Consider the following 288,358-nt stretch of genomic DNA (forward strand, 5'->3'; position numbering starts at 1 on the left):
GTGCCTCAGTCCCCTCATCTGTAAAATGGGGATGATAACATTGTACTTACTTCCAGCTGAGGGCAGCTACACTCACATGGTCCCTAAAGCAGGAGGGAAGCAGTGGAGCTGGTTCGGGGGGGCGACTCTGAGCTCAAGACGATCCTCCTGGGAATTTCCTGGTGGTCCAGTGGTTAGGACTCGGTGTTCAGTCCCTGGTCGGGGAACTAAGACCCCGTCAGCCATGCGGCACGGCCAAAACAAATAAAAGATCCTCCTGACTTTATGGGATGGTGGATTGGTAGGTAGCAGGTCCTCAAATCCAGCCCTTGGATGAGTAGGTAGACACCCTTTCCTGTTCTCTAAGAGGGGCTGTGCTTGTCTCATGGGAAACCGTGCATTACCCGTGCAGGCTGATAAATAGAAGGTGGGAGCAACCTGGATCAGCACTCAGAAGACGTCAACATTAGGCCAGAATACAGAGCTGTTGAGAAAGCCTCTCTCTTAGGCCTGAACATACGTAGACTAAGCCAGCCCTGCTCTTCTGTGTTTCTCTTTGCATTTCACCATTTGGGGCACTCTACCTTCTGCCAGAGTTTATACTTGACGTTTCTAAGATCAAACCTAAAATGTCACAAGCAGAGTTCAGAGGGGAAAAGGTGAGGTTGGAGCCCCTGGCTGGAATATTATGCCAGGTTTGTTTCTGAGTTATACCGGGTTCCTGGAAATCACCTGACATTTGGAGTTCTTTGAACAAATGAGTGGAGTAAACTAAAAAGTAGGTAAACAGAAAATATCTCTCTAATTTCAGGAAGACTGTCTCCCTTTCCTGCCCCCTCTAGCCTTATCCAAGGCCCAAGAAGAGGCGTGCTTCTCGACTATTCAGCCACAGGCCAGTTGCCTGCTCCTGTCTCTTGCCCTTTACCCTTTGTATGCAAAGTCTGCACGTCCACTGGGGCCATGAAACGGGCTGGCCGGTGGGGCAGGCACTGAATGCTTTGGGGCTGGGCGTATTGGAGCAGAGGGAGGATGCCCAGTTGGTGGGGTTCTTGATGATCTGATGGAGACTCTTGGCACTGTCTTGCCCCCTTGCTCCTCTGCTTGGCGGAGCCCTGAATGAAACCATGCCTCCCAGACTCAGGATGGGGTCCCCATCACGTCCATCTATCCCACCCCAAGGCTCAGCATCACTGAATCAGGGTTCTGGGTGAAGCTTCACAGCCACAACCTCATCATTACCCCCAAATTGGCAGCATCCATGGACCTGGGCTTGGCCGGATGCTTCCTCCCTTAAAGTCTGCCCAGCCTAGGCAGACCCTAGGACCACATTCTGCTTCTAGTCCAGGGACTTTTTTTTTTTTTTTTGCGGTAAGCGGGCCTCTCACTGCTGTGGCCTCTCCCGTTGCAGAGCACAGCCTCTGGACGCGCAGGCTCAGCAGCCCCAGCTCACGGGCCCAGCCGCTCCGCGGCACGTGGGATCCTCCCGGACCGGGGCACAAACCTGCGTCCCCTGCATCGGCAGGTGGCCTCTCAACCACTGTGCCACCAGGGAAGCCCAAGTCCAGGGACTTTGTCCTGAGTGCTAGCTCAGAGTTTAGGGACAACCTCTGTCCCTGGTAGCCCTCTGCCTGCGGTAGGATCCAGCTCATCAGGGCTTGTCTGCTTACTGGAGCCTCTGCTGAACTGTGCCCAGGTTCCGGAAGGGCCCTATGCTCTGGATTAGACCAAAGCCTGACGCCACACATCAAGTTTTCTCTGTTGGATACTGTGCTTTTGCAGCCTGACTGCCTCTACCAAGGCTGGTCTCTTTGCCGTGATGTTTGCTGAGTCCCTGACCCACCTGAACTCAGCTTCCCCCTCTATCCTGTGGCTCCAGCTCTCGGCATGTCCTGAGCTTTACCTTGTTTAAATGTCCTCAGCAGGTTGGGCTGAGTAAACCTTGAGGCTTTCTCTGAGTCTTCGAAGATAATTACCCCTGACATTGGATGAGGGCTTTGTTTACAGAGGCTTTCACCTGACACCCTCTTCTCGTTCCACTGGGACCTCCTGTATTTCTTTGATACGAGAACAAAAAGCATTGCAAACATGGCCACTCAAAAGTCAACTACCCAGGGGCTTCCCTGGTGGCGCAGTGGTTGAGAGTCCACCTGCCGATTCAGGGGACACAGGTTCATGCCCCGGTCCGAGAGGATCCCACATGCCACGGAGCAGCTGGGCCCGTGAGCCATGGCCGCTGAGCCTGCGCGTCCGGAGCCTGTGCTCCGTAGCGGGAGAGGCCACAGCAGTGAGAGGCCTGCGTACCGCAAAAAAAAAAAAAAAAAAAAAAAGTCAACTCCCTTTCTGTGCTTTGTGCTTCTCAGGAAAGGGTAGTTTCCCTTCTATCACGGGGGTCTCACCTGAGATACCTCAGGTGGGTATTTCCTCCAGAGCGTATCTACTGTGGATTCATCACCTGGAGCTAAAGTCTCTTTTAAATGAGCTGTTGTTAAGGGTCAAGAATTTAGATAATGATTAGGATTTCATACTTCTTCCGTTACTTAAATCTTGTCCCTCCTTCCAACACAGAACTTACCAGAATAGCTTCGTGTTTGCACACATGGGCTTAGACAGGTGTAGATTCTCATGGAAGAGACAGCGCTTTCCTCTCGGTAGTGAACACAGGAAGAATCCACCCCCTAACTTCCCTTACGGTAACGTGAGGCCAGTGACTGCGTTCTGGCTGGTGACAGGGCAATAGTGTAGGCGACTCTCAGGCCTGGCACCCAAGACCTTCTGGGTGATCGCCCTTCCCTTCCCTCTCTTCCCTTCAGCTGGCTGGATAGAGAGGATCAAGCAGAGGCATCCAAGTCCGAAGTGGAAGGAGACTAAGTCCCGAGATCACTGCCTGGAAGGCCTCTGCCCTACATGCAATAGGACATAAATCACAGCTAAGTCTCTTATTTTGTTTTAACCACTAAGAATGGGAGTTATTTGTTACGGCACTTTTATTGACCAGTACAGTGCTGAGCCTAGTTCTCAAACTACCTATAAGGTCTTGGGCAATTCCTTTCATTGTTTTGAGCTTTCTCATCTGTATGAAAGTTTCCTGGCAGGCTTTGCGGTCATAGGAGAAGAGCTTAGGAGGCAGTCTTCCCAGGAAACAGTGTACCTGCCTGAACCCACTTACCCACCTGCTGACTTTCTAACTGTGGCTGCAGCAGATCAAGTGGCCTTGATCCCACCTCAGGGCGTCTGTACTTGTTAGTCCTTCTGCTTGGGTCACTTTTCTCCCAGGTTCCTTGGGTTGCCTCTTTCTCATCATTTAGGGCTAACCCTTTGCATCATGTCCACAAAGACATGGTGCCTCCAGTTCAGGCAGCGTCCTTGACCTCCAGTTCTTTATCACAATTGTCCTATCACAATTTCTCATTGCATCTACCCCTCTCTGAACGCAGAGTATTTAGGTATTGGTTTTTAGGAATATTATCTATTAACATTATCCATTAATATTATTGTGTGCCAGGTACATGACAAGCACTCAGTAAATGGCAGTTCTTAATGATGAGCCCACTGTACTGAGTCTCTGTTTACAGGTCCCTCTTTCCCAAGGTCAAGGACTAGGTCTTACTTAACTTTGCTTCCCAATAAACCTTGTATGGAAGAGATGACCAAGAAATGTCTGTGACGGGAGAGAAACTCAAATCGTGTCTTCGATCTAGTGCATCCAAAGACCAACGAAACCATCCTCGTTCTAAAAAAAATTAAACCTTTTTATTAGTATATTTATTTTATATATAAAAGAAATACAAAAAAAAGAAACACAAAGAAAACGCTTTTATGGCAACTCGGACTTGTCGGTGCCTTCGGCTTGGGCTCCCGGCTCTGGCCCACTGGGTGTCAGCAAAGTCCGCCGGTTGTAATGGCCCTTGATGATGCCCGTGGTGTTGTTCTCATTCAGCAGCTGCTTCTGCCTTTGCCTGTTGAGGGACTGGACGAGGCCCAGGACGACCGCGGCCAAGGAGTACTGCCCGGGCAGCCTTCTCGGCGGCAGGATGAACGGGTTGGGTTGGACTCTTCCCAGGAGAAAGTACGTCTTGATTTTCCCTTCCTGTTCACTGATGCCCTTCACATAGATCTCCCCTCGGTAGTCAAAGGCAAAGCCCTGGTCCTTCAGGATGAGATAGGTCTCCTCTGGGACCTGGATTCTGCCGCTGACTCCCGTGCTGTCCATTCGACTTGCCAGGTTCACGGTTTTGCCCCAAATGTCATACTGTGGTTTCTTAGCGCCGATAACGCCAGCTACCACGGAGCCGTGGCTGATGCCTGTGGGTGAACCAGAGAAACAAGAGATGAGAGAAGAGGGACGTCAAGGAGGGGGGCGCTCCCTGCCTGGGATAGTGACCCTTCAATGAAGGCTGTGGTCTCTTCGGATAAACGGCAGGGTCCAGATCCAGCCTCAGTCACTTATTAGATGTGTGATCTGGGTTGGGTACTTAATAGATTTGGACCTCGCTTTTCTCATCTGTCAAGTGGAAATAATTAAAGGAGGTTGGTATGAGATGATATAGGTGAAGCCACTGGTATATTACCAGACAACCAGTGAGGGCTCGGGAGACAATAATTATCACTCTCACATGGATGCTGACTTGTCTTAGCCTGCGGGATGGACAGAGCACTGATGTCGGGATGCTGGGATTGCCTCTTGCCTCTGTTGTCACAGTGCCCTGAGATTGGGCACACCTTTTCCTTCTCTGTCTTAGTCCACGTCCTCAGCATCATTCCCTGGGTCCGTGGCCACAGCCTCCTAACACGCCTCCCTGGATCCCTGCTTGTCCTCCTGCAGACCATCCTCCATGCTGCTGCCGGAACCAGAGGGACTTTCTGATGCACATCTGATCAAGTTACCACCCACTTCAACACCTGCCACAGCTCCTTTTGCCTATGGGGTAAAGCCCGGCTCCTCAGGTTCACGATCTAGGGCTTCTCAGAGCTGGCTCTTGCGTAACTTGCCAGCCTCATTTTTGTCACCATCCTCTCCCTCACCTTTGCACCGTGTCCATACTGCACTGCTCAAGTTCCCCTAACCTGCTGGCATTTCCACCTCTGTGCCTCTGTCCCTGGCTTTCTCTCTGCTTGGACAGTCATTTACTCCCAATTCCACAGGTTATTTGGTAGATCACAATTTCAATACCTCCTCCTTTAGGAAATACAGACTTTTTAAAAGGAATGACAGTATTCCACTAAACACATTCATGGGCATATATGTCTCCTTTTACTAGACTAAGGATTTCTCATGCAGTCTGCAAACATTGACTAGGCATCTACTATAAAGTAGACACTGTTCCAGGTATTGAGGATATGGTGGGAAAGAAAAAAGACATAGCCTCGGCCCTCATGGAGCTTACCTTCTATTGGGGAGAGACAGAAAATAATTTTAAAAAATGCAATATAGTATCGGTGAATGATAAAGGTGATAAAGAAAAACCAATCAGGTTAAAGGGATAGAATAAAAGAGGAGGGTGTATTTTGGAGTAGGGTGGTTAGGAAAGGCCTTTCTGAGCAGAGATCTAGAGAAAGTGATAGTATAAGCCATGCAGATATCTGGGTTAGATCATTCCAGGCAGAGGGAAAAGCAAAACACACACACACACACACACACACACACACACACACACGTATAAGATAGAACTGACTGTGAACTTCGAGAAACAGTTCTTGCAGAATACATGGGAATCACAAGGATGGACATTGCCCTAAAATTTGCAGAGCCCTTCCATAACCACTATCCCATTCACATCTCTTCTTACTACTATGAGGTAGGCAGGGGAGGTAATAATATAACTCCCAGTTCACACATGAGGAAACTGACACTCAGAGGGTTTAAACGACTTGCCCAAAGTCATAGAGCTCGTTACAGCAGACCCAAAACACAAAGTCAAAGGCCCAATCCCACTGGGAACATGATTTTCTAACCTCTGAACTATGCCAGGAGAATAATGTATCACACCAAGGGTTGGCCTTAATTCCAGCAACATCTGAAATTACACAGCCTTTGTTCAAGGTTATAGTTCTGCTTTTTATTCCCAGTTCAATCATGTACTCGATTTCCAAAAGGACATGTAGGGTTGTTGGAAGATCTGGAAACAAGCCCTGAGCACCCCATCCATAGATCAAAATATAAAAATATCACTTATTTATTCCAGTGAACAAAGGCATGTGGCATTCCTTAGATCTGACAAGTCAGGTATGGGTATGACCTGACCCTTTATACTTGAAAGCTGCTAAGGGAAAACCAAAAAAGTAAAATGGCATGCCAGCCAGAGGATATCTAAGACATGAGGACTGCCGTAACATTTGTTTTAGGCTGCACGCTGGCCGCCAGAATGTCACTGGTCTCAGTCAGGAAATTCTGGAGTCGCTGCCAGGATGACCATTTGGTTGTGTGACCCTAGGCTAGTTACTCCCCTTGTCTGGGCCTGAGTTTGCCCATCTGTACAATGGGAATGTGGACTAGAGCGGGGGCTTTCAGACTATGCTTCAGGAGGCCCCCTCAGACTCCGCAGAGATGCTGAAGAAATTAACAAGTTATCCAAATTGTAGATGACTATTATCACATAGCCGTGACTGTTGTCATTTTGCACAAGGGGGTCCCTAAGCCCAAAGGAGGATGAGCTGTGTGGCCGAGTGAAGAGCTATAAAGCTAACTGCCTGTCCCTGGCTCAAGTCAGCATGTGACATCCTCAGGAACAGAATCCTGCTTTTGGCTCAGGGTGTCATCCAGGAGAACGGGAGAGTAACGCATTGACCTCCAGTATCTGGTGACGTAGAAGACGGGAGGAAATGATTGACTAGACAGCTACCTCTCTAATCAGGGTCTTGTGTGGGTGGGATTCTGGACAAGTTGGAGGAGAGGTAGCGGTGGTCTATCAGTTGCTTGGTGTTTCTGCACACAGGCCAAAATCCTTCCACTGCTACCAGCATCTTGAGTGAGAGGAAGCCCAGACAGGCCTGTCCTTGGCCAGGTCACACTAAATCTGCTGCATTTTGCTGGAAAAAGCTCCCCTGGCTTGACGCCCAGGGCACGGGAGGGCTCGATAGAGCAAGGCCAGACAGCTCGGTGGGTCCCCAAGGTGCCACACTTCCAGCTGCTACTCACCAATCCGGAGCTCAAAATTGTTGAAAGAATGCTTGTTGATCTCCTGTATGCTTTCGGTCAGGGCGAGAGAGAAGTCGGCCAGGGCACACAAATGTTCCCACTTATCTTCACATTGCTGCAGCAAACATGAGAGAAGAGGTCATTCGATGGGGCAAACAGGAGCATTTCTGCAGCAGGGGTCTGGTCTGTGTCCTACCTCACCCACACATGCCTTCAAGGGAAGTAAGCAGGTGTGTGAGCCCTGTACACCTAAGTCATCAGTGTCCAGAAACACAGGGTACCAGGAAATCTGTTTCAGACAGTGTAATATGTGTGACTCTCAGATTCCATTCCCCACCCCTACCCTTGTCTGTTCAAGTTGATGCTGTTCACGTATGTGTGTGTGTGTGTGTGTGTGTGTGTGTACACATCCTTATGTTCATATATGTGAGGTTACCAATCTAGGAACCATGTCTATTTCCTTTGAAGTACTCACAGTGTCTGTTTAATAGATGTTTCACATAGACATTTGCTCTCTGGACCTCAGTTTCCTCATCTATATAATGGGGATAAGCATAGTTGCCCTGCCTACCTCATGAGGACTGAATGAGACTGTGTAAGTGAAAGAATTCTGTGCCCCTCTAGAGCAGAGGTTGGCAGTCAGTAAAGGGCCAGATAGCAAGTATTTTAGGCTTTGTGGGCCATGTGGTCTTTGTCATGACTACCCAACACTGCCATTTTAGCCAGAAAGGAGCCATAGACAAAATATAAATGAATGCATGTGGCTGTGTTCCAATAAAACTTTATTTACGAAAACAGATGGTGGACACATCAGATCACCAATATAGCAGTTGGGATGATGGTCTATCAGTATTTCCAAACTGAAGTTATTTTTTAATCAATACTTCTAATGCTAGCATCCAGTGTTTATGCATTCTACCATCGCCACCACATCAAACTAAAACCTATACAATGTTAATTATTTACATTTAAATTTGTTTTTGGAGGTGGTGATGCTGGGGAGAAAATACTTAAAATTTTCATTAGAAGCTCCTAAGCCAATGAGGCCTTGAAATACAATATTTGATACATGTTTGTGTATTTGTGTTTTGGGGGTATAATTTTAAATTATAACTACAATATATACTCTGGTTTAATTACACTTCATTAAATTATTTATATGAAAGAATCATATCTAGGTTTCAAAGATTCACTTATATATTCCTTGACAGCTACTGGCCCAGCATAAAATCCATGTTTTCTATATTCACCCACACTGTTGCCAGCTGTACCTAACAATTCCCTTTTTTCAAAAAATTTATTTTATTAAAAAAGTTCTTTTTAACATCTTTATTGGAGTATAATTGCTTTACATTGTTGTTAGTTTCTGCCGCACAACAAAGTGAATCACCTATACGTATACGTATATCCCCATATCCCCTCCCTCTTGCGTCTCCCTCCCACCCTCCCTATTCCACCCCTCTAAGTGGTCACAAAGCACGGAGCTGATCTCCCTGTGCTCTGCGGCTGCTTCCCACTAGCTATCTGTTTTACATTTGGTAGTGTATATATGTCCATGCCACTCTCTCACTTCATCCCAGCTTACCCTTCCCCCTCCCCGTGTCCTTAAGTCCATTCTCTGTGTCGGTGTCTTTATTCCTATCCTGCTCCTAGGCTCTTCAGAACCATTTTTTTTTTAAGATTCCATATATATGTGTTAGCATTTGGTATTTGTTTTTCTCTCTCTGACTTACTTCACTCTGTATGACAGACTCTAGGTCCATCCACCTCACTACAAATAACTCAATTTCATTTCTTTTTGTGGCTGAGTAATATTCCATTGTATATATGCGCCACATCTCCTTTATCCATTCCTCTGTTGATGGACACTTAGGTTGCTTCCATGTCCTGGCTATTGTAAACAGTGCTGCAGTGAACATTGTGGTACATGACTCTTTTTGAATTATGGTTTTCTCAGGGAATATGCCCAGTAGTGGGATTACTGGGTCGTATGGTAGTTCTATTTTTAGTTTTGTAAGGACCTCCACACTGTTCTCCATAGTGACTGTATCAATTTACGTTCCCACCAACAGTGCAAGAGTGTTCCCTTTTCTCCACACCCTCTCCAGCATTTATTGTTCCTAGATTTTTTGATGATGGCCATTCTGATTGGTGTGAGGTGATACCTCATTGTAGTTTTGATTTTCACTTCTCTAATGATTAGTGGTGTTGAGCATCCTCTCATGTGTTTGTTGGCAATCTGTATGTCTTCTTTGGAGAAATGTCTATGTAGGTCTTCTGCCCATTTTGGGATTGGGCTGTTTGTTTTTTGATATTGAGCTGCATGAGCTGCTTGTATATTTTGGAGATTAATCCTTTGTCGGTTGCTTCATTTGCAAATATTTTCTCCCATTCTGAGGGTTGTCTTTTCGTCTTGTTTACGGTTTCCTTTGCTGTGCAAAAGCTTTTAAGTTTCATGAGGTCCATTTGTTTATTTTTGTTTTTACTTCCATTTCTCTAGGAGGTGGGTCAAAAAGGATCTTGCTGTGATTTATGTCATAGAGTGTTCTGCCTATGTTTTCCTCTAAGAGTTTGATAGTGTTTGGCCTTCCATTTAGGTCTTTAATCCATTTTGAGTTTATTTTTGTGTATGGTGTTAGGGAGTGTTCTAATTTCATTCTTTTACATGTAGCTGTCCAGTTTTCCCAGCACCACTTATTGAAGAGGCTGCCTTTTCTCCATTGTATATTCTTGCCTCCTTTATCAAAAACAAGGTGACAATATGTGCATGGGTTTATCTCTGGGCTTTCTCTCTTGTTCCATTGACCTATATTTCTGTTTCTGTTCCAGTAGCATACTGTCTTGATGACTGTAACTTTGTAGTATAGTCTGAAGTCAGGGAGCCTGATTCCTCCAGCTCCATTTTTCTTTCTCAAGATTGCTTTGGTTATTCGGGGTCTCTTGTGTTTCCATACAAATGATGAAATTTTTTGTTTTAGTTCTGGGAAAAATGCCATTGGTAGGGATTGCATTGAATCTCTAGGTTGCTTTGGGTACTATAGTCATTTTCACAATGTTGATTCTTCCAATCCAAAAACATGGTATATCTCTCCATCTGTTTGTATCATCTTTAACTTCTTTCATCAGTGTCTTATAGTTTTCTGCATACAGGTCTTTTGTCTCCTTAGGTAGGTTTATTCCTAGGTATTTTATTTGTTTTGTTGCAATGGTAAATGGGCGGGTTTCCTTAATTTCTCTTTCAGATTTTTCATCATTAGTGTATAGGAATGCAAGAGATTTCTGTGCATTAATTTTGTATCCTGCTACTTTACCAAATTCATTGATTAGCTTTAGTAGTTTTCAGGTAGCACCTTTAGGATTCTCTATGTATAGTATCATGTCATCTGCAAACAGTGACAGTTTTACTTCTTCTTTTCTGATTTGGATTCCTTTTATTTCTTTTTCTTCTCTGATTGCTGTGGCTAAAACTTCCAAAACTAAGTTGAATAATATTAGTGGTGAGAATGGGCAACCTTGTCTTGCTCCTGATCTTAGAGGAAATGGTTTCAGTTTTTCACCATTGAGAACAATGTTGGCTGTGGGTTTGTCATATATGGCCTTTATTATGTTGAGGTTAAGTTCTCTCTATGCCTACTTTCTGGAGAGTTTTTATCATAAATAGGTGTTGAATTTTGTCGAAAGCTTTTTCTGCATCTACTGAGATGATCATATGGTTTTTATCCCTCAGTTTGTTAATATGATGTATCACATTGATTGATTTGTGTATATTGAAGAATCCTTGTATTCCTGGGATAAACCCCACTTCAGCATGGTCTATGATCCTTTTAATGTGCTGTGGGATTCTGTTTGCTAGTATTTTCTTGAGGATATTTGCATTTACGTTAATCAGTGATATTGGCCTGTAGTTTTCTTTTCTGTGACATCTTTGTCTGGTTTTGGTATCAGGGTGATGGTGGCCTCATAGAATGAGTTTGGGAGTGTTCCTTCCTCTGCTATATTTTGGAAGAGTTTGAGAAGGATAGGTGTTAGCTCTCCTCTAAATGTTTGATAGAATTTGCCTGTGAAGCCATCTGGTCCTGGGCTTTTGTTTGTTGGAAATTTTAAATCACAATTTCAGTTTCAGTGCTTGTGATTGGCCTGTTGATATTTTCCATTTCTTCCTGATTCAGTCTCGGAAGGTTATGCTTTTCTAAGAGTTTGTCCATTTCTTCCAGGTTTTCCATTTTATTGGCATATATTTGCTTGTAGTAATCTCATGATCCTTTGTATTTTTGCAGTGTCAGTTGTTACTTCTCCTTTTTCATTTCTAATTCTGTTGATTTGAGTCTTCTCCCTTTTTTTCTTGATGAGTCTGGCTAATGGTTTATCAATTTTGTTTATCTTCTCAAAGAACAAGCTTTTAGTTTTATTGATCTTTGCAAGCGCTTCCTTCATTTCTTTTTCATTTATTTCTGATCTGATCTTTATGATTTCTTTCCTTCTGTTAACTTTGGGGTTTTCTTGTTCTTCTTCCTCTGATTGCTTTAGGTATAAGGTTAGGTTGTTTATTTGAGATTTTTCTTGTTTTCTGAAGTAGAATTGTATTGCTATAAACTTCCCTCTAAGAATTGCTTTTGCTGCATCCCATAGGTTTTGGGTTGCCGTGTTTTCATTGTCATTTGTTTTTAGGTATTTTTTGATTTCCTCTTTGATTTCTTCAGTGATCTCTTGGTTATTTAGTAGTGTATTGTTTAGCCTCCATGTGTTTGTATTTTTTACAGATTTTTTTCCTGTAATTGATATCTAGTCTCATAGCGTTGTGGTTGGAAAAGATACTTGATATGATTTCAATTTTCTTAAATTTACCAAGGCTTGATTTGTGACCGAAGATATGATCTATCCTGGAAAATGTTCCATGAGCACTTGAGAAGAAAGTGTATTCTGTTGTTTTTGGAAGGAATGTCCTATAAATATCAGTTAAATCCATCTTGTTTAATGTGTCATTTAAAGCTTGTGTTTCCTTATTTATTTTCATTTTGGTTGAACTGTCCACTGGTGAAAGTGGGGTGTTAAAGTCTCCTACTATTATCGTGTTACTGTTGATTTCCCCTTTTGTGGCTGTTAGCATTTGCCTTATGTATTGAGGTGCTCCTATGTTGGGGGCACAAATATTTACAATTTTTATATCTTCTTGGATTGATTCCTTTATCATTATGTAGTGTTCTTCTTTGTCTCTTGTAATAGTCTTTACTTTAAAGTCTATTTTGTCTGATATGAGAATTGCTACTCCAGCTTTCTTTTGATTTCCATTTGTATGGAATATCTTTTTCCATCCCCTCACTTTCAGTCTGTTTGTGCCCCTAGGTCTGAAGTGGGTCTCTTGTAGACAGCATATATCCAGGTCTTGTCTTTGTATCCATTCAGCCAGTCTATGTCTTTGGGTTGGAGCATGTAATCCATTTACATTTAAGGTAATTATCAATATGTATGTTCCTATTACCATTTTGTTAATTGTTTTGGGTTTGTTATTGTAGGTCTTTTCCTTCTCTTGTGTTTCCTGCCTAGAGAAGTTCCTTTAGCATTTGTTGTAAAGCTGGTTTGGTGGTGCTGAATTCTGTTAGTTTTTGCTTGTCTGTAAAGGTTTTAATTTCTCCGTCGAATCTGAATGAGATCCTTGCTGGGTAGAGTCATCTTGGTTGTAGGTTTTTCCCTTTCATCACTTTAAATATGTCCTGCCCCTCCCTTCTGGCTTGCTGAGTTTCTGCTGAAAGATCAGCTGTTAACCTTATGGGGATTCCCTTGTATGTTATTTGTTGCTTTTCCCTTGCTGCTTTTAATATCTTTTCTTTGTATTTAATTTTTGATAGTTTGATTAATATGTGTTGTGGTGTGTTTCTTCTTGGATTTATCCTGTATGGGACTCACTGCACTTCCTGGACTTGACTATTTCCTTTCCCATATTAGGGAAGTTTTCAACTATAATCTCTTCCAATATTTTCTCAGTCCCTTTCTTTTTCTCTTCTTCTTCTGAGGCCCCTATAATTCAAATGTTGGTGTGTTTAATGTTGTCCCAGGGGTCTCTGAGACTGTCCTCAATTCTTTTCATTCTTTTTTCTTTATTCTGCTCTGCTGCAGTTATTTGCACTATTTTCTCTTCCAGGTCACTTATCCGTTCTTCTGCCTCAGTTATTCTGCTATTGATTCCTTCTAGAGAATTTTAAATTTCATTTATTGTGCTGTTCATCAATGTTTGTTTGCTCTTTAGTTCTTCTAGGTCCTTGTTAAACGTTTCTTGTATTTTCCCCATTCTATTTCCAAGATTTTGGATCATCTTTATGATCATTACTCTGAATTCTTTTTCAGGTAGACTGCCTATTTCCTCTTCGTTTGTTTGTTCTGGTGGGTTTTTACCTTGCTCCTTCATCTGCTGTGTATTTCTCTGTCTTCTCATTTTGCTTTACTTACTGTGTTTGGGGTCTCCTTTTCACAGGCTGCAGGTTCATAGTTCCCATTGATTTTGCTGTCTGCCCCCAGTGGCTGAGGTTGGTTCAGTGGGTTGTGTAGGCTTCCTGGTGGAGGAGACTGGTGCCTGTGTTCTGGTGGTTGAGGCTGGATCTTGTCTTTTTGGTGGGCAGGACCATGTCCAGTGGTGTGTTTTAGGGTGTCTGTGAACTTATTATGATTTTAGGAAGCCTCTCTGCTAATGGGTGGGGTTGTGTTCTTTTCTTGCTAGTTGTTTGGCATAAGGTTCTCCAGCACCGTGGCTTGCTGTTTGTTAAGCAGAGCTGGGTCTTAGCGTTGAAAGAGAGAGATCTCTGGGTGAGCTCTCGCCAATTGATGTTACGTGGAGCTGGGAGGTCTCTGGTGGACCAATGTCCTGAACTCAGCTCTCCCACCTCAGAGGCTCAGGCCTGACACCCGGCCGTAGCTCCAAGACCCTGTCAGCCACATGGCTAGGTACGTGGGGGAGTTTCTTGCCTTTTGGGAAGTATGAGGTCTTCTGCCAGCATTCAGTAGGTGTTCTGCAGTAGTTGTTCCACATGTAAATGTATTTTTGATATATTTGTGGAGAGGAAGGTGATCTCCACGTCTTACTCCTCCACCATCTTGAATGTCCTCCACAATTCCCTTTTTGATCACATTTCACTTCCTTTCTACAAATTCTAACCATGCCCACCATTTAAGAACTGATTTAACTGTCATTACTTTTTGATAGTATTTTTATTGTAAAATAAAAACCTATTTGCATACTTTTAACACTGGAAATATTTGACAAAGCTCAGATTCTTTACCATAATAATAAAGTCATTTAAATGAACTTGTTGTATAATGATTTAACTCTCCCTAACTGTTAAACATTTACTAAGCAGGACTAACCAAGTCTTCAACAGATAGTACTATTACATACATGCTGTGACTGTAAAGATATGGCATACTGGTAATATCTAGAATATTAGTGTGTCTATTTTAGAGGACCATTGCTGAAAAGAGATATTTCAAATTTTCTTGGTATAGGATTTGAAATGTGTAGCAATTTGCAATGAAATTTGTTATTAGAGGCAAAAATATTACCAATCCTTTTTGTAATTTGGAAGCACTTAGGTCACTCTCTATATATTATTATACTTCTTTGCTCTCCCAACTCTTGGCTTACATTTTTTAGCTTAGACTGCACACTGGCCTGCAACTGTTAATTTACATCTCTGCCAGTCCCTAGGCTGTGAATAACATAAGGGCAAAATATGATTTATTCATCTTTGGGTCCTGAGTTACTGGCACACCTATAGAGTTCAACTAGACAACACTTGCATTTTATAAGAATGTTTACATTTAAAGAGGTTAAGTGATTTGCTTCAGAAAATAAAACTGCATGTTGACAGCAACAAAAAACAGAAACAAACAAACAAACAACAAAACAGATGGTGGGTTGGATTTGGCCTGGGGGATGTCTTTCTGGACCCCTGTGGCAGAATGATGTGCACATGTACCTAATGACTATCAAGGGTTTCTTCTCAGATAGTCTTGGAATAGTTCTAGGTTTTTAGTTGGAAAGTGAGCAAAGAAGAATGAGGAGGAATGAGGGTTCCTCTCCCTGGCAGCTTATGACCATTTCCACAGAGCATTTATGGAGGACCTACCAGGTGCAAGGCTTTGTGTGGCTAGCATGACTCTATCTCAGGTAATTCAGCCACGGGCCCTGGAAGGTGGATGTTAGTTTCCCACTTAACACTAGTGTCTGGCACAGTCACCTCTCAAAAAAGCAGAGCTATTATTATTATTACTTTTGGAGGAGAAAACAAAAGTAAGAATAAAACAGGCTGGGATCAGGGGTTTAGTAACACCCTCAACTAAATAATAACCAGGGTATTTCTTGGTCCTGATTTTGTTCATCAAGTGAACAGCGAGGTTCAGAATGAAGCCTAGAGGCTTCTCAATCATAAAGAAGCATCAGTACACCCAGTAGACCCTGCTTACCTCAGGAGCAAAGGTACCTCACACACCTAGAATATCCACTTCTTCGGATTTTCTCCCTACCTGTCCCCAGGTTTCCTGGTGATGAAAGCCCCACCACCTTCAGCAACCTGACCAGAGTAAGGTCCCTGCCATAGGCTGTGGCTGAGTCCAAAGCATTCCTTTACCTGTTTTTCAGGTGACAGGCCTGACACGGCCATGTAGGTGCTGCCAATGGTCTTAATCTTTTCAATGTCTTGAAACCGGTCTTCACCAAGCAGCTGAAACAGATCCAGGCAACAGTGTCAGTCCTGGTATTTGTGCTTCCAGCAGCCTGGGGCTCCTGGAAACAGGCCCCTGGCTCACAGTGAGGACCACCTCGGACTGGTTTAGCATCCTTGAGGTAGCCACTTTTCTCTCTGAGAATCAAACATTCAGGCTCTCAACAGATATTTATTGAGCACCTGCTAAGCGCCAAGGGCCAAGATGGGTGTGACCAGATACTCTTTAATGACTAGATCTGTTTCGAAGAATCTTTGAAATAAACAAAGCTATCTTATTAGTTTAGAGAAGAAATTGCCAATATTCCCAAATCTATCAACACATCCTTTTGGCTTTACTCTCAGCATGTATTTAAAAATCTTAGCATTTCCTGCCAGTACTGTGGTCTAAGCTACCATTAGTTTACACCTGGTTATTGCATTGCAATAATGTACCCAATCCCAGTCCTTACCTCCACACTCCCAGCATGGCAGCCAGAGTGATCTTGTTAAATGGAAGTCAGACCATGTCCCTGCTCTGTGGCTTCCCGTTCTACTCAGGGTCAAACCCAGAGTCTTCACCATGCCCTTCAAGACCTGCCATGCCCTGTCCCCTTCGCTCACTCTGTTCCAGCCACACTGACCTCCTTGCTGATCCTAACAAGCCAGGCCTGTTTCTGCCTCAGGACCTTTGCATTTGCTGTTCCCCTGTTGGGACGCTCTTCCTTCAGACAACTACATGGCTCATCCCTTACCTCTTCCAGGTCTTTCCTCAAATGTCATCCCAGTGGGGTCTTGCTGATAACCCCATGCAAAACTGAACACAATATCCTGTCCCCACGTACATATTCTCATCTTCTTCCTGCTTTATCTTCTCTCCTTAGCGCTTATCCCTGACTGTGTTTATTTATTGTCATCTTTCCTACTAAAATGTAAAATTCCTGGAGGCAGGTATTTTTGCCTGTTGTATTTACTACTCAGCACCTAGACTGAGCCTAGCACACAGTAGGGATGAATGAATACCTGTATGGAAGAGTGGGTACCATCCTTGCCATTTCCTCCATCCTCACCTGCAGTTTGGATTTTAATGCCAAGGAAGGGAAACCTTGGTCTCTTATTTAGCAACTGTGCTAAGAGAATAATGCTCTCTCTGCTTGTCCCCCCACCCCAAAAGTCCATGTCTTAATCCCTGGAACCTATGGATATGTTACCTTACATAGTAAAAAGGACATTGCAGATGTGATCAAGTGAATGATTTTGTGATGGGGCAATTTCCTGGGTTATCTGTGTGGGCTTGTAATAGGGAAGAACAAATCTGACTCCATACCAGATCCGTTTCTTTTACTTTAACCTTTGTTTTCTATTGCTTTTGCTATAAGTTAATCACTAAAGTGATGCTGCCTATAGGCTTAAAGTATACATAATGGCCCACCTCCAGGAACCCTGCCTCTCATGCCTGAGGGTTAAGCTAAAATACCTTACTTTAAGCTCACAGGAAACATCCTGACCAGGCCCACCTATGGATGGCTGCAGGAAAGAGGAAATTAACACATCCCCTCCAGAGTCTGGTGGGAACCAGGACATATGCAACAACGTACTGCTTTCTTTTCTTTTTACTTTGCCTCCTTACTTCCCCCTCTTCTGTAAAAGAAACTAGCATCCAAACCCAGGCAAGATGGTTCTTTAGGACACTAGTCCACCATCTTCTCTGTCTGCTGGCTTTCTGAATAAAGTTGGTATCTCTTGTCCCAGCAACTCGTCTCTCCATTTATTGGCCTGTCGTGTGGCAAGCAGTATGAGCTTGGACTCAGTAATGGGCTCAATGTAATCACAAGGGTTCTTGTAAGTGAAAGAGGAAGGCAGGAGGCAGAGAAGATGTGACAGAGGAAGCAGAAGTCAGAGTGATATGATTGGTGGCTTTAAAGACAGAGAAAGGGGCCACAAGCCAAGCAGGACAGGGGCCTTTAGAAGCTGGAAAAGGCAAAGAAAGAATTCTCCCCTGGAGCTTCCAGAAGCAACACTGCCCTGCTGACGCCTTGATTAGCCCTGTGAGATCCATTCTGGATTCTGACCTCTAATCTATAAGAGGATGAATTGCTGTTATTTCAAGCCACTAACTTTGTGGTCATTTGTTACAGCAGCCGTGGGAAGCTAATTCAGCAACTATTCGCTGAGCTTCTACAATGTCTGATGAACAAGGCACATGAGGTCCTAGCCGTCACGGAACCAACAGCCCAGGCAGGGGTGTCAGATGTTAGATAAATCATCATACTAACATGTGTCCTAGCTCAATTTTAGTAAAGTTTATGGTGGAAACATACCGGGAGTAGGAATAAAGAGGATGGATGATTTTGATAAAATCTGGAGGATCTGGGACCGCTTCCCTGAGTAAGTGATTTCCAATTTCAGTTGTGAAGAGTGAGGGGTTTTTTTCTAGCAGTGGAGCTTGTGTAGTAGGAGGTGGGGAGCATGGAAAGGGTTGGCAGGGACATCCAGACATGCCTTTGGCTGCCCACATCCCCCCCTCTGCCCGCTTAGAGCTGCACGTCCCCAGGTTCCTGGGGAAAGGTGAAACTCTTCCTTCCTCTCTTCTCTTCAGAACTACTTGGCTGAGGGCCAGTTTCAGGTCCAGGCAAAGCAACCTCCTCTTCAGAAGTTGATCAGGAGGCAGCAAGAGGCTTCGCTATTTCATTTACTAACCCCACGGCAACTTTATCCACTCTCTAGCTAAAAGCCTCTGGAGTCATAGTGGGGTTCCTAATCAGCCCCTTGTTCATCCTCTAGTCCGCGTGGAACCCCGAGATGTGAGAGGGCTCTTCAGCCTTCGATGAGGCTGGGGCGGGGGTGGGGGGTGAGGAGCCCTGGTGCTGGGCTATTGCAGACCCAGTCCTGGAGCATCTGCTCTGTGCAATGTTCAGCCTTCCTCGCAGCCAAGTTCCTGTGGCAACTGCATCAGTAAGAAGAGCAGTATGGTTACTGATGGGTGTCTGGCTGGAGCTTAGTGAGGGCAGAATCTAGAGGGTCTCTTTTGACCCAAAGAAAGAAGGCAGGTCCGGGTGACCCAAGGACCCACGTGAGAAAGGCTGACAATGCTTGGGGTTGGCAAGCCAGGGAAAGCCCTTCCCCCCCTCCCCTCCTGTTGACTACATTCTCTTCTTTCTTCCTTCTCCTCTGCTTCCTCTCTTCTTCCTCCTCCCCCTTGCCCCTCTTCTTTTTCTTCCTCCTTCTCGTCTCTGCTTCTCCTCTCACTCTTCTTTCAGCTCTTCCCATCTCTCCTTTTTCCTCCTTCTGGTCTAGAGCTCAGCCTCCTGGACCAATTCCTTCTCTAAGCCCTTCCAACTTCCCTCTGCAAACACCCATCTCTACCACTAGGGGCGCTGTCCCCATCTCTTTATTGGGAAGACTCCAGGGTATCTATCGATAGAGTTTGGGCCACCAAGATACAGACTTACTTCACATTTATTTATTTCAGTTTAAAAACATGCAAGTGAGAATTTTTGGGATATGCGGTGCTATAGATTTTTAAATAACACAAAGCTTGATGTCTCAACCTTCAGTCAGATTGAGCTTTTTAATAGAGCTATTTTAAAAAATATTTGGAAGTATGTTTTGGACCAGACTAGTGCATCATCACCTTACTATTTGCCAGGTGGTTTCTGTCTCCTATGAGTTAGTTAGTTGACTAGCCACTTTAGTGAGCATCTGTTATAAGCATCTCTTATGTTCCGGGCACAGGAGGGCCTGGGGACTTAACAGAATGCATAAGAGTATAATTTTTTTTTTTTTTTTTTTTTTGCGGTACGCGGGCCTCTCACTGTTGTGGCCTCTCCCGTTGTGGAGCACAGGTTCCGGACACACAGGCTCAGTGGCCATGGCTCACGGGCCCAGCTGCTCCACGGCATGTGGGATCTTCCCGGACCGGGGCACGAACCCATGTCCCTTGCATCGGCAGGCGGACTCTCAACCAATGCGCCACCAGGGAAGCCCAAGAGTATAATTTTTATCTTCATGAGTTAATGGCTTAGCACAGAGAATGGGATAAAGGTACAATTACCACAGAATCACCCTCCATTCTCCACATTGAAAAGCCCTCTATACACGTGTACTTACCACTGACTCCTTGTGTAAAGGGAACTCATAGTCACTCTGTCTCTCACTGGACTGTGAATCCATGAAAGGCAAGAAGTGACTGTGTCTTATTTATCTTGACTCCCATCCTCATTCCTAGGACAACTAAAACGGCCATTGTTGAGTTTATGACTCCAAAACCAGCGCCATGAAATGCCAGTTAAGTGAAGATCAGTGCACATGGTGATTAAAAATCAAAACAGTATGGCGGACCTGGGTCCAAAACTTGGCTTTGCCACTTAGTGGTGTGTGACAGTGGGCCCTCTTGGTGTCTCTGAATCTCAGCTTTGCTTATTTATAAAATGAAGGCTAATAATTCCTACCCTGTGGATTTGGTGTGAGGGATAAACAACAACTAAATGTTATATATGGAAAAAGTCAACATGTGGTAGACACCTGTGGAGATTAGTAAGAGGGGTCTCTGCCCCAGAACTAAGAGGCAGATTTGTAAACTGAAGGGTTTCATGCTCTATGATGGAAGATTTTTCAGAGTGTAAGTTTTTCATTGAAAAAAGGGTGACAATATTTACCTGAGTAGAGGGGGGATTAGAAGAGGCTTCACAAGTAGAGATGATGTTTGAATTGACTGTTAAATGAGTACTAGGTTTTCTGCTGGCTGTGGAGCCAAGGGAGAGAGGACGGGGTACGGTGAAGGTGGCATAATTTCTAGGCGGAAAGAGCAGGATGTGAAACTGCCAGGTGGGCTTGTGATGGCTTCTAAGTAGTGAGATGGTGCTGGAAGGTGGACCAGGTGGCATATGGCGGGAGGTAAGGCTGGAGAGGATACAGGAGCAGTAAATGCAAAGCCTCGGTGGCCTTCTGAGGAACTGGCAAAGGGAGACACCAATGGGTTTTGGGTTTCAAAGGAATGTGACAAAATACTCCAGCTTTTGGTGGTTGGTGATGGTCAGATGCAGGAGGGTGAATGGTAGGATGACTGTGGCCATCCAGGTGAGAAACAATATGGCCTAAAGCAAGACAAGGGCAGCTTTGACTGTGAGATGGTGAGGGGACTCCACAGGACTCTCTAGTTGGAAGGTGGGGATTAAGGGAGAGAACTTTGTTTAGGGTGATGGAGTAGATGCCGTTGGTACCCAACTCAGCTCTCCTTTATGGGGTCATCCTCCAGGGTGCCATCAGGGCTGGCTGCTGACAATGTATTGCTGTACCCATTTTTTGGGAAGAGTCCTGGAAGCCCCCTGGCTGGCAATGCCTGGGAGATCACACATACCCACCAGGGCAGCCCATGGCCAATGGCTGACCAATACAGGTGTACAAAAGCCTTGCCTCAATGGCAACCACTCTGTGGTACCACTTACACTCCTGAGCTCCCTGGGGGATCAGGCTAGATGTTAACTGAACCCACCTTTTTGCTTGGCTTCTTCCCTGGCATTTTCTCAATTACTCACTAACCTCCCATCTGAGATTTAGGCATGTGGATGGACACAGGTGTCCTACTTCAAGCTGGGGGATGAGGAGGGGAAGACCCACTCCTGCTAAGTCTATTAATGTAAGTAAAGTTGAGCATGAGTGTCCCCCTTGTTCCTGGAAACTGGAAGAAGAAAGTACCATCTGGGGTATGTTTACATTTTGATTAGGTCTCTGACCAAATGCTAATTGATGGTTTTATCTTTGGTAATTTGAGCAGATGGAGAAATGTCCCCATCAGTGCCCAGTCTCTGTGATGCCAGTGCCTGCACGGCACTGGCCTCCGATCAAGTCCTGGTTTTGCCATTTGCTAGTTATGTGACATTGGGTTAAGTCTCTAGCCTCTTTGAAGCTTACATTCCTGATCCTCCAGGAGCAAAGACAGGGTTTATCTTGTGTGATAATTGTGTTAACTCAATTAGATGATACCTGTTTGTGCTTACAATGCAGTCTGGAATTCTTTAAGTGCAGAAATTGGTTACAATGAACAACACAATGCTATGGCAACACTGATGCTTATTTGTGATTGTAAATTTCTCGGGCTTCTGTTTACCTCGTCGAAGTCGGCAATGATCTCATTCAGCAGGCGTAGGCATTCCACTCCCTGGTTGTTCATTTCAGTCTGAGAGTAGAAGTCTGCAAACCCTGGGATGGAGGCAAACATCACCCCAACGGCATCATAGGATTGAGAATACAGCTCCTGGACAGAGAAACACACAGAGGGAGCCAGAAACGGTCATCAGAGGTGAGGGTCTGCAGTGATGCTCCCCATGTGTACCTGCCCCTGCAGGCATGAACAGGTACCCACAGAGAGGATGGAGAATGGGGGCTCTGACATCATCTCATTGACACCTTAGCGTCATCACCATGTGGACTGCGACCACTGAAAATTCATGGTCTCCAGCCTCAGCTGGGCCCAGAGTTCTGCCTGCCCATCATTTTGTCCTTGGTCAGCTTCCTTTTCTGTTCTCCCTAGTGGCTAGTCCCAGCACACACCACTCTCCTTAGCTTCACTGTCCACTTGATTCCCCTCAGTAGATGGTCCTGTCCCTGATCTTGCTCTCACGTTCCATACTCATACAATCAGGTAGTTCACTGTATTTTCATCTCCTCTGCTTCCGCTCCAGACAATGCATTTTCCCTTCTCCTGATGAAGATCAATGCTTCTTCCTCATCTCTCGATCCCCCTCTAACTTCTTCGGCAACGTCCTCCTACAGCGGATCCTTTTCTTTCTTCTTTCTTTCTCCTCTCCTCCTCCACTTCCTGCAAGTGTCTCCTATAAGAAAAAGTACAAGGTGCCCTGGAGCCTGCAGACACTTGTGACTACCAACCTATCTCTCTTCGTTCTCATCCATACTTCTCAAACGAGTTTTCGCCACTGCCTGTTCCTACTTCTCTCCACGTCCATTCACATCTCAGGCTGAAACGAAATTAAACTGGAGCAGGTCAGGCTGCCAGCCCAAATGGGAAAACCTCTGCACGAACCCCTGTCCAAGTCTTCCTGGGCACTCTTGCAAATAGGTGTGGCGATCACACCCAAGTTCATAAATCTCCTGATGTTCGATGCTCTAGTTATACGGCATCTGTTTTCCTTGCGCCTGGCCCCTTCAAGGATTTATTTTTTTGCTTATCTACTGTCTTAAATGTTGGTGATTTCTATGCTTCTGTCCCTGACTCGCTGCGTGGTTCAAAGTTTACATACTTCCCTGGGCTATCTCGTTCGCTCTCAGCCTTTCACGTGTGAGTCTCTAAAATCCTATTTCCAAGGCGGTTCTCCTTGGGCTTCAAGCTCCCGTGTCTCATGCTGGATTGCCCTTGTGCTCCTCACATCATAAATGCTGCACCTGAATGCATGTCCTCTCCACCTACACCTGTTCCTGATCCTTCATTCTCTGGCTCAGCTGGTGGCACCAGCATTGACAAGTCATCAAAGTTAGAAACCCTCAGAGTCAACCTTGACTGTTTCTTCCCCATCATATTCAGATTCAACAAATTACCAAGGCTGCCTGGGTTTCTCTGTGTCTCCTAAATATTTTTTTCTAACCCTCCCATCATTTCTTTCTATCAGGTCCTTCCTGTTTTCCTCCTTAACTATTAATAGGAGAGCCTAGTCCTGGGTTCAGGACTGGTCTTATCTCATCCAAAGGCATGTTCCATATAGCAGCCAGAGTGATATTTCAATGATACAATATTGACCATGGCTCTCCTATTCTTAAAGCCCTCCAACTGCCCTCAGGACAAAGCTGAGACACATGAGCATGACATATTCACATATTCCTGCACTCCCCTCCTCCTGTCTCTTCAGCTTCATTGCCTACAATGCCCTGTGTTGGATCTTTGTGTCCCAGAAACACCGAAGCATTTGTACTTTTTGTGCCCACTGTAGCGGATGCTGTACGTGCCCTGCCTGCTTTCTCTCTTCCAAGGTCCGGCAGTCAGCCAGCCCTTGCGTTTCTTTGCATGGAGTTTTTCTGTAGCCACTAGAGGGCACTCTGCCCATGTGAGCTGCAGGCTGAAAGCTCCGGGCAATCAATGCCCCCCTCAGGAGCTGCTCTTAACAAATGACTGATGGGAACAGGTGTAGAGTCCTCAGCAACTTCACGCCTTGGGCCAGATAACTCTGAGGGATGCTTTCTACACCACTGTCCGAATTCTCCACTGGGATTCAGCTCCAGTCGCCCACAGAGGTAACTAGTCTGATAATGCCTCATTAATGGGTTACTTTCCTTTCCCTACCTTCCTTCTTACTCTCCTGTCTACCTGGGTGGGTTTCCTGGGACCACTTCCAAGCAACTTACTTGCACTCGAATCTTTGTCTGAAGGTATGCTTCTGGAAGAAGCGAAACGAAGACGCACACGCTTCAGTGCTTTCATTTTTTACTATCTGTCCCTGGATGGGATATGTCCTTCCTTCCTTCCTTGCAATTAGCATCCCTAACCAGGCTAACTCTTGTTTTCTGCCTTCACTAGCCACCTAGGTACCCTGTCTTCCTACAGACCTTCCCAGACTCACCGATGGGGGCAGGAGGCTGACTCGGGCTGTGGCAGCACCTGGGTAATTCTACACAGAGCCCTCACCACCTGCATTATTGCCTTTAAAATGTCCATCTCTTCCTTTATGTGTGGAGTCTGCGAGGGCAAAGACTCCATGACATTTATATCTTAGTGCATTCAAATCATCCAGTTAGTATGCTTTGGATGCCTGCAATGTAACGCATGCCCTATACAGGGTCTGGTACGAGGTAAACATTCAACATTTGGTTGAGTTAATGACTCCTTAGCCTGTGTAGGAAACATTAAAGCTTACAAAGCACTTTCATATGAATTCAATGCTTTAGCCCTTGCAATTACTCTGTGAAGTAGGTACGATGATTATACCCACTCTACAGATAAGGAAGATGAACAGGGAGGAGTTAAGACATTGGGATCATGCTGTTGGTAGCGGAAGAGAGGGAGTTAAAGACGTCCAGGGTCTTCCTCGCTCTGCATGCCTGGGTGAAAGATGGTGTCCCTGATTCACGATCAGTTGACTTGAGCTTAAGTGTAGATGGATCTGAACAGATGCTTTCATTAGTCCTTGTTCAAAAGAGCAGAGGTGGGGGCTTCCCTGGTGGCGCAGTGCTTGAGAGTCCGCCTGCCGATGCAGGGGACACGGGTTCGTGCCCCGGTCCGGGAAGATCCCACATGCCGAGGAGCGGCTGGGCCCATGAGCCATGGCTGCTGAGCCTGCGCGTCCGGAGCCTGTGCTCCACAACGGGAGAGGCCACGACGGTGAGAGGTCCGTGTACCGCAAAAAAACAAAAAAACAAACAAGCAAAAAAAAAAAAAAAAGAGCAGAGGTGGCTGGTGACCAGCTGGATTGGGTTGGGTTGGGGGGCAGTGCGGATTGTAGCCAAGGAACAGAGCAATGGTACGTGGCTTTCTGAGGCTGGGCCATTCACCTTGGCCGTGAACAATGGAGTGATACTGCAGGAGGAGCCTGACCGTCTGCTGTATGGGTCCACGAACCTGCATAAGCAAACCTACAGAACTGCATCCTCCAAATGGCTGTGATATGGTGGGAAAAAAAATCTCTGTTTACTCAGTTTCCTATTGTATTCGTTTTCTCAAGCTGCTGTAACAAAGTGCCACAGACTGGGTGGCTTAAATATCAGAAGTTTATTTTGTCACAGTTCTGGAGTCTTGGAAGTCTAAGATCAAGGTGTTGGCAGGGCTGGTTCCTCCTGAGGGTGCTCCCCATGGCTCACACATGGCCTTCGTCTCCCTGTACCTTCATATGGTGTCTCCTCGATGTGTGTCTGTGTCCTAATTTCCTCTTCTTATAAGGGCACCAGGCACATTAGACAACCTCATTCTCCTTCCCCCTCCCTCAGATCTTCTACCCAGTGTCCCCCATTGATGACCCCCAGCTGGGCGTCAGAGGGCTCGCAAGGTCGTGGACGTGGCCCATGCAGGTCGGCCCCCTCCCCCTCCAAGCCAGCAGGGAGAAGGGGGTGGGGGGACTTAGAGGGGCACATGGGAGAGCTCCAGCCACCTGCCCACACCTTTAAAGATGTCCGCATCAACTGACTTGCTCCAATCAACCACTCTGAGTGTGCCATCTGTTTCCTTCTATTTTTGGTTCAAAGAAGATAAAAACTCTGTCAGCTGGGGAGGGATTGATGAGTATAGAGGCTATTATTGTTTTATCGTCATCCGCCTCTGGCTGGATGTACAGGTTTGGGCTTCTCAGAGGATTCTGCGTGTATGAGCGCTTCCCCCTCCGCCCCCCACTCGGAAGCCAAGATGAAGACTTTGGTCTCCTCTTTGCGCAGGGAACCAGAGTCCAGTGCTTCACCGGCCCAAGCCTGGCTGATTCCAAGCCCTGTGCGTCCTATACTAAGTTAAGCCACCTCTCTGCAGGGGAGAAACCATCTCTGAGACTGTTGTCCTTCTTGGCTTCCTCAGGTCTCCACTCAAACGTCATGTCCTCAGAGAGACCTTCCATGACCCCCCAGTGTAAATGCCCCCTCTTCACACATGCTGTTCCCTGCTTTAGCTTCTTCTACCCTCACAGAACTTAGCACTACCAGGCTCTATGTTACATAGTTATTCGTTTTAATGTCCGTTTTCCCAGGAAAACATGTGCCTCATAACAGAAAGGACTTTGCCTTCTTTGTTCACCGTTTGAATCCCAGGATCTAGAATTAACACCTGGCACATGGTTGGCCCTCAAGAAATCCTTGCTGGGGCTTCCCTGGTGGCGCAGTGGTTGAGAGTCTGCCTGCTAATGCAGGGGACACGGGTTCGAGCCCTGGTCTGGGAAGATCCCACATGCCGCGGAGCAACTAGGCCCGTGAGCCACAACTACTGAGCCTGCGCATCTGGAGCCTGTGCTCCACAACAATAGAGGCCGCGATAGTGAGAGGCCTGCGCACCGCGATGAAGAGTGGCCCCTGCTTGCCACAACTAGAGAAAGCCCTCGCACAGAAACGAAGACCCAACACAGCAAAAATAAATAAATTAATTAATAAACTCCTACTCCCAACATCTTCTTTAAAAAAAAAAAAAGGGGCTTCCCTGGTGGCGCAGTGGTTGAGAGTCTGCCTGCCGATGTAGGGGACACCAGTTCGTGCCCTGGTCCGGGAAGATCCCACATGCCATAGAGTGGCTGGGCCCGTGAGCCATGGCCACTGAGCCTGCGCATCCGGAGCCTGTGCTCCGCAGCGGGAGAGGCCACAACAGTGAGAGGCCCACGTACTGGGGAAAAAAAAAAAAAAGAAATCCTTGCTGGAAGAATGACTGAATGAGTGGGTGAGAGGTGGGGCTGGGAGTGGGAAAAAGTAGAAAAAGTAATGACGGCTCATATTTGTCAGAAATAATAATAGCAACAACTGGAATGCTTGTAAAATGTGCCAAACCCCGCTTAAGCCCTTTACACATAATAACACGCGTAAAGGTTGTAACATACAGTTGGGAAGTACTGTTACTTTGGAGATGAGGAAAATGAGGTCCGGAGAGGCTCACCACTTGTTCACGGTCACAGAATAATGAGAGGAAGAGCCAGGACTGAATGCAAGGCACCAGACTTTCAGGTGCACCCAATGACTTTACTCTACTCAGCCCCCCTTACAGCTGGCTGCACTGGACACTTCACGTGCTCTTACCCAGCTGAATTCTCCCACCAACTCAGCAAGGTTGGTATTATTTCCTCATCAGCTGGATGACAAAATGGACTCAGAGAGGTTGGGTAAGCTGCCCCAAGTCACACAGCTAGTTCGTGGCAGAGATGGAATTTGTGCTGTGCAGACTGTCCAGCACCTGAGACAGCTGCCCTTGTCAGTGTCCTTTCAGCAGGTCTAATAAGCCAGGATGAGTGAGCAGGTTTCCCGGGACTCAGTGAGAGCCTGCCTGACACTGATGAACCAGCCCAGCTGGCCTTAGCAGCAAGGAAGTCCCTGCCTGGGATGGTGAGTGCTATTCTAAGCCGAGAGTCCAGTGGTATAGCAGAAGCTGCCAGAACCTCTGTGTGGGTGACACAGAGGTTGGTCCTGGAACAGACCAGACAGGTTGGCCCTGGAACAGACTCAGGCAGGATGCTCCGGAGGGCAAGGCTCTGTCCACTGCCCTGCGCTTGGAGGGTGTGAGCCATCTCTTGTCACCGCTCCCCGTTCTCTGCCACTCACGCCCTAACAGCAAGGTGGAGGGAAAAAAACCCAAAATTCGGCTTTGAAGCTACACATACCTGGACTTGAATTCCAGCTCACTACGCACTAGCTTTGTGACCTTGGGCAAGTTCCTTTACTTCTCTGTGCCTCAGCTTCTTCATCGATGAAATAGGGATAATCCTTCTTATCCCCTTATTGCCTGCATCCATGAGCGCTGCTGTTGCCCAATGAAAGCTGGAACCCAAACTCACAAATGTCCCCTCATCAGATATTCAGAGGCTTGTACCACAGTTCAGGTTTGTAGCAAGAGGAGAAGATAAAAATGCCTCTTATGGAACCAGAGCACGAAATCGGGAGTTCTGGCAGGCTACAGCTGTCCTGCCCCTGCCTGTCACCCCTTCACATCTTACACTACTCTACCTGTGTCTCCTACACACACACACACACACACACACACACACACACACACATACAAACACTGAAGTTTTCCACACATACATTCCTATTTACACACATCTCAGTGTTTCTGGACACCTACACAGTACAAACACTGCCACACAGACACCTCCCATAACCATCATACACACATGCACACACTCTCATCGGGATGGACTCCCAGGGGCAGCATGGGTACCAGCACAATAAGGGGGTAACGTGGCACAGGTGGAAGAAATCTGAGGGACTGGATCAGAGCCATAGCTTAAATAGAGGAACATCACGGACCTCTCTGAACCCCAGTTTCTTCATCACTAACGTGGGGATGACAGAACGCTCCTCTTATGGTTGTGAATAGAATGAAAGATCATTTTCATCCATTGCCTGTCTTAGTACATGGCACACAGTAGGTGTTCAGAAAATGGTATTACATCATAATGTGTACATTCTCCAGGCAATGTGAAAATTTTCTCTGTTTAAGCCTAGCTGAGTATGAACTGTTTAAATATTTACAAAACCACAAATAAGCTTGACAAGATTTTCTACTGAAAATGTCTTATACATGGGATTAAGGCTGAACCTGACATTTATTTTGCTCCATGGGGGTTTGGCCCGAATAACAGCTGATGACCTGGGGTTTGGCATCGCTGGTTGGTTTCCTTCCTTTCAGGATGAAGCCAGTGCACTCTTGTTCTTCCCCACTGGTTCCAGATATCTCTTTGTTTGGGTGTCTTGATTGAAAGGAGCTTACCTTTCATACCTTTTTGGGGCTTCCCTCTGAGGGCTCCAGTGTTTCATCTGCTCCGTTGGTGGTCATGGTTGATGTACAACGACACTCTCTGTGCTTTCCTGGCTTTGTTAAGAAGCTCTTGTAACAAACCCCCTGATCTTAGGGGGCCTTAAGGAAACCAGGCCTGAACCCGGTTCCAGAGAACTCCATCTGTTGAGGGTGTTTGGTGCCTTAATCTGCATCCAAGAGATGTTCAAGGGCCTGAGCTCATCAAGAGCTGATTGTTCCAGCAGCACATGACTCATGCCCTTGGCTTCTCTCCCACTGGTCTTTCTGCAGATGCTTGGATGGGAAGTGAATGCTGTAGGTCTCCCCCAGCTCTACCCTAAGGCAAAGGTCACAAACCCAAATATCTTCAGGGGATCAGTAAGTGTCAGGATAAGGATGGATAAATTGGAGAGCCCATTCCATGCCTAAAGGCAATAAATCTACCAATTAAAACAAATATGCAAGCCAACCAATCAACCAGCTGCTGGCTTGCTGATCAGAGTTGTCTCAGAGGCAGCCAGTTTGTGACCTTTGTCCTATGTTTTTTTTTTTTTTTTTTGTGGTACGTGGGCCTCTCACTGTTGTGGCCTCTCCCGTTGGGGAGCACAGGCTCCGGACGCGCAGGCTCAGCAGCCATGGCTCACGGGCCCAGCCGCTCCGCGGCATGTGGGATCCTCCTGGACCGGGGCACGAACCCGCATCCCCTACATCGGCAGGCGGACTCCCAACCACTGCGCCACCAGGGAAGCCCTGTCCTATGGGTTTTGCATCCCCTGTTTAGCTTAGTTTGAAAATCCGTATCGGAAGGGTTGTCCTAGTGCAGTCTCCCAGACAACCGACTTTGTCTTTGTAGCATCCTCGGCAAGGGCTCTCCTCTCACCACTTGAAAGTTTCAGCAAGGGAACTCACCATTCCAGTTCTTCCACAAACCCTTAATGTGCAGGACCACAGGGGAGGTAAACTGTGCCGTGAGGATCCGTGGTGACCAAGGCTGATGTGGTCCCTGCCCTTGCGGGTCTCCATCATCCCAAGGTTCCTCATAACGCAGAGCACAGAGATATCCTCTGTGGACTGTCCGTGGCCCTGGGTTTGCCCTCTGGAGTCTCATTGAGTAAGGCCAGCCCCTCTCATGGGATAACTGTTCAGGCATTTAAAGGCATCTTTCACTTCCCTCTTGAGTTACCTTTTTCTAGGTGGTTAAAGTGTGAGCCAAATGGTTTGATTTTTTTTTTTCATTTCTCACCTCCCACATCCACTCCATTATGGAGCCCTATTGATTCCAACTTGTAAAGGTACCTGGAATTCATCCACTTCTCTCCATTTTACTGCCAAATCCTAGGCCTCCTCATCAGGCCCTTTCCTGGGCTCTTTTAGGGTCTCCTAACTGGCTTCCGGTCTTGTGACCCTTTTATCCATACTCTATCAGCAACCAGTCAGATTAGGGAACACTTAAAGTTTCCAAAGGCTCCCGTAGCACTTAAAAGGGTGCCCCAAACCCTACTAGAGTCCATAAGACCCGACTGCCAGGCCCTGGCCCAGGCCTTCCTCATATCACTCACTACCCTTCCTTGGAATGGGTCGAAGAGTGTACCCCTCAAATTCATGTCCACCCAGAACCTCAGAATGTGCCCTTATTTGGAAACAGGGTCTTTGCAAATGTAATTATAGAGAGAGCCCTAAATCTAATGATCAGTGCCCTCATAAGACAAGAGGACACATGTCCTTATAAGGAGGGAGAAGGCCATGTGACCAACGCAGAGGTTAGAGTGATGGGGCCACAAGCCAAGGAGCACTTGGGGACCACCAGAAGCTGGGAGAGGAGAAAGGATTCTTCCCTAGAGACTTCAGAGGGAGCTTGGTGTTGGCACCTTGATTTCAAACTTCTGGCCTCCAGAACTGTGAGAGAATACATTTCTGCTGTTTTTCGCCATGCAGTTTGTGGTATTTGCTATAACAGCCTTGGGAAACCGGTACAGTTTCTTACCCTGGCCTTCCTGTTCATCCAAAGCTCGTCCTCGCCCTGCACCTCTGCTGGTGCTGTTCTCTCTTTCCTGGATCATCCTGCCTCTTCCCCACTCTCTTGGAATGACTCAGTCCTTCCTATCATTCAGCCACAGATCAGACGTGGCCTTCTCTGAGCGGTTCCCCTGACCACCCCTGCCCTGACCGGTTGCTACCAGCAGGTGGCCTTTGTTCACCCAGCAGAGCACCTGTCATCATGCGAAGTGCCCTCACAGTGTGTTTCTGAACTAGGATGATATCTGTCTGCCCTCGCTTGAATATAAGCTACAATGACGGCAAGTCCTTGTGTATTTAATTCACCACGAGAGTCCCAGAGCCTTTTAGGGGGCTGGCATGGTGCCTATCCCACAGTCTGTGCCTTATAAATATTTTTTTAATGTTTGTTGTGACTCAGATTCCTGGAAGGTTTAGTTTGCTTTGCTCAGAGAAAGCTGCCCTTTTGTGGTCAAAGGCTAAGCCTTATTTCACTTATTTTAGTGTCCTCAAGCTTCATCCATGTTGTAGCATGTGTCAGAATTTACTTCTTTTTTTAAAATTAATTAATTAATTAATTAATTAATTATTTTTTGGCTGCGTTGGGTCTTCATTGCTGCACGCGGGCTTTCTCTAGTTGTGATGAGCAGGGGCTATGCTTCATTGCGGTGCACGGGCTTCTCATTGAGGTGACTTCTCTTGTTGCAAAGCACGGGCTCTAGGTGCATGGGCTTCAGTAGTTGTGGCTTGTGGGCTCAGTAGTTGTGGCTCGCGTGCTCTAGAGTGCAGGCTCAGCACTTGTGGCGCATGGGCTTAGTTGGTCCGCGGCATGTGGGATCTTCCCGGACCAGGGCTCGAACCCGTGTTCCCCTGCATTGGCAGGCGGATTCTTAACCACTGTGCCACCAGGGAAGTCTCTACTTCTTTTTAAAGACTGAATAACATTCCACTCTATGTATAGACCACATTTTGCTTATCCATTTGTCTCTTGGGCGCTTTCAACTTTTGGCTGTTTTAAATAATGTTGCTCTGACTATGAATGTGCAAATATCTCCTTGTGACCCTACTTTCAATCCTTTTGGTTATATAACCCCGAACTGGAATTGTTTTATACACACACACACACACACACACACACACACACACACATGCATCAAACTTTAAAATTCCAATTCAGTCTCGCCCTGGAGATCTTACTCCATCCATCTTACACGTGAGGTACCGGATGCTGGGGAGGCCATGTGTGTATCTCACAGTGCTGGACAGTCTGGGTGACCTGGCACCACGTGTTTGGCCTGGCCTCCACGCTCATGGGCTCACAGGAGGACAGGGAAATCCTCCCCGAGCTTGGGATCAGTGACCAGTGTGTCCCGTCGCAGCCCGCCCGCGGCGACCCTTCCTCCGGGGCCAGGCCAGCCTGGGCTTACCTCGTTGTCCCGGTCCTTCTCCAGGAAGTGGCGGGCCACGTGACTGGGCAGGATGTTCCGGAGCATGTTCTCATTGTGTTCCCTCAGCTCCTTCATCTCGTTGATCTCCTCTTTGGCCTGAACTCGCCAGAGGAAGTCCAGGCGTGCCGTGTACTCCAGCTGCGGTTCAGGGAACAGAAGGGGAAGGAGAGGTTTCAGGCACACACGCGTGGGAGGCGGACAAGGCTTCTCCAGGACCCCTCACAGACGAACTAGAGCCTGAGCTGAGCATTCCGGGAGGCCTTTTGCCTGACATGAAGAGATCAGAATGTGATAGGTTTTATAGGGCTGTGTACCTCCCCTTCCTAGGATTATGGCACCTATGATTTTGTAATTGTCTGTGCCCTCCACTGTACTGTAAGTGCTGTGAGGTCAGGGGTCCTCTCACCCGCTCAGCATCACATGCTTACCGTGTAGCAATGTGCCTGGCACAGAGAAGGTGTTCAGTCACTATTTGTTGACTCAACAAATAAGTTACAATACTAAAGACAGCTAACACTTAGATGGGGCTCATTGCATGGTACCAGACACTATTCTAAGGAATATACATATATTAACTGCTTTCATCCATACAACAAACCTCACAGGGAGGTATTATTATAGATCCTTATTTTACAGATGAGAAAACTGAAGCAAACTGGTGAAGTCACTTGACCAAAGTCACACACTTGTTAGTGGGGAAGCCAGGATTTGAGTTTAACCCCAGAGTCCAATTCTAGAGTCTGAGCTCAGTCGAGGCAACAAGGAAGAAATGTATGAGCTAATAATGGAAGGATAGTGGATTTAGTTGTGAGACCAATATGGCCTGGAGTCCTGGTCCCACATTCAAGCACTGTAACCTGGCCTCTGTTTCCTCATCTCTAAAATTGGGATGAACACTCATGACCAGGCAAGCTTGGAATAGGAATTATTTAGGAAGTTATAGGTAGAGCATGTGACTCATAGTAGGTATTTAATAACCATTAGTTCCCTCTTGTCCTAGCATCCCTTTTCACTGGAAAGTGGAGAGCTTCCTTTCTAAAGAATTTCACAAACTAAATTTACCACAGCTTTGGGAAATGTCATTATTTCAAAGACTTTAACTATTAAAATGAACAACATGCTGCACCATTAAACACATGGTTAGTTGCCCTGAATTCAAGGGCTTAAAAAAATTCAGCTAGCTCTTTTCTTTCTCTTACGTGCAAATCTCAGTGGATGGCAAAAGTATGAGAAAACAGAGGTGCAAGGTGATTCATTCAGCAGAATTTGTAATAGCCAAAGCTGGAAACAATCCAAGTGTTCATTTTGTTGGTTGAATAAACTATTATATACAGCTATAAAAAGAAACAAAGAATATTTCTCTGTACATACTTTGATGGGCTGGCCTCTGAAGCGGAGAAATGCATGCAGTTTGCCATTATTGATCTAAGGAAAGGACATATCTACATCTCTCTCTCCATATATATATATTTCTTAATTTATTTATTAAAACATTGAGGTGTAAGAAAACCCATAAAAATCATTACCAATGAGATGAGGTAGGGAAGCTTGGGGAGAGGAAATAGGGATAGAATTTAAACTTTTTAAATGGTATCTTGTTTTATAAACCTGACTTTTGAATCATGGAAATATTTTACTTAATTATAAAACTGAATGGATATTTTAAAAGCTCTGTGAAAACAAACAAACAAACAAATGAAGCTACAGGTACAACCACACAGAGAGGAACTATTCCAAATGCCTTTTAACACAATAATTTGATGGCACATTCATAGGGAGAAATACTCTGAGGCTAGAAAGAATGCAACAAGAATCTTAAAAGCGTTTATAACAATCACCTTGTAGGTGGTGGTGTTGGCAGTATTATTGTTAGATTATGGTATCTGAATTATAGGATAAAGCAAATGAATAACTGTGTTGGTGTCACTGAGAACTCGAATTTTTGGCGAGGGAAAAAGGAGATGCAGATATAAGATTGATGAGGTTAAATCCAAAGTCTAGTGTCCTATGAAAACTGGAAAGTATCACTCTGAACTTATGATCTATATGTATTTCCTGGCTTTGCCTACTGAAATCAAGGTCTAGAAGCAATGAAAACCTAGTAGCAATGAATCATCCCAGTGTCCAGATTGTGGTTTCAAAATATCAATTCCTACAAAAGGGACCTTGTACTCTTTGCAGAAAAGGCTGAAATTTAGGGAGGAAAATGTACAAGCCTGGAACGTTTTTTGGTACCAGAGAGCAAGTAGACTACCAGAGACTGGGGTTATGTTGAAAGGAGTAGACCCCCCCACTGTCAAATATATGACAAGTTGAACTTTAATAAGAATAATAATTGCAACGGATCGAAATGAAAGACATGTTAAAATGCAAAAGTTCATAGTAACACTTAAAAAACAAAACCCCATTGATCGCATCTTGATGATGCTCAGGAACTAGCTTATTGGGAAACTTGGAAAAAAATTTATAGGTAAATTAAGCATTTACCCTGCCTTTGCTTTATGAACTGTACTTGAAGGTAACAACTAGTTGGCGAGGAGAAGGTTCTCTTTTTTTTTTTTTTTTTTTGCTGTACGCGGGCCTCTCACTGTTATGGCCTCTCCCGTTGCAGAGCACAGGCTCTGGACGCGCAGGCCCAGCGGCCGTGGCTCACAGGCCCAGCCGCTCCGCGGCATGTGGGATCTTCCCGGACTGGGGCATGAACTCGTGTCCCCTGCATCGGCAGGCGGACTCTCAACCACTGCACCACCAGGGAAGCCCGAGAAGGTTCTCTTTAAAAATGTATTCCAGCTAGCAAATTTTGAAATATTGATAGAATTGGAATATCACTACCTAGAATATAAATGAATGTAGGTTATTATTGTCAATAGCTGCTAATATCACAAAAGAGAGATAAGCAGAGATAAGCAGACATTATATGCGTCTTAATAGTAGTTCACAAAATTAACCAATTAAATCTTTTTGCAGAAAAAAACTGAACTTGAATCTCACCAAGTTTCTAGATATAACTACCAATATAGGAAAAACAAAGGACAGAGGAATGTGTTAAATACCCCTATAAAGCGTGCAATCAACAAACTCTAGACTGAGAGACATTCTAGAGGTCAGTGGCTCTCACAAAATATTGCAAAAAAAAAAAAAAAAAATGGAGGGTGGTCCTATAGATTAAAAAGAAATGAGGCATATCAACCAATGGCGATATATGGACTTAAGTTGGATCCCAACTGAAACAAACTTAAAAAAATATAAACTAATTAGGAAATTGAAACATTGCCTAAAGTCTTGAACATATGAAAGAATTACTGTTTTATTTTTTAAAGTGTGTTAATAGTATTGTGATTAGGCTGAAATTCTCTTTTAGATGCATATTGAGTTATTTACAGATGAAATGATAGGACATTTGGAATTTGCTGCAAAATAATTGGGAAGGAGCAGTGAGCAAAATAAATACGGATGTAGATGAAAAAAGACTGCACATGAGTTGGTGACTGTCGAAGCTGTGAGTTCATTATACTATTTTACATACTTTCGTATATGTTTAAAATTTTGCATAAGAATAAATTTTTAGAAACGTTAAGTGGTGGCTGCAGGTTGTATAAAAGAATGCTAGTCCTGTTTTACCATGTTGCTGTGTGACTGTGGGAGATTCATTCAACTTCTTGTATTTTGATTCCCCTTCTAAAAAATGAGGATAATTGCCTTCATCTCGTTTAATGCGAGACATGGATTATCATACGTTCTATCGTATGGACCAAATGACATGATGTATGCAAAAGAATTTGGAAATGTCTAAAATGTAGATTTATGGAGTATTACTATGACCTTAAGGTGTCTGTGGATGAAATGTGATCGAAACTATGCCTTCATTTTTTTTCCCTCCAGACTCAAGAGCATCGAGTTTTGATCTGTCAAGTTGCAGGACAGGATTTTATCCACAATTTTTTCCAAATGAAATGTTTCATTTCCACCCTTAAAAAAAATGCAGTATTGGTTAAAGCAAGAGATAATTTTTAAAATTTCTTTCCTGTTGAAATACTCTCATCTGACTGCATTTAAATCAGAACTATGAGTAGGGAAATCTGGAGTTCAGAAGCTGACTTAAGCAAGGATTTTCCAGTTGCAAGACAAGAACATACTTTACATTTTGACTGCAGGTCACTGCATCTAAGGCTTGTTCATAAAGAGATATTTTAGTCCAAGTACAGTCCTATCTCTTCACAAAGCCAGTCTCATGAAGGCACGCGTCACATATTTTTTAGACGTCCATGGAAGGAAAGTATTCCGTTTCAGTTTACTAAGTACCTACTATGTGCTAGGGGCTGGTCATATGGAGATAAGCAAAACAGTCTCTTTGTCAGCTGAGTGGTGGTGGGAGAGCACAAAAAAGAAATAGATCATTTCAACACAGTGTGGTCAGAGCAGACATGAAGAGAAAAGCAAAGCAAAACGAAGGCATGGACACTGAGTTTTTAAAAGTGAACATTCTTCAGCATTTGCTCAAGAAATGTCAATTGATTTGGAAGTGCACTCTCCTAACTTTTACCAAACCATTTAGGAACCAGCTACCTGAAAAGAGTACCAAGGGAACTAATACACATTGTTCATATGTTTTGTGCCAGGCTCTTATCACAGAAAGATAACTAACACTGGCCTGGTTCTTGCCTTGGACCAGGCACTGTTCTGAGCACTTCATAAGTACTGAAGGTCATTCAATCACACAACAGCTCAACAAGGTAGGTACTTTATTGTACCCATTTCATAGCTGAGGAAATGGAAGCATAGTAAGGTGAAGTCAAGTGCCCAAGGACTCACAAATAGAGGCTGGGATTTGAACTCAGGGCATTCTGACTCCAAGCTGTGGCTCTTAACCCTATAATTTATGTCTATGACCTCATTCAGCTGTTCTCCAACTCTCAATAGATAGCTATTAGACTTTTCATTTTGCAGGTAAAGAAATGGCAGGTCAGGGCTGTTGAGCATCTCAAGGTCACCTATTCTCCCAGCAGCATGGCTGGGATGCAAAGTTAAGAATTTCCTTCCAAGGCTTGGGTCTTTCTTTCTAAGCTGCACAATTCCAGTGCCTGTCTTTATCAGACCTAGAAGTAAGTGACTGGAGACCTGACCTCCTTAATCTCTGTCTCCGTGCACGGGTGTGACTTCCTCTGCTCTAAATGGAGATGCTGAGGCAAAGCCCAAATCTCAAGGCTGTGCGTGAATCAGGCACGAGGTAGGAGGCACCTGGCTGTCTGCTCTCTTCTGTGCAACATTTGGGATATTCACCTGCCTCAGAGGAGTGGGTGTTTGGCATATCGCTCCACATGTGTGCAGGATGAGCTTCCCCGATTATGCAGTTACATAACCGCCTCCGTCACTCTGGAGATGTAACATTACACATGCTCCCACTGGGATGCTGCTGCATACCAGGCATCAATGGGGATTATTCAGCCTTTAATAAAAATAGAGGGCCTCTGAGTCACAAGGGAAAATGGTGGAAGCTGGTAGCAAACCCAGGAGCAGATGGACTTGATCCAGATGAACAGGACTCTGATGGATGTTATGAAATGACACTCGAAGTGACGCACTCCTGCAGAAAGCATCCTCTAACAGACAGGCAGGGGAACACAGTGGAAAGTGAATGGACCTAGAAGTTCAAGCATTTGGATGCCTGCTTCTGTCTGGTCCTCCTTATTGTCTTTGTGACCGCAAGTGACTTGAGTCTCTGCTCCTGCCTTGGGACCAAATGGATAATAACACTTTCTCTGTTTGTCGTGTTCTCTTCTTTGTTGTGTTGTTGTTGTCACTGTTTGTTTGTTTGTTTGTTTGGCTGTGCTGCACGGCTTGTGGGATTTTAGTTCCCCGACCAGGAATTGAACCCGGGCCCTCAGCAGTGAAAGCACAGAGTCCTAACCACTGGACCACCCGGGACTTCCCTGTTTGTCTCAGACTCCTGCTTTCAGAGTAAACTATTAATAGCTCACAACTTTTGAGCACTTATTCTACGTGCAAACCACTGGTAGAGGTATATTATAATCATATTCTCATGTAACACTATATAACAAACTTATAAAACCTGTTATTATATCCATTTTATAGGTGAGAAAACTGAGACAGAAAATTAAGTAAATTACTGAAGGTCACGTATTTCCTGAGCGGCAGAGTTGGGGTTTGGATATCACCTACCCCACTCCCAGGCTTACATCTGTAACCGCTACAGTTATGCGATGTGGTTACATAATTTCAAAACCTTTTGAAAGTTAAAAAGAAAAAAGTAATCAGATATCACTTGAGCACTCAGGCCCTCACTATTCACGTATACATTCTTACTTTATATCCATCTTCATGTGATGAGGTTATCTGCTTTCCCAGGACAAACGGATAGTAGAATAAACTGAATCAGAATGTTAGAAAGGAAGGGAGCACTGAGAGGGGACAAAGTAATTCCTTAAGGTGACAGAGAAGATAGAAACATCCTTCTCATTATGGAACGAAGACCCCTACTCTGAACTTGCTCTCTCTTGGCTATGTCTGAGAATTTCTCACTTGTCAGTTTACAACCTGTGTGATGGAGTGAACGTATGTTTTTCTATAGGATTGCCTTGTCTGATTCTGTCTTCACAGCCCTCAAATGGGTTGTCATTTGCATGTCAGACTAAGGAGTCCTCTCCTGTAACTAGAAGCCATCAAGATGTGGAGGACATGACCCCAGCTGTCATAGAAAACCATTAAGACCTAAATATAGGAATTCTGCAAATGGCCAGACTTTGACATTTGGCTTATTGTTTCACCATAAATTCAGCTAAAATTGAAAAGCAAGGTAAGGTCATATTGCAGGATTGAACGCCCTTGGCATTGTGAAGATACACAGACAATTCCTTCTGTCTTTCCCCAATCTAGAAAGTGGAAAGGTGGGCTTTGGAGACAGATCTGGGTTTGAATTCTAGTTCTCTCACTTACTAGCTGAGTAGCCTGACTTTCTTTATCTGTAAAACAGGATCCATAATAACGACCATTAGGGTTGTTGAGAGGATCCAATGAGATAACACAGGTGAAGTGCCAGGCACATAGTAGGAGCTTGATGTATATTAACTCTTACCCCCTTTTCTTCGATTGCCAAGTTTTATTTACTCCTTTTTCCCCTTGACTACATTTTACCATCCTGCTTTATCACAAATACCTTATGTATGTATCTCTAGCTTCTAGGTTTTTAGCTGTTTCATCCCTGGTTTCTCAGGATGCGTTACCTCCCTGTCTCCATGGTGATTTCTCAGTGGTATGTTTCTATTTCTGCTCTGGCTGATAGTCTTCCTGTTTTGTTTTCTTCCTTTCCTGGTTACTTTTTCGAAGCACGCACAAAGAGAGATGGACTGGGATCCACAGCACAGCAGTGAAGCAGACAGGGCCTGGCTCTACCAGAAAGTGAGAATCTCCCCAGGTGAGGAATGTTACTGAATTCATGGTCTGAGTCTGCATGGAGAAATCGTACCGGTCATGGAGAACAGGTGACACCTCTTGGGTGAAGCCTGTTATGACGCTCCCATGCAGAATAATTTCCTGCTTCTTTGACTCTTGAAGTCCTTGAACAAGTCTGGTTCACACATAGCACATCCCCCATTGCATTATTTAGGGTCCGCTCTCCTCCAGGAGACAGGAGCCCTTGGGGCCAGGGATGGGATTTTGCACAGCGCTATCCATGGCGCCCACCCTAGATCCTGGCAGATGGGGAAGTGGCATCGATACGGTAGGCACTTTACCTACTCAGGACAAATCAGTGATGAAGCACTTCCTCTATTTCTGTAAGGCAGTGCTCAAAATGCTGCATACAATCATCTCAAATGATGCTTCAAAACAGCCCTAGTCAGGTATTACTGTCTTATTTTAGAGAGGAGGAAACAGAGGCTCAGGGAGGTAAGTTACTTGCCCAAGGCCACACATTTCTGGGAGGCAGGGCAGGATTGGAACCTTGGCCTGGATGATCCTCAAACCTGATTGGGAGTTTGGGGTTGACATGTACACACGGCTATATTTAAAACAGATAACCAACAAGGGCCTACGGTATAGCACAGGAAACTCTGCTCAGTACTCTGGAATAACCTAAGTGGGAAAAGAATTTGAAAAAGAATAGATATAGGTATATGTGTAACTGAATCACTTTGCTGTACACCTGAAACTAACACAACATTGTTAATCAACTATACTTCAGTATAAAATAAAAATTAAAACAAAAAAACCCCAAACCTGAATGTTTACCTAGTTTACACAACTCCTATAGTAATAGAACTGGGAGGGGTCCCAGTTTGCCTCAGGCAGAAATAGAAAGCTCTTTTTTTTTTTTTTTTTGCGGTACGTGGGCCTCTCACTGTTGTGGCCTCTCCCATCGTGGAGCACAGGCTCCGGACGTGCAGGCTCAGCGGCCCTGGCTCACGGGCCTAGCCGCTCTGCGGTATGTGGGATCCTCCCAGACTGGGGCACGAACCCGTGTCCCCTCCATTGGCAGGCAGACTCTCAACCACTGCTTCACCAGGGAAGCCCATCTTTTTTTTTTTTTAACAATGGTTTTATTGAAAGAGATATATCTAAAGGGAATGAAAACCATATTGCTCTCTAAATCATCTCCATCTTAGTTTTTTATCAAGTGGTGCATACTAGGAATTGATTATTTAAGAATCACAACTTGCTGGGAATTCCCTGGAGGTTCAGTGGTTAGGACTTGGCGCCTTCACTGCCGGGGCCCAGGGTTCAACCCCTGGTCAGGACACTAAGATCCTGCAAGCCATGCAGTGAGGCCAAAGGAAAAAAAACAAACAAACAAAAAAAACAAACAAAAAAAAACACAAAAAAAAGAAGAAGAAGAAGGAAAAAAAAGAATCACCACTTGATGCAAGCAACTAGAAGTCATTTATTGCAGAGATGAGTGGCTGCCTCTCAGGTGAATTTTATGGCAATGGGAAATGCCAGGTAATCCAAGGCAGTTAGAGGGAAATGTCAGATTACCTGCTGTCCATGGTAGAAGACAGCGAGGAGGAACATGGTCATCAGCAGGAGTGACGCCTCCTTGGTCCCCAGGAAATCTCTGTTGGAAGAAGAAATGCAAATGGTGGCATGGTTATCGACAACCATGGAGGGAGTTCAAGGAGGCCCATTAGGAAACTGGTTCAGACTGGAGTGGGATTAAAAAGAGAGAAGCAGTTGTTTTTTTGAGCTCCCATTATATGATAGGGGCTTCTCTATAAGGCTTTCATACAGGCTAATTCAGAACTCAGTTGATCCCCAAGGGTATGAGGTCACATAGATCATACCTGCTGGGAGACTCAGAATCCAGCATCTAGACAATGAACTTACATTAATAATGATGTCTTCTATTTGCAAAACACTTTTTCTAGATTTCAAAGAGCTCTTATACTTTCTTATCACCAAAATCCATGTGAAGACAAACATCCCCTCTTTTTCTTTAGATGTTATCCTATTTAAGAGGCAGGCAAGGTACTTGCTATGTGGCAGCCCCTGTTCTAAGTGCTATAAGAATCACACTTAGGTTTTCATATAAATTCCTATTTCAATTTTGGGCACTGTTGTTACCCTCTTTGATCTCTCTTCTACATGGCTGCTAAAATATTTTTTATCACTAAAGCCAGATCACATTACTCTTTTGTTTTATAGCTTCCCAACCACAAGCATACATATACTCAGAACTCACTCAGAGGTAACTTAACTCTGATGTGGTTAAGGACACAATGGGGCCATCGTGGATGAGACGCAGTGCTCAGAGAGAGTAGAATGGGCACTAATATGGCTGCACCCAGGCAATCTCCAGCTTTCCCTTTTCTATTCTCACTGGAGACCAGCATGAGTAGCATGGGGCTTAGGGAAATGGGAGCATGATCCCAGCTGCCAAGGCCAGCTTCTCACCTAGCTTTATGCTAAAAGACCCTCTCAGCTTACACAGGGCCAGCCCCAGTCCAGCTCTCCAGGTAGAACAGGGACTTAGGAATGGAAATGTGCTTTCTCTTGGGGAGGTATTGTGCACATAGGGACCCAGGGGACCAAGGAACGCTGTGGGCTGAAACAAGATTCAGATTTGTGAATTCCTAGCTCCATCTGCTTTTCCTTGGAGATAAGATGCTAATAAAAGATAAAACTCACTATTATATTTCTTTTCTGTAGCTCCAGTGGAGCATATAATTATTGAGCATCTACTATGTACTAGGCACATGCTAGGATACAGAACTGAAGAAGGCACATTGTCTTTGCCCTCAAAACAGTTCAGAAAAGGAAAGAACCAAACAGACAGATAATTTCATAACATGATACACTGCCTAGTAGGGATACACTCTTGTTACCATAGGAATATATGGGAAGAGAAAGTAACCCAGGCTGGATATTCAGGGAAGACTCAAGAGCTGAATATTAAAGGTCGATAAGACTTTGGGAGGAAAAGGTGGGATGCATTCTATAGGTATGAGACATATATCTTGCTTAGCTAGCTGGTTAACAAGCCTCTAGTGTAGGGAGGATAAGTAAATATCATATAACAAGTGAGGCCACACGCAGACTCAGATCTATTAGAGCTGTCCACCACCAGGGCTGAAGTGAAGAGTGTTGGACTGTGAGCCATCTATTGTCAATCGAGAATTTTAAGCACTAGGACTCATTTATTCATTCGTTCAGTCACAGTCACCATAGTGCTTGCTTTGGGGAACAGGCACATTCCAGTACCACCCTTTCCTTCATGTCAATTACTTCTCTGGCCCCTGAAGTTTGTGGACTCCTGACAAAATAATAAAAGTCGTGAGTTTTGTAGTCATGCAGACCCAGCTTCCCATCTCAGGTCTGTTGCTGACCAGTGGTTTGACCTTGGACAAGCCCCTTAATATCTCTGAGCCTCAGTTTGTTGCCCTGTGAAAGACTCTAAGTGCGTTTACCTCCCTAATTGTGAGACTTAATTGACCAAATCTTGGTAACGTGTTTGGCATGGCGTGTGGCCCATGTCTCCCTCTCTTTACCCCCTAAAGCTCCCAGCACATCATCTTGCCCCTGGTGGTGGCATTTTACAAAATCACTCGTTCACACGGCTTAGTTTGAATGGGAGATGTCCTATGTTAGCTCCACGTGAATAAACTCCTGCTCTGACGGGCACTTCTGATATCCTTTTCTTTGTGATGCAGAAGACTTTTTAAAGCTCAGCAATTTATCACTTAAAACACACTTTCAAGAGAAAACATAAACACCTCTTGAATCATTTTGAAAGCAGTGCTTGACTAAAAATAGAGAGATGGCAAATCAAATTCAGAAGAGAAGTAAAGGAAAATTATGAATGGTCTTTGAGTCTTCAGGATGTATTTCAGATGGAAAAAAATATGACCTGAGTAGAGACTACAAAATATGCACAGTAAGTCAGCCTGGCCAAAGAACATCCAGAAAGAACTGTGATTTGAATTTAGAAGGGATTTTTTCTTTTTTCTTTTTTTTGTAGCTTCTATGACTATTTGAAGAAATTCCAAAGAGAGCCAAATGGCTGAAATCTGTACAATATCTGCTAGATATTGGGTGGCAGAGACATAAAACCCAGGACATTTTGAACTAATTTATTTGTATTAACAAAATTACTAAATTAATACTATCCTCTCCCTATGCTCATAGAAAAGGACACATTAAGTGAAAACACGTAGAATAATGTGATTCTCAAGGATACCACAATCTTTAAGGATCATCTTATCTGATGTCTTACAAAAATTCACATTTAATTTGAATGTTAATCATTATAGAAGTACTCATTCTAGTTGTAGTGAATTTGGAAGCTAATACAAATTCACAAATAAAAAAATATAAATAAAAATTATCCTTCAGCCTACCACCCAGAGAAAACAATGGTTAATATTTTGGAATCACCTCAGTGTCTGTCATTTCCTTTTCCTTTATGCAAAAATAGATTCATGTTTACAAATTTAGAACTGTATGGTTCATACTGTTTTGTAACCTACTTTTGTACTTAGTATGTATTATGAAAATAATTCCGTGTAATTAAATACTTTACAATGTGAATTTAATGGATTCATCCAATTCCATATTATGTGTACCATACATAATATAATAGTCCTTGCAAGCCTTTTAATTTATTGGTTGAAAATGAGGCCCAGAGAGAAGAAGGCACTTGCTTAAGGTCACGCAGCTGATTTGTGTCCCAGCCAGGATGAGAATTCACATCTCAGGCACCAAGTTTGGAGCATTAGCGACTGAGCACCTGAAGCCAAATCTTAATGTAGCTATTAGCTCCCACTTCCCCTCATGAAATCCAAAATAAACCAGCCAGTTTGAATTTATCTTTTATTCTGTTGCCATATTAATGACTGCATTTGCTTAGGGCTGATTTTGTCATACCCCTAATAACACTTTGCATACATTGCCTGCTTTAATTGTCATAGCAACACTTAAAATATTATTATCCCTATTCTAGTAAAGCAGAAACTGAGACTCAGATGTTAAACGATACACTCCAACTCACAGATCTAGTGAATGGTGAAGGCTGGCTATCAATCCAGATCTCAACGATGCTTTTTCTGTAGCTATCATGCCCTCCTACATGCACTTACTTATAAATACTTGCCTCTAAGCTCCTTAAGTGTCGTATTCATCTGTGAATCTGCAGGGCCTACGAAAGCCCACAACAAAGGTATGACACTTAAGTCCAAAAGCAAATTGTGTTTACAGGATGGGGAGCACAAGGTTTATGGGTAATGGTGAGCAAAAATCATAGGGTTGTAGATGGAGGACACTTAGCTTACTGTGAACTAATGGTGTAATATGATTCTAAATGAAATAATATTTCCATCAGTCACTCATTCATCTCATATTTCATTCAACAAACATTTAATTGGACACCTGCTGCCAGATACTCCACTAAGTGCCAAAAATATGAACATGAGCAATGGCCCTTGCTCTCAAAACTTCTATTCTAATGGAAGAGGAAGACATGGCAATTAAAGATTGGAACAGACAGAGATAAGTGCAATGATAAAAAATTATGTGCACAGCTTAGAAAATGAGGAATGATCAGAGTGGGCTTCCCTGAGGGGGGAGGGCCTTAAGTATGATGGGTTGGCGGGGGAGCTGTGTGCAGAATCTGGTAACTGGCTCATGGTTTCCCGTGGCTAGAATACGGGCTATAAATGGTGACCTGTGGAGCTGCAGGAGATAAGGGTGGAGGAGTCGATGGGACTCCAGGGAGAGCTTGGACGTTCTTGACAAGCAGGTTGAACTTTTTGTTCCTTAGAGGCAATAGGGAGACCCTTAAGGATTTTAAGAAGGATAATGTGTTGACCACATGGCTTTGACGGCTTTGAGGAGGGTGGATTGAGAGTGCAGGCTGGGGGATCAGGTAGGGTACCGCAGTCCAGAGATGGTAGTAGGGATATTTCTAGAACAGCAGTATTTGTGGTATAGAAGGGGTCATGTCTGATAATAATCGTTAGTATTCATCAAGTGCTTATGCTATGCCAGACCTTGTGCTGTTTCCATGATCACATTTGATGTCTCATATATTCCTACAACATAGGAACTCTTATCATCCCCACTTTACAGATGAGAAAAGCAGGGCTTAGAGAGGTCGTCACTTTTAATTAATTTACTCAAGATCACACAGCTGGTTGATGGTGGAGATGGCATCTGAATACAGGTGGTTTAGCTCCTAAACTTGTACCCACAAATGTCATGATGTAGTCTTCCCTGTAAGGGATGCTGTGGAGGATGAATCTTTAGGGACTGATAAGATATTGGGTGCCTCCCCTGTTTTGGGCTCAGTGTCATCCACGGAGACAGGGGTTGTCAGGGAGGGGCCTCATGAGACGATAGAGAGTCTCAGTATTTGGGATCATCTCGGTGTGGATGCAGCCAGGCTGCCCTGTGCCAGGTTCTCTGTACTTTCCCAGGCAACTGACCCTCAGGAACAACCAGCAGAAATGCCTTGAACCAATATGAACTCCTACGGGGTTGGTTAAATTCCAGCAGCATGAGCAGACTGTGACTGCCAAACGGATCCACAGTTTGACTTCTGACCCGTTGACTTATAACGCAGCTGAGAGGGAAGGCAGAAAAAACTCTTCCGTTCCTTATTCATTTAATTCTGTTGATAGCAGAGTGTGAGTGAATACAAGACTAACCGATAATTGACCTTGAGTCAGGAAGAAGCTGAAAAAAGCACTTGAATGTCAGCAGCAATGAATTTGGGATTATGCTTTACTCTTATGACCCTACTTAACAATTTAACTACCAGTTTTTCCTTAAGACCTCAAAACAGAAGTCAGAGCTAAATCTTTCTCCTAAAAATGAAGGAGGGGATAAGAATGAACAGATACTGATCACATACTATGTGCCAGGCTCATCAGAGCCTCACGCAGTCCCATACCAGAGTGTAGTTACTCCACTTCACTGATGGGTAAAGTGAGGTCCAGAGTTGGGGAGAGACTTTCCAATGCAACAGAGTGTGGATCTGAAGCCAAAGCCCTGGCTTGTTCCATTAGTGCTGTGTTTTCCTCTGAATGAATATATTTTAGATGGTTTAATTTTTATTTCTACTACCAATGTGGCCTATTTGGTTCATAAATCTCTTGGCTGTCTTTTGTGCTGGCTTCTGCTTGGCCATGGGACATCTCTTGGCACTAACTATTTTACCTTATTTGAAACTGTTTTGACTTTCTTTGAACCCTGGGCATATGGTGAGAGATTCTTCATCTTGATTTAAGAGAGATGTATGCATTATTTACAAACATGGAATTTGGAGCCAGAAAGACCTGAGTTTGAATCCAGATCTGTTACCTACTGGCCATGTGTAACCGGGTGATTGTTGAAGCTCTCTGAGCCTGTGTTCCTCAGATGGTTGCCGTGAGGGTTAAATAAGGTAGCGGATATAAAGTGGATGATGCAGATGTGTAACAGACACAAATTAGTACCTAGAATTTGTAAAGAACCTTTACAAATCTAGTAAGAAAAAGGCAAACCACCTAATAAAAAACCAGGCAAAAGACATGACCTGGAAGTTTACTGAAAATGGTCAATAAACAACAACAAAAATGATGCACAAATTTACTCATGATCAAGGAAATACTATTGAAAATAATGAGATAAAATTCTCACTCAAGAATTCAATAAGAATTACAAGGACCGCTGCCTATAAGAGAGAAATTGTTCCAATCTTGTTGGAGAGCCATTTGGCAATATTTTAAAACATGGAAAATGCAGATACCCTATACTCCAGCTAGTGTGCTTTAAGATCGAAACCCCAGGAGACATTTTCAATGATGATCACTGAAGTACTGATAACCTTTTAATAGGTCAAAGGATAAACATATTTTTGGGGAAAGTGGGGGGGTGCGTGGGATGAATTGGGTGATTGGGATTGACATGTATATACTAATATGTATAAAATAGATAACTAATAATCTGCTGTATAAAAAATAAAATAAAATAAAATTCAAAAAAATAAAATGAATCAGATCTGTAGATATGAAGCTGGATGCATCTAAAAAATACTATATTGCATGGCAACACAAGAATTTTATAAATAACTTATAATACAGACAAAACTAAATATATATAAAACACATGGATAAGAAGCATATATATTAAGTGCATTAGAAGTTGACTCTTGGGAGGAGGATAAAAGAGCAATGCTGGGAAAGGGAACTTCAACAATATCTGAAATAACCTTATCCTTTTAAAAATGCAGAAAGAAACATGACTAATTGCTAGCATTGTTTATTTCCAGGGGTTGGTTCATAGATGTGCACATTATTAGCATCAGGCACATTTTCTGAGGCTTCTTGAACTATCTTAGCTTTTTTTTTCATTTTCATTTTCAATTTTTAATTTTTAAAAAGCTTTTGGCTGCACCACATGGCATGTGGGATCTTAGTTCCCTGATCAGAGATGGTACCCACACCCCCTGCAGTGGAAGCACAGAGTCTTAACCACTGGACCTCCAGGGAAGTCCCTTCTTGAACTAACTTGACCTCATCTTTCTCTCAGCCTGTTGGCCACCTGTTCTGGTCTCAGTGAGACCAATGTGCTTCCCACCCCCGAGGCCAATCAGCAACATGCTCAGTGTCTGGCTCTTTCCATCACTTCTGGCTCCCATGAAGCTCCATAAGGCAGTTGTGGGATCTGGTTTCCCCAAGGGCTGTGGAAATGGCCAAGTGATGTCACCAGTAAGTACATCCAGAGATGAACTGAGACTAATGGGAGAAAGAGGAGGGCAGGAGCCAGTAGATTCCTCTCCCCTCCTCTGTTTGTGACACTTCCCTACCTTCCCTAGAGATACTTCAATTGGCCAAATGAACGCATCTTCCAAGGCACCAGCTTCGCAATTCATGGGGTCAGCACAACATGGCATTTACTTGTATTTGCTTCCCATCCTTTTCTTCTTCACGTCTCTTTTCCCTCAGTTTTGCTGCCCTGGGTTTGCATTAGCACTTCATGCTTGCCTCAGGCTCTGTTCTCTAAGGAATCTAGGCTAAGTTAATTTTTGGTATTTTTCTATATTTCAAAAATAACAAAATGCAAGGAGTATAGTAACTGCTCAATGCACAATGTCTGCTATTACTAATAGTGCTACAGCAAAATTATAATCAGACCCTACAAATCTTAGAGCTATTAAAGTTGAAGGAGTCATCAACTATTAGATCTGGGGAGACCTGAGCTATGGTTTAGTCCAAACTTTAATTCATTAATCAATCTGTAATGAATATACAGGATAAAATGGAAAACTAGGAATTTTGCCTAAACTGGTAATCCAGAGAGTGTACCCAACAAGAAATATGTTGATATTCCTTAAGTCCCCAAATTTTGATAACTCTACCTCGATCGTTTTCCCAATGGTTCCATTTCCCACTGAAAGTTGAGCACTTTTTGAACACAGTGATGGGCACTTACTCTCCACTGTGATTCAGGTTGTCATAGCGCAGAAAGAGTCTTGCATAGATGGTCTCGGTCAGCAGGGCGTAGATGGCAATCATAATCAGCAGCACAGCCAGCTTCAGGACAGAGTTAAGTCGGAGGAAAACCGCACAGGTCACCATGGCCAACACCCCCGTGAAGACGAAGTACTGAAAACAGAGAAGGGAGGTGGTCAGATTCAACAGGAATGTGGGAGGCTCGTTCTCCTAGTCATGGGTTCCAGTGGGTCTCTTCATACAGATGTTTGCTGAGCATCTCCATTTGGAGGTCTCAGGCCATCCTCAAATTCAACAGGTCCCAAGTTGAACTCATCACTTCCTTACCACCGCCCAAACCTCTGTTCCCTATTCTTGGGGGAACCATTTGCACCATTCCTCAAGCCAGAAACCTTGGTCTCTCATCTTTGTTGCCTTTCTTTTCCCTCACATTCTACAGCCAAGTCATCCTAAGCCTGTAGATTCTACTTCCTTAAGAGATTGCACATCCATCCACTTTGCTCCTTCTATCCTGTTTCTGTTTCAGCTCTCACCTACAGTTTGCAACAGTTTTCTGGCAGCTCTGTCAGCTTCTAGCTCCCAATCCCTACTGAATACACACTATTATTCTCCATCCAGTATTTCCACAACACAGATCTGATCATGTCACTCCTTAACTTGAAGTCTTCTCATTGCTCTCCATTCCCACAAATTATATTCTCCTTCCTGCATGGCAAAACTCTCAAGACCATCATATATCAGATTTCCTTTCACTTTCCAAATCCCAACATATGTTCCAGCCTCACTATCTATTGGCTCTCCCCCATAGGTCTTTCCCTGCTCTCCCGTGCCTCAGTGCTTTGTATCTCCTGTGCCCTGTTTCTCAAGTTTCATCCATGTGACTAAGCCTTACTTCTCTCACAAGCATTAGCTCAGGTGTCCTCTCCTCTGAGAAGCCTTCATGCTTGTCTCCAGGTGCTTCTGGATACGGCCTAATTCCTCCATAGCATCCTTCACAGCCCAGCATAGTATCTGTCGCTCCATATTTTTTTTGGGGGGGCCACCCTGCATAGCATGTGGAACTTGCCCGACCAGGGATCGAACCCGTCCCCTGTGCGGTGGAAGTGCGGAGTCAACCACAGGACCACGGGGGAAGTCCTGCCACTCCTTATTAGAAGTAGCTGCTCAATAGGCCAGTTGGGAACCACTCAAGGGCTATAATATTGGAGTGGCCCCCAGGTGTCAATCTGCCCAGCTAGATTTCAGCCTTCTGTAGGAAGTGTCACAACCCATTTCCCTTATAGAAGTATTCCATGTATCATACTGGATGGTAGGTTTGGATTCTGAGTATCCAGTAGGAAAAAAGAACAAAACTTGCATTATCAAAGGCCCACTTGGTGGTGGTGCTTCGATTTTTATACACACTGTCTTCTAATTTTCAAAGTAACTGGTCAAGATGGGAATCATAATTTCCATTTTACAAGTGAAGAAACTGAGGCTCAGACAGCTTAAGTAAATTGTTCAAGTTCTCATAACTACAAAGTGGCACCTAGGATATCTGGGTACAACCTGTGCATGTAAACGTAACTCTAGTGGGCATACTGGGCTTAATAATTTCTAAAACCCATTCCAGCCTTGTTATGCATGGTTCTTTCCAACAACTGGTTGTCTTCCCTCACCCATTACACTAAGAGACAATTTCTGTATGGGCAGAGGCATAAGAATTTCTGGAAATCCCAGAGCAACTACTGAAGGCATGAATGCTGACTTTTTAAGTCAAGCTGACTCACTCAGGTCTACTTTCAACAAACAGTGATATCAACAAATATGGACAACACCCTGAATAAATTCCCCCCTGAGGGCCAAGGACCAGTGCCTTTATGGTGCACGGGGGTGGACTCAGAAATGAATAAGGCGCTGTCCTGCCCTTAAGGGGCCCAGTGTTTGGGGAGTCCTTTACTTTTGTCTCTTCCTTTCCTAATAAATCCAATCATGTCCTTGTCTCCAATAGGATGATACGCTTTCTTCAACTCTCCTTTAAGATCTTCCCTTGGCAAGATTTTTAGGTTAACTCATCTTGATGCCTCTGTGAAGGAAGCTGTGAGTGAAGCGAGCAGGCAATAATAAATTCATTGCTCAGAGTTTATTTTCTCCATCCAGAGAAACTCCCAAGATCTTCCATTTTAACAAATGGAGGAAAGAGGAATAGATCTGAGGGGTCCTGTTTCATTGTTACCTGCATTACAACAAATGGTAATGCATGGCTTTTTCAATGCAGATTATGAATCACTTATTAGGTCAAAAGTCAATGAAATGATTGTGCTCTTGAGCAAAAACTTATGAGGGCACAACAGTGAAATTTAAAAAATGTAACCAGTATTTATTGCATGCATGTCATAATCACGGCAGGGTGCTAGGCACTGGGAGAGATGGCCCAGGTCTAAAGGAATTCATGGACTAAAATGTGAAATAGACAAAAATGCCAGTGGTAGCATCTGGTGGAAAATGATCTTTCAGGAATGTGATCCAATGTGATGGGAAAACAGAGGCAGAAGGAGTCCATTCTGTCTGGAGGGAGCAAGTGTGGAGAAGGCTTTATAGGAGAGCTGAGTTTGAACAGGATCTCAAGGATGGATTGGATTTTACATGACAGAAAATGGAACAGGAAGAACATTCTGGAAGGACCAAATGGAGGGAACTGAAAGGTATAAAGGAACAAAGCTATAGGAGAATGAATTCCTTGGGTATATTAGAGAATCATAAAATTGATCCTAAGTAGAACTAGTAACATAGGCAGGCAGGTTTCAAATGTGTTGCCCTCCTTTCTCTAATAAGACTTCTGAAAGTGTAATAACTAAATATAGTCACACATTTGCACAATGGTCGAATGGATCTTTCTCTTTTTGTGGCCTCAACCAATTGTGTTAGGGTGTTCTTGCCAATCCATTGAAAGGAATCAGGCCACTCACTGCCTTGCATGGTTTAGGCAACTTTCTACTTTAAAGTATAAAGCTGAACCTTCCGGTGATGCTGTAAACCACAAGACATCAAAGGAATGAGGCACCTAGAAAAATAACATTAGGAGCTTCTCATCTGTTTCTTTTGTGTCTCGAATGAATAGTGGGGGTGGGACCAGGAAATGGGAGAAGAACAGAAGTGTTACCACTTCGTGAAAGCTTTGTGAAAACCCTTCTCTTTCATTTGGGTCTGGACCCATCAACTGTATGCTTCCTATAACTTGGGAGGGTGCTGGATTCAGTGCAGTTCCCAAGTTTCTGTTAAACAACAAATAGTGTCTGTGTTCTTTTAAGTTACCTCAGGAACTTAGAAGGTCCACAGCTCCTAGAGTGTCCCTTGAACAGACCCTAGGTATAGGGGTTCATAGATGTGATAAGGCAGGAATAGGAGGCAAAGCCACATTGCAAAAACTCTTGCATGTTTCACGGAGAAGTGTGTACTTTATTCCACAAGGAGCCATGAATGGGTTTCATGTTTGTAGTGGATTCATTAGCTCAGTGCTTTAGAAATAGGTTGTGGAAGGGAAGAGTACAAGATGGATTGCAATTAAAGGAGAAAAGCTGGGCTTCCCTGGTGGCGCAGTGGTTGAGAGTCCACCTGCCAATACAGGGGACATGGGTTCATTCCCCGGTCTGGGAAGATCCCACATGCCGCAGAGCGGCTGGGCCCGTGAGCCATGGCCGCTGAGCCTGTGCATCCGGAGCCGTGCTCTGCAACGGGAGAGACCACAACAGTGAGAGGCCCACGCACCTCAAAAAAAAAAAAAAAAAAAAAAGGAGAAAAGTGAAGATTTAAGGACAAGGTAGGAGATCTACCCAGTAGACTTAGAGGTCTTGGCTTAGCCCTAAGAGATAAAAGGTGATTTGGAGGTGAGGAAAAGAGAAGAGTCAGAAGTGGTGCTAACATTCCCAGCTTGGATTAACCTACTAAGAAAAAAAAACAACAGAAAAAGGATGGAGGAAAGGGAACAGGTTCAGTTTTAGGTCCCTCAAGCTTCAGGTACCAAAGGGATGATTCAGTAAGGACTCTTGTGAGCATCTACAAACACGAGGTTGTGGTTCAGAAGACATTGGAGGTCTCAAGACACACATTGTTCAGCTGAGCTCACAGGTGTGGAAGACACCACCCAAGAAGAATATAATGAATAAAGACAGAAGAGAGACTAAAATTTAGAGACTATCATGTTTGAGGGGCTGTGGAAGAAGAGAAGTAAGGACATCGATTAGGGATTGTTGGGGGTGTGAGGAGGGGAATTAGGAGATAGTAGTGAAAAAACATATAGTCCAAAGAAGAAAAACCCCACAGACAAAGGTTTTGAGAGGAGCGTTTAAACGGTAACAGAGAAAATATTTTCAAAATAATTTACACCTGGAAATAAGGACACAGAATTTTATATAAACTATAATTACAACAATGCAAACTATGTACACACATACGACACAGCATTCAAATGAGTTACTGCTCTCTGTAATGTCCTTTAACCTGATTGCAACACGCCATATCAAATATATTCAAATGTATTCCCTGAATTCCCAAGGACTCTGTATCTCATTTAGTAATGGGGTTCTCTGCTTCTTCCTAGATCTTTTAATGCTAAAAAATAATAATGCCAGGGTTTATATGAGAAATGTTAGATACTGGGCAAAGTTTCCAGCGATCTTCTAAGAAAAGGAACAGATAAGCTATGTATTCTGAGGGAAGAAGAGACCCAGTATTGACACTTTTTTTTTTATCAGAAAAATAAAAAGATTGGATGCTGTAATGGGTATCAGCACTTTGGTGCCCTAGTTAGGAAAAAAAGGTACCCAAATTAGAAAAAAGATACTATGTATAAATAGACAACTGACGGGAACATGACTGTATAGCAGTGGGAACTCTACTTCATGCTCTGTGGTGTCCTAAATGGGAGGGAAATCCAAAAGGGAGGGGATATATGTACATGTATGGCTGATTTATTTTGATGTGCAGTAGAAGCTAACACAATATTGTAAAGAAACTGTACTCCAACAAAAAGTAATTTAAAAAAAGATAGGGGTAGGGGATTAAGAGGTACAAACTACTATGTATAAACTAAATAAGCTACAAGGGTATATTGTACAGCACAGAGAATATAGCCAATATTTTATAATAATGTTAATTGGATTAGATTTTGAATCACTATGTTGTATACCTGAAACTAATATAATATTGTAAATCAACTGTACCTCAATAAGAAAAAGAGGTCACAGGCATTTTGGTAACTAGGTTGAAATGTAGGTAGAAGATGGACTAATGTCTTCAATGAAGATGTTATGTGGTTAGAGGTTCTTATATTAGATGAACTCTAGGTAAGATGGGGGATCAGCTGGCAGTGAGGATGCCTATGCATCAGGGGTAAGTTAGTGGAAGACAGATGCAATAACAATAACTAAGCATTTTGTTAGGCATGTGTTCTGTGCAAGGTACTCTATGAATGACTTTATTATGCTTCACCTTATTTAATCCTTAAAATGACCCAAGGACAGGTGCTATTCTTATGCCCATTTTACAGAAGATGGACGAAGTACTGTAACACTTCTCTGCTTAATACTCAAGGTTTTCTTCTCTCAGATGATATATTGAGCTGGGAAATTACAAATTAAGAATTTCTTCTAAGTCTGTACTGAAGAAAATTGGAGTCCCATGTCTTGACAAAGTGCTAAGGGGAGCAATAGTCTGTTTCCTTGAAGTGAGAATTTAACAAGCTAAACCACGCATTCGGTTTTCTACATTCGCTGATTGAGGACCTGTCAGGCAGCAAGGATTGTTCCAGGCTGGAAGGCACCATCCTAATGCCAGGACATTGTCATAATGCATCGTAAATTACCTTAGCTCTATGTGCACATTTTCCTCTTAGAGAAGAAGGAGGAAGAAGAATTTTACACAGTAACTCAAAGAAGGGCTTGAGCATCTGCCCACACGTGTACTATATACTGGAGTGTCTGTACCCATTTGGTTGCTGCCAAAATCCCATGGCATTATGAACTCACAGAACAAGAAGGAAAGAGAGCAGATAATTTTGGGGAGTCACTGTCATTCAAAGAAAAGATTCCAACTTCCTGATTCACACAAAATCTAACTCTTTGCAATTGCAAGTCTGGTACAAGCAGAACAGTGAAGGGCACATGGGCCAACGACAGGGCTTCTCTGCCTCTCCCTGAGCTCTGACTCCTCTCATGGCCCAGGAATGAGACTGGCATGAACCTGGGGCCACCCTGGGTGCTGAGTGGAGATAAATGATCTGACCCTCCAAGCTGTTTCCTGGTTGTATTAGGCAGGGGAAAGGGAATTTTGTGTGTGTGTGGTGCTCTGGTACAATCTTACTCTGCTTTGGCTTGTTCTAGATACTGGTTTCCATGGTTGACCTCCCCTTTCCTCCCCAATACTAGAGGAAGAATGATGAATGTTCTCTAGCACCTTAGAGTTACTAACTTAGATCTGTTGAAACTGCATTTAAATTCCACAAGCAGATGTGCTGTCTGAGTCTGACTTGGGTTGAGGGTGTACTCTTCTTGTTATTTCCTAGAAGGGATTGCAGCTCCAGTCACTATTTTTACCTCATAATAATGCACAGGAAGACATAGCTATGTTAATAATGTCCACAAATGATGACTCAGTATAACTATGAAGCAAAACTGAATCAATGAGCAGGGAAATAGCTATTTCTTATGGAAAGACATCACTACCTAATTTTTTTTAATATAAGAATGATGCTTCTCTTGATGATTGTTATTGGTCAATTCAACATAGTCACCTTGGGGGACTATGTGCTTATCCTGACCATGCATCTTTGATGACTGAGCTCTGATCTCTGTAAATTATCTTCAGAGTCCATTTTTGGAAAACACCAAGAATGCAGTCTCTCTGTATTTGATTCCTAAACAGTGATGTCCAGCCAGATCATTCATCTTGACTTTCAAAAATTAAATATGTTCCCAAAGGATAACGACTTGACATTGTTGAACATACCTAGGAAGCATAGGCTTTCAGCTAAGAACAATTAGCAAAGAGGACCATGGTGGCATTGTTTGAGTATGTGCATGCTCTCCAAGGCCACTCCATTGGCCTGGGCAACAAGTGAGGGTCTGGAAGGGTCTGGCTCCCTGAGAATGATCCAACACATGGTGGTCACCATTTTGTAAATAATTGATAGGAGATTGATATTGCTATGAAACTGGGGACTGTTCGGATTTTTAGTCACATGGCGTACACACGATTATGTAGATAATCTCATGTTTAGAGCATAAAGTCTTGTGCATTTTAAAAAAAATTTGTTACATCCCTATCTTTTTCCTTAAATTCAAATCTCTTCTTGGGAAGGCACTATTCACTCTTAGTTACCAAAGTCTTCAAGAAAGAGAGGGAGAGAAGAAGTTAACATTCAATGAACGTTTTATGTATATTATCTCTATCTGTCACCCAACCAATCTTATAAGATAGGTAGCATTGTTAATAATCCCATTATACAGATGAGGAAACCGAGGCTCAGAGAGGTTAGGTGACTTGCCCAAGGCTACACAGCTAGTAAATGGCAAAAGAAGAGTGCTTGCTCATTCTATGTCACCACACAGCCTCTGTCATTCAAGCCTATTCTGTTTCCCAGGCACAATTAATGTCCTTAAAGCCTTGGAATCTAAGCTTCAGTGAGATGGGAATGGTTTTTTGGATCATATTGTGTTATTATGGCTTTTGGCACTTTGTGGGGAAAGGCAATTCCAAAAATTAATTATCATTTGGGAAAAAGCAAAATGATCTCCTCTGTGTATTGCACCATAACCTAAAATTGGCTCAGTGTAGAAGCTTATATAAGATCCCTCTGTTCAACTAGGAAAAGTTCTGAAATTACAGTGGAGCTATTTGACACTTATTCTTTGTTTCAATTACTTGGTGGGACAGCCACTGTGGAAGCTTGGGAAAATCTAATTTTATCCTGAATACTTGCTGGGGATTTTAGACCACAATGAATACATTTTCCTTCAAAATCACTTAAGGTTCTGATTCCTACCTGAGGTGTTAACCTGAGAAATGAAGGCAAGAGTTTAGGGGAGCACCAATTTGTACAGTCACTTTTGGAATTTAAAAAAATCTGCTTATTTGCTTTATTATCACTGATTCTCTCTTCTCTTTTCATTGTTTCTCTTCCTGCTTTTTTGCTCCTTTTTGCTTTTTCTCCCTTTTATCTTCCTCTTTTAACTCCCCCCCTTTCTTCTCTCATCTTCATCATCATCATCAAGATGACTGATGTTTAATGAGCATTTATTATGTACCAGGAACTATAGTAAGTGTATACATATATTCTATCAATCTAAGTCTCATGACAACCCTGTGAGGCAGGCACAGTTGTTATCCTCAGTGTGGAAATGAGGTTCAAAGAGTTTCAGTAAGTTGCTCAAGACCACAGTTATAAGCATCAGAGCTGCAATTTAAGCCAAAATGTTCTGACTACAGGTTTCTAACAGACTCTCTGTAATTCTGCTTCCCTCTTGTCTCTGTCTTTCTGATTCCTCTTTTGTACTTAATTTTTTAAATGGCTTTATTGAGTTATGATTGACCTACAATGAACTGCATATATCTAACGTACACAATTTGATGAGCTTTAGTATTTGCATAAGTTGGTGAAACCATCACAATCAAGAAAATGAACACTTGCAGCATGAGTTTCATTGTATCCCCTTATAATTCCTCCCTCCCACATCCCAAGCCAGGAAACCACCGATTTCTTTCTGCTATTACGTATCAATTTGCATTTTCTAGAGTTTTAGATCAGTGGGACCATGAAAATGCATACTTTTTTTTTGCTTATTTCCTTCAGCATAATGATCTTAGGATTCATCCATGTTATTGCACATATAGCCATAGATCATTTCTTACTACTGATGGGCAGTAGTTCACTGGATGGATAGTCTACAGATTGTTTATCCTTTCATCTGTTTATAGACATTTGGGTTGTTTCCAGTTTTTGGCTATTACAAAGAAGGCTGATATGAACATTCTTTTCCAATATAGAAATATAACTTCATATTTTCTAATATAAGATATTTCTTATTATTTCTTTAAACAAGAAGTTTATTAAGCAACAAAATGCTTGACTTGAAGGGAAAACTATCTAGGACTCATTTCTTTTACAGTAATTTATCCCTACTTAAAGACTGATTGCCCTATGTGTTTATTTCATTATCTGATGGGATTTATTTTCATTTTTGTAATGCACACACACACAAAATAAACAGTTTGATCTTAAAAAGAAAGAAGAAAAGTCTTCTTAGACTTTCAGTCTTCTAAGATGTTTTAGGAGGAAATAGAGCAGCATATAATCTAGGGATAATTACTGTATACTACTGAAGCAAGACTCATCTGAGGGCTCTACTTAATGTCCCATGAATTATGATGTTTTTCAGTCTGGCTGCTGGGAAAAGACACTATTCCCAGCCCTGTGTAAGCGCTGGGCATTAATCCTTTCAGATGGTTCTTTCCCAAGCATTGCTTAGCGTCCGCACATGCATGCACTGATCGGACCCTCTGCAGATCTCTGAGTTTTTCTCTGTCTCTGCAACTCTCTTCCCTCTGGTAGTGAATCCTACAAACTCTAGCCACCATCTGGTCTCCCCAGATGCTCGGCTCTGTCTCCTCAAATCCGGGAGGTGCACAGGGTTCCGTGTGTGTTCTTCCAACCTGAGCCAGTCTGAAAACAAGATCTCTTAAAGCAAGATACATGGGATTTTCCTGGCTGTCCAGTGGTTAGGACTCAGCACTTCCACTGCAGGGGTGTGGGTTCGATCCCTGGTCAGGGAACTAGGATCCTACATGCCACGTGGTATGGCCACAAAATTAAAAAAAAAAGAGCAAGATACAGCTCTGGCAATCACAGGGCTCACTTAATTTGCTTCTTGTTTTTCAGGGATTGCTGTCCTTCAATACCTGATGCTCAGTGTCTTGAAAACTATTGTTTCACGTATTTATTTATTTTTAAGCTGTTTCAGGTAGCAAGGCAAATCTTGTCTCTGCTACTCCACTGGAAATACATCTGTTTTTTTTTTTTTTTTTTTTTTTTTTTTTTTTTTTTGCGGTACGCGGGCCTCTCGCTGTTGTGGCCTCTCCCCGTTGCGGAGCACAGGCTCCAGACGCGCAGGCTCAGCGGCCATGGCTCACGGGCCCAGCCGCTCCGCGGCATGTGGGATCTTCCCGGACCGGGGCACGAACCCGTGTCCCCTGCATCGGCAGGCGGACTCTCAACCACTGCGCCACCAGGGAAGCCCAATACATCTGTTTTAAAGGAAAACTATTAAATAGGCTGTGGGCTCTGTCCTGTGCTGGGCCCTTAAGGTAATGTCGAAAACTATACAATACTGTCTTTTCTCCTTAAAGCAATTTATAAATTTGAAAGGTTGGAAAAAATGTTCTAGTTAGATAAATTATAGAAAGGATGGAGTGAGGGTACTAAGGTGATGCCTTAAGGATATGTGAGCTGGCAGGAAGTAATCTGAAGGGATTGGGTCTACTTGAAAAAGAGAGGCTTGAAGGCTGGGTAGGACCTGAATTCATGGGGGGAGAAATGGCAGAAAGTGCCAGGATACAAAGACACAGATGATTATACTTCTAGGGAAAATTGGTTCTCAGGGACCCTTTAAAACCATAGCATACTCTGATTGCTCTTGCAAGTATAGTTGACTAGTCATTCAAATGTGCCAGAACATAGAACAAAAGGGCTCGATTGTAAAATGAAGATCTTCCCGTTGAGCCTCCCGAGAACCTCATTCTGGTGTTTGAGATGATGAGAATGGTTTGTGCATGTGCCTGTCATTCACTTTACAAACCTATGTCTCTTTGCTCCCCTTTTAGACACTTCTCAAATTGTAGTTGGGACACGGCTTTCTTCATGGTCGTTTCCTGTATCTTCACTCTTTTTTAGTAATTGGCAAGCTCCAGTTCAGAAATAAACTATACTTTATACCATATATGATGACAGCCTCTCATGTTTATGTCACATCATCCAGCTTAATCAACTGCTTCTGGCCTGAGAATCGTTTCTCACGTGTGAGGTGGAAAGGTCCGGTAAACAGATGAGGAAACCAAGGCTCAGAGAGATGAAGTGATTTGCTTGGGGACACACACTTGTGAGTGATGGGAGATGGTTGTGCAGATTAAGCCTTTTAGAAGGTTTGAATGTTTGATTCCTTCTAGTTTGGTAGACAAATCCTTAGGGAGAGAAGCACGGCCATATATGTCAGGATGGCAAATGGTGGGTCAAACCAGGTTGCTGTAGTAGCTGGTGATGGAGAGACTCCAGATGCCCACATTTTAGGCCAGTGGAATTCCTGCACCTGATGGGATGTTGGGAATTGGCGAACCTTGTCTGTCAATAGGCCAGATAGCAAACTTTTTGGCTTAGTGGGCCACACCACCTCTGTTGTAGCTACTCAACTCTACCGTTGTATTATTATTATTATTTTTTTTTTGCGGTACGCGGGCCTCTCACTGTTGCGGCCTCTCCCTTTGCAGAGCACAGGCTCCGGACGCACAGGCTCAGTGGCCATGGCTCACGGGGCTAGCCGCTCCGAGGCATGTGGGATCTTCCTGGACCGGGGCATGAACCCATGTCCCCTGCATCGGCAGGCGGACTGTCAACCACTGCACCGCCAGGGAAGCCCTACCATTGTATTATTATACAAGCAGCTGTAGACATTGCTAACACATGAGTGTGTCTGTCCCAATCAAACTTTACAAAACAGGTGGCAGGTGGAAATTGGCCTGTGGTCATAGTTTTCTGACCCCTGGGAAAGATGATCCTTTGTCTGTGGGAGGAAAATATTAAAACTTGGACTCATTTATTTTATCTCACTTTTTAACATTTCTATTTTATGAGTATGTTTCATAATGTACATGGTATGTTAGTACAGTGGTATAGGTATGTAACTTATAGATAAATATATATTGATGGTGCAAGCTCTAAACCTTTTTACTTAGTAAATAAATCACAGCTGACATTTAATCAGCAGACACTTTGTGGTAGGTGTTGCTCTAAACACTTTACATGGATTAATTCACTTAATCCTCACAACAACCCATCAAGAAGGTATTACTTTCATCCTTATTTTGCGGAGGCACAGAGATGAAGCTATGTGATCCAGAAGCTTACCCACCCCTTTCTTAGGACTGGGAAATCCATGTGTGCTGTGGTCCTGAGTTTGGGAGTTCAAGTTTGGGGCCAAGGGTATATATATCAAGTGTTGATTCAGAGGTCCAGCTAAGTACTTCACAAACACCAATTTCATGTCAGACCACATGTTAGAAACTCAACGTTTGCCACCTCATCTAGGTAGGCACTGTAAGAACATGATATTCTTTAATTCCACAATCACTGTGTGAAGAAGGTATTATTTTTCCCACTTTACAGATGAGGAAGCTGAGGTTCAGAGAGAGTATGAACTGATTCAAGATTCTACTGCTACCAAGTAAAGGGGCTCAACTGGGAGTGAAATCCAGCGTTTGCCCAACTCTAAATGTCTGATTCTTGGCCAGCTTACTGCCTCTTGGAACACTCCTCATGCCCTCCAAAGTGAGAAGTTCTCAGGGAGCTGGTGTCCCACAGAGTCTACAAAATCGGAGCTCACCCATTACTTGGTGGGAGGACGTCCCAGAGCACATGGTCTGCCCCACACAGCCCTGAAACCAGGGCTAGTTCCATCCTGCTCAGGACTTCCTTAGGAACAGCCTAGTTCTTCCCTAGGGACGGAGCCTGGGTTCATAAGTATGAGCTCAAGAATAAGCCAGATATGGTTTGAATTGCAGTACTAAGTTGTAATAACTGAATTAATAAGGGAAGGACAGAAAGGGAGGAAGAATGCAGAGAAATGAGAAAGAATGGAAGTCAGGCATGAGTAGCACTGAGCAAGCTACTTTCTGAGCCTTAGTTTCATTACCTATAACATGGAGATGGTAATAGCATCCTCCACATATCTTGAAGATTTAACGATGTTATGCATATCAAGTAGATGCTGTATATCTGTGGTCAGAGGTGAGGCTTTCTCTCCTTTTCAGAACATTTCTCAGACCAATTCTGGGGCCAAGGTGAGATAACAGAGAGCCTTTCCTCCACCACACGTTGGAGGGGGTCTCAGAGAATAAAAATCTACCCAAGGTCTTCAAGGTATAGGGTTGGCTGGGGCCTACTGGGACATCCCAACTGTCTTCCCTCCTGACCCAGAACTTATATCCCAATATGTGAAGGTCTGGGTCACGGCTTAACAGAGCCAAAGACTGTCCTTTGCCTGACCCCCTAAACTGACCCCAAGGCCCAGGGCCAGACTAGTAGCTGTGTGGCCAAGAGAGGGTCAAACTTACAATATGACGGTTGAGTGTCCTGTTGGGATACCTCCTGAGTTTGTGATGCTCTGGGCATTTTCTATACCACTTTGATTTATGTTTAGCTGTTGTTTTCTGCGTTTGTGATTTGCTAGCTTCCTTCCTTCTATTTCCTCTTTCTTCCTTCCTTTTTCCCTCCTTCCCTCCTTCCTCCCTTCCTTCCTTCCTTCCTTTCTTCCTTCCTTCCATCCTTCCTTTTCCAGTGCAGCAAACTTTGAGCGATAACTCTGTGCCCCACCCTATGTTGGAGATAACAGCACATTCTGCTCTAGGGCTTTAAGATGAGTTACAGGAAATGAGAAGGCAAAGGGAAAGAGGAAAGTGGATAGAGCGGAAAGTGAAGAAGAAAGAAAAGGAGGAAGAAGAATAAGGAAGAGAGAAACAGGAAAGAGAGGCAGAGGGGCGAGCAGGAAAGAGGCAGAGGGAAAAGCAGAAGATACAAGGAGAGAAGGGAGGGCAGAGAAGGCGAAGAAGAAGAAAAGACGGAGGGAGAGGCAGAGGAGGGAAGATGGGCCTCTGGAGTGCTAGCACGTCTAAGGCCCTCAGCCAGTCCTGCTCATCTGGAGCTGTGGAGATACCTAAGCCCCAGTCTCGCCAAGGGGAGCTGGTGAATAAATACCTCTGGGTAGGAGCAGATATCTGTAAACACAGCTGAGGAATTGAAAGTCAGGTTCTTCAAGGGTATCGACTTGTCAAAATCACACCACAGCTGCGGATTAAGAAAAAAAAGAACAACAAGAAACAAACAAAAAAAAAACACACAGGAACAACAAAGTCAGTGTAAGCTGGAGACGGAGTCCTCTGCTACTGCTGTTGGGCTTTGGCCAATGCCTGGAGCAGGCCAGGCCCTAGAGGGACTTGATTTCAGAATTCAGTGCCAGCTGGGATTTTTCCTTTCATTTTAAAGAAAGTACTGGCTCAGAAAAAACATTTGCAAGCCAGTCACGAAACCTGGGTAAGACTGCTCTGTTGACCCCCTCCCGGAGGGTCACTGGAGTGGAGCTTTGAAGAGAGAGCCAGGTGGCAGGAGAAAAGGTCTGGGGAACACTCACAGCCTGTCTCCACGTCAACAGCTGGGCAGATTCGAGGTATCCAAGGGGGCACACTTTCCAGAAAGACGCTTAGCATTGGGGAGGTGGGCATTTCCTAGGCCAGAAATTGCTGTAGGAGATTCTGTGGCACTCAGAAAAACATAGCTACCGGTGGCTGAGTGCCCGTGCTGTGCCAGACACTTTGTACAAAAAGGCCTCACAACCACCTTGTGATGTAGCTACTACTTTTATCCCCATTTTACAACTGAAAAATATGAAACTCTGAGAAGCAAAGTAACTTGTCCAGGGTTGCCAAGCTGGTAAGTGGTGGAGCTGAGATTTGAATGCAGGTCTATCTGACTCCAAAGCCTCTGAACTTCCACTCCACTGTGGTACGGTTGGCCCCAGAGGTAACCCTGACCTAGAGTCATTGGGTTTATTTCCAAATCCTGCACCCCAGAAACATCTGATTCATCAAGACTTGAGATCCTGGCTATGACTTGGCAGTCTGTGATCAATGATCCTAAGTACTTCCATTTTCAATTGCCATAATCTATAAAATGTTCATTAGATGATGAATTTAATTAGATTACGGTTTCCCTTTTCTTTGGGGATTTCCCTCTTTCTTCATAGATTCCTTTACTACAAGACCAACCGCAGAGCTTGAGCGACATATACTCTAAATAATTATTGGGCCAATTTGGACAATGGATTTCAGGCAGTATAAACCTCCAACACAGGGGCTGACAATTGTGGGGTTCACAGTTTGGGTCCCTGAACACTTGGAGACCCTCTCTTAGGCCCAAAGGGCACAATGATGGTTTCAGCCACAAGACGATGCCTCAACTAGCCTCCCTCAATGTTCAAAACCTGGGATCAGATAAATCTCTCCTAAAATCTAGATCCCTAAATCATGGACAACACGGACTATTTGGATAGACACAGAAAATGCCTAGAGAGACTATGTTACCATTCTAGAGAGAAAATGAAATCATTAAAGCGTGGGTCACCAAATTAAAACAATGATAAATACGGCAGTTGGAGATTCATCCGAGTTCGATGTGTCACATCCAACATGAACTCTTAGAACATCATAGGTAAGATGCTGAACCTTCCTGAAATGCAGTTTCCTCATCCGTTACATGGGAACAATAATACCTACCTGTGGCACACAGTAGGTGCTCAATAAATAAATGACAGCTATTTATTTCCATTCCCCCACTCCCACTCCCAGAGATACAATTTGGCATATGAGAATGAGTGTGAGTTATGGAGTCAGACAGACCTTATTAGCAAGTTATTTCATGTCTCTGAGCCTCAGTTTCCTCAGCCATAAAGTGGGGATAATGAGACTTACCTCATGGGGTTTATGTGAGGATTAAACATGAAAAACACATACAGCTCCTCCTTCAGTACATGGCACATAGCAAGTGGGAACTTAATAAACAGTAACCCTTATTTACGATTATAATTCACTGGCCACTGAAAGTACAGAAACTTAAGGGCATCTGGAGCTCCTTTAGAGCAAATAACCTCTGCCACTGGGAAAAAGACAATTTTCCACCAGGAAAATGCACAGTTCTGACAGTTTAGCCACATCTTCCTTCTCTAACCCTGAGCTTGGGGCTGGACCAGGCACATGAAGATAACTAGTACCAAGGAAGGCAATGTAAGAAGCTGCAGGTTCCATAAACTCTTAATTCCTGACTACACACTAGATACCAAAGAGCTTGGAATGCTTACGATATTTAGGATGGCGCCCAGGAAATTAATCAAGATGGACGCAAAGATGATGACATTCCTGGCCAAATAGGTCTCGTTAATCCAACAGCAAGTTTTCCGGAGGACCAGGGGCAAACACTTATAATCCTCCGCTGTGGTGATGAGGACCAGAGCCGAGTGCAGCAGAATCAGGATGGAAAACTGGATGGCCATTGGCATCACCCTGCAGGGAAACACAGAACGTTGGGTCACGTGGCATGAATCTTGTGATCCCCTCTCGGTGAGCAACTCTGGCAATCACATTCATGATTGCCCTTTCCCACTCCTTGCACCCAGTAATTCCTCTAAAGCTCTGTTTGTTCAAGAAAAGGGCTATTAACAGAAGACTTTTTAAACCAATTAAATCCATCCCTAGAATATTCTGTTCAGAAACTTTGCAATGAACATCAAATATTTGGCTTGATCTATTGCTTCTGCCCATTTCTTCCCCCTTCTTGTCTCATTCCTCTGTCGCACGAGGCAAGTGCTGCCAAGGCAACACACCACTGGAATTCTATCTCAGTACTCTGGCTGTGGGAGAGACCCACATGCACTTTCCCCTTCAAGGTGGGTTTTAGGAAACATTTTCCCTCTTGGCCGCTCTGATGCCAAGAACTGAACTTGGCACCTCTGCACGTTGCTCAGTTTCGTTAGGGATCATCACGGTTTGCAAAGACTATATTATGTGCTGTGTGGGACATGGGTATGTAGAGCTCATACTTGCCCAAGGCTTCAACATCACAACCAACTCTACATCTCAGGCTTCAAAGCTCGGTCCTGTGGTAGCTCCTGCCCATTGGGCACCTCTGTTGGGTGTCAGGCGGTGATCTAAAACCCTATCTCTGGAGGCATCTGCTTCCTCTCCTTATCAGCCAACTTATCACCAGGATTCTCCCTGGGAATTTATCCCTTGTTCTCTATTCTCTGTCCAGTCACTTGTGTCCTTGGCTGGCACCTGTCATTTCTCTACCTCTGTTTTAGCCAGCAAACTGCTGCATGTTAAATGGTGCCTTAATGGACACGGTGGGAGATTTTATATCCTTTCCTTCCTCTAAAAAGTGAAGCTCATTCATTTGGCTTTAATGTGTTGACTGGAGCTCAATAAATGTACATTTAGTGAATGAAGTTGAACCCACCTTCTTCTAATGCTACCTCTTCTTATCCTCTTGCCTGAATTTTCTTATTTATTATTAATAACACCAGCGTAAGTACTGTATTGAGCTCTGATTATGTGCTAGGCACTGTGCTAAGCACTTTATATACAATACCTCATTTCCATTCCTCAGAACAAACCTAAGAGGTCTTCTGATCTCTTTTTTCACATGAAGATTTAAGGCTCAGAGAGGAGTAACTTCCCAGGGGTTACTGAGTTGGTAAGTGTTAGAGCTAGGATTTAAAGTCCACTCTGCTATTCTAATCATTTTGGTGAGTTATGTATGTCCCATATTTGCAGAATCCTTTTTGCTTCTGTGGTTTCATTGTGACATTTATTCGTTCAACAAGATTTCTTCCTAGGTAGGCATCAGGGGTACCAGGACGAGAGACACATCTTACCCATCTTCTAGGAGATCATAATCTAGAGGGGAATATGGATATACAAATGATGAACTATTACATTTTATGTTAGGTATAGAAAAGGTTATAAACAAACATCTTTTAGAAAATAAGAAAGGAAATCAAGGAAGGCTTCACAGAAGAGGTGACATTGGGGTTCGGTCTTGGAAGTTGAAGAGGAGTTTTGGGAGGAAAGACTGGGGAATGTGAACAAAGTAACAGAAGAATGGGAGTGACCAGTGTGTTTAGAGTTTTTCAGTGAGCCAGGTGGTGAGGCTTTGGGACTGGAGAACGAGTGGTCCAATAAATGCTGTGCGAGAGAGCTCTGCCTGTAGGCAATGCACTGATATTTAAGATGTCTAATCAGGGAAGGACATGATCATATCTGTGAGTGTGAAGGACAACTGTGGTGGGAGGTGGTGGGACTGAAGAGGAGAGAAAGTATTTAGAAGGTTTAAATAGTTGAGGCCTGAATTAACGAGGAAGGGACATAGGGTAACAGCACTGATAATTGGGAAGTTCAAGGAACTATGTGGAGGTAATCTTTATTTATTTATTTTTGGCCGCGTTGGGTCTTCGTTGCTGCGCAAAGGCTTTCTCAAGTTGTGGTGAGCAGGGGCTACTTTTCATTGCAGCGCACGGGCTTCTCATTGTGGTGGCTTCTCTTGTTGTAGAGCACAGGTTCTAGGTGTGCGAGTTGCAATAGTTGTGGCTCAGGGGCTCTAGAGCACAGGCTCAGTAGTTGTGGCACATGGGCTTCGTTCCTCCGTGGCATGTGGGATCTTCTGGAACCAGGGCTCGAACCCGTGTCCCCTGCATTGGTAGATGGATTCTTAACCACTGTGCCACCAGGGAAGTCCCTGTGGAGGTAATCTTAATAAGTGTTTTATATGTGTGTGTAGGGGGGCTTTTGGGAGAGGTAAGTCATTATGAGCAACATGCATGTTTTCACCATCTTACTTGGGTTAAATGCAGGAAGAAAAGCTATTCTACAGAGGTAAAAGGTGATGCATTTGATTTTGAGCAAGTTGAATTTTGGGTGTTTGTGGATCCTCCAGCTGGAGACATCTAGATGTCTAGGCAGCTAGAGGGATGGTTCTAGCACTCTGGGTTCGGACCATGTAGGTGGTGGTTGAAAAATCTGAGATTGGAGGAAACTACCCAAAGAGGGTGTGCAGAGTAAGAAATAAGAGGACCAAAGGTGAAGCTATGGGAGAAGCCAATGGGCCAGAAGAAGAGATGGCATCAAAGGGAATTTAGGAAAGGTAGTCAATACACAGGAGAGCAGGAGTGCATGACATCATGACAGCTGGAGGGTAAGACATTTAAAGGAGGCAGTAACCAAGACTCTCAATTTCCTCTGCATGGTCAAGCATCATGAAGGCTGGAAAGTGACTTCTCCTACAGCCCAGCTATCATTGTTGGAGTTTTTGTTGCTGTTGTTGTTGTTTTTAATGCTTGCACAGTTTTGATTTTACGGATCACCTTGATAGGAAATCTCTGCAGGTGTTTTAGATAAGAACAGAAGGTCTGTGTAGCAGTGGGTTCCCAGAGGGCCCTATGCAGATGGGTGACTTCCCCCTGCACAAGCTGGAAAAACACTCGACAACACACCATTATTCCTGGGCACCCAGGGGAAGCAAATGACAGAGAATGCAGGTGGATTGCTTTGTCAGGCACTCCCAGGAGAGAAGGGGCCAATTCCAAGGCTGATGTGTCTCAATACTGTGAAGCAGCCATTGAGAATACAAATATCTTGTTCCAAAGCGAAGGAAGAAGCAAATCAGGCAAAGGTTGAGTCTGAAAGCCGCCCAGCAGGAGACTCCAACTCTTTCATGGTCACGGCCGCCATCCAGGTAACCTACAGACCTCCACATGGCACACCGGGCTAGAAGGGTGCCCTTGGTTCTCACTGCTGCCTTTTCTCTTTCTCCACCTCTCTGTACCCCATGGGCAAATCCTCAAGCACATGCCCTACATGCTGTGCTACTCCTACCTCTGTATTTTCTCACTCTCTGGTGGGGGGGTGGGGAACATCCTGGTCATCCTTCAAGGCTCGGTCTTTCTTTGGATTCTTCCAAGACACCTGGCATAAGGCTAAGTACATAGAAAGTGCTCAATAAATACTCACTGATTTTCCTTTTTGTGAGGAGAGAAGACTGTTTCTCTTCTCACCAGCCTTCTTAGGCTGTATTGCCATCTGCGCTCCCAGCCCCTCTCCCTGCCCTCCTGCTGCATCCTTTTCAAGTAGGAAGAGGGGCCAACCCTCCTGCTCGGAGTGCATCTGGAGTGTTCAGTGGACCTGGTTCTCACTGGAGGGCAGTGTCGCTGTTAAACGTCAGTGTTTACGGGAAGTTCAGATGCTTGTCCTCTCTTCCTCCTTGACCTTCCCTGTGGGAAGAGGCTTGATCATCTCTTCCCCTTGGCCAGGCCACCTCTTCCTTTAAGCAAGGAAGCTCAGGTTGCCCCAAGAAGTCCTGATGGGCAGGAAGTGAAAGGTAGGCAAGAGCAAAGCCCTGTGGATTTGAACCTGTAGCTCTGAGACATAACCAGTAACGCACCTTGGGCAAGGTAACATTCTTCTGAGCATCTTAGTTTTTAAAGTTTTTGGTGCATCTTATTTTAGTCTGCAAACCTGGGATTTTTAAGTCCACCTCTTAAAGGAGGCTCCGAGGTTAAAGTAATAAAGCAATGTAATGCTTAGCACATAATAAGAACTCAAGGAAACATTCATTTTCTTTCTCTATTCATGGTGAAAATCAGGAAACTAAAGGCATCTTAAAGATCTCTGGGAAGAGTATTAACTGCAAGACACTTTCTAAGCAAGGTACTGGCGCTATGTATAAAATTCCTCTGGAAATCTCTGCAGCAGCTCTTCAGCGTTCATTTATTTCTGCACACATAAACATTATAACATCGGACTGTAATTTTTATCTAATTATAGAGCTACTCAGGCATCCAGGGATTCTGAATTTGCTTTTACATTGTTGGTGTACATAAGAGGCAAGGAAACCTTTCATTTCTGAAATTGAATCTGAAAAAGAATGGCAAGGGATTTGCGAACAGCTCTATCCAAATCATTTCTAGACGTTATGTTCTAATTTACCCTCTGCAATGTGTCTTTAAAGCAGGGTCTGGGTTGGTATCATGACTGGAGGTTTGTTGGGGAGGCAGGGATGGGGGGGAGGGGATGAGCGAGTAGCCTATAGCAGCTTGTGGTGCATTCGGAAACAGAAATGCAGACTGAAAGATGACCCTGGACTACCCTCGAGAATCTGCAAAGAGCCTGCGAGTACAATAGTGCATTTGATCCTCGTAGCAACCCTGAGAGGTCAGTATTTGTAGCCTCTTCATTAGGTGAAAATATGGTGACTCAGGAAGGGAAGGGGAACCAGGATTTATCAAAATAGGTATGGTTCATTTAATTCTTACAGCAACCCTGGGAAGTTGGCATTGTTATTCCCATTTTACAGATGAGAAAACTGAGGCTTCAGAGAGGTCAAGTACAGACACATAGCCAGTAAGATGCATAGTAAGTAGAGCTATTAAGATCCAGTACCTCTTTCTTTCCTCTCTATTTGCTCTCTCTTGCTTGCTCCCTCTCTCTTTTTCCCTTTCCCTCCTACCTCTTCCCTCCCTCCATCCCTCTTTCTTTACCATGCATGCAGACTTAGATACACTGTTCTATAATTACAAAAGGTATTGTCTGGTCTTTCCTCAGTTTCCCCTTCTGGGAGAGGAACAGCTGCACGCATGTGGAAATTAAAGGAAAGCGCCAGGCAAGCACTGTCTTTCTTTGACAGGGCCCATTAAATTTTGCTTTGGGGGCTGGGAATTAGCTGTGGTCATATAAACAGAGATTGCCTCATCTGCTAAAAAGTCCATGAGAGAAGAAATGCGAGTGAAAGGCACCTACCATCTGTTCAGTCGCAGAGAATCAATCAGAAACAAAGTGAGTTGGAGGGGAAATGAGCTCACAGTGAAGAAAGCTTGGGCTGTGTCTGGGGCCCACAGGCTGCTCAATTCCCACTACATGTGGGCTGTCTGGTCAGAACTCAGCTTTGAAGTTGTTTTCACTCTCAGTTTTTTCTCTTCACTGAGCAAGTGAGGTTGGGGTGCTGGCTTCTATTTTAGCTCCTGGCTTCAGCTTGTACCCCATAGTCAGAGGGACTCCATCAAGCCAGCTGCTAGGCGAGGTTCCAGATCTCTTCCCCCGAACCTAGGAATTGGGCATCAAGGTGGCTCACCTTCCTTGGTCATCCCTCCTGGGAAGGACACTGGGACCCCTTCTTCTGTCCCTGTGCCAAGTCCAGATCCTCAGGTCCATCCAGGGTTCCTCCTCCTGTCTCATCCCCCGCACCTGGTCAGTGCTGGGAACTGTCAACCCTCCATCCTAAATACCAAGCAAATTCGTTCTCTCTGGTTCACTCCACTGCCACTATCTTCTCTCTATTATTTGTCGCCTGGAGTTTTGCAATTCCCTCCCAGATGGTCTTCCCAGGCCCAGACCTGATCCCCTCTTATCATCATCCAGTGAGACCCTTCTAAACACAAATCCAATCATGTCACTTCTTGGATTAAAATGCTTCAATGAAGTCTTCTCTGCCAGCCAGTCACAAATCCTCCACAAGGCTTACAAACCCCTCACCTCCAAAACACCCAGTTTCCAGCCCTTCCCACTCCCCTCCTTCTCAGCCCTCTCACATAACCGGGAGAGTCCTTCAGGAGGTGGCTGAGGTCAGTGTCACCTCCTCTGGGAAGGCTGCCCTGAACCCTCCCCCTCACCGCACTCCTACACAGCCCGTGCCACCCTTTCCCCATCCTGAGTGGGAGCACCATATTATAGTTGTTCAACTCATTTCTTTCCCCCAAGTAGACTGTAAACTGTATGATGCCAGGGACTGTGACTGTGTGGCCCCAGTGTTCAGCACAGACAGGCACATAGTAAGTGCTCACAGGCTGTTTGTTGGGAATGTCAATGCCCTGTGCTCCCGTAGTCCAGAGGGAAGCGTGCACCACATATGACCACATCCACATCCTCACTGGCCCGAGTGAAGAGGGGAGTCAAGGAAGTTTCTGTAGATCTGGCAAGACCCTACAAACACTCACAGCTTACCACCCTGAGACCATCCTTTTTCCCAGGACCCTAGTCCGCACATGGCTCTTGGGTTGTCAGGAAACCCATTCTCCTGTGGCATTCCCTGGTACCCTGTCCTGATTTATTCATTGTCATAGCATTTACAAATCTACATGCATAGCATATACATATCTACATGCATACTATAGACATATCTACATGCATACCATAGACATATCTACATATGTATCTACATACACAGCGTGTAAGTAGCTACATTTATAGCATATATATACATCTAGACATATGCATATATTTTAATTATTTCTTTGTCTCCTTCCACTAGATTATAAGGCTCAGAAGGGAAGGGTTTTTTTTGTGTGTGTTGTTTTTGTTTTGTTTTGTCTTTGTCTTGCTTTTTGTATTTTTTGTTCAGTGACATAACCCCAGCATCTAGAACAGATCTGGCTCACAATAGGCAAGGTTTCCTCAGCCCCATTTGGAAGAGGTACCTGGTCCTTCCTTCTCTCTCTCATTTAAAACTTTTTAAAAAATTGTAAAATGAACCATAAATACAGAAAATCACATAAGTATCACTTAATTAGTTATTTTAAAGTGTCTGCCTTAATAAAGGTCACTCAGTTCACGAAACAGAACTTTGCGGGGCATTCCGAAGGTCCATCCACGTCTCCTGTTCCAGTCATAATCCTCTCTCCCATCCCGTTAACCACTTTCCATTTCTTTATAGTTTTATCATCCATTTTAGACACTACAGTTTAGTCTTGCCCATTTTTTGCTAAGTTTGATTTGTCTTCTAAGTATTTAGAAAAAATCTACAGGTTCTCTCTTTATCTCATTCCTCATAATTTATTTATTGAAGAGTATGTGCCCTTGACCTGTAGTCTTTCCCACTGTCTGGATTTTACTTTTTTTTCTTTTAATTTATTTTATTGAAGTATAGTTGATTTACAATGTTGTGTTAATTTCTGCTGTACAGCAAAGTAATTCAGATATATATATATATATATATACTTTTTCATTTTCTTTTCCATTTTGGTTTATCACAGGGTATTGAATATAGTTCCCTGTGCTATATAGTAGGACCTTGTTGTTTATCCTGGATTTTGCTTTTGTATACTCATTCAATATCTTCTGTCCCCTGTGATTCTTGCAAATTGAGAACTGGATTCCTGGTCACACAGGTTTGGCCCCTTTGATAAGACTACAGACTTGTGTTCTTCCATCAGGAGATACATTTGTCTTTCCTTTTTGTGCTGTTAACTCCTAGATCCATTAATTCATTGAGAGTTGGAAAATGGTGATATTTTAATTCTATAATTTCTTTAAATTGTATTAGCTTGAATAATTTTATGATGTTTCCGCTCACTGATCTTGCAGTTCATGCAGGAAAGACAGAAAAAAAAACTGTTTCTTTCCCTTTTTTCACTAGTTTGCAATACAACAGATCAGTTCCCTATCATCCACCAAGGTTATCAACCCTTAAAAATGTCATTATAAACTCATAAAGTTTAAAATATTTGCTGGTTTTTGATCGACTGTTTTAACAATGATCCACACTGGGGCTAAAATTATTCCATCTTTGGACAGTGGAAGCTTCTTCAATGCAGTTTCTGAGTCCTTTAGAGGTTCTAAGAAGCATGATGGCTTCTTTGCATTCTAGTAGGACAAGAGGTTCCAGGCTTATCTTGCACATTTCCTGTCCCAGCCGTAGAATCAAACGTATCTCCAAAATTAAAAAAGCAAAAAAACCAACTGTTATGTGTTACTTCCAGACGACAATCTGGCCCCTAGTTATGTTCACATATACTTATACTGCGTTGGAAATTCTTTCTAGGATTTCCCATATTTATATCTCCAATCCAGGATACCATCTTCCTTCTAGTTTTCATGTCTTCTTAAGCTCTTCTTGCTGTGAAAGTTTCTCAGACTTCCTTTGTTTTACTTTATTTTTTAACACCTTTTTTGGAGTACAATGGTGTGTTTGTTTCTGCTGTATAACAAAGTGAATCAGCTATACATATACATATATCCCCATATCTCCTCCCTCTGTGTTTCCCTCCCACCCTCCCTATCCCACCCCTCTAGGTGGAACCAAAGCACCAAGCTGATCTCCCTGTGCTATGTGGCTGCTTCTCACTAGCTCTCTATTTTACGTTTGGTAGTGTATATATGTCCGTGCCACTCTCCCACTTTGTCACAGCTTACCCTTCCCTCTCCTTGTGTCCTCAAGTCCATTCTCTAGTAGGTCTGTGTCTTTATTCCCATCTTGCCCCTAGGTTCTTCAGAACCATTTTTTTTTTTAGATTCCATATATATGTGTTAGCATACGGTATTTGTTTTTCTTTTTTTGACTTCATTTGTTTTAAATGACCTTGACCGTTTTGAGGAGTACTGGTCAGATATGTTGTAGAATGTCTTTCAATTGGGATGTGTCTGATGTTTCCTCATGATTAGGTTATGGGTTTTGGGGAGGAAGACCACAGAGCTCATGGCATTCTCATCACAGCTCATCAACATGACATCGCTGTTGACATGAACCATTATCAGCCGGCTGAGGTAGTGTGTACCAGGTTTCTCCACATACCCCGCCACCCACGCTGTGGAAGTCACCTTCAGCATAGCCTACTTGCAGAGAGGGGCTTAAGTTCCACCTCACTGAGCACAGAGTATCTACAAAAATTACTTGGATTTTTCCCCATGGGAAATTTGTCTGCTCTTCACCTTTTATTTATTCATTCAACCATTTATTTACATCAGTGAACCTATGGATATTTATTTTATGTTTTGGGTTATAATCCAACACTATTTTATTTATTTTCTTGCTCAAGTTGTTCCAGCTCTGGTTCTAGGGAGCTTTCCCTGTGTCCCTTTGACATACTTCCATGTGTGTGTATGTTTTAATATTTCCTTCTTTTCTGGCCCTAAATGATGTTCCAGGCTCCTCTTGTATATTTACTACCCCAGACTTAGAATCAGCCAGCTCTCCAAGGAGCCCTGGTTCCTTATATTGGATATGGATTTTAGAAATCAAGATCAGGGTTGTGCTCATTGCTTCATGTGGTGCTACTACTGAGGCATCATTGCTCCTGGGTGTTCTCTGCTGACAGAGCAAGGACACACATATGTGTATTCTAATCTGTGTCGATAAACATATCTGTGTTTATACAGATAGCCTATATCTAACTATATCTATAGTGAGCTAAACAAATTCATACTAATGTCTCCAACTCTAATCCTTTATCATATGGATCATTCTAGCGTTTTCTCCTTGCTTATCTCCTTGCTTATCTCTGTCAACAGTGAGAAACTTGACTCCCACAGTCTTCCATCCATTTACTTAACTGTTCAATTATAGTGCACATATACTGTGGTTCAGGTTGTTCACACATAGCTCCATGAGAAACACCTTTATCAGCTAACGCACAGTGCTACTGCACAGTTCTTTTTGCGTTTAGTCCTCAAGAGTCCACGCATCTCCAAAGCTACTTAGGAACCACCTTTTCTCCCCATCCCCTCTGGTGAGGTTGTTTCACACTTTTAATACAGTTATGTTCTTTTATCACAGTCTGATTTCATCATGGGTCTCCCTGAACTAGTAAACAATTTTAAAACATTTGTATACATTAAGGTTTTCTCATTCTTTGTGCTGTAAAGTTCTATGGGATTTTACAAATGCATAGTATCACGTATACACCATTACAGTGTCATCCTGAATAGTTTCACCACCCTGAAAACATCTCCTGGGCTTCATCTATGCAATAATACTCTTCCTCCTCACTCTCCAAATAATATCCTCCTTCCCTTTGCATGCTCTCTGATTTTTATTTTTTATTTTTTTGCATTACGTGGGCCTCTCACTGTTGCGGCCTCTCCCATTGCAGAGTGCAGGCTCCAGATGCGCAGGCTCAGCGGTCATGGCTCATGGGCCCAGCCGCTCCGCGGCATGTGGCATCTTCCCGGACCGGGGCACAAACCCGTGTCCCCTGCATTGGCAGGCAGACTCTCAACCGCTGCACCACCAGGGAAGCCCACTCTCTGATTTTAATTGAGCATTTCATATGATTCCATTTTGTTTCCTTTCTTAGCATATCGATTTTATTTGTTTTAAAATTTTTTTAGTGTTTGCCCTAGAGTTTACAATACGCTTTTGAAATTAATCTAGGTCTACCTTCAAGTTACACTGTAGCACTTCATGCGTAATGGGGGGACCTGAAAACAAAGCATCCCCAATTCCTCCCTCACATGCCTTATTGATGCTGCGGTCATTCAGCTCACTCATCCATATGTATAACCACTAAATACATCGTTATTGTTACTTTAAACAGTTATCTTTTAGATCAATTAAGACTATGAAGAAAACACTTTATTTAACTTCATTATTCCTTCTCTGATGCTCTTCCTTTCTCTGCATAGAGCAAGTTTCTAACCTACATCATTTTCCTTCTGTTTGAAGAACTATTTTTTTTAAACATTTCTTGCAGGGAAGGTCATCTGGAAATGCCATTTTTATTTGTCTCATAAAGTCTTTATTTCTCTTTTGCTTTTGTAGCATACAGACGTCTAGGTTGGTGGCTCCAGCTCCATTCTCTTCTTGCTTGCACAGTTTCTGATGAGAAGCACCATGTAATTCTTCCTGTTCCTCTATAGGTAAGTAGTAACCCCCTCCCCACATGGCCCTGCACTGTGTCTTCCGTTAAGACGTTGTCTTTGGTTTTCTGCAATTTGAATATGACATACTTAAGTGTGTTATTTATTTGTTTGGTTATTTATTTATTGTATTTATCCTGCCTAGTGTTCCCTGAGGTTCCTGGTTCTGTGGTTTGGTGTCTGTCGTTAATTTTAGAAAATCTTCAGCCATTATTACTTCAAAGATGTTTTCTGCTCAGCTCTCCTTTTATCTCCTTCTGGTATTCCAATTATGCATAAGTTACAACTTTTGGAAGTGTCCCAGAGTTCTTGAATGCTTTGATCTTTATTTTTTTAAATTTCATTTTTCTCTTTGCTTTTCAATTTGGGAAGTTTCTATTGACCTATATGCAAGCTCACTGATCCTTTCCTTGGCATTGTTGAATCTACTGATGTGCCCATCAAAGGCATTCATTATTTCTATTATGGTGTTTTTGAGTTCTAGCATTTCTTTTTGACTTTTTGTTAGAGTTTCCAACTATTGGGTTGGAATATATTGCCCATCTTTTCTTGCATGGTGTCTACTTTTCCCGTTGGAACACTTGATATGGTAATAATAGTTATTTCAAATTCTCTTTCTGATAATTTCAACAGCTGTGTCATAACTTGAGTCTAGTTCTGATGATTGCTTTGTCTCTTCTTCCCTTTTGACACGACTTGTAATTTTCTGTTGAAAACTGGTTATATTGTATCAAGTAATAGAAACTGAGGTGAATACACCTTTACTGTGAGGATTTATAAATATATTAATCTGGCTAGAGGTTGGATTATGCTTGGTGTTTGCAGTACCTGTATGTACCAGTGACTCCAGATTCTTCTTGTTTCCTGTGTTTGAACCGAACTCCCCTAAATACTGAGAAAGAATCTGCGTCTTGCAATTCTTTCAGCCACAGCCCGCAAATAATATACTGGATTGTTGGTGTGGGAATCAGGTGAGGGGCATGGGGCTTTGTCAAGCCTCTCCACCTTCTACTTCTCTTAAGGCATTCGTTTCCACCTTATGTTTCTCTTAAGGCATTATGTGCTATGTTTATGTGCCCTATGTTCCCTTGTATTAAGTCTTCATTTCTGAAATGTATCTTTCTTTTATTTTTATTTCCTTTTTGAACACTCGTCCCAAATCGCTAAGTTTTTTCTAATTCTGATTTAGGCTGTCATTTGATGTCTTAAATCACATTAAGGGTTTCAGTTCTTCTTGAAATAAGAGGTTAATGTTTTGTTATATGTTGTAGGCATGTCTTTTTGGAGTGCTTTCATTGCCTATCAGGATATTAATCTACTTTTAATTCTTGTTCTTCTTATAATAGCTTATTATGGGATTGTCATCAATACATCTTGTAGCTAATTTTTGTGTAAAATTAACTTGGTTGAACATTTATAAAGAGGTGTTGTTTGGGATAGTTTATTTTTTAACTCCACAGAGACTCCTTTAGTTGTTTTCACATAGTATTCAAAACATGATGGCTAGATTCCCTTTCCACTTTTACTTGGACCCTCCCTTCTACATTATAACCCTATTGTGAGTAATTTTGATCTTATTCATAGAGTTTCTTCCAGGGCCCTATCCTGGGAGGGAGATTTGACTGGTCAGTTTTGGGAGTTCATAGCGTCTGATAATTCTAGCTCTTTGGACCTTAACTGCAGACCTTTGCACTCACCTGACGTTGGATTGGGCAAACCCCCTCCCACTTACAACTGCTTTTGCAATTTGGCCCATGGCACTTCCCAGTGAATATCTGTTGGCGATACTGGGGCTCTTTTCTTCCCAGATATGACAGATGCCTACTTGTTTCTTTCCAATTCCTCCCACACCGATGTTGATATCACACCCAGTCTTGGGGCTCTTGGGAGATTGTCATTCCTATTTTTAAATTTATGGGTTTACCACATCACCTATTTTTGTTGTAAATATGGTCCTTGAGGTTTTTGGTTTTATGCCGTTGCTCAGATATGTGGGAATTCTGAGAAATTCAGAAATGTACTACTTCTACCGCCATCTTCCCTGAATCCCTTGCCCCTTTACATCCCTGCCAATCTGGAAAAGGTCAAGCATTGCCATTCCCTGACTGTTAGTTAACCTGAACGTCTTTCCTTCACAGAATCATGTCACAACCTTCCTCAAAAACCTTCAGGGTCTCCTTCCTGCTCCCAGATCCAATTCTAAATTCCTTACCAGAGCATGTGGACACTGCCCTCCTGCAGGTGTTCTCCCTTTTCAGCCATGGCCCCCACCACATCCTTGCACAAATGCTTGACCCTTGAGTCTTCCATTTACTCACCGTGCTACAAACACGAGGTCGTTCTCATCTCTGTGCTTTTGCCTGCACAGCTTCCTAAGCTGGGAACCCTCTTCTACTCTTTCTCCCTCATCCTACTCAGCTCAAAGCATCACCCCTTCTGCCAACTTTCTTTAAACCACCTAGGCAGAATGAAGCGCTGATTTTGGCACAAAGCAGTTAAGTAATTAAAAGCACAGACTGTGTTCAAATCCCAGCTCAGTCCTTATATAGATGGGGATTAGAATGCTGCCTTACTTATTGGTTATTTTTGAGGCTTTATTGAGACAATCTGTGCAAAGGATTGAGCACTTTCCTGGCATATAATAAATGCTCAGTAACTGGAAGCCATTATTAACGTCTCTCTCTCTCCCACTAAATTATATCTTAGAAGATGCAGACTTCCTCTTGCAAAATTATACCATCCTCAAGGGCTAGCAAGTTGCTTTGACTGTATTAGACATTTAACTAATTTTGTTGTTGTTATTTTTAACCACACGAAAGGGGGAAATTCCTGGTTAGTTTAGGGAGGAGGGAATATATTTGAGAAAAGAGGCAAGGGTTACCTTACAGTGCAGGAGAGAGGAAAAAACATGGTCATTGGACTAATCCAGAACTAGATTTAAATGCTGGCTCTGGCACCTATAACCTATATAATAAAAGTCTGTGTCTAATAGAGTCTTAAGAGTCCAGGCTGTGGAGCTAGACTTCCTGGGTTTGAATCCAGGCTGTAACATTGTTCAGCTGTGAGACCTTGGGCAACTTATTTCATTACTCTAGGCCTCAGTTCTCTCCTCTTACAAGTGGGGATAATGACAGTACCTACCTCATAGGTTTGCCATGAGAATTAGGTGTGTCACTGTATATAAAGAATTTGGATCAGGGACTGGCCACATATATTTGTTTGTATTATTATTAGAGTGCCAATTTTGCTGACCCTGGAAGCTATGATCCTGTATCTATGAACAACAAAGAGGTAATTAACAAAGGGACAAGTTAATGGTGATGGAGTGACTTATACTTACTTTCTGCATTCATGGGTGCAATGTCAGAGAAAAGGGAGGCCTATGTTGATTTTGGTTGTTTTTTTAATTAAGATTGGGAAAAAGCTCTTGCCTTGGTAGAGTAATGAGATTATTATGCAGCATAAGACAACCAGAAGAGACTCTGAAACTGTCAAATATTTTGCTATGAATCCTGGATCCCATTATTGTAAATTCTGATCCCTTGAAAAGGTCAGCAGCTAGCTCCAGGTAAGGGCCTATCAGCTCACAAAGACATTTCATCTGATAACTTAGTCCCTTCACATTTACCTTGAAGAAGGAAGCAAACTTTGTATTGCCGTGATAAATAGAAGAACGATAAACGCACAGACCAAGTTTGATTTGAATACTTCATCCCTCATTTGAGAGTACTGTAATGAAAGAAAAAAAAAGGAGAATGAATTACTTTGCAGCAGAGTTGGGCACTTGGAAGAGTGAAGTTTTACTAGTGTTTGGAGTTGGGGATAAACATCAAGAAGAGACAAGGCATTTAAATGTATATATTTTTAAAATTAAGAGGCATCCATATCTCAATAAAACCTTCACGGAGCATTATCTCCATCCCTCCCACCAACCTTCCAGTGAGAGCCCAGGGGTGAATACAATTCCCTTCATAGTAAAGGGGAAAGTGAGAGGGACTTTGCATAAACTTATAAACGAGTTCTCCTCCTTCCTCCCAAATAACATCATTTTAACCAAACAGAAGAGCACACATCCATATACACAGCAAATCAAATTCACATTGACATTCTTCATGAGTAAACGTTAAGTCATTTAAGGATCTTGCTCTTGTGGACACAGGGAAATTTTTGACCAGAGAGTCTGCCTCTCTTTTCATAAAAACTACTGAAAAAATAAATTCATGGAATCTTAGAATAGAAAACAGCCAAAGAAATCTCCAGCAAGGGCAGCTGTTTCATTTTGCACAAGAGAAACCCAAACTGATCGACCAATGTGCTTGATTGCCCTTCTGTTGTCTGCTCGAGGGGGCCCCGGGGAATGGTGCTAACTTTATTTTGATTATCCAGAGAACTCAGTAATTTCGTTGTCCAGCCTTAAATGCTTCTGGAAGGTCAGCACTGAATGTGTATATACTTGCCTTAGTCCTGCCTAGTTTCCTGACCCATCTTCTAGTCACTGAGACATAATTCAATTCCTTCAGAGGAAGGAAGGATTTTTAAAGCTGAAAAAGATCTTAAAATTAACCTAAATCAAGTCCTTCTTTTTACTTTAATGCCAGAGAGGTCTAGTAACTTGCCATAGATCACACAGCACAGAACATTTTTGGGGGTGAGAACAGAAACCTAAGCACGGCTTTGGAACTATATAATCCCTGATTTGAGTTTCATGGTTATTTTATAAAGGAAGCCAGTAAACAGAGCTATCCCAGCATCTCAGGGTCTATGTCCCTAACACCAAGAGAAGGCTTTGGTCAGGTCAGTGAAACAAAATTCATCCAACTTGTTGATATGGGAGTCATAGTCAATGGTTATTACATGATTGTTATTCTCTTGCCTACTTCTTGGTGTGGTCTGGGTTTTAGACTGGGTTTTAGACATTGATCAGTGGATCAATGTCATGGCTGTGATTTGGACAGTGACAATGACAGGTAGCTGGTGAGATCCATGGGGAAGCACAGTGCTGCTCAGAAACTGCACATTCATTGCTGTCATAGGGCAATGTTTTTTCTACTCTCTGGTGTTGAGGCCTCTGCCTGTCGGCTGACAACCTGCCCCATATCTAGAGGGGAACATGCCCCTGAAAAATCACTGTAGCCATCTTCACTCCTGATAAAGCTACAGAAAATCCATGTTACTGATAGTTTTCAAGAGCACTACCTAAGAACAGGGCACCATCAGAGAGACCCACACATACCAGCTTGAAGATAAATGAAGGAGCCACAAAGCAGTTAATTCAAAGAAAGATAAATGCCTGAATTCCTTGTAACAACCGATTGCACAAGATCTAATTATTCTTTGTTGGCTGTCTGCTTTCAAACCAGCTTGGTTATATAGATTTAATAATGAGATTTTAAGAACAACAATAATAATTTTTCATGTACCTAATCTCTCCCTTGCTCCTTTTCATCATCTTCATCTTTATCATCCTCATCAACTCCTCATCACTACCAGCATCACAGCATCTTGGAGTCACGATGGACCATTGCCTATCCTTTCCATAACATCCCTGAGGACTACTCAAATGCCTGCTGATTATCATCAGATGACCTTTTCTGCTTTGTTGGTGGCAGTGGGTTCTTTTCTCCGAGCTGGGGCAGGGCATCCTAGGGTTTCAAACACCCTCAACTTGAATACTCCTGGCACCTAAGAGATCATTCCTTAGATGCAAAAGGATTCCTTTCCATTTGGGGCTCATTCTCACTGTGGGAAGGTTTTTTTCCTATTGATCCCAAGCCTGAGTCCTGACTCCTTTCCTCAATGTTTTAACTGATGACTTAAAAAAAAGTCACATAATCATCATTTGTCCAGACTAAAGTTGCATCTGGTTTCACATTGTTCATTTCCTTCAGAAGTCAAGCTGGTTGGTGACAAAGTATCTGCTGTACCTCCAGATCTCCCACTCTGTCACTGTTTCACTGTGAGCAAAGCCAATTCCTTTTAACCTCACTTTTCTTAACTTTCAAATGGGGGAATGAATACAATTCACAGGTTTTGCAGTGCTCTTCGGTTTTACTGTATTTTATTATGCTAGAATTTAATAATAAATTCTATTATTTTCAGGTTTGAACTCCAGTGCCTAGCACAGTCACAGAAAGGAATATTTGTGAAGATGAAACCAATCAAATATAAAATACTGGGTTTCATAATGGAGTGTACTTTGGAAATGTAAGGAGACAGAACTATGGAAAGAACGCTCCTAACTGGCTCAGGATGAGACGGAGTGATGATTCACTTCACTTCCTCTTGACTTGTGAAGATCTGATCACTCTGGTTCACAGCTATATTAAGTTACACGTATTCTCCTTCCTGCCACAGGCAGACTCTTCATCTGGTCTCTCTTCTGTCCTCACTTGGTGCCACATATTCTTTTCTACCTTAGTGGTGAGCATGGACTAATCTAGAGCTAGACTACCTGGATGTGAATACCAGCTTCAATACTTACTAGCTATGTACCTTGGACAAATTTACTACGTTTTCTCTGCCACCGTTGCCTCATCCAGAAAAAGGGGATAATAATAAAAACTATCTCGTATGGGTTGCTGGGAGGATGAAATGAGTTAATATATACAAAGTGCTTAGAGCAATGCTTATAGCACATGGTAACCTTACCTAAGCGTTTACTACAATCAATTATACATATTTTATTGCTATACTTGTTATCTTTTTGAAGCCTGCTTTTCAACCACAGTGTTGCTTTCTAGAATGCTGTCTTCTATTTCTCTGTACAAAATTATACCTTGTACTCAGTAGGGTCCACCAAAGCGTTGCTGACTGATTGGTCCCTGAAGTTAGAAAAGATTCTTCAAAGGGGAATTATAATCTCGTATGCAGTCTTCTGTTTTAGGAAAAGACTTTACCCTTATTCCTTCCCTTTCTTCCTAAAAGATCCTCCATCAATGGGTGGAATTCTCCCTTCTCCAGGGACCTTTAGGGAAGCTGTCCTTGGAAATGACCACTGGGCCCTTATAATTCATTGAGTCCTTGGTCTGTAAGAGGACTTGGCAACTGTATATGTTACAAATGAGGAACTTGAGAATCAGATAGGGGAAAGAGCTGGTCAAAGTCAATTAGGTGGTTGGTGGCAAAATTCAGACAATAAGCCACATCTCCTGGCTCCTAGATCAGTGTCTTTGGGCAGGAAATGCCTGAAGACAGTAACTGAGCCAACTATAAATGGGATTAATACCAATTAAAAAGACCGTGCGTGCCACTTGGAACAAATTACAAATGCTTCCTTTGAGCATTTAGATTAGAATTTTGATTAGAGTCAGCCCTCTGTATCCAGGGGTTCCACATCAGATTCAACCAACCACAAATCAAAAATATTCATAAAAAGAAACTCCAGAAAATTCCCCAAATCAAAACTTGAACTTGCCACTCACCGGCAACTATTTGCATAGTACTTACACTGCATTTGCAGCTATTAACATAGCATTTATATTGTACTAGGTATTACAAGTAAATTAGAGATTATTTGAAGTCTAGGAGAGGATGTGTGTAGATTATATGCAAATACTATGTCATTTTATATAAGGGATTTGACTGTCTGTGGATTTTGGTATCTACGATGGGGGCGGGGTCCTGGAATCAAGGCCCTGCTGATTCAGAGGAACAACAGTATTATTACTTTTCAGTCTGTAAGGATTTGGTTGATTCAGGAAATGGTCAAAATGTAGTGTAACAAATTGAGTAATAATGAGTAATATCTAGTGTAAGGTAAGCAATATGCTACATGCTTTATGTGGATGATCTCATTTAATTATCATAACAGCACTTTAAAGAAGATCCCATTTATCATATCGCCATTTTGCAGATAATGAATCTGAAGATTAGAATAACTGAGTAACTCAAGTAGGCCCTCACAGATTGTAAGGAGGGAATCCAGAGAGTGCAAGGCCTTATTGGCTGCACTAACTGCTGCAACTTTGCTATTTTCAAGGTAAAATCATCTTCACAAGGTGCATGATCATGTGTCTTGTTATATTTCAGTGATGTGGTTTACAATACAAAGAAAAAAAGTGGGTTAAAAATTTGAGTCTATGTAAATCTTCATTAGAATGAAGGTGAAGCATGATTTGGGCAAAGAATGGACCTCATAAACAGCCCATGAGTTAGTTTAATAAATTGGCACTGCCTCATTTTCATGATTAATGAATGGCTCCTCAGCACAAAGCAATGCAATGTAAAGAACCCTTTTCTTAAGGCCTAGAGGAGTGAACAAATAACAGGGAAGAAAATAAAAGATACAGTGGATTTTATTAAGTGCAACAGAATAAGAGGGACCACCGTCTTCAAATAATTAAAAAATTGTTTTTAAAATGAATATTCCTACTTGATTTGATCAGGTTGAGACTTGGGTTCCCTTCTAAGGAAGGAGAGCAGGAAGGACTTGTGTTCCATTTTGCTCATGTCTGTGGATGTCGGCCCTGCACGCTCTTAAAAGGCATATTCATAAATGAACTCAGAGCCAGGAGGATCTGTGGGCTCCTAGATCTGTCCAAAGGAAGCCTGGAACCCCAAGTGTGATCACACAAGGTAAAACCCATCTAGATTGTTCATCCACAGAGGTGTGACCAGGGAAGCTAGCTTGCAGAGGTGATGAACAGAGCTTCTAATTTGCTATGTTTCTTTGCCTGAGACATGCCTGGAAAATCTTTCTAGGTGGGTTGGAGGGAAATCACCCCGCTCTGCTAGATCCTCCTCTTCGACTATGAGCTAAAAGGTACTGACTAAATTCTTACATCCCTACCAGATGTAGAGGATGCTTCTAACCATAGCAATAATCTAGTTAATTGTCCAAACTACAATGATTCTGGTCTTTGTTTCAAGTGTGTATGTGGATTGAAAAATTTTATAGGTGGAATGGATTTTATTTGTCACCTTGGTCCAGCTCTTAGTAATGCTGATTTCACTCAGTAAAACCTCTCAGAAATGAGCCATTAACTCCTGCCTGAGTGTGATGGGGGAAATCAGCCCCTCACTTGAGAGCCCATTCCACCTTTGGATAAATCTAATTTGAAAAATGATAATTTTCTAGCACACCTCTCATTAATATAAATTAATATGTTTGTTAAAGAGGAATCTCAACTGGGACAATCTGCTCATTTTGCATGAGTGAACGAAGGAAATTAATGTCTGTTCTGTTGAATTCATGCATTATGGAGGATGGCACTGGCTAGAGCTCCCTTAAATGAGACCATTTGGGTGAAAAGCAATTGCAATAAAAAAGCTAGGAACTAATTTTCAATAATTTCATATTTTGAAATAGAATATATTCCCTATCCTGGTGTCTAGCATCTAACCAAATCATTTTCAAGAACAATTCTACAAGTGACAGGTATATCTGAGGAATGTCTCACTGGTATATGTCTTCCCAAATAACTTGACCTTTGAACAAAGTAGATTTCCTCATATTTAGTAAACTCACAAGGTCATTTAAGATGGACAGCTTCAGAAGAATGAGGCTGGAAGGATGCCATCCCAGAGATGACAGAAGACTCAATGATAATATGTTATATAAATATTTTTGATAATGACAATATATGGTCTTCCTTGGTAGGGGGATGGGTTGTCATAGGAGAATTCCCAAGCAGAACTTCATAAAGTTTCCAACCCACCATTCTCCCAGCTCACCCTCCTCCAAATCTCCCATCCTTGGGAGAAAAGACTCTTCCTTTCTTGAGTGGCCTAGTACCCCAACAGTGAGAGCGATAACTGTTCCTTTATTCCTTGCCTAGAAGCCCCTGTTTATAGGTGTTGGTGATATCCACACATGAAACACTAGGATTACTTTAAGGACAGAGCTGATGACCTTTAGGTTGAAATCATCATAATTCTATCATCCTACACTACATTATTATAGGTGAAATTGGTACTCCTGACTCTGAAAATGCTGGCTTTGTGGGACTGGAGCTAGCTAATTGGTCTGATACAAAGATACAAGTGAAATGGCCCTTGATATCATTTGACTACCTAGAGGGTGTAGAAATAGCAGGAATTTTACAAGGCAATATCAAGAATGTAAAGGAGTCTCACTTAGCTACTGTTTGAATAGGGATGGATTGTTTTCTCCCCCTAAATCTCTTTGAAATCTGTCCTTCTTACCTGAAGGAGGTGGCCTAAATATTCTTATTATTCTGAGCCTTATTAGAGAAGTAAAACTCAAGAGTAACCTGAGCCTACAACAGAATAATTCCTTCAAAAGAATTTTTAAAAATAAGATCATGAAAATGATCAGGAAGTGTCTAATTCAGATAAATGAGAGAGAACACCAAAGACCACTTGGTTCAGTATTCCATGTTCCTCTCCTCTGCATCTAAATAAGAAATGATGTGCTTCAACAAATTCTGAACGTCTCCAAAAATAGACAAAAGCATTTTTCTCATTACCTAATTCCAGAATCCAACATCTTAATCCATCAGATTATTCATTCACCTGCCTAGCCTTCTTTGCTTTGCTGAAATTCCTCCTTAATTATTTTAGTCTACTCACTGTAACTCCAATAGGAGTTTATGGGAAGAAGAAACATTTCAAAGTCTGTGATACATTTATCCTGAAATCTCTTAAGCCTCCACTTAGCTTTGACTTTCTTCATTAAAGATAGAGAAAACTGAGTGAAATTCTGAACAGAGATAAGACCCACTTGTACTCAGCCAAAGGATTATCTAAAGGTTTCCTTGTGTGACAAATCCTTGTTTTTATGTGGTTACTGATGGAACAAAAGTAATATTAAATGAATATTTTGAAAATTTTCAGCACCGAACTTGGTTCATAGCAAGCACTATCAATGGCCTATAGGTGTGTACTTGCTTAGGACACACCTTTATGTACTTATATAAATCTGTATTTATGAGAGTCATGACCCTGGTACCCTGGGATACAAGCACGTTAACACTGCTCTCCCCCACCCACCCTTTTTTTTTTTTTTTTTTGTGGTATGCGGGCCTCTCACTGTTGTGGCCTCTCCCGTTGCGGAGCTCAGGCTCCGGACGTGCAGGCTCAGCGGCCATGGCTCACGGGCCCAGCCGCTCCGCAGCATATGGGATCCTCCCAGACCGGGGCACGAACCCGTATCCCCTGCATCGGCAGGCGGACTCTCAACCACTTGCGCCACCAGGGAGGCCCCCCCCCACCCTTTTTAATGAAGTAGTTTCTCTAAAGAAGCTCTAGAAGTGTAAGATTTATTTTAAGTGAGGGTGTAGCCTCACCCAGAATTGGATTGGCACAGAATTCATCAGGAGGGAATGGAAAACAATAACTATTGCATTTATTCAAACACTTATTATATGAGTATTATGTCATCTAATTTTCAGAACAATCCAATGAGGGGCAGGTAGTATGATCACTGTCATCTCACTGTGATCAAACACCTTGTCCCGCATCACCCAGCCAGTATCTAGCAGGAATTGGGTTCAAGTCATGTCTACTCATTAATCAAGTATATGTTCTTTCCTCTGTCTTTTAGCAAAGACCAAACACTTGTGAAATAAATGAAGTTTTTCATGTGTGCCGGGATGTCCATCTGAGTGATGGAAAGCTACCAACTTGTCAGTATCCAATAATGATCGATAAATTAATCCATTACACCCACATCTATTTCCAAAGTGGGATTTGAACCAAGGTCTCTTTGACCCCCAAGCCTGACCTCCTGGGAGCATTGGGAGGTTTATGGAGACATTCCTTCTAGGCCTGTCTGAGGCCATGTTGGCCTTGAGTATGGACTCGGAAACTTCTGATGTGACCTGGTCTCTGAAGGCATGAAGCAAGTGACTAGCCCAAGTCCTAATGTGCTGCCAAGGACAGAGAAAGGTGGCTGACAACTCAGGACAATGGAATCCCAGAAGGGTTTTCTCAAAATGTAGGTCCGCTTGCAAAATCAGAGTCTTGGGGGCAGAGTGATTGGCAGGTACCTGCATTTTAAACAAGAGTCCCAGGTGATCCTCAAGTTTGAAGACTATTATCCTAGGACAAAGAGGCTTTTTATTGCTAAATTTGTAATATTGACAAAGGAGGCCTTGATTTCTCAAAGGAAAAAAATTCAGAATTTAACAGAAAGATATCAATATTAAAAGAAGGAAGGAAATCTAATCATCATTGATATGGTTTGATTTTAACACTTATCCCACTAGAATACCCACATCAAAACATAAATTTTCAATCAATTTTGAAGCATTTATTTAACATCTTAATCTTCAGTCAAGATGAGGAAGTTGCCTCATTCTGAGATGGTCACGCTGTTTTTGTAACACTAAGCTGAGTGAGGTCACTCCAAATAAGTGTTTTTATGTTATTAAGCTCTCTTAAGGAAAGTTTTGGGTTGGTTTCTCTGGCCTGGAAACATTAATACATAATTATAACTAATTGCCTTCCCCATACTAAGCTTCATTCAGAGTCTTGTCCTAGAAGAGAAATACGGGTCAGAGGTTGAGAAATATCACCGTCTTGTTAAGTGTTCTGGGGTTAAGTTCTTCACTATATAAAGAATACGCACAAATCAATAATACAGAGGTGAGCAGCACAATAAAAGATGACAATTAAGACAAAAGTTTAAGTCACACAATTAAGATAAATGGACAGATTGCACAATTAAGACAAGTGTGCAAATCACAAAAGAAGAAATATAAAGACCAAAACATAAAAAACATACAGAAAGACATTCAACCTCAATAATAATTTTTTTTAAATGGCAGGAAGATGCTGCTTGTATCTTATCAAGTTGGCAAGTTTTAAAAAGTATAGGCATAGTTTTTGAGCATGATTTCAGAATGTACATCAAGTATTTAAAATGTACATTCTCATACCCATTCTTATGATTTTATCCTAAGAAAATAATTAAACATGGATGTATGATTTAACTATGACAATGGTCATTGCAACGCAATTTATAATTTATAATAGTGAAAAACTGAGAGAAAAAAAGCCCAAAATGTTTAAAACATGTACTGGATTAGTATGCAGTTACAAAAATTATTTTGTAACTAAACATTTAATAATGTGGGGAAAAGTCCAAGCAAAAAGCTTAACACTATGTTACAAGGCACGATGTACAAAATGGTCCTGTATTAATAGAAAAATTGCATAGATAAGTATAAAGAATCATACTCATGATAGACTAGCATGACAGATGCCAAAATGTTAACAATGGTTATCCAGGGTTGTAAGATTACAAGAGATGTCATTTTCTTCTTGCCTTATATGCTTGGTATAAGCTTTTGCTAGTGAAAATGAATTAATTTTTTTTAGGAAGAAAAAGAATTATATATAATAAAAGAAAAAATTCCAATATGATTGATAGTATTTGACAAACATGTCATGTTTCCTACATCTCTTTACCATAGTTCTAATTTTTGTTTGCCCCTGAGATCTGTCAGCTCCCTTAGGAAATTTTAGCTGGAAACCAAAGAAGGGCAGAGGATTCTTCTGCGAAATCTGGGAGGAACTGGAGGGGACCATTGAGGACGGGATTAGGGCCCCTCCCCCATCCTGGAGTCTTCCCAGAGACCTCATGTAGTTGCAGGGAAGTGAAGATATTGAGAACCACTAATTCTAACCTGGCCAAGGGCTAAGCCTTGGGTCACATGACTTGTCACTCACATGACTTTTGAGTGAACGGAGGTGCTATTTATAATTACACTGAGAAAATGGATGTAAACCAGGCAAACTAGCACATGTGTTCATCATGACCCTAGGGAATTCACAACCTCATAGCACTGACTGCTGAAAGCTATTAGGAGCTGTCCATCTATCTCATTTCACAGATGAGAAAACCCTGGAACACAGAAGGAAAATGTGCTGCTCAAACTTGGCTAAGACAAATGAGTCATGAGCACACTTTCCTGAAGCTTAACTCTAAGGATTCCTCTGTGTGTATGTGTGTGAACCACCATGAAATGACAGGGCAGGGAGTGAGCAGAACCTGACAATCATCTCTCCTGAAACTCCACTGCCAAGAGTCAGGTCAAAATGTTCATTGCAGCTCTATTTACGATAGCCAGGACATGGAAGCAACCTAAGGGTCCATCAACAGATGAATGGATAAAGAAGATGTGGCACATATATACAATGGAATATTATTCAGCCATAAAAAGAAACGAAATTGAGTTATTTGTAGTGAGGTGGATGGACCTAGAGTCTGTTATACAGAGTGAAGTAAGTCAGAAAGAGAAAAACAAATACCGTATGCTAACACATATATATGGAATCTAAGAAAAAAAAATAAAAGGTCATGAAGAACCTAGGGGTAAGACGGGAATAAAGACACAGAGCTACTAGAGCATGGACTTGAGGACATGGGGAGGGGGAAGGGTAAGCTGTGACAAGGTGAGAGAATGGCATGGACATATATACACTACGAAACGTAAAATAGATAGCTAGTGGGAAGTAGCCACATAGCACAGGGAGATCAGCTCGATGCTTTGTGACCACCTAGAGGGGTGGGATAGGGAGGGTGGGAGGGAGACGCAAGAGGGAAGAGATATGGGGACATATGTATATGTATAACTGATTCACTTTGTTATAAAGCAGAAACTAACACACCATTGTAAAGCAATTATACTCCAATAAAGATGTTAAAACAAACAAACAAACAAACAAAAAACGCAACCCATGTCTTTTGGTTCTTAGAATTCACAAAAACTATCCTGAGACCAGCTGCGAGGTAATCTCCTCAAAGATTCTCCTTAACCTGAGTCTTCATTCATTCAACAAGCACTTATGCAACACCAGGAGACATATAAAAGTCCCATTTCTCATAACACTCGCTAGATATGCTAATTTTTATAAACTAATGTAACCAGGAAGTGTCTGGATGATATTTCAAAAGAGTTTTTTGTGTTCTCCAATTCACGAATAAAGGTGGAGTGGAGAACAGTTTCCCTTGTTCATATATCTGTATATTGTTCAAACAGAATTTCTTTTCTGTTTGAAAAGAAATTTTCAAAAATTTCTTCCCTACAGAATTTCCAGGGTAAAATCATTTTTTCCTTTTCCATTTTTCCTTTTAGAAAACATACTTCTATGGTCCAACCTTGCTCCCAAGAAGCAGGGTAGGGCAGTGGGAAGAGAAAAGACTGGAATCACAAATACTGTAAATATTTCAACAAATCTAAGATGCACAATTTTTACCCCACATTTTAACATCTCTGAAATCAGAAAGTATCTAACTATCAAAGGAGTCTTGAAACATCAGTACTTCCAGGGAGGTTTGTGATTGCTTCTGCTGGTCACCAGGGGGCAATATGAATCCAGAACCATTTTAAATTCTCTGCCTGACCATTTTTTTTTTTTTTTTTTTTTTTTAAGATCACATTCAGTGTGTGAACTCAGGGATTTCATTTTGGATTCAACTTCTTGGAGAGTTCTTTTTTTTTTAATCTAACCAATACCCAGATAGAGGCATGTGAATTTCCTCACTGACTCTGTTTGCTGGGTGGGTTTTTTTTTCTGTTCATTTTTACCTTGAGGGTGTAAGCACAGCTCATTGGGTGGTTTTTCTCAGTGCTGCATAGAAAAATCAAGCACCTCACAGTTGATGGTACCTTAGAGTCAATGAAATAGGCATCCAGATACTGAGAGCTATGACCTCTCCTTAACCTCTAGGAGGCTCAGTTTTCTCTTCTGGAAGCGAGATAGGACTGTTTCCCTGAGGATGCAGTAGACCAATATACAGAAACACGAGGCACAGGGTAGATTCACACTGATGCTGTTCTCTAACTCTGGAGCCCTATGGATTTGAAGACCCTGTTATTTTGGTAAGGTTTCAAGGACCCTTTCTTACTTGATCTCTCTCCCAGACCTCCCACCTCATCCAAACTTCAAAGAGAAGAGGATGAAGCTAGCATAGGATTGTCTTCTTCAGACAAGGGCCTGGGAGGGCAAGTCCCCAGGGCTCCTGGGAGGGGCAGTGTCGTGCACAGACAAGGGCACTGGCTTTGGGGTCACAGTGGGCTCAGATCGCAGCCCTTCTACTGACAGTTCGAGTTTGGGTAGGCTACCTAATCATTTCTCCATGTCTCCAGTTCAGCAAATATAAGCTGAGGCTCCTAATAACATCTTCATACTGTCACTGTTAGTCAACTTGTGCAAACAGCTTAGAATAGTGCCTGGTATTTGGTAAACACCCACTGACTATGAGTTTTGATATATCCTCTGCTCAGAAGTAACGCAGCCCCTGGAGAGGGTGTCAGAGCAGGAGTCATGAGGGCCGTCTCTGTGACACGAGGGGAGTGAACATTAGCTGATGTGCTCACTTGCCTTCACTTCCGTAACCTACACGACGCAGAGCACACGCTAGGTGATGCAAAGCTGGACTGCCAGTGGCCATGTCCCTGCATGTCCATCTAGGATGCTGCCCTCTGCTTCTCCTAGAAATCAACCTCAGATACACTGTGCCTCACCTAGATCCATCCCCCCTCCAACACCAGGTGCCTGCAGGTGCGGGCCAGGCACTACTGAATAAAACACATTAGAAATTATCTCTAGTCTGCAAGGGTCATTAGTGAAGCAAGTACCTCCTTAGCAAGAATGAATAAAAAGGGTTTTGTAGAGCTCTGGACACAGGTATTTACACAGGCTAATTGAGAAGATTCTTTGCAAGACCACCCTGCTCTTCCTAGCTCCTTCCATGTAACAAGCAGGAAAGAAAATGCATTTAATTTGGACCTTAAGCCCTTAGTTATATTACTAACAAGGAAAGTCCACCTGCTATTTGAGGGGGACTGTTGAACAGGCAAAATGTTTCTTTTCCTTTTGTTTTGTTAGTACCTAGACATGATACATTTCAAACTGTCAATCACAGGTGAAGATAGTACTTTGGAGTTTGCAACCTTCAGGGAGTTTATCAAAGAGATACGCTGGGAGTAATGCATGTGCACAGAAGTGTGAATTCTCCAAGCCTAGGAAAGTAGAATCTCCCAGGCAGCTGAGCAGACTCACAAAAAATTGTTCACTGGAGCTTTGCACAGTATAGAATCAAACTCCTGAAATTTGCTTGCAAATCCCCTGCTGTTCTTGCTGGAAGCTCCTGCAGATGCCAAGCACCTCCTGTGCTCAGTCAAAGAAGGTCTGTCAGCCTCCATCAGTGCAAAAGAGCAGCCCAGTTAAGCAGGGACAGCACCACCTCCTCACTACACTCTGCAGTTTGGAGCTGGGCTGGGAGAAGGGGCGTGGAAAAAAGTCATCAGCAGTAGGGTAATGCCGGCTACTTTCGAACAGTGGATCTGATCAAGGCATTGCCTGGAGCCTTTCGTCGTAACCTAAGAGGGAGGCACGTTCATCATCCTCATTGTACAGAGAGGACTTCGTGCTCACAGAATCCTTCACTTTGACGGTCACCTAGCAAGGAAGTGGCAGAGGTGGAATTCTAACCGAACTCTGAATCCACAACCCACCTACTATGCCTTACATCAGGGGGTCTGAGCGGTGGACGACTGGGGAAATGGGAAAACAGGTGTGTCCAATCTAAGGAAGACTGTTTATCATTAATGCTTGCATTAGGTTATTGGGTGCCCTCATATATTATGTTACAGGGTGGCAGATTCACCTACAATCAAAGGCAAGTGGGTGCTAATGACATTTGGGTTAATAATCTCAAAGTGGAAGGAACTCCTTTGTTCTTTCTGTCATCTTTTCCTTAAAAAGCAAAGCTGAGGCTCTCTTTATCTACCCAGCATCTCCTTACATGACCTTCAGTCTACTCATGATTTTCAAAGAGAAAAAGAAAAGACAGTACCAAACCAAACAAACAAACCACAAACACACCAACCAAAACCACAGCCCCTGGGCCCTCTCTAGTCCCATGAACATTTACGACAATTTATTCCAGAAAAAGAGCCACTATGGAGACCCAGGTCTACCTTGTGCTCCAGGCTGGAGTCTTTAAACATCAGTGAGAATGGCTTGATATGCTCTCTTCTCAATTTATCGCCACTCCGCAAGTCGATGGTATGTTCTATTCTCTTGTTAATTTCCTCAGGCCCAGACTGGACATGCAAAGCTTGTGCAAGATGGTTTGGAAGTAGATTTATTGAATTTCTTGTTAGGGCAGCCAGAGTCTGGGGGGAAAGCACATGCAAACACAATAAACCTGCTAGTCCCCTTTGGATTAAAAAGAAATGCAATGTGTTCAGATTAGGTTGCATTGCAAACAGTAATAGCATTCCATGCAGTTGTATTCAGTGAAACCTACAGAAGTTGATAAGTTAGCATTTGGTTCAGAGAAACACAACCTGGCAAAAAGGGCACATCAAGAGGGATATTTCTCTTTCCTCTGTGTAGGTGCACTGAATTCCCTTGGTTCAGATATTTGGTGAATTGTCGGCTTGGAAGTGTTAATCAAGACTCTTTCTCTAACCAGGCACATCCCTGGCATGAGAGAAAGAAAACCAGTACAAATAGCAGAAAGGAAAACAGATCTGAAAAGTCCATGGAAATGATCCTCTCCAACCAAGTAGATTCCACATTTTCATGTGGTCTTTCCTTTAATTGTGGTGGAGAGGCTTGGGGACCAATGGCTTGCATTTTCTTTTTTAGCATTCCTCATGAACAGCCAAATAAGCCAGGATCTTCTCCTTAAACTTGATAAAGATTGTTAGATTTTTACACTAGACGAACGTTTTTTCCCCACAGACCATTATATATCTATATCTTCACATAGATATATGTGTTTAATTTCCTTTAGGCAAAGAAATGCAAGCAGTTTCAGCCTCTCACCATTTCACAGGTTAAACAGCAGGAGGTGGGGAAAGGCACAGCCACCGTGGTTGGTCATTGGGTGTGGCCCCATGGATGCAGAAACAGCTCTGGCTTATGAAGACACACCAGATTTGGCAGGGAGGACTCTGTCTCCTGGCAATTTAGCTGCAGGTGACAAGATCAACTGGCTGGATCTAGCCAAATGCAATGCTCACTCACAGCTCCAATTTAAGACAACTTCTTTGACCAAAAACATGGGAGTTGGAGCTGGAGAGATATAAGGACAATGATGTTCATCTCCTTCCTCAAAAGATTTCCTTGGGGAGAGGTATAGGCTGCTGTACATCTGTAAAGGGGAAGAGAAAACTCTGCTTCTGTACACACTCACTGCATCTTCATTCCTCTGCCAGCCTCTCACCTTGGCCAATGTTAGACCATAGGCTAGACTGAGATAAGATGGTGTAGTTATCAAATGGCAGCCTGTGAGAGCTGATAGAACATCTTGGAGGTTCTTCTGCCTGAACCCTTCATGTACCTGTGAGCCTCAGAGAATCACGCTCACGAGCCATCAGCTTTTCTGCAGCCAGATCAGATCCTCTGACCCCAGAGCCAGAGCCAGAGTCGGGGGCTTTGATCTCATGAAGCCTTCTAGCCCATTCCATAAGTATTCCTCCTATGGTACTGTTGGACTCTTCCTTTTAAGCTTCATGGAGATATTCAACGTAAGCTAAATTCAAAGTCTCTAAAGAATTCTTGAGCAGGGCTTCATCACTGGTAGAATTTATGGAAACCTTCTTCTCCAGCCCCAGGATAAAGGATGGAGTTGCATGTGCCAACACGCAAAAGTAAAGTATATGCTCTCAGCGCAGTGAAGTTAATTTCAGCTCTGAGTATGAAGGAGGCTACCACAGAGAAAAAGATAGATGTTAGGGGGAGGTATGGCAGGATGAGAGGTGAGCAGTAGAGCTGGAGCAGAGAGAGGGAAGCAGGGGCCAATGTTCCAGCAAACTGAACAGCAGGGTCCATGTAGGGCCAGAGGGCTTGAGCCCTGGGATTAAATGATGTTAGAACAGCATCTCAGAAGGTGAAAGAGACTGGAGCCCACCCTCTGTGGATCTCCTATTGGTTTCTTGGGCAGAAATTCTCTCCACATAGTTTGGAAAACGACAAAATTTAGTCTTCTACCTTGGAGAGGAGGTGGAAAAGACACTCCAGCTGCCCTCGTCTGGACATACATTCGGGCTTAGAGATGCGAAAATGCTCCCCTGGCAAAGGCTTGGAGCTGGGATCTGACAGGAAAGGAGAGGAAATCAGCTCACTATCTACATAGATCCACAGTTGGGAATTTCTCTCTCTCTCTGTAATTTTTATTTTCCTACAGTTTTCCTTCTTTGAACTACATTGAGCCTTCCACTCTACCAGTCCCCTCATGCCTTCAATGGCTCTTAGACCTCTGGATTTCACAGAGAAGGGGAGTTTCAAAAATATTTTTGGACTGATTTGTATAAATTATAGCAGTAGCAGCAGTGATTGTCACAGCTACAACCCTCTATTTGACCACCATTTCATAAAAGAAAGGGCATTTTTTTTTTTACAACAAGAATGACATAAGCTCAAAACAAAGGATTGTTCTTTACACGGAATGCATTTAACTTAGTGAATGCCCCCATTTTTCTCATATTGATGGGGACTGGTGAAAATGTTATCTGGGATTGACTGCAGTCTGTAGGGAGACCTTTGGAAAACCAGGAATAGATGTTGCTTCCTGAGTGCCTGTGCCGTTGACCATTTTGTAAGGCAGAGACCAGTAAAACTTCCTACTTTCAGAGCTCCCCTGCCCCTTATTGACTGTCTGTGTGGCTGCTTCAAGTGAGAGATAAACTTGGAAGCACCTCTCTTTCTTTCCTCATTGCCACCAGGTTACAATTAAGAGCTGGGAAGGAGTTCTTGCATCAAAATGTCAATGATGCTGAGATGGAGAATGCTTTTCTTGCCCAAGCAATTATTTTTACTCCTTGCAATTATATCCCTAGTATTTTAATGCAGGTAGTCCATGCTCAGCCATTCCTTTTCTGATCATTTGTTTTGTCAATTACATATGACAATCATACCTGCTGTTTGACAAGCAATCTCTCTCAATCTACCTCACCTTCAGGACATATACACTCAAGGGAAGACCAGCATCAACTCAGTAAGTCAAGTAGGTTGGAATTAGGAAGAGAAAGCATCTGCTTTCATTGACCCTCAGTGCACCACTGAAAAGTATGAATGGCTTTGGGGGATACTATAGCTTGAGATTATTTGTGATCCTCCTTCTCCACTAGTAATGGCCACTGAGATGATTTCACCATGTGTTGGCCTCCAGTAAGATAATCCTGCTAACACTAAAGATCCATAAGCTGATATCTTCACAGTGATTCACTTGTAAACAGTATTTGGGAAATGTGTAACACATCTTATCTGCCTGTTTAGAGTCTATGATGGAAAAGGCTATTTTCAATAGAATATGGTTTTCTCCCTTTAAGACTTACAGGACTAGTGTGAGGGAGATCAGAATCATGTTAAAAAATAGCATAAGCTTTCAAATATGATTCCAGTCTTAAACTGACCTCCCAAAATGTTGACATTGTTCTTTCACATAAACAGCTTAAGCAATTGGCAAGAGAATAGGGGGGAAAATAATGGATGAAATGGAAGGAAATGGGAAATGACTGAGAATAATTGAATATCAATGATTATGAATGTAAATATAATTCAATTCAATTACACATTGAAACATATATTCAAATATGTATCATATATAATTTATGAACAATTTAAATACAATACTTAATATACAGTACTAAATGTGTATTTTCATTTCTTTACTTTAGCTGGCATTTTCAGACATTTAGGAGGTCAGTCTAGAGCAGCAGTGTTGGGAAAAATCAAAGTTTGCAGCTGAGGGGGCCTCTCATGTCTGAGTCTCTTCACAAAAAGACACTGCAGCCTGGTGATTTATCCTAACTGAGATCCATGGCCCCCCACAGGCATTTCAATTACTTCCTTACTCACAGGTGCTTAACACAGATCAAAGCCCAGATGAAAACCAGAGTCCCTTCTGAACCCAAGTTTCTGATCATAAGGTCTTGCCTGTGAGTCTGGGGGTTCTGGTGAAAATTATCATCCACGTATCCTTTTGTAAACTGCATTTGAATGGGGTGGGGGAAATCATAAATCCTCTTAAGCTCATCATTTGGTTTATGACCAGAAGACTTTCCTTTGGGAATCTTTTTTTTAAAAAAAATTTATGTACACACTAACAACCTACTTTTTTTTTTTTTTTTTTTTTTTTTTACAGGTCCTATTGCTTCATGGTTAGCAATACCCTTTGTATTCCTTAATCAGTTTGGGTCAGCAAATAAATTATTCCTAGTAAGATTTCAGGCTGAAAGTGTACTCTCTAGAAACATCCAGTTCTGTTGAGTCAAAAATACTTTAGCTCTTTTGGATCACATATTCCAATATCAAAACACCCTCTAAAGCATCCCTGTAGACATTGGAACTCAGGTTGTATAGTTTCAGCACTGGAATCAGGGGAAATCATCGCTCTCTTTCATCACTAGATCCCCTTCATTAACTCCTTCCCCAAAATTTTGTTCCAAGGAATACAAGAAGGAAGGGATGTTTCTTTACAAAATGGTTCTGTGGACCAATCGATTTAGGAAATGTGGATCCACTGTTTGTTTACTGCTATCTATTCTCACTACTCTGAGAGAGAAGGGATTTTGTCTCTTTTTGTTTGGAGTGCTTATGCCAGTGGCTGGCACTAAGTAAGCACTCAGTACCCGTTTGTTGAATGAACAAATTCTCATATCCTCCTATTGGAGTCTCACGGTACACGTTACTGAACTAAAAGCACTGATAAGTTCTGCGTAATAAGACTCTTAAACCCTGCACCATCCAAACTTTTAAAACCATAAAACAGTTTTTGCTCGAATCTCCTCTGCACATTCCATGGAATACCATTGGGGAAACAGCACTCTAAAGTTCTTCCCTGGTTTTGTTCACAACTCTCACCCAGTGGGGATCTGTTTCTGATCTCTGAATAAGATCTATTTACCCTCTAGAGTTTTCTTCCACGGGCTAATGCCTTCAATTTTCCCGATCACTTCACAGGCGACATGGTTTCCACATATGGCACAATCCTTTCCAGTTTGTCCATACCCTGAGTATACTACTGTACAGAATCAGACCCAATGCAAACGACATCTGACCTTGTGTTGGAGCCAAGGCACCTACCACAGTATGACCTATTAAACAGTTAGTCTATTACATTTTATGCATTTGAACGTGTGGCAGCTAGGCTGCATGTCCTACTGCTTCTTTAAAAAACAATTCAGACATCTCTTTCTCCAGGAAGCCTATTCTGAGTCTGCACGTATCCTTAGCACAGCACTTACTGTGACGTGTTGTAATTGCCTTCTGGTGTATTTGTCTGTTCCTCTAGGCTCTGATCTCCTGGAGGGTCAGGCACTGTGTCTTACCCATAACTAAATCTCCAGCATCTGGCAAATTTGGTAGGTTCTTAACAAGTACTTTTGGAATGAATGAATGAATGAATGCATGAATGAAAGGTTGAATGGCTATGTAAGACTCTTCCTCGGGCATTGTTTTCCACCTCTTGCTACCAAAAGTCCTGTTACATTTTTCCTATTCTCCCGCAAATGGACTTCACGTTTAGAAAGACTCTGCTTACCAAATTGTATGTATTAAATGAGTAGTTTGTTTTCCTATTATTCAATCAAATGCCTAGTTTTTGACCAGCAGGGGATAAAAGGCTCCAAAAGAGAATTCCAGCCAAGAGCGAGAGGCTGGAAAGGAAGTCTTATGATGAGTGTCAAAATGAGGTTTTACTCAGGTTTCTGGAATCCAGAAAATGCCTCCCTACTAGTACCTCTCAGTGTTGGCTGCTAGGGTACCAGAGGTCACAGATGGGAAAGCACTAACGTACAGCCTTTTCTGGGACCAGAGCCTGCGTTAACATCAGCTTGAGTGTTTCCCGTGAACCAGCATAAAGCGTAAGGTTAAAGTCATCAGTGAAAGGGCCTCATCTTTTAGCTTCTCTGGGAGATGGACATGGCAGTTTTGAGATTTAGCTATAGGTAGTTGTGATTGAGAGCCTGCATTGTAGGCCAGCTTGTTGCTGCTTGGGAAAGACCCAGAGAAGATGCCAAGTCCAACAGGCTCAGAGCCTCATAGCAGCCTCCAGCTTTCAGGCCGAGATGGCTTATCCTCTCCCAAGACTCTGCCTGCTTCCAGTCTCAGGTTGGAGTCTGCACTCAGAAGCAGGTAGGGCCATCGGCTTCCTCAACTTACTCCTGGAGCATCCTTCCATTGTCTCTATGGCATCATCTCCCCGTGCCTCCTTTGGAGGCCTCTGTGGCTCCATTTCAAACTTGTCGCCTGCAGGGTTTGGGTTGTGGAAAAGACAAGGATTTTATCTTTCAGTCCCTAACCCACTTCCTGTGTCCTACAACTATAGGCCGACTTGAGAAGAATCACCAGGAACAAAAGCTAAGCCTGAATAAGGGCCCCCAAGTGCACACATTAGAGCTATATTTTCTCTACTGTTTAGTAAACCCCCAACCAACCCCCAGAAGAGAAGCCTCCTCCTTCTTTAAAAAAAAATGTTTTTGTGCTTTTTATGAAAGCTCACTTGGGAAAGCTTTGAGGTGATCTAGTCCACAATGACTGGCATTCAGGGTCTCAGAAAGGACGCTTGTTGTGTTTGAAAGTGGCACAATTATTTTTTTCCCTCAAATCTAGGGATGGGGGAGTAGAGATTTCCTTGGATGTGCATGTAATGTTTTTCTGGTAAAAGGTTTTAAGTGGTCTTTGGGAAAACACCGAGTTGGGGGTGGGCCCTGGGAAAATATCCACACGGGGCTTCCCAGAATCCATCACACACAATGTTTCCTTCTTATAAAAATGGAGGTGCTAGTGAATTAGACCATTCTTCATAAGCAAGAGGTGTTAGCCAAGATTGTCACAAATTTTCCTGTCTGTACTGAGAGAAAATGAGATATCACATTCAAATTATATGCCTGATGGTTTTTTTAGTTAGGGATACTACTTACTTTCTCTTTTCTTTTTTAGATATTTATGCCATCATAATCTATCTTCCAAACAAAGCAAAAGAATATTTTTTGAGATCTCACTGTGGGAGGAGGTCTAGGGAATACAACTATAGGAAGAGGTTTGAATAATTTTCATAATAAGCTCATAGCTTCTGCTCCAGGAAATGAAATAACAAGGGTCAGAATGTCCACTCTGTTTGCTGACATTTCCAGCCAGCCTGCTGCAGGATTCCAGCACCCCTCTGTAGCCTGGTTCCGGATGCTCAACTGTGAGCAAACAATATGTCTGGGGCCCAGGCTATTTGGACAATCACTGCTTCCCGCTTTGGGGCAGAACTGGAAATTTGCAAATATTGTTTGGGTGCTGCATTGGATAGGGAATAAAGGAGGTGTAAACTCCTTTGATTGACCTTTGTCACTTTGTGGTCCGAAATTTCAAACTGTTTATGATTAAGAGAACAAAACAATGACAGGGGAGGTACCCCGAGTTCTGGCAGATCCCACAATAAGCATTTATTAGTTTGCTATCGATTTGAATCCCACAACTTTACTCTTGACCTTTTGACTAATATTGATAAGGTGGATCATGAAAGCAGTTTATTTATTTGGGGGTTTCGGTCCCAGATATGCTCGGCTCCTTCCCCAGTGTACTTTCCCTGACATTAAATGCCTTGCTCTTTGCTTCAATTCATCCTACTAGTGGCTACTGGCTTTGGACGCAGACACACTGGTTCGGTTCTCTTTGGATGAGGGGTGGGCAAATGGCCAGTTGTGGCTGAACTTCCGGGCTAGCCACAATTCCAGGTGACTGGGCCGAGCTCTCAAAATAAGGGGACTCAGAGCCCACAGAGGGAATTTCTAGCATTCCAGATTTTGTCCCCAAGGTCTGGTCCAAGGACCTCAGAGCCAGGGTAGCCCAGGACAAATGGTGTCTGACACTGATTCTGTCATTCCAGAAGCTTGTCTGGCTCTGTTTGACCAGTCCTCTATTAGCTAATTCAGGATCCCTTAACTCTGACTTTATCCTTTGAATTCATCAGAAAGATGCTCATCTCAGTTTGGGAATGTGATTGTACTTTAGTCATTACACGCTAGAGCCATTTTTAATCAAAAATCGTCGCTAGGGCCTCCCTGGTGGCGCAAGTGGTTGAGAGTCCGCCTGCCGATGCAGGGGATACGGGTTCGTGCCCCGGTCTGGGAGGATCCCATATGCCGTGGAGCGGCTGGGCCCGTGAGCCATGGCCGCTGAGCCTGCGCGTCCGGAGCCTGTGCTCCGCAACGGGGGAGGCCGCAACAGTGAGAGGCCCGCATACCGCAAAAAAAAAAAAAAAAAAAAAAAAAAAATCGTCGCTAAACTGCTGCAGAACTGGCTGAAACAGAAGTTGGCACATCCAGTTAGATGTGGCCTCTTTGAAGTTGCATGGTTTGAGGCAAGTTGCCAAAATCTAATTTTTAGCTTTTAAAATATCACATCCATAGTAATGTGTGGAACAGATGTGCAAATGCCAGCACTGATCTCATCTCGGGGTTGGGGGGAGTGGGTGAAAGGGACGGGGTGGGCCTAGGCAGGGGGGCAGGTTTGAGAGGCTGACACATCAGTGACTTGTTTACAGGGCCACGGGACAGGTGAGAATCAAAGTACTCACAGCACTGAAATGACTGGGCCAAAATGTCACAGGCTGTGTCTGGAGAGGTGGCTACTAACCCACTTGACCAAGTGACCCCCTGAGCGGGCAATGGATTGTCTTGGCAATCAGATAACTTCACCTCAGGAAATAAATCAATGAACATATATCAGGACTTCAGTTACTCAGCTTCCTTGTGAATACCAAAGATGTAGATTTTTCAAAGGAAATCCAAAAAGGAGGGGATATATGTATATGTATAACTGGTTCATTTTGCTATATGTGTAGAAACTAACACAACATTGTAAAGCAACTATACTCCAATAAAAATTAATTTAAAAAAAGATGTAGATTTTTCAGAAATGTCAATGCGATGGGGAAAGTGAGTGTGTGTATGTGTGTGGGTGGGAGTGTGTGTGCATGTTTATATGTGTGTCTTTGTTTACTTAACAGAAATTTGGAGAAAACTGAAATATGAGTTATCTAACTTTTATCTTTTTTTAGGTTCTGAAGTAACTCTTTTCGTTTAGGACTATGACATACATATTACATCAAGAGTTGCTGATAAATTGCTCATATTTGGTGCTTTAAGGCTATAGGTCTTATTATACAATTTACTAATTAAAAGTTTAGTGATTGATGCTTTCCTGGATTTGGCTTCAATGGAGCTCACATTACTGACCTTCAAGAATGCAGCTTCTCTTAAGCTTTCCTCAGGGATGGTGGGACTGGCTGGGACTTGGGACCCTTTGCTGCAGTGCTGCAGTGCTTGCACCTGGACAAATCTCTCCTCCAGCCACAAAATACAAAGAAACTATATGGGACTAAAAATAACTGTGTGCCTGCGCAGTTGAGGCAAGTTCTGGACAAAAGATACAAAAAGACCCCCAAAAAAGCCCATGCCACTTCTGAAGAGGAGGGAGCAAAAATAGGGGGTCGGGAGCAAAAGCGGGGTACTTACTGCACATGCCCCCTGCGCACAACACCACCTAAGGAGTGGGCAAACCACCTAAGCTACCCCCTGGCCCTGACCCCTGGACACACTCCTACCCTCACCCCATATAAGGAACAAGCTCAGGGGACCCCTCCCCCCCACCCCCGGGAGTGAGCAAGCAAGGGAAGCTGTTACTTGTTCTCGCGTCCCACTGCTGCAGCAGGGGCCCCAATAAAGCCTTGCCTGAATTTCTTGTCTGGCCTCTGATCAATTTCTATTGATTAAGGAGCCCAAGAATCCTGGTGGGTAACAGTGGTAGGACAAAACTGGGAAAAGAAGAAACTGCTCAGCGGTTTCTATTTCCTCTTATCCTAACTTTTCTACCACACAGTTTTCTATTGGATTCATCTAATTAGTGTAGCTCTTCTTGGCTATCATTATTCCTAAATATTTGTTTCTGAGTTTATCACTTAAGAAGAGTCCTGTATCTAAGTACTCTGAAGACATGGACTCCTGAGTGAGTGCTACCACGTATGATGTATACAGAGCCCTTATCATCTCAAGGTGTGAAGAGATCCTTTAAGGGACTAAAGGTGATATAAAAGCCATAAAGTGGGAAAGACACAATGGAATCTAGTGGTTCATAACCTGGAATTCACAGTAGTAGTTTGGAGAACCTTGAGATGTGAGGGGCTTTCAAGTTCCATCAATACCCAAGGAATTAGGGCTGTAACTCCTTTTAGACCCTAGGCGAAGCAAAAATAAGTACATACACAAAAAGCCAAGATGAGGCTGGTCATGCCAACAAAAATATCAAATGTCTCTGCTCTGGGCTGGACCTGAATCACCTTACAGCAGTACCATTCGTTTCCTTGTGCAGAGCAGCAGCAATGGTGGGTCATGAAACACGTGCCAACTAATATTTAAAAAGGAGAATACAAATGCAATTTTCTTTGGAAAGAAAAACCTTAATACATATGAATTGCACCAGGTCAGAGAAATGAAAGGTCTTCTTGGTGGAGAAAAGATGGGAAAATCCTGACATAGCTCAATGAAGAACTTTTACAGTGGTACCTCTCAGCCCACTCATAGCAAAACTGGCATTAAGTTTAATAAAACTTAAATCCCAGTTCTATTTTTTCAAAGAGAGGAAATAAGTCAGAAAAAAAATCCAGATTTTTGCTCTTCTCTTCCTATCTATCTTCACACATTTAGAATATTATACACTTATCTTCACATATTTAAAATACTGTTGCATTCATTGGTTCCGGTTCCTCAGATGTTTATGGCTCCCAAACAACTAGTCAATCCCAGGTAAAAGAAGAATCCAACTAGTTTAGCAAAGTTTCAGCCAGTTGTTGGTTGTGGGGTAACCACAGGCTGTGTCTTGTGCCAACTTAAAGGCTTGTTTCCAGAGCTGCAATTCCACGTGAGCCACAAACTTCTCTCTACCTTTATCTTTTCCACCTTAGTCCACCTCTGGAACTTCAGAGAAAGGGGGGATGATGCATCAAAGTTAATGGATCAAATTGCCTAGTAATCCACTCAACGCTCTCTGGAAGGCTTCAAATCCATTTGCCTTTCTGAAGAGAGTGAAAAACCAGGTCCTCTAATGACTCTTCCTGGCTGAACTCAGCTGCTATCTTCAGAGTCAGGGCTAAAAGCAGCCTGGGGAGTTCTGTTGTCTGTAAATGCCACGTTACCAGAAGAGTGCAGAGGGACTTCAGGGAAATGTCCAGAGTCCTTCATGGTCTCTACCCCGAAAGCCTACAGATGTCCCACACAATGCACATCAGAACTTCATCTGATGTTAAAATGCTTCAAAAGAAATGACCTATGGAGAAAAATCTGCCTGTGGTTTCCTGTATATCAAGACTGAATACGGACAATTAGATACTCAGCAGCTTATCACTGAAGCAGCAAACTCTGAAAACACAGCTTCCTCTTCAAGACCAATAGCCAGTATTTCAGGCATTTTTAGGGGTAGAAATTTCAGGTCAGAGTTCTCTGAGGGGAAAGAGAAGCATGTGGTTTGGTCTTGAGGAGCAGAAACCCAGGCTGAGATGGTGGCCTTACTGCTTCCCTCCTCCTGGGGTCATGTTCCCTCTTTGTTGACCTCACTCCTGCTTGTCTATAGATCTCAGCTTAACAGTCATTTCCTTGGGAAGGTCTTCCCTGATTAGCTGGAATCAATATTCAGTCCTGCTAGAAAGACAGCGATGTCCACTGAGCCTGTTGCCCTGTTAGTCATACCACCGGACTGTGAGCTCCTCGACAGCTTGGAACTCCTGCATCTTCCCATCCTCAGCACCCAGCACAATGCTTGGCAAACTGTAGTTCATTAAGTAATTGAATAATCAGTGGCTGAATGAATGAGGAAACAAACAAACATCTTGGGGGGACTGACTTGCCCAAGTCAAATGATAATAGTAAAATGAGTTTGAATTAAGAGTGTTTTTTTTTTTTTTTTTTTTTTGCGGTATGCGGGCCTCTCACTGTTGTGGCCTCTCCCATTGTGGAGCACAGGCTCCGGACGCGCAGGCTCAGCGGCCATGGCTCACGGGCCCAGCCACTCCACGGCATGTGGGATCTTCCTGGACCAGGGCACGAACCTGTGTCCCCTGCATCGGCAGGCGGACTCTCAACCACTGTGCCACCAGGGAAGCCCTAAGAGTGTTCTTTGTCTTCTGGACTTTTATATGCAAAAAGAAGGGGTCAGCCACTTAGTTTGCACCCCACCTTTAGGGACAAAAACAGAAGGAAAGAAATCAAACCCTAGTGATCAATATTTCTCAACAGGAGAACATAATGATCATGTGGAAAACAGGACTCTGAAAGATGGCAAAATGTGATGATGTTTATAATGATGTTTGGTTCGGTGCAAAATGCAGTTATCCAGAATGCTGAGAGAAAGGGCAAATTTCATCCCCTAGTAAGGTGAGATTTTTACCTCAATAATTTTTTTTGCTTTAACTCTTGCTTCTGATTTGGTATTAGTATTTTAAGACAGTTCATTAGGATGACAGTTATGCTAAACTGTTATACTAGGAAAATTGTAAACTGGATATCCCCATTACTTTCCAGGGAATTGTTTGGTTCTCTGGGCTTTGGGCGGCAGGATTCCGAAGTGTAGGTAACTCACCAGTGTGGAAACAGACTCCCAGCATGTGTCTGAGGCTGAGAAACTGAATGGGCAATGTTGGAGCTGAAAGGAAGGGATGGGATCATCCAATCCAGTTCTGGCATTGTATGGACAGGAACACTGAGGCTTTGAGGGGAGACGTGGTTCCCTAAGGCCTTGCAGTAGTAAGTGGAGAAATCAGGGCCATAACTCAGTTCTCTTGGGTTTCCATTCTGGCCTTTCCCACTATCATATGGGCAATTTTTGGGTCCTGCAGAGATTTGCCCCAAGATCATGAGACTCACAGCTTACAGGACTAACTGGTTTACTCTGAGGAAACGGCTCTCAGCATCAGGTCAACATGGTTTTGATCAGCAAGGCAATCAGACGAGAATTTTTTCTTCCAGTGGATACAGAAAACAGGATCTAAGAAAAGTCCCAGCTGGGACTGATAAAAACATAGTAACATAAATATGTTCTTACAGCCTGCTTTCCACCAGGGCCAGCTCCACTCCCTACACATTTCCTTTTCTTCTGGTGTCAACTTTCTGCAGTCTTAGGTGTTACTAAATCAAATGATTGTTTTATTCCTAGGTAGACTTGAGTGACTGCCCTGCTTAGCCCTTTCCATGCAAACGATGATCACATCAGGACACTCAGGGTATGAAATGTTAGGGGTATGCTAACGGTACCTGGAGAAGAAGCTGGCCCTTTCCTGGAGCTTTCACAGAAAATTTCTAAGTATCCCTGTTGAGAGAGTGACCTAGCTTCAGAGGGTGAATACACACACATGCACACACACGCACACAACCTTTTAATACTAACTGACCAGGAAACAAGTAGTAGGTAGAAACCCGGCATATATCTTCAGGACCAAAAGGGGAGGCAATGCAGCCTGATGGAGAGTATGTGGTTTTTTGGAGTCAGATATAACTGGGTTCTAATTCTAGTTCTGTTGTTCATTCACTGTATATCCTTCAGGGAATTAACTGATCTCTCAAATCACAATTTTGTCACTTGTAAAACAGGCACATCACACTTACCCAGTAAGGTTGATATGAGAATGAAATGCAAAGAATATGAGCAATGCTCCCAACATGGTACCTGGCCCCAAGCTCTCTATTTCTATTAGCGTTAATGATGCTGTGGATATTTATCTATATTCCTGGCAATGAAACACATTTGCTTTCTGACTTGTTGTGCAGAACACAGGCATACCTTGTTTTATCGCGTTTCACTTTGTTGAGCTTTGCAGATACTGCGAGCTTTACAAATTGAAGGTTTGTGGCAACCCGGCATCAAGCAAATCTATTGGTGCCATTTTTAAAAGCAGTATTTGCTTACTTGGTATGTCTGTGTCAGATTTTGGTAATTCTCACAATATTTCAAACTTTTTCATAATAGTTATATTTGTTATGGTGATCTGTGATCAGTGATCTGTGATGTTACTATTATGACTTGCTGAAGGCTCAGATGATGGTAAGCATTTTTTACCAATAAAGTGTTTTTTAATTACACTTGCATACATTGTTTTTTTTAGATATAATGCTATTGCACACTTAATAGAATACAGTGTAGTGTTAATATAACTTATATGCACTGGGAAGCCAAAAACTCAGTGTGACTTGCTTTATTGTGATATTTGCTTTATGGCCGTGGTCTGGAATCAGACCTGCAATATCTCTGAGGTTTGCCTGTACAGAAATTTCTTTTGTGTTTTCAATCTTCCCAGTGCACATATGAACTTCATGATAACAATAATGACCAAATGACTTCTACTCTGCAGAAACAACTAATATAGAAAACGGAAGTACCAAATGTGTACTTTTCCCCAGGTGATTCTTTTAAAAGGTCTGGAGGAGGAATAGAAAAATGCCTGGGTTATGATGCCGTGATCAATGTAAAAGGGATGGATGGGACAATGGTGATGATTTCTCAATATATGAGGGACAGCACCCAGGCTCTAAAAGGGGGTTTGCTTCTAACAGAGTGGCTCCACCTCTCTTGGCATTATCACTTGTCATAAAAATCAAGTTAAAATGATTCATATCGTTACACAATACACTTTATAGCGACATAAAAGCTTCACCCTTTGGTATCCTCTTGTAAATCATAAGTAAAGATGCTGTTTGTCTAAGGAGTCCATTCTTGGTCCCTATAATCCATTCTCCACAGGCAGCTAAAGTGATCTCTTAAACATCCAAATCCAATCATGTCACTGGCCAGCTTAAAATATTTCTATCACTTCCCTTAGAATAAAATCCAAAGTCAACTAGGCTTTCAAGATCAATGTCTGTCTCCTTTAACTTCATCTTGTATTCCTTCTTTCCCTACTCACTATGCTCTAGCCACTTGGGCCTTTTTGCTCTAACATACCAAATTTTTCCCACCCCAGGGCCTTTGCACTAGCTGTTTCCTCTATCTATAATGCTCTTTTCCTGATTATTCAAATGCAGGGTCCTTTCGGCACTCAAGTCACATTTTCAGAGGTCTCTTGATGACCCTATCTGCGGTAATTCTATCTGCCCCCTAGTCGTATATTCACCTCTATTTCCTTCTCAGAACTTTTGTGTTTTGGTTAATTGTCTGCACTCTCCACTCCCTTAAAATGTAACTCTTGGAGGACAGGGACCAAGTCCGTCCTCTAAATACTTGACCCTCAGCATCTAGAATACTAACATCTGTTAAATAATTGAATGAACCAGAGCTCAAGCTTACAAATAGATTTTAGTTGTAGCATGCAACCAGAAGGGGAAAATACAATCTTTCATATGAGGACCCTTTTCTTAAGTCTTCATTGTCATCTCAAATTTTGTCTTTATTCTGAGAAATTCAATGACCATTTTGATGACTCATTCCAACAACTTAGCCTTGAAATTTCTGGCCATCCTCCCCCATGTCAAAAATGTTCACTTTTGGTGTACTTCAACTACCTACTTCTACTTTTGTAACCTTACATTTCAATAGTCCACCTGTGATCATAAGCTTCTTGCCTTCTAGTTTTCTTAATTTCATTCCACTCAGAGGCTCAGAGCATAGGAAGCCTCACAGCTATCTGAGCCAGGATTCAGGGATCCAGGATACCAAATCAGTGGGCAGGACACTGGCCCATGTCAGGAGTCAGGGACGCAAAGCATAAGTGCTCAGGGTGTCCAAGAGTGGGTTGAACCAACAATTTTAGCTTAACTAGACACAGATTATAAGGGCTGGGAAGATGCACAACATCAAAAACAAGAGATTATCTTCAGGCATAGACAGGGACTGGAAGACTCAGATAGGGGCCAGAAATAATTCTAAGTGACTTCTTTTGCTCCTGCAAACCACTGACAGATCCCTGAAATGGGGAGCAGAGGGGACTGGGATAGAGTTGGGGTTCTTGGAAATCCAGAGCTCTTGCTTATCAACTGGGACAGTTTGGCTTCTGACGTCGCCACTGTGTCAAATCTGTCTTTTGCCAATGACGTTTTCCAATCCAATTCCCAATGGCAGTTTCCAGTCTTCATCTTACTGCACCTCTTGGCTACATTTGACAGTGTTGGTCACCCTGTTCTTCTCAAAATGCTCTGCTCTGTAGGCTTCCATGATACCACACTGCCTAATCCTCTTCTGGTCCCTTTGCTTCCTATCTGTCTCTGTCATGGGATCCTGACTCTCTTTCACCTCCATCTGGTGTTCCTATAGGTCTGTCTTGTACCTTCTTAGTGTTTTATTTTACATATTCCTTGCAGTTATCTCTTTCATTTTCATGGCTTCATCTAGCACTCAAATGCTGCCAAACTCACATCCCTGAGCTTCAGAAGTGTGTGTTCAATAGCCTTTTGGATACCTCTCCCTGGACCTCTCCTAGGTATTTCAAGTTTAACATGTCCTAAACTAAATTCTTAGTGTTTCTCACCCAATCTCCTTCCATTCCACTGTTTTTTATTTCATTGGGCAGTTCTACAATCTAACCAGTCACATCTAAGCAAAAAACCTGGAAGTCAAACTTGACTGGGTCTTCTCCTGTACCACCCACATCTGTCATTTAATTAATTCATTCAGCAAACTGCAAGCAAGTCCTGTTACTTACCAGGTATTGTTCTAATTATGGACTAAATAGTGATAAGGGAAAGAGATACAATTCCTGTCTTCATGAAGCATATACACTACCGGCTGACTTTATCTCTAAAGTGTTTCTTTCCTCTGTCCCTCCTTCTCTTTTCTTACTAGCAGTAGTTGGCATGTAACAGATGCTCAATTAATCTTTATTGAATGAATGAATACATGAGAATGCAACTATCCGAACATCTGCTGTCTATATAGCACAGATTATGGCATGACATACCAATGTCATTAAAAATATTTCAAAGCATACTTTGTGAATCAATAGAAACTAAAACATCTGGCCAATTTAGCTAGCAAATCCCCAGTGAAGCATTAGTATGTTTTATCTGTGTTATGCAAACATTCAGATGGTCTGGGCTTTCTGTGGTATTGACTGGGTGTTTTGGCAGAGCACAGGCTCAGCCAGACCAGTTTTGATCTCTTCCAGGCATACATTATGTCTCTGAATTGCACATATGGCTCACTGACTTCCAGAGCTAAGCATAAGTGCAACTCTGATGCTTGTGACCATCTTAACTGACTCAATCATTTCCAAAATGTTTAGTGCCACTTGGTTATTTATGAATATCAGCATACATTCATTGACTCTTAAGTCTGAAGACATCAAAAAAAATTGAGATTATTCATGTTGAAGATGGCAAATACAGGCAAAACTCAGGCATCATAAGAAATATATGGTATGGTTAAACACCAAGAATAATAATCTTTGACTAATAATGACATCTTTTATAAAAACTATTTGATGACATCAGTAAATATCTCTAGGAAATCAGCAGCTACCTATTTCCAGTATTCCTATATAATTCTACCAGATCAATCAATCCTGAATTAAAATCAAGCACCTCTACCTCTCCTCTGGGTTCTCAATTCCTAGTAGCAAGGATAGGTACACACTGAGATTAGAACAATTAGGAATTATCCCCATTTCCACAATCAGCTTAAACGGACAGAGTTTTTCAAAAGGAAAGACCAAAAAGAAAAAGAAAAACAAAAAACCAAGAGAGAAAACTTTATGAAGAATTATTCAAGTGTTCAGGGTGAGGCATGCATCATTTTAAAATAAGCAGCATTCAGGCTCAAGCTAACAATAGGCAGAGGAAACAGAGGGTACTTTCAGCTGGGCATGCACCAACTCCAGGAAGTATTTAAGACTGTAATATACTATAATAGAAAATTGTACCATGCATACCAATTCAGGGATGGAAAGAGGTAGGCGTTGAAATCAGTGATGTCTTGTGTAGGCATAATAATTTTGGGGGAAAGTAAACACTCACAAAAGAATATTAAAGACTCTTGCAAGGCATGTGGGCTGGGTTCAAGGGTTCAACCTGCATCTTTGTCCAGTGAATGGGGTCCATGCATTGATCTTTAGCTCCTTCACATAGAGCTGCAAGGAAACCAAGGTTAACCTGGCCTCAGAGCGCCCCATCAATCTTTCAAATGCAGAATACAGAGGCAAGACTTTCAGCATTTTAACCTTTTCCATTTTAAATGTCTTTAAGCAGACAGATTTTTCTTAATGACAAGTTAATAAGAAATGTTCAGGTATGTGGATTAGAACAATGAACACATATATGTCTTCATAAAGCTCCAGACACTATCAATTTGGTCTATTTATTTCATAGTACTCTCAGCTTTTCCTTGGCTCGGGAGAATATCAGAAGCTGTTTACAAGTCTTATATAGTGGCTTTTCTTGGGTTAGTTTCTTTAAAAAAGTACAACGAAGTCACACAACTTACATGAGTTCAACTATACGTGCCTGGCCTAAGGGAAGGGAAGAGAAAACCTGTTAGAGCAGGTGATTTTGCCCATGCTCTGAACAAGCATTCTGGAGAGGGGAGCATCTCTGAATCCACTTTGGTTCTCCCTTGATCAACTTCAGTTCTCTGGTGCCTCTCAGTGTCAGAGCAGCTCATTGGGTTTAGTGTGATTCTGGTATTTGAAGATATACTTTTAAAAATAATTTGACGATTGATAACTTACACCTGATGTACTGACTTGGTTGTTTTATCCCTCATGGAAGATGCAAATCCACACTACATAAGAATAGCATTATGTGGGTGGCTTTGAAATTGCTTACTACTCTTGAATGCCCTCATCCTTACCTCGCTTGCAGCTTTTATGTTTCCAAATCAACAATGCCCTCCTGATTTTAAATTTCAGAGGGCACCTCGGTACTCCTAGCTGGCCAACTACCTAAAAAAATTATATTCACATGGACTTGACCTTCCCCCTTCGTTGTTAGTTTAATAAAATGAGGTTTATCTTTTCCAACATGAGTAATTAATTTTGGTAAAATTATAATTCAGCTTCACATGACATTTATTTTTAGCTAGGTCTAAAAAAAAGGAGAGGGTGGTGGGAACCCTCTGGTATTTCTGGCATTTCCTGGAATGGCATAGTAGGTTAATTCTGTCCTGAGGTGATACATTTGGTCAATTACGATTAAGGCACTCAGCAGAGAAAGGGTTAAAGATGAATTGGTCTTCTCTGAGGCAACTGGGATGGAGGTGCACATGCATTCACAGCAAACCAGAAGAAGGAAGCCAGGACTTACGTTCTGTTTCCCCACTATGTTATCAAAGGGCAGCTCGGGGCTCCAAGATCCTTCTGTGAATGTCACCCCACTGTTTCTCCTGTCTGAGGAGCTCACAGATTCCTTGACGATGTCTTCAGGCAAAGAGAGCAGACTCTCCTCAGGCTGCTTAATTAAATAGGTCTCTATATTATGCTTCCTCAAGAATTCGTTCCTCTCTTTACCATGACCCTCTTCCACATTATAATCACCGTTGAGGCAGTCCAGCGTGGCTTTAGAAATGTGAATCCTCCTGTGTGGACAAAGCATAGGTTGTTATACACCTGACGTGGCTTGCAAAGGCCATCTCTGTTTTTGGTTCTGTGCAAACCCAACACCAGGGCTGTGCGTGAGTGCTGTGAGGACGTGTCCTCAAGGACAGTATCTGTTCCCCTGAAAAAGTAGAAAGAATAAAAGAAAACAAAAGTATAAGCATAAATCAATGAGCAGGTATCTATCACCAACTTCACCCCAAGGGTCGCTGTAGCCTCTGATAAATCGCAGTCCCATTGAGCCACATTTAAGCACTTCCTTTGGTTTTTCTTCTGACTGTCAGCCTGATCCCAGCAACTTTTAAGAATCAGTGATTTTTTCAGTCATGTTGATTATTTTGGAAAAACAAGTTCCATGGATGTTTCTGAACTCAATGGCAATTCTTGTCCTATCACCATGCAAATGTAGTGCTTAGTGTTTTGGAACTTTTCCTATCTTTTCAATTTTCACATATTTGTGCCTTATTTCTTCAACTTGTCTATAATCTTCTTAAGAACAGAGGCAGGTCTTATAAGTCCACAGGGCTACATGGAGGGTCCTTTAGGAAAACCACTGTAAGATGTAATTTCCCCTGTAATGTGTATATGGAAAGCAGAAGAGAACACAGCTGTGGATACGTGCAGGCTGGCAACTGGTTAGGCTCACTCACAAGGTAAGAGACTCATATCAGCCATCATAGTTCAAGATTCACATTTCTTTTTTAGCAAAACAACAGATGACATCAAGAGCCTTAAAGATCAGATGTGAATTGTGGGAATGTCACATGGTAAATCCTTCTGGGCAAGAGTTGTTCTGTTCTCATAACTGCCTAACTCAATCAGACTACTTATTGTGCTGCATTGTGGTCTGGGTAGACTAGCTTGGTGGTTACAAGCATGGATGCTTTGGCCAGATTCCCTGGATTGAAACCCTAGCTCTGCCACTTGCTGGCTGAGAGATCTTGTGCAAGTTATTTAAGCTTTCCATGAGTCTGTTATCTCACCCATAACGATGGGAAAAGTAATAGTATCCATTTTTTAGGGTCTTCGTGAGTATTGTAAGAGTTGATTCGTGTAAAGTAGTTAAAATAATGCATGGTACACTGCACATGCTACAAGAACAAACCCTTAAATCATTAGGATTATTTTCAAAAATGCCATTATCTTATTTCTGTTGTTTATTCCATGCCTCCTCAAGGCTTATAGGGTACACTTTAAATTCTGAACAAGGTCTCTAAGACCTCCACTCTCTGGGCCCTGCGACTTCAAGACTCATTTTCTGACACTCTCTCCAGCTAATCGAGTAATTGGCATGTCGTCAAATTCAAGGTGCTGCTTCACACCTACTAAACTCAGAACAAGCCATTCTTCCTGCCTAGAATGCTCACGCTGTGTTTTCCACACAATTTCCTACTCCCCGATTCAGCACAAGTTCATTTCCCTAGGCTGACTTCAGTGCTCTTTTAAATGAATGAATGAATGAATGAATAAGGTAGATACTTAAGACTTTGCTTGGCTTCTGGATTCTAGAAACAATATATCCAAGGAAACAATTTTTTTTAAAGTGATGTTTCCAAATGCATTTTCTTCAGTGCTGCCTCTACTTCTCCTGTTACCCCCCTTACCCATCCTGCTAAGTTCTTGCTTACAGAGAGAATAATCCACTGCAAAGAACATGTAAAGAAACAGAAACTACAAACAATGCATTTCTGCTCATTTAAGGCACATTCTGCATGTTTTCCAAATAAATATCCTTGTATATAGACATTGGTTTCAAACGTGAGGTAAGATACAGGCATACCTCGTTTTATTGTGCTTCCCTTTTTTGTACTGCACAGATACTTCATTTTTTCCAAATTGAAGGTTTGTGGCAACCCTGAGTTGAGCAAGTCTGTCTTTCCAAGAGCGTTTGTTCACTTCATGTCCCTGTCTCACATTTTAGTAATTCTCAAAATGTTTCAGACTTTTTCATTATATTTGCTATGATGATCTGTGATCAGTGATTTTTGATGTTACTGTTGCAAAAAGATTACAACTAGCTGAAGGTTCAGATGATGGTTAACATTTTTTAGCAATAAAGTATTTTTAATTGAGGTATGTATATTGATTTCTTTAGACATAATGTTATTGCACATGTAATAGACTATGGTATAATGTTAACATAACTTATATACACTGGGAAACCAAAAATTCATGTGACTCGCTTTATTGCAATATTTGCTTTATTGTGGTGGTCAGGAACCCACTCTGCAATATCTCCAAGGTATGCCTGTATTAAAAATAAAAGCATGTGAAAGATGTTTTGAGCTCTCTTGAGAAAAGTGCTAATTACAAGATATTCTCATGATAAATTTTGTCAATACATAGGAACTCAGTAGTGTTGACCTAGGAGAATAGAAAAGATGTTTGACCTTTCATGAAACAAATAGATGTCCCAGTCTTTCTCAGATCAAGCTCAGAGCTGGGTGCTTGAAAGCTGTCTTTTTCTCCCAGGCAAAATGAAACTCCTGGTCGTGTTTCGTAAAGTCTAATGGCTGATTTTCTTTTAAAATAATCAAGTTAAATACCACTCCATTTGGTATTTTCTCTAGATTCTACATTTTATTATTCTGCTGTCAACGCTCGGGGAACTAATGTTTGCATATCCTAAATCAATATTATGTTTTCCATAGTGAAGGACATCCTTGCCGTTACTTATTCCTGATCCTTCTGCTGAAGTTCTAATCAATATTTAAATGCTTTGATTGAAACTGGATTTTAGGTGTTCATTTTCATCCTTGCTACTACCTGAGCTTTGGAGTAATGCATCTGCAGCTGAGAGTCTGGGGATTACATTTCCCTGTAAGGAAATGAGTCAGTTCTCAGACAATATTCTCATATATTGAATGTCAGGTAAATCTGACACTTACTGTTAATATTAAATGCCAGGATATACTAATAATAGTCATGATAGTAAATAAGATCTAACAGTTGGGCAGCACTTATTTTGTGTAAATGTTACTTTGTAGCCAAATGTATTATGTGCTTTGTTCCATGGATCATCTCATATAATTTCCATTCTTCCAACAACTACAGGTGATAAAGCATTTTTTTCCCTTCACTTTGCTGACAGTGAAACTGGCTCAGAGGCAGTGAGTAAGTAACTAGACCAAAGTCCCATCAGTGGTAGATGGCAGTGCTGGATTGAGACAAAAACATTCACTTTCAGAGTCTTTCCAAGACCCTACAGCTACATCATAGGGTCATTACTACAACCACAGCTATTTCCTGGGCAAAGGACTTTATATACATTGTTTCATTTAACTAAAGGTTGAGAACAGTGGTCCTCAAAATGAGGTACCAAGGCCAGCAGCGTCAGCATCACCTGGGAACTTGTTAGGGAGGCATATTCTCGGTTCCCATCCCAGACACAGCGATCAGAAACTCTGAGGGTAGGGCGTCGCTATTGATGGTTTAAAAAACTACGTATGGATTCTGCATGACTGCGGGTTACAGACTATCAATCATTATGCTGTGGTGTTGGATGCCTCCCTCCCTTCTTCCTAGGTTCTATATATCACGCTAGTCACTGGGGACACAGAGGGACTGGAGATTCATAATACAAGGACAATCTTGAAAAAACTGGACTGATAAATTAACAGTGGAAGACAGTGATGGGTAGTGAGGCACTTAATAGCTGCGTTTATGTGACAGATTTAATTTCTTTGAGCCTCAGTCTCCCCATTAAAACAAGGAAGCCACGATTTACTACATGGGGTGTTGAGAGATCAAATGATATGATGTATTCATGGTATTTAGCACTACTCAAGATGTGTTTAGCATTGGGGGCTATCTCGCTCATTGAAAGGAAAAGTAAGCTGAGTTTTTTTCCTACAAATAGTGATTGATAGGAAGGGGAAATAACAGACATTAAAAAAGCAGAAAAATAAAAAGCCAAACAATTTCAAATCATGGAAAGTTCAGAGATATGTCTGAGTTTTCAAAGGAAAGGTAAGGTCATATAGTAGGTCTGTAAGTCTTAACCCTGGCTGCCCATGAGAATTGCTTTAAGAACTTAAAATAGATTCTGCACAGATTTTGCTTTACATGAACTGGTCTGGGGTCTGGAACACCAGGATTTTTAAAATGCTCCTCTTCTGGTTCCAATGTAAAATCAAATCTGAAAACCAATGCTTTGCAGGGCTAGGTCCTGAACACCTGAGTGTCATCTCACCATCCTCATTGCCTATGACAAATGTCACTAAAGTTTTGAGGCCAATATTTGCATGATGTTTTTTTTGTTTGTTTGTTTGTTTATTTTTTTGCGGTACGCGGGCCTCTCACTGTTGTGGCCTCTCCCGTTGTGGAGCACAGGCTCCAGACGCGCAGGCTCAACGGCCATGGCTCACGGGCCTAGTCGCTCCACGGCACATGGGATCTTCCCGGACCGGGGCACGAACCCGTGTCCCCTGCATCGGCAGGCAGACTCTCAACCACTGCGCTACCAGGGAAGCCCCTGCATGATGTTTTAATGTTCTGTCACCTCCAAAATAATTGCTTCTTGGACATATACTTCTGAATTCTGCACATGGGAAACCCACTGTCACAAAGTGAGCAAATGATAAGTGTTAAGCAAGAAGAGGGTTTTGCTTTGGCTTACCCAGGGATTCCTCCAGATTCAAGTTTGTTTGCAATATCCACATCCCAAGACCAGACATCAAACTGCCACTTCCGTAGACCCAACACGCCACATAGCACTGAGCCCGAGTGGATTCCAATCCGCATGTCAACATCATGCTTTGTCCTTGACCGCACATACCTGTCAACATAGGTGAATGCAGAGACACATGTAAAAGGCCAGTGTAGTCACCCTTGGCCTGGGTGGCAGCCTGGGTCTTGTCTACTCCATAAATTCAACTCCTGTCCATTCATATGCTACCTCTTCCATGAAGCCTTCTTGGATTTCCTGATAACAGAAAGATACCCTTCCTCCTCCAAACTCTACTAGTCTTTTGTCTGAATGTTTAAGGGCTCTTATCACCCTTCTCCCCAAACCTGCTCATCCTATATAACTTCTGTCTCAGGGAATGGCATCAATCTCTCTCTCTACTCACTACTGTACAAACCTGGGATAGATTATAGTTTCTGCACTTCATTGCACACTCCATTTCCAACCTAAATATTTTAATTTTTATTCCATTTCCCTCACACAACATTGTAAATCAATTATAATCCAGTGTAAAATAAGAATTTTTTTAAAAAATGAGGAGGAGGAGGAAGAAGTAAACAAAAAACCCTGTATGTGTGTACAGTTTTTTTTTTTTTTTGAGTTACGCGGGCCTCTCACTGTTGTGGCCTCTCCCGTTGCGGAGCCCAGGCTCCGGACACACAGGCTCAGCAGCCATGGCTCACGGGCCTAGCCGCTCCGCGGCATGTGGGATCTTCCCGGACCGGGGCACGAACCCGTGTCCCCTGCATTGGCAGGCGGGCTCTCAACCACTGCGCCACCAGGGAAGCCCTTGTGTATACAGTTTTTATACACAAACCCTTCATCCACTGATAATGAAAACAGTAGAGGCCATTTCAAAAATTCAATAAAGCAAGAGGAGAAACAGCATCGAGCACTTGAAAAGAGCATTTTAGTTTCTGATGCTTTCTCATTGAGTTTCTATGAGGCAGGTCATCTGTGCTGTTCACCATGTCTTGTACCACAATATCCAAACACATATTAGGATTATACTTTCCTATATATTTCATGTTATTTTTAGCCAATAAAATGTGAGCAGAAGTGATATGGGTCATTTCTGGGCAGAAGTTTTAAAAGCCTGATCAACCACACTCCTTTGGCTTTTCTTTTTTTTCTGTGTCCGGCATCAGTCGAGGACACTTGGTGATGAGGCCTTCTTAACCACGGTACCTGAATGAGGATTATGTATAGTGGTACCCTGCCATTCCCTCAACCATCTCATAATGGACAGGAAATGTGAGTGAAAAGTGAATCTTTGCTGTTTTAAGCCACTGCGATTTGGGGGGATGTTTGTTACTTCAGCATAAGCAGGACCATCCTGACTGGTACAATCATCATTCCCAATCTACATCATTCTCATTATATGAGCATCACTCTAGTAGAGGGTGTAATATGGACTCTAATGCCAGACTACCTGAGTTTATATCTTGCTCTGTCACTTACTAGCTGCATGACCTTAGGCACGTTACTTAACTTCTATCTATATAAAGGGAGCGATAATAGCATTGTCAGGGTTAAGTGAATAAAGATATGTAGAGAGTTGAGAATAGTCCCTGGCACATACTAAGGACTACTTGGTTGCTTATCACATATGAAGGAGCTGCAGGAAAGTTAACCTATTGTCTTGTGGCCACATAGCTGGTAAGCATGATTCTAAGACTAAACTGGAGCTGCTGTTTTTTAAACCTCATACTCCTTGCAACATAGACACTGTATGTGGCGTGTGATTCTGGGCAAACAGCTTAATCTTATCCAGAGTTTCAATGGTTATAGAATAAAGCTCTAGCTGATTGTTTCACTTACAGAGCCTTTGTGAGCCCCAAAGGAGATAATTGATGTTAAAGTGCTTTGCCAACTAATTGTGAGGGTCTATTAAACAGCACACCATGCTAATGCCATTAGGCAATTAACACTGTACAGGGAATGCACTGGAACATCTTAATGAAAAGACATTTAGATTTTTAATTTTCTTCTACAAAACAAAAATCATAAGAAGACAAACTTTTTCATTGCACTGTTTTTCTTTTTGTTGTGTCTGGGATTTGACTTAATAAAAGAGAAGAATGAAATTACGGAGGAGTAATGAATAATTTACAGACAGCGATCCTCTTTGGAAAGGCTACCCAGCGGTTGCACAGAACTACAAACACATTCCATGTGTTTCAAGATCAGTTCTTGAGGGGGGAGGGGGCCTTTGAGCATTCTTGAAGCTAAAATGGAGGGAATTCTGCTCTGAGTTACAGGTCCTTTTCAATTTTTCCAAAGTAGAGTCCCACCGATGCATTGCTGTGCCTCATCAGTCACAAGTAAAGAAAAAAAAGTGCCTATAGATCACTCGTCTTATAAACATCAGCACCTGCTCTTTTTCTCCACAAACTCTGAGCTTCTGGAGGGCAGGGGTACCACCTTTCATTTCCACATGCCCACACTTAGCACAGCGCTTAGCACACAGTGCTCAGAAGTATTTGTTGAATTCATGGACAAAGCTCAAAACCTTTCTTGCTCTGTAGCCCCTTATTGTCCCGAGATGCTTCTAAGAGTCCCTGGGGAACCACGGAGGTGTGTGTGGCCAGTTGGGGAGTGGGGGGACCGTCTACATCTTCCCCTTTCAATTAAAGCAGCTTTGCTCTCATCTGTTTTCATGGAGGGCTTCTAGCTAAGATTTATTTTAAATAAAGACTCCACTTAATAGTTATTATTATTTTTTGTAGCTCTAGATCAAGCTGGGTACCAATAAGGCAACAGTGTACCAGCATAAGAGTGATGATGTCATTTCCTTTCATTGAACTATTAAAGACGAGTGTTTGGTATATGATAAAAGATGAAGAACCTTAGAAATGTTCTTTCAGTTGAAATGCTTCAAATGGTTCATTTTTTAGCCAATTAACCAATCCATCGATGGTGCTGGAGAAATGACAGCCATCATTGATCTGTAGATTAGACTTTCTCCACCGTTAAATAAATGGATGAATAGAGAGACAAACTTTAGCAGAGTAGCAGATTGGTACTGTGGGTGAAGTATATCCAACTCCTCAGCTTTGGGAGCAGAGACTGGAGTTCTAATGCTGCATCTACCCCTTGTTGGCTGTGGAAACTGGAGCAAAGGAAGTAAATTCCCCTCTGTAAAATGGGAACGATAAGGGCTTCTCAAAGCAAGTGACTCTCAACACCACCAAGGGGCATGGAGTCTGCATTAAAGCAGGACTGGATGTGAAGTTAGGTATCTCAGCTTACTACCTGTGGGCCTCATGCTAGTTGCATTAGTCTCCGAGTCCCAGTTTTCTTAGGTGCAATGGGAAGGAAAACCAGATTTTTTCAGAGTTGTTCGGATAGTTTATAAAATCATGTATATAAAGCACTTAATTAACCTGGTGCAGTTTGAACACTCAAAAATAGTGGCTACTACTAATTTTTGTTAGTAATTAACAAAATTAACAATTTGTAATTATACAACTATATACAGGTTGAATCAGACCAAAAAAATTGATCACACTACCCTTTCCTGCTAAAATTGTGCCTGCATTTGCTCTATTTACATCTAAATAGCTTCAACCAACCCATTTCATATACCAACTGGGCAGTTCCTAGACATATATTGGTTCAAAAAGGATGAGCTAATTTACAGTGTAGTAAGAACTGAGTGATTGGTCCTCAGCTCCCTAGGTGACAGTGCCCTTGGACATTCTGGGAAAAATGGAAAAACAAGGGAGTTAGTTATGGAAGTCAACTACGGTCACTGTGCAGGGTGTTCTGTGCAAGTGTCAAGTCTTATCTTTACAATAACCCTGGGTACCATTACCAGTACCATTTTACAAATTAGGAAACTGAGTTCTAAGAAGTTCCTTTCTTTAGGTCACACATATAGAGGTGGAATAGCTGGAATTTCACCCCAGGTGTGTGAGCCTAAATGTAGTGGTCCATTTCCTCTACCCTGAATGGTTTATGTTGAAAAAGGAGCCATGCTTAGGGGTACATGAACCACTGGGGTTTGATCTGGCTCTGCCCAATAGATGGATGACACAGTCTCTGCCAGTTAATTCCAAAAAGTCAGCAGACTTATAACAAGCTCCCTTCTGTAGATTCCAGAGTTCACTGAGGGTAGCTCAGGGATCACTCACTGTTGGGGTGGGAGCAGCCAGCATGGTGGCCATGGAGCCCGACTTTGCCTTCAACCATGATCTATCCTATAGCCTTTATTGGACTTCAGAGTCATCCTGCCTTACAAACCATGGGGCCCATCTGCTTCTAAAAAGTTGGAAAGCTACCGTGTCTTATCCTAGCATGGAAGTTGCAGTTTCACAAAATACTTCATTCTGGTGCCCACAACAGTTCTGATAGGTAGATACCTATCAGAATTATAAATTTCCATTTTACAGATGAGGGAACTGAGGCTCCAAGAGAGTTAAGATGTAAATATTATCTCTTCTGTGTTGACTTTTTATCTTCGTAAAAGATGTTGTTTCATTCTCACTCTATGCTACATATACAGTCCATTTATCTCATTTGTTCATTTATTCAATAAGCATCTCTTGAAGTCCTCTGCAGATATAAGCAGGGAACCAAATAGACAAATCAGAAAATCAGTTCCTGTATTTATGGAGGTTGCATTAGGATGGCTTCCCCCCATTTTACAGCTAAGGAGGCTGGAGCAGAGAGAGGTCAAGTCACTCGCTCAAGGTCAGGAAGTAATGGGTCCTGATCGGCCCTCACAATGCCAGACTGCAAGCTGAGAGCTCTTTGGACACCTTCCTGCTGCTTGCACTCCCTTCAGCATCACCCTCCTCCTTTTGGGGGTGGAAAGGTAATGGGAAAACCTGGAGCAGGATTCCTGTTCAAAAACAGTGGACTGCATGAGAGAAAAGCAAGAGAAGCAATCCAGCCACCCACTTCCCACATTGAGCTCTATGTCTTTCTCTCTCTGTAAAAGTAGATTTTAAAAAACTAAGGTTGCCCTAGATGGTATGTGTGTGTGTGCTTGTACTCTGCAATGTGTACTTCTTTAAACTCACAAGCATTTTCTTATGTCATTGAATATTAATGTAAGTCATGGTACTTAATGGTTACCCATTTCCCTATTTTGTAATATGCAAAACTTTATCTAACCATTTCCCTGCCTTTAGACATTTAGGGAGTCAGATGACCATGCCTCAGGGTCTTCGCCCTACTGTTTAGGCTGCGTGTCATTGGCCGGAAGTTATTTATCCTACAAGAATTTCAAGTTCCTCGTCTGAAAATTGGGGAAAGTAATAGTATTTTCCTCTCAGGGCTGTGGTCAGTATTAGGTGAGGTGAGTCAGGAAGGTTATTTAGTATAGTGTCTGGCACATGGTGAGCATTCAATCCACATTAGCTTTATCAGCTATTGTTACCAGATAGTTTCAGGCTTCACCATTGTAAATAATTTTGCAAAAAGAATACTTGTTCATGTTAAAGACAACTCTGATGCATTTCAAAGAGAAGTGCAGCCTTGTGGATGCTGTTGTCAGTGACTTTTCAGCACAAGGTGAGAAAGGGGGTTTGAGGAGGAAAGAAACAGAGAGAGAGAGAGAAGCAAGGGAGAGAGGGAGACAAAGAGCAAAAAAGAACCACAGGAGGGAGAAAGAAGGAGGAACAGATGCGGCGAGGCAGGCAGGGGGCTTGGGCACTCTTGCCTCCAGCGAGGAAAGCAAAATAACTCCTGCTTTTCATTCCTCGTCCTGCCATGTTGCTTGGCAGGGCAACCCCGTCACAAGGATTAAGACTTTTGTTCCAGTTAACCATCAGGGACAAGCCAGTTCCTGTTTGACATTCTGGTGTCATTCCATGCCTTTTTAGCAACTGTGCTGAAAAGACCAGGCTCTGTAATTTTCATTAAGGTTCATCAAGGGAGCCTTGGGAGATTATTAATAAAAATACTGCATAAAACACAGCCCACCATCAGCTCTAGTGTCTCCTCAGCTATCAAGTCTTTCCAAAATAGAGCCAGGGCATGTGAGAGGAGCCACCTGGAGCCCCTTTTCAATCTACATGATGGAATTATTATCTAAGCCTATTTTAATTAATTAAATTTTATGAACAGACATCCATGAGATGCTATTAAATGCTTTAGTAGAAATAAAGTTATATTCAATCACTTTTTTTGCCATTCATCTAGCTAATATCATGTTTCTAAAATCAGGTATATTTTTTTTGATGGAATAAATTTACTAAGAGGCTTGATTAAGGCTTATGATCTTGTTACTGTCAGAAGTTTACTGACTTTTCTTCCCTCTCAATGTCAGTTCTGCTAACTTATTAAGGATGTATGTGAGACCTCCTAGGCTATACTTTGATCCTTTGGGTATCAATGGCAGATTTCAGGCATCAGAAACAATTGCAGAAATCTGGAGCTAGGAGGTAGGATGCCACAATTGTTAAGACCAATGGCTTTGGCATCAGATTGTTCTAGATTGGTGCCCTTATCCTGCCACTGACTAGCTGTGTGATTTCGGGCAATTACCCAAACTCCGTAAGCTCCAGTTTCCTCATTGGTAAAGTAGGAGCCTAATTTCAGAACTTAGTCAGGATGTACCCATATAGCTATACTGGTTGTTTATGGTTAACATCCATTCTGATTGGCTTCCCTGGCCTATTCTGATTAGTCCATGCTTTAGCCATACTAGTTGTTCAATGTTTTGCTCTCCACGCCTGCCTAACTCCCAGGATTGTTATAAGGACTAAATGAGCTAATTATGTAAAACCCTTATCTCAGTTGATGGCATATAGTAGGTGTTCATTAAACCCTTTGTTATTATTATTTTACTAGAAGAGCTTTCTGTAACTTAACTGAGTCAAATTTCCCAGTGTCCAGTCTCAGCCCTAATTGCAAGATCCTATTAAAAAATGTTTCTAGGGTGATAACATGCATGCTATCTACTTAAATTTTCAAAAGAACACTCTGAATTTGGGATCTTATGATTCCCATTTCACAGAAGAGGCCATGTAGGCTCTGAGAAGTTAAGTCACATTCATCCACAGCCACACACTTAATAATGGGAAGAAGCAGGAACCAGGTTATGTCTGCTGACTGCAGGTCAAGGTCACTCAGTACGTTCCCTTTAAGTCATCTCATGGTGCTATAGTCACTCTTTCAAGGAACCTTTGCTGTGATCACATCCAGCAACAAACTCTATCTTTAATAAAGTGGAACCCTGTCCAAAATACTTAGAGTATTACCAATTGATAAGGTAAGTTTACTATAATGATAAATATTTGATTTAATTTAAACTTCTATGTCACATATGGTGTCTTGGGGGACTCAGGGTCTCAGCTTTGGAGGATTATAACCTTTTCCTATTTCACAGCTACTACTCTATTTCAGGTCCTCAGTTCTCATTACTGGACTGTTACAAAAATATCTCCCAGTCAGTTTCCTTCCCCTTGGCCTCTGATTTCTCTCATCCAGAGTAAACTGGAGAGAGAGTTATCCATCTCCATGGTTACCCTCCTCAAGCCCAGATCAGAACATGACACTTCCCCACTTCAAGTGTCAGTGACTTCCCATTGCCTGAGGGATGAAGCCCCAGTATGTCTTACAAGGTCACCAACTATCTGTGCACTAACTCCATTGACTGAATTTAGAATTGTAGGGATCACCAAGCCCTGCTTCAAATCCTTAACACACACATATATATGCACAAACATACACGTGCACACACAAGTATAGACACATAGGTGCTCACATACTGATGCATATCTACACATCTGCATGCAAGCACATGCACAAACACACATACACACCATACACATATACATATGTACACACATATACACACCACATATATATATGTGTGTGTATAGGGAAACAATCTTTGGATCTCGGTCAAAAGGACCAACGTGGAGGGACCTTCAAGATGGTGGAGGAGTAAGATGTGGAGATCACCTTCCTCTCCACAAATATATCAGAAATACATCTACACGTGGAACAACTCCTACAGATCACCTACTGAACGCTGGCAGAAGACCTCAGACCTCCCAAAAAAGCAAGAAACTCCCCACATACCTGGGTAGGGCAAAAGAAAAAAGAATAAACAGAGACAAAAGGATAGGGACGGGACCTGCACCAGTGGGAGGGAGCCGTGAAGGAGGAAAGGTTTCCACACACTAGAAGCCCCTTTACGGGCGGAGACTGAGGGTGGTGGAGGAGGGAAGCTTCGGAGCCGCGGAGGAGAGCGCAGCCACAGGGGTGTGGAGGGCAAAGCGGAGAGATTCCCGCACAGAGGATCGGTGCCGACTGGCACTCACCAGCCCGAGAGGCTTGTCTGCTCACCTGCCGGGGCGGGCGGGGCTGGGAACTGAGGCTCAGGCTTCGGAAGTCAGACCCCAGGGAAGGACTGGGGTTGGCGGCGTGAACACAGCCTGAAGGGACTAGTGCGCCACGGCTGGCTGGGGAGTCTGGGAAAAAGTCTGGAACTGCTGAAGAGGCAAGAGACCACTGTTTTGGGGTGCACGAGGAGAGGGGATTCAGAGCACCAACTAAACGAGCTCCAGAGACGCGTGTGAGCTGCGGCTATCAGCACGGACACCAGACACGGGCATTAGATGCTAAGGCTGCTGCTACAGCCACCAAGAAGCCTGTGTGAAAGCACAGGTCACTCTCCACACCTCCCCTCCAAGGAGCTGCGCAGCTGCCACTGCCAGGGTCCCGGGATCCAGGGACAGCTTCCCCGGGAGAACACAAGATGCGCCTCAGGCTGGTGCAACTTCACGCCGGCCTCTACTGCCGCAGGCTCGCCCTGCACTCCATACCCCTCCCTCCCCCTGGCCTGAGTGAGCCAGAGCCCCCGAAGCAGCCGCTCCTTTAACCCCATCCTGTCTGGGCAGGAACAAAAGCCTGAGGGTGACCTACACACAGAGGTGGGGCCAAATCCAAAGCTGAACCCCAGGAGCTGTGCGAACAAAGAAGAGAAAGGAAAATCTCTCCCAGCAGCCTGAAGAGCAGCGGATTAAAGCTCCACAATCAACTTGATGTACCCTGCATCTGTGGAATACCTGAATAGACAACAAATCATCCCAAAATTGAGAGGGTGGACTTTGGGAGCAACTGTAGACTTGGGGTTTGCTTTCTGCATCTAATTTGTTTCTGGTTTTATGTTTATTTTGGTTATGTACTTAGAGCTTATTATCATTGGTAGATTTGTTTATTGATTTGGTTGCTCTCTTCCTATATATATATATATATATATATATATATATATACACACACACATATATATTGCTTTTTCTCTTTTTGTGAGTGTGTATGTGTATGCTTCTTTGTGTGATTTGTCTGTATAGCTTTGTTTTTAATTAATTAATTAATTAATTTATTTTTGCTGTGTTGCGTTGTTTCTGTGCGAGGGCTTGCTCTAGTTGTGCCAAGCAGGGGCCATTCTTCATTGCGGTGTGCAGGCCTCACACTATGGAGGCCTCTCTTGTTGCAGAGCACAGGCTCCAGATGCGCAGGCTCAGTAGTTGTGGCTCACGGGCCCAGTTGCTCCGTGCCATGTGGGATCCTCCCAGACCAGGGCTCAAACCCGTGTCCCCTGCACTGGCAGGCAGATTCCCAACCACTGCGTGACCAGGAAAGCCCTGTATAGCTTTGTTTTTGTTCTAGGGTTCTGTCTGTCCATTTTCTGTTTTTTTTAGTATATTTTTTAGTGCTTGTTATCATTGGTGGATTTGTTTTTTTGGCTTGGTTGCTCTCTTCTTCCTTTCTTTTTTTTGTTTACTACTTTTTAATATTTTTATCTTTAATAATTAAAAAAAATTTAATTTAAATAACTATTTTATTTTATTTATTTTCTTTCTTTCTTTCTTTCTTTCTTTCTTTCTTTCTTTCTTTCTTTTTTCTCCCTCCCTTTTCTTCTGAGATGTGCAGCTGACAGCGTCTTGGTGCTCCGGCCGGGTGTCAGGCCTGAGCCTCTGAGGTGGGAGAGCCAAGTTCAGGACATTGGTCCACCAGAGACCTCCCGGCCGCACGTAATATCAAATGGCGAGAGCTCGCCCAGAGCTCTCCATTTCAATGCTAAGACCCAGCCCCACTCAACAATCAGCAAGCTACAGTGCTGGACACCCTATGCCAAACAACTAGCAAGACAGGAACATAACCCCACCCATTAGAAGAGAGGCTGCCTAAAATCATAATAAGTTCACACCACCTAAAACACACCACCGGACACAGTCCTGCCCACCAGAAAGACAAGATCCAGCCTCATTCACCAGAACACAGGCACCAGTCCCCTCCACCACGAAGCCTACAGAACCCACTGAACCAACCTCAGCCACTGGGGGCAGACACCAAAAACAATGGGAACTATGAACCTGCAGCCTGTGAAAAGGAGACCCCAAACACAGTAAGTAAAGCAAAATGAGATGATGAAGAAATAGACAGCAGATGAAGGAGCAAGGTAAAAACCCACGAGACCAAACAAATGAAGAGGAAATAGGCAGTCTACCTGAAAAAGAATTCAGAGTAGTGATAGTAAAGATGATCCAAAATCTTGGACATAGAATAAAGAAAATACAAGAAACGTTTAATAAGGAAATAGAAGAACTAAAGAACAAACAAACAATGATGAACAACACAATAAATGAAGTTAAAAATTCTCTAGAAGGAATCAATAGCAGAATAACGGAGGCAGAAGAACAGATAAGTGACCTGGAAGATAAAATAGTGGAAATAACTACTGCAGAGCAGAATAGAGAAAAAAGAATGAAAAGAATTGAGGACAGTCTCAGAGACCTCTGGGACGGCATTAAACACACCAACATTTGAATTATAGGGGTCCCAGAAGAAGAAGAGAAAAAGAAAGGGACTGAGAAAATATTGGAAGAGATTATAGTTGAAAACTTCCCTAATATGGGAAAGGAAATAGTCAATCAAGTCCAGGAAGTGCAGAGAGTCCTATACAGGATAAATCCAAGGATAAACATGCCAAGACACATATTAATTGAACTATCAAAAATTGAAAAAGAAAAATTAAAAACCTGAAAGAGAAATTAAGGTAACACTCCCACTTACCATTGCACCAAAAAGAATAAAATACCTAGGAATAAACCGACCTAAGGAGACAAAAGACATGTATGCAGAAAACTATAAGACACTGATGAAAGAAATTAAGATGATACAAACAGATGGAGAGATATACCATGTTCTTGGATTGGAAGAATTGTATTGTGAAAATGACTGTACTACTCAAAGCAATCTACAGATTCAATGCAATCCCTATCAAACTACCAATGGCATTTTTCACAGAACTAGAACAAAACATTTCACAATTTGTATGGAAACACAAAAGACCCCGAATAGCAAAAACAATCTTGAGAAAGAAAAACGAAGCTGGAGGAATCAAGCTCCCTGACTTCAGACTATACTACAAAGCTACAATAATCAAAATAGTATGGTACGGGTACAAAAACAGAAATATAGGTCATTGGAACAGGATAGAAAGCCCAGAGACAAACCCATGCACATATGGTCACCTTATCTTTGATAAAGGAGGCAAAAGTATACAGTGGAGAAAAGACAGCCTCTTCAGTAAGTGGTGCTAGGAAAACTGGACAGCTACATGTAAAAGAATAAAATTAGAACACTCCCTAACACCATACACAAAAATAAACTCAAAATGAATTAAAGACCTAAATGTAAGGCTAGACACTATAAAACTCTTAGAGGAAGACATAGGCAGAACACTCTATGACATAAATCACAGCAAGGTCCTTTTTGACCCACCTCCTCCAGAAGTGGAAATAAAAACAAAAATAAACAAATGGGACCTAATGAAACTTCAAAGCTTTTGCACAGCAAAGGAAACCATAAACAAGATGAAAAGACAACCCTCAGAATGGGAGAAAATATTTGCAAATGAAGCAATGGACAAAGGATTAATCTCCAAAATATACAAGCAACTCATGCAGCCCAATATCAAAAAAACAAAGAACCCAATCCAGTAATGGACAGAAGACCTAAACAGAGATTTCTCCACAGAAGATATACAGACTGCCAACAAACACATGAAAGGATGCTCAACATCTTTACTCATTAGAGAAATGCAAATCAAAACTACAATGAGATATCATCTCACACCAGTCAGAATGGCCATCATCAAAAAATCTAGAAACAATAAATGCTGGAGAGGGTGTGGAAAAAAGGGAACACTCTTACACTGCTGGTGGGAATGTGAATTGGTACAGCCACTATGGAGAACAGTACGGAGGTTCCTTAAAAAACTACAAATAGAACTACCATATGACCCAGCAATCCCACTACTGGGCATATACCCTGAGAAAACCATAATTCAAAAAGAGTCATGTACCAAAATGTTCATAGCAGCCCTATTTACAATAGCCCGGAGATGGAAACAACCTAAGTGTCCATCATCGGATGAATGGATAAAGAAGATGTGGCACATATATACAATGGAATATTACTCAGCCATAAAAAGAAACGAAATTGAGCTATTTGTAATGAGGTGGATGGACCTAGAGTCTGTCATACAGAGTGAAGTAAGTCAGAAAGAGAAAGACAAATACTGTATGCTGACACATATATATGGAATTTAAGAAAAAAAATGTCATGAAGAACATAGGGGTAAGACAGGAATAAAGACACAGACCTACTAGAGAATGGACTTGAAGATATGGGGAGGGAGAAGGGTAAGCTGTGACAAAGTGAAAGAGCGGCATGGACATATATACACTACCAAACGTAAGGTAGATAGCTAGTGGAAAGCAGCCGCATAGCACAGGGAGATCAGCTCGGTGCTTTGTGACCGCCTGGAGGGGTGGGATAGGGAGGGTGGGAGGGAGACGCAAAAGGGAGGGGATATGGGAACATATGTATATGTATAACTGATTAAATTTGTTATAAAGCAGAAAAAATAATGTAAACTGATACAGCTACTATGAAGAACAGTATGGAGGTTCCTTATAAAACTAAAAATAGAACTACCATATGACCCAGCAATCCCACTACTGGGCATATACCCTGAGAAAACCATAATTCAAAAAGTGTCATGTCCCACAATGTTCTTTGCAGCTGTATTTACAATGCTTCCAGGACATGCAAGCAACCTAAGTGTCCATCGACAGATGAATGGATAAAGAAGATGTGGCACATATATACAATGGAATCTTAGCCATAAAAAGAAATGAAATTGAGTTTGTAGTGAGGTGGATGGACCTAGAGTCTGTCATACAAAGTGAAGTAAGTCAGAAGGAGAAAAACAAATACTGTATGCTAACATATATATATGGAATCTAAAAAAAAAAGGTTCTGAAAAACCTAGAGGCAGGACAGGAGTAAAGACGCAGACGTAGAGAATGGACCTGAGGACATGAGGAGGGGGAAGGGTAAGCTGGGACGAAGTGAGAGAGTGGGATGGACATATATACACTGCCAAATGTAAAACAGATAGCTAGTGGGAAGAAGCCACATAGCACAGGGAGATCAGCTCGGTGCTTTGTGACCACCTAGAGGGGTGGGATAGGGAGGGTGGGAGGGAGATGCAATAGGGAGGAGATATGGGGATATATGTATACATATAGCTGATTCACTTTGTTATACAGCAGAAACTTATACACCATTGTAAAGCAATTATATTCCAATAGAGATGATAAGAAAAAGTTGTTATTAAAAAAAAAAGAACACCGTGGAGATACTTAGACAGGGAAAACTGTTCCCTTATGTTTATATTTCTGTCTTGCCTCTTGCTCCCTTGTGAAGCCTTCCGATGCTCTAAGCAGCAGCAGCTAATCCCAGCCTTTCCTGATTCCACACTCCGTCCTTGCTTGTCTGTGATTGAAGGAGAATCTGTATCACATATTTGGAGCGATCAGTGAATAAGGTCCCAGGGTCATTTAGACTATTGGTTTGCCATTTGTGCAAGAATTACAAATGTTACCCAAACAAGGAGCCTACTGTATCTGCTTGGATCCTGATGCCATCTCACCATCAGAGCACCAGTCTCTCACTGCTGGTCTGTACTCTGGGAACTGGTAATGGGTTTCATACTCTTTGAGGAAATGTCGGGGACAAGGAGAAACCCTGACAAGGTAGTGGCAATACCTCAATAGGGATGCATCTCTGATGACAAATACACAGAGTTTCCATCAAGTCTGGGGACACCAGTCAATAAACGGTTTATTGACATTGTATTACAACATATGCAATATGATGTTATGTATGGTTCCAGACTTTATGGCTCCTTTGGAGTTTTCCAGTTGGAACAAGTGCCTTTGGGGTTGACTACAAAATTTCATTGTGTGTAAGTGGTAGTTGGTTAAGATTTTTGACTTTTTGGTAAAGCAATGTAACTGGGATTCTCTTATACACATAGTGAGGTGCAAATATTGTCTGCTGGTAATTCCTCAGAGTGTAATATTACTTGACAGTAAGAGTAGAAACTCTAGAAGTCTGAGCCAATTGCAACCAAGACTTGCCAAATTCTACAGTTCTTGTTTATTTCTCTTCACCATGCTTTGTTGGTAACGGGAAGAATTCATGCTGGAACTCAAATCACCTACATTATAATCAAGGAGTTGTTTGAGTATTAATAGACTCTGACTCATGAAGTTAAAAAATACTCTCCTGAATTGTTTTATTCTAAAGAAGTAAAAACAGCATTTAATAAACTAACAAGAGAAAGCCCTTGAATTACTTCAACCCATCCAAATCTCACTGTCCCACTCCAAAACTTCAGAAAGGAGACTTTAAATTGGTTAAAATGGTCAGGAGGGATAAGATCCTCTCTACAAAGATAAATGGTAATGTTCTAAGAATCTTAATGCATTTTGATAATCAATGTTTATTTCTTCTGTAACGCCATCTCTGCAACATCTTCTGCTTAAGTTCAAGACGGGAACTCCTATGGAAAGTCTGTGGATGAATGGATAAAAAAGATATTCCCTTCCTTCCTTCCTTCCTTCCTTTTCTTTCTCCCTCTCTTTTTCTCTACACACACACACACACACACACACACACACACACACACACACACAGAGGAATATTATTCAGCCTTAAAAAAGAGGAAATCCTGCTATCGGCGGCAATATGGATGAATATGGAGAACATTATGCTCAGTGAAATAAGCCAGACAGAGAAAGACAAATACTCTATGGTATCACTTATATGTGGAATCTTAAAAAAAAAAAGGTGCACTGAGAGAAACAGAGTAGAAAGGTGGTCGTCAGGGGCTAGGATTGGGGTAGGGAAAAGGGGAACTGTTGGCCATGGGGTACAAACTTTCATTTTAAGATGAATAGGTTCTGAGGTTCTAATGTAAACATGGTGACTATAGTTAATAATTCTTATCGTATACTTGAAATTTGCTGAGAGTAGGTCTTCAGCATTCTCATAAAAAAAAGATAACTGCGTGAGGTGATGGATGTGTTCATTAACTTGATTGTGATAATCATTTTAAAATGTGTAAGTATATCAAATTAACACATTGTGCACTTTAAATGTATACAAATTTGTGAATTATATCTTAACAAAAATTTAGAGAAAGAAAGAAAGGAAGAAAGAAAGAAAGAAAGGAAAGTTTTGCTGCTTAAACTTGATTTTGACATGGTTGGTAAATCACAGACTTTCAGAGGCTTCAGAACAGGTCTAGTCCAACTTCCTCATTTCATAGACAAGCCTCCAAGTAATATCTCTAATGGGCACTGACCGACAAGAGAAGGACTCTTGAGTGACCTGTTCATCACTGTATTTCCAGGGCTTAACACAGCGTCTGATACATGGTAGAACTCAACAAATTATTTGTTGACTGACCCACTGGTTCACTGACAGAATAGCGTTTGCACACCTCATCAGCTGTGGAGTTGGTACAAGGCATTGGGTCTTCTGGGTGTCAGTCCCACTCTCTCCCTTGAAACCAGTCAACTTATCACAATTCATCTTAGTTTTCAGGGCAAGACTCTGAAGTGTCCAAATTAACAGGAAGAAGCACATGCAGCCTTTTCCATCTACCAAAGGCTGATCAAAAGGGAACTCTGGGTGGGAGTGGTGGGCTACTTTTCCACGGTCCCTACTGGGGGAAACATCTGCATCTCTGTAAAAGAGGGGGCAACAGCAGAGTGGACATTTCCAGACTCTCTCCACTTGCCTACTTGGTCTTAGGGATGCTTATGGTTGGATTTTCATCATATACCTCATGGCAGAGCACCTCACTGCCTTGATCAGGCCCTGGTTGTGGGTAAGTTCCAGAGGTGGGACCCTGAGGGCCCACCCGGGGGGGCATATCTGCCCACCCAGAGTGTGATTTCAGGCTCAGTATTGAAATGACCAGTGTCACGTCAATGGAACAGGATCATATTTAGGAAAAGGGCTTCTGTTCCCTCTTCTTAACTAGGGGACTTCACAGCATTTCCCAATGTCAACAGACCTCTGCCTGAAACCCAAATAAAGTCAGGGATCTGTCAGCAAGTAGAAGAGTCAGGCACACTGTGTTGGCTGTGGCCAGGTTCTAGAAAGGGAGCCTCCAACTCCTTAGATTCCTCTTGCCTGTTCCTGGATAGGTCTTGGGAACCAGCAGGCAAGCTGAGCCTACAGTGGAGGGTGTGTGTTTGGGGGGTGCAGAGCAGGGGTTGTTGTCCTGGCTGAACTTGAATCCAGATTGACACTCCCGAGCATCACACGGACGCCTGACAGACCACACAACCAAGGTGTGAGTGCACGAAAAGAGTCTTCCGGTCTGTTTCCAACAATGCTCTTCTTCCCTTATAAGATGAAGACATAATCCATGGAGATTTCTGCCCATGTGTCCACTCTTTACTCTCTTTGCTGTGGTTGTGGGAAGATGTGATGCTTGGAGGATCTGCAAACATTTTGGAAACTTGAGGGGAGCTTTGGCAATACTCAGCTTCTGTCCCAAAGCCATAAACAGCCTAGCTCCAAAGTCCTTGACCACAGTAACTCATCCCCCTTTGATTCAGCCTCTATTTGTCAGCTACACTCACCAAAGCCAAAAGCACTTGCCACACACCCGTGAAGACAGCCGGGTTGCCCTTCAGTGATTGCTGTTGGCCTTAGGATAAAATGCAACCCCTTACACAGCTTAGAAGGCCCTGCAGGTTCTGGATGCTCCCAGGGTGCCGTCTACCTGTCACCACCATTTCCACCCCAGGCTCCACCAGCTGCCACTACAGCACATCCCGAATCCTGCACATGGCCACCTATCTTCCAAGTGCTCCATTCCACCTCCAGGATCTAATGTCTTACTTTTCAGGTAACAGCTTAGACATCTGTACTCTGGAAAGTCTTCTCCAGCACCCCAGATTGCACTAACTGTTACTTCTCTATTGCCCCCGAGCACCCTGGTTTGATTCATCTCAGAGCGTATTGTACCATATTGGAATCGTCTATGCATTTATCTTTCCCACCGCGCTGTAATCTCCCTGAAGGCAAGCACTATGCTCATCATGTTCCCTGCTATATCCCCACAAGGACATTGGTCATACAACTGTGTTGCACAAATAATTGAAAGAGAGGTATAACTAGAACATAATGAAGCTAGAGGTTCCTATGGGAGAACTAATGGGTATACAGTCTTCATGAAATAAGTCAAAGAGCTCCACCTTTCAATGTACACATGATCGACCGCAAAGGATAGATGGGGTGGTTTTGGTCTTTCCCATCAAGCACATCGAAGGCTCGGGTATTAGGGAGAAGGTCCCAAATTACCTGATGGTTTTGATCATGCTGAGGCCCATTTCAACGCAGCAGTGGGCGTGGTCCTGGCGGGGCTCAGGAAGTCCTGAAACGCAGTAGTAGCAGTCTCCTAGGATTTTAATGCGAAGGCAGTGATGCTCCTGAAAGGAACAAGGTGGGAGAGGGAAGGACTGAGTCAACAGACAGGTAAGGGCTTCCGAAAGCCTTGGGAAAGAAGGGAGCCGGGTCAACAGGTCTGCACCTTGGGATCAGGGGCTTCTACCTTTGAAATGTGCTGCTATTTTCTTCCCAGGAAATTAGAACGGGGAGTTGAAGGGCTCAGTGGTGGAACGGAGTCGTGGAAAAACACTGATTTTGAGTTTGACAGATAGAGAGCCATATCCCAACTCTGCCATGTAGTAGCCTTCTGATCTTAATCCCCTGTGGAACACTGAATACCCCGGTCCTGCTCCCACTGATGTATTTCTTCTCAGGACATGTCTCTGGATTAACAGTTTGTATCAGTTGCTAGCTCAACAATAAGCACTTAAAAAATAAATCACTTAGGGATACCAACTGTTCCAACTCTATATAAAGTCCTTTCCCAACGACAGCACTGGCACCTTAAGAAGAGGGGCTGACTGTGTCTTGTACATACTTGTATTCATTTACTGATTCACGCGCTTTCTCATTGATAAAAACATCAGGTGTGCATCTATCATAAAGCAAGCATTGTCCCTGACACAAAGATGATTAAAACAACCCCTATTATATATTAAACAGAATGCACCCTCACAAGAACCTGGAGGTAGGTACAATTTTTATCCTGATCATTTCACCAGTGAGAAGCAGGACACGCCTGTGTGTTTGGTGGATTCACAGTCTTGAAGACATGATCCTTACAAAGTTTCAAAGAGCAACAAGTACCTAGGAAATGGTGCATAGTTTCATATTGGGTGGAAATAGGCTGGGTTTTGCAGGTTATAGAGGAAAGAGGACTTGGGGCAGTAGAGCATAGGGGCTAAGAGCACTGGCTGAGGAGTCCCATTGCAGATCAAATCCTAGACCCCCCACTCCATCCTCACTGTGTGTTTTTAGGTAAATTACTTAACCTCTGAGCCTCCGTTGCCTCATCTATAAAATGGGGATAAGAATAGGACCTCATTGTGTGATTGTAAAGAGGTAGGAAGATGAGGCATGTGAACGCTTAGCATAGGGTCCAGCAGATGGGGCACTAAATTAATGTCACCCATCTCTATGATGATGACTTGGACTCCTGTCCTTGTTCTTTCACATTTCTATGTGACACAGGCAGATTCTCTCTAGGTCTCCTTGGGTAGATCGTTGGGATGGAACGACTCTGAGATGTCTTCTAGATTTGAAGCCCTAGGTGCCTGTGGGTCTATGGCTTTGGGGTTAGGGGCTCTCCTTGGGAAACCAGAGTCCAAGGGCAGGAGGAGGGGAGTTGCAGACAGAAAGGGGCCAACTGAGTTGCCAGCAGCACAGTGGATGCCCTGGTACTGCCAAGTTATAAAGCACCATGCTGGTTTCCTAATCTGATCAGGGGTTGGGACATCATGTTTGGGTAACAAGTGAAATCACTTTCCCAATAAAAGACAAATATCAGGCAGGGAAAAGAGAATCAGAACTGGCTCTGGTGTTTCCCTGTCTGGATCAGATCTCCAGGGCCTTGCCAACCTTCCCAAATGGGCACAGATGCGATCTTCAGAACGCTGATAGCAGGCACAGCTATCCCACGGTTATTTTTAGGAGTGTGTGTTTCCTATCTATTGGCTGCTTCAATGCAACTAATTTTGTAAGAGAGCAAAAAGGGAAGCTCAAGACCTTTACTTGTTTCTTCTAAGACGCTCTAGACTGTTATGGCCAGAATGGAACTAGGGAGACCTGACCCACTGGTCCTGGCAGTTTCCAGATTTGTGGAGTCCATGGGACAGTGTTAAAAAAAACCCAGAAGGTCCAAGGCACTGCTCTGGAGTTCAATTTTGTGTTTTGGCAAGGAAGTATGAAAAGTCCATCAACATACAAAAATAACAACCAAACTACCCAACTATCCTCATCACTTTATAAAAGAAAGGGCATTTTTAACACCAAAAAAGTAAAAAGACATATTCTTGGAATAAAGGAAAGTTCCTGGCACTAAATGAAATGAATGATAAAAACTCAATACATTGAAGTGTGTGTATATATATATATAAATACACATACACACAATTGCTGTACATATTTATACTACATATACTGCTGTATATATATATATGTTGTGTATATGTGTAGATACTACAGCAATGTAGTGAGTTTTTATATGCATATACATATACATATACATATATATATATATATATATACATATATGTATCTCGCATGTGGCCACAAGTTAAAACTTCCTAACATTTGTTTGCAAAGGAGCAAATCCCTTATTCTGATTCTGCAGCGGAGAACACTGAGGCTGGGAGGTAGGGGTTGGTGACTTCAATCAGCCACACTTTGCCTTCAGATGGTCTCTGGGGCAGAGCCTGCTGTGACTCGGGCTGTTGGTAGCCTGGTCAGCAGAGCGACCTGCCTCCCTGTTGACAATGGGGAGTGGGGAGGGAAAGGGTAGAGCAGGAAATACTTTGGTCTAAGAATCAGACCTCCGCATTTTAGTTAAATTTACCAGCTGTTTGACCTTCAATAAGTCACTGAAGCCACTGATATGTGGGTTTCAATTCCCCATATGTGACACATGTGAAAATGGTCCCCTTGCCCTTAATACATAACTAAGTAAGCATCGCCATCAACTAGCAATGCCAGTGACAGCTAACCTGAAAATAGTCTTCTCCACATTTAATGCTATGCCTTATCTTTTCTCCTTTGAGTCTCACAATAACCCTGAACATGGCAGACCATGTTTTTAGATATGAAAATTTCAGTATAAGAGAGATGGAAAACTTCTTGTGCCATAGAGCAGCTGGCTAAAAAGTAATGGATATGGATTATATACGATATTCAGAAGCTCCAAATCAGTGATTTTTCCATGCAAACAGAGGTGAAAACATTTTGGAAAACTTTAGGGAAAGGCAGTTGTATTTATTGAGCACATACTATGTGCCGGGCTATGTGTTAAAGGCATTATATTGATCTTGTTTAGTCTTTAAGACCACATTCTGAGTCGTGTGCCACTTCACAGATGGCTTAAGGAAGTGAAGGTCACACAGCAAGTGAGAGACAGAAGTGGAATTCACAGCATGTCTGTTTGACTTTGGGACTCCATGCTCTTTCTTCACAAAACTGCAGAAATTATAGCAGAGTCCAGAATGGTAGATCTCCTGACAAAAATGTGTTTTGGAAGGAGATCTGTAAAATAGTTATTAACCTTTGGAAAGTGAAGATGTTTGTAACCCAGGGTTCATTTTTCTTCTAAACAAAAGTTGAAGCTGGCAGCCTCCTTGAAAAACTGTGGGCCCCATATAAATGGTATGTATATATGCATATGTGTACATATACCAATCATGTATGTATATATAAATATAAATATAAATATGAAAGGCCTGTCTTCTCATCTGTCAAGTTCTGTCAATTTGCAGACACATTTTTCTGATCAATTCCCATGAGCTGTCAGACGATTTGACAGTAATATCCAAGCAACTTCTTTTTACCAGAAACTGCTTTGAAAAACTCACATTAAAAAAGCCAGTTGCGGGCTTCCCTGGTGGCGCAGTGGTTGAGAGTCCGCCTGCCGATGCAGGGGACACGGGTTCGTGCCCCGGTCCGGGAAGATCCCACATGCCACGGAGCGACTGAGCCCGTGAGCCATGGCCGCTAAGCCTGCGCGTCCGGAGCCTGTGCTCCGCAACGGGAGAGGCCACAACAGTGAGAGGCCCGCGTACCGCAAAAAAAAAAAAAAAAAAAAAAAAAAAAAAGCCAGTTGCTTTGAAAAAAGATACTGAAAAAGAAAAATAAAGTAGGGTGAGGGTCTTGTAAATTTTATCGAGTTAGTCTTAATATAATCCTTTTCCTCCCATCTTGATGGCTTTGATATGATAAAAATCTTGGAAAAAAATCCAGAGAATTTATGAAACCATATATGCACATAACACTGAGGAGATATAGGCACCAAATTATCAAAGATGGTTATATCTTTGAGGAGGGGTAAGATTACAGGGATACATACTTTCTCTATTGTCTCTATCTTTGATGTTTGAATTTTACATAATGGACAAGTATTGCTTTAGCAATCAGAAAAAAAAATGAAAAGAAAAAAGACTCTCAGAACAAAAACATTAATGCTACAAATGCACTTAAAAAAGTTATATTAGAAATCCTGACAATTTTTATAGTACTTTATCTAATTGTAATTATACAAATTAACACATGAATATATTGTCCTAGTAAAAATGAAACTGTAGATAAGTCTCCTTTAGTAGCCTCTCCCCCTCAGACACACCACACCCTGGAAACCTGGTCTCCTTTCCCCTCTTGAGGGGCTGTTATGCATTAATATATACATTTCTATGTTTATATATATGCACCATTTTTCATGCTCTTTAGCCATAAATTGATCATACTATGTTTATAGATCTGAGACATGCTTTATCATGCAACATGTCTTGAAATTCTTTCTATGTCGGTACAGAAATAGCTATCTCATTCTTTAAAATCTGTTGATTAGCTTTCCATAGTGTTGGAATTGTTCCTTGTAACAATAATTTAGGTTGCTTCCCGTTTTGTCAGCAATCTGAAACAAGGCTTAAGATGTAATGATGTTGATTTTAAAGCCTTGATAATAGCATACATATTTTTCATTCCTAATTTGTTAGGGAGAGGAGTAGGTAGGAACTACTTTATTTACTTATTTATTTTTTAAATTAATTAATTTAATTTATTTATTTTTGGGTCTTTGTTGCTGTGTGCGGGCTTTATCTAGTTGCCGTGAGCGGGGGTTCCTCTTCGTTGCAGTGCGCGGGCTTCTCATTGCAGTGGCTTCTCTTGTTGCGGAGCACGGGCTCTAGACATGCAGGCTTCAGTAGTTGTGGCTCGTGGGCTTAGTTGCTCTGCGGCATGTGGGATCTTCCCGGACCAGGGATTGAACCCATGTCTCCTGCATTGGCAGGTGGATTCTTAATCACTGCACCATCAGGGAAGTCCAGGACTACTTTATTTTTTTTAAAAAAGATCAAAGATCAAAAGTTGCTAGAGTTTGCCAAGGGCACTAGAAAGGGTCAAAAACACTCTGCTTTGAGCAGCCACAAGGGCGCTGAGGAATTCAACCACACTAAGAGGATCTTTAATAGAAGGCTTTGAAGTTTCTGCCTGCATCATAATAATGCAGTGGATAAGTGGGAAGGTGCAATGGATGATATTTACATGGGAAGTGGGTTCTGTCAGATGTATGACATAATGAAAATCTAAAGCAAATAATTATGGCAAGACAGAGAGAGATCATTATAAAGCCACAGAATTTTGACGCTAAAAGATATCAGAAAAGGCAAGTCCAATCCCCTTTTACACAGAAGCAAATTCTGTCCACTTGGTTAAGTGATTTGCCTAAGGTTGGGGGCAAAAACATTTAAAGTAGGTTTTCTCATTCCAAGGTGAGTAGAATTGTTTTCACTGGCAGAGTTTCTCAAGCTTTTCCATAGAAGCCCCCTAGAGTAGAACAGACTGACACACCTGGGGTGGGTAGGGATGGGGTAGGGGGTAGAGTGGGAGTTACAGAGTACTTATGGGTTCTGAGTACTTATTTTGAGCCAGTCTCTGTGTATTGTTTCATTTATCCTTCATTATAATTCTGATAGGAAAACTGAGACTCAGAGAGGGGATTTGTACAGTTAATTGAAGTCCAGCCCATAGTTGAAGTCCTAGAAATCTAAATTTTCAAGTTGGCTGGCATGAACAGCAATACATCTCTGACATCTTGCTCCATCCCCTAAAGTGCCTGGGGCACTGCTTAGTGGTCAGGAGTGAACACCTGGTCTCAGATGGTCTGAATCACAGATGTACCACCTACCACGGGTTCTGGGCAGATTACTTTACTTCTTTGAGTTTCAGTCACTTGTTCTATAAAATGGGAACAATAAAGAACCTCTCTTTTAGGTTTGTTTTAAGAACTAAATTAGGCAATCCAGGGCAAATATGAAGTCTAGTGCATAATGTACACCAAGCAGTTTATGAATGTTAAATATGATCAAAATTAATAATAATTTTACTCCCTCACTTGTATGTGTTTAATTTGATTTTTTTCTTTAAATCTTTGAGTAAGACTCATTCTCTGGAAGATGGACTATAGCTTCTTGCACCTACTGGGGCTTGATGAGCTGTGTACCCCCATCTCACTCCCTCTCTCCCACCATGTACACTGTAACCAGGGCAAAAAGCCCGGGCTACAGGACCAACTCCACATTCCTTAAAATGTCGTATGGTGCCCTCTAGACTTGATTCTCTTTTCCTCTTCAAGCTCACTTCTCACTGCAGTCTCCCATGCCCTTTATGCTCCAGCAATCTTGAGCTCCTTATAGCTCTCCAAATAAGCAGCACATTTCCACATATTCACACTTTCCTGACTTTGCATCATGGCTCAGCCTGGAAAGCTCTTCATTGTCTAATTTGATGCCGGGAAAGCGCCTGCTTTCCCTCACACCCAGTTGCATATAGCCTCTTCTCTTCATGGTGCTACATTACTGCCCTCCTCACCCCAAGCACTGACTGTTCCTTCTTTCGTCCACCAGGACTTCTGTGCCTATTGCTTGCACCACCCTGTCCTGCGAATTTTACGGACTTGTCTTTCTCCCTTAGCAGACTCTGAGGGCAGCGACTGGTTTTGTCTCGCCAGAGCGCTGCACGGTTCCTGGCACCTAGTAAGTACACAATAAGTATTGGCTGAACAACTTGGATTACATTTTACATAACAACCCTTTCTCTGAGTCGATGGGGATTACTGTGACACCAGAAACTGACCTTGATCACATCTCTCAGTTCTCTTTAGAGGGTCATTTTTGTTCATCTTAGTATCTCTGAGCAGAAATATTTAGAACCAGAATGTAACGTAGAATAACTACGTGTAACTGTCACCAAACACCCTTGAGGCAACAATAAAAAGAAATGGTGTACATTCTTCCCCATCTTCAAATTCCTAGTCCTTCAGGTTAATCCAACCCTTCTAACAGGAGGAGACCTCAGTTTCCACCTCTTCTTCTGCTCATGTCAGTCTCCTATTCACTAGTTGTCCAGTAGCTACAGATTACAATGCAGGGTCCTTGGCAGGTCCTTGCATATTTTTCTAGCCTCACCTCTACCACCCCTTACCTTGAATTCTCCTTTCAGCAGTGCTAAATCTCTTCTGGTTCTCTACACATATAGCATCTTAATTTTTGTTCTCCCCTCTGCATACAATGACCTTCCCTGCCTTCTTCACCTCAATTATACACGTAATTGGTATATATATATATATATATATATATATATATTTTTTTTTTTTTTTTTTTTGCGGTATGCAGGCCTCTCACTGTTGTGGCCTCTCCTGTTGCGGAGCACAGGCTCCGGACGTGCAGGCTCAGTGGCCATGGCTCACGGACCCAGCCGCTCTGCAGAATGTGGCATCTTCCCGGACCGGGGCACGAACCCGCGTCCCCTGCATTGGCAGGCAGACTCTCAACTACTGCGCCACCAGGGAAGCCCCGGTATATAATTTTTATACAATAAAATTTACCTTTTTGGTAAATGTGTACAGTCACACTCACATATAGAGCAACCGGATGGTTCCCCAAATCACCTCACCCTATGCTTCCGTGCAATCAGTCCCCTCTCTCCACCCCTCATCCCTCCTGACAATGACTTATCTCTTTCTTATCTCTATAATTTTTGTCTTTTCTAGAATGTCTTACAAATGGAATCATAAAGTGTCTAGCCTTTTGTGTCCGGCTTCTTTCACTTGTCATATTGCAGCTGAGATTCACTGATGTTGTTACATGTATTGGTGATTTATTCCTTTTTATTGATGAACAGTATTCTATTTGTTTTCTCCTTTTTAAAACCCAGCCTAAGAACCACTTTCTCCTGGAAGTCTTCTCTGATCCAAGGGTTATATGTTGTTTCTGTGTTCCCATAGCACTCTAGACTTCCCTTCATCATGGCATATAGCACATTGTACATTGATGACTTTTTTAGGTATCCATGACTAGCCTTAGCTCTAAGGGGGAAAGTGTGTTTTAGTTATTCCCATATTCCCAACACAGCACCTACTAGGTGCTCAGATGCAAGTGTGAATGGATCTCTTTTGGAGTGAGGCAGCCTTAAAGTAGGACATTTTGATAATCTAACAATGAACTCCCACTGATGCGGTCTCATTAAACTCTCACGACAGCCTATGAAATTGACACTAATATACACTCTTTACAAAGTAGGAAGTTAAGCTATGCCAATTTGAACCCAAAACTCACTCTAAAATATAGCATGACAGTGACAGTCCTCTGTAATTTGAGTGGCTTGAGGACTAGGAATCTGTGTTTTGGTGGCAAATGTTCATTTCCTTTAACCTGTTCTCTATTTTAGGTCTGGTCAAGCCAGCAGAAAAAGAAAGGTAGTGTCTTGTTGGCTAAAAACAAAGCTCTTAAGTCAAACAAAGTGGTGGCGGGATGGGCCAATAGCTCACTGGTCCTTGAGAAGAGACTAATTCATTCCAGATGGCCGCGGTTGGCTGGGAAACTGCAGGCAGTCATTCCTGCATGAAGCAACACTGAGGCTGCAGCTGGATGGTGCCCGACCACAGGCAGGGGGAAATGGAAAGCAGATTAAAAAGACTTTGGTTTAATTGTCACTCAACCAGCTGTCTCTCAGCTAGGAAAATCTGACAAACCTCCCGTCCGAGACCTGTAAATAACTAACATCGGTCCCCAGAATGCGCGAGGGTCAGGGATCCGTGTCTGGGGTCAGGATGCGGAATGGTAATGACATTGGAGATGAAGGCTGAGTCCCTCTCTTCCCTAGTTTTGCATGCAGTCCCTCTCTCCTGCGAAGACGAGGAGGCAATTAAATTCAACTCACATGGGCCAGTCGATCAAATCTGGCAAAGAGCTCGTTGAGCATCCTGACCAGCTCCTGGGCAGACAAGGTCGTGGAGAGGTTGGTAAATCCTTTAACATCTGCAAAAAGAATACTGGACAACAGGGAAGGGATGGGGTGGGGAGAAAGCACATTAATATTTTAATCTATCCTGGGAGACACATCACGATTCAAACAAACCAACTGTGGTCTGAGATTTTAGCTCTCCTTGCCCCGGGAGTCTCAAGGAATGCCTCAGTGTTTAACAAACATCTCAGCAGAGAGCCCACCCAGGGGTTCAGGAAGGATAAGAAGGCAACGGGAAGCCCTTCTTCCTGTGCAGGGCTGTGGGGTGTGGGCAATGCAAACAACCCAAAAGGGAATTTTTCACTAGGAACAGATCAATGTATTGTGGAAAGCAAAATGAAGCATCATGAATCATCTCTATATTTTCACAATGAACAGCAAAGCAGATTGCATGAGCACAGAGCAAAATGGACATGGGGACAAAAGAGTGCAAAACCTCATTATCTTCAGCCCAATGACATACATATATTCTACCCAAAACTGCAGGCAAATAGAGTTAGGCATTTTTCAAAAATTGTGGGAATAGGTAGCAAGCCTGGGAGACCTTAGGCAGAATAGTTAATTATCTGAAATGCACATTTACTAAGAATTTCAGTTAGGTGAGGTCTGATACTATGCATATGGCTAGGTGGAGGGGAAGGAGCAGTCCTCGAAAGCCTTATAAACGCAAGGCACTGTATGAACACTGTCTTGTTAAACCATCCAGTTAGCCTGTGGGGAAGGGACTGTTCATTCCATTGTGAAGATGAGGAAAATGAGGCTCAGAGAGGAGGGAAACTTGCTCAACATTTACTCGTAGCCCGGGGCAGAGTTGGGATTGTGCACGTGGCTGAACTGCATGGTGGGGCACTGCTTCACCCACCTTAACACACCATCTCAGGGACTGATGCAATCACAGGGACACCTCTGAGAAGAAGGATGGAACACCAAAAAGGGTACCATATTTTCTTGATTCTCGTGTGTTATCATCTCTGAAACTGACGGGATTCTGTAGTGTGTCAAACTTTTTGATTATTTTTCTTAGTGTTGCATAAAATAATGGTGGGTCTTACCCTTGGTGTGACTTAGTTTTAATGAAATAGGTGAATAAGCCAGAAGGCACTGTGGAATGTGCATTGACTTACTTTGGTCACCCCTGGTATTCAGTGGTTCTTAAAGTTGTCTCCATTTTTATGGATTCTCGTTCCTAAAAAATGTGCAAGGATTCAAAATTTTCATTTCATTTCAAGGGATCTGTGCCTTCCCAGAAGCCCATTCAGATTCTCATTAAGAATTTTTAGACCTCAATTGAAAAACTATTGCTTTAATTAATTAGATAATGCCTTAATTATTTTAGCAAATTAATTATTTCAGCAAATATTTATGTATCTACTATGTGACCAGCTACACACTGTGCTAGGAAGTTGTATTAAATGATAAAGAAGCCCCAGTGCATGTCCTCAGGATGCTCAGAGTATGGGGAATGGAGTTGGGCTGACAAAGAGAAAGACAGAAACAACAGAGGCAATGACTACTGTGATAAAAAGACACACACTGGGGATGACCAGCCATTGGGGGATCAGGAGTTTTCTAGTGAAGCAAAGTCCAAGCCGAGTCTTGAAGGACCGAGGGGACTTGATGGGTAAATGAATGGCTGCTCTTAGCAAGAGATCAGCACATACTAGGGTCTGGTGGAAGAACAAGCAAATGTACCAGGGTTCTGCAAGTATTCAAGGACAGCTAGTCTAAGGGTAGTATTGATCAAGGAGGATGGGAAGAGAAGAGGAAAGAGGGAGAGAACAAAAAGAGAGAAAGGAGGGAGGAAGGAAGAGAGAGAGAGAGAGAGAGAGAGAGATGAGGTCAGAGAAGTGAGCAGGGGAACAATACGGAAGGGCTTGATTAGCTAGGTTGATAAATACAGACTTTTCCCTAAACATGATGGAAAGCTAGTGAAGGGTTTTAAGCGTGGGAGTGATACCTTTAGATTTTTAATGTATAAGGCTTCCTCTGGCAGAGTCACTACACTGCCACTGTCCTCTACAGCTTTCTGGTGGCATAGCAGCTGGTCACATACATAGAATTTGAGTCTAGAGAGATTGGGGTTCAAACCCCAGGTCACCACTTATGAATACTATGAACTTCTCCAAGACTTTATTTTATCTACTGAAGATGATTGTAGTACCTACCTCACTGGTGGGTAGCAAGTGTTTAGCATAGTGCCTGGCATAGTAAGTGCTCCATAAATGCATTAGCTCTCTCCATCGTTATTGTACAAAACTGCACTATGATTGAATGGTTGGGAAGAGAGAATGAGGTAACAGAGAAGGAAGAGAGTCTGACCATTAACTGGATTATTTGTTACTTGTGGCTGAAAGAATTCCTGTTGACACAAACCTGAAACAATAGTAGCAGCAATACTTACAGAGTGTTAACTGTGGACTTGATACGTTCTAAGAGCTCTACATGTATGAACTCGTTCATTCCTCATAACAACCTATGAGGTAGGACCTAGGATGATCATTTCCATTTACAGATAAGGAAATGGAAGCCTGAGTAACTCTCCCACAGACAAGAAAATCTAGGATTTGAACCAGGCAGGCTGGTTCTGGAATCTACAATGTTTATCACTACAGTAATGCTACCTTTGAAGTAAGCCATCATCATGGCAAGTGGGAAGTGGAAGGACCCAGAGATCCTCTAGTCCAACTACTCACTTTATGGATCCATTTGCCCAAAACTATTAATATCTATCTGTCTATGGCAGGATAGGTTCATTAATTCATTCATTCAACAGCTAATAAATGGAATGCCTACTATGTATGTCAGATACTGGAGATACAGTAGAGAATAGGAAGTACCACCACAGCCCTTATGAAACATGTGGTCTATTGGAAGAAGAAATGGATTCCCTGAGAACAAAGGGCATAAAAGTTTCAGATGTGCTCAGTGTTCCAAAATCATGAATTTTTTTTTTTGCAGGCTTCTGAACACACCATGCTTTATACACTGGTGTTTGTACATGACGTACCTGCTCCCTGACATAGTTTCTTTCTTGTTGCTACCTATTAAAATCCTACTTGTCCTTTAAGACCCCACTCATATGCTAAGATTCTACGTTTATGGAGATTACCCTAAGCATAGCCTGTCACCCATATTCTAGCCTCCTGCCCAGCCTGTGCTCCCCTCTGTCATGGCATTTATCACTTGGTAACACAATCATGTGTGCAAAGTGTGCTCCATCCACGAGCTAAAGAACAGAAAGAGAGTTACCTCTGTATCTCATCCCCCAGCACATGGTGGGCCTCATGGTATATTTCCTGAATTGAATCAACAGAAATCTTCAGAATTGAGTCTTCCTTCCTCAGAGTCTTGTCATGGCCACTACTGGTATCTCTTGGGAGCTGGTTAGAAATGCAGATCTCAGGTCCCACCCCAGACCCACTGGATCAGAATCTAATAAGAATTTAACAAGAGCCTTAGGTGATTTGTGTGCACCTTAAAGATGGAGAAGCCCTGGTTTAAGTCATAGTTATGCAATAAGTGTTTGTTGAGCAAAAGACAAGAAGCAGAAACCAGGGCCCTGGTTCTCTCTTGTTCATTCTGCTCCCCCAGGTGCCGGGCTCACGGTCAGTTCCTTTGACTCTAGGTATAAACTTGTAATCTTCCATATGAATGTACCAAAGAGGCCATATTAATTGTCAAATCTAATTTGCTTATATAAGTTGTTTATTTGGCTAAAAATAATCTATGTTACCTATTAGTCACTCTGAATACAGAGTCCTCAAGGAGAATTCACTAGACTCATTAGGAACACTAGCCCTGCATAGACTTTTATTCCTAACTTGTGTTATTGGGCAGGTTATTTAACTGCTCTGAGCTTCCATTTTCTTTATAATAAAGCAGAGATCATTAAAGCTACTCTGCAGGATTACTGAAAGGAGATCACTTGTAAATCACAGCATAGTCCTCAGTAAGTGGAGAGTATGTAACTCCTTGTGGAAATTTTTGGGAATCGGAGAGTGTTTAATAGATGGCCACACAAACAGACCTCCAAAGCCAAGTTCTCTAGCTCCACTCAACTGCATTTTGCTTGTATGTGAAATGGTAGTCTGCAAGGCCAATGTTAAAACCAAGCAGGACCCTGTGGGGCTCCTGGGCACAAAAGCCTTTCTGTGTCCCCTATTTCTTGATTACAGGAAATAGGCTTCACTCAGCCTCCATGACTTTCCCTGAGTTCCAACAAGCACGTTCAAACAGTTGCTAGTTAGGGAAGGGAGGGGATGCAGAGACAAGGGACGAACAGTCAAGAAACAATAGTGCAGCCTTGGGGCAGGGTCCTGGTTCCGCCTCAAGGGATACACATAACAACATCTTTGAGCTGTTTTGCAGATACTGAGACCCTCACCAGGTGGGAGAAGTTAACTGTGTGCTGCCCACAAGCACTCAGACCCCAGACCGGGTGGACCCAGAAGGTTGATGATGCCAACTCCCACTTACCTCCCCGCCAACCAATCAGAAGAGTGTCCACTAGCTGATCACACCCTCTTTGAGCCATTATAATAACACTCCTCACTGCCCCTCCAGGTTGGTCAGAACACACAGTTTTGAGGGCAGGAGCCCGCTGTGGCCCCCTTTGCCTGGCAAAGCAATAAAGCTATTCTTTTCTACTTCACCCAAAACTCTGTCTCCAAGATTTTATCTGGTGTCAGGGTACAGAAGCCGGATTGGGCTTCAATGTGATGATTGTACATGTTGACAGGCCTGACTAGGAAGAAACAGCCAGTCAAGAAAGTGTGTAGACTAAGTTATGCCAGCAAATGTGTGCAAATGAACATGGCATGGGGTTTGGGGGCAAAAGGAACGGGGGCAGGGAGCTCTGGTAGAGAAGCTAACTGTCCACCAAATCCATGCCTGCCTGTCACTAGCAAAGACAACTAGCAGGGGCTCTGTGCCCCTCTTGTATCAAAGTGGAGCCATGTAATCAGGTCCCATCAATGGAATCTGAGCAGAGTGGCAGACACCATTTCTGGGCTGAGGTGGTAAAGAAGCAGGTGTGCCTTTTCTACCCTTTTCTCTCCAAGAGCTGAATGCGGACAACTTTGAAGCTCAAGGGGGTGATACAGCTATGAAATGCAGGGGGCTTTATCCCTGAATCACCCACTGGCAGGGAATGTAAGCCAGGGGGAGTTGTGTGGATGAATTATATTGAGTTTACATCATTGAAATTGAGAGGTTATTTGTTAGAGCATTCCACTAACTAGCATAAGAAATGCCTTAACTACATGGGGAATAAGGAAAGAGAAGTAGAATTGGGCAGATGGGATTGGAAGCCCAAATGGCTTCTCATAAAAAGCTGAGTGGCCAGGTGGAGCTCCAGAATGAATCTGGTGAAGGCTCATATGTTTGTAGCTGAAATCGACTTGACAGTCCAAATGTTTTGTCCATTTCAAGCAGCTTGGTTTTTGGATTAGGAAACGGAGATCCGGAAAGATGAAATGATGCAATCGAAGTCTCACAGGGGGCTCATGGAAAGCGTTCTGGGATGAAAACCCTGATCCGCTCGCCCTAGTCCACTCTTGGCCACTCATGTCACCAGGCGTGGCACCTTTTACTGCACCTTACCCGGACAGGATGCAACGAGCCGTACGAAATATGACTGAGTTAGACATTTATAGCAGACTGTTTTTAGGGAAAGGTCACAAAACCATAACAACAAAAAAGCAACAGAGAAGAAAGAATGAACCAGGTGGGTTTCCTCAAGACAGTGACAGGGGCTTCCCTGGTGGCGCAGTGGTTGAAAGTCCGCCTGCCGGTGCAGGGGATGTGGGTTCGTGCCCCAGTCCTGGAAGATCCCACATGCCATGGAGCGGCTAGGCCCGTGAGCCATGGCCGCTGAGCCTGCGCGTCCGGAGCCTGTGCTCCACAGCGGGAGAGGCCACAACAGTGAGAGGCCCACGTACCGCAAAAAAAAAAAAAAAAGACAGTGACAGGATGGGAAATGATTTCAAAAATGCTCCCTTTCCTGCAGTGGGTGTGCTCTGGGGGCTAGGGAACGGGGTGTCGCAGCCGGCCCGACTTTGTTCTCAGACACGGGCTAAGGCCCATCCTCTTCTGCATTTTTCATCTCTGGTCCTATTTTAGTACCCAGCAGCCTTGCAGTGGGCAGGAGGGGCTCCACCGCCCCAAGTTGAGTGCATCTTCCCAGGACCAGCGGGGCTGTGGGCATCTCGCCACCACTGCCTCTGTGAACGGCTGCGCGGGGCCTCTCCAGCTGCCAGGACCTCCGCACATTCTTCTCCCATTAGAAGTGGCTCCTTCACTGCGACCTGAGACCGCTGAGAATGCAGGGCAGCAAACGCAATCTTAATTTAGTGTGGTGCGAAGTTCTGGAAAAGACTCTGGAGCACAAAATCTCAGTTCAATGATTTAAGATAAATGGGCAGGGTGCAGGGTGCAGAAGTAACTTTAGTTCCTCACTAAGGGAAGCACTGAAAATGGATAAGTGCAGGAAGAACTCCAAACACGCATTTTTTTTTTTTTTTTTTTTTTTTTGCTGTTCACGGGCCTCTCACTGTTGTGGCCTCTCCAGTTGCGGAGCACAGGCTCCGGACGCGCAGACTCAGCAGCCATGGCTCACGAGCCCAGCCGCTCTGCGGCACGTGGGATCTTCCCGGACCGGGGCACGAACCCGTGTCCCCCGCATCGGCAGGTGGACTCTCAACCACTGCGCCACCAGGGAAGCCCAAACATGCCTTTTATTGAACTTAAGGCTCCCAAGTATGTTGACGTGGGTGTGCAGGCTTGTTTACTTTTTTCTTTATGAAGGGCAGTTTTTTTTTTTTTTCTCCTCTTTCTCCGTGGTGACAGACACTTTTGTAATATGTCGTATATATTTTATAAGATGTCTTATTTCATTATACTTTATTAACTTACATACCATTATAATTATATATGAATCATTGTACTATATCAATACATATTTCATAATATGTCATATATGTCAAATATATGACCTATATTTTGCATTTTTCTTAACTTTATCTCACTGTTCTGCCTTCACTTGTGCTGATTCCTCTGCCTAGGATTCCTTTCTTTGATTTTTGTTTTTCACTTGGCGGACTCAATTTCAAAGAAGGCAAATAAGAATCACCCCTTCTAGGAATGTTTTCTCTACACACCTCCATCCCCACCCCGGCTCTTCCTCTTTTTATGATCTCTTACTGTCCTTTGCTTACTTAATAACAGAGCCTCACACTGTATTATAATGACTAGTACTGCCCTGAGCCCATTGTTCTAGAATTGGTATTGACGAGTTCCCACTGTCTGTGGGACAAATTCCTAGATCTGGAGTGCATCGAGTTGCTGTTTGACAAGGGGCTCTTTGCAAACTCAAACATCTAAGCCAGTGTAGCTCAATTCTTGGATGAGACCCTGAATGACCTACACTGATATATGTGCTAAAAGGTTGTGTTAGAATCAAGACTTCTGCAAGACTTGCATTCACATAAGTGCCCTGGCATACCAGAAAAGCACCCAGAGATGCTGGAGAGAAGGAAAAGTTGTCTTCCCTCCTACCAAAGTTAGGAGAAAAGGAACTAAGGGGGTACCACTCGTCATTATTATTTTTTTATTTTTATTTTTTTGTGGTACGCGGGCCTCTCACTGTTGTGGCCTCTCCCATTGCGGAGCACAGGTTCTGGATGCACAGGCTCAGCGGCCATGGCTCACGGGCCCAGCTGCTCTGCAGCATATGGGATCTTCCCGGTCCGGGGCACGAACCCATGTCCCCTGCATCAGCAGGTGGACTCTTAACCACTGCGCCACCTGCGAAGCCCACCACTGGTCATTTTTAGAGCTGTTTAACCTACAGATGTTCCCCTATATTTGGGAAATTCCCACCCTATGATGTTTGGTAGGAGGGAGATATAGTTCTGTACAAGCTGAAAATGTCAGATATTTGCGTCTTAGTCACTTCTGGGGAATGACTGGGCTCAGCCAATCAGACACATCTGCCTTAGTCTTAACTTGAGATGCAAAGAGGCAGGGGGGTCAGAGAGTGGGTCAGGACAGAGGCAGCCAAATCCAGATCCTGGGGGCTGCGGAGGAATTCTGTGTGCAGAGGAGGCAGCTATGTGTGGGACAGGGTTGGTAGCACAGGGCACGGATGCTTCAGGTACAGTGGAAGCAGCGTCCTCACCGGCCTAGTGCCCAGCTGTGATTTTGACTGTGCTTTCCTCTTCTTTCTGGCCCATTTCCTGAGCCCACCTCTCCATCCTTCCCCAGTGACTCTGGGAGCCCCCATGTAGCCCTCCAATGCATTTCTTTTACATCAGCCAGGGTTGGATTCTTTTTCTGCTTGCAACCAGGAAACATGTCTGAAACAATCTACAATATGCTTAATGCTCTACTATATGCTTATGTCAGTCCTGTGCTTTGTATATATCTTCACTCACATAATCTACATAAACCCCTGTAAGGTGGCTATTAAAGCTCCCATTTTACAGAGAAGGATTCTGAGAGTCATGTATGTAAATTGCCCAAGGTCATACACAAGGAAGAGGCAGAATTGGGATTCTAAACAGGTCTGTCTCACTGAAGAGGTATATTGTCTGGCACAGTGCTGGGCAAAGAGAGGGCATTGATGGATGGATGGATAGATGGATGAAGGGATGGATGGTTGGGTGTGTGAATGGGTGGAAGGGTCAGTGGATGCAGAATGGATGGATGGGTGAATGAGTGACCAAAAATATGTTTGCAAAAGAAAAATAAGCTGTAGTCCTTTTTTTGGTTTTAAAGACACTTATAAGGAATATAAAGAACAGACCTATGTAATCACCCCTGAGGCCTCCAGATCACATTCTGGAATTATTTTTCCCATCATAGTGTAACAGGCTTTTGCCTTTCCTACTCAAAATGTAAAGGCAGGCAAGCCTACTTCAGGGGAGCCAGGTGGTAAGTCAACTAGCAAATTTAACAGCAGACACTCTTCTCGAGCCTCAATTTGGAAATGTAGAACTCTCTGATGAATAATCACTACTTAATGAATTGCTCAACCAAATGAAGAAGGCGCTGACATTCGGGCAGACAGAAGTCATGGCCGAGAGGTGAGAGCAGCCAGGAGCACGTGGATCACGCAGAGAACTGGGCGAGGTGTCCCGTTTCTCACCTGACATTCTCGTAGCGATGGATGTAGATCCGGTGGAACTGATGCTGCAGGTGCTCGTCTTCCACGTTGGTCATGTCATTGATCATCTCCAGGACGACAAACCGAGGGAGCACAGACAGCACAAGCCGCTCCTGGGACACACGAATATAAGGGTGAGAACTAAAGTATTGCCTGCCATATCGGCAAACAAAAGATGGTGCAGCCGTCAAGCCATTACATTACAGCCGCCTGGATGGTGAGCCCTAAGGGAACCCAGGATGGAGACAAACGGCCTGCCTGCTGGCAAGCCCATCTAGCAGTCAGCTGCTGCAGCCCCCCACAAAGGTGCATCCTGAGGAAACTCAGGATGAGAAAACACAGGATACTGGCCCCAGAGAGCTGAGCTGCATATCAAAAGCATGATTTCAATAAGCCCAGACTCTTGTATCTTCCTATACATAGAAAAGTACTAAACTGCTTAACTTGAGATATCTGGGTTTTTTTTCTTTTCTTTGTTTTTTTTTTTTTTTTTTTGCAGTACACGGGCCTCTCACTGCTGTGGCCTCTCCTATTGTGGAGCACAGGCTCCAGACGAACAGGCTCAGTGGCCATGGCTCACGGGCCGAGCCGCTCCGCAGCATGTGGGATCTTCCCGGACCAGGGCATGAACCCGCGTCCCCTGCATTGGCAGGCGGACTCTCAACCACTGCGCCATCAGGGAAGCCCTCTGGTTTTCTTTAATTAACAGTAATCCTTTGATGTTCCAACTACCTGGTATTTTATTGCAAAAAACTCCTATATATCCTGGCTCCCTCCCACCCCCCTTGCCTCTTTGGAACAGTTTTCTCAGCGTTATCTGAGATGCTGTGTCCCAGGCTTGATGTCCTCAGAAAGTCTGCTAAATAAAACAAAACTCTCAACTTTCAGGTTGTGAATTTTTTTTTCAGTTGACGAGGGACAGTCTTGTTAGGCTGACCACTGGGTCTCAGGAGGGTGGATGGACCGTGCAGAAGTAATGGGGCTCTTGACTGAACTTCTCGAGGCATTGCTGATTTCGTACCATCCTCTGAACATGACAAATATCTACGGAGTACTTGTTATTTGCCAGGCACTGTGCTGAGTGTTGGGTGTACAGTGGTGAACCAGATGAATGACAGCCCTACTGCTGTGGAGCTTACATTCTAATAAGGAATACAGACATTAAATACACACACCCAAACATGCCCACACATATTTACAAAATGTGACAAGCGCCAAGCAAGGACAGGTCATGATCAGAGAGTATGATGGTTGATAACAGGATTCAAATAGGGGCTTAGGAATGACCTTTCTGAGCAACTGATATGTAAACAGATACATGAAAGTTTGGAATGAGCCAGCCCTTTGTGGTACAAGGAGGAGGGAGCTCCAGGAAGAGGAAACAGCAGGTGCAAATGTCCTGATACAAACAGAGAGCAATGGTGTGCCTGGAGGGTGGTGACAGAGGGGTGTGGTGACAGTCAATGAGGTTGGAGGTGTAGATAAGTGTGTCAGGCCTGCCTGAGAAGCTAGCATTTAATTCCAAGTAAAGCTGGAAGGCACCGCGTGATACTAAGCAGAGGAGTGACGTAAGCTGATTGATGTTTTAAAAGATCACCCTTGGACTTCCCTGGAGGCACAGTGGTTAAGAATCCACCAGCCAGTGCAGGGGACACGGGTTCGAGCCCTCGTCTGGGAAGATCCCACATGTCGCGTAGCAGCTAAGCCCGTGTGCCGCAACTACTGAGACTGCGCTCTAGAGCCTGCGAGCCACAACTACTGAGCCCATGAGCCGCAACTACTGAAGACCGCGTGCCTAGAGCCCGTGCTCTGCAACAAGAGAAGCCACCGCAGTGAGAAGCCCGTGCACCACGACGAAGAGTAGACCCCGCTCGCCGCAACTAGAGAAAGCCTGTGCAACTAGAGAAAGCCTGCATGCAGCAGTGAAGACCCATGCAGCCAAAAATAAACAAACAAATAAATAAATTTATTAAGAAAAAAAAAACATCACCCTTGGCTGTGGTTTGGAGAATGAATTATGAGAAGGGGGCCAAGGGTAGGGGCAGGGAGTCCAGCTGGGGGAGCTCCTGCAGTGGTCCAGGGGAGAGGTGATGGGGGGATAAGGTCTATAGGACTGGCAACCAATAGGGATGGCAGGAGAGAAAGAGGGTGTAACCGTGGTGATGACTAGGTTTTGAGTTTGGTTGATGGGGAGGGTGCGCTCCATTCACTGAAACAGGGCGCACAGGAGAGGAACCAGTCTCGGAGACATTAACTCTTTATCGAGAGGAGAGGAAATGAGACACACACCTCCACAAATTAGGGACCTAACACTTGACAGCATAATATTCTTCCATTGTGATCAACACAGCAGATAAAAACAAAATAACTTTTTAACTAGCAACATGAACTAAATCCTAAAAAGGTCTTGTGCTGTGGAAATGAGGCAAGAATCTGCTCCTTTTTTTTTTTTTCCTATAATTTACTCTAGTGTGGAATGGAGTTTAAGACAGGTGTATTTTATTATTATTAATTTTTAAATTTAGGTGTAGTTGATTGACAATGCTGTGTTAATTTTTGCGCTACAGTAAAGTGATTCAGTTATACATGTATACATATATATGTGTACATATATGCATATATATACACATTCTCTTTTAAAATATTCTTTTCCATCATGATTCACCAGAGGGTATTGAATATAGTTCCCTGTACTATACAGTAGGACCTTGTTCTTTTTTTTTTTTTTTTTTTTAATTTTTTTATTTTTGCGGTATGTGGGCCTCTCACTGTTGTGGCCCCTCCCGCTGCGGAGCACAGGCCCCGGATGCGCAGGCCCAGCGGCCATGGCTCACGGGCCCAGCCGCTCCGCGGCATATGGGATCCTCCCAGACCGGGGCACGAACCCGTATCCCCTGCATCGGCAGGCGGACTCTTAACCACTGCGCCACCAGGGAGGCCCGGACCTTGTTCTTTATGATTCTATATATTGATGCAATAGGTTATATCTGCTCACCCCAACCTCCCACTCCATCCCTCCCCCAAACCGCTCCCCGTAAGACGGGTACATTTTAACCACCATAGTTTCTCATATCTTCATAGATATTTATGGACCCTAAGCATTTTCAGCATCCATTCTTTTATTTGTTCCTTGCACAACCCTGAAAATAATCAGGCACAAATAATTATCTTCATTTAACAGACAGACTGAGTCAAGTCAAATTACCTATATGACCTGAACAGTTACCAAGGGTCAGTGGCAGGATGCAGTCCTTCACCACGTTCTTCCTGGATGGGATTCGTGGTGAGATGGGCAAAGCCCCAGGTTTTGAGTCTGACTGGAGTTTGGGTCCTGCTTCTATCCATTTAATAGTAACATAGCATTAGGCGAGTGACATGATCTTTCTGTGACAAGTGCCAAGCAAGGACAGGTCATGATCAGAGAGTATGATGGTGGTGGAAAATAGTAACCTACTACATAACCTACTACTCTATTTTTTTTGAAAATTCAATGAAATAAAATATGTGAGGGGCCTGGTGTTTATTCCCTCCTGCTTCCTCTCTGCTCTACTCAACCCTGCCCTCACGGGAAGGGCTTTATTAATGAAGTGTCCACAGAGCTTCACACGATGAGGCTTTTTCCTCTCTTGAAAGCTGTCCCATCGTGGGGCTGAGAGACATCTGCCTCATGTCCATTTCATGTTCATTATGCTGTCTGTCAACTTCCCAGGTAATTGTGACCCTGTTCCTGCAATCGCTGAGGGGTGGGAGCTGGTGCTCATCACATCTTTGAAGCACTTGAAGCCTCAGAACAGTAGGTGCTAAATACATATTTCCTAAACAAATGAGTGAACCCAGAGAAGGTGGAGACTGTGTCCAGCTCATGAGTGCAACGCCTCCAATGGCCACCCTGATACAGGATAATTATTTGTTAAATAGATTCTTTGGCAATACACATTCAATCTTCAAGTATGACATAGATGCTTTATGGGAGACTTTCAAAATAAAATTTTAATAGCAAAATTCTCCAGCACCCAGGCTTGCCAGCCTCTGGCTAGCCCTGCTACTGGCAACTGCCCCAGGTCCTGCCTCTGTAAAGCATTTTCTGGCAGGCAATGGGAAATTGCCTGGAGTCTGCTTATAAAAGCGCATTTTCAGCACTTTTGCTTCCCTTGGATTTGTTCACTGCTTGAGAAACATCATTCAAATGCGCTGAAGACACAATCTGAAAGAAAATGGGAAAGTTTGCCCCTTAATACAATTCCCAACCCTTGCTGAGACATAATATCTCATTTTCTGGCTTTGGAGATCAGAAGTACAAGAATCTCTCCTGAAGCCAGACTGTGGCCCAGGGTGGCCTTTGTGCTCACATTCTGCACATCTTTTTCTCCCTGGGTATTTTGCATTTGCATGAAAAGGGACCCTGGGTTGATTTCAAGTGCATCAGTGGCTCCTGCCTGGATTTTCCTCTCATCTCCTACAACTTGCTCTATTCATGTCATCAAAATGGCGTAATGGGCAACAATTGCCCTTAGCGGGAAGTCAAGGTGAAAACCGTGAAGGATTCAGGATCTTCAGTTTATGCAAATACTTGTCGTAGAGAAGAGAAAGAGAGCAAGGCAGTCCTCTGATGCAGGCAGTGCTTCTGGGCAGTTATTCTGAATGGCTTAAGGAAGAACTCGCCACTCTCAGGCTCTTGCAAACCGAGACACCTCCCATTTATCTCTCTCTACTGCAGGTCAAGCAGTGGTAACTGCAGTAAAGGTCCAGGCACTGATGAGAGACTTACCCTGGGTTTATAGATAATGTCATACTTAAAAGTGATCGCTCATTATGTAGCATGTCAAGTGCTTTGCATCCAGTATCTAATCAAAACCTCACATTAATTGTAGTAGGTTACTATTTTCATCGCATATTATATATGAGATACTGAGATTTAAAGAATTTAAGTGAAATGAGGCAGCCTGGAGTCATGCACTCGGTAAGTGCATAGTGAAGACTCAAGCCCATTTCTTTTTTCTTTAAAACTTAGATTGTAATTCATCCATTTATTCACTGATTTACCATGTCAAGAAGTAGGTGCTGCATGACAAGTGCAGTCTGGACATGGAGAATCAGCAGTAGACAAAACCAGACATGGTACTCACCTTTGTAGAGCTAATGTTCTAGAGGTAATGAATGGTAAATAAAAATACTGAGTAAGAATAAGAGATGCTGTTTACATGAAAATGGAATCGAATGCTTTGGAAAGACTTGGTAATACTGAGTAGCTAGAACATTGCAACCAACCTACATGTCGGCAAGCCAGCCATACAAATTAGTGGGAGAAATAATAAAAATCCAGAAGTCATTCTGATAATTTTGTGAGTACATTGAAATATTTGGCTCCATTTTAAAGAACTAGAAATCATGGCTGATGCACTATTAGCTGTGGTCTCTGTAAGAAGCAGTAGATCTCTGCTAAGGAAAATACCTGGGCCTTATTATTATTATTTTTTTTACACACACACACTGTATTTTATTTTTACAAGAGATAAATTAACTGACACCAAGCATTGTAAATGGATGACCACAACAAAAGCAACAATGACTGCAATTACCAAACACAAAACACACTCATACTGTGTCATAATATTGACATTCAGTCCAGTAATCCTCCACTGTAACAGCTCCTTTACTCTGCAGTGAAAGTTGATTCGTATACTTTTTGCCTCTGAGTCCTTGTGGGATTTTTTTTTTATTCAAACAGAAAGTCACAAAAGTTATAATCATCCTCATCAGTTGACACAGTCCCATGTAATTAATTTTTATTTCATCTTGATCTTTTGTTACCACTTTTATGAATTCATCAGTTTTCCATTAGAGTTCTGAAAATGCTTATTCATTCAGTTCAGCAGTATAGTCAGTTACCAGAAACCTGTACTCTGAAAAGACTTGTCAGAGTCTTTTCCATGAATTCCTTGAAGATGAAACCCTTTTATCGGAGGAACATTTTTGCAAAAGCATCAGAGTATACCCAGAACTGTCTGTAAATGACAAAAGACTTAAAAATGACCACAGTTAAAGATTTGATGAAAGCTCATAATAATGCAATTGACAAGGAAATTTAATTATTTCTGAGATATACATTTTAAAGTAATAACTAGAATTATGACTTATAACATTATACTAGAACATATAAGATTTTTAGAAATTTCATGTAATGTCTGAAACATTTATATTAACATATTTCCATACAAATAACCCAAAGAAAGTTTACTATTAGTTTTTTGTCTGTTTTTTGTTTTTTTTTATACTGCAGGTTCTTATTAGTCATCAATTTTATACACATCAGTGTATACATGTCAGTCCCAATCGCCCAATTCAGCACACCACCATCCCCACCCCACTGCAGTTTTCCCACCTTGGTGTCCATACGTTTGTTCTCTACATCTGTGTCTCAACTTCTGCCCTGAAAACGGGTTCATCTGTACCATTTTCCTAGGTTCCACATACCTACGTTAATATACGATATTTGTTTTACTTTTTCTGACTTACTTCATTCTGTATGACAGTCTCTAGGTCCATCCACGTCTCAACAAATGACTCAATTTCATTCCTTTTTATGGCTGAGTAATATTCCATTGTATATATGTACCACAACTTCTTTATCCATTCATCTGTCGATGGGCATTTAGGTTGCTTCCATAACCTGGCTATTGTAAATATTGCTGCAATGAACATTGGGGTGCATGTGTCTTTTTTTTTTTTTTTGCATGTGGCTTTTTGAATTATGGTTTTCTCTGGGTATATGCCCAGTAGTGGGATTGCTGCATCATATGGTAATTCTATTTTTAGTTTTTTAAGGAACCTCCATACTGTTATCCATAGTGGCTGTATCAATTTACATTCCCAGCAACAGTGCAAGAGGGTCCCCTTTTCTCCACACCCTCTCCAACATTTGTTGTTTGTAGATTTTCTGATGATGGCCACTGTGACTGGTGTGAGGTGATACCTCATTTTAGTTTTGATTTGCATTTCTCTAATAATTAGTGATGTTGAGCAGCTTTTCATGTGCTTCTTGGCCATCTGTACATCTTCTTTGGAGAAATGTCTATTTAGGTCTTCTGCCCATTTTTGGATTGGGTTGTTTGTTTCTTTAATATTGAGCTGCATGAGCTGTTTATATATTTTGGAGATTAATCCTTTGTCCGTTGATTTGTTTGCAAATATTTTCTCCCATTCTGAGGGTTGTCTTTTCATCTTGTTTATGGTTTCCTGTGCAAAAGCTTTGAAGTTTCATTAGGTCCCATTTGTTTATTTTTGTTTTTATTTCCATTCCTCTAGGAGGTGGGTCAAAAAGGATCTTGCTGTGATTTATGTCATAGAGTGTTCTGCCTATGTTTTCCTCTAAGAGTTTAACATTGTCTGGCCTTACATTTATGTCTTTAATCCATTTTGAGTTTATTTTTGTGTATGGTGTTAGGGAGTGCTCTAATTTTCATTCTTTTACATATAGCTGTCCAGTTTTCCCAGCACCACTTATTGAAGAGACTGTCTTTTCTCCACTGTATATTCTTGTTTCATTTATCAAAGATAAGATGACCATATGTGCGTGGATTAATCTCTGGGCTTTCTATCCTATTCCATTGATCTATATTTGTTTTTGTGCCAGTACCATACTGTCTTGATTACTGTAGCTTTGTAGTATAGTCTGAAGTCAGGGAGCTTGATTTCTCCAGCTCCGTTTTTCTTTCTCAAGATTGTTTTGGCTATTCAGGGTCTTTTGTGTTTCCATATAAATTATGAAATTTTTTGTTCTAGTTCTGTGAAAAATGCCAGTGGTAGTTTGATGAGGATTGCATTAAATCTGTAGATTGCTTTGGGTAGTATAGTCATTTTCACAATGTTGATTCTTCCAATCCAAGAACATGGTATATCTCTTCATCTATTTGTATCATCTTTAAAGAAATTCTCAGTTTCTTTCTTAAAAAATGGTTTTAAATTAGGTGTGGGCATGAAATTTGCAACAGACGGGAAACAAAGAAAATTCTACAATGGTTCTGTTCTCAGATTGCTCTAAAAGTAGTTTTAAATTATTTGCCCTCTTTTATGGTCAATCAATTTTGAGTGTGGTTTATGCAATATAGAGAGTATAGAATTCCCTTCAATGGACCCATACTCACATCCAGCTGAAATAAACTATTTTAAGCATGGATTATTTTTTAAAAATACATATTTTATTTTTCTCCTCGTTTATTCTACTACCACTTTTGAAATATTCCTTCAACTCTCTCCAGGCTACAAATCATAATTTCCCTTCAGCATTAAAGTTATTAGGTTGTGTTAAATTTCCAATTCCAATTTCTTTAGTCAAAATTCCCTGGACAGATTTATGAGATAAAATGTCCCCACACGACTGTTCAGCTGCTCTTCAGCTTCTCCCGGCTGGATCAAAGGTGTTGAGGGCAATGATGGTGATTGATTTCTTCTATCTGAACTGCCTCTGGAAATGTTAATAGTATGCAAATGAGTGCAGAATTATGGCCTCTCTTGGAATCAAGGAGAGTATTTTAAATTAGTACTGCACAGGGATGCCAGATATAAGGACACAAATAGCAAGAAGAAAAACTATAGTTACTAGAATCGGAGCGTGTTCTATTGTAAAACTCAGGCTGTGGCCCAGGTGGTCCAACAGTTCAAGGAACAACTATGATGACCAACTCTCATCTATATTGCTTGATTTCCTCACAGCAACCTTGAGAGATTATCATTTTTGACAGATAAAGGATCCAACATTCACAGAGTTTAAGTGGTGCACCCAAGGTCACCCAGACATGGAGTTGGAACTAGCAATCAAATCCAGGTTTGTTCTTCTGCAAAGCTTTCACTCTTCCTGCCATGCCAGAAGCTGCAAATAATGTGCTAGAAAGATTGCAAAGAACTAGGCAGCCAGATGGTTGCAAGAGTTACAAGGGGGTAAACACAAATCCTTTGAGTGAAGTCAGCTGCCAGGAGGCTCAAAGGCCATTAGCACTGCGTGTCTGCTCACTGCTCAAAATTTTACTGAAAGAGGGGATCACGGTGCTAACTGCAACACTAGGTAGCATGATAAGAACCCATGTTAAGTAAAAATATCTAAGTGCCAAGGAAAAAGAAGTAGTTCATGACTGGAAACAGCAGAGGAGGCTTTCTAAAGGGAGGACGTCTCAGCATTGGTTTGGGGCATTGGTGAGATTTTCACAGAAATAGCCCTAACATTTGTGGAGTTCTTTATAGTTGAAATAACACTTTTTCAGGCAAATAATGTAAGTTATTTGTCTCTCAGAATGCCCCCGTGGGTTAGGATATGCATTATCATTTCTAATTGAGAGATGAGGAAACATGCACAAAGTGATTTGACAAGTTGTTCAAAGTCACAAGAGCAAGTTGGAAGTTGACATGGGATGAGCATCTAAGCTGGCACTGTCCAGGAGAAATAGAATATGAGCTTTCTATGGAATTAAAAAATTCTTAGTTCACACATAAAAAAGGAAAAAGAAACAGCTGAAATTCATGTCAATGGTATATTCTATTTAATCTTGTATACCTCAAATATATCATTTCCATGTGTAATCAGCATGTAACCAATATGTAAAAAGTTATCAATGAGATAATTTGCATTCCTTTTTTTTTCTTGGTATTGTCTTCAAAATCTGATGTGTACTTTATGCTCACAGCACATCTCAATTTAGACTAGGCACATTTCAGGTGCTCAATATGCACACGTGGCTGGTGGCTACTATATCGGACAGAGCAGAGTTTTTCTGATTCCTTGTCTTTCTGCTCTGCTAAACTGTCTCACAAGTACAGATGGAGGGAGATGGGCATCTCATGCAAAGGGAACAGTAGGAGAGGTAATCGTGGAGGGATGCAATTGGTACCTCAAAACGTGTAATGAAAGAGTTTAATAAGGAGTTAAGGAACACAACAATGGGTGCTCAAGCACCCCAAAACTAGGAAGAGTAGAGCTACAAACACTCCTGGAGCCTGGAAAATCCTGTAGCCTTAGGAAATGGCTGCCTGCAAGAAACTGTGGCCTTTGGTAGAGAAATGGAAGCACTGTTAGTCCACCATCCAGCCGGGTAGACAGTGGGGAGATAAATCCAATGACCTCTTTGCCTTTCCATCCTCAAGTCTCTAGCCAGTGCCTCTCATTGTCCAAACCCGACCAGCAGTTAGAGGTAGCGAGCCTGTTGACGCATCCATAAAGGTTAGCCTCCTAAGGCACAGAGAAAGGCAGAGAAGGACACAGCCTGGACCTGGAGGGCAAGAAATCAAAGGCACAGAAGTGTGGGGCATGTTTACTGGTTTGTATGGAGAGTAACAGTACAAGGACAGTGGTAGCAAGTGACACGATTGAAAAGTCAGGCAGGAGCCAGGTAGTGGATGGGTTGTAATACAGCGCAAATGAGATTGGTTTAGAGTCTACAGGCAGTAGCAATCCATGGGGGGCTTTAGTGTGAAATCTTCTATAATCAAAATTGGGCCCAAGAAGATGATCCTGGCAGGCATTACACTCTGTGTTGGGGTTTTGAGGTGTGAGTTCATTTCATCCCGCACCTCTCCAACGAACCTGCTGAGAAACAGATACAAGAGGCAGACAGGAATCAAGACACTTTATTACTAGCAAAAAAGAGGGGGACCAGGCTTCCCTGGTGGTGCAGTGGTTGAGAGTCCGCCTGCCTATGCAGGGGACACGGGTTCGTGCCCTGGTCCGGGAAGATCCCACATGCCACGGAGCGGCTGGGCGTGTGAGCCATGGCTGCTGAGCCTGAGCGTCTGGAGCCTGTGCTCCGCAACGGGAGAGGCCACAGCAGTGAGAGGCCTGCGTACCGCAAAAAAAAAAAAATAAATAAAAAAAATAAAAGTTGGGGACCGTGGCTGCAAAGTGAGTGAACAATGGGGGTCCTAGGCCTTCTTTTTGTACTAGCTACAGCTCCTCAGCCAGACACAGAGCATCTGGGCCACTGTAGGGCTCACTGAATCAGTGGGTTCCCTATGGGAAGGAAAGCAGCCTGCATGGGCAGGCTCCCGTCGTAGAGAGGAGGATCCGCATTCTTACCCCACATAAGGCCTGGGCACAAATACATTACACGGGACCCCTACTCTCTGTGAGATGGAGAGGGACAAGTATAGATGCAGAGAAAACAGCAGCCCATGCTCCATACATTCCTATGAGGTCTCATATATGTGTAGAGTCTCCCATTTCACAGATCAGAAAGAAAATGGGAAGAAGCGAAATACAGCTTCTTTTTCCAGAATAATTTTAGGGTGGAGTGACTCCAGGTGGTTAGAGCAGTTCACACTGGTTAGAAACTGGTTAGCGCCAGTTAGGAAGCTATTCTGTGGGAGGACTTAAATAGTGTTAGAAAAAGAAATATAGGGACAGTTAGTAAATGCATGGGATTATGGCATCAACAGGAATTGGTACCACAGTTGATGTGGATGAATCAGGTACGAGGAAGTGCTATTAGAAAGAAAATGCATGTTGAGGGGGTGAGAGAATCAAGGACAGGCTGAGCCAGTGGTACCTGTGGGAGATGCAGCTGAAGCTGTCCGGCAGGATGTTGATGCTGGGCATCTGGAGCTCAGAAAATAACATGGTGTGAGAGATACTGACATGGAACCATCCAGAAGTGATGGTTGAAGTCATGATAAATCCCCAAAAGAGAAACAAGAGATAAAATGGCTAGCTAATGGTTCTTTAAATTCAAAAGAATTAAAATAAAAAATCAATTCCTCAGTCACACTAACTATATTTCATGTGCTGCTAAATAGTTAGATGTGGTTAGTGGTATTTGGAAAACAAAGATACAGAATATTTCCAATCATCACAGGAAATTCTTTTGGACAGTACAGTTGTGGAGTATTATATATTGGGTGAGGATGGTGATTGGAATAACACTTTACTTTTTCTCCCCAACACACCTGAAAGAAAAGAGATGAAACTATGAAAGAAATGGCACACAGAGGCAGAGAAACTTTCAAGGAGTAAGATGATCAAGAAGATGCCTCCAGGTAAAATATAGCTTTTAAAATGTCGCTTAGGCAGAACTCTACCTAGGCTGAAGTCATTTATTTAAAGGAATAAGAGAAAAGTGAACTTGGACTGGTAGATAGAGGAAGTTAACGTTGTTAATTGTCAAGGAAAGATCAGACTCCTGGTTTGGAGGACAAGGACCCAAAAATCACATCATGGGAGGAGAGTGTTTCCCAAATCTATTTATTCACATCTATTTTTGAGTGAACAGACATTTTTCAGACACAATTAGAGCACTCATTAAATGTTGATTGTCTCTGCTTTTCTTTCTAGCTTGAGTTTTCCCCCTCTTGGATCCACAGTTATTGTGAAAAGCACAAATGAAACATGTATCCAATCCTCAAAGTGTTTATAGTGTAGAAGGAAAAATACAGCAAGAGCATAGCAGAATGTAGAAGGAGATTAATTCCCCAAAGAAATACACAAATGAAACACTCAAGGAGGTCACAGCTAGGTGGAAGAGAGAGGGTCTTGGTGGAGGAGGTGAACTTTGAGCTGAGTTTTGAAGAGTGGATAAGGTTTAGGGATGAAAGGAATTTTATACCAGGTGGGGGAAAAACATAAGCAAAGGCACAAGTGTAATAAGATAAGAAGAATATTCAGGAAACTGAGAATGTTCCACTATAAACTAGAGAATAGTTAATATGAAATATATGAATAACAGATAAGGATGAACATGATGGTCTTTTTTTTTTTGAATTTATTTATTTTATTTTTGCTGCGGGCGGGCTTTCTCTAGTTGCGGTGAGCAGGGGCTACTCTTTGTTGAGGTGCGCGGGCTTCTCATTGAGGTGGCTTCTCTTGTTGTGGAGCACGGGCTCTAGGTGCACAGGCTTCAGTAATTGTGGCTCACGGGCTTAATTGCTCCATGGCATGTGGGATCTTCCCCGACCAGGGCTCGAACCCACATCTCCTGTATTGGCAGGCAGACTCTTAACCACTGTGCCACCAGGGAAGCCCCGAACATGATGGTCTTGTTCATGGCACATGAGTGGTCTTCAATGTAAGAGAAGGAGAATAGCACAGAAAGGTTTTTCTGGTGCATAATGAAAAGACCTATCTAACTGGAGCAGGAAAAACAAATATTCTGAGGTTCTGCAAATTCCAGGTCAACTTTGATTCTTCTTTGAATGAATGAATGTCAAGGCTCTGCCTTACTAGGTAACAGTTATCTACAGCTTGAAAAAACACTTCCCTAGATGCTATTGGGCACCAACATGCATCCAAACAACCAACTCAAAACTCTGTAAGAAACCCAACTTTCTCACCCAATCTATTGTCCAAACCATTAGCTTACACCAATATTGTCTGACAAAGATGTTTAAGTTAAACAAAATTGTTTTAACAGAGCTAAAACATCTGCTGCATTTAATAATAATCTCCCTGCTGTTGCAACATATGGCATCATCAGAAACTTTATTCCAGGGCCCTCAGAGCTTCAGAGATACCTCAAAATGCCATGATTACCATAAGTAGGTTTCGGCAATTCTCAAAGCTGAAAGAAAAACCCTTAATTCATTTTAATATTTAAAACAAATATGGGCCATTTGGATCATTTGCAAGAGAGGTGGGATTACAAAATCTACAATAATTAGAATCTAACTCCCCAAAGAGAGATGTTGTAAGACGTAGCTTCCAGATGGAAAATTCCTTTCACAGGTCTGTATAAGATATGTTCTCAGCCTGTCCCAGGCTCTCCTGAATTAGATGAGTCCTCCTCCAAATTTCTAATGGGGATCACGGTGGGCACGAGTCTCTTTACTACTTTTTCTTTTTTTTGGCCATGCCACGTGGCATGTGGGATCTTAGTTCCCTGACCAGGGATCAAACTGGAACCCCCTGCAGTGGAAGTGTGGAGTCTTAACCACTGGACCACCAGAGAAGTCCTAAGTCTCTTTACTTTTATACAGAAGAATTATTACAACATGACCCTGGTTTAGGTGGAAGTGAAAGGAGCCAAAATTTGAATTCAACATAACTCAGTTAAATAAATGTTAATCAGAAGATCTTATATTTCAGCCATTGTGCTGGATAAATACCAGAGAATCAGATGAATCATGTAGAATAGCTGCCTTTAAGTAGTCCTTATTGGCCATGGAAAAAGAGAAATGCAGACTAGTAAACATTATAAAGTATGACAGGTTCTATGATACAGTTAACTTTAAGGCATGCTGGAAGTATAAGAAAAACATTTCAACTCAACAAGGAAGCTTCACTGAGGAAGGGATGCTGGAACGGTATATCCAGGCAAGAGACATGACTCTGAAAGTAATGAGAGGGAGGTGGCTTTCTAGGCTGAAAGAACCACGTGACACAGAGTAGGGAAATAGCAGTTCAGGGAGCTGATGGTCATTTGGTTTCATGTGTGTGGCAAGCAGGCGGAAAGGGATGTGAGGAGAGAGTAAAAAGGGTAGATCCTGGAGGACCTGTTGGGTCATGCATGGGGGTTTGAATTTTATCTTGGAGGGAATGTTACCATTGAAGGGTTTTCCTGCAGAGAAGAGTGACATCAATGTCATTGTCATCACAGCATCCTCTCTAATATGTCTTGAGAGCATACTCCGCCTTGGGCTGAGAACTGTTCATCCTTAATCTCACCACAATCTTGGAGGAAGTTAGGATCATTATGATCATCTTACACTCAAAAAATCAAGGTCTTTAGAGGAGAGTAGTTTGCCTAAGTCCCTACAGCCAGGAAGCACAGGAAGTAGGACTGGAATCCAGATCTTCCAGACATTGAAGATTTTGCTTTTGACACCTACGGTGCACTGGTTCTGAACCAGACCAGGCTTTGGGGATGGAGACCAAGAGACCAGACAGGTAAGGGATGCTTAGTATGCTCTTTGCTAGTTACAACTGATAACAAAATTGTTAAAAAAAAAAAAAAAAAAGAAAAAGACCAAGTCCTTGCCTCCCAGAAAAAAAGAGCCAATATGCGTTCAACTTCTTGAAGCTGATCATCTAAATTAAAAATGTCAACATTTGGGCCCATTCAGTAGTTTCTTCCTGGTATTGTGCCAGGTGCTATGGGAGGGAACAGGGTTATGGTAAAGTTGAGTGTCACCTTCAAGAAACTTTGTTAAAAACCTAGTTTAGAAGAGACCTTGAGCAAAGAGTTTTAGCATTTTCTGGTTCCTCCTGTCTGCTTGCTCTCGACCTTAAGAACAGTGCCTGCAACTTCAGGTTATCCAAGGAAAAAGCCTGATTCTCAGGACTTCAAGAATCTCATTATGGTGTGGGACCCACCAAGCAAAAGGAAGCATGGCTCATGTGCCACTTATCCTTTAGCTATTGCTTGGCAATTTTTCTTTGGAAAAATGATTAGTAACAATTATTAAACATTATTATTAAATATTGACAATCTCAGTCATTTCAGAACCATTTATTCCTCACTGGTTTTCAGAAACTGCTGCCATAGGTCACTCTTAAGGGACAGTTTATCCCAACAAACAGGCATGCAGTGATTCAGATCCAGTGTGGCATGCTGTAAGAGAGATCTGTAATAGATTTTGTTGATTTTGACATACAGAGCACATTGAACAATGCCTACTGCACAGGTTAACACTCAGTAAGTAGATATTTTCCCTGAGTGGAAAAGTGCAGTGTACTCAAGAAAGTACACAACTTTGCTGCAAGGTATCAGAGGAAACCTGCTTCCCAATGTTGCCAGCCTTCATCAGATCATATATATCTTGTCATCAGTACCTTTGCTAATTCTTTCTTCTCTTCCGATAATTAAAATTCTATTCATCCAATCCAGAGGAGAGACTGAGTGTTACTTGTCTCTGTAATTCCACCATGAATCGGTGGATGAATAAATAAATGAATTATCATGGGAGTGCTTATAAGTGCCCTGACAGTGTTCTCTCTTCCTTCAGGATGTTTATATGTGTTGTTTGAGACCTTCATGCCATACTCTTTACTGCTTCTCTATTGAGTTTTAAATCCTATTCACAAGTCAACTCAGGCATCATTTCTTTTAGCTAACCTTCTATCAACCTTCAGTTTAGGTAGAACCCAAACACCATATAGGTGTCTGTGTAGTTGTCCATCTCTGTCCATAAACTATGTAAGACCAGGAATTGATTGCTAGTCACCATTATAGTCCCAGGGTCCAGCAAAGCTCATGGCACATAACAGATCCTCAATAAATGAATTAATTCATTGATGAACATATTAAGTCATTTAAATATTTCCTTTGTATTCTACCACAAGAGAAAGCCAGTTCTTGAAAAAAAATCCTACAGAACTTGAACACTTCTGTAGAATAAGACCTCTTGGTTCTGTATGCAAGTGCAAAAATAAAATGCAATTTAGTCACCCTTGAGATAATTTCCTAAGGAAAAAGGATCTGCTGTCACTTAGGCACTTGCAATGTTTTCCTTCACATGATATAGAATTTCTAACAGTTGCAGTGTTATAATTAGCTCTGAAGATGTAAATGGGGTTGGATTTGTGAATGACATTTAAAATATCCAGAGCCTAATGCTGAGTTCTGATCACTGTACACCTGAGGAGAACCACCATCCTGATTTCCTTCTGTCTGAATAACTTTCAACTGGGCTTTCACCTGAGACAAGCCAACCCATAACATGTTCTCAAATGAGTCCTCTTGGGATTGAGCTATGCTGGTTGATTCATATAAATCATTGTACACCATCATGCTAGTAAAAACTCTTCACTGAGCTGCAAGGGCTCTGCACACAATATTTCTAACCATTAAGGAGTCTCTTCAGGAAGGGTATTATTATCCCCATGCTACAGATGGAATAGCTAAGACTCAGAGCTTGCTCAAGTTCACTAGGATAGTAAGCAGCTAAGGAAAGATTTCAAATCCTGGGCAGTCTCATTTGAAAGCCTGTGCCTTCTCTGCCCATCTACCACTGAGGAAGTTCTCAGGGATAATGGAAACCTGAATCAGAGATCAATATCAATGGAAAGTAACTTTAGCACTGAATGATACAGAGCCAGCTAGCTTAGATACTAGCACGGGAGGGAAAGAGGGTGGCGAATATACCACAAATACTTTATCAGAATTGTACACACAGGACTATAACAAACTAACAGCATATTTTACTTAATCCTCAGAACAAAGAACCTTGCACCAAAAGAGCCTCTTTTTGTATTTCATCTATTAAAAAAATGAGGCTGACTTATAGTTTTGTATTGCTTTATATATGTCACCTTATTTGAGGCAAACACAATGCTGAAATAAAAGATATTGTCCCAAGTATGGATGAGGAACCTAGGACTGACAGTTAAGTGGTTTAGGTGGCCAACTAGGAGGTAATATGGCTGCGGAATGAATTCTAGCAAACTTTTCACCACATTCGAGTTGTCACTTGTTCTCACCTCTGTGTATTATTTTCTTCTTCCTTCCATCAACTTAAAAAAAAATAAAGATTAGAGAGGATGGAGGAAGCTCCCTTCACCGTGTTAGATTTACTACATCATAGTGACTCTGAGACACTGAACTTGAAGAATGGGAAAAGAAGAAAAGCCTTATGAGTACGATAAGGCAATCATTTTCAATGTCTCCAATATTTCATATACATTAAATAAAAGACTGAGCTTCCCAGACAGCTTATCCACAATTGCAGTTCTGGTTGTGACAGAGCGTCAAGAACAGCTGATGAATTATTAATACAGCAGCACTGTCTGAATTGGCATAGATCCCATGGAAAGAGTGACGTGCCAGTCTGGCAACTGCTCTGTTTTGCAGAAGAACACAATGTATATGTATATATAAACTGGAAGATACTGGGAGATGTTTATTGTACAAGGTGATTTCTTTCTTAAAGTTATTTTTCTAAATTATTTTATAGTGATGATCAGGGCAACTACAATTAACCTATTAGGAGGTTCCATAATTGTTTTAGGCTTCAACTTAGAAACATCCTAATTCTGAATCCTATGAAATCCATGTAGGTTCTGTAAATTCAGTAGTTTCGTCTGTGCCCCTGGCAATAACATATGGCAGTGGGAGTTGAGTTTTGTCAGGTTGCACCCTACCTGTCCACCTCCTTCATTATCACACAGACCTGGCTTTGCTCACTTTAAAGATCCATATTTTACTGCTGATTCAATCATGTTAAAATGAAAAAAAATGTTGCATTTTTTGAAGCTACTTTCTTTATAATTTCTCAAACCATTATGGCATAAAGCTTAAAATAACAAGCATGTGTCCATAGACGTAACTTTAAAAAAGAGCCTGGCATGGTAGAACTAATAAATCTATTGAGCATAGGATTCCCAAGAGCATATAAACATGTTGAACATAAAATATGCTCATTCTATAACCAATTTTAACACATTCCTATTATTCCTATTTGAACATTACTTTCAGAGACAAAGATATACATTAATTTTTAATATATAAATAATTTTAATAGGAGCAAATCTTTATGTTTTTGAAAGCTAATTTTATTTTGGGGAAACATATCATTTGAGGCCAAAGCTATTTTTTAAAATCTTATAACATCCACCCAGTCAGGATGTCCAAGAAACTCCTTTATCTTAACCTCCTCCAACTAAAACTCATGGTCTCCACCTTGAACTAACTTGCTTTCCTTTCTGCATCCCCTATCCTGGGATTGGTATCATGTTCCATAAAATTTATTGTGTTCAATGATGTCTTCTGAAAATCAGGATGAGGTATTAGGAACTACACATGTAAAAGATTTCCCTCTGAGCTTCCTATAATTTGAATTGCTATGTAGTAAAAAATTTATTTGAAACAGCAATTTATAGTTTGAGAAAAGGAGAGTCAAAGATGAGAATGCTAATGTTTTTCAGAAACCATGGCCTTGTCCACAAACACAGATGTCAGTGAAAAGTGTCAGAAAATCACTTTATGTCTAGAATCATTTTATTTCTTGTGGGGAACAACTAATTGAGTGTGGCGAATCAGACTAACTCACTTTGACCCGTGAGTCTGACATAACTATTTCCATAAGAGCGTATGGAAAAACCCGAACGAACTTTCTGGCCAACCCAGTACTTTAGACTCTGGAATCCCATGACAGAAACTCTGAAAGAACACTTGCAAGTCAGGATGTGTTTGGGGAGGAAATAGCTCTGTGTAATTCAGAGACTGGCTACGTGACAACCAGGGCATATGGCCCTTCCAGTTGGTACCTGTCTTTGGTTTTCCGTCTCTAGGCGCAGCCTGGCTTCCACACACCTCCGCGTCTCGAGGAAGGCTTGGCGCTGGGCCCGGTCTGACAGGTAACTGATAAAGATTCCAGCCGTGTTCATACACATGAATAACACTGCCTGGGCCACAACCTAAAACAGAAATACAGACATAGCCCGGTCAGGTGGTTAAAACAAGAGCTATTGGCAGGCAAAGAGAAAAAGTAAATAAATAAAAATTTCCAATATAAATCTTAAGGTAATAATCCAAATGTTTAGTAGCAGGTTAGTAGAACCTTCATTCAGGTCTTGGGGTCAACTCATCTCCCCAGACCTCCCTCAACCACTCTATCCAATTCAAAGCTTCTCTCTCCCCACGTTTGAATTTGAACTCAGATTGGAAACCTCAAGTAAAATAGAGCAGCTTCTTCTCTCTTCCTCTTCTTAAGGGGTTGGGGAACCAGGTGAGCAGGAGAGAAAGAGATGAATAAAAAACAGGAAAGGTGTTAGTTGAATGGTACTACTGTATTTTGACTTTGGTACCCAGTTTTTCTTGAGTAGCATCTAAGTCCTGATGTTCCTAACTCAAGAGAAGATGTCATATTTGTCTACTGCCTTACATCTCCATTGCCATTACCCATCTCCTAGGCACCAAAATCTCCTGGCTGGACTCTTAAATTAAACTTTGTACTTTCACATTTGCCCCCTTCCAAACTTCTCTCCAGTGAAGAAAAGCAGGCAGATTCTGGAAGGGAGTCAACACTTGGAAGAAAGAAACAGCATAGTGTGGATTTCTTGATTTTTATGGCTTTAGCTTGCAGGCAGGTAACACTCAGTATAGTGTAGGGGAGAGAAGCTCCAACAGAAAACCCAAGTGACCTGAAGAAGCAAAGAACAGAGTTCAAAACAACTATGGCTGCTGAAAAGTGAGAGGAAAAGCCCCCAAAGAAGAGAACCAGTGAGGGGGAACCTTAAATTCCTATATAAACTCTTCCCTGAACCACATATGCACAGGGCAAACAGCAAATGATTGAGTTGATGATAAAAGAATTGAACTGAGATTTGAACTGCATTTCAAAAGACAAAGATTGTCATTTGATCCCAACCAAGTTAACCACTTTCTAAAACACAACACAACAAAACAAAAATCACAATTTCCAGAAGAATGCAAGAGAATCCAGAGTCTTAACCACGTAACATCCACAATGTCCTGAACATAACATGAAATTATGTGACATGGGCATATACATAAAAATGTGACCCCTTCTCAAGGGAAAAGATAATCAACAGAGACCTGTTCTGATCTGACCTGGGTGTTGGAAGTAGCAAACAAAAATCATAGTAGCTCTTACAACTTTGCTCAGTGATATAAGGGTAAATATGCTAGTAATTAGTGCAAAGATAGGAAATATCAGCAGAGAAATAGAAACCACACACACAAAATGGAAATTCTAGAACTGAAAAACACAATACCTGTAATTAAAATTTTACTGAATGATATTAACAGCAGAATTTAGATGACAGAAAAAAGAGTCAATAAGCTTGAAGCTATATCAACAAACCAAAGACAATATGAAAAGCAGTCAGAGTAAAATGTTATATATAAGGGACCTACTTTCCAGTTATGATAATGATTTTCAGTTAGATAAAAGAAATGCATTGCTAAAATATAATGATATAAAAAGTTTGCAAATCAAAACAAAATAAAACTGGTTTTGCTGTGTAAATATATATTAAAGAGAATTTAAGGAAAATCATTAGAGGTAAATAGGATCACTATGTAAGTATAAAATGTGTAATTCATCAGGAAGATATAAAAAGTATGAACTTGGACACATTTAACAGCATAGCATCAAAACACCCAATACAAAGTAAGATATAAATCTATGGAATTATTTATAAATCTACCATTATAATGGTCTATTTTAACACAATTTTCAGCAGTTAATAGATAAAGATTTTTAAAAAATCAACAAAGATAGAAACAACTTGAATAGCTCATACAATTAACAACCTTGAAATGGAACATGGTATGCAAATTTAATAGTACAAATTCTTTTTTAGGCACATACTGAATATTTGTAAAATATGATTTTATGATAGGACCTGAAGTTAACCTCAGCAAATTTCAAAGAACTAGTATCATGTAACCACAGTCAATGACTATAATAAAATCAAGTTACAAAGCAATTTAAGAGATAATTAAAAGAATACCATATGTTTAGAAATTAAAAATACTTCTAAATAACTCATGGATCTAAAAATATATCATAATGTAAAATATGTATAGCTAAAGAATAATGAAAATACTACTGAAAAAAACTTAGGAGTCCTCACCAAGGAATATATAATAATAAATGCTTCATTAGAAAAAGAAGAGTATATATATAACTGATTCATTTTTCTGTACACCTGAAACCAACAAAACATTGTAAATCAACTATAATAAAAATTTTTAAAGAAAGAAAAAGAATGAAGAAAGGCTGAAAATGAATGTGCTAGCCATTCAACTTAAAGGTTTAGCAAAAAACAAAAAACAGATAAATCCAAAGTATGTAAAAGGAAAAAAATAAGAAAGGAGCTGAAATTAATGAAATAAAAACCAAACATAAAATACAGAGGTTCAATAAAGTCAAAAGTCTTTTTTCTGAAAGGACTAATTAAACAGTAGCACTTCTTACAAGCTTAATAAAGAGAAAAAGAGAAAAGGTTCAAACAAACAATATTAAGAATAGAAAATGAGAATTTAAATATATGGCAGAAATTAATAGATAATAAAAATATATGAAGTTCAATGCTAATGAAAATCATAAATAGAATTACATATTTCTTAAAATATATCTTTATCAAAACTGACTCAAGAAGACAAGAGAAAAATTAAATAAATGCAGTCATAATTAAATATCTTTCCACAAGGAAAGCAACAGGCCCAGATGGCTTCATCAAAGCATTCTACAAACACATGTTGAAGAAATAACTTAAATATTTCATAATCTCATCCAGAGAGTAGGAAAATAGGGAATATTCTCCAACTCAGGTTATAAGGCTAGCAGCATCCTGCTACCATAACCAATAAAGTTGGTGCATAAAGGTAATTAACAGATAAATCTCACGCATGGACATGAAAGAAAATTCCTACACATAATATTACTAAATCAAATCCATCAATACATAGAAAAAATAATTCAGTTTGACTGCATTAAATTTATCCCAGGAATCTGAGGATAGTTTAACATTATCCAATCAACTAATGCAATTCACCACATTTACAGCTTTAAAAAAAAACATATAATCATCCCACTGAGATGAAACAGCATTGATGAATTTCAATATTCTTTCATTTAAAAAAATGTGGAGATTAGGAGTAAACTTTCTTAATCACTATGCAGAATATCTACAGAGACAAAGACAAAAGCACCTAAAATGAACAACTTACTCAATGATAAAAGGTTAAAAACATTTGCTTAAAGGCCAGGATGAGTTATCTCCAAATGTATTCAACATCATTCTCAAATTCCAGCTATCTCAGTAAGACAAAAACAGAAACAAAATAAAGGTGATAAAACTTGGAAAGGAAGAGATACACTTTCATTTTTGCAGACAATTATCTATGTGGAATATCTGAAAGTCTCTACAGAAAAATTACTAGGATTAATAAGAATTTAACAAAGATATTGGATATAAAGTCAAAATAAAATGCTAATTGCATTTCTAATGCAACCATGACAGATAGAAAATTAACTTAACAGAGAAAATAATGAAATTGAATTTAAAATAATCAAATAAGACCCAGATGGAGGGTTGTACACCATGTTATGCTGTAAGATGAAAGAATTGCTATAGTAAAGATTTCAAAACTTGGTAGGTATTTTTACCCCCAGTGGAATTCAAGATGATTCTAAAATTTGTAGAGAAGATCAAAGAGTCAAGAATACATAAGATATTCTTATGGAGATATATGTATGCGTATAGCTGATTCACATTATTATACAGCAGAAACTAACACAACAATGTAAAGCAATTATACTCCAATAAAGATGTTTAAAAAAGAAAAGAATACATAAGATATTCTTAAAGGAGAACAAAATGGGAGACATGCAGTACCAGGTAACAGACTTGTTATAACATTGAAGTGATTAAGACCTCATGGTATTTACATGGGGATACACAAATTGACCAGTGGATGTGAATAGAGAGCCCAGAAACATAAACACACAAACTTGATAATCATGCTTTGTAGTTAAAAGGAGAAAAGAGGGACTTCTGAACAAAGGGTGTTAGAACAGTTTGTTATTCACTTGGGAAACAAAGTAAAAGTAAATCCCTGCTTAATCCAATACATAGAAATACATTGCAGGTGGATTAAAGTCTTAAATATGAAAGGAACAAATATGAAATTTTAGAAGACAATCTAGGAGAATACTTTTACTAGTGTAATAGATTTTTAAAATAAAACGCAAAGAATACAAACCATAAAAATAGATGAATACACTTGATAAAATTAAGATTAAGCATTTCTATTCATTGAAAGACATAAATAAAATGGAAAAAACTATAAAGAGATATTTGCAACATTTATAATTAGCAAAAATTAATTTTCAGCTCATATGAAGAACTTGTATAAATCTATAAAAAATAAAAACAATCCGATAGAATACAGGGTAAAAAATAAGCAGGTATTTCCAAGACAAGAGACTATTAATATGAAAATAAGGGCAATAATCTAGGAACTCTAAGTTAAAATCCACACCCATTCCACATCTACCCGGTTGGCTCCAGAAAGAAAAAAAAAATAGTAGGGTGTTATCAAATCAGCAAGGATGCTGTTGGCAATGTGAATTGACACTGTTACTTAGACTCTGCACAACGTTTAATTTGTCATTTGCTAAACTGCACATTTCCCCTCCATACCCAGAGCCATCTTTGCAAATATGGCCCAGGAGACATGCCCAAGAAATGTTAAGAACAGCATTTTCTACAAGGGCTTGAAACTGGAAATAATCTGAATGTCCACCAATAGTAGAATGGATATTTTAGGATGTATTAAAATAATTAAATACTACTCAGCGGTGACAATAAATCTATTATTGTATGAATCAAAATAGATAAGAAAGCAATATTGAAAAAAGTGTGATTCTAATGACAATAAGTTCAAAAACAAGTAAACTAAAATAATACATTGTTTGTGAATATATGAGAAAGCATATGACTCCATTTTTTTACCCATCAAATTGTCAAAGATAAACAATTTGATAACACATTACTCTGGCTAGGTTGCAGGGGAAATAGTCACTCTTATACCTATTTGGTGAATCCATGAGTTTGGCAATATCTATCAAAATTGACACTCATCAATTCATGCTCATCAGCTCAGTAACTCCATTTTGGTGTAGCTCCAGGTGCAAAGATCAAAGGCTATCACAGCATTCATTGTAAAGGTGCACAATTGGAAAGAATCTAAATGGCCATAAATAGAGGATTGGTTAAATTATAAAGCCATACAACTGAATATGTATGTAGATAAAAACATGGAAATTTTCTGTATACTAACACAGAACATTCCTATATATACTATTAAGTGGGGGAAAAAAATAAAGGACTAATATTTGCTATCCCTTTTCTATGCGTAGACTCTTTCCGTAAGGTACTGGATAATTCTGGGGACAGAAACTGAAGCCTAAATGTATAATCTCTACCATTTATATTTTTACATGAGAGTGTGGTACCTATTCTAATACATAGATTTTTAAATAAATAGATTGATAAATGTACTGTTAGAAAAGAGAAAAATGCAAACTCCTCATCATGACAATAAAGCCTGCTTGATCTTCTTCAAACTCATTTCATACCATTTCTCCTCTTACTCATTTTGTTGCAACCAATCGGGTTTACTTTCTATTCCTCCTCTAAGATTTTCCTCTCTCTGGTCCATTGCAAAAGCTGTTGCTTCTGCCTGGGACATTCTTCCTCACACTTCTTGCCTTGCTGATTCCTCTTATCCTTCTGTTCTTGGCTTTATTAGTTTCCTCAGAGAGGTACTCCCTGGTCACTATATCAAAGTAGGATTTCCCTGCCATTCTTTATCCTGGCACTCTGTGCACTTATCACAACTTGTAATTATATATTTATTTGCACACTTGGTTGTCTGGTGCCTATCTGTCACATTGGATTATTACTTCAAATAATGCAGGGATGACATTTATTTTAGCCCTTGATTGACACCTAGTACCTAGCACAGTGGCTAAGTGCTCAGTACAGTGCCTGTTAACTGTTCAGCATCTAATAAGTGCTGGATATTTGCCGAATGAGTAAAGGAATGGGTTAATAGCTTTCCTATGTTTCCATCATTATTTACAAGATATGATGGGCTAATGATCTTAAAATAGCAATAATAATGTAAAACACCAAAAATATCCTTGTCAACACTAATAAATATGTGAGAGCTAAAGCATACGACTTTACAAAAGATAAAGGAGGGAAGCATTTCTGGTAAAGGGATGCTAGCTATTAACTATGCTACCCAAATTGCTTTAGGGCTTTAACATGATTAACAATCAAAATCCCAAGTGAAATTTTCCTTTGGAACTTGGAAGATGACTTAAAAGTGTATCTGAAAGAATACATGAATTAGAATACTAAAGAAATTTTTGCAAAAGCGATTACAGAGGGTCCTTGCACAGCCAGAAGATAATATATACCATCATGTGACAATAATTAAAACTCTGTGACAATAGTGAAAACCTCAACTGAAGAATTAGTGGAATAAAATAGAAAACATAATGAGTTTGTATATGATCCAGATAGCTCAACGATTCAGTGGAAAAAATAATTGTCAGTAACAGGCTGATTTATCATTTATTGGAAGAAATGGCTTAGAGTCCCCTCATACTATATGTCAAAATAAATGCCAATGGAATAAAGACTTAAATGTGGAAAATGAGACTACCAAAAAAGGAAAAGAAAATAAAACGGAATATTGCTCTAATTTAAGCAGAAAAGCTTGAGCTGAGGCTCAAATTAAAGGTAAGTAGTGTTTTTTTTAAGGTGTTTATTTATTTATTTATTTATATTTTTGGCTGTGCTGGGTCTTCGTTGCAGTGCGTGGGCTCTTTGTTGTGGCGCGCGGGCTTCTCTGGTTGTAGTGCAGGGGCTCTAGAGCACACAGGCTCAGTAGTTACAGTGCGTGGGCTGCTATCTAGTTGGGCTCTCTAGTTGTGGTGCATGGACTTTAGAGCACGCAGGCTCAGTAGTTGCAGCGCGCAGGCTTAGTTGCTCTGTTGCATGTGGGATCTTAGTCCCCGGACCAGGGATCGAACGTGCGTTCCCTGCATTGGAAGGCAGATTCTTAACCACTGGACCACCAGGGAAGTCCCAGTAGTGTTTTTAAAAACACTTAAATCAATCTGATACATTGCTGATGTGGAGGGACTTTCCTAGGTATTTCTGGAAAACAAACTGGCAACATGTTGCAAAATTTACTCATTTCTTTTGACCCAGTGACCCAACTTCTAGTTATCTATCTAAAGGAAACAATCAAAAACAGGATCAGAAATTTCTGTTAAGGGATGTTCATTGCAGCTTTATTAATGAAAGTTTTAAAAAATAAATAGAAACTGCATAGTTTCAATAGCAGGGGAAATGGCTGAATAATTGAGGCATGCATATACAAGGGAATATAAAATTGCATTAAAAATATTTAATGACATGAGCAAATCTTTATGATACATTAAGTTGTAATATTTAAAACTGTATTAAAACACTAATCTGTAATTTCAGTGTGATCTTAATGCTTAAATAAAAGGAAAAAATATATACATATACTTGCATGTATATGTCCATGCATAAGTGTGCGTGTGCGTGTGTGTGTGTGTATTGAAATAGGAGGAACAGGTTATTCAGACAAACTTACTTGTGGAGATCTAACAAGGCAGAAAACAAAACAAATCAACAAAAAAACAAAGCATAAGGAGTCAAGATCGAGAAGAATTACACCCAAACAGGTGAGTCTAGCATCTGGAGCTCTTTCTCCCTAGGGGCATCTGCAAATTCCAAAGGAGGTGACTGAGAGTCTCAGAAGCAGAGCAGAGTGTTCAGGACTCAGGAACCAGGGGAACAAAAGCTGAGGGGAGGCAAAGTGGAGATGTTGGAGGAGAAGAGAGTCCAAAAACAACCACTCATGTAGGGACTTGATCCTTAGTCAGTAATTGACTTCACAAATATCTTTACTGCTGCATTTTAGTATCAAATAAATATCTAAAAATACCTAAATTGTGATTATTGCCTTTTTAAAATAAATTTTATGAAGGAGATACTATTCCATTATAGCAGCTGCAGATCAGTGGTTCCATGAAAGGGTTGGGGGGGCATTGTTATGACTGCCTCCGATTGGTTCTATTATGTAATCCCTCCAACCTACAGCTCTCTCTAGACCCCTGTAAGCCCCACCTGTAAGCCACCTCTGCCCAGAGCTGAGATGCTGAATGTGAGACGCTTAAGAAACATTTGTCAATCAATGCTTTATTTTTCTACCCTTACATATCTGTAACCTGCCATTAAGAAGTCTTCCTAACCCTTCACTACTAAATAATTTATCCATTCAAAATGATTTATGGAGCAAGTTCTATGTGTCAGGTATGGTTTTATGAACTGGCAACGTGCAAAGCAGATAAAGTTCAGCTCTCATTCTAGTGGTGGGAGACAGGCAATAAACAAATAAATGAAGGAATATTTAATACATGGTGGCGGTGTGTGTGATAAATACTAAGAAGAAAAATATAGCAGCATAAGGAGGATAGAAAGCGATACAGTAGGGATGGGGCTGCTCCTTTATAGGGAGTTCAGAGAAGGACTCTCTGATAAGAAAATATTTGAGCAAGACCTGAAAAAAGTGAGGGAGTGAGTCATGGGATATTTGGGAAGAGAAGTTCTGGCAGAGAGAACAGAAAGTGCAAAGGCTCTGAGGCAGGAGAAGCAAGAAGCCCACTCAAAGTCCACCGTGGCTGGAGCAGAGAGAGAGATACAGGAGGATGCAGGCACTTTTAGGAGATGAACCCTGAAAGGTAACAAGCAGCCAGACTGTGAATGGTCTTGCACGTGATAAGAATATTGGCTTTTAAGGCATGGGAGAATCCTGAGTACTGGGAGGCATGACCCACCTTCTGTTTTAAGGGTCGTGCACTGGCTGCTATGAAGAGAACAGACTCTAGGGGGCGCCAGGATGGAGTCAGGGAGAAAAGCTAGGTTTTTAGGAAAATACCGTTGGAAAGAGATTGTGGGCTTGGACCTGGGTGGCAACTGTGCAGCTGGTGAGATCCGGTCAGACCCTGAATATATTTCAAAGGTAGAGACAAGATTCACTGATAAATTTTGTGTAGATGATAAAAGAAGAGAGGAGTTGAGTGTGACCTCTAGAAAATTAATCATTCTGACTGCACAGGCCAATCATCTGGGAGGGTTAAAAAGATGCAGATTCCCCGGGGCCCTATTCAGACCTTCTGAATAAAAATATCCAGGGATGAGGCCGCCTGGGAATCTTTATTTTTAGAAAGCTCCCAGAGTCATGTACTGCAGTGGGTCCATGGGCTGCCATAGGGAATCACACCTTCATGAAAATGGTCTGAAGATCACAGATAACACTACCTTTTGATCTCCTTTTTATGTGTGCATCAGCCTGTACTGTAATGGGGAAGAACAAAGCTGACTCCATATTAGGTCTGTTTCTTTTACTTTAACCTTTGTATTCTGTTGCTTTTGCTTGGAGGTAAGAATGTTGCCTATAGCCTGAAGTGTACAGGACAGCCCATTCTCAAGGTTCTGACCTTTAAGAGTGTAACCCTCTTCCATTCATATAGAGAAGATAAAAAGCTGCAGAACAGAAAATAACGTTTGTTTGGTTGGGGTTTCGCAGGAACATTGTGACCTGACCTACGTGGGCAAAGGATTCCTGCACCAAGAAGTCTGCAACAACCAACCTTGCCCCTCCCTACCTTAAAAATGCTTTGCTGAAACCCTTCAGGGAGTTTGGGGTTTTTCTGGGGTGGAAGCCACCCATCTCCTCACATGGCCCTGCAGTAAACCTTTCTCTGCTCCAAACTGGGACGTTTTAGTATTGTTTAGCCTCTCTGTGCCCCGGCCACAGGAACTTGCGTTCACTAACATTACTAAATTCTGAGCTGGCACAGGGCAGACACCACGTCCATTGTATCTCATCTCTTAGCACAGGGCCTGGCATTGTAATACTCAACAAACACTTGTCAAATCTAATTAACTTGACAGTCACATGAGTGAATTCCAGTGACCCACCTCTTTGGTGTAGTTTTGTGATGACTGGGAAGAGGGAAGTTGTCACTCTGAGTGGGAAGACCTCCACAAAGTCATCCAGGACAGGATGAGTCCCTCCTCACCTTCCCCCATCTCTTCCTCCAAGCCCTGGAGACGGAAGGTTCTCTATGTGGGCCAGGCTGCCCCTTTCTTTCCCGGGACAGTGGCCACAGTGTCGGCACTGCTGTTCAAAGCCAGGGAGTTCAGAGCGGGAAAGGCTCGCACAGTCAGCTCCCCTATTTGACACAGGATTTGCATTTCTGTCATTGCAGCAAGATCCTCTGCTGTTCATTGCCAACTGGCCAGACTGGAGGTGGGAGAGAGGACTGGATCCCTGGGGACCTCCCCTCCCCTCTGCACTCGAAGTATATGCCACAGGGATGTGCACATTTACTCTGCAGCTGGCTTTGTACAGGGAACATCTCCAAAGTCTGCAGTCCAAACTGTTGAAGGCTAGAAGAGCCCTGCTTTATTAAGAGCAGGGAAAGACTCTCCTTCCATTTATTTCTTGGTCTCTGGAAGCATCCACTCAAGTGCTATTGTGTGTATGGAAAGACTAGCTCTGGGAAAGTGGCTATTGGACCTGTCCCTGAAGATAGTTTTATTTTGTAAATTTAGTAAGAAAATAAAGAAAAGATCTGTTGCAATCCAATAACGATCACTTTGCATTTGGGTATTTTCCAGTATTTTAATGGAAACCAGGAATTTGAAAGGTAATACCGTCAAGCTTAATTTATATAAAATGTTGAAAACTATTTTCTTAAGGATTTGCACCCTGATTTGTCTTTAGGACCCATCATAAATTTTGGAGGATGCTCAAACTGAAATTGGGAGACTAAACAGTAGCAATTATAACTTACATTTTAAAGCTCATGTTAAGTGCAGGGCATCTTACTAAGTGATTTCCATAGGTGTTCTCATATAATCTCAATGAGGCAGGAAAAGTTATCAGGTCCATATGAGGAAGCTGAGGTTCAGAGAGGTTAAGTAACCTGTCTAAGGTTAAACAGTCCTCACTGTGGGAGGGCAAGGATTTGAACACAGGAAGTTGACTTTGCAGGATCCAAGAGGAAGCTGGCCAAGACCTGAAGGAGACCTTTGATGCAGAGGAAATGGAACCCAGTCAGGAGACAAGGGTATATTGAGTAAATAAACACAGGACAATGCATTAGGAAGGTTGGATATTTTGCCAGCATATAATGGGTATATGAAATATATGAAAGATGTGGGTAAAGCACTCGTATCTCTAGGTGAATGAATCCAGCTGGAGAGGGTCTGGTGTCATCCTCTAGGAGACAGCTAGCATTTATTGAGCACTTAATATATGCCAGGACTCATTCTAAGGGCCTGGCATGTGTTAATTCATTTAGTCCTCACAATAACCCAATGAAGTAGGTACTACTAAGATGGGCATTGTCTAGAGGAGGGCGCTGAAGCTCAAAGTTTGACCATTTGCTCAAGATAACTAATGGAGCGAGTGGTAGAGCTGGGTTTGAACCCTGGTCATGGGAGCCAGAGCCTGAACTTAGACCTACTGTGCTCTCCAACCTCATCCCCGATGTACCCCGGTGTACCCTGATGTACTAGTGCAATGAAAGTTCACTCAAGCAGTAAATGTGGATTCAGCACATGCATGACAGACTACAGGATGTGGCCACTGGATGGCTCAGTTCTTGAGCCTGGTAAAGGGAAAGGAGCTTTGGGAGGGTTGTGCACCTCTGTCTATAAATAGTAAAGCCAAGACCCTGAGAGTAACTTGCCCAAAGCTAAACAGCCTGGACTGATTGACACCAGGCTCTTTAACACCAAAGCCTGTGCTCTTGGCAAGCTGCCGTGTGTTTTCATAAGGCATTCTTACAATTGCAGAAATGTGCCCATGTGTAGGCCTCTCTGTGTTTGGACTTAGGCCTTAGGGCTGCACATGGAGCAGAGGGAGGGACTGCAGAAGGAGGGGAGCATGAACCCAGGGAAGATTTAGAAAAATTATATAGGGAGGTTGTGATACTCTCCACAACCCCCAGGAGGCGTTCGGGCGCTGGGTGTCCTGACAAAGTGAGTGGGGCAGACACCAACCAAGGGCCTTCACACCTGCTTGGTGCTGGAGCTTCGGTACCAGAGACCTGGGTCTGCATTCCTTGGCTTCTCCACTGACTAGGCATACAACCTTAAGCAAGTCACTTTTTGCCTTCTTGAACCTCAACTTTCCCATCAGAACAATGGGAATAAAGCTTTGCCTCATAGAAGTACATGTATGTATATCTCTATATCTCTATATCTAGATCTCTATATTTATATAATGTATATATACAATATATATATGAATGTGCCTAGCAGATAACAGGTAACCAATAAATGTTGGATATATATTTAAATATGAGGCCATCTTTTTTTCCAATATATATATATATTGGTGTAGTATATATATTTTTTATTTTGGAATAAATGATGCACTACAGATTTTCTTCCTCCAGGTTGAGAAATAACTCAGAGGACCATGAAGTATTAACACCTTTTGTATTTTATGCAAATTTACGAAGAATGGTTATGTTCATAGTTTACTCCATAGAGAAGGTAGTAGGGTGATCCTGGCAGAGGATGCCGGTGGGGAGCCATTAAACCCAATAATGCCATTTATATGCTATGTGAACTTGGCCCAGTTAGTTAATTTTTCTGGCCCTCAAATTTCCTCACCTGTAAAATAGGAATACCTTCCTAAAAAGGCTGTTCGGTAATTGACAAAGGTAATTAGCAAAAGGCCTGTAAGACAATCATGGCTCAATATCTATTGACTACGGTCATGGTTATGACTGTTATTACTGCTTTTGTTGTCTTTTATGTCCTAAGAGTGACTCCGGAGGGTCTGAGCAGTAAGCAACCTGGTGAGGGTGGTGTTTGAGAAAGATGTCTAGTAATATAGCACGAGGAAGATTTATCACCCAGGTTAAACTCACTCTTCAGGGACTCAGGTAAGACTGGGATGGGAGTGATTGGGAGGATCCATAGGCTCAGTAGAAGCAACTGGAGGAATAAAGGTACCGCCAGCGTCCTCTGCCAGGGTCGTGGGCTTTTCCCACAGCTGTCAGCCTGTGACCATGCTTCCTGCTTGCCCTTTATAAATAGTACATACTGAATTAGAAAAAGAAATTATAGATAGTACGTAATGAAGTTTTAAAAAGTAACAGAGCATTAAAGTAGTAAACTTAAGTGCATATCTAAGGAAAAAAAATGATGCAGGCATGCTGAACTCAGAGGGCATATGATAACAAGTAAAACTGAATGATGGAAAACCTACACAAAAAACCCTGGGTTCAATGAATAATATCTTGAGAAATGACAAAGCAATGAGGGGAAAAGGCAGTCTTTTCAGAAGAAAACAAGAAGAGAGAATTTTGAAAAATAGAATGAAAAGGATAAGAGAACAGGAGCATAAGATTTTTAAAAAATGGATTGAAAAAAACTCTGACATTAAGAAGAAAGTAAAAATGTTACAGACTAAAAATAGGAAGGACTGGAGGTGAGGAAAAATAAATGATTAAACCCTTTAAAAATAGGTGAGGTAAAATGATGAAGTTAAATTTTAAAAAAATATGAGAAGTATAACAGGTGGTAGCTCAAAATTTAAAGAAAAACTATGCTAATGCAAAGTGGCTTAAGATATTAACACATTTATAATGTCTCTTCCACTGTATTCAGAGAGCAGGACAAACCAAGTAGCAAATAATTGCTCCAAGACTGTTTTCCAGGCTGGGGTAACTCTACCACTTAGAATCGCCTGCCTCTTTGCAAGGGGATGTGAGGAGAGCTTCTGTTTACACTCCAGTTGTGTACCAGGCTTTGGCCTTTACATATGCTATTTTATGGCAATCCAATAGCAACCCTTCTTGGTCTTATTGGCTCCTTTTCATAGAAAAGAAAAACGAGACTCAGAGAGCCTAAGAAATTACCCAAGGCCACAGAGCTAGCAAGTGGTACGAGGATGACCAACTGTCCTGGTTTGCCTGGAACACAGAACTTTGTTTTAAAGCATGGATGGTCCCAGGAAAACCAGGAGGAGTTTTCCTAGTGTGCTCTTTCCAAAGCTTCCTCGCCATCTGTCTGGCAATCATCTACTCGACTCATGGAGCTCAAGACTCAGCTTGGTCCCCTCCCCATGTAGAAGCAACCCCCCTTTTTTTCCTTCTCTCTTGGACTGTATCTCATATAGTCATCTATCATTGCCCTTATATGTTGGTCATCGATCTCATCCACTGTCAGCTCTACATCCCCAGGGCCTTGCACAGCACCTACACTTATCCTGTTCCTCATTCATCCTTAGAGTCAACAGGTATTTACTGAGTGCCTCCAACAGGTCAGACAGCATGCTAACCTATGTGGAGGTGGACCAAACAAACACAGGTCCTGCGCTCATCAAACGGACAGACCATTAATACTGCAGGCCTTTGGGATATATTTGTTGAATGAATGAGTGAGCTTGCTGATGGAGAGATGATAGGGATGTGAGCTGTTCAGCTTGTTGCCTTCCCTTAGGGGAGGCCTCAGCTAAAGCAGATTCTCAGGACTCTTTGTTTTTGGCTGTGCCGTGCGACTTGTGGGGTCTTAGTTCCCCGACCAGGGACTGAAGCTGCGCCCCAATCAGAACCCATGCCCCCTGCAGTGGAAGTGCAGAGTCCTAACCACTGGACCGCCTAAAGCAGAGTCTCATGGACACCCAAGGGAAGAAGGAAAGTGTATGTCCACGGTTGTACCCCCTTAAGTATTCTAGGAAGGTTCTGTGGTTTAGGGTTTTAGAATTTGGGAGTCAGAATTTAACCCCAGCACTCTACCTATGAAAGCCTCTGAGTTTAGTTTGGTTTTTAATAGAAATGACTATTGATGGTCAGGCACTATACCTGGCTCCAGGGATACAGGACAAGTCTCTTCCTCCTGAAGCTTATATTCTAGTGAACTATTTCTTCACATGCAAAAGAAAGGAAGAAATCCCTATGACCTAGGGTTATTGCAAGAATAAAATAAAACCACACACAAAAGTCACTATCGAAGTTATTATAACTTAGCAGTCAATAGGTGATGATCCTTCATGGGTGGTTATAAGGATTAAAGGAGATAACTGCTACATATAAAGAACTTAGCATTTACCCGATACACAGTAAACGCCCCAAAATGGCAGCCACTACTGAGGTCTTCACATAGGCTGTCTCCAGAATAAGGCAGTGGGCAGAGACTAAGGAAGAGCCTTTGGAATTTCGTTCTCTCTCCGTGTCTTGCTCTTCTAACTACTTCTCCCGTTCGTGCTCCCTGGCTTCTCGTCACGTAGGATACTTTGGGGTTATCTGGATCAACTTTGCTGGTTATTCTCTTTCTGCCCCTAAAGAGCCACCCTTCTGTGCCCCGCTCAGTGCTCTGAAAGCCTGATATCTCTGGAGCTGCATCAGGTCTCCTTGTCCTCAACTTCCATTTGGGTTCTGCCATGGCTAGTTCAAGAAGGAGACAGGAAGATGGAAAGAGAGAGAGATTGGGGCAATCCCTCATCCTGCAGCAGTCTGGGCAATGGCTGTGTTCCTCTATAACATGACAGCTCTTACCAGGTTCTGGTAATACCATCCCTCTCCTTGCTCCATCAGGCCCCTGGGGGTGGAAACAGCTTCCTCTGTGCCTCATCAAGCCTTCTCATTTCCTCGGTCCTGTCCCAAACCTTTGCTTGAGCTCACTTCACTTACCCCTAGGAGAGTTTATCTGTTTCCTGCTGAGACCTGAATGATACATGAACCAAGCCTCTTACATCTCCAGGTCATTGAATAATTGGTTCCCATTTCCTACAATGTCTCCCTGCCCCCTCCCCTCTCCCAACACACACACACACACACACACACACACACACACACACACACACCCCTACCTCCCTGGCATCCTTCAAGATGCAGTGGCAGCATCTTCTCTTTGGGACTCTGCCATGAAAGTCCCCTATCTTTCAGGCAGTCCCTCATTCATGTCGCCTGCCACCAGACTCTGGCTGTATACTGCCTTGCACATCCTGTCAGTTCCCGGGACTTGTCCCTGTGTTCCTTGAAGGCAGTGGCTACTGTCACCCATTGCTGTATCCTGTACCTAACACGTAGCTGTCATTCAGTAAATGTTTGTTGACAGGACACTCTCTTGGAATCCAGCCAGTCAGTCCTCAGAACCTACGCTTTTGAGCACTGACAACACTGCAGTAAAGACAGTGCATCACAGTAGAGTCTAACAGAGGGTAGGGGGTCTGGGAATACTCCCTGGAGGAGGTGACATTTAAGCCAAACTTTGAATAATGACTGGAAGTTAGACAAGGAAAGAATGGGGAAAGGCTTTTGAAGAAGTAGTTATGTGGAAAAGCCTAGTGGTAAGAAAAAGCAGGGAACATTTGGGGAACTGAAAAATGCCCAGAAAAGCTGGAAAGCAGGGTGGTAAAGTTGGAGGGGTGAGACGTGGAAGTAAAAGCAGGGAGAGGACCAAGAGAGTAAGGCATTTACTACATGCTAAATGCGTTCCATACTAGCACCACTATCTCATTAAATCCTCATCCTCATCCTGCAAAGTAGGACTTTCATCATTTTATATGAATAAGAAAACAGAATCTTCGCTCCTCTAACTTGCCCCCAGAATCAATATTTGACAGTGGAACTGGGAGTATGTCTGATGCCAAAATCCATTCCACGTCACTGTGTCCAACCCTTACCTGCAGAATATTTGGCCCTCTTTATTTTAGGACTCACAAAACACTTCCTTAAATATTCCAGCTAGAGATAGCATCATCAAGGAATTCTTATTAACATCAATATTAGTGGATTTTGTTTTAGGAAGAGATGCTTCTTCTAGAGGCTTGACCACATAGGTCAACTCGACTGTTCCTTTGCAAAGAAAACCAAGAGACAGGTCCAGGTTCAGAGTTTTGTCAAATGTGCCCAGAGTATTGGAGGAAGCTTCTCTATTTGACCCTGAGCTCGACAGCGTGACAAATTATAGCACAGTGGAGTTTTCTCATTTGTGCATTTAGTTTATGTGTATTGCAATTACAAGTTGGGGGTGAGAAAGCGGAAGAAAGAGAAAGACGGAGACCGGGAGAGAGGTGGGGGAAGGGAAGAGAAATAAAGAAGGGGTTAGGAAGGGGAGGTAAAGCACTCTAAGTGACATGAAGAACCTAGGGGTAAAACGGGAATAAAGACACAGACCTACTTGAGAATGGACTTGAGGATATGGGGAGGGGGAAGGGTAAGCTGTGACAAAGTGAAAGAGAGGCATGGACATATATACACTACCAAACGTAAGGTAGATAGATAGTGGGAAGCAGCCGCAGAGCACAGGGAGATCAGCTCGGTGCTTTGTGACCGCCTGGAGGGGTGGGATGGGGAGGGTGGGAGGGAGGGAGATGCATGAGGGAAGGGATGTGGGAACAGATGTATATGTATGACTGATTCACTTTGTTATAAAGCAGAAACTAATAAAAAAAAAAGCACTCTAAGTGGTTTGAGCAATGCTGTGGGTTCATGAGCACGTGGAGTGAGAAGTTGAGGATTTCCAGTCCGCTTCAGCCTGTGGCCTCCAGCAGGCTGCCCACCCCCATCGAACTGGATGTGCCACTAGGTTTAAAGTTACATCTTCGTCACACATCATGATGTCTAAACACAAGCCAAATGCTTCATCTGGAGCTCAACCGTTCCTGGGGAAAACTTGGCTGTGTTGGCTTATTGAGATATGATACAACCATTTGCCGACTTCTTTTTTTGGCATTTAAGAGATTTTTTTTTACAACCTGACTTTTGACTAAGTTGTTAGCTTTTAAAACCTAACCTCAGTATAAGTTGTGATGCCAAAGTAGTGTAGGTTTCACCCAAGTAGCATACGTGTTGCATTATGACACGTATAACAGAAAATAAAGAAGTTAACAGAAGAAGCAGACATTGGAAAAGCCACATGCTCGATGGCCACAACCCCTTGCAGTATAGGGAGCACTGGCAGGTGAATAATAAAAGCTTTTTGAATGAAAAAAGGAATTAATGACCCATCTGCTGCTGGCTGTCAGGAAATAATCAGGTGTCCTTTCTGAAAAGGCTTTTGATGCAAAAGGCACAGGCATTTGGCAACACTGTGTTGGAAATGAAGTCTATAAATATTCACAGGCTGGCAAATCAGATATGTTTTGAAGACCAAAGTGGACACTGATTCAATTCTCTTCCCTCTCCATCGAAGGTCTGTCAAGCATTGCATCTAAAGTGCGTTATGGATGTGGCTGGAAGGAGGCAAAGGGCCAGTCGGGGCCTCTGAGACTCATGTCAACTGCTCCCCTGCTGGATGGACCCTCCTGGTCGGGTCACTGGCAGGTCACTGATGAAATTTCCACCTTTGCCACATTCTCCATTCCTGACACCCAGGGCACGAGAAAGCTGAGAGTCTGCTTTAGCTACCTTTAAGAGTGCTTCTTCTTCCAGGGTTAGCTTCAAAATTCTGAAAATGGAGGTCACAGTATGAGCCTGGGGTAGCTTTGCTCTAGCTTTGGAGATAAATGTGGTGGTGGGGGGGGTCTGGCTTGGGGAGAATACTATAGGTGTCTCCAGTAGCGTCGTGTCAGACCTGGGGAAGTCCTCTGTGGCAGAGGGGGTGTGGGAATGGGCACAAGACTGCAGGATCCAGTGGTTGCATCACTTGCCCCACTCCTAGAAGCTGAGGCCAGGATAGAATAAGGGAGCACCCTGGTGTCATTTTGAAATCAATACCTTCTAAAGATGGGACACCACCCTTCGGGATGCAGGGGACACTACAAATCAAAGGTATGATGTTACGCCCTGGTAGGTGGGATGCATGAGTCTGGGAAACAAGGAGGGGAAGCAGGAGTGGCCCTACTTACCCTCACTCCCAGTGACCCACTTGGGGAGCCTGAAACCCTGGATTCTATAGCTTTAGTGTTCCAGCTTTCCACAAGTTGAACACTTCCACCAAGCGACACAGTCCCAGTCCCACTGTACTATAAAAATGTGGCATGTTGGGCTCATGCCAAGGGGTCAGAGACAAGAAGAGTCACCATTCAGGCAGAGGTTATACCCTGGCCTAGGAAAGGCACGGTGATCAGAGGCTCAAATGCCTGAGGGTTTAGAATCTGTATCATGCCATCAGGTAAACCACCAAAACCAGCAGAGATGCTAGCTTGGGGTGAGGGAAATCTAGAACAAAGAGAAGAGGAGGGAGACCATGTATATCAGTTGGGGCCCAAGACCAGCTTCAGCAAAGGGGACTGTAGTTTGTCTCATTTACTGTCCTCTCCTAAACTCCCCCAAAGAAGAGAGGCTCACCAGGGTCATAGAAAAACAACTCTCAGAACTTGGGTGTAGATGTAGATCCTAGTGGCCCAGGGGTGAACTGTGGTGTATCTTGGGATGAGCCATTAGGTCTCCCTTCAGGACTCAGGGATGTATTCTCCTAGGATTACTGCTGGCAGACGGCCCTTGGCTGTTATCATCCTTTGAGGATCAACTCAGCTGAAAGGGACTCCTCACCCATGGTCTTTCTCCAAGACATCAACATGGAGGTATAAATGCTCATAACTCCAGCTCAGAAACATCATCCCAGCTTCAGAACTCCCCATGGGATTACTGAGGTTGCTGTTGAAACTGCATCACAGCTCAGTTTGTCCCTTTGTCTATTTTCACTTCCTCCTCTTCCCTACCAAGGGTGCTGATCCCCAAAGCATCCCCTAAGAAACTTCCGACACACTAACTTCCCTCTCAGGGTCTGCTTCTCAGAGGACCCAAACTGTAATAACCAAGACGCATTCACAACCCTCATTGATGTTGTCAGCCTCCAGTATTTGTTGAATGAATGATTTAATTAATGAATATAATTTGTACCACCCATTAGATGGAGGATGATGATGACAGTCTCTTAGATACTTCACTTCTTTCTTCATTCATTTTATAAATATTTATTGAGCCTCAAAAGAATGACCTAGGCACTGTTTTATTTTATTAAAAATTTTTTTTGGAGTATAGTTGATTTACAATGCTGTGTTAGCCTCAGGTGTACAGCAAACTGAACCACACACACACACACACACACATGCACACACACACACACATCTCCATTATTTTTTCAGATTCTTTTCCCATATAGGCCACCACTGAATATTGAGTAGAGTTCCCTGCGCTATATAGTAGGTCCTTATTAGTTATCCACTCTATATATAGTAGTGTGTATATTCCAGTCTCAAAATCCCAATCTGTCATTTCCCCCCATGTTTCCCCTCTGGTAACCACAAGCTTGATTTCGAGACTTGTGAGTCTGTTTCCTTCCTATAAACAAGTTCATCTGTATTGTTTTTTTAAATTAGATTCCACATATAAGTGACATCACGTGGTATCTGTCCCTCTGACCCACTTCACCTAGCATGAAAATCTCTAGGTCCATCCATGTTGCTATAAATGGCATCATTTCGCTCTTTTCTATAGCTGAGTAACATTCCATCATATATACGTACTACATCTTCTCCATCCATTCCTCCATTGATGGACATCTAGGTTGCCTCCATGTCTGTTTTAGATTCCCATGGCAAATAAGACAACCAAGGTCCCTTCCTTGTGGGACATTCTGTGGGGACCTTAACTTAGATCAAGTAGTTCAGGAAAAACCTCTCTGGGGATGGAATATTTAAATGAAACCTGAAGAATAAGGAAGAGTTGGCCAATAAAAGAGGCAGGCAACAATTACTCCAGGCAGAGGAAAAGCAGGGAGGGTGACCCTACAGTATGTGGGGTAGGGGGAGGGAAAGGGGAGAGGGCTTCTTGTTGAAGCTCTAATCTTGCTTCAGCCTGGCACTCTTGGGTTGAGCCACTTCTAGATCACGGTGAAAACCAGTATAGAGTTCCACAGAAGATGGTTCTTCTATCCAGTACACCTCTGCCCCAAGACTCCCTCTTCCCTACGATTTGCACAGATCAGAACTACCTTTTCCTCGCCAGCTTCCCCCATCATCTCCTCCTTCTTCCCGCTACATAGCAGATGGCGGAGTCAAGGAGGTGGTAGCAGCAGTTCCTAAGGAAGTTTTTGGTGTGAGCATGAAGGATGTGTTGTGTAATGTGCTGGTTACTATGGAAATTTTTATTGGGTAATTGGGTTTGAAGAAACATTTTGATTCATCATTAGTTACTGAGCTAAAAATAGTACCTCACTAAGAGCCTGTTTTGTCTTAAAATGTATCTGCTGTTCTGATAAAGTACAGTATGCACCAAAAATTGGAGTATTTTCTCAAGTCACCTAAACCTTGATCTTGACTCCTCCAAAGGTCAAATTATCGTCTGCTTTACTTTACAAAAAAAGTGTGTTTATTGTTACAAAGGAGTATCACATAGACTTGGAGAGATGAAAAAAATAGTTTATTACGTCCAAGTTGAGGAGTCCAATGAATAGAAAAGGTAACTTTACAGGGAATAACTTTTTAGCTTCTCAACTATACAATTCTTACAGGGTAGGGGGATAGAGCAGTCTCCCAGCATTTCTTTTCTCAGATGAGTACAGAGAATAGAGCAGTTGAAAAATGGCAATCTATTGAAGGACAAACATGAGTCAACCTCTGTAGTAGGGAATAGACATTGGCTAATGTGTTACCAAGGGTTTAGCTTACCCTTACTTTTTCAAGTTTACTTATTTAATGTTTGAATCAAATAAAACGTTCTTCTGACATTTAAGTCCATGGTGGTTATGAGTGAGTGCCAAGTGTTTTGGTCTATAAGGCTGAGTTATATACCTTGTGACACATTACGTAGTCAAAGTACTACGGAAGCCAGGAATATCAAATGCCTTCAGCCCATGGTGATTCATACCTAACACCAACCTGTTCGCAATTATTTCTCATAAATATGCTTATCCTATGTCTGGCTCTTAATTCTGCCACTGAACACAACTAAGCCTATTTTGCCAGCTTTAAAAAGTGGGACAATTAACTTTCTAGGATTGCCTCAAGAGAAAAAGAGCTCATGAATGGACAAGCCCCACCATGGTGTCTGCTACTCTAGCCAAGTAGTGCAAAGATATGCTTCTGGGATTTGAATCCCAGCTCTGCCTTTTACTAACTGTGGGGAGATGGGACTTTTACTTAATCTCTCTAAGCTTCAGGCATCCTCATGTGTTAAATGGGGATAATAACTGTACGTACTTCATAGGTTGTTGTGATTCAGAGAGGTGATTACGTGGATCCCTTGGCACATGATGACCAGTCACTACATGTCAGTTGTTAGTATCAATAGTAATTTCTTTCCTTTTCTCATCTAGACTATGTGCTCTTTTAATCAAGGATTATTGTTGTGCTTAATTCTTTTGGATGCCATAGCTATCAGGACAACATCATTTATTTTGCAAACTGGGATATTTTTGAGAGTGAAAGGGGGTAGCCACAAATCTGGAGTGTCCTGGGCACACTATGACGTATGGTCATCCTATGTGTGGCACAGGCCAATTATATAAATCTTCGAGCTATATTCCTGGGAAATTGCTTAATAAAGAGTAGTGTCTTCAATTCAGTAAGTGTAGGCACAGCTCTAGGATCTGGGGATACGTCAGTCAACAAAATAGACCAAATCCCTTCCTCAACCTATGGGGCACAGACAATAAACAAAGGAATGCAAAATCATAGCATTTCCTATGCATCGGTGAAAAGCGCTATGGAGAAAAATGAAGATTTCTCTGATTAAGTTGTATTGGAGCAGAACACACTACCCCCACCCAAAAGGTAAGCAAACCATGCAGATATCCAAAGGAATAATGTGGAGTATATATTCCATTATCAACAAACATTCATAGCAATTGCCTTGATAAATGCAAAAGGCAAAAAATAGAGGATGACAGACAAGATATAAGCTAATCCATTTTACAGAGACTTTAAAAACTCATTTCATATATGCCTATTGCCTCCTCTATAATTTTGGTTACTTGATCTTTAAATAATTCATAACATATAGCTTTATCCAGCTGTCACCGTTATAAAAATAATAGTTAAATTTATTAAGGATCTCCGAGGTGTGTGGTGCTTTATAAAAAAATATTTTTTCTTTTACCACAATAGGTCAGCATGGGGGTTAAGACACCTACTTTTCGATAAGAGACATGAGGCTCAGAGAGGTGAAAACCCTTGTCCATGTACATGGCAAGGTAGTGGGGACTGGGCCTGAAATGCAGATCCAAGTCTGCAGGTTTCAAGTGTCCAGCCTCTTTCCTGAAGACTTTGTTTTTAATCCTAACACCTAGATTAAGAAGCCTGTGTCCATCTGAGAACAAGAGCAAACAAGAAGACACAGTTAATAATGGAAATCCATTCCTTCCTTCATCGTTCAACAAATATTTCCTGAGGGCCTACTACGTGCCAGGCACAGTTTTAGACTTTGGGGATACATTAGTGAAAGGTGGACATTTAAAAAAAATCTGTATGCCTGCCTTGCTGGCAGAGGTAAATAATACAATTAAGTAAATTATCTGGAGAGGTAGAAAGTATAAAAAATGTGTTTTTAGAATAGAGCATCATAAAAAGGAGAGGAATATGGGGTGAGGGTGGGGATGCCGTGTGGGAGAGAGTTTTACAAATTTAAATGAGGGCATCAGGGTAGATGCTCTCACCAAGAAGGTGGCTTTCCTGCCAAAACTTGAAAGACGAGGGTGAGCGAATCATGGGGATCTCTGGGCAAAGGACATCCCAGGCAGAGGGAAGAGCCAGTGGTAAGGCCAGGAGGGCATACACAAAGAATTTCTAGGAGAGAGTTGAGGCTGGAGCAGAGTGAGCAAGGGGGAGAGTAGTAGGACCCAGGGCAGAAGGTGGAGGGTCAGAGTGGGTGGTGTGGACCACTTGAGGGACACCAGCTTGACCAGCATGAAACGGGGAGTCATGCTAGGTTTGCAGCAGAGGAGGGGCTGCGTTGATGACACATTCGGTCCAGGAGTTATCCTCTGAAAAGCCACTGGTCCATCTGCTGGAACCTACAGAATACAGAATGGCCTCCTGAGCTCTCCTAAAGTTTCTTCAGCTCTGAGTCATTCTCCCAACCCATCCAGGACATTGGAGAAAGGACTCCTCCTTTGATTGGAAGGGACCTTTGGTGTCCTGAGCATCCCCTCACACTTGGAATGTCCGTGACTATAAAGTGCAGTAGAAATCCAAGCTAGATGATTGGAAGAATTCAGACTGGAATTCCTTGCTCCCATTCCAAGTCCTTCTGTAGACAATCGCCTTGGCTTTTTTTTTAAAATAAATTTTTAATTTATTTATTTTTGGCTGTGTTGGGTCTTCATTGCTGTGCATGGGCTTTCTCTAGTTGCAGAGAGAGGGGGCCACTCTTCGTTGTGGTGCGCGGGCTTCTCACTGCAGTGGCTTCTGTTGTTGTGGAGCATGGGCTCTAGGTGCGCAGGCTTCAGTAGTTGTGGCACGTGGGCTCAGTAGTTGTGGCTTTCAAGCTTCAGTAGTTGTGGTTCGCAGGTCTAGAGCGCAGGCTCAGTAGCTGTGGTGCACGGGCTTAGTTGCTCCGTGGCATGGGGGATCCTCCCAGACCAGGGCTTGAACCTGTGTCCCCTGCATTGGTAGGAGGACTCCCAACCACTGCACCACCAGGGAAGTCCCCGCCTTGGCTTTTGAATTGAAGTACAGGACATATGTATGCATAATTGCTCTTTAGGGTCTGGGATGGGAAACCAGGAAGCAGCAGGTGCTAGAAGAGACACACCATCTCCTGGAAATCTCTGGAGGCAGCTGCCGGAGGGCACTGCTCTCACTTTTGACCCCCAGCAATTCTGACCTCACTGTCCACTGGGAGGAGGCATCGGAGCCAGTTAACAATCACAGCCTATTAGCAGTTAATTTCCTCTGTCCATCAGAATTTTAGAAATGGTGACAGAGAAGTACGCCAAGTCAGAGAAAAAAAAATCCCACTAGGAGTTGAACAGCCCAGGATGGTAGCCTGCCCAGTGTCTGGATATTAAGAAACCTTTCAAGTCCAAGTTTCCAAGCCTGATAAGCAGCAGGACTAGTAACTTGCCCTCTATAACCAAGATATTATACCATCTGGTACATTAAATATCAGAAAACTTTAAAATATAAATTGTATGACAAATGCCAAGTACTTTTTTGGTATGAGTGCTCTGAGTGAGTGGATCGTTTGGGGTAGTTAGTTCATGGGAGAGAAGTGGGCTTTGAAATACATGTTCTCCTTCAATATTTAATCAAAATAGTGACTCAACAGAGTTCCAGTACTGAATCCTTTAGCTATTATTATTTTTTAAAGGTCACAGAGAACACTCAAAGGAAGAGAGGCAGTTCTTCTTTTTTTCCCTTTTGGTAAAACACACCATCTTGGAAAGTGATGTTTGTATTAAATATATTCTTTCAGCCTTCCATCAAATGGTTTGGAAATAACAGTTAAAAATATCAGAGGCATACATTTTCATTAACCAGGCTATTCACTAGTGCTTTGGCCTGAACCTTCTGCCAACTGTTTCATTTTGGCCATGTCACTCTACCCAGCTTCTCTGTTCATTCATTCAATAATTACTTACAGAGCATCAGTTATGTGCTAGGCACTGTTCTAGAGACTGGAGATATGATGGTGAATTAAGAATCAAGGTCTCTGCCTTCACTAGGCTTTCACTGCAAACCGCGTAATAACAGGTAACACATTTGGCCTGAGCACCGTCCCAAGACTTTACCCACATCACCTCTGTTAATGCGCACACCTCCCTTGTAAGATACATACTATAACTATCCCCATTTTACAGATGAGGGAACTGAGGCTTAAAGAGATTAAATAACTTGCCAGGTCACAAGCTGATGAGTGGTGGTGTCAGGATTCAAACCCAAGCACTCTAGCTCCAGAGCATCGCTTCTCACTCATTTTGCCAAAACACCTTCTTCTGTTTGAGAGGAAATACAGAAGTGTACATTTCCTGAAAACTAGAATGTAGTGGAGGACGTGGATATGGGCATCTCATCTTCCAACAGTGGAGGTCTCGCCTTATAACCATGCCATATTGTTAGTATCTCTAAATCTTACCGTTGAATTCCCAGTTCACCTGCGACCATGGTGAAATTTTCCTGTGTCCCCAGTCAGAATTAATGACAATGTCTTCTGGCTCAAAATATGACAGAAATGTCAGGGACTCTTGTGGAGATGATGAAAAGGGAGGAGAAAAGGAACGATGATGGTGATGGAGATAAAGGTAATGTTGGGATTAATGAAAATAATGATCTGAGATATCTTAGGTGGTCCTGGCTCTTTGCAACACAAAAAATATGGCAGCTGCCTATACCATGTCAACAACAAACAGTATTTTCTACAAGTAGGTTGTCACACAATGCAAAGAGCTTCTTGGGATGGAGTGAGTTCTCTGTCATTGGGGTATTCCAGCAGAATTGGTATAAATATTTAGTGGAAAATGTACAGATTAAGTGTAGTAATCTATATCCTATTTTCTTATAATATTCATTACTCTTCCCAGACTCATTCCCAAAGTTGGGAGGACAAATAAATGCCTGTATTACTCAAAAATCAACCCCAGTAGTATGTATGTTTTCCTTTCATCTACCTACCTATTTATCTATCTATCTATCTAGCTAATTAGCCATCCAATCCAGTATTTGTGTCAACTTCCTCTTCATGAGGTCAACAGATCTTATATGTTTATTTGATAACTCAACATTATTGAGATCCATCATAATAAATAAGCAATAAGATAAGAATAATTATGTTTAGCAAAATTGGTGTTTGCCTCTTTAATGATACTATCTGTTTAAAGACTGTGGAGGCCATGAGTATTTTTTACCAGAACATGGACTATTAAAAGAAAAGCATCACCCTTGCATGATGATTTTGTGTAGGATTACTGGAGTTACAATTTGGCAAATTCATTAGGTCCTCTTCCCTTGGTATGATTCCTATTCATCTCCTGGTACCAAAAATATTTTATCTGCAATTTTTAGCCTTACCCAGGACTTGAACCAGAAAGAAAGAGACCAGAAGCCCACTAGAAGCACTAATCTGAACCCTGGTCTAACCCACAATTATTTCACCTTCTTTGACCTTAAAATCTATTGTAATACATTCTCTAGAGAAGCCATAACTACCATCTGGCCCTGAACATCAGCCCTGGGTATTCCCATTCATTTATTCATTCTTATATAAATATTTATCAAACATGGGAAGCTGAGAGTATTCAGGTATGCAAGCAAATCTTACCCATTCCCTATTACATCATATCTACTCTCTGGTGGAAAAACAGACATGGAACAAATACTGGCTCTCTCACACACACATACACACACACACATGCACAATGGTATGTGTTATCTAAGAAAAGTACGGGGGCATGTAAAATGTGATTAAGTTGTGACCTAAGAAAGGGCAGAGGAAGCCTCCCTGATAAAGGCTCCTTGTGCGGAGAATGAGGGAAGAGCTTCTCAGGAAAAGGAGGAACAGAAACTCAGACAGCTCAGAGGCAAAAAGAGACATGGGTCTTTCAAGGAACTTAACCAAAGTCATCGTGACTTCAGGAGTGAGAATGAGATGAAAAATGGAATTACCTGAGGAAGACAGAGGCCAGATCTAAAACGTGGGTCTCAAGAGGGAGTTCTGCCTTTGCCTTAAGAGCAATGGGAAGCTACTGACATTCACTGAAGGATTCTAAGCAATCATCCCCATAAGAAAAACACCCTGGTGACACTGTGGACAGGAGATTGGAAAGGATCTAAGTTGGGTGTAGGGCGGCGACTGTGATTCAGATGAGGAACAGGGTCTCCTGCACTGAAGTGAAAGGGGCGGAGATAAAGTGGATGGATGTGAGCATATTCAGGAGGGAAACTTGTCAGGAACTTGCAATAGATGGGCCATGGGGACTGAGAGATGGGGAAGTGACAGGCATGCCTTGGGCTTTCTGGTTTGGGCAACTGCAAGGATGGACCAGAGAACCCTGGATTCACTGAGATCAAGATCCAGGAAGCGGACAAAGTTAGGGAAACTGCAGGATGCAAACGTCCCCCCTTCCTCTATGAGATTTAGGAGGTTTTTTGGACTTCTTTTTAGAGTCCAATTATTCTAAATGTAACCAATTATTTATAACACCAAGAGTCACAGAGTCATAAGCTTCGAATTAGAAGGGATCTTAAAAATCATTTAGTTCAACCCTTTGCCTTTTGCCCCAAATCCCTGACCATGGGCATCTGGCTTCTGCTAAACACCTCCAGGGATGTCTTTTAATCTCACAAAGCCCAGCACAATTTCAAAGAGTTATAAATAGGAACGCATCAGTTTCTTCCCATGGGTCATAGTCCTACAAGTCTTCTCCAGCCATAATTATTGCCTGGCATTTATTCTAGAGTTATAAATAATATAGCAGATGACACAACATCTGATCTGGGTCTTTCTTTATGTTCCCCAAACCTCAAGTATAGAGCAAAAAAAAAAAAAAATCACAAAATGAAAACGGCTCTGTTTGTCTTAGATGATCAGCTCATCAAGAGAAGAGTTGCAGGGCCTCCCTGGTGGCGCAGTGGTTGAGAGTCCGCCTGCCGATGCAGGGGATACGGGTTCGTGCCCCGGTCTGGGAGGATCCCATATGCCGCGGAGCGGCTGGGCCCGTGAGCCATGGCCGCTGGGCCTGCGCATCCGGAGCCTGTGCTCCGCAACGGGAGAGGCCACAACAGTGAGAGGCCCACATACCGCAAAAAGAAAAAAAAAAAAAAAAAAAAAAGAGAAGAGTTGCAATGTTATCTCAAGAAGTAGTCAATGTTTATTTATCGGTCAATACACCATGAATATATTTTGCAGCCAGTATTGATTAGAACTTTCATTTGGATGTTGGTAATGAAGAAGTAAAATAATAGTGGATTAAACAAATTTGGAGTCTAATTTGTGTTATAAAAAAATTTCTAGGGATGAGCGGTCCAGGGCTGGTACGGTGACCTCAATAGTATTATGTGTCCGAAAATTCTTATTTCCTTTTTAAGTTTTTTTTCAGCTTTATGGAGGTATAATTGACAAATAAAAACTGCATATATTTAAGATTTACAACTTGATATTTTGATATACATATGCATTGTGAAATTGATCACCATAATCAAGCTAATTTACATATCCATCACCTCACATAATTATCATTTTCTTTCCTTCCTTCCTTCTTATTAGAATTCTTATTTCTTTGTGATCCACCATCCCACTGTGTGGCTTCCATCCTCAACGTCTTTTCATGGCCCGAGGTGGCTGGTGGAGGTGCCATTACATCTGCTTACCAGGCAGAAAGATGACTAAAGCGGGGTGGGTGTAAAAAAAGCAGACTTCCCAGAAGAATCAGGCATCTTTTCAAAGCTTTCCAAAACCTTCCAGTGATGAGTACCACTTATACCTATTGGCTACCCCAAGCTACAAAGAAGGCACACAGGCACACACACACACTCACACACACACCTGATATATATATATATATATATATATATATATATATATATATATATATATATATATATGTATGTATAGACTCACACACACACACCCCTTAGATACACACACACACACACACACACACACACACACACGTCTGGTCACATTACCTCCCCAAGGCTGGTTCTATATGCAAGAAAGAAAGAACAGTGCATGTTGGCAGCCACCCAGCAGTGTCTGAAGCACAGTCTGTGCGCAGAAACTTGTCCCAGGTAAACAGGCATGTCCTCAAATGGCTTAACGTTTTAACGCATATGAAGCAATTTAGGGTAACCCAGAATCCTGTGGGCAACTAGGTCTAGATTACTCTCAAAACATAGGCAGGAAAGAAAGAGATTTATTTTTGCTAGTAGGTATGTGGGTTAAAATAAGGGCTTGGTGTGCATAGTTTAATAAATTATGTAATGATTCTTTCCCCTTTTCCTTCTGGTGTATCCATTAATCTGCTTTTGAAGAAGGCTGGGGAACCAGGAAGTCATCGGAACTTTAGACTTTTCTCAGTCTCAGTTTCTTCCCTCAATGTTAATTCTACTCTGAGCATGGGCAGCACACACAGAAAGCCAGGTAAAGGAGCAGACTGTTTCTCAGGTCTTTAGAGCATCACGGCATGAAACCCACTGCAGCTTTCTGTAGAGCCTTGATAGGAGGTGGCCCAGGCATCGATGGATAAATTTTCTTTCTTGCCTCTGGTAATATAAATGCCTTGAGGGCAGGGAATATTTATTTGGCTTTGCCTTCGTCAAGTTCAGCATATTGTAGACAGTTGATAAATGAAAGGAACATGCATTATTAAATGAGAATATACATTTACTTAACTGTCGGTCTGGCATGTGCAGGGGCATGGCGGGGAGGCAGTGGGAACACGTGGATGTTTGGTACCAAACAGACTTGAGTTTAAACCCTCACTCGGCTACACCCCATCGGAAAGACTGCAGCCAAATTCATCTCTGATCTTCAATTCCTCCATTTTGAAATGACGGTTGCAATTCTACTGCACAGATACACCATTCCGAGTGGGCAGGATGTATGTGAACCACACAACACACACCAGCGAGGCGTTGCCAGATGTGAGTGTGCTCAGCTCTTCTACCTGGTTCTCCCTTTGGAGCATCTAAGTTAAGGTCTCAAAGCCCAAAGATTTGGAAGGGGGTCTTGTATTTATTTATTTTTTATGGTTTATTTGTTCATTTATTCAACATATATGACATAGTCTCTGCTCTTAGGGACCTTATAACTTACTGGAGAATCAGGCTGTCACACGAATTTTACTGTACGTGATAGGGAAAGGACAGCATTTTGGAGTATTTGAAGAAAGCACTTCGGTACAAAGAATGTGTTGTACATGGAGCATCCTGGAAATCAGAAATTGTTCCACTGACTGATCCCAGAGCCTAGGTGCTATCAGGTGTCTACACTGCTGTTAGAAGATTGTAAACCAGTAAGACAACAGGGAAGAGGTGGTAGCAAAGCAAGCCCAATAAAATTCCTCCTCAGGTGTCTGGAAGTGGGGGTGGGTCTTTTAAAGAAGTGGTTCTCAAACAGTGTTCAGTGGAACCTTGAGGGTGCCTCGGCCGGTTGGGCAGAAGAACTGCAAAGCGGTAAGAGAGGATGAATGGTAATGCAGCACAAAGAGAGGCGGAGCGGGTCTCCCTCCACTCTCACCACCCTGCAGTGTCATTTTCATTAGTTTTATATTTGAGGGCTTAGTCTAGTTTGAAAAAAACATTGCTGCTCTTCTAAATCCTCTTCTGTTTATTCTCTTTGTTGGTGGGAAGTTGATATTTACCCCACTATGAGTTTCCCAGCTAATTTTATGGATTCATTTTGCTGCCCTTTAATCGTTGTTTAGTATTGGGATAGGTTCACAGTTTGAATTATGTGCACGTGCCTGAGATGGGACTGAAAAAAATGAAGTTTATTAACTAGATTTAAAAATGATCTTTTCAGCCTTTTTACACCCAAATTACCTCAAACCAAGGTATTCGGGGCAGGATATCAAGTGAAAATTTGTTTCCACCTTCCACAAAATTAGGAAGGACTATTCATGAGGAAAAACTTCAGTGTGGTAATCTGTGTGGAGACATAACAGCATTTAAGTGAAAAAATGGTTTTGCTTCCCTGCAAGAATGTTCTAAGTACATGGCAAAGGGCTGATTCCTGATGACTGATATTTTTGTACATGAAAGAAACACTTAAGTAATGTGTAGCTTGAAACTGAGTGGACATCCTCTCATCCTGAGGTGCAGTTTTTGCTTCTAGTGGGAAATGACTATTATTGCTGGAAATGGCCAGGGTAGAATTGCCATTTCACCCACTGTTTTTGTTTTAATTTTCATTTTATATTGGACTATAGTTGATTTACAATGTTATGTTAGTTTCAGGTGTACAGCAAAGTGATTCAGTTACACATATACACATATCTATTCTTTTTCAGATTCTTTTCCCATATAGGTTACTACAGAATATTGAGCAGAGTTCCCTGTGCTCTACAGTAGGTCCTTGTTGATTAAATATAGTAGTGTGTATATGTCAATCCCAAACTCCCAATTTATTCCTCTCCCCCCACCTTTCCCCTTGGTAACCATAAATTTGTTTTCTAAGTCTGTGAGTCTGTTTCTGTTTTGTAAATAAGTTCATTTGTATCATTTTATTTTGCTTTTTTTTTTCTTTTTGGCTGCACCTCAGAGACATGTGGGATCTTAGTTCCCCAACCAGGGATTGAACCCATGTCCCCTGCAGTGGAAGCATGGAATCTTAACCACTGGACCTCCAGGGAAGCCCCTGTATCACTTTTTAAAAAAGATTCTCCATATAAGCAAACAGGCACTCAGCCTGTGGACTGCTGTCCTGTGTTTGGCCAGTTCCAGCCCCATCTCAGAGCTAGGCAGCCTGGCAACGTGTAACCAACCACATCAGGCCCCTCTGTGTTACAGAAATACTACTACTATTACTACTACTACTACTACTGCTGCTGCTGCTATCCAGTGCTTGGTTACTCCTGTTTATCAGCTCAACACTTGTTCATATTCATCAAGTCCTTTCATATCTACAAACTGTGAAGTTTTGACAGCAGGTATCTTACATCCTCATCTTGTTACAGATGATGTGACTAACGTACAGCAGGATGAAGTTAGTTCCTCGAGGTCCTGGGGTCTGTTTCCTGTGGGGTCTGCAGACAACGAATAGGAAACCACAGCAGCCAGACTCCAAGTTGTAGGTGTTCAGGCTGCACAGATGCCCAGCTCCATCACTCCTGGGTAACACTGGCATAAAATGGCTTGTTGATCACAGCTGACATGCGCATTTTGTAAAAGCTAGATAGGCAATTCTGACAAGTTCCACAAAGTCACTAATTAAATATTCAAAGGAAACAATTGTCTGTCAATTAAATATCTCAGTTACGATTCCCTTGGAAACAAATCGAATGACTAAAATCACATACAGTTTTACAACTCACGGTGTCAACGTAACTAAACCACTCGGAGAAATTAAATATTAAATACCATCTAATAAGTAAATCTCTCAGCATTTGCTATATCCTTACTCATATTTCTCTTTCTTCTCAGAGGTTACAGACCTCAACCAGCTGTGTTTTCTATATGGGTTGTCATTATCTGATCTTGGGAGCGAAATAAACCAGGAAAGCATACAAATCTTCACATACACATTCACTGTAACTCACAGGAATACAAACCATAGAGCGGGGAGCCATCTCAAAAGTCATTTCCTAGTGATAGAATTTTAGAGCTGTGAGGAATTCATTTCAAGGCCAAGACAGGTGGAGTGGTCTGTACAAAGTTGCACAGTCTTGGATGTAAAGTGCGGGGTCAATCTTTTGATGACTATTAGGTGCTACTTTCAATACAACGTACCAGCCCCCTGGCTCCATAGAACGCTAACATCGTTATACGCATTGCTACAATTTGGAATACAAATTTCATTTTTCTTTCCCTTTATTACTTTTAACTCATTGCCTCTGAAACTAGCAGAGTTAATTGAGATAAAAGAGCCTTAAAACCCATCAAATCGAGGGGCAGCTTTGAAATGAGACAGATGTGGTTAAAATCCTTTATTAGCTGACTGACCAAAGAGAAATGATGTCATACTCTGTGCTTAGCATCCTCAGCTATAAAAAGGGAAGCAGAAATACTGATGCTAAGATGATTCTCCAGGCACTGACTCAAGAAGCCTCTGCTACAAGCTTTCCCCATGATGTGCCAATGTCCATTCCAGGGATAGACAAAAGGACAGCACCTGTCCTCAAAGTGTATATGGTTTACTAATAGAAACAAATAAGGAAACTATAATTCCAGTCTCACCTACCAACCCCTAGTCCTCCTCCAGGTCTTAATTAAGAATACTTTCCTCCTCTCAGTTCAAGTCAGGTTTTTTTCTTTTAAATAGAAACCAGGACCAGGACAAGGGTAAGGCCAGCTGGGTTCCTAGGGTGTACAGTTTAAGAAAGCACTTCCTGTCAGGGTTGTACAAGTGCAGAGTCGGCACCTGAGAGTGACTGCCTCTTATGCTTTGCACCCTGGGTGCCTTACTAGCCTCAACCTGGTCACTGCCTGGCTCTAAACCAGGTCACCTGACTTAAAAGCACTTAACTCAGTTTGAAATTTTTCACGTGTTTAGGTCACTATTTGATTGATGGGTGTCTCTCACTCTAGATTATAATCCCTTTAATAGTAGGATTCTGGGGCTTCCCTGGTGGTGCAGTGGTTAAGAATCCGCCTGCCAGTGCAGGGGACACGGGTTCAAGCCCTGGTCTGGGAAGGTCCCACATGCCGCAGGGCAATGAAGCCCGTGAGCCACAACTACTGAGCCTGTGTTCTAGATCCCGCGAGCCACAACTACTGAGCCCGTGCACCTAGAGCCCATGCTCCACAACAAGAGAAGCCACCGCAATGAGAAGCCTGCGTACCGCAACAAAGAGTAGCCCCAGCTCTCCACAACTGGAGAAAGCCGCGTACAGCAACAAAGAACCAAAGTAGCCAAAAATAAATAAATAAATTTATTAAAAAAAATAGTAGGATTCTGGATTCTTTTCCTCACCACAGAATCCTTACTGTTTGCACCCAGCACGCAGTGGTACTCCATAAATATTTATGCATGAAGGACTGAATGAAAGAATAAGTTAATGAATAATGGAGAGATGTAAAGGGCATGAGGCGAGTCAAGGGACTTAAACCCACCTGGTAAAGCATCAGAAAACCCACTGCAGAGAAGGTGGGGTCTGTGCTGAATTCCAGAGCCTTTCTCCTTGAATTATCATTTGCAGGCTGGCAGCATCCAGCACCCGGGCACTTGTTCGAAATGCAGAATCTTGGGTTCCCCCTAAATCCAAAGATTTTACCAAGACCTCCAGGTGATCCCAAAGCACATTAAATTTTGTGAGCATTGGTCTCAAAAACACATGGGTTTAGCCAAGTGAAGCCCAGGAAAGGACCACTCAGGGCAGAGGACTCCAGGAAAAAGGGTGACTGTTTTGAAAATTAAGTTATAATAAAACATAAAAGGTATTGTGTGATTCTTTGTACCAGGCCCGGAACTAAATACTCTAAATACTATTGTGTGTATTATTTCATCTCTTCAATGATCTTCCGGCTTGCTATTATTCTTCCCATTTTACAGCTAAAGAAAGTGAGGTACAGAAAGATTAAGGCCCTTGAGGGTGTCCTGAAATTAATAAATGGCAGATCTAGTCCAGGTGGTCTGAATCTACATCCTGCACTGTGATCTCCACACACCGATGCTCTTCCCGTGAGATGTGTAGGTCTGGGGCAGGGCACTACTCAACACCCACACTCTCCCACTGAAAACATCTGGCTCGAAGAACTGCTTGTCTTTTTTTCAAATTTGGTAACATCTGCCTGCCCCTCCTCCATTAAACACCTAATCTGAGTTCAGATTCTCAAACAAACAGGCAATTACACACAGGCCATTTGTTCCTAAGCTGGCATGTGTCTTGAAGAAGGGACACAGGGGAGTTTTCCTGGAGCTGGTGACACCTGAGCTGGTAGACAAGGAAGGAAGGAGCTGGAAGAATTGTTCCAGAAAAACATTCAGGCATAAGCCAGCATGAGGTACCCAGGAAAACTGGTTATGGAATTCCACTGTGGAACTTACCCAGTGGTGTGAGGTGCTGAGAATACTAGCTTTGAGAGACGCTTACCCTTGTGGGGTGGGGACGGCTTGGAGGAGCACGAGGGATGAAAAAATTGAGAAAGCACTGGGGAGGGCATGCTGCACTAGAATGAAATGAGTAGGATGGAGAGATTTGGACAGACCCCAGCAATGGGAGGTGAAACCATCAGGATTTCACGTAGATGCTGGGAGACTGGGAGTTGATTTTTGACTTGTTGAGACTGAGTTGCCTCGAGGTGTCCAGCAGGTCACGAAATACCCTGGGCTTCAGTGTAGCAGACAGAACAGGGTTGGGGATACAGATGTAGGACATGGGTGCATGTTCATCAACTAAAGGAGGACGTGATTGCCCAGGGTGATGGGGAGACATACGGGATGGGAATTTAAGAAGCCTCAACATTTAAGAGATGAGTTGAAGGGCAAGCCCTGAAAGCACTTGAGAAGGAAGAGTGTATGTAACCAGCACTAGACTCAGTTGTAGAGACACACCCGTGACTCAGGTACAACCCCTGCCTTTGTGAAACTCATAGCCTGGCTGGTGAGAGAGAGAGACGTGGAGACAAACAGCAGTACGGCCTGTGGCAGGATGGATAGGCAGGTAGGGGTAATGTGGTCAAAGAAGAAGGAATATCTAACTAGGTCTGGGTACTAGGAAAAACTTCATAATTCTGCATTTTCCCCCTACTCACAAAACCCTTTTAGGTATCAAGATACTTGTGCCTGAAGAAGCCAAAGCCATTTGACCAATGTCACTGGGAAAAATTCATGGCAAAAACATGATGACAATTTGTGGTTTCCATGTTTCTAAGGAAATGTACTTACATAGTTTCAGAAATATCTCTCACTGTCCATTGGCACAGTTCACAGTTCGTCTCTGGCTGAAATGGCTTGGGCAGGGCCCCAAGAGCTGCACATGATGTCATTATTCACTTGGTAAGAGACAAAGGCTATATCTCTCTCATAAATAGGGAAGGGGGCCCTCTGTTCATTGGGCACTGACTGTCTGGCCCCATGACCCCACCCGCAAACGAGCTGACAATCACCAGTAGGCTAGGAAGACTCACTTAAATAATGGGGGATGTTTGATGCTGAACTTAGAAGAAAATAAGCTGGCTCTGATTGATTGTGATTTTGTTTCTTGACTAATCAGCATCAGAAAAGTGAACTAAGGGGGATAATGCGTCACAGAACTGAAAACAGGCGACTTACTCATAACCATTTTGGACGTCATGAAGACTGTTTTAGTTACTTGCACTGGGTTCCAATATGGAAAATCAGGCTTTATTTTTGCCTTTAGGCAGTCTACAGATAAACTGGTTCAGTTAGGGTACAAACTGGTCTTTAGGTGGTAGGTTTTAAGCTGTGGGAAATGGCAGACTAAGCAATTGTCCAGTTACTACGCTCAGCAAGGGCAACTGGTTCTCCTCTTTGGAGTGAGGCAGACCAGCTTGGCTGGCAAGGAGTGCCGGAGGCAAGTAGGAAGGTGGGAGCACCTCTTGCCCACAACTGCCCCTGTATGAAGCCAGATGGTGAACATCCACAGGTGACCAGAAGGGGGTACCACTGAGAGGTCAGGCCAAAGAAATGATTTGGGGTAGTATACCACAAAGCAAAGATAGCCTGAGTGAGGTGCCTGTGCTGGGATTCAGAGCCAGGGTGCTAAAGAACCAAGAAGGAAGCCAATGAGGGGCTGAGACCCTCATCAATACTTGGACTCTATTTTGCATGGATGGACCAGACCACTTAAAATTTTCAGGAATGGACAAATAAGTGTGGATAGTTTAGGTCCATGACTTTTTAACTTCCTTTTTCCTTTTCTATCTTTTTTGACTGAAATGATCTGGATAATGATTTGAATTTTTCTTCATGTTATCTACGATAACTTCCTTAACACAGGTCTAGCAAACACTCAGCTTGGGGCTTTCTGCCCAAAGCACTTCCTGGGATGACATTTGGTGTGCTTTTGCCTGTATTGACCACAGAAACTGATTTCTTTTCTCTCACTGGCTTTTCACTGACTATTTGACCATGCGTGTTGGCGGGGTGGAGGGGGAGGAGGGGGCCATGTAATATTCATTCCTTCCATTCATTTATGAGCACAATATTTAGAGCTGCCCATGTGCCGGGTACTATGCTAGGCGCTAAGAACCCAACGATGAGGAGGCGCAATCCTTGACCTCAAGGGGCTCACAGCCTGGTAGGCACATGACGTTACGATGTTGCTCTGATAGTTGAAAATGCAGAGTGTAGCAATGTACCAAGGAGAGGGAATTGAGCCTTGCTTAAGCTCTTTGTCTGCCCACCTTGTGTGGAAATGGGCTGCCTGGAGCTCCAAGGCAGCTGCTCAGTTTTTAGCTGGGGTCACTGTGAACACAGAGCAACGAGGAGAGCCTGGAGCTGCAGACAAGCCCGACCTTCTCAACATGAGGCAGATGCTCTCTTGTGCCATGTCTTCTGGTCACCAGGCTTGGGATGCCTTCAGTCTGTGATAAGGTGATGCTTACATAACTGACCTCCTGACTCTTCCCCAGGGTCCCTTTACATTCTTCACTAGGAAGATCCACACCCATTTACAATTTTTTCTAAAGTCTGACCTTTCCTTTCACGCAACTCTTAAAAGAAATCCACAGCACCTTCGATTTTTCATGCTTTAGAGGTCTGCAGTAAAAAGAGCCCAAGACCTGCATTTGTGTAAAATATTCACCGAATGCTGTTTCAGACGTGTTCTGAGAGTCTGCTACAAACCTTCCTACCTCTGCATCAGAGTCACAAACTGCCTCCCCAAATCCATTCAAGTACCAGCCTCATTACAGCAACAGCCTTGACCGTGGCGTACATGTCGTGACTCAGAATCCAGAACCCAACAGTCAGTCAACAAGTATTTGCTGAATAATTTTCCTACTCAACCCTCATTCTCCCCTTCTTCCTAATGCAATCCTGATTTTTTGAGAAGCAGTAAAATCAAATCTATTTTTGCCATCCTTTCTTGCTGATGGAGGCGCCTTGGATCAGAATTCTGGTCCCCCAAATAGAAGCAGACGTCACTGGGCAGGGGTCCCAGAGGAGCTCCTGAAAGGGCCGCCGACTCAGTGGGCAAATGCCTTTTAGGCATCTTGGCTTCTTGCCCTTTGCTCTTTGTCCTCTTCTTTTTCTTTTCCTGCCTGCAAAGTGGCTGTGAGGGCTTAGAGATGCAACTGGTGGTTTCCAAAGGACCTTGAGGAAAAGACCTCCCTGTATGGAATTCTCCTTTAGGCCATCTCTGATGGATTTCTCTACAGCTTTCCCTTGAAAAATCCCCATGCCAGGGAGCTCATCACTTCAAAAAACAGCTCCCTGGGCAGGTCTATCTGTTACAAAGCCTTAGCTTTAGGTGAACCAAATCTCTCATGGTATAACGACCACCCTTTGATCATTATTCTGTCTTAGAGGACACATAAAATAAAGTTTCTCTTTGTCATGGCAGTACCCCAAATATTTGAGGACACCAACCATATCTCTTCTATCCTTAGGCCTTGCAGGGCTTTTCTTTTTCTTTCTTTCTTTTTTTTTGGTCCTGTTCTGTTTTGCTGCATTTCTTATTCCCATGTTCTGAGTTAAAGGAATACATATATTTTGACTATGCATTCCCTAATCCTTAGTCATCTCTATTTTATAAGCAATCATGTATATTCAGCACATAATCACACAGAAAAAAGTAGAAAAGATTCTGAAATGGTTTACTCCAGTCAACTGGAAAACCAGCTGACACAGGACAAGGATGTAGTTTATAAGACAAACAAGGATGTAGTTTATAAGACAAAATAATTCTTGTTTCATGTGTACATTTTATACTGGTATGCTCTTTATATAAAGATGACAGTTTTAAAAATTTACTCATTAAAAAAACCCCAAACATTAATACGATTTAATTTCATACTTAGCTCACGTCTTCACCATGTACATTTTTATCATTTTCTGATTTAGGAGAATTTTGTGTTTCAAAGATATTTTGCAATTCATAACACCTGAGGTAGGCATGTAAGTCAGGAAGTGGGGTGGAAGGGAAAGAAAACCCCAGTGACTAATGAATGTGCAAGGTATTACACATATTAAAAGACGTGATTTAGCTAAGAATGAAATTCAAATACTAAATCACAAACATGCCCAGTCAGAGTCCAATGCAGAGATATCAAAGACACAAGAAAATGCACGTTTATCTGACAACACATTGAGTTATAATCCCAGTTCATTGGTTGAGAAGGTGGTCACATAGTTGCATTCACTGGTAGAATGGCTTTTATTCCCCTTGGGAGATGGCCAGGCCTCCCTTGGAATGTCTGGGACCTCAACGGTTAATTAATCTACCCTGCATTCTTCTGTACCCTGCAGAGCTGACTGTGAAAAATCTAGGAGTGAGAAAAGCTGGCTTCCGAAGTGCTGCTTAAGTGACCTGACTTCTTAAAATAGTCCTTCATAAACAAACTCACATGATCTAATTTGCGTATATAAATCCAATTATGTTTCCTGGGAAAGCACAGGGAAGATGATCTGGCTGGGTAGACTAACGTTCTTCTACTCCAGCCCCAAGAAAATGCTGGGGAGGAATTATTTACAGAGCTGATGCTCTTGCTAACTGAGGGTCAGACCTAAATATCCCAGAAATTTGCCTACCTTCTGCTTTTGGTACCTTGCATTCCAGAGAAAGCAAAGAACACGCTACAAAGCAATATGCCTAGGGAACTGATATGCCATCCAACTGCATATTCTAGACCTCCTGGTCTCTCAGAGCATCAATATTGTGGCCATTCGTTGGTGAGAGGAAAGGTTTGAGATGAATGTTGCAAGTGTCTCCTATGTTCTGAAAACAAACACATGTAGCATCAACTCAAATAGACACACTTGCGAAATGAATAAATTAGCATCCTAAGAAAGAGTTAGACAACAGGGAAGTGTCACATCAGCGTGACTGTAGTAGTGTCCTTTGATTATACGTTGCCAGCAGCACTGAAGTTGGGATCAACTTTTTTTTTTTTTAATCTTTCCTTTTAATGCTTGGTTTCACTTATTTTTGATGAGCTCTTAAAATGCCATCAGTCATCAAGGTGTAAATGTGACTCATGCATTTGTCCTACTTAGCATGACACCGCAGCAGCTGCTCCAGAAATAAAGTCCTCCCAGTCTTCCCAGTTCCAACCTAATTATGCTCAGACCCATTGAAACCAGTCAGGTGACTGGTAGGAAGAAAAACAAATTCATTATTCAGTCTTGCAAAGTCCACACCACATGTCATTTTACAACTCCCTCTGAACACACAGACGCCAAGCCTACTGGCAACTCCAGGGCAAAGGTGTCTACAGATCAGGGCTGAAGGGATTTAGTTTGTCATTTCAGATGTCATTAAAAATATCCTTTGCAAAGCCTACTCTCCATCGCAAAAAAAAAAAAAAAAAAAAAAAAAGGAAAGGAAAGGAAGGAAGGAAAAGAGAACCATAAAGGACAGTCTCTCGGTATTTTTCACAAGTAAGAGAGAATAATATTTCCATTTCTCGGCATTCAGAGGAAGCCCTTGGGAATGTTGACACTCAAATCTGCTTTTGAAAGTCATTTTCTGGCAGGCTGGGATGTTGCAATTATTTTTTTAAAGCCTATATGAATTTGCCAAAGGAAAATGTACAGAAATGGAGGTATTTGTGGTTTTAAAAAATGTACATCATAACTAGTGAGGTGTGTTAAATAGGACCCAGGTTACACACATTTAATGGACATCTGTGTTTCCTGAAGTATCTACCTTGATATCAAATACCAAATTGAGATGATTTAAATTACATGTCATTTGCTGTACATTAAATAGTCATAAGATTCCTTTTATTTGATTTGAGTTAGCAGACTTAGACAAAGGACATATAATACACGCATATGTTTAAATTTTACACATGGGGAGAGAGATGTTGGTAATTCCATTATACTCACTTGGACTTTACTGTGAAGTCAACCCTTCATTTAAATGATCAGAAATGCATGTTAAAGCACATGCAAAGCCTACTTCTCTCCTGACCCCCACCTGCTCATACCATACACCACTCTCTTACCTGGTATAACCGATGCATTTTCCCCAAAAGGATTTTTTAAAGGCCAAATGGCAAGCTAAAAATCCCTCGTTATTAGTCAAGTTTAATGATCATGGTTTAATTAGCGTTCTTCTGGCTCTAGTCTTTTCTGTTTCGTCTGGATGTGTGTAAGACAAGGAAGAAAATGCTGCTTGAGAAATTCAAATCTGACAGCATGACCTTGAGCACTAACTCACCTGGATTTGCATACCTGGCTGTCTTTGCTCATAGAGCTATTTTGGAGAAATCACCTCCATTCTGACACTTCTGCTTATATGCCTCGCCAAGAGGTACAGAGGGCTAATTAGCCACTAGCTGTGACATTTTAGAATCCCCAAGAGGGAAGCATAATGCAGCAATCTTTGTAGTTAAATATTGCTGCCTCTCAGTTTTCCAATAACTAAATGATCTTCATCATCTTATCACTAATGAGCTGAAGAATGAGAATGACATTAATTTCAAAAGTTAGGTAGCTCGTATTATTGTCACCAGCAGTTAAAATAGAATCAAATGTTAACTACAGCAACAGAGCTTAGCATGTATCTCCCTGGTGAGAGAACCTACCAAATACAACCTTATCATTCATATTTTATTTATACACATAATGTCATTTTGTAATGAATTTTTAGATGGGTAAATTGAACTGGCAAGAGAAACAATTTGTTTAAGAGGTAGAAAATTCTGTGTCATAGAGGGAATCTGGACAAAGGCACTACTATCTGTGGCTTGAATCCCATAATGAAGCTGATTTAACTTGAAATGGGTGAGGCTCCCCAAGGAAGGAATACCTACAGCCCTAGTGTTACCTGTAGCTGAACTTTCTCAGGGGGAAAGGAAAAGGAATCCTTTGAATTGGGCTTTGAACCTTCCGAGGGTTCCTCAGTATTTCCAGTGCCACTTAGACCTAGAAAATACACGGGGATCACATCTGCCCTGGACAAGAACCTCTTTGGGTGGGAAGTTCACTTTTGTCTAACTGTTCGCTGAGTGGGAAAACAGAAACCATTTCTTTGCTGATAGCAAGGGACCTCCTGGTTGGCCCTTTTAAGGTTCTACCTCGTATCCAGAGTGGAAGGTATGTGATAGATAAATGAATACAGGGCGCTCTCTCTTCATATAGGGTATCTGCAGAGACCTGCAGCTTGGTTGTTACCCTGTCAAGCCACAGGTATAATTTTCTTCCAGAGGGAAAGAGGAGAAGCCAATTCTCAAGCTTGGGTTAGAGAAGGCAATCATCAGCTCATTTGTTCCTTTTGAAAATGGCATTTTCAGTGAAGTGAAACAGCTGCCGAGGTGTGTTTACTGTATCCTCATTCTAGCTTCCTGCTTCTTGAAAATGTTAAGTTAAACATGAGCCATCCTCTTAATGGGAATCAAGATTCATGTAGAGAAAGAAGATATGCCAGTGTTTATGGCCTTCAGTTGACAAATTTATATCCCACTGAGCAAGACGATGAGCTAGCTACAAAGAGCCTATTCCCAGCAATTCAATCACATTCCCCTTATGATTGCCCTTTGGTTTATTCATTAAATCTTAATTCATGGGCTATATGGGGTATTTCTCTCTTGAGTAGTGAAACAGGTACCTCTCGCTCTTGAGTCATTTCAAATGCTTATCTTTTTAGAAGGATACCCTGTGAAAGGTTTCTGAAGAATGACTGGCATTGAGCTGGATTTGAATCCTGACCTCACCACTTGTCAGGCTCATCATCTTTGGGATGTCCCTTTAAAGTTTCTAAGAATCTGTCATTTCTTCTCTGAAATAAAAGTGAAGGATGATACCATCAGTTTGTTCTCACTAGATGTGATCATGTATGTAAAGGCTCCTGGTTACATGTAAAATATTGTACAGATGTAAAGAATTATTATTGTGCTTTGATTTCTCCAAAGGTGTTTACATGTAAAAGACTGCTTTATACACATTTACGTGTGTGTGTATGTGTGTAGAAAGCTTTCACCAACACAACGTCAGGGGACTTGGCTATTTTCTCATATTGCTTATGCAATGAGTACTCTTGTTCATTCAGTGATTAAGTGCCTACCACGTGCCTGGCATTTTTCTAGGTGCTGAGGATAAAAGGATAAACACGATAGACAACGTCTTTGCTCTTACACGGTGTTTACATTCTTGTGAGGGTGTGGGGCTGGGGGAAGAAACACAATAAATATAAACCAGTGAGATCATTTCAGATGGTATATGTGTTCTGGAGAAAATAAGACATGTCATGTGCTAGGGAGTGTCATTTGAACTGAGTCTGGAATATTGAGAATGCGTCAGTCATGTGAAGACCTGGCAAAAATTGTTCTAGGCAGCAGTCACAAAGGCTAAGAAGTGGGAAAGAGCTTGGGATATTTGAAAGACAGGAAAATAGAGATTATATCTGGAGGCTGAGGAGTAGAAGGGACAGACATATAATTAGCGAGAGAAGCAGCACCAACTCACAGAGGGTCCAGTAGGCCATGGTAAGGAGTTAGGATTTTATTCCAGCTTCTAAACGAGGTCGTTAGCAGGTGTGTTAAGTATGTGTTGTATATCACCAAACAGGGAAAACCAAGCAATACTGGTAAAAAAAAAATCACAGATTCTTTTTTTTTTTTTAAAGCGATTAATTCTCTACTTTATCCACCTACAAGGTCTAGGAAAGACACTTGAACCTCTAGAGGGCGCCAAAGGAAAACCTTTTGTGGCCAAAGCCACAAAGGTTCCTTCAGCACCTAAAATCAGAGGAAAGCGCTCTGCTTGTTCCTTCACAGTCCGGCAAAAGGTGACACCTTATGAAAAGATTGTTCATCTACATTTCCTACCCAAACAGAAAGTTGAATGAGCTTGATATACATACACCAGGACCCTGGTTTTCACGCTAAAGGATTGTTTATGATGGGGTGGGAGTAGGAAGACATTTGAGGGTTATTTTTAATCTTCTCCCATCTGGTAGTATTTGAGTGGAGCATAAAACAAATATGGAGCCAAAATTTACTTTCTGGATTCATTTGGCAAGAAAAGTGTCTCTATACTTAGGACTTTGAAAATATTCATAACTTGCTACTTAGGATGTTATTCTAAATACTAGTCCAAAGTTACTTGACAAAGTCTTTTAGTAATGTGTACCAAGGAAGGCTACTGCATGAGAAGCAGTGGGTTATGACAAATGGAATTTTATGCATATGGTCAGATAGCTATGATATATTATGAAAACGACTCATAGTGAGAGAAGAGAAGGGGAAGGAAGGAGGAGAAGGAGACAGAAAAGATGAGAAAAAGGGAAAAAAGGGAAAAGAAGCAAGGAGAGGTCAGCTGATGTCTAGGTACATAATAAAGAAAATGCAAAACAGAAGGAGAGAAATTGGAAGAAAGGGAGAGATTCAGAGGACACTCGGATTCAAATCCACGTGTAAACAAGATTTAGAAACACAGTTGAAATATAATTTTATATAATCCCAAATTCAGACTTTATCATATGTGGGTATTAAAGGTTCATGATAATTCTGAGAAAACATTATGTTTTTTGTAATCCTTTTTTTCTTTTATAAATTTATTTATTTTATTTATTTATTTTTGGCTGCATTGGGTCTTCGTTGCTGCACGCGGGCTTTCTCTAGTTGCGGCGAGCGGGGGCTACTCTTTGTTGCCGTGCCCGGGCTTCTCATTGTGGTGGCTTCTCTTGTTGCGGAGCACGGGCTCTAGGTGTGTGGGCTTCAGTAGTTATGGCTCGCGGGGTCTAGAGCATAGGCTCAGTAGTTGTGGCGCACGGGCTTATTTGCTCCGCGGCATGTGGGATCTTCCCGGACCAGGGATCGAACTTGTGTCCCCTGCATTGGTAGGCGGATTCTTAACCACTACACCACCAGGGAAATCCCTCATTATTGTTTTTAATAAGAAAAATTCAACGGGTCAGACCTTACTTACAGAGGCTTTCATCCCCCCATTTCATGCCTGATGATCATAGCCATGTACTTTATATGCTCTTTGCTCTACCCAGGGAGACTTCAAAAAGCACGGTAAAAGCAGTCAACCAGATAAGTAACCTAAGCAAATGGATATAGAGCCATCCGAGAAGAGAGAGAATCCCAAATCAACTAGGAGTCCAGAAGGTCAATGATGGGTAAAGCACTCTGACGGTACCAGCGCCCTAAAAGTCATGAGCAGTTTTCATAGGTGTTGTACCTGTTTATCCTAAGAACCATCTATTCAAACCAGACTGCAAGAGGAGCCTCTGATGTCCAAGCACCTCTCATCAGCTTTTTACTTGAAAACACTCCAGCTGATACGTTTCCCTCATTTTTATGGAAAAGTTCCCATAAAACTCTCTTGTTACCCCCATTCACTCTCTTGTTACCTACCAGACATTTGGCCAAGAAAGTGCCAGACCATTAATTATCAATTGATTTCAATGAACTTAAACAATAGAGTGATCATCTAACTCCTCATTCACAGACAATGAGAACTTTGGTCACAGAAACACATCCATTTTTAATGGGGAAAGATAGGAAGAAAAGGGGAGAAAGGAGAAAGCGACCTAGAGTCAGGTTCCACCTAAATATTTCAAACCATCTACATCAAAATGCCCCTTTTCGATTAAGCAAAACTTGCATTCTTTGCCAATGACATGCTTGCTCCCCCTCTCCACCAGCCCCAAAAGTCCTGAGGTTGATTTATTCAAAGCATTGGGGTTGGATCCTGTAGCAAAAGGAGACAGCACCCTAGATCCCCAAGGCAATAAAGAAAAAAAAAAAGAGTGTCACAGGCTTGTCTGAAGGACTTAGTGAGATAGCTTAAGTAGGGTACCCAGCAATTAGTATGCGTTTGACAAATGTTGATTCCTTCGAGAACTGAAGATTTGTGGCGCAAAGACACAGAGAAACCTAACTCAGAACCCCAGAGACCCTTAGGACACCTGCTGTAACTCTCATGAGTAAAGCTGCTAAGGAGTGGGTCGTCTTCTAAATCGGGGTGCCCCCTCCCTTTCTGTCTCTTGCTCCAGAGACGGCAGCTCCTGGGGGATGTGTGAGGGGCAAAAAGAAGACTACTTCTTAGCTGATGTCAGAGAATTACTCACAGAATCAGAGTAGAAGGGTAGAGATGATAGAAACTTGAGAGATCATTTAGTTCCAGTTCCTCTAGAGCAATAGCATCCCACGAACACCCAGCACCTCCTAGTTGCAAGGCACTGTGCCGGGCTGGGGGAGGGGACTCAAAGGGAGAGAGGCAAACCTGCCTCTTAGAAAAGCGATTTCTAAAGAACCCCGGGGAGTCAGGGGACGAGCAAGGCAGGCAGGAGTTACCTGGTTGATGGAAATGACAGCCAGCCTGGGGATGACCCCTTGGAGGACCACCTGCAGTAACGACGTGCCCAGGCCAGCCAGGATGGCCCAGGTGAGCGGCAGCGGCAGCATGCTGTAGGTGGCGAAGAGTGTGAAGAGCACGTAGCCAATGCCGTCTCCCAGGAGCCCATAGCCCAGACCTGCTGCTAAGATCTGGGTGGTCATGGCCACCCAGGTGACCACGCCGCTGTACTGCAGGTAGGTGTGCGAGGTGGTGTCCTTCCTGACCACCACCAAGGCGCAGATCACCACCTCTATGCCCGTGAAGAAGCCCAGCAGGATGCCCTTGAGCGGGTCCATGGGGGCCGAGGCCAGGCTCAAGTGGAGAACCAAGAGGGTGAGTTTTGTCAGCACGTCCAGCACGTTCATCACCACCTCCGATTTGCGCCTCTGGCCCAGGAAATAGCGCTGGTAGAGGCGCTCCAGATCCCGGGACTTGAAGGAGTTGCGCAGGGTGGGGAAAATGACCCCTCGGTAGCTATAGCCCCCCTTGAGGAAGAAATCCGAGTTGCTCGGGGCGCAGTCGAGGTGCAGGAAGCCCAGGTCGCCCGCGCCCCCGCTGCCGCCGCCGCCGCCGCTGCCGCTGCGTTCCGGGAAGACTTTGGTGCAGCCGGGGCTGTGCGCTCTCTCCCCGAGGCCCAGCGCGTAGAGGGGCAGCGCCGAGTCGCCGGCCAGCTGCGACGCGTGGTGGTTGGGGCCGCCGCCTACAGGGTCCGAGGCTTTGCTGGAGCTTCCGCTCCCGCCGCCGCTGCCCCGTTGCCCGTGAACGAAGCGCTGCTCGGTGATGTGCCGCACCGCCGTTTGCCACAGCAGCCGCTGCGGCCGGGAGCCGCTCCCGCCGTCGCCGGCCGGGGGCGTCGGGTGGATGGTGTAGAGTTCCTCGCTGCCACTAAGGCAGCGCACATCGGAGAGCTCCATGGCGCCGGGCCGCTGGGAGGGAGGCGCAGAATCTGCGCGAGGCCGCGGCGGGAGGGGGTCCCGAAAGACCCAGAGGCGGCCTGGTGGGAGCTTGGCGGCGAGCCCTTCTCTCCCCAGCCGCCCTGGGCAGGAGGTCCCCGCACGTCAGGTCATAGTGCGCTCCGGGCCAAAGGGCGTCTGGAAGACCGCCGCAGACCCCTGCGTCCTCGCGCGTCGCCCTCCCGCCAGCCCGCGCAGCTTGGGTGCGTGGCAGCGGGGGCTATTTGTCCGCAGAAGCCGCGGCGCTCTGAGCCACGCAGCCCCCTTCCCGGCCTCTGGCTTCCTGGCTGGGTCTCGGCTCAGCGTCTTGGCGTTGCCTTTGCTCTCCAAGAGGCGCCCAGGCGCCTGGGCTCCGTGCTTCAGCTGCGCGCCGGGCGGGTCCTGGCTGCGGCACTGGGCTCGGGACGCCCACGACTCGGCGGCTGCAGGGGGGGCTGGTCGGGGGTGACCGGCAGCGCAGATGGGTGCGAAGTTAGCAGCTCTGGCTGGAACAGAGTCCTTCGGAGAACTCCATTGCGCCGGGATGGGGAGCCGGGGCGGAGCTGGGGGCGGGGGTAATGAAGGCGGAGGAGTGGGGGACAGTGAGGTAGCGGGTGCCCAGCGGGAGGATTGGCGAGGTGGTAGCCTCAGCGCTAACAAGTCACCAAACAGTTAATTTGGAAGTGCGGGTGTGCTGAGGCTCCCTCCCGCGTTCATTTCTGGCTGTCTCCACTTCCTGAGCGAAGACTGACAGCGCAGCGCTGGTTCTGGCCCGACGCATCCCTCGGGGAAGGGGGAGGGCCTCAGGGTCCCAGTCGCGGCTACAAGACGAAGTCAGCCTTTCCAGCTGTGCTTCCGAGGGGTCGCAGCACAAGATTCTCACCCGCTTCACTTCGCTCGTTGGAATCCCTCTGGCCCGGAGCTGGGAGGAGCAGGAGACGAGGGCAGGAAAAAAGTGGGGAGGGCTCCAAAGCCAACAGCTCCGAGGGCGAGGAGAAGCCACTGGTGCAGATCGCTGAGGCTAAGAACCGTAGCTTGGTGGGTGCGGCGGGTGTGAGGTTTGGGCGAGAAGGGAGGCCCGAGGCCGCGGGGAAGTCGCCTGAGTCGCCGCCGGATCCAGGGGAGCGCCGCGTGCCACCCTGGCGCTCTGAAGCGCGCTGCGGGCGCCGGGCGACAGAGAAGAATTTGGAGACCTGTCTGAGCGGTTGGACACCGGAGGAGACTTAGACCCGCCCCCACGCCAAGCCACGCCCCCGGAACGGGGTGGGGGCCGAGTGGCGGTGGTGGCGTGGACCTGGCGCCCAGATCTGGCCAGGACGCCCCAGGTCTTCAAGGCAGCGGCGCGCGCAGACCCGCGGGGGAGAGGACGATGGGGTTAGGGCGGGCGGGGCGGGCGCCGCCGACCAGCCCCCGGCGGGGAGATGCAGCGCTCCAGCTGGCCGCGCTGGCCGGTTCCTCCGCTGTTCTTTTTTAGGCACTGGCTCTGGTCCTCTGCAGGTGCGGAGCCAGGACTCGTAGGCCGCTTTGCCCACGGACTCCGAGAGCCCAGCGCGAAGGCATAGAGGGTCTCCTTTACGCTCTCCCCACTGGGGCATCTTTTGGCAAAGCCAACTTTCGGGCTAAAAGCAAAATACCCCCAAGAAGCCTCAATTGCAGAGGCCGGCAGCTTCCTGAGGGAGTCTCTTTACTACACCAATCCGAAGGGATGGAGAGCGCTAGGCATTAGAATGCGAGGGCCCTCGGAGGGCCAAGTTTCTTCCCGCTTACAGTTGGGGTCGAGGACGGATGGCGTGCGGGAGGCATTTCCAGCCGCGCTCTCGAGCCCGGTTTCCCGCCCGCCGAGCTCCGGCAGCAGTTGCGGACAAAGCCCCTGGCGGAGCTCGGGGCAGATCCAGGCGCAACACGGTGGGCACGTGGTGTCTGCGTCCGCGCCAGCCCGAGCAGGGGCTCCGGGTCCGCCGGGCGCGCCTTAGTCCCGAGCCCGGCTGCATGTGGCGTTGCCACGGTGGGACTGCGGCTTCAGCCTGTGGAGCCCTGGCCCTGAGCACAGTCAGCTGATGGCCAATGACGTCAGGCCCTGGGCGCTTTCGCGGCTCCCCATGGCTTCCCTTGAAAGCACCAAAGACCGCCTCGCCGTTCCCTGAGGCCCCCTGAGCGGACGATTTCCCCTGCTTTCCCTAGGAGAAACTCCCCTCCCTTTGCTTGCCCTGGGCAAGAATACCTTTCCCGATCCCCCTCCTCAGAGGCACATACCATCTCCAGGGTTATTTGTGTCCTCCGTGTCCCAGAAACACGAGATTGCATTATTTCCTTTTTAAGTCTTTTCCACACACACGGATTTCAGTTTAAACCCAGAACTGGTCACCTGCCTTGCACATCGAATCCCCCCAAAAGTAGAAAGAAGACTCAACATTTCCCCCCATCTCCCTTAACAGTAGATTTCTGGGATGTCATACACACCCTGGAAAAGACTCCTTTAATCCTAGTCCCTTAGAGTTGCACTCTACAACTACACCTCTCAAGAAAGGAAATAAAATTAAGTGCTCAATTTTGAATTGAAAGAAGGTCGATTCTATCTTTAACCCAGTTTGTAGATGAATTAATTTGTTAACAAAGTAAAGGTATCCCAGAATAGCTGGACTATTCCACGGGGCTGGAACTTAAGGGCAAAGCACTTCCCCCAAACCTCGGTTTTGCAGTTATCTAGACCTTAATGAAATAATCCCAGGCATTACATCCTTGAGAAAGAAATGCTACTTGCTTCTCCCTTCCTAAATTCCTTGGACTCTGCCTGGCCAGCTCTCCTGAAACTCTAGGGTGGGTAATCAGTATCTTGACTTGAGGCAGGGAGTCCAAATAGGGCAGAGGGCTGGGTGGGGGAGGGAGGTGGGTTCCTGCAGACCCTATGCCAGGATGTGTGGGGAGCTGTGTCCTGATCTGCAGGCATAGCCCCAAGTCATCTGTGCTAATGAGCATATTAGTAAACTTGGCAGTGGAAGACACCTCTTTATTTTCTCAATTCTTTCTCCTTGGGAGCCTGAGAGCTCAGCCTGAATAAATGAGGGGTTGAATGCAGATGGAACTTTCCTATGAAAATCTTCCTCCTGGACATATCCCAGGATGATTTATTCAGCAGCAAAAGGAGGCTTGCCAAGGAGGGGGAGATTGGACCCAATCAGATAAAATGACTCAGGCTGATGAATGAGCATAGCATGCTACAGAAAGACGCTCAAAGAATTTCCTGAACTCAGAGGTTGAAACTAACATATCAGGGAGAAAACATTGCATCTGGTGTACTGACTCCTCTGAAAGTTCCTTTGCTGTAGGGGTGTTAGGGCATGTTGTTTGAAAATAAGCATAGATGACACAATTAGATTCAAATGTTTTTCTTCTTGTTGGGATGACACAGTGCCATTCAGACACCCCCAAGTTCTGTTTTTGAATGACAGCATTGGCTCAGTACACATATCAAGAGGCTTTTGGGAATCTGCAAACCACCAAATGATTATCACTTAAAACAAGTCAACACACTGCTTTGAGGCTATAATGGACCTCTCATTCATGGTCCTCTCATGGACCTTAATTAAGTGAATTAAGTTCACTTAATTCCTTGCATATTTATTATGGCTGGGTCTTGACTAGGTTCCAGGGACAGTATTTTGCCAACTCAATGTCTTTTTGTACACAGTTCCCTCCTCTTGGAATTTCCCTCTATCCCCCCCATTTCCCTCCCTCAAAACACTACTCACTTGATCCTTCAAAGCCTGAGCAGTGTTGTCTCTGAGCAAAGGCTTTCCTGATATTCCCAGTGAGAATTAATGGTTTCCTTTTCTGTTGTTCAAAAGTCTGTTCTGGTTCCTCCAGTATGGCTCTTACTACAGGCACTGGCTCTACCCCATTGGCTTACCCATTTTTCTCTCACCTCTCCCCATGAAGTGGTGAGCTCATTGAAGGGGAAGACTGATGTTCCTTGCATCCATATCCCTTAGTTTCTAGCAACTATAGTGTACATAGAGATAATAATAAGATTAGCAATAATTGATGGCATACTTTTCCCTTTACAACCATCTTTACAACCATTTCATTTAATCATCCCATCAGTTCTCTGAGTTAGAGCCTTCTCTATCTTTTATTATTCCCATTTTACTGACTAGGGCACTGAGGCTCCATGTGTTTAAGGAACTTGCTCAGGATCTCATCGATAGCAAAATTCCAGCAATTAAATTTAGATTGTATAAATCTGGCTTCCACGTGCTCAATAAAAATGCTACCACAGGCAGTCAACACATTTCACCTAAATAGGACTGATAGACAAGAACATGTGAAATATATTTTGACTTTCCAAATGCAAATTAAATAAGAGACTTCTAAGATGTTCGGGCTTTGAGAAGTCTAGTAGGATGACTCCAAATGGATGAGGTAACAGAACCAATTCTTGTTTGGTTAGAGGGTCTGTTAGGTTTTGCTCAGTTCAAGCCATTGACATTATTTCTAGTTTGTGGAAAAGCAGATTTTTCACATATTGGATTTAACCAAAATAATTAGTCGTTGCACTCTACTTCATTTGGCTGAGGGTGGAAGTGGCAAAACATCCTCTTGGCCCATTGGAAAATAACGTATTTGTTTTATGATGTTGCTGCATACCATTGGCCACACTTATAGTAGATATATTTAAGAAGGGAAATTTGTTTCTCTCAAAAGCCTCTTTGACTTTCTAGGCTAACTGTATTAATACATGAATTTAAATTTTATAAGACCTCTGGCCTTTGCAAAATACCCATAGAAACCCTAACACTCACTGAAGACATATAAAATATTCACATGTAAAAGAAAAGATGGACTCAGTTCAGGAAGGGGACCTGAAACCAGAGAGATCCTGTTTCCAAAGGGAAGGAGGGTGTTTATGACAAGGCAGCTTCCAAAGCTGGAAGTCCTTAAAGGAAAAGTACATGAAAATTTCTAAGAAGATAGATCTTAAATGTCCTCTCTCTCTCTCTCTCTCTCTCTCCCCCCCTCTCTCTCATACACACACATACACACACACACACACACACGAAGGAAAAAAACCAAAGAAAATGGTAACTATATGTGGTGATACATATGTTAATTACTTGACTGTGATAAACTCATATTGTATATCAAAACACCAAGTTGTACATCTTAAATACATACAATTTTTATTTTCAATTATGCCTCAACAAAGCTGTGGGGGGAGCGGGGGCGTTGAAAAGGGTATGCCTGTCTTGCCTGGAAGCACTGCTCTTACCAAGTATCAAAGGCATTGACTGCTTTGAAGGAACTCCAGGGACAGTCAATGTCTAAAGTAAATAAGGCTTATACATGGAAATGGTCTATGAATGAAAACCTTTGCACTCACACTTCATCTGGAATGCAGCACAATACACAGTAGAAAAAATGAAATGTCTATTTTACTCCCATCATGTATTTTCTTTTGCATTGTAAAATGTAAGAGAGGGAAAATGTTGTATACATTTTGGATCTTCACGGGAACTAGTTTAAGTTGGATTCTGGTGCCTGAAAGAAGACAGTCTCATCAGTGGGAAAACAATTCTAAGACAACGTATTTATATGAGGAATTCATCATTTAGGTAAGTCAGAGGAAGAAATCTTCAAGGGAGACAGACTTAAACACTGTTTTCTTCTTAAAAGATGATTCCCTTGTCTGTGGTTTAACTAGAGTATGCGTTTACTGTGATATCACTTATGAAGCCTTCACTTACTGAAATGATAATAAGAACACACACACGTACAGCTCATTGGAGAAACTATTAAGAAGTGACCTAAAAGAAGTAGTAACAAAACAAAAAGTCAGAGGGTTTCCAGCTAGTTCACCCCCATCACCAAACCTTCTTTTGGCCATGGTTTAATACCTGCTTTTTAATTTGACACACTTAAGAAGTCTTAGGGCAAAATGGTCAGACAGTGGGAAACGAAGCAGATCATTTTCCCCTATTGTCTCTCTCTCTTTTAAAAATCTACCTGATTCTTATCTTAATACCAGAAACTTCTTACTTTTTAAAATATTTCACTGCATTACTCATACCCTCCTGGAGATCTTTGGGATCTATGTAGAATATTTAGCCTAAAAGTTTATAGATAACATAAGTAAATCTATATGCATTTATGTAGTTGTGTATATGAATCTCAATCCATTGATTAAGTGTGAAAGAAACATATCTCCTCACCTTTCAAAAATCAATGTATTTCTGTTTTCACCCAGTCTGTGAGACATTTAACATGCATCCTTCTTGAGGCTTTCGTCTGTACCCTCCTACTCCCAGGAAGATGCCATAGTTCCAGGCCCTTATGTCGTACCCAGGTATGTGTGTGGCGGGGGTGGGGGGGCAGGGAGGAGGGTATGCATCCATAAACATGCATGCCCTCTGGTCTTTGGCTGTCTATTCATAAAGCTCACCACCGAGGCAGTCAGTCTTTTGTCCACATCACACGGTCCCTATGGGACCAGCAGCATGTGCATTGCTTCCTTTGAACGAAGACAGGAGAGCCTTCACAGGTCTGCTTATGGGCCCATGTGCTTGACATAACACGTTGCCCCTCCTCTTTAGGGTGCTGGATCCTCTCTAGGACACCCCTGGGAAATCATTATTTAGCACGCAATAGCTCTCTCTCTCTCTCTGTTTCTATCTGTCTCTCTGTCTTTCTGTCTCTTCCTTTCTCTCCTTCTGACCCAGTGTGGGAGTATCTCCTTTAGCCTGGTGAGAATCCTTGCTTTATGTTTCTTCCAAGCCCATCTGACTTTTCCTGTTCTCTTTGGGAATTATTTTTTTATAAAAACAAAAGATGGAAAGATGACTTTTGTTTTCTGTTCATCCTTTCTGGAAGTGATTTGTAGAAGGCTTGCATGAAGGAAAGGGAAAAAGGGAGTGCACAAAAGCAAATCTCATGAATTCATATCTCAGCATATGATCCACACACATAAAATGGATGAGACTCACCCCTCCACCTGATCAGTGTTTTTTTTGCACAGTGTGTTCCAACCAAATCGTGGGTTGTGAAATCACCTTTGTGGGTCACGATTAGCATTTAAAGAATAAATTAATACAAGAGTAGAATCGAATCATAAGGATAATTATATCTTGCTACTCTATACAAAGGCTTTCTTTTGCATCCAAATTCTTCCTCTGAAGTTAAGAACAGAAAAAAAATTGATAAAATTTCAGAAAAATACCTTATCAAACTCTTGGAATTACATTATTTGAACTTCACAAAACAAAGTTCAGTTTAATATGGCATTTCTCACTATCCAACTTGATATTTAAACTCATTATATAATTAGTGATCAAGTAGATTTGAATAGCATGAGCTATACAAAAACACACACATACTCACACACATGGTATGCATTGGGCACCATTTAAGGTGGATTTTGTAATGCGAATTGAATTTAAAAAATGTTTGGAGGTGATTGGTCTGGTCCTCAGCTCCTTAGTGGAATTATTAAATATTATGTTTACCCGAAGTCGTGGTTTAGTGAAATGAGTTGCTTTTGTAGTCAGGAAGACTCTTTCTTGAGTTGTGACTTTACAAGTGCCAGCTCTGTGAGCTTGCTCAAGTTATTTAGCATTTTTGAACTTTCATAATATGGGGGGAAATAACAACTTCACCAGGTTTTGTGAAGGTTAAAGGTAATTCGTATAAAGCAGCTGGTACGGTGCATCACACGTAGCAAATGCTCAGTAGAGAAGACTTCACCCTACCCCACTAACTCCATAAACAAGACCTGTTCACTACTGACAAAGTAGATCACAACTTTCTTTTATTTCCTCCTCTTCCGTTGCTGTTTTCTTATTTCTGGCTACCATCCTCTCTCACCTAGATGATGTCAATAGAATGAACATGTCTCTCTTACTGTATGTAGTCTGCCTCCTTTCTCCAACTGCTGCGATCATCCTAAATTTAAAAATATGATCATGTCACTCTTTTTTATTGTGAAAAAAACACATAGAATTTACCCTCCCAGCAGTTTCCTAGTTTACAAATTGTCAACGCTACGCTCATCCTCATATGAGGTATCCCCCAAGTCCCCTCCCCATCCTACGTGACTGAAACATTGTATCTCCCAGAGATCAGCAATTCCCCACTGCCTCTTCCCCCAAGCCAAGTATGTCACTGTCTTTCTTAGAACATTGCAGTGACTCTGCTTTGCCCTCATATGCCTTAAACTGGAAGATTAACATCTCTAGGAGTGGCTATTGCCTCTCTCTCTGGCCCCTCTTACTGCAGCTCATCTTGTTCTCAGTCTATCAGCTCCCCAGATGTATCTTGCTCTTTCTTCTCTCTGAATCTATGGACTTACTATTCGCTTTGCCTGGAGCCCTCTTTCTACTCATCCTTCTGCTGTTGGTATGGATGTCACTTTCTTCAAGAAGCTTTTCCTGGCCTCCCAGGTCTAGGTTAGATGCCTCTACAAATTAGCAATGCTTTTGGCTACAGATAATGGCAAAATGCAAATCAGGATGGCTTAAGCAAATAGGAGTTTGTTTTTCTTTCACAACAAGAATTGTGGCTGTAGAGATTTGCTGTTTTGGTTCAGGAAGTTAATTCTATCAGGGGCTTTGTGCTGGCACTCTAGCACAAAGAGTGCCTTTTCCTCCTAGTCACAAGACGGTTATAGCGTCTCTGAGCATTCATTCTCTTCTACCACATAGAAAGGTAGAAGCAGAAGTAGGAGCATTGCTCGGAGTTTCTCCTCAGTACCTTCTTTTTACCAGAGATGAAAAAAGATTTCTGGAATTTGATAGAAGACTTCCATGTATATCTCATTGGCCAGAACTGTATCGCTTGCTTAACTCTAAGCCAGGATGCGGGGTCCCCCAGTGATCAAGGGGTCTGAAACAAAGAAGAATGTGGGGAATGGATCTCGGATAGGTAACAGAGATGGTAGTATACCCCCTTTCAGCTCTTTCCTTAGCAAACTATACATCTCCATCTCCCCCCATCCAGTCACCTCCTCTTTGCCCGTCTGTGGTGACCAGATTCCAAGATAACCCCCAATAATCACCCACCTCCTGGTGTTCATGCCCTTGCATAATCCCCTCCACTATTGTGTTAGAATTAGTTGGTGTGACCAACAGAGTGCAGCAGAAAGGGTGGTATGTCTTTCCTAAGGCTAGATCATTCTGTCTTGCCCTCTCTTGCCTTGTCTGCTCTTGGGGAAGCCAGCCACCATGTTGTGAGGACACTCAGGGAGCCCGATAAAGAAGCCCATGTGGGGAGAAGCTAAGGCCTCCTATCAACAGTGAGGGAGGAACTGTTGCTTCTTCCAGCAGCCATTTGAGAGAACCACCTTGGAAATGAATATTCCAGCCTGAGTCAAGCCTTCAGATGCTGCTGCTCCAGCTCTTATGAGAGACCCTAAGCCAGAATCACCCAGTTAAGTTGCTCTTACATTTGTGATCCACATAAACTGTGAGATAATAAATGTTTATTGTTTTAAGTCCCTAAGTTTTGGGGTTATTTGTTATGCAGCAATAGATAATTGATACACTATCTGAGGGCCCCAGTAAACTATACGTTTCTTAAAACTAAAACCAAAACAAAACCATAAAAACAAAGAATACAGCCTTCAGTTGTACACTACTCAGAATGACAGAAAAGCATTTCTTTATATTTAATTCATAAGATACAGGAAGGAGAAGTCTTGTATGTTTCCAGTGATCATTTTTATTTTCATAAGGTCATGAGTGACTTGGGGTGGGGAGCATCATATAAATGAGATAATGACACTTAGTTTAAACGTGTTCACTAGGTTCCTGTTGTACTTGGGATATTTTGCACTTCTTGCAATTCATTCATTCATTCATTCCTTGATGGACAAATGGATATAAATTGTGGAGATACCAGGAGAAGACATTTGCACCAGGATTTGAAAGACAAATAGGTGCTGAAACTCAATTACTAGCCAAGAAGGAAAGGCAAAGAGGACAAGCTGCTCTTTACCAGTGCTTGGTGTTCCCTGTGTTAAGAGGGTTTTCTGGATCATTGCTTGCCTGCCTCATTCTAGCCTCACTCAGAAGTCATTTCCTCAGAGGAGTGGTCCTTGACCATTCCACTTAAGCTACTTGCTCACAGAATTTTGCAACCCCAAATATCTGTTACTTCCCATATAGGACACCTTACCAACTGCAACGATCATATTTAGTTGTCTGTGTACTTGTCTTTTGCCTTCTCTGACTAGAACGAAAGCTCTTTGAGGGCAAGGACCAGTCTCTGCCTTACTCTCCACTCTCCCCAGTTCATGGCATGTAGCAGAAGCTTAGCAAACAGTTTTTGAACAAATGAGTGAAAAATGACCCACTTCTGGTAACTTCCTGACTAGTGATTCTGACATAAGCAATAGAAGCAGAGGTAGCCAGGTTAGGAGAAAAATCTATGTTTTTCATGAGCTGGAGCAGAACAAACCTCAACATTAGGAAAGGAGAGCCTAGTGCACTGAGAATGTTTCACTGGGTTCTAATCCGTGCACCTTCTTCTCATTTTCCAGGAAAAATGAGGCCAGATGTTTAGAGCACCTACTATATATCAGGCTTAGTGCTATTTTCTCAGGAAGGTGTTTGAATGCATTTGCATGCATCCAGAATAACTCTCCCACTCAGATCTGGATTGTGGAAGAGTTGGGACTCTATGTCTTTCCAAAGGCCAGGAGGATATTAATTAGTTATATTTTTTAGCTACAAGTATACGAGTAGTCTGCTAGGACTACCATAACAAAATACCATAGACTGGGTGGCTTAAACAACAGATGTTTATTCCTCACTGTAGATCAAGGTACCTGCTGATTCGGTTCCTGGAAATTTCGCACCTACTCAGTGTGAAACACAGCACTTCCACATACTTTACTGTATTAAATCCACACAAGAACCCTGTGAGGTAGACACCATTCCCCCCATAGTACAGATGAGGAAACAGAGGCCTCATCAAGCCTACACAGCGACTCATCTAGATCAGTGGTCCTCAACAGTTTTGGCACCAGGGACTGGTTTCGTGGAAGAAAATTCTTCCGTGGGGGACAGGGGCAGCAGCGGGGGAGGATGGTTCAGGCAGTAATGAGAGCGATGGGGAGCGGCAGATGAAGCTTCGATCACTTGCCTGCAGCTCACCTCCTGCTGTGCTGCCTGGCTCCTAACAGGCCGTGGACCGCTGGCAGTCCACGGCCTGGGGGTTGGAGACCACTGATCTAGACGATTCAGGAATGGGACTGAGTATCAGCAGAAGCTTGGAAGTTCTGTGCTTGCCACTAAATCACAGGAGAAAAGACATAGGGAGGTGAGAGAAAATGAGTGAAGTCTGGGAGCAGCCAGGTAAGGAAAGGAAAGAACAGGGAAGGGTGAGGCAAAGAGCCCCAATTACGATCAAAGGTGGCATCTGGTGCCCTTTTGTCTTCATTAGAGCTGTGGTTACTCTTTAATGACCATGCACACTATTAGATTGATTAATTAGACTTGAATGTATGCCTTACAAACCCCAGGGGGGTTGCCAATAAATAGTGTCTAGACATTGTGGCTATGGAACCCAGAAGGAGATCATCACAAATAAAGCTTCTCTCTTTGGCTTCAGCTTCTGGAGAGGCTGATGGCTGGAAGGCAGGATTTGGTTATGGGTTCTCCATGTGCTCAGAGCTTAAGGCCCCACCGCACCCAGATTTATCTGAGAGTCTCCCATGGTGAGGTAACTTGGAGTGGAGAGGTGGTCCTGAGTGGGGGGTCCCAACATAGGAGGGCCATTAGTCCCGGACCCTCAAACTGACAAAGGACCACAATTCTACCCTTTGACATTGTAGCTCCATGAGGCTGTCTACAAAATCTTCTGTTGACGTCATCTGGTAAAATCCAGAAAGTGCCTGAATTGAAGCTTGAAGAATGAAGGTAAGCAACTTGGAAGAACATCCAGGAGACAATAGGAAAACTTTTTAAGAAATGAAATGATGCAACACCAATGCTCTTGATGGCATAGAACACTGATGACTCTGAGTTGAAAAGTTATTCAGAATGGTACCACTTTAGGAATGGTACCAGTTTTAGGAATATATTTCCCAATTAATGTCACTTACATTTTCATATGTATATATACACACACATATATATATATATGTGTGTGTATATATGTATCTTCAAGTGTGATATCTGTTAAAATCTATACTTAGCGGTTTAAATGCTCTTTCAATAAGTACATATTTAAAATTCTAAGTGATAAAAAACATTGCTTTATAGTTTAATTACCAGCAATTTTTTTCTTTTTTAATGATGCATGAAGTAATGGAGTGTCTTAGAATTAATGGTGTCTTACGTTCTAAGAAATGCAGTATGTTTTGGTGATAATAAAACCATTGACTTATGGGAAAGGATAGTAGAGACTCACCTTACATCCTTTCATTTCATAGGTGAGCTGCAGGGAGGTTAAAGGAATTTCCCATCAGGACTGGGGCCCATGTTTACTCATTACAGGACTGTAATCCATCTGAGAGCGATACACGCAGTCTGGAAGTCAGGTCTGATTTCAAATCCTGACTTCTCCTAGGCAGCTCTGTGCCCTTGACCATGTAACTTATCTTCCCTCCTTATTTGCAAATTAGGAATGATAATACAGTAACATGTATCCAGAAAGATATCTGAAAGGTACGAATGGGACACTGCGAAATCCTGGCACAGGTAAGCCTTCAGTCTGCGACAGGTCACAGTGGTCTTATGAAGCTGCCAGCAGCTTTTTGCCAGACTTCATCTTTTGGAGAAAGACTAATCTCTCTCTATTCCTCTCTCCCCTGCCCCTCCCTCTTCCCTCCTTCTCCTCCTCCTTCTTCCTTTCTCTCTAGTTTTTAAAAATCTTTTTCCTTTTTCCTCTTTCCTTTTTCCTTCCTTCCTCCATTCCTTCCTTTCTCTCTCTCTCTTTCCTTCTTTCTTTCTTTCTTTCTTTCTTTCTTTCTTTCCTTCCTTCCTTCTTTCTTTCTTTCTTTCCTTCTTTCTTTCTTTCTTTCCTTCCTTCTTTCTTTCCTTCTTTCTTTCTTTCTTTCTTTCTTTCTTTCTTTCTTTCCTTCTTTCTTTCTTTCTTTCCTTCCTTCCTTCCTTCCTTCTTTCTTTCCTTCTTTCCTTCTTTCTTTCTTTCTTTCCTTCCTTCCTTCCTTCTTTCTTTCTTTCCTTCCTTCCTTCTTTCTTTTCTTTCTTTCTTTCCTTTCTTTCCTTCCTTCTTTCTTTCTTTCCTTCTATCCTTCCTTCCTTCCTTCTTTCTTTCTTTCCTTCCTTCCTTCTTTCTTTCTTTTTTTTTTTTTTTTTTCTTTTTGCGGTATGTGGGCCTCTCACTGTTGTGGCCTCTCCCGTTGCGGAGCACAGGCTCCGGATGCGCAGGCCCAGCGGCCATGGCTCACGGGCCCAGCCGCTCCGCGGCATATGGGATCCTCCCAGACCGGGGCACGAACCCGTATCCCCTGCATCGGCAGGCGGACTCTCAACCACTGCGCCACCAGGGAAGCCCCATGTTTGTATTTTAACTTCTACACCACCATATCTGAAATTGTACCCTGCAGACCACCTGGGGTGTTTGTTAAAAGGCAATCCAGAGGGTCATCTCAGAACTACAGAATCCGAATCTGTGGGGCTTAGGGGCAGGAAGGCACATTTTTTACTAAGGTTTAGATCAGGAGTTGGCAAAGTTTTTCTATAAAGGCTAAGATGGTAAATATTCTAGGCTTTGCTGGCCATATGGGCTCTGCCACACCTACACACCTCTGCACTTGTAGCATGAGAGTAGTCATAGACAGCAGGTAAATTGTCAATGAATGGTATGGCTGTGTTTCAATAAAACTTTATTTACAAAAACCCACTGGCTGTAGTAACTGGCCTCAGCTTTAGAGAATTCTTATGCACTCTAAAATTTAAGGACCAAAGAACACTGCTATGGGCTGGTTATTTCACTTCTCTCCTTCTCCTTCCCATCTCACTCTAATAAGTATCTTTTTACCCCCTAAGTTTCTCATAGCTATTCATATCTTTCTGTCTTAGTGAGTTTGGACTGCTATAAAAAAATAGCATAGTCTGGGTTGCTTAAAAACATTTTTTTTTCTCACAGTTCTGAAGACTGGGATGTCTGAGATCAGGGTGACAACATGGTTGGATCCTGGCTTACAGATGATCACCTTCTTGCTGTGTCTTTACATGGCAGAGAAAGATATCATCTCTCTTATCTCTTCTTATAAGGGCACTAATCCAATTCATGAGGGCTCCACCTTTATGGTCTAATTGCCTCCCAAAATTTCCAACTACTAATACCATGACATTGGGGGTTAGGGCTTCAGCATATGAATCTTGGGGGGACACAAACATTTAGTCCAAAATACCTTTCCATGTAAATATCAATTAATTGTATTAGTTACAGTTCTTTTGGCTGCAAGCTATAGAAAATGTCTCCAGATAGTTTAAGCCAATAAAAGTGGGGAGGGTGGGATTTCATGGTATGAAACTGAGGGGGCTCACTGTGTAAAAGGAAGAGATGAACAGTGGAACTTGGAAAGGATAAAACCCAGGAAGTCTCTGAGGGCTTCGGCAACAGGTTTTATTGATCTTCTTTCCACATTACAGTCATTGGTATAACTCAGCTCCAAGGCCCCTCAGTCTCTGGAATCTTCCTTTCAGCTTTCTTATTCCCAGAAAAGAGAAATGATTGACTGACAGCCTACTCAAGTTATTCTACCTCAAAAGTACCACCTTTGGTCAGGTAGGCATGGTCCCGTAGTACCCCATGTGGCCACTGGGATATGGCAACACCTGAATTGGTGTTTACTACATACATCAAGCATTTATTTAGTACCTACTGTATGCCAAGGAACACTCAGATGAATGCAACATGATTCCCGTCTTCAAATGTTTATAACAATCTTGGGGAATTCCTCTTTACCTTTTACTAACTTCTGTAAACATATTCCCATTTAATGCACTCACACATATTGATTCTTGGCACTGTTGTCTTGTTTCACTGATGTATAAAATTAGAATTAAGAGTCCCAGCTCTGGAGTTCGACCTGGGTTCAACTTGGCTTAATTGCAGCCCTAGGCACATTACTTAATTTCTCTTCTCTGTGCTTTAGCTCCCTTTTCTGCAAAATAGGATAATAACACTAGTTAATAGGTTTGTGTTTGTGTGTGTGTGTGTGTGTGTGTAAGAGTAGGAACTGAGTAAGATAATACATGCAAATAGATGCTCAGTGGATGTAAGTTGTTGCTGCTATTGTTGTTATGGTCTTGATGCTTTGATTACTAGTTTCAAACTGAGTTTCAGAAAAGTTAAGTGACTGGCCCAGTATTACTATCTACTGGTGGAATTAGATTTTATTTTAGGTGGAGGTGAAAAAAACTCCTACATGGATATGGCCCTGAATCCTAACTCTAAGGCAATATGACAGCCCAGATAGCTGAACACCATGGAAATCACTTCTATTCTGAAACTTGGTGGGTGACAGTGATGACTATAGGACTTCAAGCTCTTGTGACATTTCAGAAACAGTTGTTGATTGTTGTGTGTGTCCTCCCATGTGCACATGTGTGTTGCAAGTGTGTGTGTGTCTGTGAGTGAACATGCAGCCTTTTTTTCCCATTCCACTTAGCTTTTGAAATATATTTAAAGGAGCTGCTCTCATAGAAATTCTGGTCAAACTGGAAACCAAGCACTTTATGAGAAATCAGAAAATGGGCCTTTGAGAATCCTCTAGCCAAATCCTTTCAGAGAAGAAATAGTTCACTTCTCTCTGTGGCGATGACCAAGGAATCAGGTGTTTAGAAGAAGCCTCTGTTCTCTTCAGTCCTGGGAACTATAATGAGCAGATTCCCCTGCTGATCTGGGTTGAACATATCACATGAGTAAGAGATAATTCTTATTTGTGTTAAGCCGTTGAGGTTTAGGAATGTTTATTGTTATGGAAGAACCCAGCCTAACTTGACTAAAACTGGGAATTTGAACTTCACAGTGGGAGCGGGGTGGGTCCAGATTTTCAGCATCAAGTGGACCCCACGTGACATAGGGATTACCCAATAAACATTCACTGAGCACCTATTTGTTCCGGGTTATGTGGGAATGTGGTGTGCAAATATATTTGTCTCCTTAAGGCGTGTACACTAGAGAGGGAGAGACAACTCAGTACATTAGTAACTATAGGTCAGCAGTGCTCTGTGTGTTATTGGAGGGGCAAGAAGAATGGCTTGAGCCAGGCTCTGATAAACAAGTAAAAGTGAATTAAGACAAGAAGGAGGTGGAGGGTATTTTAGATAGAGGTAGATGTGAACAAATGGAAAATCACATTCAGGGAACTGCAAGGACACATTGTATTTGGGTCAAGGGTGAATGAAGGGGAAAAGGCTGAAATGAAGCTATCAAGGCAGCTAGACCTAAGGTCAAGACCACCTGGAGTGCTGCGTTAGGGAGTTTTGACTTTCATTTGGCAACCCATAAGCAAGTCCATGAGGCAATTATTATCACCCCTAATACACAGGGATAAACTTGGGTTCAAAGAGGTCAAATGAGATTTTTGTTTTTCATCTTTCACTCTCAGAATCTTTATTTATTTATTCATCTTTTCACTCTGAGAATCTTTTATTTTATTCTTTTATTGACTTGACATTGAACATTGTGTAAGTTTAAGATATACAATGTGTTGATTGGATACATTTATATATTGCAATATGATTACCACCCTAGGGTTAGCTAACACCTCTATCACATCCCATAATTATCATTTCTTTCTTGTGGTGAGGACATTTAAGATCTAGTTTCTCAGCAACTTTGAAGTATATAATACAGTCTTGTTGACTATAATCACCATGCTGTGCACTACAAACTTAGAGTTACAAGATAAATAAGTTCCGGAGAGCAAATGAAATGTTTTGATTCCACACAACTAGTAAGCGACCAGCTGAGACTTGAATGGCATTCTCTGAACTTTTCAACTCTTCATCACACTTTCCCTCTTACCCAGAACGATGTGGCCACAATGACCTACATTTCTCCTTTAATTCTCCAAATTATCTTCATGTGTTAGGGCTTTTGTGCTTGCTCCACCTCTGGCTGGTCTCTGGGCCCCCAAATCTTTCACTGACTGCCTTTATTTTGCCATATGACATCTCCTAAGATGTTGTCTCTTGAGAGCCACGCCCCCTGAAGTGCCCAGTCACCCCACTTTCCCCATCCCTCTTACTCCAGTTATATTTTTTCCTCATAACACTTATTACTACTGGAAATTTTCTTTGTCACCTGCTTAAATGCATTCTCAATGTCTTCTCCTTTAGACTATAAACTCTATGAAGACTGGACTGTTGTTCATTTTATTTACCGCCATATCCCTTGCCTTGAACATAGGTACCTGACTCAAGGCAGATGCCTAACTCATGTTTCTGAAAGGAATGAATGGTCCATTGAATCACTGTTTCAAGGGCACAGCCTGGGAAGACAGCCCTGTACACTACACGGAGGGTTAGGGTGAAGCTGCTATGAACTAAGAAAAAAAAGTTTCTGATGATTCCTATATGCCACCCAGCTTTAGTACTGAGGAGCTCAAGCAAAGAAGTTCTTTTCCAAAAACAAAAACAAAATAAATATGCATAAAGAAAAAAGTGCTCCCCGAAATGATCAAGGAAGTTTAGGTATTTAGCAGGGATCCTTTGACTTCATCAAATATCTACTGAGCACCGAATATGTGCTAAACATCCCTGGGATGCAAAGATAAACAACACCACATCCCTGCTTTTATGACCTAAAGCTTGCATCTTTTTACATCATTATTTTCTTGACTTTCAGTGATAATCTGAATGACATTTTATGTTTGGGAAAACACTCAGTTCCTGAGTAAAACAGTCCTAATCGATTAAGCAATTTGAGGAAAGAAAGATAAAATTCCAGAATTTTAGCGTTTTGTGGCCTCACATAAAATTTTAACTCCTGTATTTGGTTTATAAATGGAAAACCGAGTCACAGATTTTAAGTGACATTTCTAAGGTCACATGTAAGGTAATTGAGGTGTTATTAGGAATTAAAGTTCTTCTGAGTCCTATTCTAAAGTTTTTTTCCTGTGCAGAAAATTAAAAATTAAAAAAAAAGAAATAGAGGAGGTTTCTTCTCATCAAAGAAATATTTAGTCACTTTGAAGGGACATTACTGATGGGATTTGCAATGAAGCATGATTTCCACTTGGTGATTGCTTAACCAAACAAAAACCCTCAGTTGAATTCTGTTGAACTCTTTATTACCTGCTGAGGGTGATGGAATATGAAGGAGCTTTATTTTTATTAATCTGTTTCTGAGGTGTTTTTTGGATGCAATCATACCTTTAATCATTATTTTCAACCTACATATACAATGTTCTGGTGACTCACATTTACTTTTAGATTTAAAAGCTTGGTTTTGTCCTTGCTAATTAAAATGCCCACATTTCTTAGATGGGCTTAGAAGATAAAGCTGTATTCCACTGCATAACAGATAGGACCATTTGGGGAAGCACCAGAGTGTGTTTATTTGAATTGATTACTATCCCTTTGGGATGACAACATGTCTGATGTGGTAATGCTGGGTTTACAAGTCTTTCATACACACATACTCTTGTCTTCCTCATATGGAGGGTGGAAGAGGCTCCTTTAACTAGAATTTTCTAGAACATGGTTTGAATGGAGTGGGTTCCTGGGGCACCTTTGTCATACTCATCTCTGTGGGTGCCAGGATCCTGTGAAACTTGGCTTCACAGACTCGTGGGAGCTTTTGGACAATGGAGGCTGATGACTGAGTCCAAGGGGGTCACTGCTGACACTGACCAGAATAAGCAACACATGTTTCTTCTTGTTCTGTTAAATGAGAAACATAGCCAGGGGAGCACTTTTCTGCCTTTTGTGGACCAGGTATTGGCAGAGTTGAAGGTCAAGTTTACTTTCCAGGTGCCCTAGAAGCACAGCTTGCAGCCCATATAAGAGGAAAGAAAGCTGAGAAGTGGCTTCTGCAAAGTATGGAAACCACAGCTCCAGGGACAAGCCCAGAGTCTCTGTTTTCACAAATGTTGGATACTCCTGTTCAATTTGCTGTTGATGTGTTCTTTTAGTGATAGTTCTTTTACACTCTTTTAGACCAAACCAGCTGTAGAAGATAATCGTCCTAACCATCATTCAAAGAGAACTTGTGCTTTGCTTTGAGATACTCTGTATGAAAATGTTTGATTGCATTTGAAATCTATTCTTGTTACCACAGGAAATTTCCTCCATACTTTTGTCAATGAAAGAAGAGAAAGATCTTTTGGACTCTGTAAATTTAATTTCAGCTGTTGCAAATTTTGATTGGTTGTGAAATGGTTTTACATTTTATTACCATCTACTCATACAAAGACAGTTTTTAGTTGTGGTAACTATTAAAACTTTGAAAAGAGCCTCATTAAAAAGTATCAATCAGAAATTGTGTGTGGCCAATTCAAGCATAAAATCCACTATGAAATAAAAGTTATCACCAGAGAAGCAAGTTCAAGTTGCCTATTAGAAGTCTGATGGGACTTTATGTGGATTTCACACAAGTTTAGTATTTAATACCATCCACAATACTTTGTATTTTGTCTTTTCTTATCATAATTGTATTTTATAAAAATGTTTAATGAATTTTCCTCTACTACCAGCATTACTATGCTAAAAAATAGTATCATGTTTCCTGTTGCAGTGGAAAAAAAATCCTACACTACACTGCATTGCACTACACTCAACAGTCCTTTTACAATTTCCTATTGTGGTAATGATAATGATCCTTGTTATAAGTGATTTAGTCTCAGAAAAGGAAACTCTCACTGGCTTATACAACAACCTGGTGAATAGAGCCAACTGTCTTTGTAAAGATGAGCACAAGGAAGGCGTGAGGTCAAGTGTCTTGCTTTCATTCATGTAAACTGTAAATGGCCATCTCTTTTGCTGCCTGCCCTGTGCTTTGCAGACCTGGGCAAAGTTCCTCAAAAATAGAGATGACTCTCTCCATCCAAACTAGAAAAATTGAGATGACATTGTTTATTATTAATATGCTTACCATTTATATTTTTAAAAAATGTATCATCCCAGAAATGCAGGCGTTCTTCTTGATATATTACTAAAGATTACAGGAGACGGAATGAAAGAATAATCTTTCCATTTATAGATGTTGCTCTGCAGTGGGATACCTGGCTGAGAGGGAAAAGAGCTCCACTAAGGTTTCAGAAGATTATATGAAACGGTACATGATTGGGACAGTGTGAAGTTATGTACTCAGAAGAAAAATAACTCAAGCCACATATAACCCACAGTTTTCAGGCACAGGAGTCTAGATGTAAAACTAGGGTTATTAGACCATTTGGCTACAATCCTTCTCCAGCTTTGCCTCATCGGCTATTACAAGATGTCTGTCATATTGGACCATCTCTCAAATCTTTCTACTTTTTTTCCCAACTCCAATGTCACTTCCTCTATCCAAGGTACAATAATTTCTTAGTTGGTCTCCCTTTATCCTTTTCTCTCTTTTGTTTATTCTCTTCTCCACTGTCAGCATAATCTTTTGGCAATACTAATCTGGCATGTAACACACAACAAGTCTACTAAACCCCTTGGGTATCTTCCTATTGCTCCTATGGTTAGGATAGGTATTCCCAGAATGGACTTCAGGGCCTCCCTCGACCCAGCCCCTGTCTGTATCTCCCCCTTCCCCTGGCCCCAAATGTCAGCTTTGATCACATTCTCTGAACACCTTCTCCTCACTGACGCTGGGCTTCTGTCCACCATCACCGCTGTTTGTGTTTTCCTTGTTCCTCCGGTCACCTCCATCATGCCTTTTCCTCCATAATATCTCACTTCATTTTTATATCCTCAGAGAATCTCTCCCCAGTGTCCTGATTTGGTCCACAACACATACCACAGGCTCTGAAAAGATGGCATAACTTTTTCTTGGTTGTGCTTTGTTTTTCACGTTTGCCATCTTTCATTTACTTGGCAGTTACTTGATTAATGTCTGTTTTTCCTGCCAGACCATTTAGACCCTATGAAGATGGACTGTGTTTTTTACTTTTTTTTTGGCTCACCGCTGTGGCCCCAGAGTGCAGTATTGAATTGAGTCAGATCCAATGTAAACGCTTAGTACATTTCAGCTGCTATTTATTATTAATATTTTTTAGTGGATTCAGTGTACATACTTGTGGTGAACTGCTTGGTGCTCTCAGTCAGTTGCCCTTTTCCTGACTTTGGCTCCTCCAAGTCCTATAGTAGCAAAGCCTGTCTGCAGCCTCCATCACTGAATCCTACTGCTTCCTCCTCTGGGGACAAGAACCAGGCTTCAGCCTAGACTCCAAGGACCCTCAGGGGTGAGGACTGAGGTAGCAACAGAGCCTAGGTTTGACCCCACCAGACCCAAGAGGCTCTGGCTTTCCAAGGGGCTTGCAAAAAAAAAAAAAAAAAAGCCATGTAACATAGCCAAACACCATGGTGCAATTGACACCTCATGGGGTGAACTTGGACCAGCGAGATACAGGAGGCCAGAAGGAGCTGGCAGATGAATTCCTTCCCTTCTTCCCTCTGAGACAGCGAAGCATGTACCCCATTTGGCTTTTCCAGGGACATAGTCCTGACCAATCCACCCTCTCCCTTTACATTCCTCTGAAACTTGGACCAGTTTAGTAATGCCCATTGTGTATTTGTTTTCCCTGTTTCCCTCTCTCTTCCCTTTTGCCCCTCTCTCCTGTGCCCTGGCACTACACCCCCGTGAAAAATATTAGCTAAGATTTGCCTCAGACTGTTTTCTAGTTAACCCACACTTAGATAATTTTCCTTCTTGTTTTCAATATCATTGTAGTCTTCATTAGGGGCATCAATTGGATGACATTGGACCCCGTTCATACATTTATTAGCTTAATATTTATTGCATTCATACGAGGCAATAGGCTTTCTTTTGGGTCTATTAGGTACGAGAATGCAGAGAAAGTTATTCCTGAGCTTCAGAGACCACTTCTAATGTGGAAGAAGGGGAAGCGGACATGTAAATTAACTATCAAGAGATTATAGTAAGGGTTCTTTGAGAAAACAATCATTCATTTTGCCCAAAACTGTCAGGAGGGTTTCCTCAGGGGACAGTAACATATGAGGTGAGTCCTAAAGGATGAGGAGTGATCTTTCCAGCAGACAAGGTGGGTCAGAGAGGGAGAAAGGCAGGAGGTGAAGGGAGGAACAGGCACACAAAAACAGAGATGAGGGAGATCAGGGTATATCGTGGGGAGAACTGCAAGAGTTTGTTAGGATAAAAGGAAGCTGGGGAGGACGACGGGGTCAGAGCTACAAAGAAACATTCACTTTACGTTGTGGTTGGGCAACCACATTTCTGAGAAACATCAGAATAAAGTGAAGAACATAATTTAGGGACCTGGTATCAACTAATTTTGTTCCTTTATTTCCTGCTTGGTTTTGTAGCAGGATTTCAGGCACGCTGAGATGCCCAAGTTCAGAAATATGAAGAATGAGAGTTGATATAATCATAGAACATGACATTTTTAGATGAGGCTGCTTGTCCTTGGAAACTCAGAGAGTGAACTGGCAAATCTAGCCTGGTTGATCCCCTGAAACAGATTTGTTTTTGAGGTCTCTTTCTATAAGCAGAATTATTTTCAGTAATAATCATGAAATGGGATGAATATATTTCATGTATGAACCAAAATTTGTATTTGCCAAATTAAAATTTTACTGCTTGAATTTCACATTCTATTTCAATTTTAAATTGAAATAAACACTCTAAGAGCACATAGAATGACAGAATTGAAGTGACTCTAGCTTTTTTTCTTCATCTTTACCATCACTGTTTATTTCTCACCTGTTGGTTAAATATAGGAATATGTACTATATCCACAGGGGTTGGATATATGAACTATACCTGCACCTGAAGTAAGCTGAAACAATTCTAAATCCTTGCAAATTTACTTGCAAAAGCAAAGTGTGTGCTGGCTTTGACAGCACATATACTAAAATTGGAACGATACAGAGAAGATTAGCATGGCCCTTGCTCAAGGATGACATGCAAATTTGTGAAGCATTCTATGTTTTTAGCTACATATAAAAGAATGAAATTAGAACACTCCCTAACACCATACACAAAAATAAACTCAAAATGGATTAAAGACCTAAATGTAAGGCCAGACACTATAAAACTCTTAGAGGAAAGCAGAGGCAGAACACTCTATGACATAAATCACAGCAAGATCTTTTTTGACCCATTTCCCTCCTAGAGAAATGGAAATAAAAACAAAAGTAAACAAATGGGACCTAATGAAACTTAAAAGCTTTTGCACAGCAAAGGAAACCATAAACAAGACAAAAAGACAACCCTCAGAATGGGAGAAAATATTTGCAATTGGAGCAACTGACAAAGGATTAATCTCAAAAATTTACAAGCAGCTCATGCAGCTCAATATCAAAAAAACAACAACACAATCAAAAAACGGGCGGAAGACCTAAATAGATGTTTCTCCAAAGTAGATATACAGATTGCCAACAAACACATGAAAGGATGCTCAACATCACTAATCATTACAGAAATGCAAATCAAAACCACAATGAGGTATCACCTCACACCAGTCAGAATGGCCATCATCAAAAAATCTAGAAACAATAAATGCTGGAGAGGGTGTGGAGAAAAGGGAACCCTCCTGCACTGTTGGTGGGAATGTAAGTTGATACAACCACTATGGAGAAGAGTATGGAGGTTCCTTAAAAGACTAAAAATAGAACTACCATATGACCCAGCAATCCCACTACTGTGCATATACCCTGAGAAAACCATAATTCAAAAAGAGTCATGTACCACAATGTTCATTGCAGCACTATTTACAATAGCCAGGACGTGGAAGCAACCTAAGTGTCCATCGACAGATGAATGGGTAAAGAAGATGTGGCCCATATATACAATGGAATATTACTCAACCATAAAAAGGAACAAAATTGAGTTATTTGTAATGAAGTGGATGGACCTAGAGTCTGTCATACAGAGTGAGGTAAGTCAGAAAGAGAAGAACGAATACAGTATGCTAACACACATATATGGAATCTAAAAAAACGGTACTGATGAACCTAGTGACAGGGCAGGAATAAAGATGCAGACGTAGAGAATGGACCTGAAGACATGCGGCGGGGGGATTTTTTTTAATGGGAGCACCAAATGTATTCAAACAGAAAAATTCTATGTGTGCAGTTGCTGGGAGAAACTTCCGATTATGGCGGCCTGCCTTTTTAACCTCTGAACTTTATAATTATTTTTTAATGCTTTCTATGAGTTAGGAGATGGTAAAGATGAATTCTGCTTTGTAGGGACTCTTAGTATAGATACTGGGGTGGTGAAGACTGCATTATACACCCACCATAACGGACCAGTGCTATAGTCAAAGTGAGCCCCAAATATATATATATATTTTTTTGCAATACGCGGGCCTCACACTGTTGCAGCCTCTTCCGTTGTGGAGCACAGGCTCCGGACGCGCAGGTTCAGCGGCCATGGCTCACGGGCCCAGCCGCTCCGCGGCACGTGGGATTTTCCGGGACCAGGACACGAACCCGCGTCCCCTGCGTCGGCAGGCGGACTCTCAACCACTGTGCCACCAGGGAAGCACGAGCCCCAAATATTGATGGAACACTCAGTGCTCAATTGATTCTGACTGGGAGAGTCAGGAAATACATTCCTGAGAAAGTGATATTTGGTACCATTTGCAGCAACATGGATAGACCTAGAGATTGTCATGTTGATTGAAGTAAGTCAGACAGAAAAACAAGTAGCATATGCTATAGCTTATATGTGGAACCTTAAAAATGGTACAAATGAACCTATCTATAAAACAGAAATAGAGTCACAGATGTAGAAAACAAACTTATGGTTACCAGTGGAGAAAGGGGAGGGAGAGATAAATTGGGAGACTGGGATGTACATATACACACAACTATATATAAAATAGATAGCTAATAGGGACCTACTGTATAGCACAGGGAACTCTACTCAATATGCTGTAATGACCTATATGGGAAAAGAATCTAAAAAAAAGTGGATATATGTATATGTATAACTTGTTCACCTTGCTGTATACCTGAAACTAACACACTATTGTAAATCAACTCTATTCCAATTAAAAAAAGAAAAAGAAAGTGATATTTGATCAGGGTCTTGAAGAAGAGATAAGACTTTTCATGATAGAGAAGCTGAGGGGAAGAACACTCCAGGCTATACTGTGTGTTTGGGGATTGGCTTGGTTGGAGTATATGGTACCTGTCTTCCCTGGGGTAGAAGTAGAAGATGATATGGTGAGCTACAGAATACAGGGCCAGTCTAGAGAGCTAGTATGGAATCCCATGTTCAAGTGGCATCATATAAGATGAACCTCAAGGTGGATGGACCCTAGGATGTGAGGTCCAGTAATGGCAAGAGGCCAGGCTAGGAGGTAAGTTCAAAATCATGGAGAACCTTCTATGACATGCCAAAGAGTTTGTCTATCTTCTCTTACGTAATGAGGGAACCTGGCAGCTTTTCTTTAGAAAATAGACATAGATTCATTAGGTTGATTGTGGAGGATAAGTTGGAAAAAAAAAAAAAAGAGTTCAGCAGCTATTTCAGTAATCTAGGTGAAAGATGATGAATGTGTGAACATGGGCTGTGATGAAACAAAGAAGCCAGGTTCCCTGCTTTCTCAGGGAAAGAAATATGTGCATATTTTGTGGGAGCACAGAAACATTCTGATCCGATCATTAACAGTACTTTCAATTTGCACAGTGCTTTAAAAGAACAGCTGCAACATCAAGTCAAATATTTGCTAAGAGCACACTCCGTGGCAGGCATTTTGGGCCAAGAGTTGGATACGGTTCACCTCCATTTGATTTTGTCCTCCCAGCAGACTTGTGAGGGAGAAAGGGCGTATATGATCGCCATTCTGCAGAGGAAGATCCAGGCCTGAGAGTCTAACAGATACTCAAGTCCCTGTTGCTGGGGAGGGACAGAATCTGGACTTGAGCTGGACTTCCTCTTCTTCTCTCATGGATGCTCTTTCCAGGATGCTGGGATTAACTCCACAAATGTCAAATACATTAGATGCGTGATGTATAGGTAGTACATACGGAATGATTTCAGAAGTGGGAGAAAGACATGCAGGCAAGAGCCATCAGGGATGTGTTTTTTGGAGGAGATGGCCCTTGGCCTGAGCCTTGAAAGCTGCAGACTGAGGCTGGACTCCAAGAAGCAGAGGGGTTAGGGTGGGAGGTGCCCAGTGGTAAGGAAGCATGGGTATTCATTTCCCCCTATAATTTCTCGGACAACATAACTCTGATTTCAATTAATCAGTTAAATATTCATTTTGTTCTTGCTCTGTTCCAGGAACTATACTAGGGACAGGAGACACCAACATGCATGAGGCCATAGTCTGTCTTTGAGAAAGAGGCCATCGGTAAGAGTTGACAGGGTTGTGGACCCAGCAGCCACTGGAGCCGAGTTTGAATTCTGACACCAACACTTAGTAGCTGGGTGGCTTTGGGAGTGTCACTGAACCTCTCCGATCCTCAGTTTCTCCATCTGCAGAGCTGAGTTAGTAGTATGCAAATTGCGTGGCTGTTGTAAAGATTGGAGTTAATACATTCATGTGCTTTGTACAGGTCAAAGTACAGAGCAGGTCCAAATCGACAGTAGTTATTGTTATCATTTGGAATTTCTCAATCTAGTAAAGGAGTGTGGAGAGGAATGACATAGTGTGAACCAACTTCCAGAAATCAGCTGGTGAAAAAATGAAAGTCTTGATTACATGGGGAGTTCTGCTGGAAGATGTGAAGCACACAGTGGTGATTCTGGCAGGGGTCCTAGCAGTCATCTCACTTGACTCACCATCCACTTTACAGGTGAGGATGCGAGGCACGGAAAGGGGAATTACCTGTTCATGTTCATTAATGTTCTGTTCCTTCTAGCTATTGACAAGAGAGAATATTGTTATCTAGTAAAAATAAAAACCGTGCAGACCTGGTTGATAGGAAGTCAAATGCCAGGTAACTGTTGAATGGAGGCAGAGAAAAGGGCAATTTGGAATGCATCAACTCTATTCCCTAAAGATGAAGAAGTACTGACTTTTGGCGGGGTCAGACCACCTAAAAGGAGAGGAATACTAGTACTTATATAACCTGTAAGATGATTCTAGAGGAGGTTATAAGTGAAGCAAAAGGTGCAGCCTTATTGGGATTCTAGGCTCAGTCTGGGATCTGTTCCAGATGCATCCAGTCTGCAGATATCTGTATGATGATTTGGCCTCTTCTAGGAAGACAGACTGAACTACTGCACCACATCCGACCAGATGCTCTGAATGCCTTGGGAGAAACGGTTGGCCTTTCCCAGAAATCATCCACAGAACACTTTGGGCAGAAAAACAAGTTTTAAAAGGTGCTTTGTTCTTATCGTTCTTTTAAAGAAGGCTGGCCGTTTATGATCCTTGGTTCTCTGACTCCAATTTTAAGGGAGAAGGAAGTTCCCGAGAAAGCCACAAATGCCCATTTCACTCTGTCATCTAAGATTCTGCTTCTCCCTTGTTACATCTTTGTTCACATCCCCTGGTTTTATTCTGTGCTTGCAGAGGCCCCAACAGGGAGCACCCTGGGCCCACAACTGGCTAGAAGTTCAAAATCAAAATGATTTTATCTGCCTCAAGCCTGACAGCTACACAATGGACCTTGTATTAATCTTGAGACGTGAACCCACTGTGTGCTCTTTGCACAGAGGCTGGAGGCAGGGTGCTTGCTTCATGAGACTGGACATGGTAAAGTTGGACAGCTCTGGATAGAGTGGCTGGAGTGGATGCTTCACTGTGCCACGGCCGTAGATCCAAAGTGGTTCCTGGATTCCCGTGGTCACATGGCACAACTCTCTCATTCAGACATCCGTGATCAACATACTTTTCCTTTTCAAATGGAAAATACTTTATTGCTAGAGTGAGAAGTGGGAAGTCTTTGAAATTTTGGAGTTTTTCTTATGGCAGCATGATCTAGACACTGTCCTGGAATACAAGAGGCTGATAGCCAATTCTAAAGCAATATTCCATGATGTCTGATATTAGCCTTCAGTAATATTAGACACATTTTGACCCCTGATGGTTTTCTCAGATGTGGCTTTCTTTGCTTAGATGCCCTGTTCCTGGATGGAGATTATTTTGATTCTACAAAAACACCAAGTTTACTTTAAGTGAAGTCATTGTGGTACTTTGCTTTTTTCCAGTATAATGTTTTCATTTTTTTGAGTAGACTTTAGCACAGTTTATGACCATCTTCGGCTCTCATTCCCTCCTTTGAAATCATGTAAGAACCTTAGACTTCTTTAACTCTTCCAATAATTTATCTTTAATTTTACGTTTCCTTTTAGACTGTTAGTTGTCCCTTGTTTTATTTTATTTTATTTTTTTTTCCTTTTTGCGGTATGTGGGCCTCTCACTGTTGTGGCCCCTCCCGCCGCGGAGCACAGGCTCCGGACGCGCAGGCCCAGCGGCCATGGCTCACGGGCCCAGCCGCTCCGCGGCATATGGGATCCTCCCAGACCGGGGCACGAACCCGTATCCCCTGCATCGGCAGGCAGACTCTCAACCACTTGCGCCACCAGGGAGGCCCTGTCCCTTGTTTTAATACTCTGAAATTCATTAAACCATTGTTTTCTAGTTGATTCGTATTGTTTAAGTTTACCCACACATTTATCCCTTTTAAAACTCACCATTCTCCTTTGCAGCATGTATGTTCCTTCTGGGTTTAGTTGCCTTCTTTATGAAGTACATCCTTTAGTATTTTTCAGTATCCTCTCTCAAATTTTGTCTTACAGCTACTTGATACACTCTTATTCTTTTTTTTTAAATTAAATTAAATTAATTTATTTTTTATCTTTGGCTGCATTCGGTCTTTGTTGCTGCATGCAGGCTTTCTCTAGTTGTGGTGAGCGGGGTCTACTGTTTGTTGCAGTGCGTGGGCTTCTCATTGTGGTAGCTTCTGTTTGTTGTGGAGCACAGGCTCTAAGCACACAGGCTTCAGTAGTTGTGGCACTCGGGCTTAGCTGCTCCATGGCATGTGGGATCCTCCCGGAGCAGGGCTCGAGCACATGTCCCCTGCATTGGCAGGTGGATTCTTAACCACTGCGCCACCAGGGAAGTCCTGTACACTCTTACTCTTGAGAGCAAGTTTAAGTGGGTATAGAAGTTTAGGCTGAGAATTATTTGCCCTCAAAACATTGATGGTATACTTTTATTGTTTATTGGTTTCTAATGCTGTTGTTGGAGAAGCTATTGCTGATCTGATATATGTTCTTTCTTAGTTAATCTTTTTTGTTCTTCCTGATTGTTTCCAAGAACTCCTCTTTCTCTTTGGTTTCCTTCATTTTACACTAAGATGTCTAGATTTGGATTTACTTCTATTTATCCTATACATAGCTCATTCTTAATATGAGCATTCATGTTTTTCTAAAATTCTGGAAAATTCTCAGATATCATATCTGGCCTCTTCCCATTTTGTCTTTTCCTCTTCTTGTGAAGTTAATCATAGATACATGTTGGATCCTTACCATCTATTTAGTTTCCATCTCTTTTGTTCTTTCTGCTGAACTGTGAGTATTTTCCTCTGTTCTATTTTTTATTACCTGGTTCTCTCTAAGGAATTAGTTATATTTAATTTATTGTTTAATTTGTCCATTGGGTTTTCAATCTCAATTACTGTTTTGCTCATTTATGGTAGTTCTATGTGTTTGTTTTTTATTTCACAGTGTTATTTTCTTATGTTTCCAATTTCTTCTTTTATGTCTATGATCATTCAACACATATACTCTCAATTTTATGTTTCTATTATTTGAAATGCTTGGTGTTGTAAACCAATATGCCTTGTTTTCTGGCATTGCTCATGGTTTGTCTTCCTGTTATATGGAGAAGAAGCTTAGCAAAGAATTATGTGTATACTCTGAGGCTAGAATACATGGGTTTGAATCTTAACTTTGTTAGCTGAGTGATCTTGAATAGTTATATAAATGCTTTACACCTGACTTTCCTCAAAAGTAAAATTGCATTTATGTTATGTTTAAAATAATTAGAAAGAGGCTGGCACACATAACTTGTTCAAAAACGTTACTTCTGTTATAACCATCATCATCACCTGTTTGGCTTGTGAACTCATCTTCAGTGGGGCATTATCTTTCTGTATCCTGGAGTCCTGGTGTGGTAAGACATTCCTATGTGGTGTTTTTCTATTTATTTCTATCAGGCATCTCAGGAAGATCTGTGTGCACTCATGTTTTAATTTATAGGGTTTTGTGTTGCTGAAACCCCAAACTTGAGGGTGGGCAGGCTCATCTTAGGGTTTGAGGAGGCCCAGTAATTAATAATAGCAGGACTTTCTTGGTGGCCCAGTAGTTAAGACTCTGCACTTCCACTGTAGGGGGCGTGGGTTTGATCCCTGGTTGGGGAACTAAGATCCCACATGTCGCGCAGTGCAGCCAAAAATAAATGAAGGGCTTCCCTGGTGGTGGCGCAGTGGTTGAGAGTCCGCCTGCCAATGCAGGGGACACGGGTTCGTGCCCCGGTCCGGGAGGATCCAAGATGCCACAGAGCGGCTGGGCCTGTGAGCCGTGGCCGCTGGGCCTGCGCGTCTGGAGCCTGTGCTCCGCAACGGGAGAGGCCACAACAGTGAGAGGCCCGCGTACCTCAAAAAAAAAAAAAAAAAGAAAGAAATAAAATTACCCAATAGTATGTAAGTAGGAATAATAAATATATTAGAAAAGCTTACCATCCAGTCATAAATACAGCAGGCCCTGCCTCTATAAAACTTACAGTAAGAACAAGCCAAAGGAAATGCATGCTTTCTGTGGCATGGTAGATCTCAAAAGACAGGAAAAAAAAAAAAAAGAAAAGGGAAAATGCTGAAGCAATCAACACATGCCCAATTTATTTCCCAAACTCTCAGACAAGATGCTCTTCCTCATATGCAAAGATGAGGGATCAGGAGAGGACAATAGAGTTACACTAAAGGAAACCCCTCCACATGGAAACATGAAACCCAGGGAAAGATGTTTCCCTACACCATCAGGTACCTACCCTGTCCATCAAACATTCATCTGGATTCCAGGACAATTTGTGGGGTGTGTGTGTGTGTGTGTGTGTGTGTGTGTGGTGTGGAGTATGGAGCTCTCTAAGCTAATGGGTGGATTTTATAAATCTACTCTTTTGTTTAGGGTGTACGTTTTCAAAGTTCTCAGCTTTGCAGGATAAATAAAATGTGGTATATACATTCAATGGAACATATTTCAGTCTGAAAGAAAAAGAAACCTCTGCAATAAGCGACAACATGGGTGAACCTTGAGGACATTATGCTAAGTGACATAGGTCAGCCATGGAAAGACAAGCGCTGTGTGATTCCAATTGTAAGAGATATCTAAAATAGTCAAATTTCTAGAGTTAAAAAGTGGAATGGTGGTTTCCAGGGACCGAGGGGAGAAGAAAATGGGTAGTTACTAATCAATGCACTTAAAATTTCAGTTAAGGGCCTCCCTGGTGGCGCAGTGGTTGAGAGTCCGCCTGCCGATGCAGGGGATACGGGTTCGTGTCCCAGTCTGGGAGGATCCCATATGCCACGGAGCGGCTGGGCCCGTGAGCCATGGCCGCTGGGCCTGCGCGTCCGGAGCCTGTGCTCCGCAACGGGAGAGGCCACAACAGTGAGAGGCCCGCATACCGCAAAAAGAAAAAAAAAAAAATTTCAGTTAAGAAGATGAATAAGCTCTAGGGGCTTCCTGTCTAACACGGCACCAACAGTCAACAATAATGTATTGCACACTTAAAAACGTATTAAGAGGGTAGACATGAGTGTTCTTACTACAATAAAATAAAACTTAAGAAGAAATTCCCATCGGAACCTCAGAATATGACCTTATTTGGAAATAGGTTTTCTCTTTGCAGATGTAATTAGTTAAGATGGGATCATAGTGGATTAGGGTGGGCTCTAAATCCAGCATGACTTATGTGTCTTATAAAAAGAATAGAGACACAGAGACACACACAGGGAGAAGGTCATTTAAAGATGGAGCCAGATATTGGAGAGATATTTCAACAAGTCAACCACCAGACACTAAGAAGGATCCTTCCCGACAGCCTTCAGAGGAAGTGAAACCCTGCCAACACCTTGGTTTTGGACTTGGCCTCCAGAACTGTGAGAAATTAAATGTCTGTTATCTTAAGCTACCTGACTTGTCATTCTGTGTTATACCTGCCCTAGGACACCAGAACAGCCACTATGCACCCTGCTTGACTGCTGACCAGGGGCCAGCCCTCCACCCTGGATGGAGCTTCTATCAATATTTTGGGAAAAGAGGGTGTGGGATTCTCTGTGGAGGCATTCCTGTACCTGACTGGCAAGGTTATTTTTAACTTTTGCTTGTGAAGCTTATAAGGAGGGATTTTCTCACTTTTCAGTAGGAGTCTGACTTTACACCCAAACACACAGTTTTTTTTTTTTTTTTTTTTTGTGGTACGCGGGCCTCTCACTGTTGTGGCCTCTCCCGTTGTGGAGCACAGGCTCCGGACGCACAGGCTCGGCGGCCGTGGCTCATGGGCCCATCTGCTCCGCGGCATGTGGGATCTTCCCGGACCGGGGCACGAACCCATGTCCCCTGCATTGGCAGGCGGACTCCCAACCACTGCACCACCAGGGAAGCCTCACACAGGTTTTTAAAATGGGAGAACTGTAGAGAGTGCCTGTGAAGATGCCTAGAAGGTAAAAGAAGCCTTTGCCTTTGGTGGTTATGGACTCCAGGTAAAGTCCATCATCACCGTCATCACCACCACCATCATCATCATCATCATCAAAATAATTCCAAACATTGTGCCAAGCATTATCCTAAGCACACTATCACATTTAATCTTCATCATACACTCTGAGGTAGCTACTATTATCCCCACTTTACAGATAAGAACACTACGGCTCAGGGTATAAGCGGTGCGTCGCACTAGGACGAAGTGCAGCTGGGTCCTTACTCTCATCTCATGCCCTTAAATGTCAGTACTGGTGTGTGGGAGCTTCGAGGAAAGCTTCAGTGAAAGAAAAATGGCTGCGAGCACAGTCGAAACCTCACCTGCATCTAAAAGTCTCCGTTATATCAGATGAGAATGAAAATCACTCCACCCACACTGAGTCCTGCACACTTGGAAAGGCTGGAACTAAGTAATATCAAATTGCTGTTTTTCGCTTGAGAAGCTACAAAAGAAAAGTAAAGAGAAAGAGAACACAAATCAGAGGTTAGTCTGGAATCAAAGGTGAGTAGTACTGCTTGTCTATTCCACTGAAAATGTAATTCATTGAAATGATGTCAGAGTGTTTTCTGTGGCTCAACACAGGCAAAATTTTTCATAGATAGAGATTTAACAAAACAGAAAATTTTAAAACTAGGGGGAAAAATACAGTTTGGTGAGTACCTTCTAAGTGCCCAACCCTACTTTATATGTATTTGCACATTAATTCTTACTACAACTTCAAAGGTAGGCATCAATGATTCCTATTTTATAGATGAAAAAATTGGAGGTTGGAGATGTTATGCGATCTGTCTGAGGTCACAAAATGCTCATCTCTCTGACTCTGAATGATACTTTTATCATTAATGCTCCAGAATGTTCCAGAAACTATTTTAATGATTTAACATAGATCGACTCATTTAATCCTTACAGCAACCCTAGGAGGTAGGTTCTGTTATTGTCCCCATTGTAAAATGGAGACGTTCAGATGGGTTAAATCACTGTCCCAGGTCACCATGTGGCAGAACCAGGATTTGAACCCAGGTGGCCTGGTTCCTGTGCTCTGTGACCTCCTCTGCCTTCAAACAAGCAGTGGAAGGAGTAGTGGCAGCAATTAGAGCAGTAATAGTAATAGGAAATAGTGTGTAACTAGGTTAAGAAACTTTCATTAGTTAGGATTTCTCTTTGATGGTCTACAAGGGACTTGAGAGTATGCACTGGGGGAGGGAGAAGGTCAGCTTCCAGAATGAGAATTCCCTGGTGGGTTGAGAGGTGAAGAGGAGAGGTGGAGGAGGGAGAGAGGGCCTGGGAGAAGAGGTGGGAATGGGTATGCTCTCTCATAGCTCAGCAATGTTGGGTGGAAATTTTAAAAAGTTCTGAGTAGATTTAGTGGGGCAGACGCAACCCTGGAGGGAACTGGAGCTGAGATGTGACGTGGATCACGAGACTGCAATCATCCAGGAGCTAGGACACAATCTAGTTTTTTTTAATTAAAAGAAAATTTTTTTGGCCTCTCTGCGCAGCATGCGGGCTTCCCCGACCAGGGATTGAACCTGTGCCCCCTGCAGGGGAAGCGTGGAGTCCTAACCACTGGACCGCCAGGAAGTCCCTAGGAGACAATCTTTGAGAGAGGCTCAGCGTCGGAGAGGCCAGGGCATTGGGGTTGAGGGGCTGGAGGCAATTTCACCAGGTTCTCAAGATGCAGGGAAACCACTGGCTCACTTCCTGAGTTGCAAATTGTCCGAGGGCCCGGCAGTAAGGGCAGGCAAGAATCAGGAGACTGGAGATGTAACAAAACAATAGCCAATATTCAAGTCATGAATCACTCGGTTTTTTACGCACGATTAGCACACAGCACAGGTTAAAGTAGGGAAGAGGAGGTAAAAAACCACTCCAGGGAAGTCCGGGAAGGTGGTGTCTCATCTGGTGTAGATCAGTGGTCTGTGGCTGGCCTGGTGATGGGTCTCTTGACGAACGTGAGAGGGAAGTCGCTTTCTGGCCCAGCAGGGCCTCGGACACAGCATCGTCTAGAACGGCTCTCAGCAGCCACATGGAGTCAGGTCCTCCAGCAAAGAGCCTTCAAGTCACTCGGCTCAGTGGTCTCTTTTTATGGAGCAACAGTTACCCTAGGGGAGGCGTCTTGACCATCAGTTGCTCTGTCTGTTCCAGTGACATGCATCGTCCACAAAACTTCATATCTGATGTAGTATTCCTAGTTTATCGGTCTAACACGCTCGCGGTCTTACAGTGGAAGTTTCCGAACAGCTAATGTGGACATTCACGCTGGCCACGGTGACTCTATTTTGAACTACTTAACATGTCTTAATATAGCTTAAATCCTGTAAGTTTCACACAAGATGAGTAGACATCATAACACAAAAGAAATAACATTATCACAGCAAATGTTAGTCAGATTCGAAGCAACCAGTATATCTAGTATTTTTTGTTTCAGAGTAGTGTCTGGGATTTTTTAAAATTGAAGAATAGTTGTTGTACAATCTGGTACTTCTGATATCATTTTTCATTAATCTTGTTTTCTCTATGATGGTATTATTTCCTTGACCATACCCTGCTCCCTTTCAGCCAGGGACTTGGGAAAGTGTGGAAGCGGGGCTGTCAGGTTGAGGACCTAAACTTCTTGCTGGCTGTTGATCAGAGGCTGCCCTCAGCTCCCAGAGGTCACCCACAATCCTTCTCTGGCTAATGTCCCACTTGCCCCTAGAGATCCATTTTCTGTCTGCCCTGTGCCCCAGGAGGCTGATTTCTATGGAGGGCATCAGCTGAGCTCTGTGTCTTCCAACTTCTGGTTAGGTTTGACCAGTGGGAGATACTGCAGGAAATGCAGAGAAGGAGGTTGCTCAGTGTGTTTTATTGGATCCTTCCTGCCAGACCTTGGGTTGGCTGATTTTTTTCTAAGCAAAGATCACAGATTCTTTTCATCCAGTTTTCTTTGGCTCAGCTACTGTCATTGGCCCATGGCAACTGCCGGCCTCTCTTGCCATTCAGACAGAGGAAGGTGATAGCTCCTCCCAGTTTGTTAGCCACCAGGGTTGGGAGGATTCACAACCCCTGTCAGATTTCCTTAACCTGCTCACACTTCTGAGACTCCTCCCTCTGTGAACTCTCTCTTTTTATCCCATTCGAATGTGCTCTCTGTTGGTTCAGGATTCTGATACAACCTCCTGGGAGAAAAATATCCTGGTCTTGACTGATTACTCAGTAGCATCTCCCTGCCATTTTTGTACCTCTCTGCACCTCTCCGTTGTTACATCACATTGCACTGTGATTCAGTGACTATAGGGACCATGTTTTAGATTCGATCCCCCTGGAAGAATTCTTTTCTTTTTTTATAATTTTTTTTGGTCTCCCCTTGCAGCTTGCAGGATCCCAGCTCCCTGACCAGGGATCAAACCCAGACCCCCCCTGGTGAAAGTGCTGAGCCCAAACCACTGGACTGCCAGGGAATTCCCCCCCATGGGAGAATTCTTTGTCACAGTATTTGGGGGTCACTACTGACATTTGGTGTATGGAGACCAGGGATGCTAGACTTTCTGAACATTCAGGACACACCTGACGAAGAACTTCTTCCTAATCTGAAAAATGTTCTCATACCTCACTATTCATGTAGGTGAAAAGCCCATTCCTATAGCAGCCTAGAATCTAACTTCACTTTACATAGACACACAAAGTGGTTTTTCACACACTACTTTTTTCTTTTTGGAATGTTGCCAGGATTGTTGACCATTTTGAAAATCATGTTCCGATGGCAGGGCAAATTCTGCTCTGAGAAGATTCTTCTTGCAGGGGGCCTTTTTTGGGAGATGAAATAGTTTCTCCTTCGCTCAGGATAAATTTCCTAAGGAAAGGACTGCAGCTTGATATTAATGAGCTCGGGAATGAGCACTGATTAAAAAAAAAAAAAAGAAAAAGAAACAACCAGAGTCCCCAGTGTTCTTTGTGAATATGTGGTTCCCAGGACCACTAACTTACCCGATTCATAGAGCTCTTGCCTGTGTGTTTCTTCAGTTGCTTCTTCTGTTCTGCTCTGAAAATGATTTCTCTCCCTAATATCTCTTGGTCCTCTCCAACCAGCCCATGTTCCCTTTTGCTATGACAGTTCCTCCTATCCCATTGAGGCCCTGTGCTTGTGTGTCTCCCAGAGATCTCCACTAGCTGGAAGATATGCAATGAATGCTTGTGGGTCTTAGAACCCCAGAGGTGTGGTGACTTCTCTTAGGTTATATAGCTGGTTAGTGGCAGAGATGGGTCAGGAAGCCTTGACTTGGTGTTCTCAGTATATAAAACTTTGTGCTTGAGAGAGAAGTGGATACAAAATAAAAGATTTTAATACTAAATTGTAGGGATGTGGCTTCTTTGATTAATAATAGTTCAGGGGAATTCCCTGACTGTCCAGTGGTTAGGACTCTGTGTTTTCACTGCCGAGGGTGAGGGTTCAATCCCTGGTCTGTGAACTAAGATCCCATTTTTGGGGGGAAGTGGCCCAAAAAATAAATAAATAAAAGTTCAGAACGTATATTATACATATATACATAATGCATATATAATCATATAATTTTAGTTAAAATAATATATGCTATTGAAAGGCACGATAAGAATATGGAGGGAATTTGCATAAAATATGCATATTTAAGTATGAAAAAGAAACAGCAAAAATGAGAAACAAACGAAAAGAAGAAAAGGAGAATTTAATGTGCTGAGTAATTTACATACTGACAGAAAGTTTCTTTGAATGGTACATACAAATGTATGTAAATTGACCTGCCTATTTAAGAAAAAGATATGCAAATGTATGTCCACAGAAATCTGCTACCCTTCATGATGAAGTAGAATAACAAGATGCTTGATTTTCATTTGAATTATTTTTTTTTCTTTCCAGAATGTCCTCTCAGGAAACTGTAGGACCAAATTCTTCACTATCTAGCATTTTAGTCCTTCATTCATCCAAGTGTCCATCTTACATGTACTCCACGGCAGGCATTATACAGGGTGCTGGAGTTACAAAGGTGAATGAGACACAAAAGGTATGAGTCTTTCGGGAGCTCAGAGTCTAACAGGGCACAAAACATGTACATGGACTCTTATGATGCACCATGGGGATACATGTCCACTCGCTGGGTTATATGCACTCAGTGTACACAGGCACTCATTGGGCTATTACGTGTCATTAAATTCACTTGCAATAAAATAGGAGTGGTGGGTCTGATAGGGCTGAGAGCTACTCCATTGATATATCCCATACCCCTGATGTTCTCGTAACTGTCAGTGCCCTGCTTTGTCAACTCTCACTTTTTCTTTGAGTTTCCTTCCTTTACTGCCTTTAGTCCATCCATTCTAAGTCCCCATTTCAGGTTCAATATCTCAAAGTGTCTCCTGATTGTCTAACCAAGTTATTAAGAGGGAGGAAAGATCTACACAGCTTTTTCTAGGTTTTGTAATCCCTTTATGATTCTACACTGAACTTAACACAAACTGGGATACAGGGCTAAAACTAAAAGAACAAAGAGAAGAGAAAAAGGGATCTGCTTTCTCTTGAAGGATTAACTTTCCAAAGCATAGTCTCTGGGGGGCCAGACATGAATTCAGAATCCCCTTTAGTCCCTTCTTAATTATGTGATCCTGGGTAAGTCACAACCACACTGTAACAAGCCAGAGGGAATCCTACCTACCTTGAAGGGTTTTGAGGAGGAATGAATGAAACCAATCAGTAGGGCAAATTTATAATTTCCATTCCCTCAAACTCCAGGCTCATAGGGACTTCCCTGGTGATCCAGTGGGTAAGACTCCGCACTCCTAATGCAGGGGGCCCGGGTTCGATCCCTGGTCGGGGAACTACATCCTGCATGCTGCAACTAAAAAGTCCACATGCTGCAACTAAAAGAGATCCCACATGCCACAACTAAGACCCAGTGCAGCCAAGATAAATAAATAAATAATAATAAGTATTTTTTTTTAAGATAATTTAAAAAACCAAAAGACAACTCCAGGCTCTTAAAAACAACTGACTACTTGACATCTCTACTTGGACAACTAAGATTAATTTCAAAATATGTCTAAAACTAAACTTCTGATCTTCTCCCCTCAACTGTTCCACACATATCCTTATTTGTATCAGTTGATGACCACTCTATTCTTCTAGTTGGAGTCACCTTTGATTGCTTTCTCTTACATCTCATTTTTTTTTTGCGGTCCGCGGGCCTCTCACTGTTGTGGCCTCTCCTGCTGCAGAGCACAGGCTCCAGACATGTAGGCTCAGTGGCCACGGCTCACGGGCCCAGCCAATCTGCGGCATGTGGGATCTTCCCGGACCGGGGCACGAACCCACGTCCCCTGCATCGGCAGGCGGACTCTCAACCACTGCGCCACCAGGGAAGCCCACATCTCATATTTTACATAAGAGAAAACCTTGTTGGATCTACCTTCAATATACAACCAGAATCCAACCATTCTCACCAAGTCCACTGCTACCATCATGGTCCAAGCCACCAAAGTCTCTGACCTCAGTTATTGCAATAGCCTCAGTACAAGTCTCCCTAGTTCTGCTTGTGTGCTCCCTTACCGCAGAGAAGACAATGTGATCCTTCAAAATCTTAAGTCAGATCATGTTACTTCTAAAACCTTACAATAGCCAATAGACTATCACTCAGAGTAAAACCCAAAGCCTTTACAATGACCTACAAGGTCCTGCATGAAATGGTTCCCTTTCCTCTCTGACTCCATCCTTCTACCCTCTGCCGTGCCCCTGCTCTCTCTGATCTAGCCACACTGGCCTCCTTACTATTCCTTGAATCCCAGGCATATAGCCACTGTAGGGCCTTTGCATTTGCTGTCCCCTCTGCCTGGTACCCTCTTTTCCATGTAGTCTCATGGCTCATTTTTCCACCTTTTTCAAGTCTTGCTCAGATGCTACCTTCTCAATGAAACCGAACGTGACTACCAAACTTACCCTTGCAATCCCCTCCCCTGTACTCTCTCTCCTCCTCACCCTGTTTTATTTGTTCTTTTTAGGTAAGTAGCACCTGCTTCTTGCTAACATGCTAGAAAATGTACTGATTCATTGTGCTTATTGTTAACTGTATACCTCTCTCCTCCATAATTGAAGCTCCTTTTTTTTTCTGATCAAAGTTGATTTATTGATGAAAAACAGGCATCATATCAAAGGCTTACATCATCTTTGCAGTACACAGATTTGGGGAGGAAAACTCTGGCCTCTGCTGAGTATGTCATTGAAAGGATAAACTGTCCACCTTCCTGGGAAGCAAAGTCACTATAAATCAGATTTGCAAAGATGTGCCAAATGCTTACAATTCAGTGGGTCCTTTGTTAGTCAGATAGGAGCTAGGTAGTGAGATCCACTCTTCTCCAGGGTGATGGGAAGTCACCACCAGCCACAGAAGCTGCCTAATTGTGAAGCTCTTTTTTAGGGCAGGGATCCTTATCTGTTTTCCACATTGACATGCCTAAATCTGTGTCTGGAAACATATTAGGAGCTCTGAAAATATTTGTCAATTGAGAGCACCTGGCTTAAAGCAAGTACTCAGTTGTAATTAGTCTTCTTTCTCCTACCTTGACTTCAAAAGCTACATAAGACAAATAAGTACAAGTGATGTGACATACAGCATGATGACTATGGTTAACACTGCTGTAGGTTACATAGAAAGTTGCTAAAAGAGTAGATCCTAAGAGTTCTCATCACAATGACTTTTTTTTCTTTTCTTTCATTGTATCTCTATGAGATGATGGATGTTAACTAAACTTATCTTGGTAATCATTTTACAATCCATGTAAATCAAACCATGGTGCTGTACACCTGAAACTTGTACAGTAATGTTATGTCAATTATTTCTCAATAGAACTGGAAAAAAAATGAAAAGCTACAGAGTGTTTGTTAGGGTCACAAAAGGAAAGGGCCACCAGCCATCTTCCCTCTCTGTCCTTGCTGTGACAGGACCCCATTCAGCCTGGGAGATGATTAATGCTCCTAAGGTGACACTTCCACCTGGAGAGGCGGTCATTGTTCTCGGCGTGGGTTCATCTCTCTCTGGGACAAATGCCATGTTTCTGCCTCTTCCTCACACTGGATGCCTCGTTCCACTGCATCCCATGAACGGAGGTATTGTGTTTCTCTTAAGGAAAATGATAGGTCGCTTCTTTGTTTCCTCTTTTCGGTGGGAGACACTGTCATTCAGCCTGTTTCACCATTTTTCTCTGTTGAAGGGATTTTTCTTTACCGATGTGTGAGAAGAGTTGCCTTCCTCCTTGGTCACCTCGGCTGTGGCTTCTCAGCCGACTCTGGGCTGTTCCTTCCATGACTTACTCCTCTTGATATGAGGTCTTGGAAAGGACTGATAGATGATGGGTTATTAGTAACAGCACGTTGTCCAAACAACGCTCATCATCTCACAGTTTCCAGAGCCCTTTCCTATTTGTGGGCTTATTCATTCTCATAAAGCGATTGGTCCTCTGTGTGATGCTTGAGAGGAAATGGCATTTAGAATGAGATGACCCTCCATTCATATCAGAGCTTGTTCACTAATCAGCTGTGTGATATTGAATGTCCCCCATGGCCTCTCTGAACCTTATTTGGATTGGGGCTAATGACAGAGGAATTATAAAATGTACCATTCAAACCTGGATAGTTTTGAGCTTCAAAGTGAGTACTTTTAATAATTGTATGAGAATACAAGCACACACTGGCTCTGCTCTTGGCCTGTCAGATATATGATCAACCCTGCTATGCTAATACGTCTATCGCTTATGATACTGATGCTAGTACTAATACAGTAACAACTACTACTGATATTAATTACTAATGATAAATACTTTTTTCACCAGGTTTTTGTGAAGATTAAAAATAGATGTTAGTGACCTAAATGGGAAGGAAATCTGAAAAAGAGTTGGTATATGTATGTGTATAACTGATTCACTTTGCTGTACAGCAGAAACCAACATAACATTGTAAAGCAACTATACTCCAATAAAAATTAATTTAAAAAATAGATGTTAAAAGCATTTACATACTGTTAGATGTTATGTGAATGTTCATTGTTTAATTAAAACCTGGGAAGAGAGATCAGGTAGATCATTCTTGAACAGGTGGCAACTGAGAAATAGAGGTGTTAGTGGGCTTTTTCAGGGTTACCCAGCTGGTAAAGGTAGAGCAACGTTTCTAACTTTCAGCTTTAAATGGAGGCCTCTGTTTTCTTTTGTGCAGCATTCAGTAGCATGTTCTGCTACCCACCTCGAGGTTAGCCATGCCTGCTTGCTCAGTGATGGATTCCTTGAAGGCAGGGCCTGTGTCTTGTTCATCTGTGGGCTCTCCATACCTTTCAGAGCACCTGGCATTATGCATATGCTCAGTGGATGTAATGATGAATGAACATATTGTTAGAGAGGCAAGTTCTGAAGGATGGTGTCATGACAGGTACTTTCTTTTCCCTGGAAGGCAGGTAGAAGGAAAGACTCAGGATGTGGGCTAGAATCAGGGTGAGAGACTCTGTATAAAAGAAAGTGTCAAGAGCCCAGAATGGTGGCTTTAACTTCTTCCTAGTCTGTTTATATTTACATTGCCAGCTTTTAGCACAGTGCTTGAACTTAGCAGGTTCCTAACAAATGTTGTTGAATCAGTGCCCACAGTTGCAGTCTATTTGACATGAAGAGAACATGGGTTTTTTCCAGAAAATAATCAAGTAGTTATAAACTTTTGACCAAGGGAACCAAATTCCTGAAAAAGGCATGGGCAGGTGGTAGCAGACGCCAGCTTTGGATGTGCTGTGGTGCTGAAGTTTGATGGATGGTCTCAAGCCCTGCTATTCTTCCCCAGAAGGAAATACTGGTTGCTCACCCTTTTTGCAGTGGGTTGACCTGAGCTTTCTCACAGGTATAACATAGCTCTCCCCAGACCACACAACTCATGGCTGGGTATGCCAGTATTCTAGTCCACATATATTCCATGAAACTATCTTGTTTTCAGCTATTCATCTCTTCTAATTTAGATTTCCATAAATTTCAATTAAAAGCATGTCTAGAAAAATTTGTACACCAGACACATACAGCTATTCCCTGATCAAAGTGACTTACTTATGTAAAGTAAGACCAGACCAGCATTTCCCAAATTAGTATCCCATACAACACTGATCCATCAAGCTGTCCCATGACAAAGAGTCCCATGGATTATGAGATAAGATGTGAAACCTTATTTTTTTCCCAATTGAAGTCTCCCAATACACCTTAGAGACTTCATAAGTTCTTACACAAAGGAACTTGTTGAACTTCATGAAGCAGCATTCTCTGCATTTATTTTATACCCAAACCTCCCTTTCCCAAACAAGAATGTCCTGTAGTTCCAATTTTTAGTACAACACACATTGGGAAATGCTGGGCTGAGAAAATTTCCAATATTCTTTTAAACACTGAAATTCTGCTCACCTATTTCAAGAGAGCAGCAGGTGGCCTATCTAGAGAACTCTGCCTGAGTAAACGCCGTTGGTTCCTAATCCATATTTGGGGGATTTTTATTTTTATTTTAGTTACAGCTGAGCTTAGGGTGCTGGTGTGGATTATTTAGAAAATGTGAACCATTCTCATCAAGAGCAGTGGTCTCTAAAAACTGCCCGAGTGATGGATCATTCATGAGTCCTGTGTCAGCTCCTCCTCAGGGAAATGTTTATAAAGGAATTCTGTATCAGACAAGGCCCTGAGAGGCATGAGGTTCCCCGCTCCAGATGACTCAGCAGAGGGTGAGATTGGGGACTGTTTATGACATTTCAGTGGCTGGTTTGGGGATGCACTGGAGGAGGCAGTCAGTGTTTCAGGAGGATGTGTTTTCTGTCTTTATTTCTCACTTTGTTAGGTCATTCTAATCAGCCTTATTATTATTTTAAAAAATTCTCCCTCTAGCTTTTGCAGCCCATCGTCATGGGGGTGTCAGTGGGGACACAGGCCAGCGTTAAGGAGGAACAGGACAAGCTCAGCTCTGACCTTCCACCAGGCAGTACTGTCCCTTCACTTGCAGCTCGTTAACAGCGTCCAGAGACACAGATCCCAGACAGACTTGCACAGCAGTCTCTTTGTCAGACGTGGGTCTCCTATGAGATGACTCTTTGGATTCAAAACTATTCTGTGGAAGGAAGATGGTGAAGAGACACTGACCACAGCAAAAGCACAGGACACAGAAGACCTAGTTCCAACGTGGGCCCTGTCACCTACCAACCTGGGCTTTGAGCAGAATGCTACGTCTTTGGAGATTCAGATATAATCATGCTTTCATGGAACTCATATTCTCATGGTGGGTGGGCAGGAGGCAGACCATACACAAGCAAACGATCTGATGAATAAGAGAATTTCAAATGGTTATAAATAACTGTGAAGGAACAAAATATAAAGAAGGAAGAGAGCATAAGTAGAGGTGAGAGTGCAGTGGCTAATGGGTGATCAGAGAAGGCCCCCTGAAGAGGTGGCATTTGAACTAAGACCTGAATGACAAGAAGCTCCCATGGAAAGCTCCAGGGGCAGTGCCCTCCATGCAGAGAGAACAATAACAACTACCCTCTCTTGGAGATGGGTGTGGTAGGTTCAAGAACAAAAAGATGTCCAGTGTGGCCAGAATTTATTGAGTCAGGGAGTGGTAGGATTTTTTTTTTCTTTTGGTTCAATGATAGTCTGAAGCCATTGAGAATTTTAAGCAAAGGTATCATATAATGTGAGTGATACTTTGAAATGATAGCTCTGCCTATTTGGAGATAGATATCAAGGGGAAGGGGGAGAGAAGAGCAGAAGCAGAGAGATGAGGTTGATAAAGTAGTCCAGGTCAAAGAAGGGGTACCCTGCCTAGACTTATGGTGGTAAAGACATTAGAATCCCAAATAGGTGATGATGGGTGTTTGCCACACTGTCTTCAATAGATGCTAACTAGCTATTATTAAAAGTATTATTTGATGTCTCCTGAGCTCCCTGTCTCACAGAGTTCCAAGTTGCTTTCACATCTCTTGGGTTAAAGGAGGGTAAAATATTGCCATGCTTCTGGAAGGCAACTCTTTCCTAGGTTCCAAGGGGCTGGGAGTGGTGAACCGAAGAGGTCAGAGATGAGGGAGGGGTGGGTGCATCAGGGAAGCTCCTGGAACCCCACTGGTCCACCTGTCACTCATCATGCCCACAGGCTTAGCCGAGGAGAAAAGCAGTGCTCTAAAGATCACACCAGAACTAATGTGGGGCACGTTTTCTTACAGGCTATTATTGCTTCTGTTGGGGATGTGTATAATTGTCCATAAACACACACTTTCCAGGGCTGCTCCCATGCAGTAAATCACTTTAAGCTCCACTAAATCTTGCATTTGTTTGCATATTTAATGAAGGACTCTCTCTCTCTCTCTCTCTCTCTCTCTCTCTCTCTCTCTCTCTATATATATATATATATATATATATATATATATACATACATATATTTTTTTTTCTTGGCTGCGTTGGGTCTTCATTGCTGCGTGCGGGCTTTCTCTAGTTGCCAGGACCAGCGGCTACTCTTTGTTGTGGTAAGTGGGCTTCTTATTGCGGTGGCTTCTCTTTTGCTGTGGAGCACTGGCTCTAGCAGCGTGGGCTTCAGTAGTTGAAGCACAGGAGCTCAGTAGTTGTGGTGCATGGGCTTAGTTGCTCTGTGGCATGTGGGATCCCCCTGGACCAGGGCTCAAACCCATGTCCCCTGCACTGGCAGGCAGATACTTAACCACTGCACCACCAGGGAAGTCCCAAGGGCTCTATTTTTAAAACACTTCTTTTGTTGAGTTCAAAATCACATGGGCAAAATTGCCTTTAGCTCTGTTTTCCCTCTGATTTATCTGCAGTTAATTGAGTCCAAGGCTCCCCTTAGTGATAGGTTGCATTCTCCCACCATCTCCTTTGTTATCCTTCTGCGATACCCATGTATTTTTATTCTTGTGCTCTTTTCCATCTCCCTCCCTCTCTTTATCTACCTGTAGAGAAAGATGGAGAAAAAAGGAATCGATTATTCTAACAACTAGGGCATTGGTTGTTGCTTGATCCTTGCAAGAACACTTTAGCAACAAAGGGACAATCGGTGACCAGAAGACATTCTCTGCAAGTGTACTGGATGGGTCCCAAATATGCATAGCTATCTGAATATTTCTATTGAGATAACAAAACTCTACTTTCTTGTAACCTCCTTCCCATGTATTATCTCTACATATATTCATATGGCTCTGATACAATACATTAGTTTAGCTTAAATGTAACGGTCCTCAATGACACTTAAGAAGTGTTGAATTGGCAGTTGTATATACATGTTGTAACTCAGAAGAAAGATTTTGATCAGATACAGATTTGTCAGTATTTAGTGTGTTTATGGTTGCAGTCACCCAGTATATTTATGGTTGTAATCATCAAGCATATTTATAGTTCACATATGTGGGAAACATATATAGGACTGAGCTTTAAGAGATTAACAGAATAACAGGAAATCATGAAAGAGGTTGAGATGGGTTAACCAGAAATCTTGGAGAAATCACTGGAAGGATGAGGTGTCATGGAAGCCAATGGAAAAAGTTACTTCAAGAAGGAGGCACATGTCCATGCAAATTAAGGTAAGGAGTGAAAGTGCCCATTGGATTTATGGCAAGGAGGTCATTGGTGACCTTGGGTGGGCAGTGTAAGTGGAGGCTGGGCTAGATTCTAGATTTCTGTGCATTGAGGAATTTCAGTGAGGTAAGAAAATGATGAGAGTAAATATAAGTAAGTTGGCTATATATAGGTTGGTAGCTTGAGGATGATATGGGATAAAATGAAATTATTTGTGAGTAGGGAGAAAATGCCCATAGCATCCTATACTGACCTCTGTCATTAAACTTGTCACATAGTAACTGTGTCTATCTCTAGAGCCTTTGACCTTGACCTTTTTGAGGAAGGACACGACATTGTTTTGTCCATCTTAGAATCCCCAGTCCCCTGACATACCATGAGTAGACAATACTTTGTTGCTGTTAAACACTGCTTAATAATAGAATAAATAAAAAGGATATTTCTAGGGTTTTCTTTTTTGTTTTTTTGTGGTATGCGGGCCTCTCACTGTTGTGGCCTCTCCCGTTGCAGAGCACAGGCTCCGGACGCGCAGGCTCAGCGGCCGTGGCTCACGGGCCCAGCTGCTCCGTGTCATGTGGGATCTTCCGGAGCACGGAGGACCAGAGCACGAACCCATGTCCCCTGCATTGGCAGGCGGACTCTCAACCATTGTACCACCAGGGAAGCCCTCTAGGGGTATTCTTATGTCAACATATTCTGTTCAGTTGTTGGCACTGCATTTAAAAGGAATAGCTCCTTAAAATCAAAGGAGCTTGCCCAAAGATTTTCTTTGCTGGAATCTGATGTCTTTATAGCAGGAGCAACATGTTTTCATTTCTATATGCTCAGCACCAAGCACAATGCCTGACACATAGTAGGTATTCTCTAAAGACTTCTCACTTTAAATAGCAGTAAAGTGACTGAATGGATGAAGAACGGAAAGCATATACTTAGCTTGAATTAGACCTGGGGAAGAGAAAATTCAGGGGTTCCCAATCACTTTCTTCAAATATCAGAGGGCCTGTCAGGTACAGTAAAGATTAGGTGTCTTTTCTATTACCCAAAGGAATAGGAATAGAATAAAGGGAGGAAGTCAGCAAAATATGTCAGCAACTGAATTTAATTATTATTGTTCATGTCTGGTTATTCTATTGATGGACCAATAACATTCTGATGCATAATTCATAAATGTGTATATTTTTATTCCATAAAACTTATTTTTCTTGACTTCATCTCAGCAAAAATAATTTCTTATGCTTTAAAAATAAAAATTTTTCACGTTATTAGTGTTCTATTGACAAAAATACTCCACAAGGTTAAAATATAAAATAAAGTTCTATTCAAAGTATATAAAATTAGAATATACTTCCATAAAATGTAAGCTAAATGCAAACTAAAGTGTCAATTTTATTTCCATAAAATGTAAACATTTGAAAAATTAAGATCGTTTTGCATGTCCCCAAAATGTTGTCTTATAAAATATTCAATATTTCTCATTAAAATTAAAATATACAATGAAATTAAAATTGCTTAATAACAAAATTTTAGTCAAAATTATTCAAATACAGTTATTTAATTTAATTTTTAAATGTAATTAAATCTTATTAAATATATGTATGAAAATAGTATTCACATTTCTTGCATTCACTGCCCACAAGGTTGCGAATATAAAGTATTGGAATAACATCCCAGACATGTTACATCTAAGCTTAAGAATACGGAATTTTAAGAGTGAAGTGCATTATTTAATATTGAAAAATGTTTCTTAGTCGACATATGCATTTATTCTGAATTCTGAGTTAATTCTGAGTACCTCTGAAATCACTAATTGGAATATAAAGAGGTTCAAGATAAATGGATAATTGGCATCCCTGGGAAACTGATGCTTTATTATACCAAAGGCTATTGCATTCATAAGATGAAAAAGTTAATGGAGTCATTATTTTATCTTTTCTCTTCTTAAGCATTTTCACCACGCAGGTCATGCACGCAAATTTGTGTCCATCTCCCTCCATCCACAAATCTTCACGCATCTGGACTTGGCCCTCTTTCATTTCAAGAATATATGGTAAAGGAAACATTTCCTGGAGGCCTGAACAGTGTTAGACACATGAGCTAGTGTTTAGGTTTATGGGTTGTGCTGTGCCATTGCTGAGTATCAGATCCCAAGAGACAGTGGTGCACATATATGCTTTAATAAATTTACTTTTTATGTACCTTTGTGATATGCAGGATCCTTAAAAGAACAGGGTTCAGGGAAAGAACACCTCTTGTGCCAGGGTCTGGGAGAGGAACTAGTAGATATGGCAGGTCAGCATTCAACTTCCCATCCAAGCTCCTTCCATACACCTTTATTTTTATAAAACTGGTCATCTAAAAATCACATTTCTCAAACACCCTTATAACTAGGGTTCTGGTTAAATTTAGTTTCTGCTGGAGCAGTTGCACTCACATGAGACTTGGAAGGCGGAAATTAATCAGAAGCTATCTTTCTGCTGCTATAGTTGCTGCAGCTGGCAAGCCCAGTCGTGATTTTGGGTTTCATGTAGCAGCATTCGAGGTTCCAGTCAGGGTGAGTTGTAACTTCATCAATTGTCTTTGGATGTCCTAGTTCTTATCCATGTATTATTGATAGATTTGGGGAACTGGATTCCCAAATGGTGCCATATATGGGGCCAACTAATCACTGCTATTAGGGTCAGCATGGCTGTAGCTGACAACAGTAAAAATAGAACAGAGCCTTTTTTGGTCTCCCTCCTTTTCATGTTTAGATACATCTGATAATTAAGATTCTGATAATGTGGACTTTTTTTTTTCAGAGCAAAAATGAAAATACTGCCAAAACCACCAAGTGAGTTTTGTTTGAATTTGGCTGGATTTAAGAAGTCTGTCTACCAGTTTAAATGGTCTCTTTCCCTTAAGGATAATTTTAGAGCTGATAACCTTGCTTCCATCCTCTTGATTTTGTGTTTTTCTCTCTGGCTCTTTCTTCAACCATACCCTCTCTCTTAGAGTCACTACGTGTCTCTCACTTGAATCCCATTTATATTTCCAATCACCACTGCACCTGTGTACCTTGAACAAGCAGCTTTTTGTTTTAGCACCAAGCAGAGTGAGAAGAACAGATGAAAGCTCAGTGCTAAAAAAATCTTGGGTCTCTCTATGTAGTTTTAAAATATTTTGGAAAGTTGGAAGTTGGAGAAAAAAGTCAGGATTTTGAGGATTTTTTTGCATATAATTTTTCTGTGGAATGCACTCCCTCACACCCACACATAGAACCTCAAGTTCTTTGCATATTCTCTTCCCTCTCTTTGGAATCTCCTCCTCTGTTTTCCCTTTCCCTCCCTCTCCTCTCTCCACTAAACAATCTTCCTGTCTTCTTTGCCTATCTAAAGCCCATCTTTCATCAAGTCCCAGCCAAAATGTCACTTCTTCAGGTAGCTTTTCTGGACCATGCAGTCTGGACTACTTCCACAGCTCCTTAGTGATGCCACACTTGCAATCACACATTTCATGTCTGTTCACCACTCTAGAATGTAAGGACCCTAGAGGCTGGAATTGTGCCTGTCCTGGCCACCTGTTGGACTTTGAACTTTATCTTAAAATGCCAAATACTTTGTTTTAGGAATCCCAAGCTCTATACATCTTAAGTTCTAACATGGTACTCAGGACAAAGTAGATGATGAATAGTTATTTACTTTATAATTTAATGAACCTACTAATGCAGGACTGTGTTTGTTGAAGACGTATTCCGTGCTCCTGATGTTTCCTTCCATATGAAGGGATTTTTCACTATATTGGCACTCAAGCCATCTCTTTACCCTCCTCTCACCCCCTCTCTCAGGAGGAAGAGTGGCTTATTGAATAGGGGATAAAGGAGGACGGGTATACATAGCTCATCCTCCCTCTGGGGAGCCCCTGCCCAGAACACACATGAATTATTGCTCTGTTCCTTCCCTGGTCTGCATTTCAAAGAGGGGTGCCCCCACACAGGGAGACCTACAGCTGATGCTCAGAATTAGAAAGCCCTTTCTTGCCATCCACTTTAGCCACTTCATCAGTTCAGTTTTTGTCAATAACAAAGCAGCTTTAAATCTCTACCTGTCTTACTGCTTGCCTAATGTTTTAACTGGCTCAGAACATGCTGTGGAGAGAAGCAGGGATTCTTTATTAAACCCCCTCCAATCCCAACCGAAGACATGAGGTTTTTCTTTCTTAAAGGGAGCGTGGATTTTTTAAAAAAAAGTTAGAAGCAGCGCTGTAGTCAGTGTGGGACCTTTGAAAAATATTGTGCAAGCAACTAACATGACCGGTTTCAGCAACCTGGCAAATATTTGTTGAGTACAAAGGGCTGCACTTGACCCTATGAGGGATATGATTTGAGTTAGAGTTGTTCCAGGCCTGCTGAGAGCTCACAGTCTATCAGTGAAGACAGACACATGCGTAAATAACTCTAATTCAAAAGACGACTGTGATAAATACTATCACAGGGGAATAAAGAACACACTATGGAGTTTGGGGGAGGGAGAAACTAACTTAAAATAAGGGGAATTGGGACTGCTTACAGGAGAAAGAGGAATTTGACCTGGGCCTTGAAGAAAAGTGTTGGAATGTTGAACCTAGGGCTTAGATTGGGGAGCTGGGGAATCAGAGGGACAATTGGAACCTGATCCCTGCTACAGAACAAGGAAGGGATTTGGAATGTGCTCAGTAAGGGGTCATAACAAGATTAAAGTGCCAGAGTGAGAAGTATTCCCTAAAGAAGCTCTGTCTGTTTAAAGCTAAGCAGGTTGCAATGGGGTGAATTGATAGGTAACAGTAACCTGGGTTGGAGAGATTTTTTTTTGCTTTTTAAAGTTCTCTGAGTCTGTTCCTTTGTAACCATGTCTCACTCTCCCATCCTTCCACCTAAAATAGAATATTTTATTGGTAGCCCCAGACATCTGCCCAATGCATAGATTTTTCTCTGCATAATTGATTTAAGTAGGATGTGCTTCCACTTACAAGTGGATTGTGTGTCTGTGTTTTTTTTTTTTTTTTTTTTTTTTTTTTTTTTGCGGTATGCGGGCCTCTCACTGTTGTGGCCTCTCCCGTTGCGGAGCACAGGCTCCGGATGCGCAGGCTCAGCGGCCATGGCTCACGGGCCCAGCCACTCCGCGGCATATGGGATCCTCCCGGACCGGGGCACGAACCCATATCCCCTGCATCGGCAGGCGGACTCTCAACCACTGCGCCACCAGGGAGGCCCTGTGTGTTTTTTTTTGTGTGTGTTTTCCACAGCATTGAGATGAGGAAGGTGTAATTCCCTGGTTCATTATCACCCATGACTCCATAGGTACCAAGGTATAGGAAAGAGACCAAGCATGGGACCTGTAAGTGGTCAGAATCATCCCCAGCCCACAAGATTCAAGCCTCCAGAATGTACTTTATCTTGAACCACCCAGCATATTTTATCCATCATGGTGGACATGGTTGTTTTTTTTTTTTTTTTTTTTTTTTACCTACCCATCATCAAGTCTCTTTTTCTTCTAACAGTGCCCTGATTTCTCTGGTAGTATATTTCTTCACCTTGGCCACAGTGATTAAGTCAGGGATGGGGATAGAGCTTAAGCCATTTCATTGAGAAACAGCCCTGAAACTTGGTGCAAATATTGTGAAAGAGACACTCTTCACTGGGGTTGCTAAGCTGATAGGCTGGAAGCTTAGAGTTTGCTCACAAAAGAAGGAAACCTTCCTAGAGAAACACAATGGAAACAGAAACAAGCTACAGAGAGAAGATGTTGAAGGACATTATCTGTACATTTATATCCAACAAAACATGAAGCCGAATACATCCATGGATTTTTAAGTGACACAAGCTAATTCTTTCCTTTTATGGCTCAAGCTGGTTTGAGTTAGGTCTGTATCAATTGTAACTGAAAGAGAACCGATTAATTCACCCAGATGGTGCAGCCCATCCGAAGCATCTCTTTCATGTCTTTCCATCTTACGATGTGCTATTCTCTCTTCATTTTATGATCCTGCTTTCATCTTTAGATTTGATGCCAGGATACACTTACTGGGCTACTTTGTGAACTTCCTTTTTAGAAAAACATTGGCCCTGGGCATAGTATCTTCCTCTGGGTCCTGGGAAACCAGGGTGAGGGCTGGAAGTGGGGTTAGGGTGGTCCATGAGCTTCTGAGGGTAGAGTCAAGATATTGCTGAAAACAGCACCTTGGGCTCTAAGTAGGATCATATCAAACCAGCAAAACTGGAGAATTATCAGACCCAAGGCAATGAGTAGCCCAGACACTGGGACATGAAACAGAGAGATAAAGGCAATTAATCCAGGATGGTGAGTATGAGAATGGAGCCTGAGGGTTGGGGTCTGTTTAGTGAACAGAAAACAGAGTGACTTAGTAAAGTTCTTGGGGGATTTCTCAGGAGATAAGAGATAGACTGAAGTGGTAACTGAGAGTTAATTTTTGTAGGGCTTTGAACACCAGACTGAAGAGTTTAGAATTTGTAGTAAAAGAATTGGAACTCCAGGACTACAATTCTGGAGGCAAGGTGCAGGAAACTAGTGACAAGGAAATCCATTAGAAGGCTCCCATTCTGATGCAAGATGACTCTGGCTTTGAGCCTGGGTGGTTGGGAGGGAGCTGGCATCATACCCGTGGTTAAGGGACTCCACATCAGAAGCTGGTTTTACAGGCAAAGGAAGGAGATTTTGAGTTAGATTTTAGACAAGTGGAATTTCACGTGTCAACAGGTGAAGTTAATGTGGAACACATTGAACTTGAGATCCAGAGAGAGAGAGTTGAGCTGATGATTTAGAGTTGGGGGTCATTCCTTTGAAAAGACAAAGTGAGACCATAAGTGTGACTGACTTTTCTTAGGAAAAAACACTGAGAAAATCGGTCTGTTGATTCTTTCACTTGCTTTATGGAGGAGACTGGTAATCCATCTAATAGACAGCACATAAACTTCAAAAAAATATACAGTGTAGGGCTTCCCTGGTGGCACAGTGGTTAAGAATCCGTCTGCCAGTGCAGGGGACACGGGTTCGAGTCTTGGTCCAGGAAGATCCCACATGCCGCGGAGCAACTAAGCCCGCGAGCCACAACTACTGACCCCGCATGCCACAACTACTGAAGCCCACGTGCCTAGAGCCCGTGCTCCGCAACAAGAGAAGCCACTGCAATGAGAAGCCCACGCACCACAACCAAGAGTAACCCCTGCTCATTGCAACTAGAGAAAGCCCGCGTGAAACAATGAAGACCCAATGCAGTCAAAAAATAAAAATAAATAAAAAATAAATAAAATTAAAAAAATATACAATGATTTATGAGGAAACAGAGAAGTCTAGAATAGGGTCTAATCAGCTGCATGGAATGATTCCCTTTTGGGGAGGTATTCAGAGCTGTGTTCCAGCTCCTTGTGACAGGGAAGCTGCTCTCCTCCAAAAGACCACACACAAACTTGGGCTTTACAAACAACTGGGGAAAATAATAAAAGAGGCAACAACCATACAGAAGCCATCATTCACATTTTTATCTTTTATTTCCAACTTTGTGGCAGAAAGCTTCCCTGCAGGAAATCATAGCTGTCAGATTATATTAGGTTTGCAAGGAATGTGTGGATCACTTACTGATGTCAAGGAAAGAAATGTGACGAGGCAGAAGAAATGAATGTCAGGGTTTATTTATCAATAACCTTTCCCTCTTCTTTGTCCCTGTACTCCATCAGTTATTAACCCCTGACAAAATTCTCTCTCTAGTGTCTGGTCAACCCATATTTATTATGAACCTCCTATGGGCCAAACTATACCAGGCAATCAAGAGAGAGAGAATAAGAATTGGTTTCTACCTTCTGGTTTCTCAGAGACAAACGAGAACAGATAAGACACAACTTGCTAGCTGGTGCCTACAAGCAACCAACGCTGTGTTAAAGGTAATGATGGAGAGAGAATTTCAGTCTTGGTTGACAGAAAAGATTTCTCCCAAGACGTGATATTTCATATGATTTGTCATACGGCATAATATTAGTAGGAATTTTCTAGGCAAAGACACATGGGAGAAGGGCATTCCAGGTAGGGGAGTAACATGGAACAGTCTTACTTTCTTAACCCATCCAGCCTACCAAAACTTGTGAAAATCCTAGACATGATGCCAAGCACTGAGGATACAGAAATAAATGAAATGTACACAAAGCAGCCAGTGTTATTTTCAGAATCCATTGTCTATGCCCCCTAGATATTGGTCTTACACATTTCTCTTTGTCTCTCTTGGATTCCTGTTTCTATTGACACAAAAAAATACGGATTATTCTAGGTTCTGCAGTGGCAAAGCAGAGCCCCTTTATAACACGAGCAGACCATATCACAATGAAGTCATTGTTTGGTGGGCTGTTTTATTTATATTTTTGAAAGCTGTCTAGGGAATTAATGATCTCTCTTCCCAAAGAGCTGGGACTAGCTGGGATGGTTTTGGTAACTTTGGATACCTAGAGCAATTAGAAGTCCTCCTGCTCAGCCGCCCGGAGAGATGTTCTGATTTCAGTGCTGTCACATGTAATCCTGCCTTGGTCAAGATGATTGGTGTTTGAAATGACAACATAAGCCCTCTGTGGCAGATGTAAAAATAGACCCGTGGCTGCAAGGAGGGCAATCAACGTCACCTTTTTGTTCCTTAGTTTTTCCCTTTTCTTTTTCTAACTCCCTTCCCTCCACACACTCCCTGAGCCTTCAAAGTTAAGATCTTGTAAATATACCTTCTCCGTGCTGTCTGGTGTCGTGGGCCATCACATGGCTTAGTTCATTGTCTTCCAATAGCCAGGCCGAGCGAGTCTGGGTGAGGAGATACCATGAGGGAGTGCAGATTTCATCCGGAGCATCTCTTGCTCCTACGGGGCCTGTAACCAATAGCTGGACTAAATTTTAGAGCGGATTGACCAGATGTTGCAACATCGTGTGGACACAAGTCTCGTGTGACTCTGTGGCCATCCAGGGGGGAATGGAAACACCTCTTGTTCTTCGAGATTGTCCAACTCACAGTATCTTCCTAGTGCGGTGACAGGTACAGGTGTGTCTTCTGACCTTGATCTTTCTCTTGTTGGCTCCCTTTTCTCCCAGTCTGGGAGGTGTCATTTCTCTAAACACAGCTTCTAATCCGTTTTCAGCCCTGCTTATTCTTTCTTTATCATTTCTCTCCCAGCCAACCCTGCTTTCTCATTCCTACTCCATCTGTCAAACTCAACCATGTGTTACCTCAAATCAAGATGGTGTTGCCTACCTGCCTCTAGATGCTCTCACCCAATCCATACTTCCCATGGCCTCTAGGTTTCTGATCAACAGGGTTTATATCTTTCCTATTAAAATAAGCCACAACTCCCTATAAATGCCTACCTTCAGGAGGGGGTTTAGAACTGGTCACATTCATTCCTTCCACTGCTCTCTATCCCTCCATCAACCTAGAGCTTCTGATTCCCCATGCTGTGCTTGCTTCTTCTATACCAGGAAGGACTACCTTCTCTGTCCAAAGCCATTTGTCTGGTTGTCTTTCTCCCGTCTTCACTGTGCCCTTGAAACCAGCCTTGAGGGACTGCCAGACTGAGTGCCCTTCAGCCTTAAGAAGAGTCTTCCCCCTCATCAATCTGGCAGAGTCTGCCTGACTTCAGGTGTCACATACCATTGTCTTAAGCTTTCTAATATGACACTGATGTCACTGGCATTTCCCTGGATCCAGATGCAGTTTCCTAATACTTAGAGCAGCAAATTAGCTTGAAAGTAGGGAAGGCAATAGAAGTCTCGGTGACAATAGTTCAAGACACAAGAGAAAGTTAACTCCATTTTATTTGGAATCGGGCCTCTATGCCAGGAGCAAATCACACCTACACCCACTTTCCACCTCCTAGGACTCCTGGTTCTGGTTTCTTCAAATGGTTATTCAGAGGGAATCGGGCTATAGTAAAAAGCAAGAGCAATCTTTAAGAGGAAGATAAATGGGGAATGATCTTATCAAAGTATACCATGAGGGGCTTCCCTGGTGGCACAGTTGTTGAGAGTCCGCCTGCCGATGCAGGGGACATGGGTTCGTGCCCCGGTCCGGAAGGACCCCGCATTCCATGGAGTGGCTGGGCCTGTGAGCCATGGCTGCTGAGCCTGTGCATCCGGAGCCTGTGCTCCACAGTGGGAGAGGCCACGGTGGTGAGAGGCCCACTTATGGCAAAAAAAAAGTATACCATGGGATCTAAAGATCCCTGCCTAACTACTTATTGAGCAATAATTATTTGCAAGATGCCTAATACATATTGTTGAATTAAATCTTCATGATGTCCCTACAGAGTATATAATTTTGTGTCCTTATGGTAGACAAGGAAACTAGGGTGCCAAACTTAACCAAATCCGTTAATATTATGAATAAAGAAGCTGAGATTAAAGCTAGATTTATATAATTCCCATATTAGTATTACTTCTAATGCCACCTCTCATATCACCAGTAACAGCCCTGTTCATTCATTCATTCAACAAATATAGCAAATATTTATTGAGCACCTCTAATATCACCAGATTGTGTGTTAGGGCTTGGCCATTAAATGGTGAATAAGACATGTTTTTAGGAATCAGGACTCTTAAGATTCTTGCAATGTAATAGTAGGCACAGAGGGATAGATAGGCAATTAGAATACAGAATAACAATTATTATGACAAGGGAAACACAGAACATATTGCCCAGAAGCAGCGTTTTTTGGAAGAAATGGTATAAAGCTGATACTTGAAAGATGAGTAAAAGTGACTCAAAAAAGAAAAAAGAAAATGAAACATCCCAAGGAGAAACAACATGCACAAAAGCACAAATCCAAGAAAGTAAATAAAGCACAAGGAAATTAACTATAGTTGGGGTGTAGTAACGAAGAAGTGGAGACGGCGGGAGTTAGTGATGGAGGCTGAGGTCATGCTTCGTAAACCACGTTGTGAGGTTTTGTTCCTTATCCTGAGGGCCATGGAGAGATTTTGAGGTCTTTGAAAACAGGTAATGTCGTGATTAGAAAGATCACTCAGGGATTAAAAGGAGGCCAGGTTGAAAGGGGAGACCAATAAGAAGACTGTGCTAGTTATACAGACAATTGGTGATATAATCTGGAGATTTCCCAAAAGAAGTGGAAAGGTTTGGAAGTTTTAGGAAGTAAAGTTGATGACAATAGCTGACTGAATTAATGGTCACCTGAGTGTCACCTGTGAGAGTATCTAGGTAGGATGTAGCCTTTCTCCTCTTGTGAAGCTTCTAGATTTTAAGGGGTGTGGGTGAGGGATTGCCTTCCATGAGACCGTCAGAGCTAATTCCAGCCTGACTTATTTTCCTGTTTACCGCAGTCCTTGCAGAAGTCCAAGCTTTTCTTCTTATCTGTTATTCCCTGAATTCTTCTCCCCTCGTTCATTGGTAAAATATTTCATTTTCCTCCATTCCTTCCCAACTCCATCCCCTAAACCATTCCATTGTGCCCTTTGAGGCTCCCAATGCACGCTCAGCACATTCTTTATCTTTACCGTCCTCTTAAAATAGCCACGGAATAGCCACTTTCCACTTCCTTGCTTTCCCTAAAAGCTTGTTGGTCACAGTCTTTCTCCCTACCTTAAGTCTTACCAACTTTTCAATTTCTATCTCCATCAGGCCTCTTAGTTCTATGTCCTCTTTCTCTTGAGGGACATTTTGATCTCTTCATCCCAGTCACCACCTTTTAAGGGTTCACTGCTTGATTTTGTCATTATTGGACTGTATGCTTTCAAAATTACACTTTCAAATGCTCCAATTCCCAACCAACCAGAACTTTGTCCTCTAAAATGTCTCCATCAAACACCCGCTGAAACAATGTGCAAAGCCTCATCTTTAACCTCATCTTCTCCAAACCTCCAACCATGATCCTTCTCTTCTGTGAATTGCCTTCCTTTTCTACCTTAGATTTTTTATGGTCTGTTATCTTAGCCCACCTCATACCCCTGTGGCAATACCCTCACATTTCTTACCACCCCTTCTCCCACTGCTTCATTCCTCATTATACCTGCCTGGAAACGAATCCTGGATGGTCCCAGCCATCTATTTTCTCTGTGCCTGCACTTACGATGAGGTGCCTGGAATAAATCGCACTGCCTACATTTTTGTGTCACTAGAAATTTATGACCAGTGATGAATGACGTATGGCATGACATTTGCCAACATCCTTACTGAATTTCTTTAGTCAGTGCGTATTCCCTTTGCTGAGGACAAGTTTCTCACCTTCCCTGCTTTCCTCAGCTCTCTCTTCCACACTCACCTCCTTCCTAGAGGGTGTCACTTCATATTTCTTTGAGTAAATAAGAGACAGCAAGGAGCCTTCCCACAACTGCATCAACACATGCCTATGCTTATTTTCTACTTCCTTTCTGCTTAAGTGGAAGACATGCTCCTTCTCTTGCCCAAGGCCAATTCCCTTCTATGTGCAGCCTCCCTCTGTGTGTGTGTGTGTGTGTGTGTGTGTGTGTGTGTACAACCTCCAGCCTAAACCTCTTTTCTGACAATCAGACTAATGTACTCAAATGCCCAGTTAACACATTCACTTAGATGTCTCAGGCATTTCAAACACAATAAATGCACAACTGAATGTTCTCCAGTCTTCTCTATCACCATAAACACTCCCATTATTCTTCAAGTTAAACCAGAAACCTGGAAGTCATTCCTTTTTACCCCCATTTCCTACTTATTACCTGATTCTGTTGACTCTATCTTCAAGAAGAATCTTTAATCCATCAAATTCTCTCCTCTTCCACTACTGCCAACTTAGTCAAAGTACCAATGTTTTCTGGATCTGAACTACTATGAAGGTTGCTCACACACTCTATATATTTAACAAAATTCCCGCTCCTTACACTGGTCTAAATGCCCTGCGTTATTTGTCTTTTCCGTACCCATTTAGCCTCAACTTCAACCATACTTTTCTGAGTGTTAGGCATGATGTTTTATTTAGGTTTCTTAGAAAAACTAAGCTCTACTCTGCCTAAGGCTATTTGCACTCATTACTTTCGCTGTCAGAAATTTCTCCATTCTTTGCCTGGCCTATTCCTGCTCATCTTTTATTTGTCAGCTCGAATATCACTTCCTCAGTGACTTCCTGGTCTACTAATCAAAATTGCAGGCATACCTTGGAAATATTGCAGCTTTGGTTCCAGACTATTACAATAAAGCGAATATCACAATAAAGTGAGTCACACTGTTTGGTTTCCCAGTACATATAAAAATTATATTTATACTCTACTATAGTCCAAGTGTGCAATAGCATTATGTCTAAAAAAACAAAATATTCTATTTCTAAAAATGCTAACCATCATCTAAGCCTTCAGGGAGTATTAGTAGTAACATCAAAGATCACTGGGCACAGATCACCATAACAAATATAATAATAATGAAAAAGTTTGAAATATCGCAAGAATTACCAAAATGTGACACAGACATGAAGTGAGCAAATACTGTTGGAAAAATCACACCAAGAGACTTGCTCAAAGCAGGGTTGCCAGAAACCTCCGGTTTGTAAAAAACCCAGTAGCTGCCAAGCACAGCAAAACTAAGAGCAGTAAAATGAGGTATGCCTGTGTGTCTCCCTTATTATTCTTTCTTTTTAATTTGTTTTCTTGACAGGACATAGCTTCCTTTTTTCTGTTTTAAACATTTTTATGGGAGAGAGGAGTTAATTGTTTATTGTTTAATCCCTCATGAGAATTCAATTTCTATGAGGCCAGGGATCATGGCTGTTTTCCTTAGCACTTCTCCTGGCATCCAGCGCAGTTTCTGAAACACAGTGAGTGTTGAACAGATATTTGTTGAACAAATGGATTTGAAGTTGAAAATGGCAGCGTTTAGAAGCACTCTTAAGTTTCTGACTCAGAGGACTAGGGAGATAAATGTGTCATCTCCCAGGTGAGAAACACAGGACAACGGAGAGATGTAGTCCAACTAAATGGGGTGTTGGGGAGGGGGAAGGTGTGGGAAGGGCCTGTGGACCCTCAGGTATAAATGTCAAGGAGGTAGGTGGTATTTACTGTCCTGGAGTTTGGGATGGAGCTCTGGACTTGAGGCAGAGATTTGGGAATTTGCCATAAAGACAGCTATTGAAGCTCAGTTAATTCCACCTGGAGCTTTTTTGGGTTTTTTTTTTTTTTTTTTTTTAGTGCCAATTAATGGTGCTGCCATTTTCCCTTAAATGAGCTCTTTAAAAAAAAATTATTGACCAAAAAAAAAATTATTGAAGTAGAGTTGAGTTACAATGTTGTGTTAATTTCTTGTTTATAGCAAAGTGACTCATTTATACATATATATATTCTTTTTCATATTCTTTTCCATTATGGTTTGTCACAGGATGTTGAATATAGTTCCCTGTGCTATACAGTAGGACCTTGTTTTTTATCCATCCTATATATAATAGTTTGCCTACTACATGAGCTTTTAAACTATAGACTTGTGGTCCTTGGATTGGGAGAACAGCTCTCTGGGGTGAGAGCACCAGTTGTCTGCATTTTAGGAAGACTATTTGGAATATATCAAATGGTTCCCAGACAGAATTTTGGTAAAAACCATAATGATAATCCCTCACCAAGATTTGGGTTAAATGGTTATAAAAGAAAATGTCTGCTTTAGGAGACTAGTTTTTTTTTTTTTTTTTTGGCGGTACGCGGGCCTCTCACTGTTGTGGCCTCTCCCGTTGCAGAGCACAGGCTCCGGATGCACAGGTTCAGGGGCCATGGCTCATGGGCCCAGCCACTCCACGGCATGTGGGATCTTCCCGGACCGGGGCACGAACCCGTGTCCCCTGTATCGGCAGGCGGACTCTCAACCACTGCTCCACCAGGGAAGCCCTATAATTACTTATTTTTTAAAAGAGATAGTTGAGGTCCAGAGAAGGAAGTGAACTTACCAAGCTCACATAACTCACATAAAGTAGCAGAGCCTGAAATGACCCAGGTCTCTGAATTCCCGTTCAGGATTATTTATACTGTTCATACACTGATACCTCTGCGTATGCTGCTCACTTGCTTGGTGTAAAACCCACGATCCTCATACCCTGACCCCTAACTGTCCCACTCCCAGGGATCACAGGAATCCTAACACTAGCCCCAGCCTCACGAGGACCCCTGAGGTTCCAGACTTCACAGATCATACCTCACCAAGTCACTTGCCCTCTTTCTACCTTAATGTTGTTGAACCTAGAGACAGTAGTGTTTCCTTCCCTTCCTTTCTGCATAGAGACAGCATGTGGGCAGAATTCTGCAGAAGGTACCCTTTTATAGTACTAAAGTTTAGTTCACTACTACGTCATCCTGCCATGCTTGTTAATGTATACACAAAAATGAAGACAAGAATACATGTAATCTGACAACGTGCTGACCCTGGCTTACCCCACTCTTCCCGATGCACAGCTTTCTTCTTGTTCCTTAAACACGCCAAACCCTCTGTAGCCTCAAAACCTTTGCACTTGCTCTTGCCTCTTCTCGGAAACCTCCTCTGCCTGGAATCTGCCAGGGTCTCCTCCATCAACTCCATCACAATTCTGCCTGAATGTCGGCCAGTCAGTGAGCCCTTCCATGATTAACTCTTTCAAAATAGTCACCTCTGTCCCCAGAACGCCCCATTTATAATTCCCTGCAAATTATGTGTGAATGAATGAATGAATGCCATGTTCCTTCTATTAGACTGTGGTCCGGTGTCTTCAGTGGTCCTAGTCTCAGGGATCCTTCTCTATTACAAAGACTCATGTTTGGTCAGTTTTCATACCTGTTGCCAACATAACTGTTCGTATCCACCATCCAAGATTTTATGAAATTTCATTATCAGGCTTCACAAATGGTGAAAATAAGACCCTTTTTTCTTTCTCATTTGCTTCTCACTTGGTGATTCAAGAGAACGTTGAGCTGGGTGTCAGGATGCCTGAGTTTCAGCACCACACAGCTCTCCGATCATGTTAGGCCTTTCACTTTTTGGGCCTTGATTTGTTTATTTGCCTTCCAGCTTTTACAAGTGTTAGTTGAAGGTGCATTAGCATCAGGAAGGCTTCACATCAGGGAGCATGGCCCTGACTTGGGGAAATTTGAGCTCCTAAAAGAGGAGCAGAAGAGGGTCTCAGGCCATGGGAAATAAAACAGGGCCCCAGTTATTCACAGTCAGACATGGGGTGAGGCCCAGTGACTGATCACAAGGTCAGACTAAAGCTGCGGGTAGTTTGCGTTCCCTCATTAGCTCCTGAATTCTCCCAAGTGAGAGGCTTGGTGAAGAAGCCTGGGAGGTGGTCGAGGTACTGAGAGCCCTGGCTTATTGCACAGTGACCAGGGGCTCTGGAAGAGTATGGACATTCATTCAGTCATTCTGGATGTTGGGCAGAGGACTTCCTCTGCACCTCTGGTCCCCTCAAGGAAGCGTTGCTCTGTACATTTATAGATGGCTGCCCACTCCTCCCTTCTCCACTGGGGAGGAGGGGTGAATTGCTTGGCTAATGGGCTTGGAACAGGAACTGGGCACAAATGGGCCAGCCACTTCTTCCTGCTTTCTTGCAGGGATCATGGGGAGGCCTGTGGTTTTCCACACCTGCCTGTGAAAGAGTTAATAAATCTACCTGATCTTGGGGTTCAGTCTTAGGAAGCCCATTTGCCCAAATATGTGAACTGAATTCTGCATCATCAGCTTCTTATCAATAATCAAGGTGATGTTTTGGCCCCCGTGAGCCTGATCATGTTTTCTCTTTTATTTGGTTTAGAACATGGGTGGGAAGGAGGAATGCTGTTTACTGGGTCCCTTCAACTCCCGCATCATCGGTGTATTAGTCAGTCAACAACACCTACTGAATGCCTATTATGCGCCCGGCACTGTGGCAGTAGGGAAAGTGGGAAGGAAGCTATCTGTGGAGCATGTACTATGTAGCAGCTATGTTCTAGATGCAGTACACATGTTCTCACTTAAACCACACAGCGACTTCGGAGGCAAGATTATCATTCCCATTTTACAGATGACACAACTGCGGCTCAAACAAGTAAAATGACAACAAACAATAACTTGCTCCTGGTAAACATAGGTAGTGAATGTTGGAGCCAGAATGTGTACTGACGCCAAAAGTTATATTATCAGATGTGATTTCTGCTCGCCGAGTCACAACCTACTGGTGGGAACAGTTAAATGGATCCCAAATTACAGCATCTTCCAGACTGTGGCCCCGGTTAGATAGGCACAAGCTAAAACAGGGAAAAGAGAAGGACTGTCGACTCAGATTGAGGATGACAGATTTCTAAAAGACTTTCCATCAGGGCAATCATTGAGTTGAATTTTGCAATTTACAATCAGGTAACCCCAGATTATTTTACCACTTACTTACTATCTGTTTGATATGAAGCAATTATGTAACCTCACTGAGTCTCAGTTCCCTCATTTATAAAATAGAGATAATGATTGCAAGCCCACAGGTTTGTAGGGCGGATTAAATGATGTAACATTTGGAAAACTACCAGCAGACTCCTTGGACCAGGGTGAGTGTTCTTTAGTATTCGTGTTCTCCTTATTCATTCTCTGGATCTCAGCACTGGAGTAAGGAGGATTGTGTGATTAAGAAATTAGTTTTTCCTAGAGGGAAGTGATACTGTTGGACATATTTCTGGGCATGAGCTGCTTTGAAAATGATTTTCACAGGTGACTTCCAGAAATTCAGACTTGATATAATTTCATAATGGGACCACTGTCACCACCCTAAGGCCTAAAATTAAAATGTCCTAACGTCTGCTTTATCTGATGCTCACAAACATTTTAAAGTGTAGCCAGATGTTCAGGGAACTTTTATTGCTTATGTTACAGTTTATGCAACTCTGATGAGACAATTACAATCCAAATGTCCCTGTGCTTATCCCAGGAAAGCAGAAGGTAATTATCATTTCTGTGAGTGCTTGGAGCACTTTGAAACATTTTTCATCACCAAAATATAAAAGGAGGTAATTTTCATTTTATTTGTTTAGGTCTTGATTGTTTCTTCCTCTATTTTTATGGGATCAAAAAAAAAAGTGCTGCATACTACATTTGGCTTGGGATTAAAACAAAAGTGTCCTCAAATCATCTTGTAAAGACCACCGTTGCATTATTTCCTGGACTGGGTGGTACAGTGGCCAGATCTTGCAAAATAAAGTAAGTTTAAAATTGACTAATGAGATCTTTTTTTCCCTCTTGCTTCTGAGAAGAAAGGAATGCAGAGAATAAAGTAAAGCAATCTGGAAAAGTCCGATATGGATTTCAAACCTCCCTCTGTCCACATCCCTAAGCTGCTGTTTATAGAGAGAATGAATCTAGTATCATTAGAACTGCTTAGAGTGCCAAGAACTGTGCTTTCAGCTTTAGCATGGATCAATCTTCAGTCTTGCCCACAGTGGGGAGAATGAACCACCTACATCTGGAGCACCTGGTTATGTGTGAACATGAAGAATCATGGTCCAACTCCAGGTAGACTCTGCATCAGCAGCACTGGGGATGCAGCCTGGGTATCCTTTTTCCTTTCTTTCTGTCTCTTTCTTTCTTTCTTTCTGTCTTTCTTTCTTTCTTTCTTTTCTTTCTTTCTTTCCTTTCTTTCTTTCTTTTCTTTCCTTCTTTCTTTCTTTTCTTCTCTCTCTCTCTCTCTCTCTCTCTCTCTTTCTTTCTTTCTTTCTTTCTTTCAAGATCCTCAAGGTATTCTTATTCACACCAAAGTTTGAAAAACACTGGCATGAAATCTGTGCTAAAGCACAGAATAGAAGACATAACTGTTGGGTTCCCCAATAGTTGGACTAGAAATTAATTTGGCTCTGTTTGTAAAATAAAAGTACCCCCCAATAAATTAAAGAAAATAAAAGATAAATAGATGTTTTGTAAAAAGTCTGCTCATCTTAAAACCTCCCTCCTTTGTCTCCTACTTTCATCTGTGTGGTGTTCTCTTTCTCTTGGAATTACAAAGTGTTCTAAATGGTCGTGGTGACTTTGAGGGTATTCTCTGAGATCATATCTCAGCCAAGCTCCAAGAAGAAAAGGCCAGGAGTAAGTTCTAGAGGAGGAACTTACCATACAAGGACGCACTTCTCTGTAACTCTGGACTTGGTTTCCTTTCCATTAAATAATTCCTTCCCAGCTTGTTTCAGTTTTTTTTTTTTTACCCACAAAACCTTCCCCAATGCTTCCAGCTGTCATTAATTTCTCTCCTAGTTTGTCAAGCTATTGATCAAGTGTGTTTCACATAGTTCTGTCTGCCTTGCAATGAGTTAAATTAAATGAAATATCATTTGTATGATGCTCTCCAAAGCATTTTCATA

The 288,358-nt window shown here is 42.4% G+C and overlaps 1 protein-coding gene and 1 non-coding gene across 2 annotated transcripts; one reads left to right on the forward strand and one right to left on the reverse strand.

Annotated features, from left to right (window-relative positions):
* Positions 1 to 3,793: 3,793 nt before the first annotated feature.
* ADCY8 (adenylate cyclase 8) lies at positions 3,794 to 222,646 on the reverse strand. The gene is made up of 18 exons (XM_060115762.1): positions 221,690 to 222,646; positions 174,370 to 174,519; positions 155,175 to 155,305; positions 145,946 to 146,057; positions 136,940 to 137,067; positions 119,171 to 119,329; positions 114,263 to 114,533; positions 94,964 to 95,161; positions 80,701 to 80,801; positions 65,756 to 65,957; positions 63,601 to 63,690; positions 49,585 to 49,757; positions 41,656 to 41,734; positions 32,644 to 32,802; positions 21,914 to 22,060; positions 15,733 to 15,825; positions 7,115 to 7,229; positions 3,794 to 4,281 (listed from the first exon to the last, which is right to left on the reverse strand). The coding sequence occupies exons 1-18, from the start codon at positions 222,644 to 222,646 to the stop codon at positions 3,794 to 3,796; spliced, it is 3,753 nt and encodes a 1,250-aa protein (XP_059971745.1).
* Positions 222,647 to 245,645: 22,999 nt separating this feature from the next.
* On the forward strand, positions 245,646 to 245,752 carry LOC132501103 (U6 spliceosomal RNA). Its single transcript, XR_009534143.1, has one exon. It is a non-coding gene; the product is annotated as a U6 spliceosomal RNA (small nuclear RNA).
* The last annotated feature ends 42,606 nt before the right edge of the window (positions 245,753 to 288,358 follow it).

The sequence above is a fragment of the Mesoplodon densirostris genome, chromosome 13 (assembly GCF_025265405.1).
Source record: "Mesoplodon densirostris isolate mMesDen1 chromosome 13, mMesDen1 primary haplotype, whole genome shotgun sequence".
Lineage (NCBI taxonomy): Eukaryota > Metazoa > Chordata > Mammalia > Artiodactyla > Ziphiidae > Mesoplodon > Mesoplodon densirostris.

What these genes read in the sequence shown, in the direction of transcription:
- ADCY8 (XM_060115762.1), bottom strand. Translation starts at nt 222,646, where the DNA reads ATGGAGCTCTCCGATGTGCGCTGCCTTAGTGGCAGCGAGGAACTCTAC. An exon ending in CATCGCTACGAGAATGTCAG is followed by an intron (nt 146,058 to 155,174) that starts GTGAGAAACGGG and finishes CCTGTTGTCCAG; the next exon opens with TATTCTTTTTGCAGATGTTA. An exon ending in ATATCTGCTCCTACCCAGAG is followed by an intron (nt 49,758 to 63,600) that starts GTATTTATTCAC and finishes CTCTGTTTTCAG; the next exon opens with TACTTCGTCTTCACGGGGGT.